Consider the following 288,358-nt stretch of genomic DNA (forward strand, 5'->3'; position numbering starts at 1 on the left):
TTGTTGGATTGACTCCTTTATTTTTATGTAATTTTTTTTTTTTTGTCTCTTAATACAGTCTTTACCTTAGAGTCTATTTTGTCTGATAAAACTACCCCAGCTTTCTTTTGGTTTCCATTTGTGTAGAATATGTTTTTCCATCTCTTCACTTTCAGTCTATGTGTGTGCCCCTAAAGCTGAAATGAATTTCTTGTAGACAGCATAGATATCGGTCTGGTTTTTGAATTCATTCAGTCATTTTATGTCTTTTTATTGGAGAATTTAGTTCATTTATATTTAAAGTAATTAATGAAAGGTATGTACTTATTTCCATTTTGTTAATTGTTTTCTGGCTGGTTTGTAATTTCTTTGTTCCTTTCTTCTTTTGCTCTTTTCCTTTGTAACTTGATCATTTTCTGTAGTGGTATGCTTAGATTTTCTCTTTACCTTTTGTGTATCTACTGTAGGTTTGAGTTTTGTGGTTACCATAAGGCTTACATAAAACAAATTGTATTTGTTACAACATATTTTAAGTTGATAACAACTTGAGGTTGAATGCATTCTAAAGCTCTACTTTTTTACTCACCCATCCACCACATTTTATGTTGGGGGGTGGTCATAATTCACATCTTTTTGTATCTTGTATATCCATTAACTAATTATTGAAATTATATTTTTACTACTTTTGTCTTTTAACCTTTAGAGTAGCTTTAAGTGATTAACTCACCACTTTTACAACATTATTCCAAATTTTACTATATATTTAACTTTACCAGTGAGATTTTTACCTTTATATACTTTCCTGTTACTAACTAGTGCCCTTTTGTTCCAGCTTAAAGAAATCCCTTTCACCTAAAAAATGTCCCTATAAGGCTAGTCTAATGGGATGAATTCCTTTAGCTTTTGCATGTGTGGAAAACTCTTTATCTCTCCTTCAATTGTGAAGGACAACTTTTCCAGATAGAGTATTCTTGGTTGGCAGTGTTTTTTTTTTTTTAAGTTTATTTACTTATTTAGAGAGAGAGAGAGTGCAAGTGTGGGGAAGGAGCAGAGAGAGAGAGGGAGGGAGAGAATCCCAAGCAGGCTCTGCAATGTCAGCGCAGAGCCTGATGTGGGGCTCAAACTAACAAACCATGAGATCATGACCTGAGCCAAAGTCAGATGCTTAACTGACTGAGCCACCCAGGCACCCCTCTTGGTTGGCAGTTTTTAACGCTCAGCACTTTGAATATATCGTGCTACTGCCATGTGGCCTGCAATGTTTCTGATGAAAAATCTGCTTGTAGTTTTATAGGGGTTCCATTATACTTAAAAAGTTGTTTTTCTCTTACTGCTCTTAAGATTCTCTCTCTATTGTTAACTTTTGACACTTTAATTGTAATATGTCTTGTTGTGGATCTTTTTGGATTTATCTTCTTTTGAAGTTCTAGGCTTCCTGGACCTGGATGTCTGTTTCTTCTCCCAGATTAGGAAACTTTTCAGCCTTTATTTCTTCAAATATGTTTTCTGCCTCATTCTCTCTCTGTCTCTGTCTCTCTTCTCCTTCTGGGACCCCTATAATGCAAATGTTGTTCCTCTTGATGTTGTCCCATAGGTCCCTTAAGCTGTCTTTGTTCTTTTTCACTCTTTTTTCTTTTTCCTGTTTGGATTGGCTGAGTTCCTTACCTTGTCTTTGATTCATTGACCCTTTCTTCTGCATCATCCAGTTTGCTGTTGAGCCCCTGTAGTGTATTTTTCAGGACGATTATTGTATTCTGTAGCTTTATGACTTCTGTTTGGTACTTTTTAAAAATTTCTCTCTTTCTTGAAGTTCTCACTTTGTTCTTCTACTTTTGTCCCAAGTTCAGTGAGAATCTTTATGACCATTATTTTGAACTCTTTATCAGATAAATCACTTGTCTCCATTTCATTAATGTATTTTTCTGAGGTTTTATCTTGTCCTTTCATTTAGAACATATTCCTATTTCTTTTTTCTTTTTTTTTAAGTTTATTTATTTATTTATTTAGAGAGAAAGAGAGAAAGAGAACAAGCCAGGGAGGGGCAGAGAGAGAGGGGGACAGCAGAGAGCCTGATGCTGGGCTCAAACTCATAAACCGTGAGATCATGACCTGAGCCAAATATGGGCACTTAACTGACTGAGCCACCCAGGCACCCCCCTCTGTTTCTTCATTTTACTTTGCTCTTTGTTGGTTTTTTACTTCACTCTTTGTTGGCTTTTATGCATTAAACATAACAGCTGCCTCTCCCAGCCTTGAAGGAGTGGCTTTGTGTGGGAGATGAACCTTATCATTCGACCCTGCCCTAGATCTTAGTTGTCTCTCAAACCTCTGTAATTATCTAAGCAGACTACTTTATTTTTAGTGGCTCCCAGTAGTTGAGGGTGTACCAAGACTGTCAGAGTCCCAAAGGCAAGGATTTCAGTCAGCACATAGATTCAGGTTGTTGGAAGCCAGACCCTCAGGAAGCAGCTTTTAATGTTTGCAAATATGCCTTTTTTCAGGGGAAGACTAGGAGATGGTCATTTCTATCTGCTTCCTTTGTGCTGAGCCCTGGGGTGATAGCCAGTTAAGAGCTTTTCTTTTTTTGCTACTATCCCATGGAACCCACGAACACAAGCCCCACTGCCCACCAGAGCCATGCTGTCGAGGGATATATCTTCTAGGTAGCAGACACAAAAGCCAGGATATCTGACTTGTACACAAGTTCCTTTCTCAAAGACATGTACAACCCAGGGCTGAACAGAGGGAAAGCATAAAGAAGAGACATGTTGTCTTCCTTTGTCTCTGGAAAGGATTGCATTCAGCCCCTAGATATATGTTTAATTAAAAGCCTACGCATCAGAATACATCCATGAAAGTAAGCAGTTAGGACCTTCACAGATACCAACAGCCCAGAATGAGACAGAAGGAAAGCAAAAAGATGGTACCCACCAGCCTCTGTCCTCAGAGAACGCCTCAGTAGGCTCCTCGATATGTGCCAAACCAGAAGCCTGACCTTTAGTTTGAAGCTTTGACACCTGTAATGGTCCTCTTTCACAGAAAGGCTGGGTATGTGTTTCATTCTAGTGTCTCTATGCTGTGCCCTGGGGGAGGTCACTAGCCGAGGACTCTCTGTAGGACCCATGAGCATAAGCCCCACTGGCCATCAGAGCCAGGTGATCTAGAGGTGTCTTCTGGGCAGCAGCTGCAAAAATCAGGGTGCCAGATGAGGGTACAGGCTCCTTTTGGGGAGACAATGGTGAGCTGGAGCAAGGCAGAGGGAGAGTACAAAGACGGTGCCCATTGGCCTCTGTCTTTGGAAAGTATTTCAGCAAGCCCCTAGGCATGTGTTAAATTAGACGTCTGCCCCTCAGGCCAGTGCTTTAGAATAAGCAAATACACCTCTTTTACAGAAAGTCTGGGCATTTTTCAGTCAGCTGCCTTTGTGCTGGGCTCTGGGGTGGATGAATCTGTGCATGAGAGCCCTTTAAGAATGGTTTCGTAGTTTGCTACAGCCTTGTGAGTCTTATGGACCCAAGCCACATTGGCTTTCAAAGCTAGATGTTTTGGAGGCTTATCTCTCAAGGGCTGGTCCTAAATGTTGGGATGCCTGGCGTGGAGTTCAGACTCTTCAGTCCTCAGGGAGAAGCTCAGGGTTTTGAGTTCCCTCCCGATTGTGAGTTGCTGCACCAGGGGTGGGATTAATGGCAAGACTGTGTCTCAGCTTCTCTTACCCACTTTGATGTTGTTTTTTTTTTTTTTTTTTTCTTATTTGGGTGATGCACCAGAGTCATTCAGCTAGTTTTTGGTTTGTTGTGTGTGTGTGTGTTTGTTTATTTTTCCCAGAGGAAATTTTTCCGTAGGTAGCTATAGATTCAGGGCATACATGGAAAAGAGTGACTTCAGTATCTTCCTCCATGCCATCTTGAAATGGAACCCCTGGTCCTCTCTCTTCATTCTTATCTTTTTGATGTGCGCTTTCCACATCTACCTTGCTAGAGGTAGTCTTTTCAGGGCTGCAGTTTCACTTTTGTTTCCCATCTCCTTTTCTCCATTTCCCCTTGTTACTACACTGATTTCTGCTCCTTTATCCGTATTTCCTTCCCTCTTATTCCTTTGGGTTTGTGTTCCTTTTTCCAGCTCTATCTCAAGTAGAATTCTTGTGTCACTTGCTGTATTTATTAGTTTGCCAAGGCTACTGAAACAAAGTACCACAAACCAAGCCGCCTAAGCACAGAAATTCACTGTCTCACAGTTTAGAGCCTAGAAGTCCCAGATCAAAGTGTCTGTGGGGTTGGTTCCTTCTGTTGGCTATGAGGAGAATCTATGCTTCTCCCCTAGCTTCTGGTGGCTTGCCGGCAATCTTTGGGGTTCCTTGGCTTGTACGCACATCACCCTGATGTCTGACTTTGTGTTCACCTGGCATTCTCCCTGTGTGATCACATTGTTTTCCCTCTTGGTGTGTCTATATTCAAATTTCTCTCTTTTTATAGGAACACCAGTCATATCAAGGGTCCACCCTATCCCTGTATTGCCTCACCTTAACTAATTACATCTGCAATGACCCTGTTTTAAAATAAGGTTACCTTCAGAGGTTGTGGGGAATTATGATTTCAACATTTGAATTTCAGGGTCAGGGGCCCAGTTCAACCTTTTGTTGGTGGTTAATTTTATGGGTCAACCTGGCTGGACCATAGTGCTCAGACATTTAGTCAAACATCATTCTGAATATTTTCTTTGAAGGGCATTTTTAGATGCAAGTAACATTTAAATTGGTAGATTGAGTAAAGCAGATTACCCTCCATAATGTGGGTGAGCCTCATTCAATCAGTCAAAGGCCTTAAAAGGACCAAGACTGACCTCTCCTGTGCAAAAAGGAATTCTGCCAGCAGATGGTCCTTGGACTAGATCTGCAATTCTTGGGGCGCCTGGGTGGCTCAGTCGGTTGAGCGGCTGACTTCAGCTCAGGTTGTGATCTCAAAGCTTGTGAGTTCAAGCCCTGCATCAGGCTCTGTGCTGACAGCTCAGAGCCTGGAGCCTGCTTTGGATTCTGTGTCTCTCTCTCTCTCTCTGCCTCTCTGCCGCTCACACTGTCTCTGTCTCAAAAATAAACATTAAAAAAAAAATTTCGATCTGCAATTTTTCCCTGAGCCTCCAGCCTGCAGTCTGTCCCATCAGATTTTGGACCAGCCAGGCCTCCATAATCACACAAGGCAATTTGTTAAAATCTCTCTCTGTTAACTTTTGTTTCTTGATAAGTATATTTGAAGATATAATTTCCCTCTATGCCTTGCTTTAGCTGTGTCCCACAATTTGGCATTCAATCTTACTATTTCTTCATTTTTTAATGATTTTTTTACTAATATGTTAATTTGAAAATGTACAAGATTTTAAAACATTTTTTGTGAATTTATATTTGCATTGCCTTTTGGCTAGAGGGGAGGTTCTAGATCATAGTGAGTCCTTGGAATTTAGTCAGATTTCCTTCTGGCCCAGTATATTTTTATAAGTGTTCCTCATATGCTAAAAAAGAATCACTCAAGCTTATTAATTTTATTGCCCAGGTATTCTACATAGCCACTTATTTTTTAATCTGTTTAATTTATTGGTTTCTGAGAGAGTTTTAAAAATCTCCAATACAATTGTTTCTTTCTTCCTGCACTTCTGTCAGTTGTTGGTTTATATATTTTGAGGTTATATTGTTAGAGGCACATACTATGATGATTACACGATTGATTCTTTCATCAGTATTTAATGTCCATCATTGGTGTTTAAGATATTTTCCCCTTGGTTTCCATTTTATCCATTATGAAAATCACTATCTTAGCTTTTTGTTCAAAATCATATGGACTTTCTATTATTATATATGTTCAGTCTTTCAGTGTTTTTAAGTTGTGTGTAAATAATATATGGTCAGATTGATTTTTTTTAATTTGAGAGTTCTTTTACTTGATAAGTTTAACCTAATTACACTTATCGTTATTTCCATCTTATTCCATAGTTTCCATTTACTATACTTTCTTCTTGTCTCACTTTATAGTTCATGTCCATTTTGAGTTAGTTTTCGTACAAGGTGTGAAACTCAGATTCAGTTTCATTTTTTGGCCTATGGATGCCCCACTGTACCAGCTTCCTGTGAAAAGGCTCTTCTTCCTCAGTCGAATTGCTTTTGCAGCTTTGTCAAAAGTCAGGTGGCCATAGTTGTATGTTTAACTTATATCTAAGTACTTCATTTTTTTTAGGGTGCTTGGAAGTGGTATTGTGGTTTTAATTTTGATTTTCACATAGTCATTGTTATTACACAGAAATGCAATGGATTTATGTGTGCTGCTTATTTATTTTTATTCTCCTTTGCTTTCTGTTGGACAGATCAAGTTTTCTCGCATTGATTTAAAAGCTGTATCTTTGTTCTTGTTTTGTTTGCCCTTAGGACCATTCCCAGAAATTTTAGATATTTGTTTTTATAATTTTCACAAGTTTCACTAGGGAGCAGGTCAGTAGAGCTCCTCGGGTCATACCAGAGCTTCCTCACCCAAGCTACCATACTAGTTAACTGGCTTCACCGGAAGCTTGCCTGGGGCAAAGACGTCCAGCACACTGTCACTCCCAATCCATTACATCCCACTGTGAGTGTCAGGGATGCTGGCTCAATGCATTCATCAGGAGGAGGAGGTTCCAGCTCTGGGCCTGGCTTCCTCCCACTCCCTAGCTGTCCCATCTACTACCCCTTTGCTGCATCTGTTAGGAGATGGATCCTGCAGGCCCCTTCTCAGGCACGCCTCCTGGGGTCTCTGGTCTATAATAAGCAGCTGTGGCTCTGACAAGCTGGGTATAACCACAAGTCAGGGCCTCCTTCACTATTGACTCACTTGTGCTGTCCTTTTTCAGATTGCTGGTCTTCATTGTCATTGGTACTGAGGCTCAGAACTAGGGCCTATCCAAGCAAAAATGGCCCTTAAAGGCCATCTGGTCCAGTGGCTTTCAACCCCAGCTACACTTTTAAATAAGCTGGGGAGTTTTTAAATTATCAATGTCAGGGTCCCCCACTCTAAATCAGTTAAACCAGAATCTCTGAGGGGGCGACTGGATGTTTGTAAAAATTCCCCAGGAGGCTCAAACGTACAGCCAGGATTGAGAACCATTTAATGTTGTCATTTAATCCCTTTATTTTACCGATGCCCAGAGAAGAGAATAGCTTGGCCACAGCTACACAGTTAGACTCATATGACTTTAGGCCAATTGTCTCAGCTTCGTCTCACCTCTGTCCCTCTTCGTCAAGTACATCCTTACTTATTTCTCTGTCTCATCCAGTTATGCCTATAAGGCTGGCTCAACACAGAGCCGCCTATTTACTGCTATTCATGCTCATGTGAATTTTTTTTTTTTTTTTTTTTGAGGGAGAGAAAGTGCACGCACACAAGTAGGGTAGAGGGGCAGAGGGGGAGAGAGAGAGAGAGAGAGAGAGAGAGAGAGAGGATCTTAAGCAGGCTCCACACTCAGTGCAGAGCCTGATACAGGGATGGATCCCATGACCCCGGGACCATGACCTGAACTGAAATAAAAAACCAGACACTCAACCAACTGAGCCACCCAGGTGCCCCTTTGCGAAATTGTTCTTAAACAGCTTCCTCAGCTGTGAGCTCATTCTGAGCTGAACCAACACCTTCTGAGTCTCTGGCTACTTCCCCCACTGGGCTGATAATGGCCTCCATACCCAGCAAGTGCTCAACACAGCTGCCCTCCAAGAACAGTGGAGAACACACAGGGGCACAGGGGGGTTGGGAGTCAGGCCTAGATCTGAATCCTGATTCCACCATGTAACCTCTCCTAAACTTCAGTTTTCCCCTCTGTAATATGAGCTTAAAACCTCTACCTTCATTGTTGGGTGTACTGTAAAGCTCTGACTTCTAGATCTCTGCTTTGTGCAGTCTCCTTCCAAGGCCCTGGGAGGGGCTCCCACCGTTTTATGGTCACATTTTTTATTCTTTTTCATAAAGAGAGCTCCTCCCCCAAATGTTATCAGCCTCAGACCCCACCAAATTTGGCTCAGCTCTTCCCCACCCCACAGAGCTGAAAAAGACTGTTCATAAAGTGTGGGACATGCAGTAGATGTTCCACAAATGTTACTTCCTTCAGAACAGCCCAGAAAAGGGATGCAAAGAGAGACAGAACTATAGCTGGTGTGCTTGTTACATGTCCCCTTTAATGTCTCAACTGTTGCATTCAGCCATCCAGCCCCCCCACCCACCCCGTTCCACGAGTGGCCTCTGGGCTCCAGACACAAGCCTGAGGGAAGCTAAGGCACCTGGCCCTCGAGCGAGGCCTCCTCAGCTCTAATGTGGCTGTGGATCCAGTCAAGGTAGCGGCTGACTTTAGTGTAAACGCCATAATTGTGGAGGCGCCCACAGCCCTCGCCCCAGCTCACCAAGCCCACCAGGAACGAGGTGCCGCGGAAGGATGCAACCATAGGCCCCCCACTGTCGCCCTCACAGGCATCCTGTGAGTCCCCAAGGATGCCCGCGCACAGCATGTTCTCAGAGATCATGTTGTGCATGGCATTGATGCACTCGTTTTGAGGGACCACGGGGACCTTGATGAAGTTGAGGACGAAGGTGCGGTTTCTCTTGGCCTCGCTGCGATGGCCCCAGCCAGTCACCACCGTCTCCTGGCCAGCCTGGGTGAGCTCGCGCTCTGCAAGGCCACTGTCAGGGAGGCAGATGGGCACGATGGTCTGTGAGAGGATGGCGGGCTGGGCCAGGCGGAGCAGTGCGATGTCATTGTCTGAGGTGCTTCTGCTGTAGTTGGGATGCATGAGGACCTCCTTGATGTCCAGGTCCAACTCCCACTTCTCCCTGCGCCGCAGGTCATACTCCCCTATGGGGCAAGGGGGGCAGTTGGAGTGGTTGGGGGCAGCACCAGGGTCCACAGCTGGAGCGGACGTCACGCATCCCAGGCACTGCCATGGGCACCACAAATCTCACATCCCTGCCAGGTGTCGTCTTAAAGGGGTGGAAGGCTGGTTGGAATTGAGGCCTCACTCGATGGGGCAGGGAGGCCTGGCGGCCGTGGGCAGTGAGCAGGGAGGCCAGGGACACAGAGAGGAGCCACAAAGGGTGTGTGGAGCTACTGTGGTGCAGAGACATGCCTCTCCTGCCAGCACTGCCGGCCTGAGAGCAACGCAGCGACAAGCAACTGGGGGGGAGCTGACAGGGCAAGAACAGCAAGACACAAGGCCCAGAGGGAAGAACCAACAGGACACAGGCTCTGCTGGGGAAGAAAGATCGGATCACACACCAGAGACAAGATCCTCCCCAGCAAGGCTGATGGCTCCTGGAGGGGCAGGGGCAGGGGAGTTGGAGATTCTAAGCCCAGGGCCACTGGAGGCCACTGGCCATTGGTTGTGTGGCAGATTATTGCAGGGAATGTGAATTGGTCATTCTCAATACAGCTTTTCCTTCTTTTTTCCGCATGGACAGTGGAGAGCCCCTTCAGAAACTGGTACAGAGTGGGGCCCAGAGTCAGGGCCCTGGGGACCACTGCAGCTGCCTTGCTGTGGCAGATGCCAGAGTCTCTGCCACTCAGCTCCATCAGCTTATCAGTCTGTGTGAAGCATGGCCCTGGAGCCAGGCCATGTAGATCCCTTGTGGGTGTCTGTACCCGACAGCACTGGACGTCCACACAGCCTGCTCCATGTGAGTGGGAGTGAAGAGGCGTGTGTGTGTGTGTGTGTGTGTGTGTGTGAGACGCCCCCCCTCACTTTGCAAACACATGTGTGTAAGCACCTGGGCACCAGATTTGAAGAGAATCCCCACCTGCCATATACCAGGTGTCACTGCGTCTCAAATCCCACCAGGGGAGTGGCTTGGTCAGGGGAGCACTGAGGTCTCTTCTCCCCAGACACCTTCCGTGGAGCTCAAGCAGCCTCTTGTTCAAGCACCCCAAGGATCAGGGTCCCCAAACCTGGCCAGGCTGCTGGCACCACCCCTCCTGGAGGCCTCCGAGGCCCCTCCTGCCCAGCCCCAGTCCGTACCGAGCCTGACCATGAGCTTCTTAGAGTCCTCCATGCAGTGGGCCGCTGTCAGCACCCAGGACGTGTGGATGAGCACCGCCCCACAGGCCAGCTTCTTCTTTGAGTCCAGCAGGATCACCTGGAATGGGAGTGGGCAGTGACATCACCACAACTACCCCTGACAGCTCCAGGCCAGGGCCCATGGCGCGCAGCACAGCCGTGGTTCTCAAGCCTGAGGTGCTGGCTGCAAAAGTGGATCTTCCCTGTTCCCTGGTCACACAGGCACAGACCCACGGCCCTTTGCTGGCATTTTCTATTTCTGCCTGTTTTACAGAGTTGGCCTGTTGTAGGGCCTCTCCCCGCCTTTGCCCATGCTGTTGCTGTAGTTATTCTCCACAGCACCCAGAGAGTTCTACTCACCCTTGGGGCTCAGGCTGGGACTCAAGTCCCCTGAGGAGCCTTTGAAGCCTGAATGGGGATCCCTTGGGGTTCCATCAGGTCCTGTCCCACTGGCCATCCTGGCTTTGGTCCCATTGAGTCGCTGTGTTTAGGAGCCTGACCCTCCCAGAATCTTTGAGCTCCCCAAGGCCTGCCAATCCCCTGCTTATTGATTTCTGTACCATCCAATGCCTGGGACCAAGTAAGTGTTAGCACCCATGGTGAGGCTGGAGCGGTATTCAGGGTCAACCATCCCTCCCACCTCTCTCCCAAGCAAAACACCTCTCTCACCTCTCCTCTCCCACCTCTCACCTCTCCAAGCAAAACACCCTGGGCCTCCGCCTAAAATGCCACTGGCAGTGCATTATCTTTCTGGCTCTTTACTAAAATGATGGCTTGCCTTCCTGTACGTCCACCACATGCCCCTGTGCTCAGCCCATCCGGCCCTGGCTGCTATCCCCCATCAAGTACCTCCAGCTATCCCCCCAGCTTTCCCTGAAATGGCTCCGCCATTAGCACAGCCCCCCATCCCAAGCGAAGGCAGCATTTCCCCTCCCCATCTGGGCATCCTGAGTGGGGGAACTCCCAGCAGGGGCTCTGTGATTCCTCACCCAAGAGGCTGCTTCTCCTCTCACCTGCCAGGGGCTCTCCCCCCATCCGGATAGCTTCCCATTGACGAGCCTTGGATCTATTTGGTCAGCTTGGCTTGTGTCACGTTTCACAGTCTTGCGCTTCTTCTCCATTCGCCTCCCTGGCCTCCCACAGGGGAACTTCACTGAAGTAGGGGAAGCTGGTGAGCTCCTGCCAGGTACTGCTCCCTGAGACTGCTCCCCCACCTTTGTCAACTTCCTGCCTGCAGCCTAGTTTGCCCCATTGTAGGGGTAAAGGCATATGTGATGCTTAGGGACCCAGTTACAGTAAATTGAAAATCCCCTCTGTTTGACTCTGGCAAGAGTCAGATCAAGCAGCATCACTACCCATCCGTGTGTCCTTGGTCAGGTTGTTAAACTTCTCAGAATTCCCAGGGCCACTGGGAGTAATCCCTGAGATACATAAGTAAAGTCTCATGCTGGGATGCCACCAAGCTCTTAACACAGGTAAGAGATTATGGGGAGGAAGTGGTGGGCGTTCCTGGAGAGCCCCCAAAGTAGCTCTGAGCACAGTCGAGAGGTCCTCTGCCAAGGGGAGAGAGCATGTGATGGAGCACGGAGGGCTGGGAGGGCTGCCAGAGTCTGCTCATGATGGACCATGCATGCCAGGCTGAGAGATTTAGACTTGTAGGAGCAATGGGCAACCATCAGCAGGGGGATTGCATAGTGGCAGAGAATGGAGACAGCAACAACAAAATTCCAGAAGCCAGACATAGTAGCTGACTTGGCTATCTGAGAAAGCAAAAATCTCAGCCAGTAATAGGGGATTCTAGGAGCTGACTGCTTTTATTACCAAACACCACCGCCCCCTGCCTCAGTGCTTCCGAATAACACAGTATAGGTAGGACTGCAGACAGAAATGCTGAGTTTGGAAAGGAAACTACTAAAGCCCTAGACCTCTGTGCCAACCCCCCAGTGGCTTGACTCTCTTCTCCAAGCCTGCAGAAGTCCATAGGGGTATTCTCTGCACAGGGGGAACCAGAGACTGTGCAGAGCCACAAGAAAGAGTGATGTGCAAGACTGACCAGAGGGAGTTACCCAGACATCTGCAGCTTCCCTGCTCCATTCCAGGGGGCTGGACTCTTCCCTGCTCTACTCCAGGGGGCTGGACAGCAGGCTGGACCCACCCAAACATGAACCTGGGGGATTCCTCTCAGGAAATGGCCTAAACACCTGAGGGGCTGGGCAGTAGGGATTCTGCCAGGTGACCTGGGCTTTCCAATGGCCTCACAGGAACACCCACAGGCCACCAGGTTCACCAGGCATTTCCTTGTAAGTTCCTGTGAATCTCTATTTCAAAATAAAAAGTGAGACATTTCTTCTAAGTAAATGGATTGGAATATAATGTTGTGGAGCACTCCCTGAAAGAACACAAAGTCAAAGAAATGGAAAATAGAAGGATAATAAAATGAAAAGAGCAACCCAGAGGAAAAAGACCTGAATACTAGGATGTCCAAAAAGAGAGAACAGAGAAAGCAGCAGGGAGATTATCAAAGAAATAACTAAGGAAATGTGCCCTGAGGCCGAAGATATGGGTGCACCTAGGGCACTGTAGGTCGAATGACACAAGACCCATGGTGAGGAGCAACCTGCTGGAATTCATTATACCAGTTGTAAAATTCTCACTTCCTTGTACATATACAAAGTTGATAAAATGTATAAGAAGGAGAAGCCAGAGGTATAAGGGGAAATGGGATGCCAGACTGGACAAGGTGTCTTTAGAAAATAAAGCCAGTGGGACCTCATCAAAATAAAAAGCTTCTGCACAGTAAAGGAAATAATCAGCAAAACTAAAAGGCAACTGACAGAATGGGAGAAGATATTTGCAAACAACATATCAGATAAAGGGTTAGTATCCAAAAATCTATAAAGAATTTATCAAACCCAACACCCAAAAAACAAATAACCCAGTGAAGAAATGGGCAAAAGACATGAATAGACACTTCTCCAAAGAAGACATCAGATGGCCAACCGACACATGAAACCATGCTCAACATCACTCATCATCAGGGAAATACAAATCAAAACCACAATGAGTTACCACCTCACACCTGTCAGAATGCTAACATTAACAACTCAGGAAACGACAGATGTTCATGAGGATGTGGAGAAAGGGGAACTCTTTTGCACTTCTGGTGGGAATGCAAACTGGTGCAGCCACTCTGGAAAACAGTATGGAGGTTCCTCAAAAAATTAGAACTACCCTATGACGCAGCCATTGCACTACTAGGTATTTATCCTAAGGATACAGGAGTGCTGTTTTGAAGCGGCACATGCACCCCAATGTTTATAGCAGCGCTATTGACAATAGCCAAAGTATGGAAAGAGTCCAAATATCCATCAATGGATGAATGGATAAAGAAGATGTGGTATATATACACAAAGGAGAATTACTCAACAATCAAAAAGAATGAAATCTTGCCATTTGCAACAACATGGATGGAATTAGAGGGTATTATGCTAAGCGAAATAAGTCAGAGAAAGACAAATATATGACTTCACTCTATGAGGACTTTAAGATACAAAACAGATGAACATAAGGGAAGGGAAGCAAAAATAATATAAAAAGAGGGAGGGGGACAAAACATAAGAGACTCTTAAATATGGAGAACAGAGGGTTACTGGAGGGGTTGTGGGAAGGGGGATGGGCTAAATGGGTAAGGGGCATTAAAGGAATCTACTCCTGAAATCATTGTTGCACTACCTGAAATCATTGTTGCACTATATGCTAAGTAACGTGGATGTAAATTAAAAAAATAAATTAAATTAAAAGAAAGAAAGAAAGAAAGGAAGAAAGAAAGAAAAAGAAAAAAAGAAAGAAAGGAAGGAAGGAAGGAAGGAAGGAAGGAAGAAAGAAAAAGAAAATAAAGCTAGCCGGAGTAGTGGAGGAAGATGCCAGAGGCCTGGCCCCCTACATCCGCTCACAGTTTGGGAGATGAGTGACTTATGGGCTCAAGGTGAGCAGGGGCACCTGGAGGGAGGCAGGTAAGTGAGGAAAAGAGCAGGTGGGGGCACCCCCCCAAATCTGGGACGGACCCCAGGACCGAGCACCCGGAGCATGGGTGGCGCATTTCCTCGCTGGCTCCCCCGAAGCCTCCCCGGGCCGCCCCCTCCCCGGGTTGGGGGGCTCACCCGTGGGCTCGCACTGCAGGTGGTCGTCCCCCAGCTTGTAGCCCGGCGCGCAGCTGCAGCGGCGCCTGCCCTCCTCCTCCAGGCAGTAGTGCGCGCAGCCGCCGTTGTCCAGCGAGCAGTTGGAGAAGCTCACCTCTGCGCGGACAAGGGAGGGAGCGCCGGGAGGGCACGGTGGCGCGGCGCGACCGGCCCCCCCCGCTCCGCGGGGCCCCCTCCCTTTTCCCGCCCCCAACCCCTCCCCGCCCCGCGGGGCCCGACCGCTTGCCCCTACCCCCGCCCCCCCTCCCCGCCCCCTACCGCGGCCGGCCCTCTCACCGTATAGGCAGAAGCGGCCCTCCCAGCCCGGGTCGCAGTCACAGCGGAAGGCGCTGATGCCGTCGATGCAATTGCCGTGCCCGCAACACGGGCTGTCGCACGGGTGATCGGGGGGTGGGGCCGCGCACTGGTCCTCGTCTGCGACACGGCGAAGGGGTGTCACTGGTGCCGCCAGCCCGTCCCCGTCCCTCCTGCGGCCCAAAGAACCCGAGGGGGCACGGGCACAGCGGCCTGGGATGGAGAGCGCACTCACCCATGTACTTGGCCCAGAAGGCCAGCTGTGGAGAGAAGGGGCAGCATGAGGGGCCGTCAGCCCGTGTGTGCCTGGGGAGCCCGCGGGTCCCCTCCTGGGTCCCACCCAGGTGGGGCAGGGGAGGGAAAGGCTTGTCGGGCCAGTGGCCAGCCAGGGTAGGGCCACACTCCTCCTTGCCTGCACCTCCTTTGCCATCTCCACCCCACCTCCCACTCACCCCACCCTACCCCCTTTGCGTCTGGAAGCCTGCTCTCTGGACTGTCTGCTACCACAACAGCCTCTGTAGGGGAAGGGACCCCAAATCCCTCACCAGGCTGCTCAGCCTCCTTCCTGCCCCCATCACTCGTTTAGGCTTTTCTGGACTTCTCATGCTCATGGTCTTTCCCTAAGCCAGCTTCTCAAAGTTGAGACCTTCTGGGTTAGATGCTGATTGCTGGTTCGGAAGGTCTGCTGGTCTAACCAAGTCCCTGCTGCTGCTGCTGGTCTGGGGCCACCACACCTGAGATCCACTGCAGGATGCCTAACACCAGCAGGCCCCTGCAGCAGTGGCTGTGCTCTGTGGGGCCTGGGAGATCTTAGGGTGAGGTGGGAGAGCCATGGGAGGGATGTGATCTGCTCAGATGGTGGCTGCAGAAAGTCCTTTGGGCGTCAGCTGAGGAAGCCATTTGGGAAAAGAGGCCGTGGGGATCTAGGCCACGAGGTAGCAGCCAAAGGGGCAGACCAGAGCTCCCCCTCAGCCTGGGAAGGCCCTACAGACAGCTCAGAAGGGGCCCCCTGGTGGCAGCACAACTCTTTGTCCTAGTAGTTAAAGTAGGCCCTTGGGGATGGAGGGGGTCTGAGTCCTGTATCAGAGAGCCACCTCTCTTACCAATCCATCCTTCTACCTTAGGGCCACCACAGAGCCCTGGGAGCCAGAGAGGACATGGGCTCTTCCCTCAGATCCCCTGAGCAATCAGATTTAGCCCCTTGAGAATTTGAACTGAGGCACAGAGCAAGTGCATGTGAACAGACATCAGAACAGACACCCTAATGGGCAGGTGCGTGGCTGGAAGCAGAGAAGGTGGCATTTTGGCTACAGAGAACAGGCGAGGCAGTAGTGGCCAGTGGCGAGTGGCCAGAGAGCGGGCTGAACTTCCTGCAGTGGGACTGTTGTCCCAGCCTAAGTCTTCCCCGACTCCCAAGAGGGCCTCAGCAATGGAGCCCCAGCTTGTTCATCCTGCAGGCCCCCGCCGGCCACCAGCCTACCCGCCCTTTTCAGCCAGCGCTGCAGCCTTACTGTGTCATCCACATTTTGGAAAATCTCCTGGGCCTCCTCCAAGTCACAGATCTCCTCCACGCACTCCCGCTCCAGGCTGCCGGCCCGGAGCTCCTCCAGGAAAGTGTTGGCTCGCTTGCGGATCCGCAGCACCCGGTGGGAGAGCTCTCTGCTGGAGAACACTGAGTCTGGTTTGGGAGGAGGGGGAGCTCACTTTGGTGGAGGGGCCTGAGGTGGGTGGGTGCTGGGGTAGGGGACGCACTGCAGGGAGCCCAGTGAAGCCAGGAGGGGTTTTGTCTCGGACCCTCCAGACTTAAGACCCCTTCTCCTCTGCCCTCTTCCTCCACAGGCAGCAGATGGCTGGCCTTGGAGGACAGAGGACTTCGCCACTTGTGTGCTGAGCCAGGCAGCCCTCCCTTGGGACCCAGCCTGAGCTCCATGTGTGACCTTGAGTGGGTGGCTTTGCCTTTCTAACCCTCAGTTTATTCATGCAAACATGAGGAATAATGGTGTCAGATGGCACAGGGCCTGACACAGAACTGAGCACCCAGTGCTACATACTGCTGTTATTACCAAGACTGCAAAGTTCAGTCGGTGGCATTGCTCTCTGAGTACCCCTGTGCAACCCTGTGTTGATGCTGTCCCTCCTCCCTCCCGGCTCCTCCTTGACCTCCCTAGCAGGGAGGAGCACTTCCCAGCCTTCCCCTCAGGCAGGCACCACTGGAGGACTGCAGACCTGTCTCCAGAGCTCTGAGAGGTGTCTGTTGGGGACAGCTGGGATGGAAGGACCAGGTCAGGGAAGTGAGGAAGAGAGGCCAGAGGGGCTGATGCAAAGGCCAGGAAAGGAAGGCATCAGAGTCTGGATAGAGAAGCCAAGTGGACCACAGGTGGGAGTGAACCCCAACCCCCCCCACCCCCGACCCAGGCAGATGAGCAGCTCAAGAACAGGCACAAATGCCAACAGTAGCTGGTGTGCCTGGGGCGAGGGCGACACTGGCAACTCATTCCCTCTCAGGCCTCAGGAGGTGCCCTGGTTTCCTCCTGTTGGCTGTGGGGGCTGAGGGAGGGGTGGGGCAGGGCTGTCACCTCTCAGGTCACTGCCTTGGAGGAGAGGCCGCCCTGCAGCTGGGTGGGGTGGTGGCCAGGCCTGGCTTTGGCTGTTGAGGGAGCAAGTACTTGGGTGGAGGGGAAAGGCCCCAGGGGACTCTGTGGCCTACTCCCAGGCTGGAGGAAGGAGCTTTGGGACATGACCCCCAGGGCTAACTGCGTCACAACAGTACTCTGCTGTCACAGCTCCCCCCCACACCCTGCAGCTTCCACCCGCCAGGGAGTAGCTGCTGGGTTCCAACAGCTGGCCTGCAGGGGACTGTCAGTCACTTCCTCCCCATGTGTGCCTCTCACCTCCCCATGAGGCCCAGAGGAGATGCTGTGTGGTGTGAGGGCCTGTGAAGACCTGGAGGGTCCCAGGGAGGGAGTAGCGTGGCCTTACCAGGAGGAGCTGGTGTGGCGGAAGTTCCCCAGATGGTCACCAACAGGAAGAGGCTTGAGAGTTGCCACATTCTGAAGTTGCTGACACCTGTCTGAGGAGGACTCCTGAGCTTCCAGAAGCCCCACCAGCCCTGCTCTGCCTGCTGGCCGGCCCCCCGAATGGCAGCTGAATGCAAAGACTGAGGCTGGGGTGGGGGGGTCCCTGTTCCCTAGACAGAGAACCACTGGCACCTCAGTGTCCTTGCCTATGTGGGGCCAAGGTCACAGCATTTCCCCAGAGTCTGAGGGATGAAGAGAAAAGGAAGAAAGGGCATGGAGTCCTGGGGAAGATCAAAGGTGACTCAGCACAAAAGGGCCACGGCAGCTGAGCCCAGAATGTTCCTGCCCTTCCTTGTCCTGTTCTTTGGTGAGGGTTAGGGGGTGGTGCCGTTGCTGATCTGATGGCCAGGCTAACATTTATTGGACATTCGTGGTGTTTTCCCAGCAATTGGTACATGGTTCAGAAGCCAGGCCACCAAGTCAGACCACTTGATTCAAATCCCAGCTCCGGGACAGCAATACTGGGCAGGATACCTAACTGCTCCTTGTCTCAGTTTCCTCATTTGTAAAATGGTTAGAAAAGCTGTCATTTCTGCCTTATTGGGGTTACTGTGAGAATTAAATACAATGCTCTAAAGACAGGGTTTGTACACAGCAAACGCTCAGTAAATATCGGCTTAGACGAATGAAGTAGCTTACTAAAAACCCGCAGCCAGGACACAGCAGAGCTAGGACCTGTCTCCAGGCCTAGAATCCTAGCCCCTGCCCCAAACTACCGGCTGCCCTACAAAGCCCCAGAAGTAGCCCTGCCAGCTGGAAACCTAGGAGGGAGCCCTCCACTGCCTCCAAGCCCCAGGGGTAGGCCTGCCTGCCCCATCTGCAACCTCCCCCACTCCCTAGATTTAGAGGTGGGGGTGAGGTGGGGGAGGACAGCTCCTGGGCTCCAAGCTGCCCCTGACGATGCCCTTCGTCCCTGGAGGCCCTCTGACGACTTCTCCTTGCCTCAGAGTCTGGGAAGAAGGCCCCTTGGAACTGTGGCACCCAGGCCTGAGGAATGCCAGCAAGCGCCCAGGCCGGCCTTGTGGCAGAGCCCTGATTTCCCATTAGTGCAAGCTCTAGCCAGCCTCTCGAACCCTGGCTGGAGGATTCAGACTTCACATCTGCCCATCCCTCCTCCACCCCCCTCACAGACCTGCCTCGAAGGGGACTTACTGGGGTGGGCCAGGGAGAAATTGCAAGGTCGCCGTCCTGCCGCCATGACAGTCTGGACCTCGAGTTAATCCATAACCGCAAATATTTGCTTGGCCCTCAGTGCTGAGGCCGCCCCCTCCACAGATAAACAAACAGGCTCCCAGCTCAGGATGGCCTGGTTTGCCCAAAGCCCACCTTTGTCCACCAATTGGTGCCAACCAGGAGGGAGGGAGCACTTGTCAAGCTGTCTCCAGATGTGGTCTCATTTTGGCCTCACAGTGGCTGCCTAAAGGAGGGACCTTGTCCTTATGTTGCAGATGGGGACATTTTTACCCAGATATATTGCAGTTTTCCCCAGACCAGCGCAATTGGTAATGATCCTATATTTCACCAAATCTAGGATGCCATTAACTGTAAGATGCACCTATTTTATGTGCTAGTATAAAAGGGGGAAAAAAGCACTGTCAATTACATAGTGATACACTATCCCGATTTCCAATTTTCGTGCTGAAAAGATAAGCCTCTCAGGGTCCCTACCATGTGAGTGCCAGGCACTGGGCTAGACCCTCAGCTCCAGTCACCCCTATAGCTGCCCCCTACAATGGCACATGGCTACTTTTATAATCTCTCCTTTGCAGATGAGGACACTCAGAAATCTCTTATTCGTTGCCCAAATTCACCAAGCTGCTAAGTGGCAGACCTGGAGTAGACTCAGGTCTTCCTGGCACCTCTTGGCTGCTTTTGTAAACAAGTGAGAAAAACAGACTGGGTCCCAGAAAGGCTGTTAGGATTCTGGGAAAGAGCCCTGGTGCTGGTCCTTAAGCCTTCCAACATTTATTAGGCATCTTGCTTCCCTGCATGCACCATAGGGGACATGCACCTATTTCTCCCATATCCAACTGGCTACCGGAGGACTTGACCACACCCCTCAAAGCTGGAGCCCCTGCAGGGGGCATGTGACCCTGCCCCTGTTGACCTCTGGGACTGCACAGGAAAGTCACCTGACCCGGGGGTCGATCAGTTTCTCTACCTCGGTCCCAGGAGTAGGGCCTCTGAACTCTCGTTCCACTGTGAGCACTGGCCTGGGCGTCCGTGTCTGGGCCTAAAGCAGAGGAAGCTGAGGAGGAGGAAGATACAGATGAGTGAGAGAGGCAGAGACAGGAGACCTTAGACACCCAGGAAGCTGAGGGAGCAGCAAGGCGAGGCCCCTACCTCCTGAGTGGGCACATCCTGGCTTTAGGCTCTTGAGGGTCCTCTCCTCTCCTAGGAAACCCCCCTCTTTCCTTAACTTCCCTTAAATTGACTGGGGCAGCTCTGGATCCTACCATGGGAGGCCACCTAGGCGGGTGCAGCACCATGCCTGGGCTGTGGGGCTACAAGCCCTCGTGCTGCCGACACAGCTGCTTGAGAAGGCAAAGAACGGGGTGAGGGGAAACCGGCACAAGTTGGGGTGGCCAGGGAAGGCTGCTGGAAGAGGTGGGGCTTCAGCTGGAGGTCACAGGACTGGCAGGACCCTGGTAATGGAGGAAGGGCCCTCAGGAGGAGAGGGAGAGGGGGCAAGGAGACAAACAGCAGGGGAGGTGCTGGCATGGGGAGGGGTGGAAGGGAGGGGGAGGAGGAGGAGGGAGTAGAACTTGGAAGGGAACCTGTGGGAGTGGAGAGCCAGTGGCCATGTGGGAGGGTCTGTGGCAGCTGCTTTGAGAAGGGGACACGTGGTCCTCAGGACTCAGCAGGAAGCACGGAGACCATATGCTTGACCACATGAGAGGGTGGAGCGCGCCCCGTCCTTGCTCTGGTGTCGCCCTTCTAAGTGCACACTGTTCTAGGCTCGCCTCTCCTCCACTCCGCTTCCTGCTGCCCCCCAGCGCCAGGCACAGTGGGTGTTCACTGAGACCCCCCCCTCCTTCCCTGCCCCACCAGACTCCTCACCTGCCACTTGTCCCCCCACCCCCGCCCCCCCGCCCCAGCTAGCGCAGACGGTCATTGCCGGGTGAAGCCTACCTAGGGCGCCCACGCTGGTCCTGAACGTGGATAAGGGCCCCTGCCTGCTGTGCTCACAGCCCCACCCACCCGGAGGCCCAAAGCCCTGGCTCCCGGGAGAGCCAAGGCAGCTGCGGTGGGACAAGTGAAGGATGCAGGGACCTGCGGAGGCCCCGAAGGCTGCCCAGAGAAGGGCAGGAGGTTCTTCACGCTTGTCCGCCTGCTGGGGCACCGCGGTGGGGGAGCCTGCGTCCTGGGCTCCTCGCTGGCTGGCAGCGCAGGGGACCCAGACGACCTCCCTGGAGGGGGGAGGGTCCCCACCATCAGCTAGTCCCTGAGTTGTGCTGGCTGAAAGGCCGCCATCACTTGAGGATTGCTGCCGCGAAGCCAGGGGTCAGTGCTCCAGGAAACCGGTTTCCATCCGGGCCGCTCCTCTGGTCCCGAGGGAGGGTCCAGGCCGCTGTTCCAAGGGGCCGCCTGGCCTGGCTTGGGGGGCACTGACGATTTGCCTTGTCGCTGCCGGGGTGTTCCTTCCCAGGTGTGAGTCACCCCTGTTGGCCCGAAGTCAGGCTGACTCCAGATGCCACAGCATCACAGCCGTGAATCAGAGAGCGAGGAAGGACCTCCATTGGCAGGGTATTCGCTGCATTTGTGAGGACACAGGCAGAGACATAGGAAGCAAAGGTGTGTGGGGCGGGGTAGGGGGGTGTGGCGCAAAACTATGAGATGGCCTCCAGCATGGTCATCCTCGGGGTCAGGTGCATACGGGTTTAAACTTCATCTTGGCTCCCTCAGCCTCAATTTCCACATCCGTAAAATGAGGCCAAGACTAGTGTGCACCTCAGGTGGTTGGTATGAGGATTGAATTAAATATTTTCTACAAGGTGGACAGAGACTTTGGTGATCAGTCAACACCAATGTCCTCTCTTGGCTCCCCCCAGTATCCTAGAGAGACAACGAGGTGTCATGTGAAGCTTGTGAGGATCAGAACCCTGGGGAAAGTGGGTGTCCCTGTTGATAAGTGCCTGTGAAGGTGTGCAGGAGGTGGGGCAGGAGAGGCAGGACAGGGGGAGGCAGGGACAGCTGCCCTGTGTGGGGCAGCTCAGCAGCGATGGGCTCAGAGCATCCAGAGGCCCCAATCTCCCCAGGGCTGGGCGTACTCTTCCAGAGCACTGGCTCTGACTCTCTGACCTGCATGGGTGGCAGAACCCAACCTGAGTTACCCCTCCTGACCAGAGGGGCGGGATGGAGGCTCATGGAACTGCTGCAGACTCTCGCCAGCTCCCCGGCATCTTATCCCTTCCCTCCTGCAGGAAAGCCTTGGAGCTGCTCAGGGCTCAGCCCAGGTCAGGCAGGGAAGAGAGAAACTGGACAGGCCCTGGGGAGCTCCCCTTTAACAAGTGGAGATGGACGGATGCAGCCTGATGTCAATGGCACAATGACTCACAGATTCTTTAAAAAAAAAAAAAAAAAGTTTGAGGAATAATTTTCATACAATAAAGTTAGCTTTTTATAATTTTTTTAAACATTTATTTATTTTTGAGAGAGAGACAGTGCAAGTGGGGAAGGGGCAAGGAGATGGGGAGACACAGAATCCGAAGCAGGCTCCAGGCTCTGAGCTGTCTGCACAGATCCCGGCAAAGGCCTTGACCTCATGAATCGCAAGATCATGACCTGAGCCGAAGTCGGTCGCTTAACCGACTGAACCTCCCAGGCACCCCCGTTCTGTTTGTTTTGACAAATGTATGTAATAGTGTAACCACCACAATTATGATATGGGACATTTCTGTCACCCTGAAAATTCCCCTGTGCCCCACCAGCAGCCTCTGGCAACCCCTGATCTGGACTCTGTTGTTTTTTTCTAGAATGGCATATAAATGGAGTCCTACAGTATGTAGACTTTATGACTGGCTTCTATCACTCAACATAAAATAAAGCTTTTGAGACTCTTCCATGTGGATATGGGTATCACTAGTTTCTGTAGCTGAGTAGTTTCCATTATATGGATATACCACAGTTGGTTACCCATTCACCACTTCTTGGCTATTATTTATTTTTCTTAATTTACATCCAAATTCGTTAGCATATAGTGCAACAATGATTTCAGGAGTAGATTCCTTAGTGATTTCTTAGCTATTATTAATAAAACTTCTAGAACATTCATGTAGAGGACTTAGTGTGGCTATGTTTGCGTTTTTCTTGGGCAAATATGTATAAATGGGACTGCTGAGTTATGTGTAAGTACATGTTTACTTTTACTAAAAAACAAAAACAGGAGCACCTGGGCGGCTCAGTTGGTTACGTTTGACTCTTGATTTCCGCTCAGGTCAGGATCTCCTAGTTTGTGAGTTCAAGCCCCGCGTTGGGCTCCACAGAGCCTGCTTGGGATCTTCTCTCTCTCTCTCCCTCTGCCCCTCCCTCCCATCTCTCTCAAGAATAAATAAATAAATTTAAAAAATAGTGTTAAATAAAGTGGCCATACCATTTCGTGTTCCCACAAGCAAAATATGAGTGTTCTAGTTGTTCTGCATCCTTCCCAGCACTTGGCGTGGTCAGCTTTTGGTTTAATTTTGTTATTTTTAGTCATTCTTCTGGTGTGTGGTAGTATTTCATTTCATTTCCCCGATCACTAATGATGCTAAGCATTAAAAAAAATAATTAAAAAAAAATAGCTTGCTGGGATTTTGAATGGATTGAGTTGATTCTATAGAACAATCCGGGGAGAAGAGACATCTTAAGAATGGTCTTCTGATCTATTAGTGTGGTATTTGTCCCCATTTACTTAGGTCTTTGTTAATTTCTCTCACCAGTGTTTGGTAGCTTTTAGCATATAGACCCTGAACATATTTTGTTAAATTTATCACTACTTATTTTGTGTTTTTAAAAATGCTATCATAAATGGCATTTTACATATTTCAATTTAAAACTGTGTGCTACTGGCATATAGAAATACAATTGATTATTTTTATTGAGACTTTGTTCAGTTTTATTGAGATAAAACTAACATATAACATTATATTAGATAAAGGCATACAATATGATTTAATATATGTATACATTGCAAAATGATCACCACAGTAAGTTTAGTTGACGTCCATCACCTCACATGGATATAATTTTTTTTCTTGTGATGAGAATTTTTTAAACCTACTGCCTTCGTGACTTTCATAAATACAATACAGAATGATTAGCTATGGTTACCATGTTGCACATTACATCCCCAGAACTTATTTATAGCTGGAAGTTTGTACCATTTGACCACTGTACCCCTCACCCCCACCTCTGGTAACCAATAATCTGTTTTTTTAATCTTTGAGTTCAGTTTTTTTAGATTCTACATGTAAGTGAGATCATACAGTATTTATCTTAGACTTATTTCCTGATTTGACAAGCATGTGCTGGGGTGACCAGCCATCCCAGTTTGTCTGGGACTGTCCCGATTTTAGCACCAGAAGTCCTACATCTGGTAAAGTCTTCCCTGGGATGAGAAAAGTCCCAGTTTTCAGTGACAGATACAGAAGGTTAGGGAAAAGGTACAAAATGCAAAGGTGACCACAAAAAAGAGGGGCTGAAGGTGATACTGGTTGTTGTACCAAATGGACCCAGGACTCCCCCAGTATCTGCTGCTGACGAGGACAACTGTGACCTCCGTGACCTGCAGTTAATGATCACGCATCACCTATTATCACACCACCCTGGTGATGACCTAAGTGCACTGTAACTGGGAGCACAGACATCCGCTCTGCCTGTGAGTTAACTATCATGCTGTGTATCTAGACAGTGCTAGTTTGATCTTGACGTGGTGAATATCGTGACCATATTTTTTTTTAAGAGTTCAGATAATGAAAATGAGAATGATTACAATATCAATGCCAGCATGAACCAGACTCACGGTTATTTGGAAAGCTAAGAGATTGTGTTATTTTAATGGCAGCTGGATAAGGGAGGTAAATCATCAAAAAGGGCATACTGCACCAAATGGAGAGAAAAATTTGGGAGTGAGCATGGTGGACAAAGGAATGTAAAAGATGATTCTTACAGGTCCTCAAGGAAACAGGCAAGTAATTCTAAATTAATCAAAAGAGGTTTTTTTGTTTTTTTTTTTGGGTTTTTTTGGTCTCCCCCAAAGACCTCAATTCTCAATTGAAAATAGTGGCTGCTTGGGGCACCTGGGTGGCTCAGTCGGTTGAGCATCCAACTCGTGGTTTCAGCTTAGGTCATGATCCCAGGGTTGTGGGATGGAGCCCTGGATCAGGCTCCGAGCTGAGAGTGGAGCCTGCTTGGGATTCTCTCTTTCTCTCCTCTGCCCCCTCTCCCCCTCAAATTAAAAAAAAAAAAAAAATAGTGGCTGCTGAATTAGCATGGGCGTACCATATGAATGAATATATTGCTCCTTTGATTGTTCTATGACACCGAGTAAAGTTACATTTCCTCATTCAGAGGCTGTACCTGAAATATCCTGTGGGTGAACCACAGATAAAATTTTGATAACAGATGTGTTGCCCCTTTACAGGGCAACAATCATGCTTTCCATAGTATACAGAGGACTGAGTCCAACCATGGCAATAAAGAAAGGTTCTCCTACCTCTTAAGCACTTTGATTTGAAAAGTGGAGTTTCAAATGGTCTTTTTGATTTCCGGAGAGATTTTAATGAAACTTCAGGAAAAAAATTTTTAAATGTTGATGATATACAAAGGAAGCACTGCTTCCCTGCACATTTGACAGTGCGAATGTCAATTTTTGCAAATTCTGTTCGGGCTATGAACCATTACCAAAGAAAATGAAAAGGTCTTATCTGCCGAATGTCTTGCACACATGGGTAAAGGAGTGTGGTTTGCTTCCTGTGATATTGAGTCTTTCCCAATGAAAGGTTTGGTTATTTCTCAGTTTCTTCAAAATATGCAAAAGCACTTAATGAGCTATTTGATGTTCTAGAAGTGGAAGGAGACAGTCTCCTTTACACATATGTGCCTATGAGAGGGCTGTCATCACCACCAGTCATGAAGAGATCTTAAAAAGTTAGGCTACTATCAAATCATATTTTCAAAGTGTAGGACAAGAAGAATGTCCTCTAATTTGAAAACATATTGAGAATGAGAATGGAGAAAAGGATTGCATTCAAGTGGAAATTTACAAATGGTTCTTTCCAAAACTGATGATCTTTGAAGAGGCCAGAAGGATCCTGAAAAAGGATGAACTGACAGCACCTGAGGTGTTCAATGTTCTGTGTAGGAAATAACAAAAACTCATGTAATAAAAAATGACTCAGTTTTGGGGAAGTAAAACAAAATGTCACTGGAAGAGGACAACCAAATTAAACAGGACTTTCTCACTTCTTTACTAAGACTGGAATTTGTAATCCAACTTTAATATCATAAGCTCAAATATCTCTGCTTTAAAACCATTTTCACACACAGAGAAGGAGAGAGAGATTACAAAATTACATTTTGTAATTGTATGACATGCAGGGTGCTTCAAAATGTTTAAAAAGGATGCAACTTTAGGTGTTGAATTTATTGATGCAAAGGGGCTGACAGAACAGCTGGTCTACAAAACCAGCCTACAGATACAAAGAGGATGGGCATTTTTGGAGAGCTGGAAGCTAATCCCTACAAGTCTAAAAACCTGCTGTTGTTAGTAAGATCTAAAGTATTCCATGCTCAAATGATTTCGTTGAGAGGGTAGGTACCTTGATGCCATCACACTGGGCTGACAGCACGCATTAGTGTAATGTGGGCTTAATAAACGCAGCACTACCAGTCAAAGCATATGATGTTTGGCCATACCTAGTTAGACCACTACATAAAAGAAGGGTTTCCTAAAGGCTGCGCAAGAAAACAGAAAGAGGTAAAAATATCCACTGCGTCATAGGACAGAAATATCATTGCTATTTTTAGTTAAATATTGGTAATATGTTTAATTAGTCCTACTGTACTTACATTCTCCTCTTAAAAAGTCTTACATGTATGTATCTTTTTTTTAATACTTTATTTTTGTCGAGTAGTTTTAGGTTCATAGCAAAATTGAAGGGAAAGTACAGAGATTTCCCATATACCCCCCCAACTCTCCACCCCCACTGCATAGCCTTCTTGCCCCCCCATCACCATCTCCACCAGAGTGTACATTTGTTAAACTAACGAACCTACCTTAACACATAATAATCAGCCAAAGTCCTTAGTTTACATTCGTGTTTCCTCTTGATGTGGTACATTCTAGGGGTTTGGACAAATGCATAATGACATGTGTCCATCGTTATAGTATCACACATGGTATTTCCACTGCCTGAAAATCATCTCTGCTTCATCTATTTCTCCCTGCCCCGCCCCCGACCCCACCCCCAACTCCTGGCAGGCGTTTTTTACTGTCTCCATACTTCTGCCTTTTGTAAATTATCATAGAAGAATGCCCTGGAATCATACCATATGCAGCCTTTTACATGTATGTATCTTAATACAAATTTTAAGTATCCAATAATGAGTTAAAATAAATTGCTGTATCAGAGAATAAAAACATTATATAACTATTTTTGTATTTCTCACAAAGTAGTCCTACTATTAATTGCCATTAATAATCCTATTGTTCTGTCTAAATAGCATTTATGTAACACAAAAGTAAATAATATAGGATATATCATTTCCAGTAAATACCGATTTTTCATGTTTCATATTTATGATTCTAATAAATGATTTCAAATAAGCTATTTTTCATATTTCTATGTTAAAGTAATACATACACACGTATAATTATTTTTTACAGATTATCACGGGTTGAGGAGTCTGGTACGGCTGGGCCCCAACGTGGCTCTCTGAAACTGTTCACGCGAACACACGTCCCACCTCCTCCTCGCCTGAGTTCCGTTTAACGCTAGGGATGCAGAGCCTACTAAGACCCGGCCGCCATCCCCAAGAGGCTCACAGTGGCGAGGAAGCCAGACCCATAACAGGCCGGCCGAGAGCCAGGCCGAAGGTGCCAGGACGGAGGTGGCCCAGGTAACTCGGCCCCAAAGAGGCCCTCTGGGAAGGCTGCCTGGAGGCGGCGGGGCCGGACCTCGGGTCGCGGGCGTGGGAAGAGCGGAGGAGCGCGGCACGCCGGCCTCTCCGGGCGGTAGGGCGGCCCGAACGGACTCGCGCGGCCGGGTCTCCCTCCCCGCCCCTGCCATCCCCGGGAGCCCCGGGTCCCCCGGACCATCCTATGCCGGGCTCCGCGCGGGTCGGAAGCCAAAGCCGGAAGGGCCGGTCCTGCGGCGGGGCGTCCTCTCCCGTCGCCAGCGCGGCCGCCGACCTCGTCGCCAGCAAGCGCGGGGCCCCGCCGCCCTCCCGCTGAGTCAGCCGGTGAGTCAGCGCCCCCTGACCGCGCCGCGTCTGGGCCGGGGTGAGGGCCGCAGGGCGGGGGCGGGGAGGGGAGGGAGGTAGAGAGGAGGCGGGGAGGAGGGCGGCGGGGACGGAGGGAGGGGGGAAGATGGAGGGGGGAGGAAGGTGGCGGGAGGGGAAGGGAGGAGAAGAGGATGGGGAGGAGGAAGGAGGGGGAAAGGGTGGAGGGAAGGAGGAAAGGAGGGAGAGAGGGAGGGGAGGAAGGGCAATGTCCAAAGCAAGGGTTCGCCACCTTTGGCCTACCGGCCAAATCTGGCCTGCCTTGTTCTCGTTCAGCTCAGTAACCAAGAATGGATTGTACATTTTGTTATTGTTGAAAAATACGACGAGATTAGTATTTTGTAACAAGTGAAAATTATATAAAATTCAAATGTCAAATTTCAGCGTCCATGAAAAGTTGTACTGGAACAGCAACAGTCATGTGTTACATCTGTCCATGACTGCTTTCAGGACATTGGTACTGGGCAATTTTGACAGACTGTATGGCCCCCAAAGCCTTAAGTGTTTACTAGGTCTACCTTTACACGCTTGCGGTCCACATTCCAGGGATGCTCAAGGCCCTGGCTCTTAATTAAGGCAACGCTGTCCTTGGAGAGCACATTCTGGGTCGGGGGTGGGGGATTCCCACCCTGGGGAGCCATTCCAGCCCTCTAAGCCTTACCCCAGTGTTTGTCCACCCAGCAGGAGAGCCTTTCACCAGCCTCAGGCCACCTTCTGTCAGCGCTGAACTTGCTGTGCCCTGGGGCAGGGGCCTCCTCCCTGCAGCCTGGGGACCCAGGATTCTTCTGCACAGTCTTTCAGAGCTCTACCCTATGTGGTGTGATGGGGTCCCCTGGGACCACATGCTTGCTTGGAGCTAAGCCTTGTGCTCCTGGTTACCCATTAACCAGCTTAGTCCTTACACAAAGTTTCAGGGAAGTCAGGCCTGCACATTTATTGCCTTGTTGCTCCCAGGAACTTTGACAAGCCCCATCACCTTCAGCCTGCTGCTGACTGTCTTGGTGATCCAGGTTCTGGCTTTAGGCCAGTTGTGGCTTAAGGCAGTGTTTTTGCAATTTTTTTTTTTTTTTTTTTAAACCTCCGTCGTCCTCAGTAAGAAATACATTTTACATTGCAGCAAAGTTTCACAAAAAGGTTAAGTTTCACCTACCCCCTATTACAGGTGATTACTCCTACCATCGTCTGTTCCTCTCTTCTGTTTTTTTACAAATGACGATCATCACGGGGTGCCTGGGTGGCACAGTCAGCCAAGTGTCCAACTCTTGATTTCGGCTCAGGTCATGATCATGCTGTTGGCGGGTTCAAGCCCCACATCAGGCTCTGTGCTGACAGAGCAAAGCCTGCTTGGGATTCTGTCTCCTGTCTCCCTCTCTCTCTCTCTCTGCCCCTCCCCTGCTTTCTCTCTTTCTCTCTCAAAAATAAATAAACATTTAAATAATAAATTAAAAAATAAAAATGAGCATGAAACACTAAACTGATTTTATGACTCACTCACAGGATGCAAGCTGCAATACGAAAGATGTGTTTGATGGTATCCAGACATAGCCGTCTTTTCTCTTTTTCAGCACAAAGCACAGCAGCAGAAAAGGCCTCCTTCACCTGTTGGCAGAGGCTTCCTGGCTCTCAGTCTCCATGACTCCCCTAGATGCCCTTGACCTAAGAGAGAGCCCTCAACTTCCATTTATTGAACAATAAATACACATATCTGTTTGTTTCTACCTGACGTGCATTTACCTGGGGGTGGGAGAGGAGGGGAGGAATTGGGGACAAGGACTTACTCTTCACTCTACCTAAGTGCTGTTTGAATTCTGTCACATACATATTAATTTAAATTTTTTATTTAAAATCATTTCAAGTTGGGGCACCTGGGTGGCTCAGTCGGTTAAGCCGTGGCTCTTCATTTTGGCTTAGAAATCTCACGTTTTCAGATCAAGCCCCTTGTGTCGGGCTGTGTGCTGATAGGGGAGCCTGCTTGGGATTCTCTCTGTCCCTCCCCTACCCTTGACCAAGGGCCCTTGAGCAAGTGGGCTCTTTCTCTCTCTCTCAAAATAAACAAACTTAAAAAGAAAATAAAACTACATTAAAAAAATAAAAATAAAAACATTTCAAAATAAAAATAAAAACATTTCAAGCCTACAAAAAGGTGTCCGGAACACATGTAACAGTGCTGTACTCACCACCAAGTTCATGCATTTTATCTTCCTCTCACTCCATCCTCCCCACAGACCTCCTCAGTCACCCTCAGCATTCCACCCGCCCCACCCCCCCACCCCCCCAGTGAAGGAAGCCTCAGAATACTTAACATTCCCAGCAGTGGGCAGTGCTGACAACTGATCATGTCAGAAGTTTAGTTGGAAGTTATTTGCCATCCTGTAGTCTGTCCCCTCTTGACACTGGCTACCAGCATGCAGTCTTTTCCATTTTGAAAATTTAGACTTACAAAAAAAAGTTGCCAGTATAGCACCCTTTGCTCAGACTGCCCTCATGTTAACTTCTCATCTAACCACAGTAGAAGGACCAGAGCCAGGGGGTTAACGATGATCTAATACTAGGAGTTCATCTACTAATCTGACTTGAATTTTGCCAGGTGTCCCATGAGCATCCCGTTTCTGGTCCAGGATCCCATTCAGAATCCCACATGGCATATAGCAGTCCTGTCACCTTCATCTTCAATCTGGAATAGTTCCTCAGTCTTTCCTTGCCACTGCAACACTCTGGCGGGTTGTTTTGTAGGACAAACCTCACTGTTTTCTCCTTACTAGGCTGAAGTTAAGCATTTTTAGGCAAAAATACCACAGAAATGATGTACCTTTCTCAGGATGCCATATCAGCTGGTGTTGATGTGTCTAATTACTGGTCATAATAATTTTGATCATTTGGTAAAACTGGTGTCTTCCTGAGGTTTCTCTGCTACAAAGTTACTGTTTTCCTTTGTAATTAATCAACATCCTGTGGGGAGATACTCTATGAGTATATAAATACCCTGTTCTCTTCATCCTTTTTCTTTTTTTTTTTTTATAATTTTTTTTTAACGTTTATTTATTTTTGAGACAGAGAGAGACAGAGCATGAACGGGGGAGGGTCAGAGAGAGGCACAGAATCTGAAACAGGCTCCAAGCTCTGAGTGGTCAGCACAGAGCCCAACGCGGGGCTCGAACTCACGGACCGTGAGATCATGACCTGAGCCGGAGTCGGCCGCTTAACCGACTGAGCCACCCAGGCGCCCCACTTCATCCTTTTTCCCACTAACTTTAGTATCCCTTGATTCTTGTTTGCAGTGGTTATTACTGTGGTTTTTACCAAATAGTGATTTTTCTATTTCCACTGTTCTTTCTACATTTATTAATGGGAATTCTGCTGTAAAAAGGAACTGTAGCTTTCCCCCATTTATGTAGTCCATTATTATTATTTTTTAAATTGCAAGCCAAACTGTATCCAGCTTTATTAAAGACACTTTTCATAAACAATCATGGTATTTCAGGCAGGACGTGGGGAGACAGTCATTAACAGCATACAACAACATTCAGACTCCCTTCTTCAATGGACTACCCAAATCAGAACGCCTCTCTGCAACCCTGTGAAGTCTTCATCTGGTGCTCTGAACATCAGAGTGAGGGCTGACATTTCACATCTAGCATGTTGTTTAACAACTTTTCACAAGCCGACCCGACTTTCAGGAAATGAAATGAAAATGACAGAATTATCAATCTTAAGACCCACAAGCTAAAAAAGGAACTCTTTTAACGGATACCATCTCCATGGTAACACTGGAAAGTCCAGATTGCCTGACACACTGGGAACCATTGCTTGGGGTCCAGTTCCAACAAGTCTGTGGGTTTAAGGGAGTCAAGTCTACATTGAAGTTGAAGGTGGAGAGGGGGAAGAGGGCATAAAAAATGAATTTTAGTTTTTCCACACCACAAGGCATCTGTGCCAAGGTGGCTTACATGTGTCAACATCAAGGAATCCCTCCTCCTGGGAACCAAGAAGAAGTTTCTCAAAACTAAAAGGGAAAAGTGTTTTTCTTCCTGTATCAATCTAATTTTGGAGGTATTTATTAGTGACACAAGCCTTTCCCCCAAAACAACAATGACGTGTTCTGTGTGCTAACAACATAGCTTTAAAAAAAAGTAAACAAAATTCTGCATTTTTATAAAACTTGGTAAAAAATAGTATTTCAAACTATAGTCGCCAGAAGTACACAGTAATAAAAAATGCACACACGTCACTTGGCATCTCCTAGTCCATTATTTTTATAGCTTTAGGGATAGTGTCTTGAATTTTTATTTCATTCTGTGGGTTATAATCCATTATTACTATTTTTCGCTCAAATTGTACCAGGTTTGGCTATAGAGAGCTCCTCTGAGTTGGCCCCTGTGTTCTTTAATGTATCTCCATCCTTCTTTGAACACTTCCTTACTGCTTGGCACAACATGTTGCAGGCTCATTGGGGACTTTTCCTGCCATAGCCCTGGAATCTCTAGGAGCCCCGGTTTGTTACACTGAAGAATGGTATTCAGAAAGCAGGATCTAGGCACAAATCAGATTTAACTTGGTTAAATGAAAATGCGAACCTGAACTGGCCTTTGGAACAGCTTCGGAAGGAGAGGGCAAACTGTGCGGGGTCGAGGGGAGAAGGGGGGGACACAAAGAGATACTGAGGTTGAGAGAGAGCCCAGAGCAGAGTCAGCCAAGGCAGGGAGCTCAATCCTTGGCTGGGAGCACCTGTGGGAAGCATGGCCTCGATGCAAATAAAAGGAAGGATTCAGAAGGACACCATCAACAAAACAAGAAAAGGCAACCTGCTGAATGGGAGAAGGTAGTTGCAAATGATATATCCGATAAAGGATTAATATTCAAAGTATATGAGGAACTTATATAACCCAACACCAAAAACCTAAATCATCTGATTAGAAATATACAGAGAACCTGAATAGACATTTCTCCAAAGAAAAATACAGATGACCAACAGACACATGAAAAAGTGTTCAACATCACTCATTATCAGGGAAATGCAAATCAAAACCACAGTGAGCTATCACCGCCTTTCTGAGGCTAAAATCAAAAACACAAGAAACAACAAGTCTTGGCAAAGATGTGGAGAAAAAGGAAGCCTCATGCACGGTTGGTGGAAAGTAAATTGGTGCAGCTGTTGTGGAAAACAGTGTGGAGTTTCCTCAAAAAACTAAAATAGGATTACCAGGGGCGTCTGGGTGGCTCAGTTTGTTAAGTGTCTGATTCTTGGTTTCAGCTCGGGCCATAATCTTACATTTCGTGGATTCAAGCCCTCCATCGGGCTCTGCACTGTCAGTGTAGAGCCTGCTTGGGATTCTCTCTCTCCCTCTTCCTCTGTCCCTCCTCCGCTCACTCTGTCTCTCTCAAAATGAATAAAAATTGAAATGAAAAAAAAAATTTTTTAAATAGGATTATCATATGCTCCAGTATTTCCACTACTGGGTATTTACCCAAAGAAAACGAAAACACTAATTCAAAAAGATACATGCATCCCTATGTTTATTGTAGCATTATTTACAATAGCCAAGATATGGAAGCATCCCAAGTGTCCATGGATAGATGAATGGATAAAGAGGATGGGGTATATACACAATGGAATATTAGTCAGCCATAAAAAAGAATGAAATCTTGCCATTTGCAACAACATGGATGGATCTAAAGGGTATTATGCCAAGTGAAAGAAGTCAGAGAAAGACAAATACGATAGATTTTACTTATGTGTGGAATCTAAAAAAACAAACCAAAATACAAGGAACAACTTTATGGTTGCTGGGGGTGGGGTGGGCAAAATGGGTGAAGAGGAGTGGGAGATATAGATTTCCACTTATGAAATGAATAAGTCATGGGAATAACAGGTACAGCGTAGGGAATATCCTCAATGGTCCTGTAACGGTGTGCATGGTGATGGATGGCAGCTACACTTGTGAGCATACATGGGGACTTACAGAATCACCATGTTGTACATCTGAAACTAAAGTAACATGTGTATCAACTACACGTCAATTAAAAACAAGGAACACTGAGTTCCAGGCAGAGCTTGTACACCTGGGTCCTGGAGTTGGGAGGTCAGGATGACTTTTATTTTCTCCCTTGCATGAGTACTCTTATGAATTTTTTAAAAAGTAGTATAGAAAAGACCTACTTTCCATTTTTTTTTTTTCTTTACCAGAGGCTATATGCATCTATTTTCTCACATTGAAGAACAATGCAGGGGATGTGGTTGGACCGTTGCAGTGGGGTTCACCCAGCTGCAAATGGGTCTTTGCAGGGGGGCCAGCTGCGTTGGCAGTCCCAAATCCTTGGGGCTCAGAGGGAGTGCGGATTATTTTTTTAAGTTCATTTACTTATTTTGAGAGAAAAGGCATGCCCATGTTTGGGAGGGGCAGAGAGAGACAGAGAGAGAGGGGGTGGGGGAGAGAATCACAAGCAGGTTCCACACTGTCAGCACAGAGCCCAATGTAGGGCTTGAACCCTACGAACTGTGAGGCCATGACCTAAGCTGAAATCAAGAGTCAGATGCTTAACTCCTTAACCTACTGAGCCACCCGGGCACTGTGGGAGTGTGGCTTTTAAACTCTGCTGCATGTTACCCACTATAAGAAGTACAGTTTACAACATGTCCTAACATATAGACACATATGCAACCTGAAATTTCATGACACAATATCCATTCCTTGTTATGGATGACGCAAGCTGCTTTCGATTCCTTGCAGGTTATTTCCCGCTAGTTTGATTTCACAATGTACTAAAGAATGGATTGGGACCTGCAGTTTGAAAACCACCCCTCCAGGCCAACCCCTTATCATGTAAATGGGGAAACTTGGCCCTAAGAAGGGAACTGAGTGCCCCAAATGCTATGGCTTTTCAAGATGAACTTTTTACTTATGACATTTACTTATGACTTGTCACACAACGCTACATTTTTATAGCTATTGAGGAAAACAGGTCTGAGTAATGAGAGCAGATTTTTTAAGTGTCAAGAGCTGGATGAAATTAGACTAAGGGTCTTGAACCAGAGACTTCCTGCCCTTATTCAATAGCCCCAAATTCCTAACGTTGGAGACCATAGGCTCTTTGCAATAAATGTTTTGTCCTTCATCAGTCCATTCACCACTGACTCAGCAAAAGCTCTGAGAAGGTAGTAGGCAGAGGCGGGCATGCAAGATGAAGGTGTGAGTGCCTTGTGCTCAGGGTGCTCTCAGTTTCGCTGGGCGGCAGATAGACGAACAGCCCAGCTGAGCAGACAGAGAGGACCTTGCAGTAAGAAGTGTACCCGGTGTGGGTGGGGCTACTGAGGACAGCATGGGAGCTGTCAGTCTGGTTGGAGGGGGTTGTGACCTAGGAGAGTCACCTTCCTAGGCCTCAGCATCCTCCCCTGTATGGGGAAGGCACGACCTGCATCACCTGCATCGGTGAGCTGTAGTGGGCCCTGGGAGCTCCCAGCACGGGCAGGCCAGGAGGGCCTCAGTAGAGCATGGCAGGGAGGCTGGCAGAATGAGTAGGAGGAGGGGAGAAGGCATTCTTTGGTGGACCCACAGGCCTGAGAGGACCTGCCATGACCCCGAGGTGGGGCCGGTTGAGGATATGGGGCCTGGAGTGCAGGGTGTGACGGGAATGACAAGGAGGTGTCCCATGATGGAGGCTTTTTCTGTCTGCCACCCATTGGAGTCAAAAATTCATCCTATGGCCAACAGGGGCCAGGGTTGTGCTCTGAGAAGCGGTATTTGTATGGCGAGATTTGTATCCTTTACACTGACTCCTGTAACCACAGGAGACTGGTGCCCAGAATCTGACACTGTGGTGCTTGGAAGACACACTGTGAGGTGACCCAGGTATAGAAAAGGGAAGCTGCAGTTTCTATTGCACTGCTGACGGCAAGAGCAGGTGGGCCGAGGCACGAAGGTGGCTTTGTACCCCCCCCACACCCACTTGGGGTGCAGGGACTGTGGGCGCTTTTCTAACTAAAGACATGGCCCTGACATGAGAGAGAGTTCTCCAACCCTCTGTGCTGAGAAACTGCCCTGGAGAATCTCACTGGCCTGAGCCTGGGAACTCAGTCCCTGACACTGTCAAGACACTTGAGCACGACGTGAGGTGTCACAGTGAAAAGACATATAGCACACTGAACTGCACAGACCTGGGTTCGAATTCCACCTCCCCCATGTACAAATTAAGTGACTTTAGGAAAGTTGGTTAACTTTGCCCTGGACTACATATAGTTTCCTCATTGTCCAATGGAGAGAGGACATAAGTGTGGATGAGTTAACGTGTTTGAAATCTGTTGTAAACCCCCAATGAGCAGTCACTCTTTTTTTTTTTAAAGTTTATTTATTTTGAGAGCGTGAGCACACACACATATATGCGTGTGTGTGGGGGGGGGGCTGCAGACAGCAAGAGAAAGAATCCCAAGTAGGCTCCACACTGTCAGCACAGACCCCGACACGGAGATCATGCCCTGAACTGAAACCAAGAGTTGGACACTCAACCAGCTGAGCTCCCCAGGCGCCCCAGAAGTCACTCTTAATGTCTCCTTTTACTTTTTAAATTTGTTTTAGAGAGAGAGAGAGGGCAAGCAGGAGAGGGGGCAGAGGGACAGAGAGAGAGAGAGAGAGAGAGAGAGAGAGAGAATCTTAAGCAGGCTCCACGCTCAGTGCGTGGAGCCCAATGCAGGGCTCAATCCCACGACCCTGGGATCATGACCTGGGCAGAAATCAAGAGTCAGATGCTCAACCAATTGAGCCACCCAGGGGCCCCTCATAGTCTCCTTTTAAAGATGAAGAGGCCGAGGTGGGAAGAGTTAAGTGACTTGCCCAAGCATACCCAGCTAGCGGAACCAGGAGCCCCGTGGTGGTCTGGCTGCTGCCCACATTCCTTTGAGGAGCTGGTGCTGCTCCAAGCTTTGATTCCACAGCAAGCAGAGCCCTGCCACCTGCACCCAGCCTGAAACCACGTTGCCTGTTAACCTAGTCCCAGGGGCCAGAGCACGGAGCGATGAGTCACTGCAAGCAGCTCCAACAAAGAGACCCCCTCTTCCCTAGCCAGCACACGGGCTGAGCCCTGGTTGCCAAGCAACAAGACATAACATATCTAAATACAACTAGGTCTCTTGCTGTAATAGTGAGGCCTGTTTCTTGCTTCTCCCTTTCCCCCCTCCGCCTTCCTTCCAGCGTCTCCTGGGGCAGTAGGTTTGGTCCTCACGCTAACAGCTTCCAGACCAGAGTGAACATGGACTGCAGGGTGGATTCCTAGGGGCGGATGCTCTGCCTGGGCGATGAATGGGACAAGGCTGTGCAAGGCAGGGGGGAGGGAGGTGCAGAAGGTGTGGGCGGTGGCAGCAGACAGGATGGGCTTTTACCATTCCAGCCGGGTAAGGGCGGTGGTGGTGCCAGGATATGACTTCCTGACACCGAACCAGGAGGATGGCAGAGGGAGGCTCCTCAGATGGGGGTGCGTGTCCATTTCCTTGGGGCTTCAGCTGTTCCAGGGGCCCCAGGGTGGTGACAGCCTCCTGTGTGGGTCTCGTGGCATCTCTTCTCGAACCTGTGCTTTTTTCATTCCATCTGGTTACTCGGTTTAGCTGCAGAATGTCTTGAGAGGGTGGCTCCCCTGGGAGGGCCTCTTGCCTACACACTGGCCTTGCTTATGCCAAAGACTGTGGACAGGGTAACAGTCATAATTTTAGTACTCCTCTTGTGGTCAGGCAACGAACTTGGCCTTTGCGTATATATCATCCTATTAACCCTTACAGTGACAATGTAATGTATTATTTTTTATCAGTTTTATTAGGTTTGATTTACACACAATAAAAGACACCAATTTTACCTGTACAATTTGGTGAGTTCTGACAAAAGTATAACAATGTTGTAACCAACATCACAGTGTTCACCACAGAACACTTCTGTCACCACTCTGCAGCCAATCCTCTACCCTTGACCTCTGGCAACCACTGACCACTATAGTTTTACCTTTCCTAGACTTTATTTCATTCATTCATTCATTCATTCATTATTTGAGGGGGGGGAGGAACGGGGGGGGAGGGACAGGGAGGGAGAGGTAGAGAAAGAGAGGGAAAAAGGGGGAGAGGGAGGGAGAGGGAGAGGAGAAGGGGGAGGGAGAAGGGGAGGGAGACTCTTAAGCAGTCTTCATGCTCAGCATGGAGACTGAGTCAGGGCTTGATCCCAGGACCCTGAGATCATGACCTGAGCCAAAATCAAGAGTCAGATGTTCAACCAACTGAACCAGCAGACTCCCCTCTTAGACTTTCATTTACCCGGAATAATAGAACATGTAGCCCTTTGGTGACAGTCTTGTTTCACTTAGCATAATGCTTTTGAAACATTATCATTGTTCTGCTAACCAGTTAATGAATATTTGGGCTGTTTCCATTTTGGAGCTATTATGAAAAAAGCAGTAATGAACATATATGTACAAGACTTGTGTGGACATGTGTGTTCATTTCTCCAGGAATGGAACTGCTGGTTCATTAAACAGCTGAAAGATTGAAGCTCAGAGGGGTTAAGAAACTTGCTTGAGCTCATGCACCTTGGCAGAAATTCACAGCCAACAGCAGGTGGTCACCCATAGGAAACATGTTTTGTTTTTTAATTTTTACATTTTAATTTTTTATTTTTTAGTTGAAAGTTCTTTGGCCAGTAATGACTGTAGTAGTGTGTATCTGGGCTGGATCCAGGTGTATTCAGGCTCCTGGCATAGGTAGACAGACACTAAGCACAAGTTGCTGAGTACACAGGGGCGTAGGTCACTCTCAGAAAGCATTAGCAGGTGACTTCCAGAAGCCTAAGTGGCAGGGTTGCAGGGTTTTTGTTTTGTAAAGATGTTTGCCAGGCTTTTTCACTGTAAAATTACTATTTTCTCTTTCTAATTAATTACTCAAGAGGGGAGACTTTGAGAGGAAGCATCCTGCTCCTCATCAAGCTTTCATCCACTGGTCTGAATATCCATTATGAGTTTCCTGACTCCACCATTCCTTTTACATTTGTCATTGGCATTTTCCTGTTAGGGAGAGCTTTCCCTTCTACCCCATTTATGTTTAGATCAGTATGCCTCATGGATTATTTTATTATATGGGAGATAATCCATAATTATCACTGTTTTAATGTTTAACATGTACCAGATTTGACCAAATTCAGTCTCTTGAAGCTGGCTCCTATGTCCTTTTAACACATGCACAATGTCCCAGGCTTTCGTACTTCTGTGGCAGCCCCGGTCCCTTTTAGTGGAGAATGGCATTCAGAAACCAAGAATGGGGTGCTAGAGATACTCGTTATTGCTGGGCTGTCCCACTTACAGGCCTCCTCAGGCTACAGGGTTTCTGTCTTCTAGATGAGGACACTGAGCAAGCCAGGCCAAGAGGAGCAGGCATCAGTCCCTGCCAACTCTAGTATTCATAGTTTAGCCTGGCCAGAGCCACCAGACCTGGCCATAGCAGGGTGGCCACTGAGGGCACAGGGAACCCCACGGAGACCGGTCTGAGCAACCTCAGCAGTCTGGAGGGGCCGAGGGGTCAGTGGCACTGCTGCCTTTCAGGATGCTGAACCTTCTCCAGTGCAGCTTCAGACAGGCTGGCCTATGGTGAAGAACCAGACCTTCAGATGAAGGACGTCAACCGTTTGAGCAGACTTGCAGGAACCAGCTATGGAAGGAGCTATACCACACTGGACTGATGGGTGTGGTGAGCCAGAAGGATGAAGGTGACTAACTCCTCACCGGTGTCTGCCGGTGAGTACCTGGGGGAGGGGCGGGTCCCGCAAACCAGTTCTGACAGCAGACTGGGAAGGCCTGGAGGGAAGGAAGCCAGTGGTGTCACCACTGGTCAGGCTGAACCTGGAGGGCAGAGCCCCAGTGCTGGGAGGGGCAGCTGAAGGAAAGGCAGGGAGTGGTGCCCTATGGCATTAGGCAATCAGGGAGGGGCTCTGGGACCTGGCTTTAGGGAGGGATCCTGAGACACCAGGCACTCGGCAGGGCTGGACGCACGACCTCCACTCAGGCCTGCTCCATGAGGAGTCCCAGCAGCCTGGTGACAGCAATCCCACCTTTCTCTGCTACTTTTTCCTTATATGCAGATGAGAATAATAATTCTGCTGACCTGTCTTTCTTAGGATGTTTGTGAAAAACACCTAATAAAACATGGTGCAGAGAGACAAGGAAAAAGAGGAATGGGAAGAGAAGAAAATATAAACAGGATAAAGGGAAGAAACAAGACACAAAGATCAGAAGCAAGGGTTGACCATTAGGGGGTGCTGCAGGGGGTAGAGGTCACCAGGAGGCCCCAAGCAAAAGGCCAACTTCTAAAAAACTGATTATTGTCAACAATTTGATATTTTAAAGGTGTATCTTTTACTATAGTCTTAGAATGCACTAATTCAGAAACCCCATGTGATTTAAACATCTCTTGGTCCTTTTCCAAAACAGGAAGTTCTCCCCCAATGGCAACCCATAATTTCCCCATATCATGGAAAGTGAGCTGGGACAAGGGCTAAGGGAATGTGAAAGGAATGAGTTGCACTTCTCAGATTTCCCTTAGCATCGGTATCTCATGTGATCTCTCATCCTGCCATAAACACCACGGGCAAAAAGAAATCCCTAACTGTTCTCTTGCAGCCGAGAAGCTGTCCTTAGCTCTCTATCCATTATATGAACATCTTTCACTGAAAAAAAAAAAAAAAAAATTAGAGGGGTGCCTGGGTGGCTCAATTGGTTAAGTGTCTGACTCTTGATTTTGGCTCAGGTCATGATCTCACAGTTTGTGAGACTGAGCCCCATGTCCAGCTCTGTGCTGATGGCACGGAGCCTGCCTGGTATTCTCTCCCCCATCTCTCTCTGCCCCTCCCCCAGTCATGCGCTCTCTCTCTCTCTCTCTCTCTCTCTCTCTCTCTCGGAAATAAATAAACTTAAAAAAATTAGAACAAGTTAAAATTTAAGTATACATACCAGCTATCAAATTTATGTTTGTAATTAAAGCAGAAAATAAAGTAAAACTACCATAAAATCTATCTAAAAACTTACCTAATAACAAAAAAATACCAACACAACAAAGATCTATGCAGGGAGGAAAGACTGAAGGAAACAGCTATAGAAGGAACGAGAGGGTTTTCTTCCTTGTGTTTTCCACATTTTCCATTAATATGTGTAACATAATGAGAAAATATATGACAAACGTAATTTTAAAGAAATATACCCAATAGCAACTGATAAAGGAAAGAATTAGGGATGACCAAGATCACAGAAAATTCAAGACCAACTTCTGTAGGAAATCTTGTCATAGGACCTCTTTCCAAGGCTTTTGGAAAGCTTTTTGGGCAATCCCCAACAGCTGAAATCCCAGAAATGACTTTTCTTTACTTGCAGAAGCACTGTGGACTTTTTATCAGGAGATTTACTTTACTAATATTACATTTTGCTTTTTTTTTTTTTTTTAATTTTTTTTCCAACGTTTATTTATTTTTGGGACAGAGAGAGACAGAGCATGAACAGGGGAGGGGCAGAGAGAGAGGGAGACACAGAATCGGAAACAGGCTCCAGGCTCTGAGCCATCAGCCCAGAGCCCGACGCGGGGCTCGAACTCACAGACCGCGAGATTGTGACCTGGCTGAAGTCGGACGCTTAACCGACTGCGCCACCCAGGCGCCCCTACATTTTGCTTTTTGACAGAGCAAAGTGAGTGTCCACCCCAGGGGATCATGATGACAATAATAAAAATTAAAAAAAATAAATAAATAACAGACTTACCATGGATCATTTATATAGCACACGGTCCTTCTCTGGCTCCCTAAATCCCAACTTTTCATGTGCTTCTCAGGGAAGACATGATTAGCTGCTATGCAACAGCCATCCATCCCTCAGCTCCCTGGTAACCTCTAGCCTGGGTTTGTGGCCAGACATGGTCTGGCAGTGTGCCCAGCCCTGGGGCACACCTCATGTGGGCTGTCCACATTATGGTAATGCTGACTCCTTTGCAGACACAGAAATGGAGCTGGCTCAGCTCTGGTCAATGAGATGCTCCTAGGACTAGGTTCAGCTACCAGTGACAGTGACTTACCCCTTTCTTATGTGAAAGTACAGAGTCCTGTGGTTCAGACCAGGATGGGGGTTCTGCTTCCACCAGTTCTTTGCATGGCCCCCTTGTTCTCCTTCTTCAAGATGATCTGTAAGGTATTCCAGGATGGAGAAAGGGATGAAGGCAGAGGGATCAAAGGGGTCAAAGCAGTAGACTCTTGAGGAAGGGTCTCTCAAGAAGGTTCTTGGATGGACACTTCCACTGATTACCCTTTTACTAGTATTTAGTTATATGACCACATTTAGTTGCAAGGGAGGTTGGGAAATAAACCCTTTATTATTGGGGGGGGGGCGTCTATTGCTCAGCTAAAATTCAATTGCCATGGAAAGAGGAGAATGAACTTGGGGGCACCATTAGCAGATTGTTAGCAAGAACAAAAGGGGTACTCTGCTGGAGGGCTGACGTGAGATTGTCCTTGATGAAGAGAATCCCAAACACATCTAGCCTCAGATTTTGGTTTCTAATGTTATTCTCCAATAGAAGGAAACAGGGCTCCTTGGAGAATGGCTGATTCTAGGACTGGGGCAAGAAACATTCAGGATGAGTCTGGCACATCTGGTAATGCCAGAAAGTTAGGAAGTACTCAAAAAGTAGGGGGAAAAAAAAGAAAGAAAAAAAGAAAATCTCATAATGATGAGACCCTCAGAGGGTCACAGGAACCAGTGGAAAGAGCTCCTAATGGCCAAATCTGGAACAATTTGAGCAAAAAAATAAATAATGTTATATTGGATTACAACCTAAAGTATAAAATAAACATCTGTGAGCCCATATTAATATAAATAAATGATTGAATAGGTAATAACTGAGGGAGAAGAGACACATTTTCCATGGAGAATTCCAAGGAATTTACGTAGATATTCTGCACTCTAGGAGGTGAAGCATAACTCTCCACTCCTTAGGTGGGAGCACAGTGATTTCATTTCAGAGAATACAACATGGAAGTTGGGGGGCGGGGGGAAGAATAGAGAAACCTGGAAATGAGGCTTCAAACAGGCAATCAAGGTCAACCTCAACCTTTATAAATCATGTTGATGACAAGCTGTGATGAGAAGGGCACTTTACCCCTGTGATCTTCATCCCCAAATTCAAACCTTACTTTAATCATAAGAAACACATAAGACAAACCACAGTGGAGAAATATTCTACAAAATATCTGACCACTACTTCTCAGAACTATGAAGGTCATCAAAAACAAGGGACATTGTAACCAAGCGGAGCCTAAGGAGACAGGAGGACTAAGTGTAATGGGGGATCCTGGATGGCATTCTGACACAGAAAAGGGACATTAGGTAAAAATTATGGAAATCTGAATAAAGTATGGATTTTAGTTAATGATAAGGTATTAATATTGGTTCCCTAATCTGAAAAATGTATCAAATATTAATAATTGGGGAAATTGGGTGGGGCATATCTGGGAGTTGTCTGTACTATCCGCTCAATCTGTCTGTAAATCTAAACCTGTTTCCAAAGTTAAAAGCTGAGAGAGAAAGAGGGAGAGAGAATATGAATCCTTTCCCTTTCCTGAGTAGTAGGCCAAGATATTTGGAGGTGAGGGAGTCATCTTATGACTGTAGACATGACAATCACAGTCATAACCAATTATGGACCACTCTATTGGGTTTTTGTTATATAAAAAAATAAACTTCACTGTTGAAGCTGTTTTGGGCCAGGTGTCTTGTTCCTTGCAGCTGAATGCATCCCAACTGACACTCCTCAGGTCACTTTCACAGCCACCGCTGTAGTTTAGACCTTTATCTCCTTACTTAGGATTGTTAGCCTGCTTGAGCACTCTTCCTTCCTCATTTGGTTGCTCTCTTCCTCCTCTGGATTTACCCACTGGCTGCATCTCTCCAAACACCCTGAGGCCAGCAATTCTTGCCCTTTCTAGGACAAGGGCTGTTGTTCCAAGCTTGTGCAGACCTGAGTCCTTCTGCCCAGAATGCCCATTCCTCCCTCCTCCATTCCAGCAAATAGCTACCCAGATGCAAGTTTCAGCTCACCGTGTGTGATGGGCAGGATTCTCCTATGTCCCTGAAGATCCACAGGTAAACATGGCCTGCGTGGTAAACATGGCCTGGTACTGTGACTATAATGAGCCGTACCCCTATGATTAGATTGATTTCTAAGAACAGATTATCTTGCAGGGCCTGACTGAATCATATGAACTTTTAAAAAGCAGAGAGTTTTCTCTGGCTGGTAACAAAAGAGGAAGTCAGAGATTCAACACGTGAGGGGGATTTGATTTTCAAGAAATTCTCTGTTGCTGGCGTTGAGGATGGAGGGGTCCCATGGCAAGGAATGCTGGTGGGCTCTAGAAGCTGATAGCAGGCCCTGGATGACTGCCTGGGAGGAAATGGGGGCCTCAATCCCACAACCACAAGGAACTGACTTCTGACAACAAGAATGAAGACGGAAACAGGTCTTCCCCCAGAGCCTCCAGATAAGAACTCAGCCCAGCTGATATCCTGATTTCAGCCTCATGATACCGAACACAGAACCCAGCCATGATGCTGTGCAAACTCTGACCTAGAGAGCTGTGAACTAATAGTAAATAGGTGCCACTAAGTCTGAGGCAGTTTATTATGCAGCAGTAGAAAACGAACACACCATGCCTCCTCTCTGAAGTCTTCCCTCATTCCTTATATACACCTGTGATGTCCTCCTCTCTGCTGCTGGGGCACCTCATACACAGTTCTGCTACAGGGCAAGTCGCTAAGTATTATACTGATCCACTTAGGGGTCTGCCCTCATCACACAATTCCAGAGTTCCTGAGAAGTGGTGGAAACTACAACTTTATCACTGCAATCTCAGGCACAGAGCAGAAAGGCAAAAAATACTGATTAAATGAGGATTTCATCAAGAAAAAAACCCCCCAGGATCCCTAATTTGTAATCATATACACTAAAATTGCCAAAGGTACCAAAGATTTAATGTCTAAGCCAGAGAAAAACTCACCAATGTAAAGAGAGAATGGAGAAAAAAGGTTAATGTTCATGTAGGGTGTTTCTAAGGAACCAGATGTGAATGAAGTCCCCAGATAAGTAGGTGAGGGAAGAAGTAAGCCGAAGTATGAGGAAAAATCTCTACATTACTTAGTAAACAGGTATTTATTGAATGTCTGCTATGTGGTCAGGCCAGGAAGTGTGGAAAACAATACAGGATTTAAACCCTGCTCTCAAAAATACTGAAAGCTTCCTTTCTGTGGCATACCATGCTTAGAATGTTAGAACCAAAACGGATTTTAAAGACCTTGATTTTATGCATACTTAAGCTTAAAAATCCTCTACTTTTTTTTAATGTTTATTTTTGAGAGGGGAGGGGGCAGAGAGAGAGGGAGACACAGAATCCGAAGCAGGCTCCAGGCTCTGAGCCATCAGCACAGAGCCTGATGTGGGGCTCCAACACAGGAACGGTGAGATCATGACCTGAGCTGAAGTCTGACATTTAACTGACTGAGCCACCCAGGCGCCCCCAGAATCCTCTACTTTTTAAACAAGTGGGAGCAAATGGATTTTCTATTGAGCTCCGTAGTTTTGAGGTCTTTTGGTATTGGCCCTTCTTTGCGTTGGCTGCCTAATTCTCTGCAGGACAGACGAACCATTCATTATCAGCTTAGCCTGATAGTCATTTAGGTTGTTCGGAGGTTTTCACTATTACAAACATCTGTCCAGTAGCAACTAAGCTCCCGCGCCTTTTACATCTCTGTGAAAGGGTCTATAATGACAATTCCAGGAAGGGGACCCAGATATTTTATGACACCACACCCTCTCCCGCAGTCCCTGCCCCACGGACGCAGGCTCCCTTGAGCAGCTAGGGCCTCCTGAGTTGGGGCAGTTGCCTACCTCTGGGCCTGGCGGGTGCAGCTCCCATCTCTCTCCGGGAGTGGAAATGTGGTCTGGAATAGGCAAGAAGGAGGTGGACTCCATAATGTACCCAGAAGCCAAGTAGATGCAGAGCGAGGTTAAAAAAAAAAAAAAAAAAAAAAAAAAAAAAAAGGCACAGGAAGTTGTTAAGGGGTACTTGAGAAAGGAGAGAGGGGGTGGAAAAGATGCTTTCTGGTTCAGGGTGGCGTAGGCTAAAATCAGTCGGAATACATACAGGTTATTCACTCGCGATTAATTTGTTTTATCCTGTGGGCGATGGGGAACGAGGGAAGGATTCAGTGAAAGAGAGTTAGGTTTCAGATTCTGCCACTTGATCTAGGGGTGAGTGTCAATTCATCTCTCTGGGTTGTTTCCACATCTGTTAAAACTGGGGAAGTAGTATTTGCTGGGCCGACCTAGAACGGTGACAGGAACTAAACAGAGAACAGCTGTAAAACTTAAAAGGCCGATCTCCAGGGAGGGGGTGGGGGTGGTGGTGGTTTACAGTTAGCTAACAAGCCGACAGTAATATCTAAAGTGCTTCAGAAAACAATTCTGCAGTGAAGTCCGAAAATTAAGAGGCAGATGGCTTTCCGCCTGCAAACGACATGCCACAGACTGAGTCGGTCGCAGCCTCTCCTTGCTCTGCTGCTCAGCGCCTGGCTTAAAGCCCACGCAGGAAACCCTCGCCCGGGTTTGCTTGGAAGTCTCGGGCGCCGAGGACTCCCGGAGGCGGAGGATGACGGCACGCGTGCGCGTGCGCGGCGCACCCCGCTCGGAGAAGGCGGCCGTGATCGAGGGGCGGGGCTGGCGCTGGGGCTGACCCGGACTGGGAATCCCCGCAATGCCTAACGGGTGGGGGCAGCGGAGCGTGCGTGGGCGCAGCCAGCCAGTACGCAGGCGCGGGCACGCTCCCCTTGGCCTCCGCGCGGCGCTGTAGGCTGGGCGCGCGCCCGCGGCGGGTTCCGTTCCCGGCGGGCGGAGGGTTGTGCGCGCAGGAGCGAGCCGGCCGTGACGTGCGCCGCGCTACGCCCGACGTCACGGGTCCGTGTGTAGTGGCGGCCCGGCTGCCCTCAACGGCGGCGCCTGACGAAGGTGGTGCGGTCGCTGGGTGCGGCGTTCAGGGGTCGCGCGGCGTGCGGCGACAACCACGATTAGGACGACGATCGGGAGGCCGGGCACTTCCAGCCGCGGAGTCGCCGCTCCCGCCCCTTCTCCGGCCTCTGGCGGCGCCCGGCCCACGGCTTCCTCCTTTCCAGCCCAGCTTCGCGCGGGCCTCGGGGCCGCGGCGGCGAGAAGTACCTAAGGGCGCCGAGAGGCCCCGGCCGGCCGCGACGTTCCACGCGCCCGCCATCCCGCCCGGCGCGGGCTCCATGTGAAGGAGAGACTCGGCCCGCACCACACTCCTCGCGCGCCCCTCCGGCCCCCGGGGGCCCGCGGCCTCCCCCGACCGGAGGGGGGGGCGCGGTGACAGGCCGCGCGGGGGCGGAGGGGCGGGCTCGGAGGCAGCGGCGGCCCCTCCTCGGGCCTGCGGCTCCCTACGTCCCCGTGGAGAGGCCGGTACGTGCCTGTGTATGTGTGGGGCGGGGGCCGCGGGAAGGGGGCCGCAGCCCGCCTGTGAGCAGCTCCTCGGGCGGGGGGTTTCGCTGGGTGGTGGTCCCGCTCCAATTGGGCAGATCTCGGGGTCCCTGTATCCTGTCCTGGATCCCGGATCTGAGCGAAGTAGACTGCTGAGCTGGGTAGCTGTCAGACATGTACTCTGCAGGGATTTTAGAAGCAAGAGTGCATCTGGTCCCTTGGGAGAATCAGATATGTGCAGTAAGCGAAAAAGTGCTTGCCTTTGCACTGTCACATTGTGATTCTCTTTTGATTGGGGTTGATTCTTCCTTCTCGCTTTAGCTAGCACTAACTGCGCCGGGCAGTTGTCTTGCATTGTCTGACTTGGTCTTCTCAGCACAATGAGGTTGGTAGTGTCTCCCCATTTTACAGATAAAAGAATTGAGTCTCAGGGAGCTAGGGAATTTGCCCAAGGTCATGCAACTGGTAATCTGGGAAGCCTTGAATCCACTATGATGTCTTTTCCGTAGGAGTGTATTTTTGTGTCTTGAAAAAAAAAATATGTGAGGAAAATGAGAAGAGCTGGAGAGTTTCTTCCTGGGAGTAATGTAGTTTACTTGCCCCTAACGTAGGCTGTTCGATGTGTTTTGCTGCGACCTAGCCAAATCATTTTATTGCTTTTAAATAATTACTTTTAAAAAGGCGCTGGGCACCTTCCCCTTTTTTTGCGGTAGGATTGAACAGAAAACAAATTTCACTCTTAAGAGGAAATATAGTGAAGACTATTTGATACATATTAGAAGATGATAATTAAAAAAAGAAGAATAATTGGTAACACTGCATGTTTCTTGAAAAGTTACAATGTTACTTGTGCAGTTTGTTCTTGACAAATACGGGGAACTCGCACTTGGGTTATTAGCTTGAGATTTCCTTATTGCAAAACTTGTTGCTGAATTATGTGGCAATGGCTGAACATACTTAGTAATTGGTGCAGTCTTATGCAATATTTCTGAGTTGAGTGTCAAAATTCAGTGTGTAGAATATCATAGAAACTTGTAATGGTGTGATTTTTCCCCCCTTTCCTTTGTATGTGGTGACTGATCAATGTTTATAAACTAAAAATTCTCATTTTAGCATTGGCTTGTATTATTTCTTTGATTATGGTTGGTGAATAAGAAAAGAGCCTTTACGTTTCTCTTTACAGAGCAAATATTGATAAATTCCTTTGAGCAGTTGAAGCTTCATGCACAGTTGCGAATGTTTGAGAAATGTACTGATGCCCAATTACAGTACTCTGTAATTTTATCCAGTGTATTTTCAGTTTGAAAAAATTTGTAGTTGAATGATTTTGTATTGTCTGTAGAGAAAAAGTTAAATTATAGAGTTGACAGTGGTTGGTTCATAGATTGAATTGTTGTTTGGTTAAAATATAAACTATGTTGAGTCCTGTTGAATTATGTTGAGTATGAGATCATTATAGAATCGTTATCTAGCTGTGATATCCATGTGTCTCTTTTGAAAGACTAGTTGTTAAAGGCTTATTTTTAAAAATTGGATTACATTATGTACTCAATCTTTTAAGCAGTGGTTTAGATGAATCTTTCATTTTTAGTTCACCTTACTGCTACCAAAGCAGTAAACTATTTAATAGTTGCTGTATTAAACTGCAGTCATGTTTGATTCTTGACAGTTGCCACAGCTTTGATTTCAGGTTGATCTTTTCTCCCCTTCTAGAATTGGAGTTCACCGGGCTCCTCAACACACTCCCCCAACTTTTTATTATGAAAGTTTCAAGCATATGAGAAATTGCTAATCGTGAACATCCATACCATGACCCTTTAGATTCAATATTTGTTGACATCTTGCTGTATTTGCTTTATCTATAAATATGTGTGTATTATTTTTGGCTCAGCCATTTGAAACTAAGCTGTAAACATTATGGCACTTTCCCCCTAAATATGTCAGCATACATTTCGAAAGATGGACATTTCCTTACATAGCCAAAATACTATTACTGTCACTTTTTTTAGTTCATATTTTCTAATCAATAATTAGTTGATAGTTTCTTATTGGTAGTTCCTTAATGTAATCTAACATCATCCAAACTTAAATCTATTTATATTGACTGGTCTTTTATGGTGTTTTACACCTAGCCACACCAAACCAAGATCCTATCAAGGTTTATTCACTGCATTTGGTTGTTAAGTCTCTTTGAGCTCTTCGAATCTAGAACAGTCTCACCTCTCCCTTTTAAAATGAGGTTGCTTTTTAAAAAGAGATCAAGCCAGTTGTCTTATAAAATGAGTCACATTTTGTCTGATTTTCCCCCCCTCTTATGGTGTCATTTAGTGTATTCAGTTTACCTGTATTAGTTAACTGTAAGCTAGGTTTAAAGGCTTGATTAGTTTAAAATTAAATATTTTGGGCAAGAATAACCCCTCAGTGATGCTGTGTACTGTATATTGCTTCCCATCAGGTCATATGTTGTCAGGTCCCATCATTTGTGATGCTGAGTTTGATCACTTGGTTATGGGGGTGAAGGTAAGGTCTATCTATTTTCCCCACTGCAGTTAGCAGTCTGTGTTTTAGCTTTTCTTAGCCAATATTTGTTGCACAGAAGTAAGCAGAAATATAATAAAGGAAGAATGGATTTATTAAAAAACATTTTGAGGGGTGCCTGGATGGCTCAGTCGGGCATCTGACTTCGGCTCAGGTCATGGTCTCATGGTTTTTGAGTTCGAGCCCCGCGTCAGGCTCTGGGCTGACAGCTCACAGCCTCAAGTCTGCTTTGGATTCTGTGTCTCCTCTCTCTCTCTATCCCTCCCCTGCTCTTGCTCTGTCTTTCTCTCTGTCTCTCTCAAAAATAGAACATTGAAAAATATTTAAAAAAACATTTTGAGAAAACTATTTTAAAAAAAAATTTTTTTTTAAATGTTTTATTTTATTTTTGAGACAGAGAGAGACAGAGCATGAGTGGGGGAGGGGCAGAGAGAGGGAGACACAGAATCCAAAGCAGGCTCTAGGCTCTGAGCTGTCAGCACAGAGCCTGACGCGGGGCTCGAACTCACAGACGGTGAGATCGTGACCTGGGCCGAAGTCGGAAGCTCAACCGACTGAGCCACCCAGGCGCCCCGAAAACTGTCTATTTTTATGGTGTAATGCAAGGAGCACTGGATTAAGTGTCAGAAGATCTAAATTCTAGTCCTAATACTACCACTATGTGAAGTTCAAGAATTATAATAGAATTATATGTTTTTTTTAAACTTCACTCACTGTTCTCATTTCATAATGATCAAGTTAGTAAACATTTGTGAATTTCTGTTTTTTTAATTGAAGTATAATTGACATAGTATCCTATTAGTTTTAGGTGTATACCATAGTTATTTGATATTTTTATACATTACAGAATGATCCCCACAATAAGTCTAGTTACCATCTGTCGCCTTACAAAGTTATATTATTGGCTGTACTCTCTATGCTGTATATTACATTTCTATGACTTACTTTATGAATACTGTAATTTCTGATAATAAGGAGTGTTGGTTACATTTAGAGGTGAACCTCATTTTAATTAAGCCAGGTAGAAATAAATCTAGTATATGTAATATGAAATTGAATTTAATTCCCAACTAATTGACATTTAGTGGGCTATTGGTTTATTTATTTTTAGGTTATTGTTTTAAAGAAGGTTTCATAATAGGATTTACTTAAGTAACACATTTTCTCGTTAAAAGTATGATTTTATTCATTAAACAGTTTATGTGAAGTTTTTCCACACGTAGGATGAACTATATATGGAAATAAAGAATCCTTTCCCTTATTCTCAAGGTGTTGCGTGAGGTATATCTCTGTATCTAGACACACATATACTTTTATAAGAAATGTGGCTGGGGGCGCCTGGGTGGCTGGGTTTAGTGTCCGACTTCAGCTCAGGTCATGGTCTCACAGTTTGTGGGTTTGAGCCCCACATGGGGCTTTGTGCTGACCGCCCAGAGCCTGCTTCGGATTCTGTTTTCCTCTCTCTCTCTCTCTGCCCCTGCCCCGCTCTCTCTCAAAAACAAATAAACATTTAAAAAAAAAAAAAAAAAAAAAGAAATGTGGCTGTATAATTTTATGGTTTTTTTGCTTTGTATATCTCTGGGATTTATTGGGAACATTTGTTGACTGCATTTTTTTAAGGTGGTTAATCATATATTTGCTTTGTAACATATCTTGTTGTCTTTATAGTTACTTAACCCTTAGATTATTGCTTAATTTTGTTTGTTTGTTTGTTTGTTACACTTTGTCTTCCCAACTAACAGGTAGAATCTTTGGGAGTCCTTCCTCTAACTAGCACATTGCCTTTCTTATAAGTGCTCAAGAGTGTTTTGTTTGAGATTCATAGTGGTGTAAATTTTATAAGCACTATGTGGTTTATAAACTTCGGGAGTTATTTCTAAAGGTAATTTTTCCCATTTGTGCAGTTAGTAATTTGTGTGGACTTCAGTAATTAATAATGACAAAGTAAAATAATTGTTTAAGATATGATTTTATCGGTATTCTTTGGATAATTCCCAGATTAGGTCCCCTCATCACTACTACTTCAGAATGCTTCTCAAGCCCACTGCACCTGCCTCTGTCTACCATCATACTCACCACATTGCTCTAGAATTATGTCTGTGTCCTCCACTGGGAAGTTAGCTCTTCAAGAACAGAGGCAGTGTTGTGTTGATTTTGGGGCACCCAGCACCATGCCTGGAGCCAAATATTTATTGAAAGAGAATTGACAGAAGGGACCTCCTTTTTCAGTGTCCTAAGATTCTTAAAAGGTGGTGCCTACCAAATCGCTGATCATTTACAGAATGTTTCTTCTTTATTTATTTATTGGTTGAGTTTTCTTTGTTCTCTTTTGTGGTATTGTTTATTTAGCAAACCTAAGCTATTTCTATATTCTATGCACTGATTTAGGTGCTACTTTAAAGATACTTATTCCCTATTAACAACCTAAGGAAGTAGTTATTATTATGCCCATATTACAGATTAGGAAATTGAACCACAGAGACAATAAGTAACTGCCCATATTCACACTTTTTGTGCATGGTGGAGCTGGAACTTTAATGCAGGTAGTCTGACTTCACAATCTGTGCTCTTAAGAATCGCACCATGCTGCCTCTCTGCTTTATCAGGGCAACCAGAAAATTGGAATTGCTTTACCAGAGTACTATCAGTACCATTCATGGAGACCCAACTGTGTATCAGGATGGGGAAGGCACTTCAGAAGGCCTTGAAGAGGAGGTAGTACTTGAACTAAGTTAACAAAATTGGTAAACTTTACAGGTAAACTGATTGTGATTATAATATATTGAAAAAATTAAATATAGAAAAGATAAGGAAGCAAAAATTAGTAATCAGTTAAGAGTATATATTTGGGAGTCAGACCTGAATGGGAGTCCCAGCTGTGCTGTTCATCCTATCTATGCTTCACTTATCTGTAAAATAGTGAGAATAGTATGTAACTCATTGGTTTGTCATTAGGTTTAATGAAATAATATGTTTAGTACAGTGCTTCGCATATAAAAAGTGTTCAGTAAACATTGTCAGGTATTGTAAAAATTTCCCATAGTTCACTTAGGTTATGCCTATTTTGATGTTATAGAAGCCCTTCTATTTAATGTGATTAAGATTGGTGGTGGTCAGTTTAATTTTAAAAAAATTAATATAAGGGGAATTAAGTGACACATTATTACTTTAATTTTTTCTTTTTTTGAACACAGAGATGTAAACTAGCCTGAGTAAAAGTGATCCATCTGGAGTTGTATGGTTATTTCTCCGAGTCTTACAGCTTGTTCACCTATGCCCACTTTAACAACACTTTTTTTTTTAAAACTAGCCTTTGAATCTTTCTAAACACTCAACTTCATTCTCATAGAAACAGTTTTCTTTTCACATTCACAATTTCTTTGGGTTATATCATATTTAAACTGTATAACGAGCGCGTAAACACATTTGATTCTTGGTAAATTAATGGGTGCAGAAATGTACTGGTTTGGTAAAAGATAAATTTAACATTGCATGTTCAACATTTTATCCGAAGGCTTTATTTATTTATTTATTTATTTATTTATTTATTTATTTATTTTCAGAGGGAGCAAGCCAGGGAGGGTCAGAGAGAGAGAAATCCCAAGCAGGTTCTGCACTGTCAGCACAGAGCCCGACATGGAGGCTCGAACTCACATTGTGAGATCATGACCTGAGCTGAAACCAAGAGTTGGATGTTTGACTGAGCCACCCAGGCGCCCCTTATCAAAAGGTTTTATAGGGAGAGTGGAGTGTTGGTTAATTTGCCAAGTTGGTTTGTTAAGGAGGTTAGATAAGAGAAATTATTGATACCTTGCCTTCTGAGTTTATGGATGTAGGTATTATGTAGATATTTAAACAAATAGCGAATGTAGATTGAAAGCTAAGAGTCATAATATCTCAATTTTATTTCAGTTCATTCTTTTTTTTTATCTATCCTTTGGTTTTTCTTTGTATTATGGTTCTTTGGCAATGTGTATAGTTTTTAGATTTCCATTCTCCATCTTACATATTTGTCATCATCTTTTAATGTTTTCATCTCTGTTATTTTACTTTGTGTTCCAGGAGAGCTGCTTGTGTTTGATCTCCATAGCCCCATTGGCGGTTCTGCTCTTTTGCCCTCTACTGTGTTTTAAAAAAAATATTTTTCATGTCATGAATATTTTAATTCTGCAGTTGACTTCCTATTATCTTGGTAATCCTTGGTCTTTCCCATTTCTTTTTTTCCTCTTATCCTTGTTTTGCATTTCAGCCAGATCTCTCCTTTAGTTTTCTGTTTTTGTTTCATAAAGGTATATCTTCTGGCGTTGAGGATATCACACATTAATTATATCTTGGGAGGAAGAAGTAATATTTGAGTGTTTGTTACATGTCAGAAGCTTTACATACATTACTTTTACGTGACTGTGGTAGACCATAGTATCCTGGTTTTGAGCTAGGACATTGAGGCCCTGAGGTATTAAGAGGCTTGTTGATAGTCACATAGTATAGATGGGGATTTTAAATGGTTCTTTTAGAGCAAGAGTTACTTAGCCTTCTCTCTGCCTCCACATTGTTTACATGAAGCCTTCTCCTTGGAAATGTGTGCGCTGGAATCTTCTGGGGGTAGGGCCAACATGATTTTTGAAAAGTGCCCGCAAATATAGGTATTATTCTTACCTCTCATTCTTCGTAATTGTAGAGAATTAAATCAGAGAGTTCTGATAAATATTTGGGGAAACCTGAATGATTTCTGTGTTTGAAGTAAATACACTTTTCAGTGGAATGAGAATAACCTGGCCTATTTTAAGTAAATGGTATGGGAAGTATGTTAATTTTTCTGATATTTAGGAGAAGTGATAGGAGTGATTTTAATGTACTTGGTCAGAGAAGGGATAAAATTTCTTGAAATGATGGGGCGCCTGGGTGGCTCAGTCGGTTGAGTGTCCAACTTCGGTTCAGGTCATGATCTTGCAGTCTGTGAGTTCGAGCCCCGCGTCGGGCTCTGTGCTGACAGCTCAGAGCCTGGAGCCTGTTTCAGATTCTGTGTCTCCCTTTTCTCTGCCCCTCCCCCGCTCATGCTCTGTCTCTCTCTCTCTCTCTCTCTCTCTCTGTCAAAAATAAACAAAAAAAAATTAAAAAACAATTCTTGAATTGAGTAGAATGAACACGAGAATTTTTAGTGTGATTTTTAAAATTAAATTTTAGACTATCATCCTGAATAGGCTATGAACAATAAGTCTCCAACTCAGGGCCTTAAAACAACAAAGATTTAGTTTTTGCTCATGCTATGTGTTCATTGAGGGTCAGTTGACGTGCTTCTGCTCAACATTGTCATTCTTAGTTTGAATCCCACTTTGGGACCTCCCTTGGGAGCAGTCATTATCTGGAACATTACTGGCTGCCATAGGTAAAAGAAAAAAAACACTCTAGGTTTTTCTTTTGTATTGTGCTTTCTGGGAAGGAAAATTTTTTCTTTACCTTTCTTGGTTATTTGGTAGATTGACTTAAGATTGATAAACAGGAGAAAAACAAATTTAATTATATATGTACAGAAGCCCCATAAGGATGGGAGACCCACAGGCAGACTGGCAATTGAGGCTTATATGCCATCCTGAGCAGAGAAAGGATAGGTTTTTGGGACTTCAAAGGGAGGGGAGGAAGACAGTTTATGGGCAGATGGGAAGAACAAATGTTTGGTAAACATGTTTGCCATGTTTTGTGGAGAAGGTGGGACACTGAGAAATTTGATCTCCAGGCCCTGTCAGCTTCCCCCACCCAGTTTACCATGCTTACCCCATATTCTTTGTAGTTATTTTTGGTGGTAGTTCAGATAGACCAGACCTATCTAAATTCTTTTTTTTTTTTTTTCTATGTTTATATTTGAGGGAGAGAGCGCGAGCAGGGGAGGAGCAGAGAGAGAGGGAGACACAGAATCTGAAGCAGGCTCCAGGCTCTGAGCTGTCAGCACAGAGCCCGATCGATCGATGCAGGGCTTGAACTCTGGAGCCTTGAGATCATGACTTGAGCTGAAGTCTGATGCTTAAGTGCGATTGAGCCACCCGGGCACCCTCCCCCTCACCCCAATCTAAATTCTTTAGGCTGTTAAAGGGGAGGTAAAAAGCTCTTCCTGAGTCTTTTGGACCTTGATTGACTTCAGTTCAAAGTAATCTATAAGCCAAAGTGGCATATTTGAAGGAGGCTCATTCTGAACCTCTTCACACTCAATACTTTTGACACTTCTGATCACCAAATATGTATGTGTGGGAGGCATTTCCATACCTTAAACAATTTAGTAATAGCAGCCAGACATAAGGTCATATCCCACAGGTTAAGAGCTCCGTTCCAGGGGACTGTCCACCCTTCAGGCTCAGTGGCATGGTAGGTAGTTGCCTGTGCTTCAGACCAATTGGCTGTAAATCAGAGGTTCCCATTCTTTGGGAATCTTTAGGTTCAGTTAATTTGCTAGAGCAACTCCCAGAATTCTGGAAAACACTTTACTTACTAGATTACTGGTTTGTTATAAAAGGACATAACCCAGGAACAGGTAGGTGGAAGAGATACATAGGGCAAGGTTTGGGGAAAGGAAGTGGCTGTGGAGTTTCCATGCTCTCTCCCAGTGTACCACTCTTCCAGCACCTCCAGGTGTCTGCCACCCCAGAAGCTCCCCAGGACCCATCTTCTTGAGTTTTAAATGGAGGTTTCTTACCTAGGCATGACTGATTAAATAATTGGCCATTGGTGGTTGAGCTTAATCTCTAGCCCTTCTCCCCTCCCTAAAAGCCATGGGAAGGAGCTCAAAGTCCCAACCCTCTAATCACATGGTTCCGGGGGGGGGGGGGGGGGGGGGCAACCAGCTTCCCCTCGATCAGTGCTTTTCAAAAGTCATCCATTAACATAAACTGAGGTGTGGCTTAAAGAGATTCCTTATGAATAACAAAAGACACCTACTTGTCCTAGCTACACCTGTGATGAGCGTATCATAAAGTGTAAACTTGTTGAATCACTATATTGTACACCTGAAACCAAGGTAACATTCTGTGTCAACTTTACTTTAATTAAAAAAAGAAAAAAGACACCTGGTTTTTCTGAGCTCTTTGCCAGAAATGAGGACAAAGACCAGATATGTGTTTATTGTAAATCATACTCTCACACCAGGATAGAATGAAAATAGAATGTGTGAAAGTACACTCAGACTTTTAAAGCTTTTACCTGGAAGAAATATTCACCACTTCTATCCATGTGTATTGGCCGGAGGAAGTCTCATGGCTGTAACTAAATTGAACAGGGTGGGGAAGTTCAGTATTTCCAAATACCAGAAGAAGAACATCAAGTATTTGTGAACAGCCCTACGACCAAAGCAATGCTGTGGAAAACTGTTTGAAAATTATTATTTAAAAAAAAATTTTTTTTAATGTTTATTTATTATTGAGAGACACAGAGAGAGCATGAGCTTGGGAGGGGCAGAGAGGAGGAGACACAGAATCCGAAGCAGGTCCCAGGCACCAAGCTGTTAGCACAGAGCCCGATGTGGGGCTTGAACTCACAAGCCGCGAGATCATGGCTTAAGCCGAAGTTGGACACTTAACCAACTGAGCCACCCAGGCAACCCGAAAATTATTTTTGAAAATTAATAGGAGCCAATGAGAAAAATGTGAATCGATACTTTATAAGCCACTGGGAACAGATCTATAGCCTAAAGAAGTCAGTTTGTAATTGTTTTTGTGCTATTACTATCTCTAAATGTTTTCAAGTCATATTTTAGATTTGACATAAAAGTGCTTATTTCTCATTATTTGATGAGTTTGTGATTATTCTAATTAGGTTTGACTTGGTACATTCTAATGGTATTTGTGGAGTTTTAAGACAAAATGTTTTTGTTTTTTGTTTTAATACAGTAAGGTAATGAGATTAATGTCCCTGATTTAATTTAAGGAGAGATTGTCATGATTTATGTGATGGCTTTAATGTATTCTAAATCAGTTTAGGCATTTAAACATAGCCTGTTGATTCCTTTTAAAATTACTAATATTGTGTAATATGACCAGTATGTCAAACTATATATAAAATTTCTGAGTTGCTTAGACACTGTAAGGAAACAAAAGATGTAGAAGTAGCTCTGCCTTACTGTTGATAAAAATCTACTTTGGGAGATGGTATATTAACCATCTAGTCTGTAAATAGTAGATGACCGCATTCTAACGACTTTACCCCCAAACCACCATGTCTCTGCTTATATAAATTGGTCTCGTGATTTGGGAAAGAGTAGATTAGTGATGTGGTCTGAGATCATGTAATCCATGTTATTAATCAGCATTGCAGTTAATGTCTCGTAGCCATGAACTGTTGCATACTTCCTTACTGTTGAGAGTTTTACTTAGGGATGTGCCAGGGAGATTTCTTGCCTAGAGTTTTCCTCAAGAGAGTACCACAAACTGTATTCCATTCTGTTTGTTTAATATTGATGGTAGGTAGGAAAGCCTGAGTTCAGTCTTAAATCTGACATTAATTAGAAATAGACTGTGACAGAGGGACTTCAACATTTCTGAATTTGAAAAAGTTGCCCCAGGTGATTTCTTAAGGACTAGCCTGTCTAGTCTGTGATTCTGTGAGACCCACAACATAACAGAATATAGTAAAGACTCAAAAGAAATGGAAGTTTTCTTGCTTGGGGGATTGAGATGACAGTAGTCCAGGGAATATTTGTTATAGGGCAGCATTTGGAAGATAAATAGCTGTGTTTAAGTGTGACTAATTTGTTAGAATGACATCTCTTAAAGGTATTTCATAACCAGATACCTTGCATTGTGCTTGACATGTAGGCTTTCAGTAAAATGCTTGTTGAAAGAGTGAATGAGTAACTTCAGAATAATGTGATAGAAACCAGAATCATCTGTGGACAGTATAGTGATAAAATCCAGTAAACATTGAGCCCTAGAAAATAACAGAACTGAATTATTCTCATGTTATGAATGAGGAACCAAGACTAGTGGAATGTGTTTTTGGAAATACTTTCGCCAAAAAGAGAGGGAAGATCTTTTTGGAAAAAGGTGAAAGGTATTGGAAAAATTGTACATGCACTCTTTTATGTCCACTAGAAAATTTTAATTTAGGGATATGCTTGGATAAGCCCAAAATGATTACATAAAAAAATGAAGCTTCTGGGGCACCTGGGTAGCTCAGTGGGTTAAGCGTCCAACTCTTGATTTCAGTGTGGGTCATAATCTCGCAGTCGTGAGATCGAGTCCCACATTAGACTCCATACTGAGCATGGTGCCTGCTTGAGATTCTCTCTCTCCTCCTGTCTCTCTCCCCTTCCCCCATTCACTCTACCTCCACCCCCTCAAAATAAATAAACTTAAAAAAAATGAAGCTACCCTATTTCGCAGTGGACAAACCACACATCAGCAAATATTTTTCTTCTCAGAATCCTTCTATATCCTTGTTTTTTGTTCTTCCATCTTCACATGTCAAAACAGAACATGGAAGTGCCCGAAGTGTTCTTAGCTTACTTTGTTCTTAGTTAATAAATTAATATTGACATGCTAATCTGATGCCCGCTCTAGTGCTTTCTGTCACTTAAATCTTCCTTTTTTGGAAACGGGAGGATCAAGTAGGGAGATACTGTTTCTTTAGAATAAGGGACACTTCAGCCTGTTTGGAAGCAAGGATAGGCTGTGCAGAACTATAAAAGAAGGCTTGAATGGAGGCTATGAAAGGACCAAGTGGCCTAGATTTGATTTTGCAGGAAGATCTCAGAAGGAAGGTTTGCAGAGATTTATTGGTCATTAGATTGGGAGGAGGCTTGAGTAGTTACATTAGTTAGGGTTCAATTAGGGAAGAAGTGCTGTGATATGGGATAAGGAATTTATGTAAGGTGTAAGAGCTTCTACAGTTGTGGGAGAAACTCAGAAATCAGAGTCTGTAAGGAGGAATTGGCAGATCAAAGTCAGTAATCATCCTTCCTGAAACAGTGGTACTTTGGGCCGAAGTTTGTAGATAAATCTGAGGAGTCTGGTATGCCTAGCTGCTGGAGTAGAATCACACAGTAGAGCTGGTAGAAGGTCTATGGAAAGCTGTTGCCTCTGCATAGCCTCTCCTGTGGTTTCTAGTCAAGCGTTTGGTGGTAGCCCTGAGGTTGCTGTTTTGTCAGCAAGGTGCAATCAGGAAAAGGCTGTATGCACAAGGGGAGAGCAGAGACATGGAATTTGCTGGCAACTGCACCTGTCTATCTAACCCTGATCTTCGGAGTAATTTCCTCCTTTGGCTGTCTCTAACCTGGAACCATATGGGAAGAGGATTCTGGGAAATGTAGTTTAAACTCAATCAAGTTGACAGTACAGACTGGTACAGTAGGTGAGCGTGGGGTGGGTGAGGCACTACAGATGTGATTGTGATGAGAATGGTATTTTATAGATCTAGGTTCATTCTGTGAGAGAGCATGTCTTTAAATTCAAGGCTTTTCCCACCTCTCTGAGATGGGGAGATAATATCTTCCATATGGGAGTGTTCTGAAGATTAAATAAAATGTTTGTAAAGCATTTAGCAGAGTATAAGCACAGTGCAAGCTGTTATAAATAGTAGCTTTATTAATAGTAGTAATTAGTAGTAATGAGAAAGGAAGAGTACATATTTTGAAAGGGGAGGAGAGAAGCGTACGGAAGAGAGATGGATAATGAGAGGAACAAAGTAGAAGGCATGGTTCCTAATATGTGAGAATGCTGTGGTCTACCTGCAGGGAACACATGTAAACATAGAATGGGAAGCTAGTGTAGGAGGTAATCTCTTTTAAGAAAGGTGATTCTTTGTCATGGCGAGTGGAGAGACAGTATGTGCTGTCATTCTAGTGTAATTAAGGTTAAGTGGTAGTGTATGTGAAATGCCTTAGCACGCTGGCAGTGCACAGTGGATAGTTATTTTCTACTTCTGTCAGTTACCCTCATGACCAGGTGAGGGGAATGGGGAAGGCTTAAGCCAAGTCCTTTTTTTTTAATTAAAAAAATTTTTTTTTTTAATTTTACATTTATTTATTTTTGAGAAACAGAGTGAGACAAGGTGTGAGCGAGGGAGGGACAGAGAGAGAAGGAGACACAGAATCTGAAGCAGGCTCCAGGCTCTAAGCAAGCGGTCAGCACAGAGCCTGATGTGGGGCTCGAACCCACAAACTGTGAGATCATGACCTGAGCTGAACAAAGTCAGACGCTCAACGGACTGAGCTACCCAGATGCCCCTAAGCCAAGTCCTTAAAAGGTGGTTTGGTCAAGTAGCAAAAAGAGAGGAAGCCTTTCAGACATAGAGAAGAAATAAAAGGTAGGCATCAGCAAGACACGTAGCACTTGATTAGTACAGCTCAGTACCTATTGATTCCTCCTCTTTGCTTTTGGTTATCTATTTGTAATTTCTAGAGATTGTCTGTGTTTGCTTCTGCTTGGGTCACTTGCCTACCTCTGGGCCATCAGTATGGCGAGGGATGTGGGACCACACTGTGCTAGTTTGGTGATATTAGGTAATCAAGTGGGTGGTTGGAGGTGGAGATGGTCAAAGGGACATATTTCCAGAAGAAGGCCACTATGGGTGAATAACTTTAATCACTCCCTTTGTTATAGTTGTTCAGTTTTGTAACTCTACCTTGTTCTTTTCAGTTCCTTGAATTAAGCATTTTTTTTTAACGTTTATTTAAAACGTTTTTTAATTTAAAAGCTGAAGTCAGATGCTTAGCCAACTGAACCACCCAGGTGCCCCTCGAATTAAGCATTTTAATCTTGTTTCATACAATTAATATTTGTTTAGGTTTATCATGTTTGCCAGGTTTTTGCTAACATTTGTTCTCCTGGAATCACTTTCCTTTTTCTTCTTTTTTTTTTTTTTTTTTTTTGAGAGCAGGAGTGCGCAAGTAAGTGAGGGGCAGAGGGGTAGTGAGAGAGAGTGAATCCCACAAGGGGTGGGGGGAGGGCAGAGAGAGAGAGAGGAGGAGAGAGGGAGAGAAGGAGGGAGGGAGGACTTGAACTCAGGAACCATGAGATCATGACCTGAGTTGAGGTCAGAGGGGCCACGCAAGCGCTCCTCACTTTCTTTTTTCTTGAAGTATATCCTTTAGAAGTTTCTCAATTAAGGTGAGAAACCTTTGGTGATAAATTGCAATTTTTATTTGTTGGAAATCTTTAGCTCTTTTTTTTTTTTTTAAGTTTATTTATTTATTTTGAGAGAGAGAGAGAGCATGAACAAGAGAGGGGCAGAAAGAGGGAGGGACAGAGAATCCCAAGCAGGCTTCTCACTGTCTATGCAGAGCCAGCTTCAGTCTCTAACTCATAAACCGTGAGACCATGGCCCAAGCTGAAATCAAGAGTTGGACGTTTAACTGACTGAGCTACCCCGGTGTCTCATTGTTATTTTTGTTTTTGTTTTTTTAAGTTTATTTATTTATTTGAAAGAGAGAGGAGTGCCTGTGTGGCTCAGTTGGTTAAGTGTCTGCCTTCGGCTCAGGTCATGATCTCATGGTTCTTGAGTTTAAGCCCTGCATTGGGCTCTCTGCTGTCCACGCAGAGCCCACTTCAAATCCTCTGTCACCCTCTCTCTCTGTTCCTCCCCCACTTGTGTGCATGCATTCTCTTTCTCTCTCTCTTTCAATAAATAAACAAATAACTTTGAAAGAGAGAGAGTGTGCAACATGCCAGGGAGGGGCAGAGAGAGGAGAGAGAAAATTCCAAGCAGGCTCCATGCTGTCAGCGCGGAACCTAATGCAGGACTCGAACTGACGAACCCTGAGATCATACCTAAGCTGAAATCAAGGGTTGACACTTAACTGACTGAGCTATCCAGGCACCCCTAGCTTTTGTTCTTGAATGATATTTTAGTTGCAAGTGAAAATCTACGTTGGCAGTATTTTTCCCTCAGCATTTCAAAGATATTATTCCATTCAGTTTTTTGCCATATAATCCGATATAAAGGGCTATGTGGATGTTTTATAAATGATGATGTATTTTATTGTGCCGTTAGTATATAATTAAGCTTTTGAATGGAAATATTCATATTGGTTTTTATCTTAATTTTAAAATTCAGTGAATATTTATTGAAAACCTTAGGAATGTCCGAGGGAATGAGTAAAATAGGCCTTTAAAAAATCTAATACATTTTAGTTGTTCACATGCACAGTATTTCTAAAATGTTTAATTACCTTTTCTGCATTAGCACTGAAGATAAACAGATAAACTGGTCATTCTTTTTTTTTAAGTTTATTTATTCTGAGAGAACGAGTGGGGGAGGGGCAGAGAGTGAGGGAGAGAAGAGTCACAAGCAGGTTCTGCGCTACCAGGACAGAGCCCCATGCGGGGCTAGAACTCCCAAACCATGAGGTCATGACCTGAGCCAAAGTCAAGAGTTGGTTGGATGCTTAACCGACTGAGCCATCCAGGCTCCCCAGCTGGTCATTATTTCTATAATTATAGAACTTCATTCTGGTGAAAGGGAGAGAGACACATTAGGGTGACTGTATAATTTATTACCCAGAGTAGCTACTTTGGAGAGTGGAAGGAGACTGTCTTAATAATTATCCTGGGTCAACAAAAATAAACTGGTACTGTGCTTCGTAAACTGGGACATATGGTTACCCTTCATATGTGCATATGAGTATATTACAGTAAAATATGTACAAAATACCATGGGCACATTATAAGTAATATAAAATTGACTACAAAAGTATAAGTAGTATATGTAAATATCCAAATACTGAAGCTGTATTTAATTAGCGATAGCAGTAATACTTTGATTTACTAGGAATGAAACATACCTAGATGTCAGCTTAACCTAATGAAAATATGTCAAAAACCACATTTGGCAAAAAAGCTTAAGAAATCTACAAATTGGATACCCAGAAATAGGGAAGATTGTGTGCAAAGTGCTCATAGTGGCAATTTAGTTAACTGGAGAAGGTTTTCTGAATAAGTTGTTCTGATATGGATGTTAAGAGTAAGAATTCCTAAAGAGGAGGGAGAGATGAGCATTCAAAGGACAGGCAGAAGTCAAGGACCAGGAGGTGGGATCTGTTAAGTCCTTTGGGAAAGGCAGGTGGGTTGGATTGACTAAACAGATGTGTGCTGTGTAATGTTGTGGTTGTAAGGAGACTCAGATTTGAGATTGCTTTATTTTAAGGTATTTGTTAATGGACTTGTCAGGTACAATTGGGTGCTGTGGGATATATGAGTATGGGCGTCGAGGTGGCCTAGTCGGTTAAGTGTCGGACTTCAGCTCACGTCATGATCTCATGGTTTGTGAGTTCAGGTTCCACATCTGGCTCTGTGCTGACAGCGTGGAGCCTGCTTGGGATTCTCTCCCTTGCTCCCTGTCCCTCTCCCACTCCCATTCTTTCTCTCTCTCTCTCTCTCTCAAAAAAACAAATAAACATTAAAAAAAAAAGATATGTAAGTAATATTTCTTGTCCTCAAGGAGCTTACAATAATGAAGACACAGCCAGGTGCCCATATACAACCTTTTTACAAAGCATGAAATGAAAGGGTTTATGGGAATTGGTTTGATGAAAATGGCTAGCCTTGGGGTTTTATGTTGGAGTTTGAGATTCTGACAATGTATACTGACTTCAGAATTCTGACGGAGGAGTTCTGTGTTTGATATTATTTGGGAGTTTTGATTTATGTGATAAGCAACAGAAAGTGTTCAGCGCCTACCAGCAGAATGAGTATACTCAATATAATCCTGTTTTGACCATAAACCTGGTCATGATTTTATTATACCAGTATTAAAGTATAAGTATTTGCCTTTCTAAGCTTTGGAAAGACTTTAGAATTTTAAAAGACATTATTAGTATTATATAATTTGGTATTTCATCATTTAAAAAGTTCAGGTGACTAGTGAGGGGAGCATACACAATAGGCAGGTGTTACATGTTGATGGAACAGATAAACAAATGAGAGTATAATGTAGACTGTAAGAGTGGGTGCTGAACAGGATTGTCTGGGCTCCGATGCTGAACTTAGTAAATGTTAGTTGCTATTTTTTGAGTATTCACTAAGCTCTAGTGTTCTAATAAGTGCTTTACAAATACTTGATTCAAACGTTATAATAATCATACAAAGTGTGTACTGTACCCATTTTACATTATAAGGAAATGGGCACCGAGAGCCATTATTATTATTATTATCAGTGAACCATTGACTAATGTTTTTGGCAAACCAATTACAATCTTTTATTTCTAGTGGCTGATAGAAATACCAGGGAATGATAACCAGGGTGCAAATATCGTATCTACATCAGCCTACAGTGATTTGAGAGTTTTTGAAAAGCTTAGATTCGTTAGAGTATTGATTTAGGAGCTACCCTCTTCTTCAGGATAATCTAATTCAGGAAAAAGTTAAGATTCATACACATTTAAAATAGATTTCCTAGTATTCTCAGTATGGTTTAAGAGTAAGAAAAAAAACCCCTTACGTATATCAAATTAATTTTAACAAACATTTGTATAATTATTGTATGCCAGGCTCCTTCTAAGCACTTTATAAACATTAACTTGTTTAATTCCCATGGCAATCCAGTGATGGTATTACATCTAATACACCAATGAAAATCTTTGTATTACAGATAAGGAAACTAAGACAAAGAGAGATTGCGTCATTTGCCTAACATCACACAGCTAGTGAGTGGCGGATGTGGATTTCAAACCCAGGCAGTTTGGCTGCACAGTTTGAGTGTTAGCCACTGAGCTTGCTGTTTTTCTGTTTGTTGTTGTTGTTGTTGTTGTTTAGTTTCAAGTTTTTATAAATAACATAAAGTGTAATATTAGTTTCAGGAGTAGAATTTAATGATTCATCACTTACATACAACACCCAGTGCTCGCACAAGTGCCTACCTTGATATCCACCAAACATTTAACCCATCCCCTGACCCGCCCTCCTTCTAGCATCTTTGTTTGTTCTCTATAGTTAAGAGTCTGTTTCATGGTTTGTCTCCTTTCCCCCCCCTATGTTCATCTGTTTTGTTTCTTAAATTCCACATAAGTGTGAAATCATATGGTGTGTGTTTCTCTCTGACTGACTTCACTCAGCATAGTACTTTCTAGCTTCATCCATGTCGTTCCAAATGGCAAGATTTCATTCTTTTTTATGGCTGAGTAATACTCCATTTGTGTGTGTGTGTGTGTGTGTGTGTGTATGTGTGTATACGTTACCTTAATTCATTCGTCAGTTGCTGGACATTTGGACTCTTTCCATAATTTGGCTATTGCTGATAATATTGCTATAAACATTGGGGTGCATATATCCTTTTGAATCAGTATTTTTGTATCCTTTGGATAAATACCTAGTAGTGCAATTGCTGGACTCTAGAGTAGTTCTTTTTTTTTTTTTTAATTTTTTTTTTTTAACGTTTATTTATTTTTGAGACAGAGAGAGACAGAGCATGAAAGGGGGGAGGGTCAGAGAGAGAGGGAGACACAGAATCGGAAGCAGGCTCCAGGCTCCAAGCTGTCAGCACAGAGCCCGATGCCGGGCTTGAACTCGTGAACTACAAGATCGTGACCTGAGCCGAAGTCGGACACTTAACCTACTGAGCCACCCAGGTGCCCCTAGAGTAGTTCTATTCTTAACTTCCATACTGTTCATACTGTTTTCCACCCTGGAAATGCAGTTTGCATTCCCACTAACAGTGTAAGAGGGTTCCGCTTTCTTCACATCCTCACCAGCATCTTTTGTTTTTTGTGTTGTTAATTTTAGCCATTCTGACAGGTGTGAGGGTGATATCTCATTGTAGTTTTGATTTGTATTTCCCTGATGTTGAGCATCTTTTCATGTGTCTATCAGCCATCTATATGTCTTCTTTGGAAAAATGTCTTTTCATGTGTTCTGCCCATTTTTAAACTGGATTATTTGTTTTTTGGGTATTGTGTTTGGTAAGTTCTTTATAGATTTTGGATGCTAACCCTTTATCAGATATGTCATTTGCAGATATCTTGTCCCATTCTGAAGGTGGCCTTTTAGTTTTGTTGATTGTTTTCTTTGCTGTGCAGAAGCTTTTTATCTTGATGATGTCCCAACAGTTCATTTTTGCTTTTGTTCCTCTTATTTCCAGAGATGTATCTAGTAAGAAGTTGCTATGGACAACGTCAAAGAGGTTATTGCCTGTGTTCTCTAGGATTTTGATGGTTTCCTGCCTCACATTTAGGTCTTTAGTCCATTTTGATTTTATTTTTGTGTATGGTGTAAGAACCATTTCATTCTTTTGCATTGGTTCGATTTCATTCTTTTACAGTGTTGCTGTCCAGTTTTCAAAATAACATTTGTTGAAGAGACTGTCTTTTTTTCCATTGGGTATTCTTTCCTGCTATGTTGAAGATTAGTTGACCATATAGTTGTGGGTCCACTTTTGGGTTTTCTATTCTATTCCATTGATCTATGCTGGTTTTTTTGTTTGTTTGTTTGTTTGCTTCCAAATGTTTGTTTAGTTTTGAGAGAGAGAGAGCAAGCAGGGAGGGACAGAGAGAGAGGGAGACAGAGGATCCGAAGTGGGCTCTGCGCTGAGAGTAGGAGCCCAATGCAGGGTTGAACCCACAAACTGTGAGATCATGACCTGAGCCAAAGTCGGACATTCAAATGACTGAGCCCCCTGATCTATGCTGTTTTTATTTTTGTAGGGAGCATAACCCACTGAGAGATAAAATGTGAGTGAGTGTGAAGTAATGTTACAGATGATAAATACATTCGGTTTCTGTATAATACTTTAAAAGAAAAATCAGAATTTACTAATTTCATAAAAATGGATGCATTTAGAATGGTCAGATTTTGAATTCAGATCCCTCTATGACTCTAAAACATTCTATGATCATATTCTGCTTCCCAAGGAAATGTGAAAACTCATATTTGGTTTGCCAAATAAAGCACATACATATTCTTTTGAAATATCAGTCAAGAAATGATAAAACATTTTAACTAAAAATCTTTTAGGACTTAATAGGAGGAAGGCAGCAAATCCTAAATAACGATGATTATCGTGTCAACAGGGACCACTTGATGGACATTAGACTTTGTCTTCTAAGTATGTGCAGGCCTGTTTACAAATGATTACCACTTTATATGAGGTGTGATCATTCAACCAATTTGAAATAACTATGAGTTGTGACTAATAAGTTATTAAGAATTAACCAAATTTATTGCATCTAGGTAAACATTTAATCATTCTGGGAGGCTGTGTATTGTCTTTATTTGTATTATTACTTAAAATGTTTTGGGAACACTTTTAAAATTCTCTTTAAATTTGAATTTTGTATGGTTTTGAGTAGATAATATGGTACAAAGCTCAAAAAGTATGAAAAGATACACAATGAAAGTCTTCCTCTCCAGCCATCCAGTTCTTCTTAACCAGAGGTGACTGATATTATTAGAGAAAATTCTTCTTTGAAATCATCTTCAAAATTTTTGAATACTTGCAATTAGGATATATCTGACCAACAATGCCGAATTTTATTTTTTAGAATCCGAGTTCATTTACAGTCTGGCAAATTAAAGGGGCTACCAGCTGAGTAATATTTTTAAAAATCAAAGGAGGGGTGTCTGTAAGGTAGTGAGATTTGTGGTGTGACATAAATTGGCTTAGTCATGGTCATAGATACAGTGCTTGTAGTGTTATGGAATAAAATTTTTGTAGCTTGACTGAAATATTGACATAAACTCACATTTAAAAATGGAATTTGGTAAATTTGGACATATGTATATACCTGTGAAATTGTTGCTGTTATTAAGATTATGAAGATTAAGATCCATCACCCCGAAAAGTTTCTTCATGCCTTTTTGTAATCCAATCACTATCTTGCTTCTATCCATTGTCCCTAGGTAACCAGTGATCTGATTTTTGTCACTTGTTGATAGACATTTGAAGTTCCAATTTCAGGCTATTACACATAAAGCTGCTGCGAACGTTTGTATACAAGTATTTACGTAGACAGTGCATTCATTTTTCTTGAGTAAATACAATTTCTTGAGTGGAATGTGTGGGACTAAAGTCAGTAGTTTGTATTAGCGTTCACTCTTTGTGTTGATTATTATGTGGGTCTTGACAAGTGTACCTACCGTTATACAATATCATGTCACAATGTGAACAGTTTCACTGCCCTGAAAATCTCCTGTGGTCCACCTATTTATCCCTCCCTCCCTCCTTCCTGAAACTCTGGCTGCCACTGACCTTTTTACTGTCTCTGTAGTTTTGCCTTTTACAGAATGTCATATTCTTGAAATCAGTCACCCTCATTGGCTTCTTTCACTTAGCAATATGTGTTTGAGGTTCCTCCATGTCTTTTTGTGGTTTGATAGTTCTTTTCTTTTCTTTCACTTTTTCTTTTTCTTTTTAAAATCACTAAATAGTATTCCATTGTTTGGAGATGCCACAGTTTGTTTATCCATGTACCTATTGAGGGACATCTTGGTTGCTTCCAGGTTTTGGCAATTATGAATCAAGTTGCTGTAAACGTCCATGTGCAGGTTTTTGTGTGAATATAATTTTCAGCTCCTTTGGGTAAACACCAAGAAGCATGATTACTCGATAGTATGGTAAGAGTATGTTTACTTTTGTAAGAAACTGCCGGACTGTTTCCAAAGTGATTTTACCATTTGATGTTCTCAACAGCAGTGTTGTGAGCATTTTAGTTGCACAGCATCTTTGCCAACACCTCACATGGCCAGTTTTAGGAATCTCATTGTGGTTTTGATTTGTATTTCCATAATGACTAATGATTTGGAGCATCTTTCATGTGTTTATTTGCCATATTTCTGTCTTTTTTGGTGAAATGTTATGTCCTAATCTCCAGTTGTTTCTGCATTTGGTTGTTTGTGTTTCTTTAATGGGTTGTAAGAGTATTTTACGTATTCTAGATACAAATCCTTTGTTGGATATGTTTTGCACATATATTCTCTTAGTCTGTGTCTTGCATTTTCATTTTCTTCATGTCTTTTGAAGATCAGAGGTTTCTAATTTTGATTAAGTTTAGTGCATTTTTTCCTTTAAAATTTGTACTGGGGATACCTGGGTGGCTGAGTTGGTTAAGTGTCTGACTCTTGATTTTGGTTGAGGTCATGATCTCATGATTTGTCAGTTTGAGTCTCATGTCTGCACTGTCAGTGCAGAGCCTGCTTGGGATTCTCTGTCTCCCTCTCTCTCTCTGCCCCTCCCCTGCTCGTGCTCCCCCTCTCTTTCTCTTTCCCTCTTTCTTTCACAAAAATAAGTTAGAAAACTTTAAAATTGTACTGTTGCTCTTCAAAAGATACTATTAAGAAAATGAAATCTTTGCCAAACTCAAGGTCACAAAGTTTTTTTTCTAATAGTTTTGTACTTTTAGCTGTTATATTTCAGATATATGATCCATTCTGAGTTAATTTTTGTATATGAGATAAGGGCTGAGATACCCTATTTGTTCTGCCACCATTTATGGAGATTTTTCTTTGCGTGTAGCATCTTGTCATTGGCCTGTAATTCACATATACAATACACCCGTTAGTAATATTTACAGAGCTGTGCAACCGGCATTGCAATGAATTTTAGAACATTTTCTTCACAACAAAAAGATACTCTGTACCCTTTCACCATATTCCCCAATCTTCCCTTCTTCTCAGCCCTCAGCAACCACTGGTTTACTTTGTGACTCTATAGATTTGCCTATTCTGGGCATTTCATCATAAGTGAAGTCATACAATTTGTGTTTTTTTGTGATTGGTTTCTTTCACTCAGCATAATGTTTTCAAGATTCATCCATGTTGTCTGATGTATCAGTACTCCATTTCTTCTTATGGCTGTATAATACTCCATTTTGTGGATATACTATATTTGTTTACTCGTCAGTGATAGGCATTTGGGATGGAACATTTCTGTACACATTTTTGTATGGACATATGTTTTCAGTTCTCTTGGGTAGTAGAATTGCTGGGCTCTATGTTTAACCTCTCAAGCAACTGTCAGTCTGTTTTCCAAAGTGTTTGCACCTATTTAGCAATTCTTCCAGAAACGTGTGAAGGTTCCAGTTTTTTCACATCCTTGTCGATACTTGTATTGATTTTTATTATAACCATCCTAGGGTATGTGAAGTGGCATCTCATTTTATTTTTGATTTGCACCTCCCCGATACTTAGTGATGTTGAGCATGTTCTCACATATTTATTGTTCACATCTGTATCTTCTTTAAAGAAATACCTATTCAGATCCTTTGCACATTAAAAACATGGGTTGTCTTTTTATTAATGAATTATAAGTGTTCTTTATATATTTAAAAAAATTTTTTTTTCAACATTTATTTATTTTTGGGACAGAGAGAGACAGAGAATGAACGGGGGAGGGGCAGAGAGAGAGGGAGACACAGAATCGGAAACAGGCTCCAGGCTCTGAGCCATCAGCCCAGAGCCCGACGCGGGGCTCGAACTCACGGACCGCGAGATCGTGACCTGGCTGAAGTCGGACACTTAACCGACTGCGCCACCCAGGCGCCCCTATATATTTTAAATACAAGTTATTTACTAGGTGCTTTGCAAAAATTTTTTTAAGTGCTTTGTAAAATTTTTGTCCTATTCTTTGGATTTTGTTTTTACTTTATTTTATGTTTTTAATTTTTAAAAAGTTTATTTTGAGAGAGAGAGTGTATGCAAACAGGGGAGAGGAGCAGAGGTGGGGGGAGAGAGAGAATTCTAAGAGAGAATCCCAAGCAGGCTCTATGCTGTCAGCTCAGAGCCTGACACTGGGCCTGATCCCACAAACGGTGAGATCATGACTGAGCTGAAATCAAAGAGTAGGAGGTTTAGCCGACTGAGCCACCCAGTGGCTTTTTACTTTACTTTACAAAAAATTGTTTATTTTTACTTTACAAAAAATTGTTTATTTTAGGTGTTTCAGAGGAGAGTTACAAGTTTCCTAATTTATGTTTTCAGTAAGAGAAGTTTATTTAGAATGTTAGGTCAGTTTGGGGACACCTTTCTCTCTCTCTCTCTCTCTCTCTCTGTCTCTCTCTCTGTCTCTGTCTCTCTTTCTCTCTGTTTCTCTCTCAAATAAGTAAACTTTTAAAAGAAGAGCAAGCTTTAAAAAATAATGTTATGCCAGTTTTAATCAAATGCATTAACTCTATAGTAAAAGTTTAAGTTTTATTAATAGGTTAGATAAGCATTTTCAAAATATGTCTGTAGGAGATGGTATAGCATTGTAATAAAGGATAAGGATGTATTGTGGGGTTTGATTTCAATTTCCCCACTGATAGCTGCAGGACCCCAGGCACATATCGTAACTTTTATACATTGCTGTTTTCTTTTCCTTGTTTTTTATATTATTTTTAATTGAGATATAATGGACATATACCATTATATTAGTTTCAGATATACAACTTAATTTAATGATTTGATATTTGTAAATATTGTGAAATGATCACCAGAAAATCTAGTTAACATCCATAAACACAGTTACACATATTTTTTTCTTGTGATGCACACTTAAAAAAAATGTTTATTTAGAGAGAGAGAGAAAGAGAGAGAGAGAGAAAGTGTGAGTGCGAGCAGAGAGAGGGAGAGAGAGAATTCTAAGCAGGCTCTGCACTGATAGTGGGGCTTGATCTCACCAACCATGAATCATGACCTAAGTCAAAATCAAGAGTTGGACACTTAAGTCACTGAGCTGCCTAGGCATCCCTTGTGATGAGCACTTTTAAGATCCATTCTCAACAACTTCCTAATATACAATACAGTATTATTAATTGTGGTCACCATGCGATATATTATATCCCCAAGACTTATTTGGGGATGGGATCCCCAATAAGTGGGGAATTCCCCACTGGAATTTTATACTTTTTGACCATTTTTACCCATTTCACTTACCCTTCAACTTCCAGCCTCTGGCATCTACTGATTTGTTTTCTGTATTTATGAGTTTGGTTGGTTTGTTTGTTGGATTTTTTAGATTCCACATATAGGTAAGATCATATGTATTTGTCTTTCTCTGACCTGTTTCATATAGGATAATGCCCTCAAGGTCCATTCATGTTGTTGCAAATGGCAAGATTTCATTCTTAATGGATGAGTAATTTGTGTGTGTGTGTGTGTGTGTGTGTGCGTGCGCGCGCGTGTGCGCACATTTGCATGCATCACATTTTCTTTATCCATTCATCTGTGGGCACTTAGGTTGCTTCTGTATTTGGCTATTACAAGTAAATAATGCTGCATTAAACAAAAGAATGCATATATCTTTTCAAATTAGGGTTTTTATTTTCTTCAAGTAAATTCCTAGAAGCAGAATTACTGGATCATATGGTATTTCTAACTTTGTGTTTTTCAAAGAACTTTCATATTGTTTCCCATAGTGGCTACACCAGTTTTACATTCCCATCGACAGTGCACCAGTGTTCCCTTTTCTCCACATCCTTGCCAACACTGTTATACCTTGTCTTTTTTTTTTTTTTTCTTTAAGTTTATTTTAAGAGAGGGAGAGAGAAAGAAAACTCCAGTGGGGGGGGGGGGGCAGAGAGAGAGAGAGAGAGAGAGAGAGAGAATCCCAAGGAGGCTCTTTGCCACCAGTGCAGAGCCCAGTGGGGGCTTGAACCCATGAACTGCAAGATCATGTCCTGAGCCGAAACCAAGAGTCAGATGCTTAACTGACTGAACCACCTAGGCACCCCTATTTCTTGTCTTTTTGATGATACCCATTGTAACAGGTGTGAGTTGATATCTCACTGTGGTTTTGATTTGCATTTTCCTGCTAATTAGTAATGTTGAACATGTTTTCATGTGTCAGTTGGTAATCTGTATTTCTTTGGAAAAATGTCCACTCAGGTTTTGGATATTAATCTCTTACCAGTATATGATTTGCAAATATTTTCTCTCATTTGGTAGTTTGCCTTTTCATTTTATTGGCTTCCTTTGCTGTGCATCTTTTCACTTACCTGAGGTATCCATTGGAGCTCAAACGTTTTTACTTTTGATAACTTATTTATCTAGTTTTTCATTTGTAGATTGTGCTTTTGGTGTCATATCTAAGAAACCTTTACTCAGCCCAAGGTCATAAAAATTTATTGCTATGTTTTTTTTAATGAGAATTTTCCTGGTTTAGCTCTTATGTTTAGGTCTTTGATCCATCTGGGGTTAATTTTTGTGTTTGGTAATGCAGGGACTCAACTTCATTCTTTTGTATGTGGCTGTCCAGTTGTCCCAGCACCACGTGTTGAAAAGACTATTCTTTTCTCATTGAGTCGTTTAGGCGCCTTTGTCATTTGCCTTTTTTTTGATCTTAAAGAAAGCATTCAGTCTTTCATCAGTGAAAAAAAAATGGCTGTTTTTCCTAGATGCCTTTATCAAGTTGAGGATGGTTCTATTCTTTGCTAGGACTCTTTTTTTTTTTTTTTTAAATCAGAAATGGATGTTCACTGTTGTCAAATGCATTTTTCTGTGTCTGTTGAGATGATTTTATGTTTTTTCCCCTTAGTTTGCTAATATAATGAATTACATTAGTTTATTTTCCAGTTTAAACCAACTCTGCATTCCTGCAATAAATACTACTTGTCTTTTTTTTTTTTTTTCTTATAAGTAATGTCTACACGCAATGTGGGGCTTGAACCCACAATCAAGAGTCTCATGCTTTTCTGACTGAGCCATCTAGGAGCCCCAAATACTACTTGTCTTGATACAGTATTGTTTTCAAAAGTTCTTGGATGCAATTTGCTAAAATTGATTTATCTATTTTTGCAACTATGATAGTGTGGCATATCAGTGTTAGGGTTGTTTTGTTTTTGTTTTGTTTCCTTATTATGTCTTTGATTTTAGGTTAGATCAGATGCTGTCTTCACAGGATGGGTTGGGAAATACTTCCTCCTCTTTAATATCCTGCAAAGGAGGGGTGCCTAGGTGGCTCAGTAAGTTAAGCATCTGACTTAATTTCAGCTTAGGTCATGATCGAATCCCGTTTTGGGCTCTGCACTGATGGTGCAGAGCCTGCTTGGGAATTTCTCTCTCCCTCTCTCTCTGTCTCTGTCTCTCGGAATAAATAAACTTAAAAAAAAAGATTGAAAAAATATTCTGCAAAGGTGCATGTAAAATTGATATTATTTCATCCTTAATTATTTGTAGACTTCACCAGTGAAGCCTTGTTGGCCTGAAGTTGTCTTTGTTGGAAAATTTTAACTTAAAGATTAAGTTTCTTTAATGGATACAGTACCATTCAGGTTATCTTTTTGAATGAGTTTTGGTTGTTTGCTGCTTTTAAGAAATGTATCCATTTCATCTAAGTTGTTTTAATTTATTGATATAAATATCATAGTATTTTGTTATTTTAATATTTGTAGAATCTATCTATAGTTTAGTCACCTCTCTTCTGATAATTGGAATTGTGTCTTCTGTCTTTTTTAAATGTTTATTTATTTTGAGAAAGAGAGAGAGTGAGCATATACAAGCAGGGGAGGGGGAGAGAGAGAGAGAGAGAGGGAGAGAGAGAGAGAGAGAATATCCAAAGCAGGTTCCACACTGTCAGCACGGAGCCTGATGCAGGACTCTATCTCACAAACTGGAAGATCATGACCTGAGCTGTTATCAAGAGTTGGACGCTTAACCAATTGAGCCACCCAGGCATCCCTCTTCTTTTTTTTAACTGATCATTCTGACCAGTAGTTTAAGAATTTTATTGATCTTTTCAAATAACCAACTGTTTTATTTCCTTTCCCTTATGTCTTTCTGTACTGTTTCATTTATTTGCACTCTGATTTTTATTTATTCTCTTATTTTGGCTTTAATTTACTATTCTTTTAAAAATCTATTTTTTAAAAAATTTTTTTTTCAATGTTTATTTATTTTTGGGACAGAGAGAGACAGAGCATGAACGGGGGAGGGGCAGAGAGAGAGGGAGACACAGAATCGGAAGCAGGCTCCAGGCTCTGAGCTGTCAGCACAGAGCCCGACGCGGGGCTCGAACTCGCGGACCGCGAGACCGTGACCTGGCTGAAGTCGGACACTCAACCGACTGCGCCACCCAGGCGCCCCTAAAAATCTATTTAAACAGAGGTCATTGAGACCTTTCTTTTCTCTAATATAGGAAATTTTTGTGCTAAAAGTTTTCTTCTAAGAATTGCTTTAGGTGCAGTCTCCAAGTTTTCATTTATAAAATTTTCTTTTAGAAAGCTCAAAATACTTTCTTTTTAATGTTTATTTTTGAGAGAAAGGGAGAGACAGTGTGAACATGAGAGGAGCAGAGAGATAGGGAGACAGAATCAGAAGCAGGCTCCAGGCTCCAAGCTGTCATCACAGAGCCCAATGAGGGGCTCAAACTCACGAGCCGAGAGATCACGACCTGAGCCAAAGTTGGACACTTAACCGGCTGAGCCACCCAGGCGCTCCTGTTCTAAATACTTTCTAATTTTCTTTTTGATTTTTTTCCCTGACCCATGGGTTAATTTGAATGTATGTTAGTGTCCAAATACTTGGGATTTTCCTGGTCTTCGATTAATTTTATTTGTGGTCAGAGAACATACTTTGTCCTATGTTAAAGAAATTATATCAAGATATTTAGTAAATTATAGTATGTCATGATAAAATTATTTTATTAATGTTTTAACTATATTGAGACTTGTTTCATGACCCAGACATAGGTCTGTCTTGTTAAATATTCCATGTACACTTGAAAAGGAATGTTCTAAAAATATCAAGTTGGTTAATAGTGCTCTTCAGGTCTTCTATAGCCTTATTAATTTTTGTCTGTTCTATCAATATTTAGAGAGGGATGTTAAAAATTTCCCACTATACTTATGGAATTGTCTGTTTTCCCTTTAATTTCTTTTGGATTTGAATTCATGTATTTTGAAGCTCTTTTAAATTCACAGTTGTGTAGTATTGTTATATTCTCTTGGTAAATTGACTCCTTCCTAATAAATGCCTTTATTCCTGCTAATATTCATTGCTCTAAGATCCATTTTGGTATTAACATAGCCATTTCAGCTTTATTTTGTTTGTGTGTTTTTTTTACTTTCATTTTACTTCTAACCAACTTTCATCATTATATTTGAAGTCAGTATCTTGTCATCAACAAACAATTGAATCTTGCTTTCTTTAGAAGCCAATTTGACAACCTCTGTCTTTTAATTCTGGTATTTAGACTATATTTAATGAGATTATCGCTATGGTTGAGATTTAACCCACTATTTTGCAGTTTTGTTTGTGTGTGTGTGTGTGTGTGTGTGTACTATTGGTTCTTTTTTTTCTCCTTTTTTGAGTTGTTTTGGAATGAATTTTTTTTTGTTGCATTTTATCTTTTTTGTTGACGAATCAGCTTTAACTTTTTAAAACTGTTCTAGTGTTTGACCTGGAGTTTATGGTATGTATATTTAAATGACCATAGTCTGCCTTTAAGAAATACATATCATTTAATGTAGACTGTAAGAAACTTATAGTAGTATACTTCCATTGTCCACTCCCCTCCTTTTCTAGCTTTTGTTCTACTGTTGTGATGCCTTTAATTTACCTTTTTGTTTTTTAAGTAGGCTTCATGCCCAGTGTGGGGCTTGAATTCAACAACCCTGAGATCAAGAGTCACATATACAGACTGAGCCAGCTAGGCACCCCACACATTTACGGTTTTTGTTTTTGTTTTTAAAGTTTATGTATTTATTTTGAGAGAGAGAGAATGAACGGGAGGGGCAGAGAGAGAGAGGAAGAGAGGGAGAATCCCAAGCAGGCTCTGTGCTGTCAGTGTAGAGCTTGATGCGGACCTTGATCTCACAAACTGTGGAATCATGACCTGAGCCAAAATCAAGAATCAGACACTTAACCAACTGAGCCACACAGGTGCTCCCACATTTACCTTTTTAAAGAGAAAGGAAAAAAATTTCTTTTATGTATATCTACAAATTTACCGTTTCTTGTGCTCTTCATTTCTTTGTGTTATGCCTAACTTACATTCGATGGCATTTTCCTTCTCTCTGAATGACTTCCATTAACATTTTTTTGTCTTTTGGAGCAGTCTTGGGATGATTTCCTTCTGATTTTTTTATTTAATATCTGCAAATGTCTTTTTTCTCTTTTATTTTTGAAAGATATGTTTTGGGTTCTAGAATTCTAGTTGACAGTTTTTTTTTTTCCTTTCAGTACAGATCGTCCCTAACTTAGGATATTTTGGCTTTTGGGTGGTTTGAAAATGATACACATTCAGTAGAAACTGTAGTTTGATATTTGAATTGTCATGTTTTCCCAGGCTGGCTATATGCGGTACGATACTCTCTTGATACCAGGCAGCGAGCCACAACTCCTGGTCAGCCACACGACTATGAGAGAAAACAACTGAAATGCTTACAACCATTGTGTACGCATAAAGCCATCTGGTTTTTACTTTCAGTACATTATTTAATAAATTACCTGAGATACGGAACACTTTAATATAAAATAGGCTTTGTGTTAGATGATTTTATCCAGCTGTGGCTAATGTAAGTATTCTGAGCATATTTAAGGTACACCAGACTAAGCCTTGATGTTCAGTAGGTTAGGTACAGTAAATGCATTTTTGACTTACAATATTTTCAACTTACAATGGATTTATAGGAACGTAACCCCATTGTAAGTTGAGTATGATCTGTATTTTAAAGATGTTGTTCCCTTGTCTTCTGGGCTTACGTTGTTCTTGATAAGAAGCCTGCTGTCATCCTTCTTGTTTCCATGTATATATATAATGTGTCTTTTAAGTAATTTTTGATTTACTTTGATATAGTACTCTTCATATTTCTTGTGCTTGGAGTTCTTCGGGATTTATGGAACTGTAGGTTTATAGTTTCTATTAAATTTGGAACAATTTTGGTATTTCTTCAGATATACTTTCTGTCTTGCCTTGTTCTCATCTGAGGATATCAGTTACATGTTTATTAAGCTGCTTCAAATTTTCTTATCATTCATTGATGATATGTTCATTTTTTACCCACTCTTTTTACTCTTTCATTAATTAAATCATCTTTTGGTTATGTGTTTACCAATTTTTTCTCCATTGTTTGATTTACTGTTGTTAATCTTACCCAGTATATTTTTTGTCTTAGACATTGTATATTTTTTATCTGTAAAAAATCCATTAAAAAAGTATCTTCCTTGTGTCTACTTAACATCTGTCCTCTACTTCCTTGAACATATGGTATGTAACTATGACAGCTGTATTAATGAGTTTATCATAATGTTGTTTCTGTGTCTGTTTGTATTGACTGAGTTATGTTTTTCTCCTTTTCATACCTGGTACTTTTGGATTTGATACCACATATTATGAATTTTACATTCTTGGGCCCTGCATTTTTGTGTTTCTGTAAATACTCTTTGTTCTGGGATTTAGGTAAGTTACTTGGAAACAGATTCTTTTGTGTTTTGTTTTTAATTTTAAGCTTTGTTAGGTGGAACCAGAGCAGCAATTAGTCTATCACAAAACTTTTTCCACTGTTGAGGCCAAACCCTTCAAAATGGTTTGGTCAATGCCGTGTGAATTATGAGCTTTTCCAATCTGACAGTTTTATGAGGGAAGCCCATATGTAAAAGATAAAATCAGGGAATGATTGCTGAGAGCTTCATCTTCTCAGTATCTCACTATATCAGGGAATATATTTGGCTTTGTGTAATAAATACGAGAGGTTATCTAATTTTTTCATATAATCAGTCTAGAGACTGAAGGAAGTAATCATGTGCCCATTTTAGCTTATTGCTTTGCGATCCTTAGCATGTGGCCCTGGATGGAAATTTGAGATTATTTTCTGTAATTTGAAATGTGGCGGTGAGCTACAGACTGAATGTATAGATTTGAGGGTTATCAGTTAGCTTGTAGGTAGTGGTGGTTATAATCATAGGAAAGTTTGCTCTTGCTCCAAATGAGCCAATAGAATAAGAGCAGTAGTGTAAGAATGGAACCTCAAAAAACACCATTTTTAACATCCAGATAGTGGAGGAAAGGATTCTAAAGAAGATAGGTGAAATGTGTGGGATGGGGGAGGGGATGGAGATCATGAGAGTGCATTACTGTGGATGTTTGTGTTTTAGTTACCAGCATCTAAACAGCCTTCTTTTTGGAGAGGAATCATCCAGCAGTGTCATCCCCTCCCCCTACCCCCAGTATAACCTTTACTATAATATAACATAATGTCAAGAAGTAGGGAAGTTAGTTATATCTCAATAAAACCAGGGTGGGGGGGGCGTGCAGATTAGGAAGACAAGGTTATATATGGACATGTAAGCCTTGGCAAGGACATGTAAGCCTTGGCAAACTTGGCAAGCCTTGAGTTTATTCAATGTTTGATGGAAAACTACCAAAAAGTTCTGAGCAAAGAAAGAATTAACATGGTCTGACTTTATTTTTCCCTCTGTTTTTTTTTTAATTAGTTAGCATATAGTGCAACAATACTTTCAGAGGTAGATTCCTTAATGCTCCTTAGCCCATCTCCCCTCCCAAAACCCTTCCAGCAACCCTCTGTTTTCTATATTTAAGAGTCTCTTATGTTTGCCCTTCTCCCTGTTTTTATATTAGTTTTGCTTCCCTTCCCTTATGTGCATCTGTTTTATATCTTAAAGTCCTCATATGAGTGAAGTCATGTATTTGTCTTTCTCTGACTAATGTTGCTTAGCATAATACCCTCTAGTTCCATCCACGTAGTTGCAAATGGCAAGATTTCATTCTTTTTGATTGCCGAGTAATACTCCATTGTATATGTATAGCACATCTTCTTCATCCATTCATCCATCAATGGCCCATACTTTATATGGACTTTTCCATACTTTGGCTATTGTCAGTAGCGCTGCTATAAACATTGGGGTGCACTTGCCCCTTCGAAACAGCACACCTGTGTCCCTTGGATAAATATCTAGTAGTGCAATTGCTGGGACGTAGGGTAGTTCTATTTTTAATTTTTTGAGGAACCTCCATACTGTTTTCCAGAGTGGCTGACCAGTTTGCATTCCCACCAGCAGTGCAAAAGAGAGTCTCTTTGTCCACATCCTCACCAACATCTGTTGTTGCCTGAGTCATTAATGTTAGCCATTCTGACAGGTGTGAGGTGGTATCTCATTGTGGTTTTGATTTGTATTTCCCTAATGATGAGTGATGTGGAGCATTTTTTCATGTGTCGGCCATCTGGATGTCTTCTTTAGAGAAGTGTCTATTCATGTCTTTTGCCTATTTCCTCACTGGATTATTTGTTCTTTGGGTGTTGAGTTTGGTAAGTTCTTTATAGATTTTGGATGCTAACCCTTTATCTGATATGTCATTTGCAAATATCTTCTCCCATTTTTGCTGATTATTTCCTTTGCTGTGCAGAAGCTTTTTATTTTGATGAAGTCCCAATAGTTCATTATTGCTTTTGTTTCCCTTGTGTCTGGAGACATGTTGAGTAAGAAGTTGCTGTGGCCAGAGTCAAAGAGGTTTTTACCTGTTTTCTCCTTGAGGATTTTGATGGCTTCCTGTCTGACATTTAGGTCTTTCATCCATTTTGAGTTTATTTTTGTGTATGGTGTAAGAAAGTGGTCCAGGTTCATTTTTCTGCATGTCACTGTCCAGTTTTCCCAACACCACTTGCTGAAGAGACTTTTTATTCCATTGGATATTCTTTCCTGCTTTGTGAAAGGTTAGCTGGCCATACATTTGTGAGTCCATTTCTGGGTTCTGTATTCTGTTCCATTGATCTGAATGTCTGTTTTTGTGTCATGATTTGGTTTTTAATTAAGGCTTTTTTTTTTAGACCAGTTTTAGCCTCATAGCCAAATTGAAGAGAAGGTACAGAGATTTCACACATACTTTCTGCCCTATGCATATTCTCTTCCATTATCAACATCTCCGACCACTGTGGTGTATTTGTTATAATTGATGAACTTAGATTGATACATTATAATCACCCATGTTCATACTTCACTTTAGGTTTCACTCATATTGTACATTCTGTGGATTTACACAAATGTATAATGACATGTATCCATTATGATGGCTCTTCATACACATCCCTATCTCTCCCTCTGTCCAACCCTGGCAACCACTCATCGGTTTTTTTTTTTTTTCTTTTTTCTTTTTTTGCTGCCACTAATTTAAAGAAAGATTGTTTTAAGTTTATTTATTTTGAGAGAGAGAGAGAGAGAGAGAGAGAGAGAGAGAGAGAGAGGCAACAAGCAGGGGAGGGACAGAGAGAAGGAAAGACAGAATCCCAAGCAATCTCCTGCACCATCAGCATAGAGCTTGATACAGGGCTCAAACCCACGAACCGTGAGATCATGACCTGAGCCAAGATCAAGAGTCAGATGCTCAACCAACTGAGCCACCCAGGCGCCCCATGCTACCACTAATTTTTCTCAAAAAAGAAAAATTTTTTTTTTTACTGTCTTCAGAGTTCTGCCTTTTTCAGAATATCATATAGTTGTACTCACGCAATAGCCTTTCAGATTGGCTTCTTTTACTTAGTAATATAAGTCTAAGTTTCCTTCATGTCTTTTCATGGCTTGATTGCTTATTTCTTTTAGGACTGAATAATATTCCATTGTCTGAATGTATTACATTGGGTTTTTAAAAAGGGTAACTCTCATTGCTGTATGGAAAATAAATTGTATGAATGATTCAAATGAAAACATTTTGGGTTGATAGGAAGCTTTTGCTGTAGTCTGTGCAAGAGATGATCATGCCAATTCATTGGAATGAAGTGGTAGTGACAGATATATTTTTAAGGAAAAGCTAACAGGATTTGGAATGTAGAGTGAGAGAATGAAAAGAATCAAGGATACTCCAAAATTTTTGTTTTGAGCAATTGGAAAAATAGTTTAGTTTTGTTTTTCCTGTTTTTGATGAGATGGAAAAGACTGGGAAGGAATAGGTAATGTTTATGTTTTTTCAACTCTTTTCTCATTTTGAATTTTTTTTTCTTTAGAAATAACTTTAAGTTCCAGAAGTTACAAAAATGGTTCTAAAGAAGTTTCTGATCAATTGAGGGTGTGTTGCCAACATGAGGCCCCATCACCTCAGAGTACTAATTTGTAATTGTTGTCAACAAGGACATTTTCTTACATATCCAGAATACAACCATCAAAGGTTAACATTGATAGAATAGTGTCATCTAATCCACCGTAGCCATTCAAAGTTGGGTGGTCTCAGTAATATTCTTTTTAGCAAAATAATTCAATCTAGGGTCATATTTGTATTTTGTTGTTGTGACTAGTGTTTTTTCATCTGGAACAATTCCTCCATGATTCCTTGACTTTCATGATCTTGACAGTTTTGAAGTTTATAGAGCAGTTAACTTTTAGAATATTTCTCAGTTGGAGTTTGTCTAATGATGCTTCCCCATGTTTCAGTTTATTTTATTTTGGCAGAAACATCACAAAGGTGATGTGATATTTTTCTCAGTGCATCCTGTCAGGTGGTGAATGATTTTAATTCCCCCATTACTGGTGATCTTAATATTGATCAGTTGACTAAGCTTTCTGACAAGTTGCTATGCTAATAAAAAAGATAGTTTTTTTTTTTCTTTATAGTTGATGAATATTGGGGGGGAAGGTATTTTGAGACTATTTTATTCATTCTTCATCACATTTTTACATATAAGTTTTAGCACTTACTGATTTTTCTTGGCTGAATTACTATTAGTGGTGCCAAATGGTGATTTCATAATTTTATTAAATTATTATAATTTATGAGTGCCAAAAAAAACCTTCTTTTCCCATTTATTGACTTATTTTTAAAATAATGTGTCTGTGGACTCATAGATTCCTTTTTTTATTCAGTGGTTGTAATCTGTCATTTATTTTGATGCTCAAACTGTCTCATATTTGGCTAATGAGAGTCCCTTCTGTCTGGTTCCTGTGTCCTTTTGACATGTTTCGCGACTTTTTGTGTCCTTTCTTTCTGACACAGTAAGATGTTCCAGGCTCATCTTGCAGTTACCTGATTCATACCTGGAAATAACTCATATTTTCAAGGAGCCTTGATACTTCTTAGTGGAGATTAGAATCTTCTTAATGGAGATTAGAAACCAACATCTAGCAGGTGTACTCATTGTGAGTAGGATGTCACTGCTCCTAGATTGCAGTAGACAAAACTATAACACGTGTATATAGGTACAACCATGTTTGTGTTCATGTGTGTGCATACATATACACAAACATGCATATACATCTGTATTTACATCTGTTTCTTTATCTGTACATATTTAGAACAAAAACATTATTTCATAATGAAACTTCCAATCCCAGCCCAGCACCGTAGGGTTCATTCCTGCTTTTACCTGTTTGCATATTTGCAAGAGCCCAAAGGATGTTAGGTAGGGCATCTGTTGGGAGAAGGGGGTGTGGTGCAGTAGCAGTGCAGCATGATACTGTAATTTTTCCTCCTACATAGTTTTACATGTTTTAGTTCCATTTAATTCTATATGTTAAAAAAACTATTTGAGAATTTGTGTCTTAGCTGTTGATTATTTTGAAGTATGTTGTTTTATTTGCAGATGTTTGGAGATTTTCCTGTTGCCTTTCTATTGTTTCTGTATTGCTTATATTGTGATGAGAAAACATAGTTTGTATAATTTCAGTTCTTTCTTTTTTTAATTTTTTTTTAACATTTGTTTTTGAGACAGAGAGACAGAGCATGAACGGGGGAGCGTCAGAGAGAGAGGGAGACAAGAATCTGAAGCAGGCTCCAGGCTCTGAGCGGGCTCGAACTCATGGACCGTGAGATCATGACCTGAGCTGCAGTCAGGTGCTTAACCAACTGAGCCACCCTGGCGCCCCTAATTTCAGTTCTTTCAAATGTGCTGAGACTTATTTTGTGGCCAGGATATGGCCCAGGTCCATCTTGGTGAATGTTCTGTGGGTGCTTTAAAAGAATATATATTTTTTTATTGGGTGGAATGGCATGTGGCTGTGTGTGTATGTGTGTGTTAGCTTTATATAGTCATGTTTTTTTTAAGAGGCTTAAGAGAAGAAAAAAATGTTAATAATTTTTTAAACATTTTTATTTAGCATTTCTAGTGTTTTTCATTTTGTCTGTTGGATTTGACCTTACCCCATCTGATGTCACTTCTTCTCAGTCTAAAGACTTTCTTTAATATTCTGTCAGCCTTTGTTTATCAAGGAATGTGGGTTTTTTGTTTTTGTTTTTTGTTTTTTTAACTTTTGAGAGGGGCAGAGAGAGGGAAGGGGACAGAGAATCCAAAGTGGGCTATGTTGACAGCAGAGAGCCCAATGTGGGGCTTGCACTCATGAACCATGAGATCATGACCTGAGCCAAAGTCAGATGCTTAATCAACTGAGCCACCCAGGCGCGCAGAATGCGTTTTTTTAAAACTTAAAAAAAATTTTTTTAAGTTTATTTATTTTGAGAGAGAAAGAGACAGAGAGCGAGAGGGGAAGGGGCAGAGAGAGAGGGAGAGAGAGAATCCCAGGCAGGCTCTCTTCTGTCAGTGTGGAGCCCAATGCATAGGGCTCGAACCCACGAGCCATGAGATCATGACCTGAGCTGAAACCAGGAGTTGGTTACTCAGCCACCCCAAGAATGTGTTTAATTCACCTTGCTATTTTGTAAAGCACAGTCTTGGTGAATATCTGATTCATGCTCTACATTTTTGGGTTTTTGGGTTTTGTTTTTTTTTTTGTCATTTAATAAATCACTTCACCTTCTGCTTCTGTTATTTCTCTTAGAAGTCAGTTAATTGTATTGTTCTCTTATACAAGAGAGATCTTTTCTCTTTCTGCTTTTAAGATTTTTTTTTAGCTTTCTGCAGTTTGAGAATGATATGTCTATTTGTAGATCTCTTGTATTCATTGTATTTAGGGATTATTGAGCTTCTTAGATTTGTAGATTGATGTTTTTTGTGAAATTTGGGAAGCTTTTAGCCTGTTTCTTCAAATATTTTTCAGGCCCATTTTTCTTTTCCTCTCCTTTTGAGACACCCATTAAAAAATTTAGCTTGCGGGGCGCCTGGGTGGCGCAGTCGGTTAAGCGTCCGACTTCAGCCAGGTCACGATCTTGCGGTCTGTGAGTTTGAGCCCCGCGTCGGGCTCTGGGCTGATGGCTCAGAGCCTGGAGCCTGTTTCCGATTCTGTGTCTCCCTCTCTCTCTGCCCCTCCCCCGTTCATGCTCTGTCTCTCTCTGTCCCAAAAATAAATAAACGTTGAAAAAAAAAATTAAAAAAAAAATTTAGCTTGCTTAATGTCTCACAGGCCTCTGAGACTTTTTTCATTTTCTTTCAGTCTTTTTTTCCCCCTGTGTTATTCAGATTCTTTCTCTTGATCTTTTTGTTTAGTTCTTCTGCAGTCTCAGATTGAGTTCATCTAATACATTTTACATTTGGATATTGTACTTTTCAAGTCTAGAATTTCCACTTTAGTTCTTTTTTTTGAGTTTCTGTTTTTTGTTGAGATTTCCTGTTTGTGGAATAATTTTCATCAGATTTTCCTTTAATTCTTCTGTTTATTTAATTTAAATTGCTGGTTTGAAGTGTTGGCTAATTCCAACATTAGGGCCTACCCAGAGTCAGTTTCTATTTTTTTTTTTTAACATTTGTTTAATTTTGAGAGAGAGAGAGCGCGTGTGCGTGAGTGGGGGAGGAGAGCAGAAAGAGAGGGAGACACATAATCTGAAGCAGGCTCCAGCCTCTGAGCTATTGGCACAGAGTCCGACACAGGGCTTGAACCCATGAACTGTGAGATCATGACCTGAGCTGAAGTTGGAAGCTCAACCGACTAAGCCATCCAGGTGCCCCATGAGTCAGTTTCTATTGACTGTTCTTTATCTTGAGCATGGGTCACACTTTACTCTGTTTGCATGCCTTGTGATTTTGTGTGTGTGTGTTTGTTTTATTGTCTTTTGAGAACTAGACATATCCTATAATATATTGTAGCAACTCTGGAGTCAGATTTTTTTTTAATTTTTAAAAAATTAAAAAAAATTTTTTTTAGTGTTTTTATTCTTGAGAGAGAGAGCGTGCGCGCACGCACACAAGTTGGGGAGGGGCAGAGAGAGAGGGAGACAGAACGGGAAGCAGCCTCCAGGCTCCGAGATGTCCGCACAGAGCCCAATGCGACAGCACAGAGCCTGATGCGGGGCTTGAACTCACGAACCGTGAGACCATGACCTGAGCTGAAGTTGGACGCTTAACCGACTGAGCCACCTAGGCGCCCCCAGATTTTTTTTTTTAAACCAATTTGCTTCTCCTTATTTGGTAGAATATCTTATTCCCCATGCTTGTTTCCTTGCTATTGTGTTTGCTTATTTTTCTTTGTTTTTTTGTTTGTATTTTTTAAGCTAGACTTCTTAGGGGTTGCCCTGTGACCACATAACTTAGTGGTCAGTTATTGGTTTGGTAGAGGTTACATTCAAATACTTCAAGGCTGTAAGGCTTTGACCAACTTCTGGTGGATGTATATGAGTTGGAGAGCACAAATTAAAGGCAGTTTCCAGGTGTGGCTTAATTTTTACTTTGTACCTGGCCCTCTTGGGTCTCCCCTACACATGCCCATACTTTTCTAGTCAGCCTGGGATTTTTAGAAAGTTCATCTAGCACTTTTATGGCTTTAATTTTCAAGGTCTTCCCATTAAATTTCTGGCAGGCTTGCCCCTGTCCCCATCTGAGACACCGTTCTCTTCCTAGCAGAGCCACTGGTTTTCCCCATTTGTTTTCCCCTATTTTTCTTTTTATTGACAGTGTTATTCAGTGTAGGTTTTCATCTTTCACTCCAAATTAAGTCAGCACCTTAGCAACAGAGCTGCTGGATTTCAAGCCTGTCTTGTTTAAAGCTTTTATGCAGGGGTGCCTGGGTGGCTCAGTCGTTTAAGTGTCCAACTTCAGCTCAGGTCATGGTCTCACGGTTCGTGAGTTTGAGCCCCGCGTCAGGCTCTGTGCTGACAGCTCAGAACCTGGAGCCTGCTTCAGATTCTGTGTCTCCCTCTGTCTCTGCCCCTCCCCTGCTCATGCTCTATCTCTCTCTGTCTCAAAAATAAATCAAACATTTTTTAAAAATTAAAAAAAATAAAGTTTTTATGCAGACCAACCTGGGCTAGTGATGGGAGTATCTCCAAGTAGGAAGTCTGTAGACTCCTACTCCTTCCCTGAAGTTCTGGTAGTTTTCCATGAATAAATAATTCTCAATTTGTTGTTTACCTTTTGGCAAGTTCTAAATCCTTAAAATAGTTATTTTTGACAGTCTGTCCAGTTTAGTTCTTATTTTTGAAGGAGAGGATTTGCTGACCTTTTTATTCTATACTAGCTGGAAATCTAACCAGAAAGTTCTTTTTATTCTGTGTTACAAAATATACCTTGAATCCAACTCGTGTCTCCCATCTTCTGTGCTACCGTCTTATGACACTTTAATACATCATTATCTCTTCCTGGATGTTAAGTGACCTTATAACTACTTTTTGCTTCTTTTGTTGCCCTCTTACAATTCATTCTTTTTTTAAAATAAGTGGTTTAGTTTAGAAAAGTTGTAGATTTACATAAAACTTCCACAGAGTACAGAGCTTTCTCAGTTTCCTGAGAACCAGTTTCCCTGTTATTAACATCTTACATTATTGGGGCACCTGGGTGTCTCATTCAGCCTCCCAACTCTTGATTTCAGCTCAGTTCATGATCCCATCGTTGTGGGATTGAGCCCCACGTTGGGCTCTGTGCTAAGCATGGAGCCTGCTTGAGATTTTCTCTTTCCTTTTCCCTCTGCCCCTCCCCTGTGTTTGTACATGCATGCTCTCAAAAATATTTTTGAAAAAAACCTTATATTATTATGATTGTGATAATTAATGAATCAGTATTGATACCTCATGATTAACTGAACTCCATATTTTATTTGGATTTTATTGTCTTTTTTCTGTGTCCCAGGATTCCATCCAGGATGCTACATCACATTTAGTTTTCATACTCCTTTCATTCCTCTAGGTTGTGACAGTTTCTCAAACATTCCTTGTTTTTAATGACCTTGACAGTTTCAAGGAATATTGGTGAGGTATTTCATGTCTCTTAAATTTTATTTTGGCACATGTTTTTCTCATGTTACTCGGTTTATGAGTTTTGGGAGGAAGACCAATAGGTAAAGTGTCATTGTGTATTAACCACATAATCCTTCCTGTAGTTCCTGGAACATGCCAAGGTTTTTCGGCATTTGTAACTGCCATTCTTTAACCTTGAGAGCTTTCCCTTGACTCTTTATGGCTGGTGCCTTCTCAGTTTTTGAAGATTTTATTTACTTATTTACTCATTCACCGGGTTTGTTTCTTCATTTGATACTTTGTAGTTACTTGTATATCTTTGTCATTAAAGTATAAGCCCAAGAGTACAAGGACTTTGTTTTCTTTACTACTGTATACATGACACATAGTAGGCAGACACTAAAGTTTTCTTTTTAGAAATTATGAAGTGGCTGTCCTTTTTAGAAAATTTTTTAATGTTTATTTTTGAGGGAGAGAAAGAAAGCGTGCGCAATGTGTGTGCGAGTAGGGGAGGGGCAGAGAAAGAGGGAGATAGAATCCCAAGTAGGCTCTGTGCTGACAGCACAGAGCCCCACGTGGGGCTCAAACTCAAACCATGAGATCATGATCTGAACTGAAAGCAAGTTGGATGCTTAACTAAGTCACCCAGGCACCCCAGTTAAGTGGTGGTCCTTAAAGCACATGAAGTGGAAGTATGTACAATGTAGATGACTCTTGAACATCATGAGTTTGAACTACATGAGTCTACTTATAGGTGGATTTTTTCCATACAGTACTGTAAATGTATTTTCCTTATGATTTTCTTTTTTTATTATTGTCATTTTTGTTTATTTTTTTATTTGAGAGCGAGAGCACATGAGCAGGGAAGAGGGGCAGAGAGAGAGAGAGAGAGAGAGAGAGAGAGAGAGAATGAATCTCAAGCAGGCTTCACGCTTAGCGTGGAACCTGACTCCAGGCTAGATCCCATGACTCTGGGATCATGACCTGAGCCAAAATCAAGAGTCAGACCCTCAACCGACTGAACCACCCAGGCGCCCCCTTTCTGATTTTTTCTTTTCTCTAGCTTACTTTATTATAAGAATATAACATATAGCGTATGTAACATACAAAATATGTGTTAATCTACTGTTCATGTTATTGGTAAGGCTTCTCTAGTCAACAGTAGGCTATTAGTAGTTTTTAGGGAGCCAAAAGTTATAACACAGATTTTTGACTGCATGGGGAGGGGTCAGTGCCCATAGCCCCATGTTGTTCAAGGGTCAGCTGTAGATCATGTAAAGGACAAAGTGAAGAACACCTATATTTTAAAAGTAAATGATTGCACTTGAAGTAAAGCACAGTGTAGTGTCGGTAAATTCTAGATTTGTCTTGTTTGGATTTTGCAAAAAGTGAGGGTTTTTTTTTTTTTTTTTTGTATTTTTAGAATTGTTATAAAATTTACCATTTTAATTATTTTTAAGTGCACAGTTAAGTGACATTAATACATTTGCATTGTCATGCAGTTATCACCATTAGCCATCTCCTGACCTCTTCTTATATTGTAAAGCTACAACTGCATACCCATTAAGCAACAACTCCTCCTTTTCCCCCAGTCCCTGGCAACCACCTTCTACTTTGTCTCTATGAATTGGACTTTTCTAGGTACCTTTTATAAGTAGAATTATACTTTTTGTTGGCTGGATTATTTCACTTAGCAAAATGTCCTTAAATTTCATCCAAGTTCTAGCATATGTCAAAATCTTTTTTTTAAACTGCTGAATCATATTCCTTGTATGTATATACCATGTTTTATTTATCCATTCATCTGCCTCTAGACACTTGAGTTGCTTTTACTTTTTGCCTCATGCGAATAATGCTCTTATGTGAACGTGGGTATACAAATACCTGTTTGAGTCCCCACTTTCAATTCTTTTGGGCATATACCCAGAAGTTAATTTCTGGATTTGTGGGAGTGAAATTGCTAAATAATATGGTAACTTAATTTTTAAATTCTTTTAAGTTTATTTACTTATTTTTTTTAGTTTACATCCAAGTTAGTTAGAATATAGTGCAATAATGATTTAAGGAGTAGACTCCAGTGATTAATCCCCTATGTATAACACCCACTGCTCATTCCAAGTGTCTTCCTTAATGCCCCTTATTCATTTATTCCATCCCCCTACCCACAACCCCTCCAGCAGCCCTCAGTTTGTTCTCTGTATTTAAGAGTCTCTTATGTTTTGTTCCCCTCCTTGTTTTTTATATTATTTTTGTTTCCCTTCCCTTATGTTTATCTGTTTTGTCTCTTAAAGTCCTCATTTGAGTGAAGTCATATGATATTTGTCCTTCTCTGACTGACTTTGCTTAGCATAATACCCTCTAGTTCCATCCATGTTGTTGTAAATGGCAAGATTTCATTCTTTTTGATTGCCAAGTAATACTCCATTGTATGTATATACCACATCTTTATCCATTCATCCATCGATGGACATTTGGGCTCTTTCCATACTTTGGCTATTATTGATAGTGCTGCTATAAACATGGGGGTGCATGTGTCCTTTCGTAGCAGCATACCTGTATCCCTTGGATAAATAACCTAGTAGTGCAGTTGCTGGGTCGTAGGGTAGTTCTATTTTTAATTTTTTGAGGAACCTCCATACTGTTGTCCAGAGTGATTGCACCAGTTTGCATTCCCACCAGCAGTGCAAAAGAGAGCCTCTTTCTCCGCATCCTCGCCAACATCTGTTGTTGCCTGAGTTGTTAATGTTAGCCATTCTGACAGGGGTAAGGTGGTATCTCATTGTGGTTTTGATGTGTATTTCCCTGATGATGAGTGATGTTGAGCATTTTCATATGCCTGTTGGCATCTGGATGTCTTCTTTGGAGAAGTGTCTATTCATGTCTTTTGCCCGTTTCTTCACTGGATTATTTGTTTTTTGGGTGTTGAGTTTGATAAGTTCTTTTTTTTTTTTTTTTAATGTTTATTTATCTTTGAGACAGAGACAGACAGAACATGAATGGGGGAGGGTCAGAGAGAGAGGGAGACACAGAATCCGAAGCAGGCTCTAGGCTCTGAGCTGTCAGCACAGAGCCCAACACGGGGCTTGAACCCACAAATCATGAGATCATGACCTGAGCCAAAGTTGGAGGCTCAACTGACTGAGCCACCCAGGCATCCCTGATAAGTTCTTTGTAGATTTTGGATACTAACCCTTTATCTGATATGTTGTTTGCAAATATCTTCTCCCATTCTGTCAGTTGCCTTTCAGTTTTGCTGATTGTTTCCTTCGCTGTGCAGAAGCTTTTTATTTTTGATGAAGTCCCAGTAGTTCATTTTTGCTTTTGTTTCTCTTGCTTCCAGAGACATGTTGAGTAAGAAGTTGCTGTGGCCAAGATCAAAGAGGTTTTGTCTGCTTTCCCCTAGGGATTTTGATGGCTTCCTGTCTTACATTTAGGTCTTTCATACATTTTGAGTTTATTTTTGTGTATGGTGTAAGAAAGTGGTCCAGATTCGTTTTTCTGCATGTCACTGTCCAGTTTTCCCAGCACCACTTGCTGAAGAGACTGTTTTTATTCCATTGGATATTCTTTCCTGCTTTGTGAAAGATTAGCTGCCCGTACATTTGTGGGTCCATTTCTGGATTCTCTATTCTGTTCCATTGATGTGAGTGTCTGTTCTTGTGCCAGTGCCATACTGTGTCGATCATTACAGCTTTGTAATACATCTTGAGGTCCAGGATGGTGATGCCCCCAGCTTTAGTTTTCTTTCTCAGGATTGCTTTGGCTATTCAGAGTCTTTTCTGGTTCCATACAAATTTTAGGATTGTTCTAGCTCTGTGAAGAATGCTGGTGTTATTTTGATAGGGAAGTTGATTTATTTTTGAGAGAGTGAAGGAGGGAGAGAGGGAGAGGGAGAGGGAAGGAAGGGAGAGAGAGAGAGAGTGAGTGAGCGAGAGAGAATGAATCCCAAGCAGGATCTGCTCTATCAGCACAGAGCCCGATGTGGAGCTCATCGTCACGAACTGTGAGATCGTGACCTGAGCCAAAATCCAGATTTGGATGCTGAATTGACTGAGCCACCTAGGTGCCCCTTAATTTTTTATTTTTTGAGGAACTGCCATAATGTTTTTCTAAGTGACTGCACCATTTTACATTCCCACCAGTAGTGCAGAAGAGTTTCAATTACTTCACATCTTTGCCAACCTTTGTTATGTTTTGCTTTAAGTTTATTTGTTTATTTTAAGGAGAAAGAATATGTGCACCACATCCACATGCAAGCAGAGGAGGGACAGAGAGAGAGGGAGAGAGCAAATCCTAAGCAGGGTCTGCACTGTCAGCCCAGAGGCAGATGCGGGTCTTGGCTTGATCCTGTGGCCTCATGACTCTGGGATCATGACCTGCACCAAAATCAAGAGTTGGATGCTGAACTAACTGAGCCACCCAGGTGCCCCTTGATAGTAGTTATCGTAATGGGTGTGATATGGTATTTCATTATGGTTTTAGTTGGAATTTATTTCCCTAATGATTTGTGATGTTAAGCATCTTGTCATATTCTATTGGCCATTTGTATATCATCTTTGGAGAAATGTCTATTCAAGTCTTGTGCTCATTTTTTATTTTTTTATTTTTTATTATTTATTTATTTATTTATTTAGTGTTTATTTTTGAGACAGAGACAGCATGAGCAGGGGAGGGGCAGAGAGAGAGGGAGACAGAATCTGAAGCAGGCTCTAGGCTCTGAGCCGTCAGCACAGAGCCTGACGTGGGGCTTGAATTCACAGACCGCAAGATCATGACCTGAGCAAAGTCAGACACTTAACCGACTGAGCCACCCAGGCGCCCTGTTGTGCTCATTTTTTAATCACATTATTTGTTTTTTGTTGTTGAATTGTGAGAATTTATTCTGGACATTAACCTCTTCTCAGATCAATGATTTTTAAATATTTTCTCCCATTCTGTGGATTGCCTTTTAATTGTTGACTGTGTCTTTTGATGCACAGAAGTTTTAAAAATTTTTAACTGCTTTAATGAGGTATAATTGATATAAAAAAACTATCTATTTGGTGTTGTATAATTTTATTAGTTTGGACATATACAGGTACCCGTGCTACTGCCACAATTAAGGTGATAGACATATCCAGCACTTTCCAAAGATTCCTTATGTCTCTTCTGTCTTTGGTAGTGGAAGGAATACTTAAGGGTATTTACCTTCTTAACAAAAGTTTAGGTACATAATACCATATCATTAGCTATAGGAACTGTGTTGTACAACAGATCTCTAGAACGTAGGCGTGTAGAATAACTGACACTTTATACCCATTAAATAACAACTTCCCATTTTTCCCACCTATCAGTCGTTGGAAACCACTATTTTATTCTCTGCTCCCATGAATTTGACTGTTTTAGATACCTTATAAAAATAGAATCATGTAGTATTCTACATGACTGGATTATGTCACTTAACATAATACCTTCCAGGTTCATCCATGAGAAGTTTTAAATTTTGATGAACTCCAATTAATCTATCTTTTTGTTGACAGTGCTTTTGGTGTCACATCTAAGGCATTGTTGCAAAAATTCTATGTCATGAAGCTTCTCCTTTCTATTTTCTTTGAAGAGTTTTGTGGTTTTCACTATTACATTTAGGTTTGTGATCTATTTTGAGGTAATTTTTGTGTTTGGTGTAAGGTTCAGTCTACATTTTTTTGCATAAGGGTATCCAGTTTTCCCATCACCATATGTTTACAAAACTGTCCTTCTCTATTAAATAGTCTTGTCATCCTTGTCAAAAATCATTTGACCATATATATGCAAGGGATTAATTCTGGACTCTTTTTCATTGGTCTGTGTGTCTTTTACACCAGTTCCACACTGTTTTAATTACTGTAACTTTGTAGTAAGTTTTGAAATCAGAAAGTGTACATTCTCTGGTTTGTTCTTTTTCAGGATTGCTTTGGTTATTTGGAGTCCCTTGAGATATCTATATGAGCTTTTGGGTGGATTTTTCTTTTCTGCAAAAAATGTCGTGGAGATTTTGATAAGGATTGCATTGAATCTGTAGGTCACTTTGGTAGTATCAACATATTAATGGTGTTAAGTCTTCTAATCCATGAGCATGGGATATGTTTCCATTTATTTATATATTTTAAATTTCTTTTGGCAGCGTTTCTGGCAGTGTATCATTGTACAGGTTTTTCACCTCTTTGGTTAGGTTAATTCCGAGATATCTTACTCTTTTTGATGCTGTTGTAAGTGGAATTATTTTCTTAATTTCATTTTCAGGTTATTCATTATGTAATGAGATGTAACTGATTTTTGTGTATTGATTTTGTATCCTGTAACTTTGGTGAATTTGTTTGTATGTGTGTAATCTTTAGACATTTGTATATAAAAGATCGTGTCATCTCAAACAGAGATATTTTACTTCTTTCATTCCTATCTGGATGCTCATCATTTATTTTCTTGCCTAATTGCTCTCACTGGAACTTCCAGTATTGTGTTGAACTGAGGTGGCAAAGTGGGCATTTATGTCTTGTTCCTAATCTGAAGATGGTAAATCTTAGAGGAAAAGTCTTTCATCAGTAAGTGTGATGTTAGGTGTAGGCTTTTCTTATATGCTCTTTATTGCGTTTAGGAAGTTTCCTCCTATTGGTAGTTTGTTGAGTGTTTTTTATCATGAAAGGGTATTGAATTTTGTCAGATGCTTTTTCTGCATCAGTTGAGTGTATCTTGTGTTTTTTGCCCTCTTCATTATGTTAATGTGACCTGTTACATTGATTTTTTCATATATTGAACTATCTTTGCCTTTCAGCAATAAATCCCACTGTGTTATGGTGTATAATCCTTTTAATATGCTGCTGAATTTGGTCTGCTAGTACTTTGTTGAGGAATTTTGCATCAATATTCATAAGAGATAATTGTCCAATAGTTTTCTTTTAAATGTCTTTGTTTGGCTTTGGTATTAGGGTAATGTTGTCCTCGTCCAATGAGTTAGGAAATGCTCCTTACTCTTCAATTTTTTTGGAATGTTTCAGAATTTGGAAGAATTGTTTCAGAAGAAACCATGTGTCAATGTTTGATAAAATTCATTAGTGCAACCATCTGGTCCTGGGCTTTTCTTGTCAGGAACTTTATGATTACTGGTTCATTATCTTTACTAATCATAGGTCTGTTTAGATTTCCTAATCATTATTCATTCTTGGTAGGTTTTATGTTTCTAGAAATTTTTCCATTTCACCCCTGTTATACAGTTTTTCATATGCAGTTGTTCATGCTGCTCTGATATGGTCCTTTTTATTCCTGTAATGTTCTCTTTCTGATTTTAATTTATTTGAATCTTTTCTGTTTTTCTTATTCTAACTAATGGTTTATCTTTTCAAAGAGCCAGCTCTTGGTCTTATTGATTTTCTTTATTGTTTTTCTCTTCTCTCTTTAATCTCTGGTCTAACCTTTATTATTTCTTTCCTTCTGTAAGCTTTTGGCTTAGTTTGTTTTTGCTTTACTAATTAAGATGTAGAGTTAGGTTGTTTTGAAATTTTTTTTGACATAAATATTTATAGCTCTAAATTTCTCATAGCATTGTTTTTGATGTATCCTATGAGTTTTGGTGTGTTGTGTTTTCATTTTCATCTTTTTCAAGATATTTTCTAATTTCCCTTGTGATTTCTTCTTTGAAACATTGGTTAAGAATTTACTGTATGATTGCCACATCTTTATGACTTTTCCAGTTTTCCTTTTGCTGTTAATTTCTAGTTTCATTCCACTATGATTGGAAAAATACTTTGTCTGATTTTAATCTTATTAAATTATTAAGATTTTTTTTGTGTGTGGCCTAACTTATGATCTATTCAGAAAAATGTTCCATGTGGACTTGAGAAGACTATGTATTGTACTGTTTTTGGATTGAGTGTTCTGTATCGGTCTGGTAGGTCCAGTTGGCCTATAGTGTTCAAGTCCTGTATTTCCTTACTGATCTGAATGGTTGCTCTGTTATTGAAAGTGGGGTATTGAGTTTTCTATTGTTACTGTGTAGGTATGTATTTCTCTTTTTCAATTCTGTTCATGCTTCATATATTTTGGAGCTCTGCTGTTTGGTGTATGTATGTTTATAATTGTTATATCTTCTTAATGAATTGACCATTTTCTCAATATTTAATGTCTTTTTTTGTGTCTTATAACAGTTTTGACTTCTAGTCTGTTTTGTCTGATATTAGTGTAGCCACTCTAGCTCTCTCCTGGTTACTGTTTGCATGGGATATCTTTCTGTCCTTTTACTTTTAGCCTATCATGTCCTTAGATCTTATAGACACTGTATAATAGGATCATGCTTTTTAAATTCATTATGCCATTCTGAAATGATACTCAACATTATTGGCCATGAGGTAAGTATAAATTAAAACTAGTGAGATACTACATCGTCACCAGAATGACTAATAGGGTTGGTGAGGAGGTGGAAGAACTGGAACTCTCATACGTTGCTGGTGGGAGGATATAGACTGACAGCTACTCTAAGAAAGTGTTTGGCCATATATGCTAAAGTTAACTATGTGTGTGTCTTAGTGACCTAGCAATTCCTTCTGTTGGTATATATCCAACAGAAATATGTGTTTATGTTCACTAAAAGTTATGTTCAAGGAGGTTTGTAGAGCCTATGTTTGTAATAGTCAAAAACTGGAAACTTTTATGTCCATCAATAATAGAGTAGGTGAATTAATTGAGATATAGTCACATAATGGAGTATTACACAGCAATGAAAATGAGCAAAATACTCATACAGATGATGTGGAAGAATCTCAGAGCTGTAACAGATATTGAATGAAAATAAATACAAAAGTGTATGTCTTCTGTGAATTAATATGAAAAGCTGGCAAAATCAGTCTATGGTAATAAATGTCAAAATGACAAAAATTAAAATAGGTTGTAGATAAGAACTTTCAGGTACAGATGTGATTCACCTTTGTTTAGCTTTTCCTACTAACTTGTACCTTTAATTTTATATATTTTGATGTTTTTGCCAATTTCAACCTCAGAATATTGGTAAAAGTACTGAAATGTTTGTTTATGTATTGACTGTTTTATTTATTTGGGAGAGAGAGTGTGAGCAGGGGAAGGGTAGAGAGAGAGAGAAGAGAAAGAATCCCAAGTAGGCTCCTCGCTGTCAGTGCAGAGCCTGAAGCAGGGCTTGAACCCACAAACCATGAGATCATGACTTGAGCAGAAATTAAGAGTAGGATGCTTAACATACTGAGCCACCCAGGCATCCCCATAGTTGTTTTTATAAATGCAGCCTTGAACTGCTTTTCCATTAGACTGATGCCTTTTTTATTTAATTTGTGGTTTAGGGAATTAACTGTTTTTCCTGAAAGAGATGTTATTGATTTAAATGGAAAAAATTTTGTGTTCAGAATACTTTATTTTGGAGGTTAGTCAAGATTTGTCTTGAACATTTTAATTTAAAAATTGAAAAAGGCAGTTGAGAATTTAAATTTGTAGAAAGACAATATACTGAATAAATTCTTCTCGACCATTTTGTGACATTCTCTGTGTCTATATGTATGGTAGGAGAATTTCCTATGCTAGCCATTTTCTTGAAAGGTGAACTGGAGTGACACATAGTATTCTAGAAAGTTTAAGTGAGAAATAAGAAGTGGGTATTCGGGTCCTAACTTTGCCCAGCTTTATGATCTTGAGTAAATTATATTATCTTTTTGTCTCTTCTAAGTAATGCTGCATTGAATATTAGTGTAAACGTTTTTGTGTGGTTATATGTTTTTAGTATTCTTGGATATATACCTAAGAATTGAAATAGTGATTCATATAGTTTCAGTGTTTCCACATTTTCACTAACACTTGTCATTGTCTGTCATTTTGGTTATAGCCATACTACTGGGTGTGAATTAGTAGGATGCCATTGTGGTTTTGATTTGCATTTCCCTGATGACTGTTAATATTAAGCATCTTCTCAAGTGCTTATTGGCCATTTTATATCTGGGAGAAATGTCTTTTGAAATCTGTTGCCCATTTTATAATTGGGTTAGTTGTTTTATTATTGAGACCTTATATATTTTGTATCCTAGACCCTTATCAAGTATATAATTAGCAAATATTTTCTCCCAGTCTGTGAGTTGTCTTTTCACTATCTTGAGAGTGTCCTTTGATGCACAAAAATGTTTAATTTTGAGGAAGTCCATTCGTTGCTTGTGCTTGTAGGGTCACATTTAAGAAACTATTGCCTAATCCAAGGTCATGAAAATTTATACCTTTGTTCCCTTCTGAGAGTTTTTTTGGATTTAGCTTTTACATTTATGTATTTGATCGATTTTGAATTAATTTTTTGCATACTATATGAGGTGGGAGTCCAACTTAAGGCTTTGGCGTGTGGATATCCAGTTGTTCAGTGCCAGTGAACTGCCAGAACTGGGTGGCTCAGTCAGTTGAGCGTCCGACTTTGGCTCAGGTCGTGATCTCGCGGTCTGTGAGTTTGAGCCCTGCATTGGGCTCTGTGCTGACAGCTCAGAGCCTGGAGCCTGCTTTGGATTCTGTGCCTCCCTCTCTCTCTGCCCCTCCCCTGCTCATGCTCTGTCTGTCTCTCTCTCTCTCTCTCTCTGTCAAAAATAAACATTAAAAATTTTTTTTTATAAAGACTGTTCTTTCACTGTTATCTTGGCAACCTTGTCAAAAATCATTTGACTGTAGATGTTTGGGTTTATTTCTGGACTCAGTTCTATTACACCAGTCTCTATTCTTATGTCAGTATTCCCATTGTTTTGATTGCTATAGCTTTGTAGTAAGCTTTCAAATCAGGGTGTGTGAATATTCTAACTTTATTTTTCATTTGCAATATTGTTTTGGCTCTTCAGGGCCTCTTGTACTTCCAAATTTAAGGATCAGCTTTTCTGGGGATTGTATAAATTTAAGGATCAGCTTTTCTGGGGGCGCCTGGGTGGCTCAGTTAAGTGTCTGACTTCCGCTCAGGTAACGATCTTGCAGTTTGTGAGTTCAAGTCCCATGTTGGGCTCTGTGCTGACAGCTCAGAGCCTGAAGCCTGCTTTGGATTCTGTGTCTGCCTCTCTCTCTGCCCTTCCCCTTCTCACCCTCTGTCTGTCTCTCTCAAAAATAAATAAACATTAAAAAAATTTTTTTAAAAAGAATTAGCTTTTCTATTTCTGCAAAAAAAAAAAAAAAAAAGGCCAATGGAATTTTGATACAGATTGCGTGGAATCTGTAGATCACTTTGGGAATATTCCCATCTTAACAATATTGTCTTTCATCCATGACCATGGGATGCCTTTCCATACATTTAGATCTTCAATTTTTTTCAATAATGTTTTATAGTTTTCAGTGTATACAAGACTTATTTTTCTTAAGTATATTCCTAAGTAATTTATTCTTTTTGATACTATAAATGGAATTTATTTTATTTTTTTATGTGACTTTTAAAAAATCTTATTTAAGTTCCAGTATAGTTAACATGCAGTGTTAAATGAGTTTCAGGTGTACGGTGTAATGATTGAACAATTCTGTATATTTCTTTGCTTATCAAGAGAAGTATACTCTTGGGGTGCCTTGGTGGCTCATTTGCTTAAGCATCTGACTCTTGATTTCCGCTCAGATCATGATCTCACAGTTTGTGAGTTCAAGCCCCATGTCTGGCTCTGTGCTGATAGTGCAGAGCCTGCTGGGGATTCTCTCTCTCCCTCTTTCTCTGTCCCTCCCCCACTTGCACACTCTCTCTCAAAAACAAATAAATAAACATTAAAAAAAAGAATTTAAAGTGTACTCTTAGTTCCCTTCACCTATTTCATCCATCCCCTCCCACTTCCCCTCTGGTAACCATCTGTTCTCTGTAGTCTGTTTTTTGGTTTGTCTCTCTTTTTTTCCTTTGTTCATTTGTTTTGCTTATTAACTTCACATATGAGTAAAATTATGTGTTATTTGTTTTTCTATAAAAACAGGAGTGCTTTTAGTCCTGTATCCAGTACAGTATTAAAAAGGAGTAGTAAGACTGGCCATCCGTTTCTAATCTTAAGAGGGCATGCATCTGGTCTTTCGCCATTAAGTATGATGTTAGCTGTGGGGTTTTTCATGGATGACCTTTATCACCTTGATGAAATTCCCTTATCTTTCTAGTCTTTCAAGTATATAAGGTAGTTAGATTTTGGCAGATGCGTTTTCTGTGTCTATTGAGATGATGTTTTGGTTCTTTTTTAATGTTATTTATTACATTGATTTTTGTATGCTGAACCCTACCTTTTGTGGAATATATCCCACATGTTTGCAGTGTGTAATCCCCCCCCCCCTTTTTTTTAATGTTCTGGATTAGGTTTGCTAGTATTTTCTTGAGGATTTTTATATCTGTTCACTTGGGGATCTAGTTGTCTTGTAATGTTTTTGTCTGGTTTATCAGTAATCAGTAATACTGGCTTCAGTTCTCTCTTTCTCTAGTTCTCTCTCTTTTAAAAATTTTTTTTTTCAACGTTTATTTATTTTTTTGGGGACAGAGAGAGACAGAGCATGAACGGGGGAGGGGCAGAGAGAGAGGGAGACACAGAATCAGAAGCAGGCTCCAGGCTCTGAGCCATCAGCCCAAAGCCTGACCCAGAGCCTGACGCGGGGCTCGAACTCACAGACCGCGAGATCGTGACCTGGCTGAAGTCGGACACTTAACCGACTGCGCCACCCAGGCGCCCCTCTAGTTCTCTCTCTTTTAATAGTGGTAGTTTTTTCTTAAATGTTTGAAGGCATGTGGTTTGGACTTTTATTTGCAGAAAGATTTTCATTTCTAATTCAATCTCATTAATTTTTATATTGAATTCAGATCCTTCTTGAGTTGGTTTAGGTAGTTTCTAGTAATTTGTGTCATCCAGGTGACCCAATTTATTGGAAATACAGTTGTTCATAGTATTATCTTATTCTTTTCATTTCTGTAAGGTTGGTAATAATGCTCTATCTTTAATACCTCAGTTTAGTTGTGTCTTTTTTTTTCTTGGGTAGTCTAGCTAAATGTTTGCTAATTTTCCACTCTAATCCTTATTGTTTCCTTCCTTCTGCTTGTTTGGGTTTCAAATGCTCTTCTTTCTCTAGGGTCTTTTTTTTTTTTTTTTTTTTTTTTTTTTTTAATTTTTTTTTCAACGTTTATTTATTTTTGGGATAGAGAGAGACAGAGCATGAACGGGGGAGGGGCAGAGAGAGAGGGAGACACAGAATCGGAAACAGGCTCCAGGCTCTGAGCCATCAGCCCAGAGCCTGACGCGGGGCTCGAACTCACGGACCGCGAGATCGTGACCTGGCTGAAGTCGGACGCTTAACCGACTGCGCCACCCAGGCGCCCCTCTAGGGTCTTAAGGTAGAAGTTTAGGTTACTAATTTGAGATCCTTCTCATTTTCAATATGAACATTTACAGTTAGAAATTTATCTCTAAGTTGTACTTCAGGAGCATCTAGTAAGTATCAGTATATTTTGTTTTCATTTGCATATATCTCAAAGCATTTTCTAATTTCCTCATGATTTCTTTTTTGATCCATTGATTCTTAAGGAGTGTGGTGTTTTATTTTCACATATTTGTGAATTTCCCAAATTTCCTTCTGTTTCTGATTTCATTGCATTGTTGTCAGGGAACAGACTTCATATAACTTCAGTCCATTTATACTTACTGAGATTAGTTTTATTGACTAACATGGTGTGTTTTGGAAAATGTTCTGTGTGCATTTCTGAAGAATGTGTTTTGGGGTTGAGTGTTCCGTGAAAGTTTTATAGTGTTATTCAAATCTTGTTTTCTCACTGATTTTTCTGTTTATTGTTGAAAATTGGGCATTGAAATCTGCAGCAATTATTTTTGAATGATCTATTTCTCCTTTCAATTCTGTAATTTTCTTCTTCCTGTATATTGAGTTTATTGTTATGTGCATACATATTTATAATTACTATAATATAGTATATACTATATTATAGTAATTATAATTGATGAACTGGCCATGTTTTCATTATAAGTGTTCTCCTTTGTCTCTAACAATTTTTGTATTCTCTTTTGTCTTCTATTAGTATAGCAGTGTAGATCTTTTCTGACTACTGCTTGCGTAGTATATCTTTTTCCATCTTTTTACTTTCAGTTTTGTCTTTGAATCTAAAGTTGTGGACAGCATATGGTTGGATCATGTTATTATTTTTTTTAAGTTCATTTATATGTTAGTGCTGATGGGGGCAGAGAGAGAGGGAGAGAGAGAATCTCAAGCAAGCTCTGCACTGCCAGCACAGATCCCAACATGGGGTTCCAACTCACAAAACCATGAGATCATGACCTGAGCTGAAACCAAGAGTTGACACTTAACCGACTGAGCCACCCAGGCGCCCCACCCCGATCATGTTTTTTTTCTTTTCTTTTCTTTTTTTTTCTTTTTTCTTTTCTTTTCTTTTCTTTTCTTTTCTTTTCTTTTCTATTCTATTCTTTTCTTTTCCTTTCTTTTCTCTTCTCTTCTCTTCTCTTCTCTTCTCTTCTCTTTCCTTTTTAATTTTTTTAATGTTTAATGTTTATTTTAGAGAGAGAGACAGAGTACAAGCTGGGAGGGACAGAGAGAGAGGGCGACACAGAATCTGAAGCAGGCTTCAGCCTCTGAGCTGTCAGTAGAGAGCCCGATGCAGGGCTCAAACTCACGAACTGTAAGATCATGACCTGAGCTGAAGTTAGATGCTCAACTGACTGGCCACCCAGGCATCCTACCTGATCATGTTTTTTTTTAATCTACTGTGCGAATCTCTATCCTTTAAATGGTTTGTTCCTTCCACTTATATTTAATGTAATTACATATGGGTAGAATTACATCTGCTACTTTGTTTATATTTGTGTTTTATGTGTTGTATCCATTTTGTACCACATTTTTCTATTACTGCTTTCTTTTGTGTTAGATATTTTCTAGTATGCTAATTTAATTTTATTTCTTTTGCCGCTTTTAGAAAGTTTATTTTTACCAGTTGCTCCAGATATTACAATTAATAACTTAAAACAATGTAGTTTGGGGGCACCTGGGTAGCTCAGTGGATTAAGCATCTTATTCTTGATCTCAGTTTAGGTCAGGATCTCATAGTTCATGGGATTGAGCCTTATATCAGGCTGTGTGCTGACAGTGTGGAGCCTGCTTGGGATTCTCTCTCCCCACCCCCCCTGCCCTCCCCTACCCTTGCATGCTTTCTCTCTCTCCTTCTGTCTCTCAAAATAAATAAACTTAAGGGGCACCTGGGTGGCGCAGTCGGTTAAGCGTCCGACTTCAGCCAGGTCACGATCTCGCTGTCTGTGAGTTCGAGCCCTGCATCAGGCTCTGGGCTGATGGCTCAGAGCCTGGAGCCTGTTTCCGATTCTGTGTCTCCCTCTCTCTCTGCCCCTCCCCCGTTCATGCTCTGTCTCTCTCTGTCCCAAAAATAAATAAACGTTGAAAAAAATAAATAAATAAAATAAATAAATAAACTTAAAAAAAAATAACAAAAACCAAAAAATCATTATAGTTTGAGTTGATACCATCTTAATTATTGTGGTATGCAAACACTTTTATATAACACCATTCTTCCCCTTTGTGCTGTTAAACTGTTATATAAGTTATATTATTGTATCTTGTGTGCCCAACAAAACACTTCAAATTATTGCTTTGTGCAGTTTCTTTAAACCTGTGTATTTCTTGTTGTTGCTTGTGGAGAAGAGTTAACATGGTAGGCCTCACTGCATATCCTTAGAAAGAACTGCTTAAAAGATCCACCCTTGGCTAGCATCTGAGAACTTACCAGGGTCCATACCTGCCTAACTGATAAGAATGCTCGCTGTGCCTAAACTGCTTATACAAACAGTATAGTTTGTGCTGAATAGCTGCTTTTCTTCTGGGAGTTAGGAATTTTGGTGTATGCTAGGCAGAGGGTACATATTGATCAGTCCCTAATAAAAACCCTCGGTGCAGAGTTTCCAGTTTTTCTGGTGTTGTCATAACTGATTTCTGGGGTTGGGGGGAATTAAAGGTCTCATATGACTTTATTAAAAAAAGATCCTTAGGAGCTAGCCCTCACCTTCCCTGGTCTTCGCCCCATTTGCCCTTTCCTTTAGCTTATTTTGCTTTGTGCCCTTTTGCTATAGTAAATTATAGCTGTCAGTACTACTGTGTCACTGAGTCTGTTGAGTTCTCTAGCAAGCTCTTGAAACTGGGTGTTCCATTACATACTGCTATAATAGATTACCACAAATTTGGTGGCTTAAAACAACATAAATTTATCATCTTACAGTTTGGGAAGTCAGAAGTCTAAAATGAGTCTAACTGGGCCAAAATCAAGGTGTCAGCATTGCTATGGTTCTTCTGGAGGCTGTAGAGAAAAATGCATTTTTCTTGCCTTTCCCACATCCTAGCAGCTGCCTGTATTCATTGGCTCATGGCTGTCCCATTCCATCTTTAAAGCCAACAATGAGTGGTCAAGCTATTCTTTTGCAGTACCACTCTGACACTTTCCTGCTGATTGTTTATTTATAAGGATCCCTGTGATTATGTTAGGTCCAGCCAAATAACCCAGGATAATCCTCTTATCTTAAATTTTTTAATTTATCATATCTGCAGAGTTCCTTTTGCCATGTATATATATATATATATATTTTAATGATTAAATGTGTTTATCTTTTTTTCTCCTCAGGCAGTAAAGAATGCTGATGGAAGAACCATTTTCCTAATTTTCAAATTGTTGAGCTTGTTGCCATGATGGGTGAGTTCAGACTAAAGGCAATTTTCATCTATAATTAAAGGATAAAATGGGGAAGAAAAATTTTTCTCTGTGTGTATGACCAAACATTTTTATAAAGAAGTTTTATGATGTAATAGACTTCTGTAATGTTTTGTATTTAATAGATTTTAGATTAAAGCACTTTTTCAGTTAACTTACATATTTGGAATGACCATTTCATGCAGGATATCCTAGTAGGGACATTCAAAATAAACTACTAAAATGGATTGAGATTTACTTAGAGTCTAATGGCCAGAGAGAATACTAGATAAGGAAACCTGACTTGTAAAGATTGAATAAATGCTGAAGAATGAATTGTTGTAACTGCCCAACTATGTAATGTGGTATCATAATGTTAATGGCAAGGGAGGCTTTCCTAAAGTATGGGAGTGGGTTATAGGTTATTTACTTTTTTTTTCCCCTTTTCCCCTTGTTGAAGTTTCCAACGTGAGACAAAGGATTGGACAGGGAAACACTAGAAATAAATGGACCAAATGGCACCCACCCCATCCTAAATGGGAAAAAATGGACTGAGTAGTTGGAAGCTAAGTTTTTAAATCTAGACTGATCCCATTTTCTTAATTCTGACATATACTTGTTCATGTTTATCTTTGTCACATTTTTCTTATCACTTGTTTAACAAACGTTATTATTCACTCTTACATGCATATATGTGACAGTATAGGCTAAAGAGCTTAAATTTGTCAATGTTCTTTAGTGGAGGGTCTGTACATTTTCAGTGTGTCTCCTTGTGGCAAGTGTGTAAGCCGAAGCTTCACCTTCCTGCTTTTTAAATTTCTCTTCATTTCTCTTTTTGTAACCATGTGTGTAGTGCCATCATGTGGCCCAAATTCTCCGCCCAGCTTCACCTCCAGTTCCAAATTGGATATTTTTTACTGAACTCCTATCATCTTTTCATTTTGGTTGTTCTCACTTGCAGTCTGAGCTGTGTATTAATCAAATCCAGTTGTACCATCCTTCTCAAATAACACTTCACTATAGTAAGCAACAACACAAGGAATAGTCATTGCTTAAAAACTTATACAAAGGTATTCACAGAAAACTGAATATTTAAAAGTATGAATCATAGGTATTTGAATTTTAGATTGAGGATGTTCTCCTGTAATTATTTTACAAGCATAATGAATAAGCATAGAAGGAATCTAAACCTTTCTGATAAAAGATTTTATTGAAATTATTTCCCAAATAATTTGTTTTTGTGTTCAGGTAAATGTCTTTTCAGCATATCAGAAACCCACTGCTTCATCTGTGTGCCTTTGGTCAGACTCTGGCCTCCTCCTGTAGGCATCCTCATTGCCTGTTTGATCAACTCATGATCTTTAAGAAATTTATAACCTGTCATATCTGCCTAGTACCAATGACCACCACAGAGATTCTTGATAGAGTAAAGCAGCCTAAGAATTGTTACAAGAGTGCTTATAGTGGATGTTCACCACTTTGCATGATCTTTTGTGAATTTGTTAGTTTACATCTTGTCAGCGTCCTCAAAGTAAGTTTCTTATTGGGTACTTAGGTATGTCATGTGATTCTTCTTCAAGCTGGAAAAAGAAGGAACTCAGTTAAATTGCCCTTTATTTGCATGTCATCTCACTGAGAAGTTACTTTTATTCAAATGGTCCTCCTTACTTTTTTACATCTACAGTAGGAAGCCGTACTTGTTTTTTTATTTTTTACTTTTATTTATTAAAAATTTTTTTTTTCTTAACGTTTATTCATTTTTTGGGAGACAGAGACAGTGCGAACGGAAGAGGGGGAGAGAGAGACACACATAATCCGAAGCAGGCCCCAAGCTCTGAGCTGTCAGCACAGAGCCCGATGTGGGGCTCAAACTCACGAACTGTGAGATCATGACCCGAGTGAGCTAAAGTCAGACGTTTAACCAGCTGAGCCACTCAGGCACCCCCATACTCATTTTTTTTAAACAAGGAAATTAGTATATGTAAATATGATAAGAGATTTAAGCCAGGCATCTGTTCATTTTGGTATTGTGATATTAAACATGGGAAAATATCTAAATTCAAGTGTTTAGGTTTTCTCTAATGAAGAAAATAATTAGAACATATATATGTACTTTTAAGTTTTCGAGTTCTTCTCTCTCGAATGCTTAAAAGTATTACTTAAATACTTAAAAATCCAGTTAGGATTAAAGAGCTTACCTTTCTCGAGAAGGTTACATGAGAATATTTTATTCCAGTTGAGATCATTCTCAGCTTATTTTTTTCCTAAGGGCAGATTTATTTTTATCAATAAATGACATGTTCTGGCTTGGACCTGTGGACAGAACACACTTTGTGATTACATTATACCTGGCTGGCTCAGTTACTGTTTGGCTAAGGTGACGTGATGAAATTGTATTTTACAAAGAATATTTTGTGAAGGATTATAAAATTTTCTCTAAACCTGGAATTTACTGATAAAACCTTTGGCAGCATTAATTTTAATTTTAATTTAAATTAATATGCAAGCAGTCTCATTATAGAGCAGAATATATTGAGTATTATAAAAAATTAATACGTTAGGAAAGTCAGCTATTTTGTGTGTTTGAAAGGCTGATGAAGCCATTGAATTGCCACATTCTTTTTAATGATTTCTCTTTACAGGGTAAAGCATGTTTTAATTATTACTACTCTGAAACATAAATTATTGCTCACCAAAATGGTTGCATCTTAAAATGTAATCTGTAAAAGTCCTTCAATTCCTTTATTGATTATTTGCTGATTATCATTAGTAGAATTGGTTTAATTCTAGTGATTTACTAGTGAAAATCAATTAAATTATCTCCAAACTTTCCCAGAGAGCATATAATTGGTATTACTAGGAGACTCAGACTTACAGTCTTAGAAAGAAATTTTTGATTTATTTGGAAGAAATTAAAAGTTCATGATCCTTTCACTCAGTTTTATGGATTCACCCCCCCTTTTTTTTTTTAAAGGAATGCATTTTTCTTACATTGTTACATTTTAAGTTGTTACTGGCTGAGATCCTTAAGCAGCCTATTAAATATAGTCTTGTTGAACTTTATGGTGAGGAAGTACTTACAAATATCAGTAGGTCATTTATTATTCACAGATAAAGCCTTTTGTTTCTGACTTGAAATACTGATGAAAATCTCTAAAAGGAATTCTGTACTTTGAACATAAATGCCAAATAATGATGAAAGTCATTTATTTTTTGCCTACTAGCTTTAATTAAAATTTTAGCTATTCTATTGATGTTTTATTTAGGAATCACAGAAAGTAATTTGTCATGATAGGGCTGTTTTCACCCATACACTAGGATGTTACATTATTAGAAGAGTCAGAATGAGTTTATCTTGCCTATAAATGTCTCATGTGTAAACATTTGGTACGATGCTAGTGCTTGAGTCTAGTGCAGTTTTAATGTTGCTTGTATTCAGTTTTTAAATAATGGAAATTTTATTTCACCAAAATAATAGAAGTATAGGCATTGAAAATGTTCTAGATGCATTTTTGCGTTAAATTAACGCATTTTGCATTAAATTTCATGATCAAATTTGTGTTTGATGTCTATGATAAATACATATTGAAATTATGATTCTTTGTGTCTATTATTTTAAAAATACCTAGATGATCAGCAAGCTTTGAACTCAATCATGCAAGATTTGGCTGTTCTTCATAAAGCCAGTAGACCGGCATTATCTTTACAGGAAACCAGAAAAACAAAATCGTCATCACCAAAAAAGCAGGTATTCTAATAAACACATATTTTTATTGTATGAATTATTTGCCTTGAATATCCTAATCTTATAGAGGGTTTGTTTAAAGTGTTTGTCTTTTACATTTTTGAATCAAATATTTTTTGTCATACATTTTTCCTAATGGGTGTGCATTTTTAAAAATGGTAGAGTTTTCATTGAATGTAGTAACTGCCCTCTAATACTGATATTTCATCCATTCTTAAAGCACTTAAGATAAACAAATTGTTTTTATTTAAAATAGTCTGTTCTGTTTACAAATGAGCATCATTTTGATTTTTGTAACTCAAATTTGTTTGAGATGTCCAACACGAAAAGTGGGAATCCAATGTTCTGTATTTCCCTCTCATAGGTTTAGCAAGGGTCTCATAGTCATGATCACTAAGAGATTTTGGTGCTCTTTGCTTTCAGCCCAGAGTCAGCAACACAGTTCTCAACTCAGCTCTTTGACAGACATTATGAATTGATTGGAGTTCACACTGAAAATGAAACCTCCTTTCCCCCTGCTTTTTTTTTTTTTTTTAAATGAGTGACTAAGGGGAAAAAAAAATGAGTGACTAAGAAAAAACTATCTAGAAATTGTAGAAATTTTATCTGATCTCTGAAATGATTTATCATTTCATTACAGAATGATGTGCGAGTCAAATTTGAACACAGAGGGGAGAAAAGGTAAGCAAAGAAACACTACATGCCAGTTTATTGATTTAATCACATAAGTCATAAAAACCATTAAAAGTTTTTTCTGGACTTTAGTGAAAGTTGATGGCTTACAAATTGAGAATGGAATAGTCCTTTGGTAATATGTAACATGTACTTAGACTTAAAATAGAGTCTGTCAAAATTTGGGCTAAAGTTTAGTAACAATTATTAATGTTTTTATTTTAGGAAATAAAAAATGTTGGATAATACAGCCTTTAAATATTACTATTTCCTTTTATTTTTACTCAGTGGAAATCAAATATATTTCTCCTTATCATAATTGTATTGTCCCTTCAGATATTATATAAAGCTTATGTACATGGATTTAACATTCATAATTTTGATTATTCTCAAGAGACCTCAGTCATATGACATATATTTGATTAGTAACATTGAGGAAGATGATTGGAATGGTGGCTGTAAATTAATTATCAGAGGGATAAGCCTAGCCTTCCATTGGGTATCTGTATCTTAGTGCAGTGGTAGAGGTGGTGGTGGTGGTGGTGGTTGACAACAAAATTGTTAACAAGGCCTAATAGGAGATAGAGAAGATGGGATTTCACTTCTGTTATTGGTGTCTCATTAAATCCAGTTAGTGAAAGAGCATCCATTTTAAGGGCTTTAAACAGGCTCATGAGTCATATAACCTGAAGATGTAAAAATGTTTTATATAGAGATGTCAACAAAATTGGATATACCACATATACCATCCACTTGTCCAACGTGCTTTTTTCCTATTGTTCTTTTATGGATATTTTCTCAATTCTTTCCATTCATTGAGCATTATTTATTAAGTACTGTAAGTATTGGACCATAAAGGAATAAAGTGAGCAGAACAAACATGGTCCCTCCCCCATACTACAGTCTAATATAGTAATTTCCAAGCTTAGGTGCTTGCTCCCAGGGTCAGCATAGGCTAATCTTTTGAGACACAGGAAGAAAATACTAGAATTAAAAATTTTTAATTTTATAAAAATACTTATTTTGGGGATATGCTTACATGATATATAGGTCCTCAGAAATGTTGAGTTGATAAAGGTACAGAAATCAAAATTTGAATCTCCAAAGAACAAACAACTTTATTCTTTTAATAGTTTTGTTGCATTCCATTATACAGAGGTCACATAGTTAAGTTTAATTTTAATCACTTTTTTCAGTGAACATTTTACAGCTGCTCTTTAATAATCTTAAAATTCTGTCCACATAGAATCCTTCAGTTCCCCAGACCAGTTAAACTGGAAGATCTGAGATCTAAGGCTAAAACTGCCTTTGGACAGTCTATGGATCTCCATTATACCAATAATGAGGTAAACATGTACAGTTTAACTTTCAATAGCTCTTATTTTGGAAAGTAGTATGTTCATTTAAGAGATTGTTTTAGGAATATTTATTTAGAAATTGATAAGGATATGGTATGCTAGAGAAACAAAACACGTAAATTTGTAAATTTTAACTAACTGAACTGTGTGTTTTCCATTGTGGAAAGATTTAAAGACAATACTGTGCAAGTAATTGAATGAGAACATATTGAGGGAGGAAACATACGTATTACTTAGAAGTTTGCTGCTTATTTATGTTTTATTTTCACTCTGTGTACTTTTTTTTTTTTAATTATCCTCAAGTTAACATACAGTATAGTGTTGGCTTCAGGAATAGTAGAATTCAGTGATTCATCTCTTACATATGACACCCAGTGCTTAATCCTGAAGAGTGCCTTCCTTAATGCCCCCATCACCCATTTAACCCACTCCTCCCAACGCTCAGTTTGTTCTCTGTATTTAAGTCTCTTATGGTTTGTGTCCCTCTCCTATTTTTATCTTCTTTTTCTTTCTCTTCCCCTATGTTCATTGTTAAATTTTCTCAAATTCCACAATGAGTGGAATAGCTATAAACATTGAGGTGCATGTGCCCCCTCAAGTCAACATTTTTGTATCTTTTAGATAAATTCCTAGTAGTGCAATTGCTGGCTTGTAGGGTAGTTCTGTTTTTAATTTTTTAAGGAACCTCCACACTTTTCCAGAGTGGCTGTAACAATTTGCATTCCCACCAACAGTGCAATAGGGTTCACCTTTCTCCACATCCTCGCCAACATTTGTTGTTTCCTGAGTTGTTAATTTTAGCCATTCTGACAGGTTTGAGGTGGTATCTCATTGTGGTTTTGGTTTGCATTTTCCTGATGATGAGCGATGTTGAGTATCTTTTCATGTGTCTGTTTGCCATCTGGATGTCTTCTTTGGAAATTGTGTACACTCTACCTTTTGATGAACTGTCTTTTTTTCTCATACTCTACATTTGGGTGTATAGACAATAGAGCTTTGGTAGTCAGACATTTTAGCTAAAACTTTAAAGGATTATTTTCAAGTTGCTTAGGACATGATTAGATCATTATGTTTGTGTGTCGGTACATGTGATTTTAAGGGCTTCATCTGGCACTGAGGAGCTCTGTGTTCTGGACCACCCCCCCTTTTTTTAATGTTTATTTATTTTTGAGAGAGAGAGACAGAGAGAGCACAAGCAGGGGAGGGCAGAAAGAGAGGGAGACAAAGAATGTGAAGCAGGCTCCATCCAGGCTCTGAGCTGTCAGCACAGAGCCCGATGCAGGGCTCAAACCCATGAACTGTGAGATCACGACCTGAGCCGAAGTCGGACACTTAACTGACTGAACCACCCAGGCGCCCCTGGAAAATCCCCCTTTGAACCTTCTTAAAATTCAGATTGGATTAGATAATCCCTGAGGTTTCTTTAAGATCCTTTGCAATCTCAAGATCTTGAATCTTAAAAATTTCAGGGACAATTTAATTGGTTAATTTGTTGTTTTCTCAGAAAATACTTGCTGAATTTGCCAGGCATAATGCCATGATTCATGAATTGCAGTGCTTCATGGAGTTTATAGGCTTGTGTTTGTGGTAGAAGCAGACAACTAAATAATGAGTTGTTCAAATATATTAAGTTCTTTGAAGGACAGGCATAAAATATCATGAAAAACAATGAAGGCAAGGGCAGGTAGTACCTGTTCTGTTTAGATGGTACTAAGGAAGAACTAAGGTGGTAATATTTAATTACTGTCACTTGAAGTATGAAAAGCCAAACTTGCAAAAAGTTTGAGGGCAAGAACATTCTTGGTAGAGAGCCATTGAGAAGCATACCTACAGAGATCCTAAGATGGAAAAGACTAGTTATGTTTCAGGAATAGGAAAGTTCTAGTGCGAATGGAGTAATGGTGGAGAGCTTACTAAAAATTAACTTGAGAGAACATGTAAAAGTGCTTTGCAAATGTTAAAACATTGAGCAAATAAAAATATTTGAAAATACTAGATTTTCAAATGAGTCATTATTAGTTTAAAACAAAAACTATGTTAATGTAGTTTGTCTAAAGAAACCACTTACAACTGAAAGCAGAACATATTTTGAGAAAGCAAAAACCCATATTCAAACAAATAGTATCCCTGAACAAAGTGATGAGTATCATACTATAGTAATACCTTAATATTTTATTTTTTAATAATTTTTGGGTTTTCATTTAGCCACGAACACCTCTTGTTGCCTGGCCCTGTCTTGGCACTTACTATTTCTCTTTGTGCCAGCCTGATTTCCACCTGCCAGTCTGAGGGCTTTTTAGAGGTACAGCCATAGGGTCTAGGCGGAAATACAGATAGGGATACCAGGGGGTGATGGGAGAATGAGACTCAAGGATGGTGTGGGAGGTGGGGATAGGTAGGTTCCACTTAACAACAATGGTAACTTGCTGGATAACACATCCTTTATAGGCCCCTTTCCTGTCTTCCTCATTCCTCTGTACCAGTGTTTCCTGGTACATTTTCCCACATACAAAGGCTTGAACTTGAGTCTTTATTTTGTGGTATGATTTTAGGGGAATCCAGATATATCTTTGTTTTTGATTTTAGGGGAATCCTGATATATCTTTGTTTTTGTTTGGCCTAAAATTGTATGATGGAAAGCTTTCAAATGCCAAGATACATTAAGTCTACAATATTGTCTTGGTCTAGCAGTCTAGTAGGTCTATCAAGAAAAATGAGGTCAGTTTGACATAATTGGCTCATATTGTCCCTGTTCTAGGTCCTAGAATTGCTGTTTCATCCCCCTGAGTTCTCCAATTTGTTTATATAATTTTTTTCTAGAGTTTTCTTAAGGATTGACACCAAGCTAATCTGTAGTTTCAAGAACCTTCTCCCTTTTTATAAAAGTTGGAAAATTTCTCCCATTTTCAGTTTCTTTTTCTCATGCTTTCTGAGGATTTCTGTGAGTGGTTCTGCCATTATATCTGGGTGGCCTCTTGGCAGGAATGTGGTAGAAGAGACATTAAGTAGGGTAAGATCACGTTGTTTAAAATTTCTCACAACTAAGAGATTCTTTTGAGACTGTGATTCTGTGAGTTAACCATGTCCTGATTCACATCATGACAAACCCAATGCATGCCCTTCAATACTGAGGGTACTAGGGAAAAGCTTATAAGGTCTATTAGTTTTGTGGACGTATGGACAAGCAAAAAACTCATTTATACTGCTTGTTATTCCAGTTCTATAGATATTTTTTTTCTAGTATAAATCCCTGTGTTCTAAAAGAACCATTATTCTGTAAACTTCTAGTTTGCCAGACTCAAAACAATGAGATTTAAGCTGTGATTGGTTGGCTCTGTTAGTTGGGCTCCTCTTTATCTAATAGTGTCAAGCATGTGTGTTGTCGTGTGTGTGTGTGTGTGTGTGTGTGTGTGTGTGTGTGTGTGTGTATGTGTATTGCCACGGGAGATAGATGTGAAGGTGTGCAGGCAAGGAAAGTGGATTTTCTAAGATCTTTCTCTCTCTCTCTTTTTTAAGTGTTTATTTTGAGAAAGTGCGGTGGAGGGGCAGAAAGAGAGAGTAGAGAGAGAATCCCAAGCAGGCTGTGCGCTGCCAGTGCAGAGCCTGATGAGGGGCTTGATCTTGAACAAACCATGAGATCATGATCTGAGTTGAAATCAAGAGGCGGAAGCTTAACCAGCTGAGCCACCCATGTGCCCCAGATCTTTCCCATTTTAGATGGTTAGAGGAAGAAAACCTTTCTATGGACTATTATCATGTGTCACTGTGCAAAGTCAGGCAAATAAATCACTTCTTTTAAATTTAGGTTCTATTGCATGGGCTTCAGGACCTAATTTTGAGTTTTTGGGAAGGATTTACATTAACCCACAACTGATGTATCAGTATTAAGACAGAGGGAAGTAGATTTCATGACTGAGGCTGAAATGAATTCACTAAGCAGGAAAACATTGTGTAATGTATTTAATATAATTTAGATAAGCTGGGATTTGTTATTAACTCTTAGTCCTCATTTTAAAATTGGTAATAGGTGACTTTAGAACATACAAGGGATCACATGAGAACCATAGGCAGTAGCCCAAGCTGCCAATATATATACTCGTCCACAATGCCCAGATTTCACATTAGTAAACTGAAGAACAACAAAATCATTTATGTTAATATTTTGTTATTGTGATTTAAATAGTGTCTTTTCTCCCCAGAAGCAACAGTGTCTTGGAGAAGTAAGCGATCCATTTATCAATAAATGTATAGTAAAAGTAAATATTCAGGTTTTCCCCTCAAATGAAAAACTGGAAAAAAAAATCGTCTTTGCTTTAAAATGTTTTCTAGTGCTTAAAATATAATTAAAAAGAATACAAAAGATAGGAACAAGATGTACCAATATGGTTCATAATCAATAGGAAAATAAAAGGATATTCTTTTTCATTTATGCTTATTCTGTGATACCAAACAGTTAATATTCTTTTTTTATTAGAAAAAAAAATTCTCATAGAGGAAAAAAAGGCCTGGTTATAGTAGGTAAGTTGGAATAGTACAAAACTACTAAAGTAGCTACAAACAGATATTGGGAATATAATTTCAAGTACCTATTAAGTAAATTTAAGTGGATTGTATGGTGGAAATCACGTTAGTCTGGAATCCACATTATTTGTGTTTGGAAGCCTTTATTAAAACAATGGCTTTTTTCCATAAAGAAATCTGCAGAGAGTGCACACCATGTCAGCTTGTGGGTTTGGGTACAGATGATGCTTTTGCCATATGATATGCATTAAACAGTATTTACCAAGTAGTTGCCATGCATTCTCTGTGTCAGTTATTAGTGCCTCTGTCCTCAAGGCATTCATACTGTAGAGGACCCCAAACTAACTAGGCCTTTACATTTGAATGGCTTCTATACTGTACTTAATTAGAGCAAGGTAACAAGTGTGCAGTAGGTTCATTTATTTTTATTCTGTCCTTTCAGTGGAATGGAATATACTTTGAAGATTATTGACAGTTGTCCTAAGCGATTAAGTTTACATTTTTTTAAAAAAAGAAAAGAGTATTTGATTTTCTTAAGTTGTGTGAATCATGCTTTCTCATAGACCTTTCAGAGGCTTTTTGTCCTTTATAATGTCTGATCCATAAGAGGATCCAATCTGCTAATGAAAGCAGGTTTCCACATTTAGAGTTTACTATGGATGGCTGACCCATTTAGCTGATTTATTGCTGGTGTAGTCACCAGGATCAGAGGGTGACTACAGTCCCCAGGTGGACTGTAGATTGCAGGTACATTGTTAGTGGTCCCTCCATGGCAGCTGCTACAGATGCTCATTGTATTTGGGATGGTGATACTCACTGTAGGTATGCAAATCTGGAGAATGCAAATCCGTGGTAGTATTACTATAGAGAAAAACCTGAGAGTTTCATCAATGCAGATGAAGGATAGTATTGTATGTAGTTTTTGTGTGTGCTCCTTAATGCTGTTTTGGGGTAAAGATACTATACTTTACATTTTGCAACATTATGGAAATATCCTAGAAAATTAATCTTTAACCTTTAAATGTGTTTTTTAGAAGAATTTAATGATGATTAAAGCAAAAAAAATTTTTGTCCATATTCAGTCTTATGATTTTAGTGGTGGCAGGATGGGAAGAGTGAAACAATTTAGATACATCTATTCATTCAGAATTTCATTATACTGACAAAGAGCCAGGGTATTTTGAAATTTATAATTCCATAGTAATGAAGATGGTCCTGAAAGGACTTCACCCGGTGAGATGGTTGCATGATTCATTATGTTCCCTTCTGTTCAGTTGGTAATTCCATTAACTACCCAAGATGACTTGGACAAAGCTGTGGAGCTGCTGGATCGTAGTATTCATATGAAGAGCCTCAAGATATTACTTGTAATAAACGGAAGTACACAGGTATGCATTGAGACATCTTTCAGTAAGGATTATAGGATTTGTGCCTGTGAAATATGTAACATAGTTACATTCTATAATCATTGATATATTTTCAATATAATGAAATGTAAACTTACATAATGTAATTGCTATAGTTTTTTTTTTTTTTTTAATTTTTTTTTTTTTTCAACGTTTATTTATTTTTGGGACAGAGAGAGACAGAGCATGAACGGGGGAGGGGCAGAGAGACAGGGAGACACAGAATCGGAAACAGGCTCCAGGCTCTGAGCCATCAGCCCAGAGCCCGACGCGGGGCTCGAACTCACGGACCGCGAGATCGTGACCTGGCTGAAGTCGGACGCTTAACCGACTGCGCCACCCAGGCGCCCCAGTAATTGCTATAGTTTTATATCCTTGCTCCTCAAAACCATGTAGCCAAAATTATAAGTAAGTATAATATACTGTACATATGGAACTAATAGAAATACTGAGAACTTGGGAAAATTTATGCTGGAAATAAAGTTTCAAAGAATAGATTTGATAAGACCTACAAACAGTGTAGAATATCTAGGTTGTATGTGGTGGGGGGAAGGATTCTGTTTAAAGCCCTAAAAGGGGAAGAATAGTATTAATCATCCCCTTTCCTTATAGGCTGCTAATTTAGAACCATTGCCATCACTAGAAGATTTGGATAACACAGTATTTGGAGCAGAGAGGAAAAAACGGCTTTCTATAATAGGTAAGAATGATAGTGTCCGAACCATAAAATGGACAATTTCTCAGTTTCTTCTTCATCCTTTGATGTAGGCCAGCACCTAAACATAACCCTGATAAATAGCAGCCTGTCCCTGTACTCTGTAATTTTTCCCAGGTACCTGTGTTCTAGTTTCTTATGTCCCTTCAAAAGTTACATCAAGTGTTGTAAGATTAGCAATCTCAAGCTTAAATATTTTTTCTTTATATACTTAGGATATTTTAATATTTAACAAATTTAAATAAAACCTCTAGTTATTTTAATTATAAAAATAACCAGAGAGAAGAAATTAAAAGAAGTAATTCCAATATATTAAAATTAATGGATGGACTAAGTTCATAAGCCTTTCTCTAAGTTTTAGTTATTGCAGTACTATCAAATGCATTGCTAAGAGTTTCCAGATTGTTTTTTTTTTTAGTATTCATTATTCATCATTAATAATAGACTATTAAAATTAAGCTTGTGGTACAAAGCAGAATGGATCCCGTGTGCTGTTTGAAGGAGGCCTATTAGAGAGGCAAGGGTGAGGCAGAGGTGCTCTGAACTCCCCAGTTCTGTGGATCTTCTTCAGGTAGCATAAAACATTAATAATAATCTGCATTTTTATATGATAAAAGCATTACATTGCTCAAAAACCACTGGTATAAATATATTTTAACAGGGCAGTGAATGTGACAACATGAAAACATGTGAGGTATGGACTTGAAAGGGAAAAGTAGAGGAGGAAGTGAAACAGATGAATGGAGAGGGAGGAAGCAGGAGGGTGGGACAAAATGAGAGATATGGTTGAGACTCCAAGACTGGTAACAGAAAAGGATTGTTAATAGCACAAGAAGAGATTAAATTGGCATATGGGCCAACCCCCATATATCCGTTAGTGATCTTTTGTTTTGGCCCCCCAGAAGAAGCTACTTAACTAGTTCCTTCTAAGTATCTGTCTTACATAAGTCCTACTTTTGGTTTCAGAAATGCTGGAAATGTGAGCAGCAGCGATGATATACAAGCAAAATAGAAATTGTTTATCTTTATTCAGATATATTTTTATATGGTTTAGAATTTGGGTGAAGGAACATTAGGAATACCTGAATTCAGATTCCATCTCTCTAATTAACTTGAGACCAATAATGTTCTTCTCATCTTTAAATCATGGGATTCTTGTGGCAATAGGTTGAGAAAACACTTTTAAAGAACATTTTGCTTTTCAAACTAGAAAACATGACTGTTATTAAACCTACATTTCTTTCTTCATTCCCTTTTCTTATCACATTACAGTATGTATCATTTTAAAGTAAAAATTGCCAGTCACTGTAGTTGCATTAGAACAAGCTGAATGCTCTACTTAAATTGACATTTTAAGTTCATTTTGAATTAAAACTCTACTGAGTACCTCAATCTTGTCCTACTAGTAAATATTCTTATTTGAGTTCAGTGCTAGCATAAGAAGAAGCTGGAAATTATAATGTAGAAAATTGTTGGTTTTTATTGGTACCTCTTTAAACCTAGAATAGCTTTGATACATATGACCACCATCTTTTTTCCTTATTTATTGATAATTATTCTCTTTAATTATTTTCATAAAAGATAGCTAGAGGAAAAACTACCTTTGGGTTGAGTATATTCTAGTGTGGAGGTCTCAACCAAGAGTGCATTGGCATACCCATTACCAGTAAAAGTTAAGAAAAAAGGGTTTTCTTTGGGTATAAATACCCAGTAGTGGAATTACTGGGTCATATGGTAGTTCTGTTTTTAATTTTTTTGCTGGACCTCCATACTGTTTCCAAGGTATCAATTTACATTTCCACTGACAGTTGATGAGGGTTCCTTTTTCTCCACATCCTCATCAATACCTCTTGTTTCTTAGGTTGTTGATTTAGCCATTCTGACAGGTATAAGGTAGTATGTCATCATGGTTTGATTTTCATTTCCCTGGTCATGAGTGATGTTGAGCATCTTTTCATGTGTCTGCTGGTAAAATGAAATTCAAAGAAATTTGAAGAAAAGCTAATTCAAAACAATATATGCATCCCTATGTTTATTATACTAGTATTTACAAAGCCAAGATATGGATGCAACCTAAGTGTCCATGGATAGATGAAGGATAAAAAAGATGTGGATATGTATATATAGAGTGCTGTATTACTCAGCCACCAAAAAGAATAAGATCACGCCATTTGTGAGAACACAGTGGACCTAGAGGGTGTTATGTTAAGTGAAATAACTTAGAGAAAGATACCATATGATTTCATTTATATGTAGAACTGAAAAGCAGAGCAAATGAATAAACAAAAAACCAGACTCTTAAATACAGAGAACAAACTGGTGATTGTCAGGGGATTGGGAGGGTGGCCAAATAGGTGAAGGGGATTAAGAGGCACAAACTTGCAGTTATAAAATAGATAAGTCATGGAGATGAAAAGCCCAGTATGGAGAATATAGTCAATAATATTGTAATAATATATGGTGACAGATACTGACTATACTTAGAGTGGTGAGCATGAGAACTGTCAGATCATTATGTTGTACACCTGAAACTGTTACAACATTGTGTGTCAACTAGACTTTAATAAAAATAAATAAATAAAAAGAAAAATGAATTATCTAGTAAGGAGATGAAGAGACTTTCATAGCATTTTTTTCTTCCTTGTCTCCTTTTAGTAATGAGTATATTGATCTTTTATAAACAAGAGTATATGGAAGGAGTAAAAATATTAGGGATAATGTCATTGTACCTATTACAAAGCCTAAATAACCCTTGGCTCAAAGTTCAGTTACTGATTATTTTAGAGTCAAGCAGAGAGTTATCTATTCTGTTCAAATCTTTTGGTAATCACTTTGTTCTTTTTCTCCCTATCTCCTCACTCACAAATGCTAGCATATACTTACAGTGACCCCTTTTTATAAGGCAAAGCCTTTTGCTTTCAATCTGACCAAAACTTAAATGCCCACATGACCTCCCCATATCTTTTTTTTTAATAGTTTAATTTCAGAATATTTGGAGGAAAAGAGAGCTGTGTTAATAAACATAGCATTATTTCTATAAAACCAGGTAAAAATAAAATGGATTATTGTCTCATAAGAAATGATGTGATTAACTAGGTGAACTATATCTGCTTCTCTGAATTATGAAGAAATTTAAATGCCAGGATATGGCTTGTGATAAAACCTAATTTTAAAGTACCTGAGAATAAAATTCAGGATTCTAATTTGAAAATACTCTAATATGGCCTAAGTGACTTAAGAAGTAATCTCACTTTAGGTTTTTAAAGATTAAGGAGAGGGAATGGAAAGAACATTATGGAACCAGATGTGCCTAGCACATACTCAGTGTGAATAATTTTATCATTACAACACCCTTGCAGAGGAGGGATTTTGTCTTTTTTTTTCTTTGTTTACCTTAAGTGCTGGCTTTATTCAGTTCTTTAACCTATTTTTAAAATTCAAGTATAATTAACATACAGTGTTAGGTTAGTTTCAGGTGTATGATAGAATGATTCAGCAGTTCTCTGTGTTTCTTAGTGCTCATGAAGATAAGTGTACTCTTGACCCTCTTCACCTATTTCACCCATCCCTCTGCCCACCTCCCCTATGGCAACCACCAGTCTGTTCCCTAAGAGAGGAGGGATTTAGTCTTATGTTGACAGATGAGGAACCAGGTTTGTGGGGGTTGGATAATTTTACCAAAGACAATACAGTTGGTAAATAACTAGAACTGAGATTTTAAACTGAGGTATAAAGTCCACATTCTTTCCACGACATTATGATCCCTTCCATAAGTTATGTTAAAGGGTAACATATATCTAGGTACAAATGACCCTTGGAAGTCCAGAAGCAATGGCATCTAAAAATCTTTATTATCAGCCCCATAACGCCGTTGTCAGCAGTTAGAAGAACATACCATCTAATAAGAATAAATGAATATTACAGTGAGGTTAATAATTATAATAGGGTGGGAGTTTAGAAAGGTATAAAACATTTGAAGATTTATAGAAATGAATGTTCTTGTAAGTTTTAAAAACTGGATTTCAGTAGTTACTGAAATCCTGTATTTATATTTAATTGAAACAAAAATTAGTTCCCAGTTGATATTTATAAAATCATGTAACTTTTTTTTTTTTTTTGCTGGACCTCCATACTGTTTTTTTTTTCCTTTGAGGTCCCACTAGTAGAGATAGAAGCTCCCCTCCCCCAGGATACATTCCAGATGAATTACACCAGGTTGCCCGGAATGGGTCATTCACCAGTATCAACAGTGAAGGAGAATTCATTCCAGAGAGCATGGACCAAGTAAGCAAAAGTTGGATGTGGTTTTTCATTTCACTTAAAGGGATGTTGTCAGGATTTGTGTGGTTTGGCAGGTATCCTGTGTGTGTGTGTGTGTGTGTGTGTGTGTGTGTGTGTGTGTGAGAGAGAGAGAGAGAGAGACAGAGAGAGAGAGAGAGAGAGAGAGAGAGACACTTCTTTAAGTGAACAAAATAGTAAAAGAATATAGGATAATACCCACTAACTTACATGTGCCTGTGTGCATTCATGTATAAACAAAGCTGGAATAAAGCTGGTTTTCTTATTTTGCCCATCCATAAATAAATGAATGTATTTGTTTGTAATCCTGGGATTGACATTCAGATTTTTAATTAACATTTGAAAGATATAGTGAAGGGTGCCTGGGTGGCTCAGTTAGTTAAGTGTCTGACTTCCAGCTCAGGTCACAATCTCACAGTTCATGAGTTCAAGCCCCGTGTCAGGCTCTGTGCTGACAGCTCAGAGCCTGGATGGAGCCTGTTTCAGATTCTGTGTCTCCCTCTCTCTCTGTTCCTCCCCTGCTCATGCTCTGTCTCTCTCAAAAATAAACATAAAAAAAATTTAAAAAGAAGGAAAGAAAGATATAGTGAAACTAAAGATATTTAACTTTGTGAAGCTGAGGTTTGTCAACTTTTTAAAACATTGTAAATGTTTTAATAATGTAGCAGCCACAATGTCATTATTCTCAATTTGAGTGGGGCTTTAGTGTTCAGTGAGCAAAATTATGTGAAATCTTTTAGCTTTTATTTATTTAGCTAATAATCTTATAGAGAAAATATTTTTCCCTTAGGATATTTTGAAGTTGTAGCCTACCTACAAGGGACCACTACATTTAAAATATTAAAAAATTAGTAACTCTGGGGAGAGGTGACTGCTGTTGGATATGGGGTCTTCTTGTGGGTACTGAAAGTGTTCTGCGACAGTGGTGAGGGTTGCACAACTCTCAGTATACTGAAAACCATTAAATTGTACACTTTAAATAGGTGAATTTTATGTTACATGAATTATATCTCAATAAAGCTGTTTAAAAACCCAGTAACTTCTGGTTGTACACATTGAATCATGGAGGAACTCTTTATTTTTCTAGATGCTGGACCCATTGTCTTTAAGCAGCCCTGAAAATTCTGGCTCTGGAAGTTGTCCATCACTTGATAGTCCTCTGGATGGGTAATATGGATTGTAGTTTTTATTTTTTAATGTATGTGGGTACATATGCATATATATAGCATGTCAGAGGAATGTAATTGATACTCGTCTATACATAGGCCAAATGAAGTTTTTTAGTTTGAACAAATCCCTTAACCTCATGGGGCTCAGTATCTTTATTGGGTAAAATGATACCTGATTATAATATTACCAGTATTTCTGCTTGCCAAAACTGTGTTTGAAGCTAAATGCAAACTTAGAATGTACATTTACTTATAAAACTATATTGGTGAAACTTCTATCAAATTTCTCATTAATACCTTTGGTTTTGGAGGTTTCTTGAGTTGTTTTCACCTGTTCAGGATTATGTTCATTCTGGCACCAGGTTATAGATAACTTACTCTTTTGGTAATTGTGGCCCAGAATGTTGACTGTCATTTAAAATTTAAGTAGTGTACATTTCTTTTGTGTGAAATGGCTGTTCAGAAATATAAGTTGGGTGAAGTTGCAACTGTGGATTTTTAGTTACAGGTGCTCCTTCTCTTCTGGTCTCAGTAAGACAGTGTTCACATGTAGCAGGCAAAGTCATCCTGTAGCACACAGTCTGTAAAATCTTTACCTATTTGATCTCCTCTGGGATTTCTTTTTAGAAGCAAATTCTGAAAATAATAATGAATACTGTATGGAAATACACATTTAATTTTCTTTTACCTGTATAAATAAAACCTTTGTGCCCATGTCTACCTCAAGACAGATATCTGAAACATTTAAGAAATTCAGGAAAATAGTAATGTGGAAGCTATATATTGAGCATTTAATATTTGAAAGACACTGTCCTAAGCAATATATGTACACACCATTGATGAGTTGGACATTATTATCTCATTTTTATAGATGTGGAAAATCTCAGAAAGGTGATTTGCCAAGATTGCAATTGCTGATTAAATGGTAGAGCTACGATTAAAATACAGGTGTTTGCCAACATCTGTAATTCCAAAACTTACCATTTTTACTGCCATACCCTATAGGTTAATATATTTTTTAAGTTTTTTTATGTTTATTTATTTCTGAGACAGAGACAGAGCATGAATGGGGGAGGGGCAGAGAGAGAGAGAGAGACACAGAATCCGAAGCAGGCTCCAGGCTCTGAGCTGTCAGCACAGAGCCTGATGCGGGGCTCGAACTCACAAACCATGAGATCATGACCTGAGCCGAAGTTGGTTGCTCAACTGACTGAGCCACCCAGGCTCCCCTATCGGTTAATTTTTAAAGCTAGGCTTTTGCCTCCCTGCACCAAGTAAGTGTTTAAAAAGAAGTCTCTCTTTTTCAGTTATGTTGACATTTCAGAGTGAGCTCCTTTATTCATATATTTATATATATATACACCTCATATATATGTATAATTTCCACACATACTTACAGATACTGATATTGCATAAAGATATTTTAAATGTCTTATTTACATACTTTCTCTTCATTTAATGTGACATTTTCTGTTTTTAGAGAGAGCTATCCAAAATCACGAATGCCTAGGGCACAAAGCTACCCAGATAATCATCAGGAATTTTCAGGTTAGACTCTCCGTATTCTAAATGTTTAAATATTTGTGTCATTAAACAATGCTTTGGCTGGGAGGGAGAGAGGAGTTTGTTTTTTTTAAATGAATAAAAATGTGTAAATGTGTTTTTTATTATTAGAGATATTTGACTTTTTTATAACACATAACCTTCTTATGTCTCAATAGACTATGACAACCCTATCTTTGAGAAATTTGGAAAAGGAGGCACATACCCAAGAAGGTATCATGTTTCATATCACCATCAAGACTATAATGATGGTAAGCTTCTGTAACTAGACTACAAGAACAGCTTGTTAAAAATCTCAAAAATAATCAAAATCAAAATCACATTTTTAAAAATCTCATATTTAAACCATTAGAGATAATTTTTTTCCTGAATCACTTAGTTTTTCTGCTTAAAACCATTTTTGAAGGGCACCTGGGTGACTCAGTTGAGCGGCTGACTGGCTCACGATCTCATGGTTCATGAGTTTGAGCCCCGCCTCAGGCTCTGTGCTGACAGCTCAGAGCCTAGAGACTGGAGCCTGCTTTGGATTCTGTGTCTCCCTCTGTCTCTGCCCCTCCCCCATTCTGTCTCTCTGTCTCTCTGTCTCTCTTTCTCTGTCTCTCTCAAAATAAACATTAAAAAAAACCCAATTTTTGGTTTTTTTCCCCCCCAATATATGAAATTTATTGTCAAATTGGTTTCCATACAACACCCAGTGCTCATCCCAAAAGGCGCCCTCTTCAGTACCCATCACCCACCCCCCCATCAACAAAAAAAACCCAATTTTTGAAAGAAATTAGGTAACTAAAATGATAACAGGTTTATGCCAGCTTACCACATAGTACTTATCTTTCCCTTGAAAGAAAAACTGTAATTAAAAAATGATATTGGGGATGCCTGGGTGGCTCAGTTGGTTAAGCGTCCGACTCTGTTAGTTTCGGCTCAGGTCATGATCTCATGGTTTGTGGGATCAAGCCCTGTGTCAGGTTGCATGCTGACAGCACAGAGCCTGCTTGGGATTGTCTCTCCCTCTCTCTGCCCCTCCCCCACTCATACATGCACACATACTATGTCAAAATAAATAAACTTAGAAAAAATTGATATTAACTAGAAAATTATTCCTCGATGATGGAATTCATACTTGCATTGTCCTTTCCAAAGAAAAAAAAATACTACTTCTAAATTTTCTAACTTTTGTTCTTATAATTGGAAATGAGAATAAAGTACGTTTTTTTTCTTTTTATCTAGAAATGAGAGAGTGCAGTGATTTTATGAATGTGGGGGGGGTGTGTTTTTACAAAAGACATTGAATTTGTATTCAGATCCTGTTTTTGCCCCACTTTTCTCATTTCTGCTTTTTCCCCCCTTTTCTCTTGATTTTCATTTTTTACTTAATGATTCATTGTTCAAAAGGCTATTTCCTTGAACTTAAAAAAAAAAAAATACTACTCTTAAGTTTCAAACATGTAAACAAGGGGCACCTGGGTGGCTCAGTCAGTTAAGCATCTGACTTCAGCTGAGGTCATGATCTCCCAGTTCATGGGTTCGAGCTCCTCATTGGGCTCTGTGCTGACTGCTTCGAGCCTTCAGAGCCTGGATTTGTGTCTCTGGCCTGGATTTGGATTCTGTGTCTCCCTCTCTGCCCCTCCCCTGCTTGTGCGCACGCTCTCTCTCTCTCTCTCTCTCTCTCTCTCTCTCTCTCTCTCCCCCCCAAAAATAAACATTAAAAACAAAAGTTAAAAATGTAATCAAATAATCATTGCTATTTTAGTTTCTTAGCCTACTCACAGGACAGACTTCTATTCCTCATGTTACAAATTTTAAATACTTTGAATTACAGCATATGAATAAAAGTTGTAAGGTAATCCTGTTTTGATTTTGTAGGTCGTAAAACTTTTCCAAGAGCTAGAAGGACCCAGGGGACCAGCTTCCGGTCTCCTGTGAGTTTCAGTCCTACTGATCACTCTTTAAGCACTAGTAGTGGAAGCAGTATCTTTACCCCAGAATATGATGATAGTCGAGTAAGAAGAAGAGGAAGTGACATAGACAATCCTACTTTGACTGTAATGGACATCAGCCCACCCAGCCGTTGTAAGTAAAAGAAATTGGCACAGTGAATGTTTAGCAGAACCTTTGCAGAACTTTACAGTATTAAAAGGAATAAATACCAAACGAGTCCTCAGGGTGAGACCCAACTTCTCAAAAAAAGGTAAAAAGGGTATTTCTAAAAGTGGTTGGAATATAAGGTGTAAGTACAGTGTTACTGCTAATTACTTTAGCTGATTCTTTCCTTCTCTTTAGTTAGTAAGATTGTTACCAGTCTGTCATTTATTCGTTCATTCCACATATCCTTGTTGAGTACCAAACTGAGATTCCAAATATGACCTCTAAAATGTAGTCTAATGGGGAGAATGTTGTGTGGAGAAATGATTATTGTATAGTATTTAATCTAGATCTTGAATGTGAGTAGGAATTCACTAGCTTGGAAGGTGATATGTGTAGGAGGCCATGGCATGCTCTGAGAATGGGGAATAGTTCATTTTTGGCTAAAGTGAAGGGTATCTTACTTGAAACAGTAGGAAAAGGACTAGAATGGTAACTAAGGCCAGATTGTGGAATATTTGGACTTTATCACATAAGCAGTGCATACCAAGATTTGTGCTCAAAGGTATTTATTGCAGCAGCATTTGAATATTTCACATTCATCCCTTTTGTTCTAGTGTTGTCATATTTTACTTTTACATCTGTGACCTTACACTACATTGTTGCTATTTGTCCTTTAGACAGCTATTGTTTTTGAATTGATAAAAAATAAGAGAAGAATATCTTTCATATATCCATCACTTTATTTCTGTAAATCCAGGATTTTGTAGACTATAGGTTATATAGATTCCGGATTCTGTTGGATATCACATTCCTTCTGCCTGAAGAATTGCTTTAAACTATTCTTGTAATGTAAGTCTGCTGGCAATGAATTCTTTCAGAGTTTGTTTGAAAAAGGTCTTTTTTCTCCTTTATTTCTGATATATATATATATATATATATATATATATATATATATTTTTTTTTTTTTTTTTTTTTTTTTTTTGATACAGAATGCTGGGCAGTTTTTTTCCTTTTAGCACTTTAAAGCTATTTTTTTCCGTTGTCTTCTGACTTGTATACTTATTGAAGGAAGGTCTGCTGTCCTTCTTATCTTTAATCTTCTGTAGTATTCCCACCCTTGCTCCTGCTCCAGCTGCTTGCTGCTCTCAGGATTTTCTCTTGTTAGAATGAGAGTGATACTCTCTCCAGCTTTCTACATCGTAAGCAGGTGGAAGACTAGTTACAAATATTGCTGCAATAAAGCTTAGGAATGGTGCATCTGATAGTCCACAGTACCTTAGATTGAGTGAAAGATACTATTATATTTTTAATTGAGGGAAAAATAATCTGTTTGGAAAACATAAGGCATGGGGATATATGAACCTTGTTTGGGTTTAGAATCTTAGAAAATTGAGGAGAAAAATTTTCAAAGATGATCATTATGAATTTGGATGATAATGATTTTCCCTTATATCCACACATACTCAATTAAGGATGTCACTAATGCAGTTTACTCATTTAGTCCTTAACCATTTGTGTGCCATCTGGGTATTCCATTTTAAGAAAATATTCTTTTTTAGCACCTCGTGCTCCAACCAACTGGAGATTGGGCAAACTTCTTGGCCAGGGAGCATTTGGCAGGGTCTACCTCTGTTATGATGTCGATACAGGAAGAGAATTGGCTGTTAAGCAAGTTCAGTTTGACCCTGATAGCCCTGAGACCAGCAAGGTAAGAATCACTGCAAGCTACTTTGTCACATTTATAAGAAGCATTTTTACTAAATAAATGTAACGCAATAGAATATTTTGTTTTCCCTTAATACAAATTATTTGTGAAACAAATCAATAATTTATCTACTTTGTACTGTGAATTTTTTTTCTCTTTAGTACTCAGTTATATTCCTGATCGGATTTAGTGTTGCTTTAGTATACCTTCAAGGTCTATTACTGTTTAGAGACTTTAAAATGTTTATTCCTTGGGAAGTAAAAATTTCAGAATGAAATCACCTTGATGGTCCATGAAATTCGAATGTTTTGCTTTCACTAGCAATGCTGTAAAGACTTAACAGTGAGTTTTGTCTTTCAGGAAGTAAATGCACTTGAGTGTGAAATTCAGTTGTTGAAAAACTTGCTGCATGAGCGAATTGTTCAGTATTATGGCTGTTTGAGGGATCCCCAGGAAAAAACCCTTTCCATATTTATGGAGTATATGCCAGGGGTAAGTTAGTACGTCTTTTGAAAATAAACATATCCTCTTTCAAGTCTTCAATGAGGAAAGAAAAACTAAAACTTTGATTATAATATGTTAAACTACTTTAGAAAATTTTGAAAGTTTTAAATTATTGCTGGGTAATGTAATTTTATTTTGTTTTCATTTATTAACTCATTTTTTTTTTTTTTCAACGTTTATTTATTTTTGGGACAGAGAGAGACAGAGCATGAACGGGGGAGGGGCAGCGAGAGAGGGAGACACAGAATCGGAAACAGGCTCCAGGCTCTGAGCCATCAGCCCAGAGCCCGACGCGGGGCTCGAACTCACGGACCGCGAGATCGTGACCTGGCTGAAGTCGGACGCTTAACCGACTGCGCCACCCAGGCGCCCCTATTAACTCATTTTTTAGACAGTGCTGAGGTATACTAAAATAGGTTTACAGGTACCATAGCAGTCCACACTCAGATTTCCCTAAATGATCTTAAAATAACCATAATAGCTGGTTTATACAAACCAGGATCCAGCCCAGGACTGCACATTACATTGAACTGTTATGCCCCTTACTTCTTTTTTAATCTAGAACATTTTTACATGACATAGGTTTGACAAAGAGACTAGGTGCTCTGTTGACAGTCTCACCTCCTAGATTTCTCTAATTGTATCCGCATAGTGGTGTTTAATTTGTTCCTTTATCTTCTTATTTCCTGTAAGTTAGATTTAATATCTAAATTAGGTTTAAGATGTGGCATTTTTTATTAGAATGCATCATAGATGATACTGTGCATTTCATGTTGCATCCCATTAGGAGACCTACAATTTCTGGTTGTTCCTCTATTAATGATGCTAAGATTGAGTGTTAGATTAGGATGATTGACATCCAGATTTCTCTGGTGTAAGATTTTGTTTATTCCTGAAGACCAGAAAGTAACTTGAGCTATTAGCAATGGCGCATAAGAATATCCAGTTCCTGGGGTGCCTGGGTGGTTCAGTCAGTTGACTGTCCAACTCTTGGTTTCAGCTCAGGTCATGATCTCACAATTGGTGAGCGCAAGTCTCATGTGGGGCTCCTCAGTGCCTGTGCAGAGCCTGCTTGGGGATTCTCTCTCTCCCTCTCTCTCTCTCTCCCTTTCTCTGTCCCTCCCCCACTCGTGCTCATGTGCTCTCTCAAAATAAATAAACTAAAAAATAAAAATAAAAATAACATCCAGTTCCTTTTCAGTCATCTACCTAATGTTTTTAACATGGATTGGTAATCATTGCCTGAGTCAGTAGTTTCAATAGAAATTGCAAAATGTGACTTACAAACTGTTATTCCTTGTATGTAATTTTTAATATTTGTAGGGTTGTAGGGCACATTTTAATATTAATGTTTTTCAAGATGGTGGTACATTTACTCTTTTAAAAATACATGCATTCAGGGCGCCTGGGTGGCTCAGTTAGTTGAGCGTCTGACTTTGGCTCAGGTAATGATCTCAGAGTTCATGGGTTTGAGCCCCGTGTTGGGCTCTGGGCTGACAGCTCAGAGCCTGGAACCTGCTTTGGATTCGGTATCTCCCTCTCTCTTTGCCCCTCCCCTGCTTGTGTTCTGTCTCTGTCTCTCTCAAAAATGAATAAACATTTAAAAAGTTTTTTTAAACAATGCTTTCGTGTACTTTAACAGGTAATATATATTAGGAAAAACATTTGATTTATGGGTCTCTAAGTGGATTGTTTATTAGAAGTGTATATGTTTAATGTACAAATTTACAGTTTGAGCTTATGGATCAGTAAAACTGTTGACCAGTATCTAATAGTAATGGTTTTAATCATCCTGTTTCACAAGAGCAGCAGTAAACTTTACTTTCTTATCATCATGAATAATTGTTTATAGAGACACTGTTGTTACTCATCATTGCTACTTTGTATTTTCAAAGATTCTGTTGATAGTATAAATTAGTTGGGTTTTTTTTTTAATTCCTTTGGAAAACAAATTGGTGGGATGTATTTAAATTTTTTTTTTTTTTTTTCAACGTTTATTTATTTTTGGGACAGAGAAAGACAGAGCATGAACGGGGGAGGGGCAGAGAGAGAGGGAGACACAGAATCGGAAACAGGCTCCAGGCTCTGAGCCATCAGCCCAGAGCCTGACGCGGGGCTCGAACTCATGGACCGCGAGATCGTGACCTGGCTGAAGTCGGACGCTTAACCGACTGCGCCACCCAGGCGCCCCATGGTGGGATGTATTTAAATGCCATAGAAATCTTCAAGACTTTGAAGACTTTTGGGCTGGTAATTTCACAGAAATTCATTCTACAGAAGTAATCCAAAAGAAGGAAAAAGTTGTGTATATTTATTTTAGTATTGTCTGTGATGGAAAATGAGTGCCCATGGTAGAATTAAATTACGATGGTGCTGTCAAGAGAATATGTTAAAATTGTGAAGTCTATGTTGCAAAGTTGGAGGAAGTACTTACAGTAAGAGAAAAAGAATATAAAATACTTTTTAATAATGATGATGGTGTTTTAAAAGTACCTGTATTTGGACAAGGATAGGAGAAACTTAAAAAATGAAAATGTGTCATGTTGGAATTGTGATAGATTTTTCTCTTTTATTCACATTTCGATTGCTGTTTGTATAATAAGTATTTAAATTGGAAATAGAAAATTCTGAATAAGCATGAATAGAGGTCCTGATTGTTGAAGATAAGGTTAAATGGTTGGGGCTCTTGGGTGGCTCAGCTGGTTGAGCGTCCGACTCTTGATTTCGGGTTAGGTCATGATCTTATGGTTCCTGAGCTTGAGCTCCAAGTCCGGCTCTGCACGACAGTGCAGACTCTCTGCCCCTCCCCCACACATGTGTTTTTGAGCACTCTCTCAGAATAGATAAACTTTAAATTAACCATTTAATTGGCTGGGACTGATTTACATTGCAAATGGAGACAGGTGATCCTTATATGTTTAGCAATCTTAAGACTAAACCAGGACCATTCAGGAAGAGGTGTTAGATTCTGCTTCTCATTAACTTCACTTGGTTTTGTAAGGGCAGCTATCTCTTCAAAGTATAGGTTGTCAGTGAAATCATGTTACCAAATTAATCATAGTTCATCAGCAGTCTTAAATGAATTACACATATGCCAAGCCCATGGCATATAATGGTCTGGACATATATGATTTTATTAGACTTAACTGAATCTCCAAGTTTGTGAAAGATGCTATATAATTCTCTCATTAAATTTGCCATGATGATCTCTTTGTGTCCTCGATTCACACTTTGCCAAGATTGTCATCCCATTTTTCAGTTTTCCCAAATGTAGCCTTCTGTTTCTTAGTTGATCTAGAACTGCTTTTGGAATAGAACCATAACTTTATTCTCAGTTTCTGGACTAGCAGCTAGCAGTTGATTTCTCTGTTACACACACGTGCATGCACACACACACACACACACACACACACAGACACAGTTTTTATCTCACAGTACTTTGCAACTCATTCCACTTGTTCACATCGAAGAAGATAACTGTGTTTTTGGTACACAGGAGTAAATAGACTACACTGATGGAGCTGTTAGCAGCTATAGGCTCCTGGCCCAGCTGCCCTTAAGTCCATCACTTGTTTGCAGCCTACAAGTAATTTGGGGGCTTATTATTTGGACAGCTCAGTTCTAGCTATGTTATTTTGGGTATTACTACAAGTAGAGACACAATAAGTAGACTGAACAAAAAGCCACGTTGACTTGTAGGTATAGGTACTTGGCTGCCTAAGGCTTTCCACAAATGTGTTTGCAAATTTGGGTCAGCAGAATTGCATCTTGCAGTCCCCCCAGATGTTGTTGATGAATAGTGGAAACAAGCAAATGGTTAAACCTGTAAAGTCTAAGAATCTATTTTCCTATGGCAAAGTATACCATTGGCCAAAACTCAAGGAAAGGCAGAAACATTTGGATATAGAATAGATTTTATCCTTCAAGAAACATTTTATTCCTATCTTTTAAAGTGGTGATTAGTCATCAAATTTGCACATTGGAATCAATCAGTAGGGAAGCTTTTTCAGAATTCAAGTGCCAGTGTCTCACCTCAGTGATTCAGCATTCTCAGAAATGGCACCTCATCTTGCTTTAAAAAACATATAAGAAAATTTGAAATTCTTCTTTAGTATATTTTCACATATTTTGAACTAGAATGTTGAGTATGTATACAAAGGAAAAACTTACCCATTCTTTCTCCTGAGACGTAAATTAGCAGATATCAAACAAATAAGATTCAAGTAGAGCATATAGAAAAGAGCAAGTAAGAAAAACAAAAGTATATTCAGGGCAAAGAGTGCAAGATTTATTTATTTATTTATTTATTTATTTATTTATTTATTTATTGTTTTTAATTTAGAGCATGATTGGGGGAGGAACAGAGAGAGAGGGAGAGAGAGAATCCCAAGAGGTTCTGCACAGTGAGTGCAGAGCCCAATGCAGGGCTCAATCCAGCAGACTGTGAGATCATGACCTGAGCTGAAATCAAGAGTCAGAAGCTTAACCAACTGAGTTAGCCAGGCACCCTGCCCTCCCAAAAAAGGAAGATTCTAAAAAACACGATTGCAAGAACAGGAGATCGTTAGAACCAACATAGTCATGGAAACAAGGGCATCAGTCAAAAAATACTTTTAAAAGGCTTCTTTCAGCTGTGACCATACTCTTCCAGGATTTGAGTCAAGAAATGTAGTAGAATTTATGTTAATTAGATGGCATATAATGTCCTTAATGTACTCTCCAACTAAAGCCTCCTAGTCATGAACTAAAGATCCTTTAAAAAATATTTAATAGTGGTTTTCATTTCAAACCATACCATAGTTTTTTTGTTTTTTTGTTTTTTTCCCTTTTAGGGTTCAATTAAGGACCAACTAAAAGCATATGGAGCTCTTACTGAGAATGTGACTAGGAAATACACCCGTCAGATTCTGGAGGGCGTACACTATTTGCACAGTAATATGATTGTTCATAGAGATATCAAAGGTAAGTGATGAAGTATTTTTTAAGCATACAGTTATTTTTTTTGTGAATCTAAATGAAACAGGTGATATGATTTAAGAAATTTAACATTTAAATTAATACGTCTACCTTTAAAATATCTTAGGAAAGCAATTCTGCTTTTTCACCGACTCTGTCGATATTCTGACCGATGTTCAGGTCTTCACAAGTGGGTAGCTCATCTGTCATGGTTCCAGAATCAATAAAGTTCAAATGATCATAAAAATGAGACCTTTAATACAGGGGAACATACATACATAGAACATAGGCATTAGAGTATAGCAGTTGAGAGTAGGGGCTCTGACACCAGATGGCCTGCTGCAAATTTGGGCATCACTGTGACCTTGGTCAAGACATATAATCTCTCTGTGCCTTAGTTCCTCATTTTTAAGGAGGATAATAATAGTGTCCAACTCATAGGAATTTTGTAAGAATTATAAATGAGTTACTTTATATAATATGCTTAAGACATATATTTAGGAAACACTCAAATTAGCTGTGATGGTGATATGCTTTATGTTGAGATCATATTTAAAGCCATGGGGGTAGGTGTCACTATCTAGGGAGAGCATAAGAAGAGGGAAGAAGAGAGCCCAAGATGAGCTTTGATAATCTGTAACTCAGTTAAACTCTCTTTTTAAAACTCAGAAACCCAACTGTTTTCAGGGAGCAGGTACGTAAAGGAAGTGCATGATGTGAGACAAAAGCAGTTGGCAGAGATGTTTCAAATTATGAGAGTGCCTACAACTTTGTACTGCATAGCGTATCCAGAGGTCTGATTCTGTAAACACTGGGTTGTGGCCCACATTTAAAGATCACTTTATTTAATCGGTCAGTAAGAAACACACACACATGTGCAGTTGATCCTTGAACAACACAGGTTTGAACTGTGTGGGTCCACCTATTCGTGAATTTCTTTTTATAAACTATGGTACTGTGAATGTATTTTACTTATGATTTTCTTAACATTTTCTTTTCTGTAGTTTACTTTATTGTAAGAATACAGTATATAATACATTTAATATGCAGAATATGTGTTAACTCTTCATGTTATCAGTAAGGTTTCCAGTCAACAGTAGGCTGTTGGTAGTTAAATTTTGGAGGAATCAAAAGTTTTACGTGGATTTTCAACTGTGCCGGGGCAAGGGGTGCCCCTAACCCTTGTGTAGTTCAAAGGTCAACTGTGAATAATAAAAACACATTTTTATTGGTTTTTCTGGGGACTTTTTTGAGCTATCGGGTATTTAGTTTCTTTCTGGTATATGTTACATCATAAATATGGCCATATTCAGGCCAAACGGAACATTCCTAACACATTTCTGGTGACAGAGTAGAATCTGCTTCAGAATGCCCGAGCCAGATCGCTGGTATGGAGTGGAGCTTGCTAGTGTGTCTGGGAGGACGAGTACCTGCCTACTGATCTAAAAAGAAATAGTCTTTCACCTCAGTTGTCAAGTACAAAACCTGATAGCTTCAAGAACCACGTAGGGAGATTCTTTGATTGCAAATTATTCTATTAGGAATCACTTCTATTCAAGCCAGTTTCTCTTTAGTTTTCATAATGAGGAAAGGTAGAGGACCTGAGGGCAGCTACCCCTCAGTGGGTCCTCTTCTAACCTTGCCATTCCGGTAAATGAGGAGGCTGGAAGCAAGCAGATTTAAAAGCATTACAGGGCAAATCGGTTGATAAGAGAAAAGCAAGATATAAAACTGGATATGCAATGTGATCTCAAGGTTGCAAGATTAAAGTACAACCCAGGAGAACAATTTCCATATAATTAACAGTGATTATTTCAAAATGGCAGGATGAGTGATAGTTGTTTTCTTTTCATACATTTTACTTTCTGTATTTCCCAAGTTTTTATAATGTGCAGTTTTTATTTTTACTTTTATTTTTTTTAATTGTGCAATTTTTAAATGATGAGGGAAAAGGAAAGATAGTTGGTTGCTTTTAAAGTTTAAATCCATGAGTTCATAATGAAACTTAGGATAAAAACGAATTGATCATTGTTGCTAGGAACCAGCTCATTATTTTATAATCGGGTTCCTTTATTCTGCTTTTCTGTTACAAACTGTACTACAGAGGACCAAACAGTGGATGAAAGGAAACATCTTTATAGAAGTGTGTTGGCTAACAAATGAGAAAAGAATAATAGAATAGTATCATTTTGCAACCACTAAGGAATTAATAGATGTAAGCACTAAATATGAACAGTTGCTGACATCACTAAAACAAAGCCAGTCCAGCATTATGTACTTCCTATTTGTAGAATAATACATCATCATCCATGTAGGTGGTTCTGCAAAAAAAAAAAAAGCAAAACTGAACCTGAATCTGATCAAGCCTCTAGATTCAGCTACGAATTATAGAACACATATAGCACAGATGCATATGTAGAATGACTCCTTGGGATGGAGACAGCAAGATCTGGACCATAAGGAAGCTATAGGCAAACAGTTCAGATTGTTCATAAATTACAAAGGAAAAAAAGGGATTGGAGGGAACTTTAGATTAGGAAAGACTTAAAAGATAGATCAGTGAGTCTCAATGTATGGACCTTATTTGGATTCTGATTTTTTTTAATGTTAAAAATAGCATATATTTTAATAATATTAAAGAGTTACTGTCCATCCTCTTAGGTGTGATGAGAGTTTATATTTTTGAACGTTTATTTATTTTTGGGACAGAGAGAGACAGAGCATGAACGGGGGAGGGGCAGAGAGAGAGGGAGACACAGAATCGGAAACAGGCTCCAGGCTCCGAGCCATCAGCCCAGAGCCCGATGCGGGGCTCGAACTCACGGACCGCGAGATCGTGACCTGGCTGAAGTCGGGTGCTTAACCGACTGCGCCACCCAGGCGCCCCGAGAGTTTATATTTTAAAGATAGGTACTAAACTATTTGTTGATCCTGGTGTGTTGAATTTGCTTCAGATAATATGAGGGGGAGTAGCTAGCAGTATACATACTGGTGGGGAAAGATTGTGGGTACTATATTCTTGTGTATGCTTTTGTGTGTTTGAAAAGTCTCCTTAAAAGCCTGCTTCTAATGTACTTAAAATTAGCTTTAAAAAGTTGCAAAGTTATTTTGGTAGCTTGGCTACAGTTTCTCCTCAGCGTTCATAAGAATGGACATTGGTTCGTCATTGGTGATTACTCCATGGCTTTCCCAGTCTGTGTCCATGGCTCCCCCAGTCTGTGACCTGCCTGGGATTGTTCTTCCCATCTCATTGACAGTAACAGCTGGCTGGTTTGTTGTCCTTCCTCTGGCTAAGCATTTTATAGGGAGTGGCTTTTTTGACAGAATATCTCTGCAAGTTTTGAGCGGTGGGAGATGTTAAATAGGCAGTGTGCTGTTTTTGAGGATCACTGGTGTCCTTATAGCACGCTTAGTCTCATGGCATATAGAGAATGGATCCTGGACCCTCCCCTGGAGAGAGGCTCTGGGGAGTCATTGCTGACTAGCTGGGGAGTTTGCTGGGAGAACAGAAAGACAAGTACAGAAGTCCATGGTGGGGAATGCACAGTTTACATTCTCTCTCTTCTATAATGCATATTTTCTCTACTGTTCACTCTCCTTCTTAGAGGCCATTAAAAAAAAAGGATAAAAGGACAAATAAGGAGTTTTTTTTTTTAATTTTTTTTTTCAACGTTTATTTATTTTTGGGACAGAGAGAGACAGAGCATGAACGGGGGAGGGGCAGAGAGAGAGGGAGACACAGAATCGGAAACAGGCTCCAGGCTCTGAGCCATCAGCCCAGAGCCCGACGCGGGGCTCGAACTCACGGACCGCGAGATCGTGACCTGGCTGAAGTCGGACGCTTTAACCGACTGCGCCACCCAGGCGCCCCAGGAGTTTTTTTTTTTTTTAATATAAAATATAGTTAAGGTAATGGAAGACTTAAAAAATGAAAATTGAAGTAAAGCTTAAAGATTAGAACAGATATGTTAATATAATAAATTGCTTATTTAAGAACATGTTATGGGGGTGCCTGGGTGGCTCAGTCGGTTAAATGTCTGACTTCAGCTCAGGTCATGATCTCACGGTTTGTTAGTTTGAGCCCCACATCAGACCCTGTGCTGACAGCTCAGATCCTAGAGCCTTCTTCAGATTCTGTGTCTCCGTCTCTCTCTGCCCCTTCTCTGCTCATGCTTTGTCTCTTTCTCTCTCAAAAATAAACGAACATTAAAAAAAAAAAATTAACAACAAAAAAAGAACATGTGTATTGAAGAAGCTAAAAATGAGAATAGAAATAATTTATATAAGACAGAAACCAGATCTACAACCCCTGAAGTAAGATTGAATTTTAAAATGATAAAGGGAAGAATAAAGAATAAGAATAAATTAACATAGCACCTAGATCTTGATTTCTGATACCATTCTCCACTAAAAGAAACCAGGGCTCCTTGGAGGAATGACTGATTCTAGGACTGGTGCAGGAAATACACAAGTTGAGCCGGGAGCACCTTTTAGTGCCAGAAAGTAAGAAAATGCTTTTAAATACCCACAAAACCCAAAACAAACAAGAACACAGTGATTCAGGGTATGGCCAAGGGACATAGGAGCCAATACAAAGAGCTCCCAATGGTCAAAGCTGGAACAACTTGAGCAAAAACATGATGCCATATTTGAGTATAACTCAGAGTATAAAATAAATATGCGTATTTATACACAAAAGAAAATATGTGTATTTATATAAATGAAGGGTTGAATGAATAAATGGGAGAGAGGAGACAAATGTCCCTTGCAGAATAATTACAAATAATTTATGTAGCTGGTCAGCCTTGAGCACCTTAACTGCGGATTGTGCATAGTGAGCTTCTTCCAAAGAGTGCAGTATGGAAACGGGGGAAGAGTAACTTTCAGTGTGGAACTCAGCAAACACTATCTCACGCCCCACGAGCAAGAGCAATTTATAGTAAATACAATTAGAAGTTTATTGTAAAAGTGAAATTTTATAACAGCTCAAAGCTAACTTATAGAAATTGAGAAATAAAATTAGTATAAAACAAAACCCAGTAAGTACTAAGAAAAACTGTAAAATGTGAGACAACTAACATTAAATTATAGTAGTGGGGAAAGTGCTAGAAATTGTTGATTATGAAGGTCCCCCTGGAAGTCCCTGAGGAGGAGCTAGCTCCTCAGGGAAAGAAGCTGTAGCATGGGCTTCTCGCTTTGTTTCAGAGAAACTGGGGCCAAAAGCCTGCTGTTGCTTTCTGCATCCTTCTCTGAGCTTCACATTCTTAACTCTTTCCCCCTTTTTCTTTGTCATCCTCGCCTCCCACACACTCCAGTCCTTTTCAGTGGGCGAAGCTTTTTAGTTCCTGAAGTGTACAGAGCTGACTCTAAAAATTCAGTGTTTGTGCAGTAAGTCCTTAATGAGCCCTGGCTGTGTGACTGGCATCATGCCAGGTACTGCTCGGAAGACGAAAAGCAGCCTAATTTTGGAGACAGACTGAAGAGTCTACTAAGTAATTCTCTACCATTGTTTTTTTAAAAATTTTAGGGGCGCCTAAGTGGCTTAGTCGGTTAAGTGTCCGACTTCGGCTCGGGTTATGATCTCACAGTTTGTGAGTTTGAGCCCCGCGTCCAGCTCTGGGCTGACAGCTCAGGGCCTGGAGCCCGTTTCGGATTCTGTGTCTCCCTCTGTCTGCCCCTCTGCTGCTTGCACTCTGTCTCTCTCATTGTCTCAAAAATAAATAAACATTAAAAAAAAAGAAAAAAAATTTTTAAACAGCCAATAAAAATAATGAATTGAGGATGTTTTTGTATTTTTAGGTGCAAATATTCTGCGAGATTCAACAGGCAACGTCAAACTGGGAGATTTTGGGGCCAGCAAACGCCTTCAAACCATTTGTCTTTCGGGGACAGGGATGAAGTCTGTCACAGGCACACCATACTGGATGAGCCCTGAAGTAATTAGTGGAGAAGGCTATGGCAGAAAAGCAGACATCTGGTAGGTTTTGATGCTAGTTTTGCCTGAAAACACTTACCTTCTTACATAATTCCACCTAAAATGGAAATTACTGAGCCAGACTTAGATAATCTTTTGTACTTTTAAATCAGATGTCAAGAAGGGTGCTTGGGTGACTCAGTCGTTAAGCGCTGGACTTCGGCTCAGGTCATGATCGCACTGTTTGTGGGTTCAAGCCCCACATCAGGCTCTGTGCTCACAGCTCAGAGTCTGGAACCTGCTTTGGATTCTGTGTCTCCCCCTCTCTTGGCCCCTCCCATGCTCATGCTCTGTCTCTGTCTCTCAATAATAAAGAAACGTTAAAAATTTTTTTTAAAAATCAGATGTCAGGATTACAAGGATTACTATCATTTTCATTTTGCTTTTTTTTTTTTTTTAATGTTTGTTTATTTTTGAAGGAGAGAGAGACAGAGTGTGAGCGGGGGAGGGGCAGAGAGAGAGAGGGAGACACAGAATCTGAAGCAGGCTCCAGGCTCTGGGCTATCAGCACAGAGCCCAATGCGGGGGCTCAAACTCACAAGCTATGAGATCATGACCTGAGCCGAAGCTGGACGCCCAACTGACTGAGCCACCCAGGTGCCCCTTCATTTTGCTTCTTTGTGGCTTAATAATTAAACAAAAGGAGTTTTTGAACCTGTTTTCCTTTCTTTAGACAGGATTTCATCTAAAGCAGATTTCAGCATTAGAAAACTATCTTCATTTTATTTCCCTGAAGATCTTTGAAAGTTATTAACCTTTTTTGCTAGTATCTTGTAACTCAGTTAATCTTTAGTTTTTTAATAATTTTAAGTGAGAACATAAAATGGTTATTTTCTATTTCTCACTGAGAAAAGTGTTTAATAGATTAATCATTTTAGGCACCTAAAGGCAAATAGTTTCTTTTTTTTTTATTTTTTATTTTTATTAAAAAGATTTTTTTTAATGTATGTTTATTTTTGAGAGACAGAGCACAAGTGAGGGAGGGGCAGAGAGAGAGGGAGGCATGGAATCCAAAACAGGCTCCAGGCTCTGAGCTGTCAGCACAGAGTCTGATGTGGTGCTCAAACTCATGAACTGTGAGATCATGACCTGAACTGAAGTCCAGCGCTTAACCAACTGAGCCACCCAGGTGCCCGAAGGCAAACAGAATTTCTAATGTTTGTGTCCTTTGTAAGACAAAAGTAATATTTAATAATCAGGTTAGAGAATTACATAATATCAAGCAAAAATTATAAAATTAATAATGTTCTCTGCCTAACCATTTGAATTAGCCCTTATTGTGGTTTATTTTCACTGATTTTACCTTTAAATTTTAGTTTTATATAATTATAATCCTTCAATGAAACTTTAAACTTGAAGTCAAGTTGTATTTAAATGTATATGGACTTCAGTCCTGTTTCTCGTGTCATTAAGTGACTTTCCTTCATGGTGATACTGTTTGTGTAATTTTTTTTTCTAGGAGTGTGGGCTGTACTGTGGTGGAAATGCTAACTGAAAAGCCTCCTTGGGCAGAATTTGAAGCTATGGCTGCCATCTTTAAAATTGCCACTCAGCCAACAAACCCAAAGCTGCCACCTCATGTCTCAGACTATACTCGAGATTTCCTCAAACGGATCTTTATAGAGGCCAAACTGAGACCTTCAGCTGATGAACTATTAAGGCACATGTTTGTGCATTATCACTAGCAGCCGGTACCTCTACTGTGCCTCTACCCAGCTCCCATCAATTCATTCACCTTCTCTCTGACTGCACTTTTCTTTTTTATAAAAAAGAGAGATGGGGAGAAAAAGACAAGAGGGAAAGTATTTCTCTTGATTCTTGGTTAAGTTTGTTTAATAATAGTAACCTAAATTTTTTATATTTAATCTTTTTTTTCCCTTTCAAGAACTTGAAACTCCTTTTTGTTTTTTTTTTTTAATTTTTTATAATGTACTGATGTGGTTCAGAGAGATAAAAGCACTTTAGTACATAGTCACTCTTTTTAGTACAAACAAATCATTTAAAATACCTAAAGATTGTAGAGTCTTTCCCTGCGTCACTGACCGATTGATTCGTGGTGATGGGGAGACATGAAAAACAAGGAGAAGAAAATGATGTATGATTTGTAGTTTTTAGTGATAGTATTTAAAATAGATCCTCATTTGTGGGGTTGAGCCCTAAACTTGAGTTTAGGGTAGGTACTCAACTTAAAGAATATAGGTTCCTTCTTATATCTGTATTCTTTAGATCCTAACCTCTGTCTACCAAGCTTTTTGCTCAGTAGGAATCTCGATAGAAAATATGAATCTCTAAGAGGTATGTTTATTTGTTAATTCTAACCAGTATAATAAGCAAATACACTATAATAGATCCATGTTACTGGAATCTGTAAACCTTGAGGGATAGCTTTCTGCTTAAAAAAAAAACAAAAAAACAAAAAAAAAACGGTACTATTTTAGTTTAAAGCAGATATGGGAAGTCAGTGAGCAAATCCAAATTAAATGGCAAAAAAAGATTGCTCTATATCAGCATGCGAGCAGATGAAACCACATTTGCCAGTCAAAAGAAATAAGGAAAAGAAGAACTAAATATTGTTTAGTATATTTGCAACTGTGTTCTTTATCAGAGGTAGACAGTCCCAAAATTAAGGGAAAAAAGAAATAATCAAAATCATGTATACTGTATTTCCCTATTTCTAGCTCCTGATTCCCCATGGATAACATTCTTTGGGAACTAAGAATTTAACTTGGAGTATCATGTGTTACAGCTAGTGTCATGAGATAAAATCCTTGTTCTTGGGATCACAGAATACTAAAGCACCAAAAAATAGTTACCATGTAAAATAGTGGTTCTCACATATCAGATGAGGTTACTTTTGCTTTGCATTTGGCAGTGCCCAGAGATGATTTTTCCTGTCCCAACTAGAAGGATGTTAGTGGCATCTGGTGTCCCAAAGCCAGGGACGCTGCCAAACAAACTACACTGTACAATACACTGTACAGCAACCCTGTTCCCCAAGTAAAGAACTATCCTGCCCAAAATGTTAAAACTGCTGAAGTTGAGAACCCTGATGCAAAGACCAGCCCCAGTTATAAACTGAAAACAGCCATTTGCAGAGCAGGGTCCTTGCAAAAAGTAAATTTCAGAAAGTGATGCACAGTGCATAATGAGGGTTTTACAAGAGCAGATACCACTACTTTAAGTCAAGGGTGAGCGATCTCAACAAACATCAGATAGCAATCCTTTCCTCACCAGCTGCATATTACACCAAAACCAGTACCTTCCATTGTAGAAACAAAATGAATTTAAACACAGAACCTGTTAAACCCAGCCATCTGTATGTATTCTTTCCTCAAAAGTCAGTTCATAATTGTGAGAAAAGCAAAGCATATCAGAAAAGAGTATTAACTATTTTATGGGAAGGTTTAAGGTATTTCTAGTACAGCGTATCCCCTAAGAGCAAGGGCATCCAGTGGAAAGAGGCAGCTGGGAAACTCCCATTAGCTCTAATGGACTTATGCTACTGAAAAATATCAATAACATCAGTAGTTTGGCTCCTTGCGATTTTTTCAGCATATTAAAGCAAGTGCTAAGTGCTTTATTTTTAAAGGTTAGAAAATAGTCTTTTTGGAGGCCCTAAATGTGTTGCCTTTTATAGGGTTCATACGGAGCTCTGGTATTTTATTTTCTGCTTAAAGGTATGCTCTTCTAGGGACTCTTTTAAATTACTTTGTTTCTGAAGATAGGTAGACCTTGGTTTCCTATATCAAGGTCCTATCTGGCATTTTCTGTAGGAATATTTGAAATACCACTAGCTAGGCTGAGAAAAAAGTCAAAGCACAAATATGCTTGTCAAAGTTTCTCCCATACGCTCATAATCAAAGGAAGCAGCTTACAAAGAAGAATATGAATTAGTGGCCCTTCCCCTGGAAAATCAACTGCCAAATCTTGTGCTATAAACATAGTAACCAAGGATGTGGATCTATTATAATTTCTTTATCTTTTATGAGTGAAGGCATCTCTTCTGCTTGAGCAAGATGGTATCTGGACCAGTGGGCTTTTCCTTCATTCCTTTGTCTTGTGTAGTCTTGATTTCCTTTGGGCTCATTTTTGGTCTGTCAGGGTAACCAGCAGTGTAGAATATGAAACAGATGCTCTTTAGAGAGAAATCTTGGGGGACTGTGAAACCCAAAGCAAAATCATTTGCTCTCTTCAGTCTCTTTTTTCTTCTCTAAGTGCCATAGAAAATAAATTCACCTGAAAAGAAATTACTGCTTTAACACTGCTGCAGAAGACCTTTGTTTTATAAGGAAAATGTGGGAAAGTATCGTTCTTTATGTAAAGACTTTAAAATAGACTAATAGTTTACAGAATTGCTATATAAAATGTGATGTGAATTTATTTCAAACAAGTTGTAAAGGTACCAAAACCACAATAAAAGTTAATATATTATACAAAAACTACTAGAACAAAAAAGCTTGAAGTGGGATGAGGTGTGAAAGACCAAAAGTAAATTAAAAAAAAAAAAAATTGAAAAGAACCTCGCCCCCCCCCCCCATTAGGGGCAGTTAAATATAACACTCCAATTTTTTCTTTCTAATAATGGTATGGATCAACAAATGAAATTTGAACTTTTAAAGATGACTCAATGTATTTTGTTTTTTAAATGCACAACTGATTCTTCTATACTGTAATATTTCTTTGCTGAGGCTGGAAAATGGCCAGACTGCTGACTTTGTGCCTTTAAAATGTGTTCTGCTTTGATAGTGCAGACTTTTTGGTGCTGGAGAAGATTCACTAGCAGTCTTATATGTGCTTTTCAGGAAATATCTTTCTACGTAGGCCTTGAGAGATTCAAAATGGCATGACTTAGGCTTGGACCAAATACAAGATCTTTTACATTGCAAACAAACTGTACTGAATAAAAGGGTTAAAAAACATCACAATGACTAATGGAAATTTTGATGGTAATTCTTTAAAATGTATTTAAAAGTATACAGACTTTGAAATTTTCAGTATGAATATCTTGAAAATTTTTCAATTTTTCTCATTTATAAAACATGTTTCTAACTTGAAAATGCCTTAGAAAGTTCTCAAAGGCAGTCAACCTTACATAATTTCTATGAGATTGGAATGTTAATGCATAGACAGAAATATAAAAGAAAATGAAAACTTGAATTGGCTTTCACATGAGGGAGGCTTTATTTTATTACCAATAGAAAGTACATGAAGAAGGTGGAATTATTTCATTAATAGCTCTCTGCTGCTTTAGCTTTTATATATGTCAGGTGTGGTCTGTAGTACTTCTGAGATGGAATTGTTATAAGATATGTGAAGACACTAAGAAAATCAAATCTGAATAGTTTATAGGGATGACCAAGCTTGGGTGCAAAAGCCAAGATGTTTGTCAGATGCAGATTGACCCACAGAAGAGCTCTGTGCCAATGGTTTCATTTGGGGTCTAGAGACCAGTAGCTGGATACACAGTCACCTGGTGTCAATCAAATATAGGAATCTATCAATTTCTTTTAAAGAGGGTGAGTCTTTTTCACTTGCTTATTCAATAATTGTGGTTTATTATGTCAGGTACTAGATTAACTTATCCCTTAAGTAGGTTACAGTCTAGGAGGAAACATGGGCAAATGGATTCTTATTTTATGGCATACCCTAACTCTGAAAGTTTAGCACTGATTTTTTTAAATTCTTTTTTCTTTAAATGTTTACTTATTTATTTTGAGAGAGAGGGAGTGGGAGAGGGGCAGAGAGATGAGAGAGCAAGCTTCCCAAGCGGGCTCCGCACTGTCAGTGCGTAGCCCATCGTGGGGCTGGAACTCACAAACTATGAGATCACGGCCTGAGTTGAAATCGAATCGGAAATCAAGAGTTGGGCACTTTACCAGCTAACCCACCCAGGTGCCCCCAGCAGTGATGTTTTAAAATGCTGTTTTTTTTATGAAATGAGGGGAAAACAATTTTGGGTAATCTGGCTGTTACAAACTAAAATGTCATTAACAGAGATTAAAAGTATCCCCAAATTGGAGGGACCCTCTGGGGTCAGGCGGCCTCTTTCTCAGAACTCCCTCTTATATAAAATTTCAGTACCTACTCAATTCCTGTGATGAGGGGCATAAATTCCATAGATTTTTTCCCCTGCTTTTTCTTTCAAAGAGAAAGTAAATTTTTTTTTTTAGTCTAAACTATTAAAATGCCCAAAACATTTGATAGAAATTGAATCCTGTCAACAGTGTTACATATGCCAGGATCAGGACAGTGTCTTGAGACCTCATTATTTTATATTAAGTTTGGCCTTTTTACAGATGTAATGTTCATATTTATTTGAATTTTAAGATTGATTAACTGTTAATGAAAAGCAATTTAATTGTTCATTTTTGGTAGTGCCTTTTTCTCTGTATGCCTTAATTTTATTTTATATCAATAATAATTCAAGTTACCCACCGAAATGAAGGTTTTTCCAAAATCAGTAGGCTTCAAGAGTTCATTTGGCCTTGGGACTGTATATTGACCCTTAAATCTTTCTTAATGCCTGCTTCCTCCTACCCTTTTCTACCTCTTTTTATTTTACATATATATATGTACATATTTTACATCTATATATGTTAGAAGAGAAACATTAGCGTTAGTCTATGATAGACAAAGTGCAGTCTCCACTAGACCTGAATGCCTACGATAAGGATAGAAAGAGGTATTCTAATTCTAAAGAGACATAGCAAATTTTTTTGCAGGTTGGTAACTTGACTGTCAGTCACATTGGCACTGTCCAAATTCTTTGTATATCATGGTTCAGTGATGATTTTCATAGCAGGGCTAGAATGGTTAATTTTGCCCTAAAGAGGTGATTTAAATGGTTTACAAATGTTAAGGCAATGAGACTTAGGGCAATGCGCAGGGAATCCAGGGATAGCAGTTCTGATCCTTACTTTTAATTAACATTTTGACTAAAAACTCTTAACTTTTCTGTGAAGAGAGAGACTGTGTGTGTGTGTGTGTGTGTGTGTGTATGTCTGTGTGCACGTGGGAGTTGGGGCAGGGCTGGGAAGGAGGGAAAGGTATGAATGTTCAACTAGATTAGTCTCCGTTCTTAGAAGAACAACTGAAAAGTGTATGACCTACTGATGTGGGTGAGTGTAATTGTCTTCAGGTAGGAACGCCAGCATATTTTCCACAAGTAGCTAGTACAAGTGATTGTTTAATAAAGATATTTATTGTAAATTGCCAAGCTTTTGGTTGGTAAAAGTAGATTAAAATTGAATTTGTGTGTGTGTATAATAGCTTATATATAATTCTGAAATAGAAAATAATTGATTTTGCATAGTTCTTCATGAGCTCTTTGGAATAGAAATTCTTCCAGACATTATGAAAACAAGCTTCCTTAGCTTACCAAGTATTCAAAAGGAAATTGTCTTATACCTCTTTTTGGTTGGCTGAGAAGGCGTGCTGTGAAGCCACTGTTCCTACTTCATAGTTGCTTTAGCTTTGCTTTGACTTCTGCCATTGTCTGGATGGTAGGCCATAATAGAGGTGGAAAGTATCAGGGCCAACCATCTCTCCATACTCACCTGTCAGAGCTATAGATGGTGATGAGCTCTCAGGGGAGTCTAGAGAATCTTTTCTTGGTGATAGAGCAGACATGGTTCAGTCTCAGAAAGTTGAGGGAGGAGTCATAGCTAGAGTAAAGAAAAGAATACATTTTTATTTGTTGCCTGTATACAGTCTCATGTAAGTCTTCATATTTTTCATAATTATGCATTTTAATTGATAGTAGTATGATACTTTAGTTTATAACGGCAAAGGCATCTAGTCAGTGAGTACTGTTATTCCCTATGCCTGATGACTCCTTGTTTGTATTCACAATCTGTATTATCAGAATCACTTTAAACCAAAGCTTTTATATTCCCTGCACACATAGCCAAAATGATGATCACTGTTACTTCTGCCCACCTGTAAGCTAATAGTATAATTGTGATAAAGCAGGTACTTGTAGAATTTGTATCTCAATCTATCCTTCAAGTAAAAAGACAGGTGCTCAGTATTTGCATTTAGACATACAGAACTTACTTCAACTATTATGGAACTATATAAACATTACAAACTTGAGCTTGTACATGTGCCAATCTTATTGTCATTTGACCATAGATGCATATACGTATACATTGACATGTGATGCCTCAGGTTGGTGGCATACTTTCTTCCTTGTGTCTTAACATTTATGAACTTGTGTTTGACTTGAGGGGCTTTTAAGAAAGCTGTGAAGAAAAGTAGGTTATGGGCTGACGTCTGCTTTGTGCCATAGACATTTTGGAACATAAGGAAGAGCCTGCTCTCCAGTATACGTGCAGAATTCGTCCCCAGATAAGGATTTCTTAGTCCCTTTATGCCAGTCGAGAATGGTAAAGTTTGTGACTAAACTGAAAAGCACTTTTGTGTTCCTTTATATTTTTTTAGAATTAAAAAAAAAAAAGAAAAGAAAACATGTAACTAGTGGTGATTTTAGCATATGTATTACTTGGAGGGGAGAGAGAAGTAACAGAGTCCCATCTTAAGCTCTATTAGATACTTAGGCTCCAAAATGGATTTGACATATTCTAATTTTTCCAAAGACTTTTCCACCTGGAATAGGAATAGAGAGCTAGTGGAAACATTTGAGCTGGAAAGGCTTATGGGCAAAGGAAAGTGGGCCAAACCCTTGCAATATACCCTGTTCAAGTGCAAGTACAGTGTCTACAGATAAGAATACTTCTTTAAAAACAAACAGCTGTTTGTAATACAATCTTAATTAGTAAGTAAAAGGTTTACATTTTTTCTATTGCTATTGGTTTTAAAATTTGCTAGCCTGCATTCTGAAATATTATAAGAGTTAATACCAAAAATACTTTTAATGTCTGACATCTCTTACATTTCACATGGTTCTTTTTATTCAAGGATCATTGTAAATAAAAGTAAACTTGGATAAATTTGAGAATAAACTTTTAATTGTTGCAAACTATGATTATCAATTTGTAAATTTACCCTTTGACCTAATGTACATTTTTTAACGTAGCCATTAAATTGTCTATATTTAATCTATTAGTTTCTCTCTGTAAACGTTTTTAATCTCAGTTGAATGCTGGGCAGTTTATAATTATGTACAAAGGTGTTTTTTTCCTATCAAAGTTGACTTTTGCACATTTTTGGAAATGTTTAATTTGTACACTGATTTACTACTCTGACCAATAATTGTTGATGGGTGTATGAGTATCACGAATGCGTGCATTGAACTACTGTCTGTGTCTTTTATGTTTTAACTTCTTTCAAGATGTAGCCATCAGTAACTGCACTGCTATTACTGACTTAAATGGACTTTCTTGCTTTTACAAAGTATACTTATCTATGGTTCTATCTTTGTTGGAGAACTCAGGAGTTCAACATCGCTTTCTGATTTTATATGTATTCTAAAATCATGACTAAGTTGAAAGTATGCTTGTAACTCTGTGTATCAGGGGATGTGTGTGTGGAGATGTCTTTTTCTGTCTGTAGGCACATGTATATATCCCAGTAATTTCTTATTTTCATTTTATTTCTACATTTTTATGAACTTGTTTTATATGCGTACTGTTTAGTTAGAATAATTAAATATATATAAAAGCTTTCTGAGAGATTATTTACTATATGAATATATTTTCAGCTGGCTGATCAAAAATATTTTTTTAATTTTGTTTTTAACCATTTAAAATGTATTTGTATTTCCAGAATTGGATGCAAATTTACTTAGATATCAATTAAAATACTCTTGCAAGGAAGGGAATTGAATTCTCCTGTGAGAATTCTGTGAAATGCAAATTAAGAGGAAAACTAGGTTTTAAAGCAGTAGCAAGAACACACTGTCCACAAAATGGCCTTTGAATCCTCAAAGCTATGAAAAAATGTGAGAAACTAAATTGTCTTGAAGAGATGTCAAGATTTTTTATAGCTGCAGTTGCTTTTGGCCTGTCCTGTTGTTTTTGGGTATTTTCCTATATTCTACCCTAAAGATTTAAACTTTTAGTTTTTCTCTTACTGGGCAAAATCAGACCGCATTTATAAAACAGTACATTGACATATTGTGATCCTCTGTAATTGACTATAAATTGGTTTAGAAAAGTTTGAACATACATTGTTGTGTCTTTAGTGTACTGTGTATTTTAAGTAACTGGCAGAAAAAGAATTGGAAATTAAATTTCCAATCTGACAATGTTATTGTACTTAAGGAAAGCCTTGTTTTTAATATGCGGTACCACGTAAAAATTATTTGTATTAGGAATAAAGTCCACTGTTGAAGTTGAATGTCACTAAACGTATTATGTTACAAGGAGCCGGTATGATTAGAAAAACCTACCAGAAGCCAGATACAGTGTGGTATGTGCCACATTTCATGCACATTTTGACTTTGTGTTGTTCATTCGAAATTGTGCTTGTAAAAATGTATAAAATTTCTGAGTTTTAAAATTTTTATGTACTTATTTTTTCTTGCTGGTAAATAGCTTTTTTTTTTTAAATCTAATGTGAAAGGAAACCATGTTTATATTTTGTTAGTGATCAATGACTTTGTTTATATGGAAATTTGTATATTGTTGGCTCACATCTTTGTTTAGATTTCTTGTGCATGAAGGCCTGCAATAATTAGCACAATGAAAATTGCTTTTTCTTACATGTTAGTTCATTTTTTTGAAAGATTGTGGTGCAAAGGCTTACTCTGAGTAACCTTCTGGACTTTGGAATGAATATAAATGAATGGCACTTTGAGTGTTAATAAAGCTGATATTTATTTCCACTGTGATTGATTTGTCCAGATCTGTTCTTGACACAGTGTGTTCGCAATTGTCCCTCCTTTGCCTGAGTTGATCACTCTCTAGGACACCAACCACAGACTGACCTGGAAAACATTGCAATTAATCTTCCCCTGGATAGATCTGTAATGTCCTACCCAACATGCTCTGGCATGTCTTTTAATGGACACTTCAATTCTCGAAATCAGAAATTAACAGTGATTAAAAACAAAAACAAAGCTTACTACCAGAGTGTAAGGAATGGACACTCCCACAGTATTAAAGATCATTTACATTAATACCTTCATATAGAGGCAACTTAGTGATGCAAGTCAAAAACCTCAGAATCTTGTATATCCTCTCACCCAGCAATTTTCAAAGAATTAATCCTGTGGAAATGGTTGCAGATGGGCCAAGATTTGTCTATAAAAGCCCAAAATTGAGGCTTAACATGTCCCAACAATAGAGGCTATTGTAACAAAGTATCACAGAGTGGGTGACTTATAACAGATGTATTGTCTCAGCTCTGGAGGCTAGAAGCCTGGAATCAGGGTGTCAGCACGACCGTTCTCCCTCTGAAACCTGTAGGGGAATCTTTCCTTGCTTCTCCCTAGCTTCTGGTAGCCCCAGGCATTCCTTGGCTTATGGCAACGTAACTAGTATCTTCATGTGATGTCCTCCCTGGGTGTATGTATGTTTCCCTCTTTTAGAAGGACACTGGTCCTGTTGGTTTAGGGTCCACCCTAATGCCCTTATTTTAACTTGACTACCTTTTGTAAAGATCTGTTTCTGTATAAGGCCACATTCTGAGGTACTGGAGATTAGGACTTCAACATATCTTCTTGTTGGGCGGGGGCAGGGGGTGTGGATACAAACCCATTATAGTCTGCCCTGTGGCCCCTAAAAATGTATACCTGCCCCACATGCAAAATACATCCAGCCAATCCCAACATCCCCCAAAGTCTTCATCATTCTAGCATCACCTCTAAGCCCAGCATTTCATCTAAACACCACCAACTCAAATCTCATCATCTAAATCACCCGGATCAGTTATGGAGAAGACCCCAGGTAAGGGTTCATGCTGGAGCAAGATTCCTTTCCATGTGTGAACCTCTCTGAAACCAGACTAGTGATCTGCTTTCAGAGCACAATGGTGGGACAGGCAGAGGAGGGACATTGCCATTCCAGAAGAGAGAGGTCAAAAGGGAAAAGGGGACATGGGTCCCAAGCAAGTATGAAACCTAGCAGAGCAAGTTCTACTAGATTTTAAGACTGGAGAATAATCGTCGCTATCTCCATGCTCTGTCCTGAGGAGCCCAGTGGCTGGTGACACTGCCACCTCACAACCAATGAGGTGGTCCATAGACTCAGATTTGTACCCTGGGCCTGCCCGTTCTGGGGGCCCTCTGCGCTGCCCTCCAGTCATTCTTCCCTCTTTCTTTTTGCTTCACAATTCTTCAATTTATCTTTTTCTCTCACGTTTTACTATTAGCAGCAAGGAGAAACCAGGACACACCTTCGACCTTTTCCTCCCATTTCATTCATAGTTTCCAAGTTCTATTTTCCACCCAACAGAACACAATCCAGCCAAATCCTCTGCCACTGTATAGCAGGGATCACCTTTCCTATAATTTCCGATAACATAATCCTCATTTCCCTCTGAGCCTCACTAGAGTCACATGTAATGTCTATGTTTCTATCAACAGTCTCTTCAAGGCATTCTAGTTTTTTTCTATCCTGCATCTCAAGATTCCCCCATCCTCTACCCATTACCTAATTCTAAAGCTACCCTCATATTTTTGTTAAAAAATTTTAATTGAAGTATAGTTGACAAAATATATATTTTTTTAAATTAAAAAAATTTTAAAGTAGGCTCCATGCCCAATGTGAGGCTTGAACTCACAACTCTGAGATCAGGAGTCACATGCTCTACCAACCAAGCCAGCCAGGCACCCTGACATAATATATTTATATTAGTTTCAGGTGTACAACATAGTGATTCAACAATTCTGTACATTACAAAATGCTCACCATGATAAGTGTAGTTACCATCTGTCAACATACAAAGTTATTACGATGTTGACTGTATTCCCTATTGACTTTTCATCCTTGTGGTTTATTTATTTTATAAGTGGAAATTTGTACCTCTTAATGCCCTTCACTATGTTGCTCCCCTCCCCCCCCCCCCCTGCTTTGGCAATCACTAGTTTGTTCTTTGTATTTATGAGTCTGTTTCTATTTTGGTTGGTTCAATTGTTTTGTTTTTTAGACTCTGCATATAAGTAAAATAAGGGATTTGTCTTTTTCTGTCTGACTTATTTCACTTAGCACAACACCCTCCAGGTCGCATATTTGGGTTATTTGTTACAGCAGCACCCCATTTCCCTTTAGCAAAATCTGTATTAGGGTCCTCCAGAGAGGCAAAACTGTTTTGCTGTCTGGAGGCAGAATTCCTTTTTCCTTGGGAAACTTGTCTTTGCTCTTGGGGTCTTCAACTGAATGGATGCAGCCCACCTGTGTTATTGAGGATATTCTGCTTTACTTAAAGTCTACTGCTTGTAAATGTTAATTATATCTAAAAAAAATACCTTAGTAGCAACATCTAGGCTGGTGTTTGGCCAAACAACTGGACACCATAACCCAGCCAAGTTGACACACATAATGAACCATCACAGATATTGAGCAAATAAACTAGTATATTCATACAATGGAACTCTCCACCATGTATTACTGACTGAAAGAAAGCAAGTTACATGAGATATATAGTATGATCCCACTTTTTGCTTAAAAACAGAAAAAATATTGGGAGGATATATATGTTACTCAAGTGGTGGGTGAGTTATGAGTGGTTATTATTTTTGCTTCCACATAAATTTTTAAACTTTTATGATAAATGTAGGTGTTTTTGCCTATTACCAAATATTTTCCCCCAGCTTTATTGAGATATAATTTACATACAACATTGTGTAAGTTTGAGGTATACAATCTGTTGACTTGATACACTTATATATTGCAATATGATTACACCACAGCAGTATCTATCATGTCACATGATTTCTATTCTTTTGTGTGTGGTGAGAACATTAAGATCTAATGTCTAGCAACTTTTAAGCATATAATACAGTATTATCAACTATAATTGCCATCTTACACATTAACTCCCTAGAACTTACTTATCTTTAGCTGAAAATTTTACTCCTTGACCAACATCTCCCCATTTCCTCTACCCTTCAGTCCCTGGTAACCACCGCTCTACTCTGTTTCTATGAGTTCAGTATTTTTTTTTTTTTTTTTTAGATTTTACTTATAAGTGATACCATACAGTATTTGTCTTTCTCTGTCTGACTTACTTCACTTAGCATAATGCCCTCAAAGTCCATCCATATTATTGCAAATGTGAGGATTTCCCTTTTTCTCATGACTGAATATTTCATTTTGTATATATATGCACCACATCTTCTTTATTTATACATTGCCAGACGCTTAGGTTGTTTCCATATCTTGGCTACAGTGAATACTGATGCAATGAACATGGGAGTGCAGATACTTCTTTGAGACCCTGTTTTCATTTCCTTAGGATGGATACACAGAAGTGAGATTCCTGGATCATATGGGAGTTCTATTTTTAATTTTTGAGGAACCTCCATACTGTTTTACATACTGGCGGTACCAATTTATATTCCCACCAACAGTACACCAGCATTCCCTGTTCTCCACATTTGCCAACATCTGTTGTCTCTTTTTTTTTTTAAGTTTATTTATTTTGAGAGTGGGGTAGGGGCAGAGAGAGAGGGAGAGATAGAATCCTAAGCAGGCTCCACGCTGTCAGTGCTGAGCCTGATTCAAGGCTCCATCGCATGAACCATGATATTGTGACATGAGCCAATATCAAGAGTCAGACGCTTAACCAACTGAGCCACCCAGGCGCCCTAACATCTGTTATATCTTATAGTGTTCGAACAGGTGTGGAGGTGAGAGCTCATTGTGGTTTTGATTTGTATTTCCCTGATGATTAGTGATGTTGAGCATCTTTTCATGTGTCTGTTGGCCACTTGTATGTCTTCTTTGGAAAAATACTCAGTTCGTCTGCCCATTTTTATTTATTTATTTTTTAATGCTTATTTATTTCTGAGAGAGAGAGAGAGAGAGAGAGAGAGAGAGAGAGAGAGAGAGAGAGACAGCCAGAGAGAACATGAGCAGGGAGGGCCAGAGAAAGAGGGAGACACAGAATCTGAAGCAGGCTCCAGGCTCCGAGCTGTCAGCACAGAGCCCAACGTGGGGCTGGAACTCAAAAACCATGAGATCATGACCTGAGCTGAAGTTGGACGCTTAACCGACTTAACACACCACCCAGGTGCTCCTCGACTGCCCATTTTTAAATTGGATTATTTATTTTTGAGCTATTGAGTTCTTTATATTTTTTGGAATATTAACCCTTTATCAGATAAATAGTTTGAAATTATTTTCTCCCATTTTGTAAGTTGCCTTTTCATTTGGTTATTTCTTTTGCCATGCAGAAACTTTTTAGTTTATTGTAGTCCCACTTATTTCTTTTTGCTTTTGTTATTTGTGCTTTTGGTGTCACATCCAAAAAATTGTTGCCAAGAGCAATGTCAAGGAGTTTTCCCCCTATGTTTTCTTTTAGGAGTTATAAGGTCTCAGATTTTACATTTAAGTCTTTAATTCACTTAGAGCTGATTTTTATGAGTAGTGTTCCTCTGCACGTGGTTATCCAGTTTCCCCAACACCATTTCTTGGAGAGATTAAGCTTCCCCCATTGAATATTTTTGTCAAATATTAGTTCACAAAATATTTTCTTAATTATGAAAATGTTAGATTGGCCATTCTTCCCCATCACCTCCTTCAGTAAAATTAAGCAGGTTTGGCAGTAAGAGCTTTTAAAAAGTCCATATGTTTAACCCAATATTTCTATTTCTCTGAATTTGACTTAGGAAAACAATCCCAGATAGAGTTAAAGATTTATATCTGATGATGTTCATTACAGGACTATTTATATAATAGGATAAATTGTAACTATTCTAATGCTCCCAAATTAGGGTTTCGTTAAATAAATCATGATAAAGTGATAACATGAAAAATTAAATAGTCATTAAACATTCATTCTAACAAAGGGTGAAAAGGCTTAGTTTTTAGGAGGATATACAATCATATGTCCATGTAACATCTTCATAGTATAAAGACACCTACTCACAGAAAAAAAAATGCCTGGAAGAAAATAAACCAAAATGTAAATAGCTACGAGTGGCATTGTATATGATTTAAATAGCTTTCACTATGCTTTTCCTTTTTTTCAAGATTTTTACATGGCACGTAGTGCTGTAATCAGATGAAAACTAGAGAAGCAGAAAATCCAGCGTAGGGTGTGGTTCCTCCACTTCTTGAGTGAAACTGTTTTAGAGCAGGGACCAAAAAAATCTTCAATTTACTGAAAGCCATTTAGCTGAGAACTGATCTCTCCATTACAAATCCGGTGGCTGAATCTCAGTCTTCAATTTGCTCAACTGATTGGCAGCATCTAACACAGCTGATCACTTGCTCCACCTTGAAAGGCCATGAAATGAAAGCAGGACTTCCAGGACTCCCCATTTCCCTACTTCTCTGAGCACTCCTTGATTGGTGTTGCCCTGGTTCTCTACCTTCCAGCCTCTTCACTGTGAAATGTTCCTAAAACTTTTCTTTACCTACATTCATTCCCTAGCAGCCACAATCAGTTCTATAGCTTCAGTACCGTATGCTGGCAATTCCCCAACTTCTGTTTCTAGGTCCCTGAACTTCAGGCTTACATCCAACTGCCTTCAGTTGTCTATTAGAACACTGCCATAGACTGAATTGTGTTCTCCTTAAAATCTGTATGTCGCAGCCCTAACTGCTAATGTGAACTGTATTCAGAGACAGAACCTGTAGGGAAGTGATAAAATTAAATGAAGTCATACACGTGGGGCTCTAATCTGGAAAGGCTGTTGTTCTTATGTGAAGAGGAAGAGGCATCAGAGTTTTTGCCCTTCCCTCAACCCCACGGTGAGGTCACAGTGAGAAAGGAGGAAGGTGGTAATCTGCAAGCCAGGAAGAGAGCAGAACTATGATCTTGGACTTCCAACCTCCAGAATTGTGAGAAAATAAATTTCTGTTGCTTAAGTCATACAGCCTGGGGTATTTTATTATGGCTCTCAAACAGACACATTCAATATGTCCAATCCCCCCCCCCCCTTCAAACCTGTACCTTCTTTCTTCTGAGAGAGCGGGGGTGGGGGAGTGGGGTGGAGAGAGGAGCAAAGGGAAACAGAAAATCTTAAGCAGGCTTCATGCTCAGCGCGGAGCCCCACGGGGCTTGATCCCATGACCCTGGGACCATGACCTGAGCCGAAATCAAAAGTCACTCAACTGACTGAGCCATCCAGGCACTCCAAACCTGTACCTTCTTTAAGGTTCCTCAATTTTGAAGTTGCTGCAGCCAAAAATCTTGGAGTTATCCTTTACTCCTCTGTCACTTTCAATACCCAGTCTGTCAGCAAATCCTGCTCTATCTTCAAAATACATTCAGACTGGAACCACTGTTTCTCATCTTTATCCCCACCACCCACCCTAGTAAAGCCAGCAATTTCTCAACTGGAGTACTGCAGTCATTGCCCTTGACCTCGTAAAGACTATCTTCAACACAGCAGCTAGTGTAGACTGACTTTTTAATATTAAATCAGATTGTCATTTCTCTGCTCAAAACTCTCCAGTAGTTTCCTATTTTGTAATAAAATCTGTAAGTTTTTGCAATGGCCTAGAAGGCTCTATATCAGTGGTTCTCATCATGTGGATGACAAGACTGCTGTGCCCCTAGAGTTTTACCATTCAATAGGTCTCGGGTGGGGCCGGATACTTTGCATCTGTACCTCTCTCATCAGTTTGAACCAATTTCCGTCTGACGGCGATGCAGCCAGGGGACCCCACTTTGAGAACCACTACCTACATGTACAGTAGTGGGTCCTCTCTCCTTCTTCCAGGCACACTACTCCCCTCTCGTCTTCCTCTTAGACGCCAAACTTGTGTGGCCGAGTCCTAGGCTCGGACTGCTCCTCTCTTGGGGGACAGCGTCTGGCTGTTCCAGATCTTTTGCTCAGGTAATGACACTTCAGAGGGGCATTGGGGGGGGGGGGGTCTCTCTGTTTGGAATGGCGCTGTTACTCTGAGCCCTGTTTTCTTCTTAGAGTACAGAACGCCGTATGCGTCCTGTCAGAATTTAGGGCCTTTACTTTGTTCAGTATCCTACTGCAAGACTAAAACAGTGGCTGGACGCTTTATGCGCCTAGACGCATAAACATGCTCAATAAATATTTCATTGACTGACTACAGGAAAGAACTGCTGGGGAAAAAGGGCCTGCAATACGGGAACACAACAGACGCCCCTTAGTCTCCCGGCTAGCTCGCCCACCCAACGACCCGGCGCCCAGAGGCGGGACTTCCTGTGCGTTTGCCGGAAGAGCGTCCGGTGTGAACCGGAAGCCCCGTTGGGAGCAGCCGCCGCGGAGACCCGGCGGCTTCGGCTGTGTGGTGCTGTTGCTGCCATGGGCAAAAGAGACCGGGGAGACCGCGGTGAGACGTGGCGCGGGCGCTCTGGGGCCTGCCTGCGCTCGCCTTCCCCGTCGTCCTGTGTCGTAGCCGCTCCGGGCTTCTCAGCGGCTGCCGGCCCCGCAGTGTCTCGCGGCCTGTTCATGCTGTCGCGACAAGCTGCTGGGCAGGGGGCGATCCCTGACCTTTGGGCCGCCTTGCGTCGTGGGCCGGGTGGGAAGCGTTGGAGGGAGAGGACGCCAGCGGCACGCAGGTGGCTCTTGGCTAGGGGTGCATGGCGTTGGTGAATGAAGTACGGCTGCTGCCAGGTTCCTTCGAAATGTTGCTCAACGGTGCGGAGGGAACCTTAGGCTCCTGCTGCGCTCACTTCTGTGTCCGTATCTGCAGATAAGAAGAAGTCTAAGAAGCGGCACTACGAGGATGAAGAAGAAGATGACGACGACGTCCCCGGGAACGACTCTCAGGAAGCGGTCCCCTCGGCGGCTGGGAAGCAGGTGGATGAGTCCGGCACCAAAGTTGATGAATATGGAGCCAAGGACTACAGGCTGCAGATGCCGCTGAAGGACGACCACACCTCGAGGCCCCTCTGGGTGGTAAGCATACCCTCCGCCAGGGCAGAGCCAAGCTGGTTCGGTTTTTGGACCCCAAATGGAAATGCAGGGTACTGCCCTCCAGAGCTGGCTGGGAGACGGCTTTCACACATGCTGTTTGAGCAGCCTGAGAAGGAGCAGGTACCCAGGGCACACTAGCCTTCGTTTCTAGCCCCTCCTTCTCCCCTTCCCTTCAGTTCTACCACATGCGTGGAAATACTTTTTTATTTACTGAGCAAATGCTGTTTATTGTGTAACATTTTAATTACCCATCTACAAAAAGTAATGGAAGCTATATATTTGCTAGGCCACTCTGTTGCTCAGCTCGAAGTAGGTAATAGTCTACGTTCGTTTGAAAACTAACCTAAAGGTACATTGAAGATAGCCAATAAGGTGGGCTTTCCCTGTGAAGAAGAGTGGAAACGGACTTCGGAAACCTGCTCTTCTAATCTTTCCATTCCTTGGATCTGATTAAAGTAACAGGCCCACAGTTGGCTGAAGGAGGGCTTACAAAAAATATCCTTGGTGTTAAAGATCCCTTTTTGGGCAGCTTATCTTTTCTGGGTAATGGTGTGGGAAAGAGTCTAATAGTCTCTACACTTCATTTGGTTTTTTTGTTTTTTGTTTTGTCTGTCATGTCCATTTGGTGTTTCTTAGGCTCCTGATGGCCACATCTTCTTAGAAGCCTTCTCTCCGGTTTACAAATATGCTCAAGACTTCCTGGTGGCTATTGCAGAGCCAGTGTGCCGACCAACCCACGTGCATGAGTACAAACTAACTGCCTACTCCCTGTATGCAGCTGTCAGTGTTGGGCTACAAACTAGTGACATCACTGAATACCTCAGGAAGCTCAGCAAGACGGGAGTCCCTGATGGAATTATTCAGTTTATTAAGGCAAGTGGGGAGCTAAGGCCAGCGCTTTTGCCTTCCTTGTGAATGTGTTAATAGTGGACAGGTACTACCCATTGTCAACCTGTGGCCATCATGAAGATGCCATTCAGATCTCGTGTGGAGAGACATAACTGATTCCCACAGCTGCTTCTCTTCTGGATCTCTTCTTGCTGAGGCCACACTTCTCATGAGCGTTCTGATACAATGAACACTAACACATTGGGGATACTAATTCAGGCCCATTCTGGCCAGGGTTATTTGGGAATGCAGCGAGAAGTGAATGGTGTTTTGGACTGAATTGTGTCCTCTCCAAAATTCATATGAAGCTGTAACCCCTAATGTGATTATATTTGTAATGAGGAAGTAATTAAGGTCAAATGGGATCATAAGAGTGGGGCCCAGATCCAATAGGATTAGCATCCTTTTAAGAATAGTCATCCAGAGGGGCGCCTGGGTGGCACAGTCGGTTAAGCGTCCGACTTCAGCCAGGTCACGATCTCGCGGTCCGTGAGTTCGAGCCCCGCGTCGGGCTCTGGGCTGATGGCTCAGAGCCTGGAGCCTGTTTCTGATTCTGTGTCTCCCTCTCTCTGCCCCTCCCCCGTTCATGCTGTGTCTCTCTCTTTCCCCAAAAAAATAAATAAACGTTGAAAAAAAAAAAAAAAAAGAATAGTCATCCAGAAAGCTCAGGTGCTCTCTTTGCACGTGCACAAGGAAGAGGTCATATGGGCACATAGTGAAAAGGTAGTCAGGAAGAGAGCCTTAACTAAAAACTAATCACTGGCACCTTGATGGAGGACTTCTAGAAATGTTTCTGTTGTTAAATCACCCAGTCTGTGGTGTTTTGAACAGCAGCTGAGCAGACTAATATAAGTGGTAAACTCTGTCTAAGGCTGAATTCCTGCACGGGACCAATAGTCAACACTTTCCATTAGGGAAAATCAAAAAGAACTTGCAAATGTTGAAGTGGATAGGGTTCCATATGAAGAGCATTGGACATGCTTGGGTTTGTCCTGAGAGACAGGTCAATGCCATTCAGAATAGATGACAGTGGCTTTTGTCACCTTCAGCTGATCTAAGGGAGTTGGATTCAGACCCCCAGATCTGGTGAGTGCCACAGACCGTCAGTACAGTGATGCGTCCGATCTCAGGGAAGCTGACAGGAGCCCTGGTAGGAGTTCTGTCTTCTTGTGATATGGAAAGGTGCCCAGGGAGAAGGGCCTCACCTTGCTGGAATGAACCCTGCATTAGCACGCTGGCTGTGCTCGGTCTTGGCCTGGAGCCGCCTGCAGGAATGTAGGTGTTGGTATAATGCAGCAGGGGATCCAGAAGGGCAGCAGCAGGGGCTGGTCACAGCCTGAGAGCTGAGCGGCAGATCTCCACAGCCACCACACAACCTCTGCTGCTTTCCGTCCTGAAGATTGCTGGGAACCTAGAAGATTTCAGAACCTAGTCACTTCTGTCAAGAAGCTTCCATTCTGTTTTTTTAATTGTTATTTTTAAGTAGGCTTCATGTCCAGCGCAGAGCCCAGTGTGAGACTTGAACTCCTGACCGTGAGATCAAGACCTGAGCTGAGATCGAGAGTCAGACGCTTAACTGAATGAGCCACCCAGGCACTCCAAAGCTTACATTCTAGTTGGGAGAAATAGGAACATTGGTGAGGAGGCCAGGGGGTTTTGCATTTAATTTACACAGCAATTACTAAATACATGCTCTGTGCCAGTTTTGTGCTGGGACCTGTAATAATGCTGGTGTGGCTGGATGAACCATTGGATTAGGTTGGGGCCTGTGGGAATGGAGAAGAAAAGGGAAGGGAAAATAAAAGAAAGATTTTACGTAGCATTTTATAAATTAAGATGTGCATCAGAAAGAGCCAGGCAAAAGCAAGGTTTTACTCTCCAAGAGTAGAGTTTAATAAGAAAAAGCTCACCTTTGGCAGACCTGACTTCTTTAGGATTGCACATTGGGTAAACTGAAGTCTTCACTTGGTAGGTAGTAAGACATGCCCACTAATGAATGTGTCCCTAGTGAGCCGAGTATTGCTAATTGTGCCTGTTGGATGTTGTCACTCTTTGCAGCTGTGTACTGTCAGTTATGGAAAAGTCAAGCTGGTCCTGAAGCACAACAGGTAAGGGATCCTGTGACAAGCCCCCCAAGGCACTTGTGCCCTGTGCAGAGCAGGTGGCAAGGAGCTGATGTCTGTGGGCTGTCTGTCTGCACCAGCACCTGCTCCCCTGAGTAAGGGGATAGAAGGGATGAGCGAAGGGAAGTGACCAAAACTGGGAATTCATTTACTGGCCACCGTGTTCCCCGCTCCCGAGCAGTGACGCTGAGGCTCAGGCCACTCCTTATTTGACCTCAAAGCCAGATTTTGTCCACAACCTCATTTGTTATATCTTGGCCAGTAGCTCGCAGCTCAGATCTGGCCAAGGGTATGGGAGACTAAGAGATTGAGAGAAGCACAGAGCCACTATTTCCAGCCCATCTGATCAAATGAGCCACAGAACCTTCTGGAAATGGTGTACTGCTCAGTAGCCACCTCCTTCCCTCCCCTCTTTTAGGTACTTCGTTGAAAGCTCCCACCCTGATGTCATCCAGCATCTTCTCCAGGATCCGGTGATCCGGGAGTGCCGCCTGCGGAACTCTGACGGGGAGGCCACGGAGCTCATCACAGAGACGTTCACGAGCAAGTCGGCTGTAAGTGGGCTCCTGGGTCACCCTTGGTAGTGGGAGCATTGGGACATTCAGTTCAGCATTTGCATCTTGGGACCCTGCTGTCTTACTATTTTTTTTTTTAATGTTTATTTATTTTTGACAGAAAGAGAGAGACAGAGCATGAGTGGGGGAGGGGCAGAGAGAGGGAGACACAGAATCCGAAGCAGGCTCCAGGCTCTGAGCTGTCAGCACAGGGCCTGATGCGGGGCTCAAACTCACAGGCCACGAGATCATGACCTGAGCTGAAGTCGGATGCTCAACCCACTGAGCCACCCAGGCACCCCTCCCGTCTTCTTACAGCTGCAGTTGCTTGTTCAACTTTGGCTCTTGCTTGGTGGCATGAGGTTTCATTGTTGCACAGAGGTTCAGATCCTGCCTTTCTTACAGATCGCCAAGACTGCTGAGGGCAGTGGTGGGCCTTCCACTTCCCGGGTGACGGACCCACAGGGAAAATCTGATATCCCCACAGACCTGTTTGACTTCTACGAACAAATGGACAAGGATGAGGAAGAAGAAGAAGAGACCCAGACAGTATCTTTTGAAGTCAAGCAGGTTAGTGAATGTAACCCTCTCCAAGCAGCCCAGCCCTGCATGGACTCTGCGGTCTGTGTGAGAGGAAGGGATCCCCGTGTCTTCCTGAAATTGCTTTCTCCTTTATGGTGTCTGTGAGCTGTGGCATTGTTCCTCCTGATGGGGTTAGATCTGAGTGTCCTGTGACTCTGGCTGCTGGGTCAGTCTTCACAAGTTCCTGGGAGATGTGGGAAGTGTCTGAGGGGCATTTTGGTGGTTTTGGTGGCATTTTGGTGATTGGATTTAATTTTGTCTGTGTCCTTAACTTGAGTTGCTTTTCTGTGCTTTAACCCAGCTGTTATCAAGCAGATATCTACTTGATATCAAGCAGATCAAGATCTGAAATTGTAAAAGCCTACATAAAATGCTGTCTTCTTGACCATTAACCCCCTTGGATTATGCATAGTTTATGAGCATGCTTTGGATTTAACAAGATTATAAATGTCTTCCATGCTCACTCCCCAGGAAATGATTGAAGAGCTCCAGAAACGTTGTATCCACCTGGAGTACCCCCTGTTGGCAGAGTATGACTTCCGGAATGATTCTGTTAACCCTGATATCAACATTGACCTGAAACCCACAGCCGTCCTTAGACCTTATCAGGAAAAGAGCTTACGGAAGATGTTTGGGAATGGACGTGCCCGCTCAGGGGTCATCGTTCTTCCTTGTGGTAAGTGACACCTGAATGAAGAAGGTGGCCAGACTCTTCTGTCATGGTCTGCCAGCTTTCTGTCGCTCTCCTTTGTGTGCCCTTCTCTAAATCATACCTGGCCAGGGAGCAGCTGAGGTCAGATGACGCCCTGATCCATGACCTAACACATATTTGAGTGCCTGCTGTGTGCAGGGCTTTGACCTCAGCAGTGGGGATACAGTGGTGGATAGAACAACACTTCCGACCTCGGGGAGCTCATTTTGGTTGTAGAGAGACAGATGGTAAACACATCGACTAAGCAATGTGTAAGATCTTGGGCAGTGACAGTGATGTGGGGCAGGTGCTGTCTTTTTTTTTTTCATTTTATTTTTTATTTTTAAAAATTTACATCCAAATTAGCATATAGTGCAACAATGATTTCAGGAGTAGATTCCTTAGTGCCCTTTCCCCATTTAGCCCATCCCCCCTCCCACAACCCCTCCAGTAACCCTCAGTTTGTTCTCCATATTTATGAGTTTCTTCTGTTTTTATGTTATTTTTGTTTCCCTTTCCTTATGTTCATCTGTTTTGTCTCTTAATGTCCTCATATGAGTGAAGTCATATGATTTTTGTCTTTCTCTAACTATTTTCGCTTAGCATAATACCCTCCAGTTTCATCCACGTAGTTGCAAATGGCAAGATTTCATTGTTTTTGATTGCCGAGTAATACTCCATTGTATATATACACCACATTTTCTTTATCCATTCATCCATCGATAGACATTTGGGCTCTTTCCATAGTTTGGCTGTTGTTGAAAGTGCTGCTATAAACGTGGGGGTGCATGTGTCCCTTTGAAACAGCACACTTGTATCCCATGGATAAATGCCTAGTAGTGCAATTGCTGGGTCATAGGGTAGTTCTATTTTTAGTTTTTTGAGGAACCTCCATTGTGTTTTCCAGAGTGGCTGCACCAGCTTGCACTTGCAGGGGCAGGTGATATCTTATACACTGGAGTTAGGGTCTCATCCCTTGCAATCAGCTTGTGAGTGTGTGTATTTGGAGACTTCATAGCAGAGAAGCTTTGCTCGTTCCTGGATGGCTTATTACAATGTGCACATCCAAGAAAGGAGAGTATAGCCTCCTTGGCACCTGTCTGATATCATTTGTCCTAAGTCATGTCAGGTCCTGGCTGAGGTTCTTGGCCAGAGGTCACAGCACATTCACCTGGGGGCCCTACCTCAGACTTGAGGAGGTTAGAATCTCCAGGGGAGAGGCCTGTGCCTCCACATTCTTTTTTTTTTTTTTTTTTTTTTTTTTTAATCTCCCTGGGTGATTTTGATGCACATGCCTGGTGAAGGAGGAAATGCTGTTTAAAGGAATAGCTTGATTTTTATCTTGATCTTCAAATGGTGGAAGATAGTAAACTTGGAAGCCCTGGAATTTCACCTCTGTCTTTGCCAGTAGTGTACACATCTCCCGTATGCCTGAATTCTCAGCCCAGCACGTTGTGCAGTCTAAGAGCTGCCTTGTACTGGGCCCTCGGTGTGGTCTGTGTGCCGGGCACACTTTTCCTCCAAGGCACCACCTTCCCGTGGCGAGGGCCACATGTACCTCCACTTTCATTTCCTCATGTTCACAATTTCAGCAATAAGAGGGTCTCTTATCTCTGGTGAGTTTTGAGATTTCAACATTAGAACAAAATTCATGGAAAATGCCACAGGAGGGCCTGGTGCCTGTCTCTCTTAATTGTCACATTTGTGCATGCGCTGGACGTGTCTCCTTTTTATAGAGAAGAAAACAGACCTTGGAGCAAGAAGTGCCTCATGGTGTCGGCTGTGAGGGTTATTGCAAGTAATTCATCCAGATTTGTGTGTGGATTCTGTCTGTGTCCTTCAAAAAAATTTTTTTAAATGTTTACTTTTGAGAGAGAGAGAGAGACCAGCATGAGCAGGGGAGGGGCAGAGAGAGAGGGAGGCACAGAATCCGAAGCAAGCTCCAGGCTCTGAGCTGTCAGCACAGAGCCCGATGCGGGGCTCAAACTCACGAATTGTGAGATCATGACCTGAGCCAAAGTTGGACGCTTAATCGACTGAGCCATTCAGGCACCCCTGTCTTTGTCTTTCATTGCAACCTGGCCTTGGGTGGCATTGCCCTTTGGTTTCACATAGGTGCCGGCAAGTCCCTGGTTGGTGTGACAGCTGCCTGCACCGTGAGAAAGCGCTGTCTGGTACTGGGCAACTCAGCTGTGTCTGTGGAGCAGTGGAAAGCCCAGTTCAAGATGTGGTCCACCATTGACGACAGCCAGATCTGCCGCTTCACCTCCGATGCCAAGGACAAGCCCATCGGCTGCTCCATTGCCATTAGCACCTACTCCATGCTGGGCCACACCACCAAAAGGTCCTGGGAGGCTGAGCGAGTCATGGAGTGGCTCAAAACTCAGGAGTGGGGCCTCATGATTCTGGATGAAGTACATACCATACCAGGTAAGCAGGCTGAGAGCCGAGCTACCTGCTCATTGCAGAGACAAAAATTGATTTCTCTTCGTTGGGTGGAGGGAAGACTGCTGTGTAGTTCATCTGTCTTGCTAGAAAGGTCTGCTGGGTAAAGTTTTAAAGTAAGTCCGAAGCATGTGGGGGGGTGGGCATGAGGGTGGGTGGCAGACAGCTTCGTGAATCACGGGCCCACAGTAGTCATTCAGAAAATGGCTTTTCCCTTCTTCCTCATTCTTACTGTTGTAGTTCAGTTTACCCTTAACCGGTTGGCTTATGGTGCTGTGAAAACTGGACCAGCAGCACTGAAGTCCTTGCCGTAATGGTGTTTGTTTTATTTGAAGGCTGAATTGAAGTATTGATCCTTGATATGTTACAGAAGCCCAACTTCTCCAAGTGTTGCAGGCAGTCTTTTTTTAAAAAAAATAGCTATATTGATACAATTTCCACCAGTAAAAACTACCTATTATAAATGTACAATTCAAGATTTTTCACAGGTTTATGGAGTTGTGCAGCCGTGACCGTGATCCAGTTTTAGAACCTCTCCCTCATACTCATTTACAGTCAGTGTTTTCAGCTCCAGCCCCAGAGAACCATGGAAGTGCTTCCTGTCTCTATAGTTGACCTGCCTTTTCGGGAAATACCATAATGTGAATCATATGATATGTAATTCATATATGTTTTAAGGAATATATGTTATATATAATAGTAAATATTTCATATATTTTCCAGACTCATATAATATATATTTTCTTAGATGTGGCTGTTTTTACTTTGCATGATGGTTGACCCATATAACATTGTATTGGTCGTATCTGCCCTTTTATTGCCACATAGTATTCCAGTATTCATTGATAAAACAAATAAAGGGGAAGCTCTGGTAAGTTAAATGTAAATTAGGGATTTCTCTGCATGAAATGAAATCAGAGGCATTTTCACGTAGTGTTCAAAATACTGCCTAGGTGGCCCTAGCATCATTCCTTTCAGTTAATGAGAACCCCTCCAGCCCTCCTGCATGTCTGAGGGTACCTATCGATGTTCACAGCAAGCCACGTAGGGATTCGGGGTCATTCAGGTTGAAGGAACAGGGCAGCATTAGTCCCAAGGTGGGAGAGTACTTGACACGGTCTGACAGCAGCAAGATGACTATGCGGCAGGAGGGACATAGAGGAGAGCAGTCAAAGCCAAGGTTAGAGAGGGCCAGGCAGGATAGAGTGTGGGCCACATCCTATACATAGGTCACTGTAGGGTGTTGGGCTTGTACTATATGAGTGGGTGGGAAGCCATTTGAGGGATTTGAGCAAAGGGTGACATGATCTGATTGTCATGTACTATGAAAGTACCACCCTGGCTGCTGTGCTAGAATAAACGGAAGGAGGCAAGGGTAGAAGCAGCTGGATGGGCCCAACCAAGAGGCTTGAACCAGTAAGAATAAAGGTAATCTACTTCTGGATGTGTTGTGAGGGCAGAGCTGACAGGCTGGCCATGAGACCTGAAAGAAAGAGGAATCAAGGATGACCATATGGGTTTTGGCTTGAGCAACTGGAAGGAAAGCTACAGAACTGGGGAAAGCTGTAGAAGGAACAGGTTTGCAGAGTGCAGGGGTTCGGCTTTAGGCACGTTCATTTGATTGCCAGTTAGACATTCTGGCGGTGGCAGAGATGTTAGAAAATGGGCAAAAGACAAGAGTAGACATTTCACCAAAGAGAATATACAGATGCCTAGGAGCCTTTGAAAAGATATTCCGCATCATTAGCCCTGAGGGAAGTGCACATTAATACCATTCGACGAGATGCTGCCACACACCCATCAGAGTGGCCACGATGGAAAATACTGACAATAACTGACGAGAGTACAGAGCAGCTGGCATGCACCGCCAGAGGAATCACAAAATGTACAGTCACTGTGGAAAGTTGGGCAGTTTCTTAGAAAATTGCCATGTGACTCATCAGGCCCACCCCTGGGCATCTGTCCTAGAGAATGAAAACTCAGGTTCACACAAAAACCTGTACATGAATGTTCGTAGGGGCTTTAGTCAGAGTCTCCAAAACCTGGAAACAACCAAAATGCCCAACAGCGGGTGACTGGATAGACAAATGGGAAGGTCCCTCCCCTGGAACTCTTTTCAGCCACAAAACAACACACTGTTGCTACATGCAACAACTTGGAGAAATCTCAGAGGTACTTGCTGAGTGAAATCAGCCCATCTTGGAAGGTTATATGGTGTATAGTGCCTTTGAAAAGACAAAACTAGTGATGGAGAACAGATCAGTGGGTGCCAGGGTGTGGCTGTAAAGGGAGAACAGGAGGGAGTGTTTTGGGGGTAATGGGTTTCTCTGTATCCTGATTGTGGTGGTGGTTACACAGATCTTCACATGTGTTAAAATTTATAGAACCAATCCCATCCACCCCCAGCAAAAGATCACTTTTTACTGTGTGCTAATTTAAAAACTAAACTCCAAAAAAAAAAAAAAAAAAAATTTAAGGAGCAGGAGGTTACTGGCTCTGATTGGATTGGAAATCGATGACCTAGAGAATCACATCCTACAAATGAGTTTGGAAGTGCTGTGCAGTGGTTCATTTGGAGTCTGTGTTTGAAACTTGGGAAACCTGAGTATGTACTTAGTTTATGTTGATGTTCGTTTTTAGCCTAGGTCCCAGGTTTCAGAGGGCGACAGCCAGGCTTGAGATTGGTTGGTGATGAGGATACAGGGTGTACCCCACAAAATTTCATGCTTGCCATCTGTGTGTTTTCTCTTCCTGATTCACTGGGTCAGTTTGTCTCTGGCTGGGTAGGAGAGTAAAACCAAACATCTATAAATAGAATTCTGAGTTCAGTTGTGTTCTTGTGAGCTCCTTGGCCTGGCCATGCTCACTGGGCCAGAGAGCCAATGTTAAATTAGGGAATTCTAACAAATCACAGCAAGATTCTTGATTGTTAAACAAGTATACCACGTTGGATGAGGTAGAATGATAAATCTTTGAGATTTATCTCAAGAGGTAAAGATGGCTGTTTTCTTTTAGACATCGTCCAAAAAGAGTCCTATTGTGTCACTCACTGTATTGATAAAATATCGGTAACTGCAGACTTGCATGTATTTAGTGTTTACTGCACTGTGCCACTTTCATTATTTTAGGAAGTATTTATTAAGAACCCACTATGTATCAAGCACTGTGCTTGGACTAGGGACGAAGTGGGAGACAACTGACACCTGTGACATGTACAGCAAAACAAATCACATCCACAGAATATGTATTGTGATTCTATTAATACAAAGTTTGGATGACAAGTGAGATGGTGATTCCTTTGAGGGGGGAGTGTTGGTATTGACAGGCAGGGTCAGAGGAGAGGCTTCTAGGTGCTAGGAACACTTGTCTTGACCTGGGTGATTTCATAGGGACATAGCTGTGTAAAAACTTAACCATCTGTACACTGTGTCATATGTGGGTTCCTCCTCCTGACAGCCCTATGGCTGTTGGAGAATGTGGTAGTGGGACGTGGCTGGTCTGTAGGGCAGATGCCACAGCGGGGGCTTCTTTCTGGCTGCAGAGTATCCAGGCAGGGAGCAGATTCATGCTTCTCTTGGGTTGATAGCATCTCTGGGCTGTCCCCAGCGCTGCCTCCCTGGCACTCGCATGAGGTTGCTGTCTCCATTGCCTTGGCTGCCATGCCCTTCTGACATGAGGAGCCTGGTCTGTGGTCCTTGGCTCCCCTTTTTTTGGAGCAGCACAGTCCTTGGAGATAACTATGCTGCTGGTCTTTGTCTTCAAGTGTATGTGCAAACCACCTTAAGCTTGGAAGACCTGGACACTTACTGGGGGCCCAGACAGTCCTCTGCTATCTCACTGTTCTTACGTTTTTGGTTTGTGTTCTGGTGCAGTCTGACCCTTCCTTCCTTAGATTGTTAACCTCTGTTTCTGCAGTATCACTAACCTCACTTTTAATTGTTTTATAAGATCAGCGAAACACAAACATTTTAACCTTTTTTTGGAATATTAGTATTTTTAAAAAATTTTTAATGTTTTATTACTTATTTTTGAGAGAGAGAGAGACAAATTGCAAGCAGAGGAGGGTCAGAGAGAGAGGGAGACACAGAATCTGAAGCAAGTTCCAGGCTCTGAGCTGTCAGCACAGAGCCCAACCTTGGGGCTCGAACTCAGGAACCGCGAGATCATGACCTTAGCCGAAGTCAGATGCTTAACTGACTGAGCCACCCAGGCGCCCCCGGAGTATTAGTATTTTTAAAGGATGAGCCCATGGAAACCCATTAATTGGTTCTTTTTGAAATTAGTATCTTAATCCCATTTATGTGTTTATTTAATTTGATAAACCAGAATTAGAACATTCCAAACAGAGACAGGAGGTTGCTGGTGGACCAGATGAATCTAATTGGAAAGCTCAGAGAAGGGAGTTTCCTAAGGAGGATGCCTGGGGTTTCATGTCTCCCTGTTGTCTCCTGCTTTCTGGGAAGATGGTAGGAAGTCCAGCAGACCCGGCTCCTTTTGTTTCTCTGATCCCATGGTCACCCAGCCATCTTCCTGGTATCCTGGGTACAAGTTTTGGGATGAATACATTCCTTGCATCATTTGGAGCTCACTGGTGTTTTAAGTGTTACATCGTGTTTCAGATCGCCATTTGCACTGCTGTTGGTAGCTTAGCTGTTACAAGGAAGGATCCTGGGGCTCACTGATTTGGAGCTTCCCTAAAGCCATTTCTCCCTTTTGTTCTCTTTTTCTTCCTTCTTTTGGACAGGTCTGAAAGTGATGATTAAGTGTTCTTGCCTAGTCATTCTGGTCTAGAGCCAGGTTCCTATGATTCAGAAACCCGGGGTTAGCCCACTTAGTGTCACAGGCCCGTGTAAAGTCGCAAGGCTGTGTGTGGTACTTGAGCATTTAAAAAAGTGACAGTGTTGAGGCACCTGGGTGGCTCAGTCGGTTAAACCTCTGGCTATTGATTTTGGCCCAAGTCATGATCTCATGATTTGTGAGATGGAGCCCCACATTGGACTTTGTGCTGACAGTGCAGAGCCTGCTTGGGTTTCTCTCTCCCTCTCTCTCCACTTCTCCTCTGCTTGTGCTCTTTTTCAAAGTAAATAAGTAAACATTTAAGAAAATGTTAAAAAAAGTGACAGTGTGAATGCATTGATTGTTTCCCTAGCCAGGATGTTCCGACGGGTGCTTACCATCGTGCAGGCCCACTGCAAGCTGGGTTTGACCGCCACCCTCGTCCGGGAAGATGACAAAATTGTCGACTTAAATTTTCTGATTGGCCCCAAGCTCTACGAAGCCAATTGGATGGAGCTGCAGAACAATGGCTACATCGCCAAAGTCCAGTGTGCCGAGGTAGCTTTCCCCTTCCTGGTATGGCCTCGAGAGAGGGATTCCACCCATGGTTAAGGGGAAATGGTTCAGGTCCCCTCCCCATGGGCAGATACACAGTCAGGACTTGAGCAGAAGTGTTGCCACTTTATACTGTTCCCTCAGTCCCCCTGTGAGGTGGGCAGTGTTCTACCCACTCCAAAGACTTGTGAAACAAAACCCCTTTCCAGGGGCACACAGTCAGTAAGTGCTCAAGTCGGGATGGTAATCCAGGCTAGTTTGACCTCCAAATCCACTCCTCCTTTTCCCTGGGAGTGAGCACCTCTGGATGGTCCTGCCCACCCTCACCTTTGAGGAGTTCCTGGGTGCTCCTGTGTGGGCCACCATCCAGGCCACCCCAGGGTCAAAGCCCCTTGGTTTTGGTGTCCCCAGAAGGCACCTGTGGCCTACATCATTTCTAAACACATTGGGAAACACATTGTCCCAGTCTTGTTCCACAGTGAATACCTGCACAGGTAAATGTTGAAAATACGCATTCAAAGGTAAGTCTTCTCAGAAGGAACAATTGCAAACATCCTTCCTGGCAACTTGAAATGACTGTCACTCACTGGCTAGGGTCAGGTGGCCTCTGTCCCACAAGAGCAGAAGGGGGCCTCTTGGGTAACGGTGAGTGTGAGGAACCTGTGCAGGTAGACTTGCTCTGCTGAAAACTTCCTTACCCTGTAGTTGCCTCTTCATAATCAACACGCATCCTACGAAACAGAGCATTGCCGGAATCTCTGAGGGCCCTATTCCTCTCCAGTTGTGTCTCCCCTCCCCCGCCAGGGGATTCACTGTCCCACGACAGAACTTGTCATCCTCTCCCTTTATTATTTTACCTCTTGTGTATATTTCCATCACCTACTTTGTTTAGCGTTGCCTTCAAAAAAAGTCTTCCTGTATATGAAAATAGAACCTAGTTTTGTGTGTTCTCGTATGACTTCTGTCCCTTGCTTGGTACTTTTATCCCTTGCGTAATGTATTACTTTTTTGATGATGCAGGTAGCTGTGCTCTGCAGTATTCCATTGTACAAATATACCACAACAGGATATATGATGAAATACTACACAACACTAAAAATAATGTTGACAGACACTTGGGTTGCTAAGTTTGTCTTTGTAACAGCTTTATTGAGGTGTTAAGTTGATGTTTCATAACATCCACCTGTTGTAAGTAAGTAAATTCTGTGATTTTAGTCAGTGTAAGGAATTATGTAGCTGTCCTCACCCTCCAGTTTCGAATTGCATTTCCCACCACCCCGTCACCACGCCAGAAATTTCCCTCATGCCCATTTGCCATGAATCCCTGCTTCTGCTCCCAGCCCTAGGAAGCCACTGATTTATTCTTCATAAATTTGGAGCTTAGTGTTTTGTTTTTGTTTCTGTTTTTTTTGCTGTTGTGATAGTGTTGCTGCAAATATTTTTATATCTGTTTTCTGGGGCCTTGGGTCATTTTTTTCTAAAGCAGTGTTGTTTGTACTGTGGACTGTGGTCCTATAGTAGGCGATGACATTACTTTATTGGGTCATTATCAGGAAAGAATAGAATCTGCCAAAATGCATAAGTACATTAAGGGTAGATGTTTTTTGTTTTTGTTCTTGAGTATAGTTGTTTAATACAACTGTGTTCATGCATATGAATGTTTAGTTTGTGGCCTAAAATGATTCAACTGTGGAGGCCACTGCTCTGGCAGATACACCCAGAGGTAGCATATCTGGGTGAAAGGCTATGTGGCTGTTCTCTTCACTAGTTGTGTCCTAGAAAACACTGTTTTCCAAAGTATTGGACCGGCTGACACTCTCATCATGGGTGAGTGAAATTACTCCACATCTTCTCTAGTACATAATACTGAGTTTTATTTTCTTTTAATTGTTTGCTGACATACTAAGTATGAAAATGGTATTCCTTATGATCTTAATTTGTATTTTCCTGTTTACTAATGACCTTGAGTATTGCTTCCTATGTCTGTGGACCATTCATGTTCTGTGAAATGCACAATTTTAAAGATTTTACTGTGGAAAAAGAATTGCTTTGGCTATAAAGAACTAGAAATCCTAACGGAGTCATAACAGGACACAGCTCAGGGGGAACCAGAAAACAGTGGCAGCAAAACCTATGAATTCGAGTTCAGGCCAGTGGTAGGCATGGAGCGACAGCAGCTGAGTCCACAGTGGTTGCAGCATGAAGAAATGGTCTGTGGTGATCACACAGAAGTGGCACTGGTCACACCCCAGAATTCAGAGCCTGTCAGGATAGGCTTTGTGGCCTGTTCAGTGCAAAGTTTCCAGAGGGTCATTTTTATGTGTTCACAGCCTTGAGACCTTTAAAACCCATAGCACTTGAGTATATTTGTCTGAGTTTCCTTAAGCTTGCCAGTAGCCCATGCACAAGGGCCTAGCACAGAGGAGGCCCCAAAGAGTGTTCCTGTCATTCTTATTTGAAGGATCTAATTGTCTCAGATGTGACCAGTGGGACCCCTTCAGCCTGGCTCCTGTATCCATTTGACATGTCCCCATTCTTTGAGCACTTCCTTGCTTTCTGGCACAGCAAGGTATTTTAGGTTTATCTGGTACTTTCTCTACCTATTCTGGCCCTGGAAATCAGCCATTTCTCCAAGGTGCCCTTTTAGCAAAGAATGGAATTTACAAACCAAGATCTAGGTGCTAGGTGTGTTCATTACTCCTAGGATGTCATTGCTAGGCTAATTCAACAGACAGAGCTAGGAGGTATGTGTGCGCTTCTCCATAGCAGTGCTGTGTGTAGACTTGTGTGTGGAGGTGTGGTCTAAATGGGAGGGATTACTTGGACCACTGGTTGAGAATCTGGTTTCCTTTACTTACTTGGAGCTGGTGTGAAAGTAATTCCCCAGATATCGATGCATTTAAAAATCCATGTGTTTGGGGTGCCTGGGTGGCTCAGTCGGTTGAACATCTGACCAGCTCAGGTCATGATCTCGAGGTTTGTGAGTTCAAGCCTCACATTGGGCTTGCTGCTGTCAGTGCACAGCCTGCTTCAGATCCTCTGTCCCTCTCTCTCTCTGTCCCTGCCCTGCTGTGCTCTCTCAAAAATAAATAAAACATTAATAATAATAATAATAATTATTATTATATCTATGTGTTAAGAGATAAATATGAGAGTGTCCTGGTTCAACATTAGGTACTTGATTTTGTTTTGATTTGTTTTAAAGCTAGTTCTGCTAAATTAATGGTCTTTAAAAGTTTCCAGTTGTGTGATGTTTAAATTTGCAAACTGACCCTTGATTCTTACTGTGTCGCAGGTTTGGTGCCCGATGTCTCCTGAGTTTTACCGGGAGTATGTGGCAATCAAAACCAAGAAACGAATCTTGCTGTATACCATGAACCCCAACAAATTCAGAGCTTGCCAGTTTCTGATCAAATTTCATGAAAGGAGGAATGACAAGATTATTGTCTTTGCCGACAATGTGTTTGCCCTGAAAGAATATGCCATTAGGCTGAACAAGTAAGAAGTGAAGAGTTGGAGTTGCCCCAAGGCAGCTTAATCTTCCCCCAAACCCGAGTGCAGAAGGTGCTTGGTTTTCCTTCTTTGCCTCTCAAAGTTCTCTTAGGGTCTGAAGGTCTGGTTCTGCAGCAGCCTGGTCACCCTCAGCCCAGGGGTCAGGGGCCAGAGTCATGCTGCTTTGGTGGGGCTCCATCTATGAGCTGGGCTCCGAAGGTGGGTACAAGTTGGTATCTGGAATGGCAGGCCGAGTGAGCACTCTGGTGGAGCTGAGGTCAGACTGTACAGGGGCCAGGAAGGCAAGGCTGGCTGGGCCAGCATCCCAGCCAGCCCTGCATCTAGACAGAGCTTCTCAGGAAACACCAGCGGTGTCCTCAGTGGCCCCTAGTCCCACCTGGATGCTGTGTTAGCACTGCTTGTGTAGACACTAAGCTTAGATTGAGGGACATGGATTCAGGAAAAAGCACAGTCCAGAAACAGGAAAAAAGTGAAGGAGGAAATCCTGAAGAGCGTGGTGACCAGAACCTTGGCTGAGGGTCTATAGCCCCTCATTTTTATGGGCCTCCCTCTGATATTCTTGCATGGTGGAGGGCTTCCCGGGAGGGAGCAACCTTGCAAGAATTCCTTTTCCCACTGATGTTAATTGGGGGGTGATTCTGTGGTCCTCCTAACACACCTCATTCTTCTTTAGACCCTATATCTATGGTCCTACATCCCAGGGAGAGAGGATGCAGATTCTCCAGAATTTCAAGCACAACCCCAAAATCAACACCATCTTCATATCCAAGGTCTGTGTGCCCTGCAGGGTGGTGGTGAGGCCTCAGCACCCCCAGGGCTAGAGGGGACACTGGGTGATTGCGAGGGCCATGAATTCATGTTTGTTGAAGGGACGTCGTGTCACTTCTCATTCCCATGTTTCCAGTGTCTGGTGACAGGAATGCTTTCTGATGGGTAGCAGAAGGAGCATTTGTGGGGTTGAATGTGTTGTGGACAATTTATAAAGTCTCTTTGCTTGACTGAAGTTTTCCCCACTTCTTTTGGGGATATAGGAATTTTAAATTGTATTTTCTCTATCCCAGGGGAAAATTTTCATTACCTATTCTGGCAGAAGTGGACATTTAGATGAGGTTCTCTTTGTGGAGTTTTTGCTTCCTGTGGGCTGTGGGCAACCTTCATCCTGGCTGTTCGTGTGCCGTGGTGTGGTGGGCGGTGGATGTAGGCACGGTGCAAATGCACAAAGGCCCAGCTCGGTGATACTGTTGGAAGCTGTGGCCGAACAGTGTAGAGCAGGCATTCAGATTAGAACAGGCCCAAAGCTCAAAATAAATGCGGTTTGCCAATAAAGTTGATCACAGCTGGGTTAGTAAGTACCACACTTAGATATGTGCTGGGAACCTCCATGGTTGGAACCCTCAAGCCAAGGCCGCTACCCTGACCGGATCTAGCCTGGTGTGGGCAGTGGGCCCTGACAGGTCCTGTGTCCCACATGTGCTGATGGTTTCATTGGCCTCCAGTCACTAGTGTAGATGGTTTTGTGCAGACGTGTTTCTGTAGCAAAAAAGAAGAGTAATCCTTTACAAAGAATCTCTGTCGATAGGCCCTCTTGTCTCTGGTCCCTAGCAGCCTGGCCTGGGAGCATAAATGAGATGGCTGGTGGGGACCGGGAGTCCTGACCCGCTTCTTTAGGACAGCTCTCAGGAGAGTTCACAGAAGGTCCTAGAGGCCTGCCTGCATCTGCAGGACCCTGGTGCAGAGGGAAGAGGATGGGTTTGTCTCTCTCAATTATCTTTAGAGCTTATTTAAATTCCAGGCCAATTGATTGTTTTCTTTTTGTCCCAGATAAAAAACAAAAAAAAAATTTGTCAAACTCAACGCTGTTTCATTTCTGTAGGTGGGTGACACATCGTTTGATCTGCCAGAAGCAAATGTTCTCATTCAGATCTCATCTCATGGTGGCTCCCGGCGGCAGGAGGCCCAGAGGCTGGGGCGAGTGCTCCGAGCCAAAAAAGGTAAAGGCAGCCTTACGCCTTCTGCTCCAGCAAGTCTTTCCTTTTGAGCCACTTGGACTCGGAAGAGGGTAGGGCTGCGCTGCCTGCGTGCCTGTGGTGGTGAGCAGGCACCCCGGGACGCCGGGACCCCGGCTAAGTAGATGCTGCAGGGAGGGGTCCCAAAGCAACGACCAAGATCAGCATGGCTCGTGTTCTTTCTCTGGCCTCGGAGTTCCTATGTGGGCATTCTCCGTGGCAGCTGCCTGCTCCGCGTTGGGTGTCCTCAAAGCCGAGCTGTCGCGTTGGTAGGCCATCAGGGGCCAGGGAAGCGGTGTGAGTGTGCAGTGCTGTGGACATAAAAGGCAGGAAGCAGAGCTGGGCCGCCAGTGCTGTGTGGGAGCTGGAACTGAACCCTGGGCCTTGAGTCAGGAGTTGGGGAGGGCTTTGGAAAGAGCAGCTTGGGCAGCCACACGGGGATACTTCGTGCACACCCTGTGAAGAGTCCTGCCTTGGGCAGCAGCTCGCAGCAGGAGTGTCGTGCTTAGTGAATGAGGGTGCGAGGCCTGAGTCTCTGCTTGTTACCTGTGGTGAGAGGGCCCTGACCCTAACGGTGGGTGTGGCAGGGACTGACGCTTAGAGTGGCCGCGTCTCTCCTCCTGGGACCAGGCAGGCCCTAAGACCAGGACACAGGCCCTGTCCTCAGGGAATTCGCTTTCCTTAGGGGCAGCTGGACTGCTAGGGTGACTGGAAACAAGGGTAGGGGCATATGTTGGAATCGTATTGTTGTAGAATGTGTTTAAGAGGCGGCTGATTGTATTTAAACTGGAGACAGGGCATGTTAGTAGAAATAGCATGAACTTGAGCACCAGACCACCCTGGTGACCTTGGGCAGGTAGTTTGCCGGTCTGAGCCTTGCTTTCCCATCCAGAGTGGGAGTGACAGTCCTCTTGAAGGACTCTTGAAGGACTCTTGTGAGGAGGGAGCCATATATAATAGAACAGTGTAAAAGGCTGCTGGAGAAACAATAGCTTTTATAAATTGACAGGAATATCATCTGGCTAGTATATGTGAATGTATCTCATTAACTTATGCCTTACCCATTACCTCCCCCCAAAAGAAACAAATCTAATTTTAAAGCCCCTTTGAATTTGAGTAGGATTTGTTTTTTTAAAAATACTATTTGATGTAACGTATTTGGCTGCTATCTTTGCATCTGTGAGCTCTTGTAAGACTAAGAAACAATTGAATTCAGAGGCAGTACACAGATACTGAACCTGCTGACATTTGGACTGTGAAGCAAAATGTGCAGATTTTCCAGAAGGATCAGGTTTTACAGGCTTCAGTATTTTCTGTCCTAGTTTCTATGATCATTCTTCTGCTCTAGGTTTTTTTTCTGACCTGGGTTTTTGTTTTTTTGGGTTTTTTTTTTTTTTTCAAGCAACTTTATTGAGACATAATTCACATACCATATAGTCGGTCCACTGGAAGTGTATAGTTCATTAATTTGTTGTTTCTTAATGTTTATTCTTGAGAGAGAGATACAGAGAGCGAATGAGAGCAGGGAAGGGGTAGAGAGAGAAGGGGACAGAGGATCCGAAGTGGGCTCTGAGCTAACAGCAGAGAGTCCAACGTGGGACTCGAACTCACAAACTGTGAGATCATGACCTGAGCTGAAGTCAGACACTTTAACTGACTGAGCCACCCAGGTGCCCCAGTTCATTGGTTCTTTTTTTTTTTTAAACATTTATTTTTGAGGAAGAGACAGAGTGTGAGTGGGCAAGGGGCAGAGAGAGAGGGAGACACAGAATCTGAAGCAGGTTCCAGGTTCCGAGCTGTCAGCACAGAGCCTGACACGGGGCTTGAGCCCACAAACCTTGAGATCACGACCTGAGCTGAAGTTGTACGCTTAACCAACTGAGCCACCCAGGCGCCCCCATTGGTTCTTAATATAATTGCAAAGTGTCTAACCATCACCACAGTCTGTGTTTAGAATATTCGCATCGCTCCAGGAAAGAAACCCTTTCCCATTGGCAGTAACTCTTCCTTTCTTCTTGCCTCCCAGCCCCACCTGCAGGCAATCACGACTACTTTTACCTTGATAATTGTGCTCATTCTAGACATTTCATATGTATGGAATCATGCAGTCTGGGTCTTCTGTGACTGCCTTTTTCACTAGCATGATGTTTTCACAAGAATCATCTTTATTGTAGTATGTATCAGTATTTCCTTCCTTTTTAATGCTGAATAATATTCCATTGTATGTCTTATTTATTCGTTCTTCTATTGACAGACACTTGGGTTGTTTCCACTTTTGGCTCTTAGGAATACTGCTGCTATGAAAGTCATGTGCAAATTTGTGTGGGTGTATGTTTTCAGGTCTGTTGGGTATAACTAGGAGTAGATTGTTGAGTCATGTGGTAACTCTGTTCAACATCTTAATAAACTACCAGACTATCCTCCAGAACGGCTGCACCATTTGACACTCTTAGCAGCAATGTGTGAGGAATCCAGTTTCTCTACATCCTTGACAATAGCTGTAATAACCTTTCTTTAAAACTTTTTTTTATTTAAATGTTTGTTTATTTTTGAGAGAGAGAGGGAGAGAGAGAGCATGTGCAAGTTGGGGAGGGGCAGAGAGAGGGAGACAGAATCACAAGCAGGCCCCAGGCTCCAAGCTGTCAGCACAGAGCCCAACGTGGGGCTCGAACTCATGAACCATGAGATCATGACCTGAGCCAAGTCAGACGCTTAAACCTTCTGAGCCACACAGGCACCCTGATCTTTTTTGATTCTAGCCATCCTAGGGAGTGGCAGGTGATACCTCATTGTGGTTGTGATTTGCATTTACCTGATGACTAATATGTTCAATGCTTTTCATGGGCTCATTGGTCATTTGTATATTTTCTTTGGAGAAAGGTCTGTTCAGGGGCACGTGGGTGCCTTAGTTAAGCCTCCGACTCTTAATTTCACCTCAGGTAACGATCTTGTGGTTCATGGGTTCAAGCCCCACATCGGGCTCTCTGCTATCAGTGCGGAGTCTGCTTAGGATTCTGTCTCCCTCTCTCTCTGCCCCTCCCCTGCTTGAACTCTTTCTCTCTCTCTCTCAAAATAAATAAATAAACAAACAATTAAAATTTCTTTAAAAAGAAATGTCAGTTCAGATCCTTTGCTCTTCTTATAATTAGGTCATTTGTCTTTTCATTATTGGCTTGTAATAGTTCTTTATATAGTCCAGATATAAATTCCTTATCAGATACATGCTCTGTAAATATTTTCTCCCATTCTGTGGGTTGTTTTTTCACTTTTTTAATGGTGTTCTTTAACCAAACATTTTTTTTTTTTTTTCAACGTTTATTTATTTTTGGGACAGAGAGAGACAGCATGAACGGGGGAGGGGCAGAGAGAGAGGGAGACACAGAATCGGAAACAGGCTCCAGGCTCTGAGCCATCAGCCCAGAGCCTGACGCGGGGCTCGAACTCACGGACCGCGAGATCGTGACCTGGCTGAAGTCGGACGCTTAACCGTCTGCGCCACCCAGGCGCCCCTAACCAAACATTTTTAATTTTGATGAAGTAAGTGCCCACACAGAGTCCAGGCCATTAGCCCCTTGACTGCAAAGCTCTCCCACTGCATTGTGGTTGACCCTTGAACTGTAGTTTGAGCTGTGGGAGTTTTTTTGGATAACTGCAGTACTGGGAGTGTACTTTTGTTCACGATTTTCTTAATAATGTGTTCTTTTCTCTGGTTTACTTTATACTAAAAATAGTACGTAATATGTATAACATGCAAAATACGTATTCATCAAGTATTCCATATTACTGCTAAGCCTTCTGGTCAGCAGTAGGCTATTAGTAGTTAAGTTTTGGGGGAATTAGACGTTATGTGGGTTTTCAGCTCTGCAGGGTTAGGGGTTCAGCGCCCTAACTCTCACATTGTGCGGGGTCAGCGTACTTTTGAGCCCTGGAGCCTTGCTTCCAGGCATCGTAACAGCTAATGTTGTCCTTTTTCCTTCCCTCTCTCTTTTTATATATGTTACATATGTGCGTGTGTGTGTGTGTGTGTATGAAATAATAATATATATAAATAGTATTAATTATAAAAAGTATATTTTATTTATGTTTATATATAACATATATATAATATTAATTATTATATATATATATTTTATTAGTTACATCCAAGTTAGCTAGCATGTAGTGCAAAAATGATTTCAGGAGTAGATTCCAGTGATTCATCCCCTATGTATAACCCCAGTGCTCATCCCAACAAGTGTCCTCCTTAATGCCCCTTGTCCATTTAGCCCATCACCCCTCCCACAGCCCCTCCAGCAACCTTCTGTGTGTTCTGTATATTTAATAATCTTTTACGTTTTGTCCCCCTCCCTGTTTTTATTTTTGCTTCCCTTCCCTTATGTTCACCTGTTTTGTATCTTAAATTCCACATGAGTGAAGTCATATGATGTTTGTCTTTTCCTTGCCTCCCTTAAGGAATGGTGGCAGAGGAGTACAATGCCTTCTTCTACTCGTTGGTGTCCCAGGACACACAGGAAATGGCTTACTCAACCAAGCGGCAGAGGTTCTTGGTAGACCAGGGTTATAGCTTTAAGGTATGTATTCATTAAATGCGTGGTGAGAATAGAACCGAGGCTTGCTTTGTGCCCGCACCTCCAGGAGAAGGGGGAGCCGCCATCGGCACCACTGGGGGACAGCCTAGGCAGGCACAGAGCATGAGGGCATTGGAAACCCCGCCTCACGTTCCCTGTATCTCTGCATGAATTGCCGGGGACTTTGAGGGAAAATATTGTGCAGGATCCCTTCCTGCCCCGGGCTTCCCACAGTGAATGGTTAAAGAATGGGGCCTCCGAAGTGAGGGGTCTGGAGTGTCTACTTGTTCAGATTTTACAGTTGTCTTGGAAGAAGAATGTTAGCTGTCAGCTGGAAGATGTGCTTCCTTGCAGGACTCGGGACACCTCAGAGCTACGGCCGTCACTGTGCCACCCTGAGCCCCTTGCGATTACTTTCCTGCACCAGCAGTGGCCGTCCACTGGAGCTCAGGGTTTCCCAGGTTGTTCACACACCTGATTTGTGATACAAGGTCGGCTCCAATGGGTCGCCCCGCCGGGTGCTGGGCGAGCTGTGCTGTCAGTCAGCCTCAGGGGCCTCACGGCATAGGTGTCCATGCGCTATGAGGCCACGGTTGTGCAGTTTGGGAGGTGCTAACGTTTTGGCTGACTTCCACCGGCTGCCATGTTTGTGTTCTCTTCTGTTGACACAGGTGGAAAGGTTATGTCACGATTTTGTGCCCCTAAAGGTTTTTGTTTGTGGGGGTGGATGGAGGGTGCTGGAAGCTGGGGACTAAAAGGATACCCCTAGAACATGTAGGTTCCCAGATTCTTGGTTCTCAGAAGACTGCAGGCTGCCTTTTCAGATCCTTTCGCTTGTGTCTTTTTCAGGTTGGCCAGTTTCTGTCATTAACTGTAGATAAGAGGTCAGGGCCGTCTGACCTCTCCTTTTTTAGCTGGAAGCAGTGACAATTTCAGATTTCTCATGCTGGGCTAGAGGACAGGATGCTTGACCGTATTTTGAAGGATTTGCATTATGACCTTTTTATGTGTCTGTGAAAAGTAGGTGGTGATAGTAACGTTCATACGTCCTGATCCCTGGAGAGTCCAGTGAGAGAACATGTGCCAAATCAGGTCATGTCCTGGGCTTTTTGGAAGGTGCCCTTGGCAGAAAGGCACCTGGACCTGCGATTGTCTGCTGGTCGGAGGGGCCTTTGCCCCGCTTGCCTTCAGAGCTGCCTGCTGAGAGCAGCCCGGTTAGAGCTCCTGTGATCATGACCCTGGACTTCCCAGAGGGGTGGTCAGGCCAGGGCAGAAACGCCCGATGTTTATGCTCTGGGCCTGTGGCCCCCTGAAGGGCTCAGTCAGATCCCTACTTCTAGGCCTTTTCTTCTCATTAAAATTATGAGAAGATTTGGGGGGGGGGGGGGAAGATTTCTCTACGTCATCAGTCCTGGCTTTCTTCAGGAATTGGTAGGCCTCATAGTGAGTCACCTCCAAAGAAGGGAAAACCACATCTCTACATGCTGTTCTCTTGCTGTCTTAGAAAAAAGTGCTGCAAACCCACCTTGACATGCTCTCATTTCTTTTTTTTTTTTTTTTTAATGTTTTTACTTATTTTTGAGACAGAGACAGAGCATGAGCAGGGGAGGGGCAGAGAGAAAGGGAGACACAGAATCTGAAGCAGGCTCCAGGCTCTGAGCTGTCAGCACAGAGCCTGACACCAAACTCAAACTCACAGACTGAGATCATGACCTGAGCCGAAGTCAGAGGCTCAACCGACTAAGCCACCCAGGCGCCCCGACATGCTCTCATTTCTAAGTGCCATCCTGCTGGAAGTCCTATGGGCCAAGCCCAGGGGGCTGAAGACCCTTCCTGAGGGCGGCAGGCTGTGCCCTCCATCTTTGGTCCCTTCCTTTACCTGGTACAAGGTGGAATACTGCCACGGGGGCGCATTAGAGTTGTCAAGGTCCTGTTGGTCGTCTGTAAGTGATTGTGGATTTGCTGTTCTGGGAGTAGGTGTCTCTGGAATTTCCTTCCCATCTCCTGCCCCGCAGTCATCAGTTAAGCTCCCTGTTACAGATGGCTCTGAAGCTGATCTCTGCAATGCCAGAGAGGAGCTCTCCGTTTTTAGCCACCTGCTCAGCTGGGTCCGAGGGAGGCAAAACAGAAGGGGCCATGTGGCCTGCTGATTTCGGCTTTATAGGTGATCACAAAGCTGGCTGGTATGGAGGACGAAGAGCTGGCGTTTTCCACGAGGGAAGAGCAACAACAGCTCCTACAGAAGGTCCTGGCAGCCACTGACCTGGATGCAGAGGAAGAGGTGGTGGCAGGAGAATTTGGCTCCAGGTCCAGCCAGGTGAGTGAGCGGGTGAGGCCCCACCTGCCAGTTCTCCCAAAGGACAGAGTTCTTATGCGCCCGCATGCACTGCGTCCCCTGTGTGTGTGCAGGTGTGCATGCGCACCTGTGCGACCTCCATAAAGACTTGGAAAGACCAGGAAGCTGTGGAGAAGAAAATAACAGAAATTGCCCCCGTTAACCTTTCGGTGCATCCTTCCTTCTGGACACGCTGTTTCATGTGGCCACGCCCAGAATCTGTGGCTGGCCCCCTGCTCTGTGCACAGAATGGGGGAGCCCAGGATGGCAAATGTGGCCCCAGGCCGGCTCCCAGGTGGCTGCAGGACGGGGTGTTGCAGGCCTGGGCCCGCCGTCCAGGGCCTTGCACAGGCCAATTCAGCTCTGGCTTCCTCCTCAGTAATAGAGCTAAGCTGTCCAGCTTAGGTGGGTCTAGTCCAGTAAGCTGTCCAGTAAGGTGGGTCTAAGGATCCTCTCCCAGCTAGTTTCAGTATTTATCTTGAAAAATGTAGAGTTCTCTCTGTCTCTCTGTCTTTCTGTCTCTCTCTCTCTCACATTATAAAAAGAAAATTTAAATAAAAAAAAAATTAAAAAGGAGCACCTGGGTGGCTGGGTTGGTTGAGCGTCTGACTTAATTTTAGCTCAAGTCAAAGCCCCATAGAGGCTTCACGCTGAGCATGGAGCCTGCTTGAGATTCTCTGTCCCCCCCCCCGCCCCCCGCCCCTCTCCTCAGCTAGTGCTCTGTCTCTGCCTCTAAAATAAAATTAATTAAAATATGTAGAGTTCTCTGAAAATAGTGAACTTTCCATTTATTCTACAAATAGTTACTGAATGCCTGCCTGTGCCCAGCCCTATATAATATGGTATAACTAATGAAAGTACCATTATGGGGAGTTCTTATCCGGCTCTTCCAAGAGAAAAGTGCGTGTAGTCAGGTGCATTGGAAACTATATTGATATTAGAGCTAAGAGGTGAGCAGTGGTTGGGGTAAAGGAAGAAATACACTGTCCCCCGGGAGGTGCTGCCCTTCCTCTAGCCTGAGACTGGGGGACCAGACCAGCTCGGAGGTGTCTGAGCCTTCCCTCATGGATGCTTCAGGGAAACTTCTTGCCTCTCACTGTGTCCTTGGAATGCCTGGTCAATCCCACCAACCAGGGAGTCACCTAAGGTCAGGCTGGCATTGCTTGGTGCCTGTATGTCCCCAGGCTTGTAATCTGGTGCAAGTGGTGTGCAAGGCTCTGGGTCAAACCCTGCCTGTATGATTTCTGTTCACACCATGTATGTCAAGACAGATGTGGCTGTCCCCATTTTATAGATGAGTTCATTGAGGTGCAGACATTCAGTATTTGTCCACAGTGAGAGGTAGATCCAAGATTCAAGCCCAGGGCTTTCTGGCTTTCCACTTGATTCAAAACCTTATGGTGGAGTCTTGAGCTGTTGGGGGACCACTGTTCTCACTGTTGAAAAATTCTGTTCATAAATTGTTAGTAAGAGAGGCAGAATAGCATTATGGTTAAGAATAGGGAATCTGAAGCTGGCTGCCAGAGTTGAAATCCCATCTCTTTAAGAGCTGTGTAATCTTGGACAAGTTACTTAATCTCTCTGTGCCTCAGTTTCTTCATCTGTAAAATGAGGATTATAATGATTGGAAGGATTGGATGAGTTAATAACATGTAAATGCATGTGAACTGTTTAGTATAATGCCTGAGACATAGTAAGTAGTCAATAAATGTTCTAAAAAAAATATTAAAAACTTTGAAAAACTTACTACAATTATAAATGTTCTAAAAGGAATGTCTTTCCCCTTGTAAACTAACCTTGGGCTGGGTCCTCCCGCAGGTGTCTCGGCGCTTTGGCACAATGAGCTCTATGTCTGGGGCCGACGACACCGTGTACATGGAGTACCACTCGTCACGGGGCAAGACTTCCACGAAGCACGTGCACCCACTCTTCAAGCGATTCAGGAAATGATGGCCACACGGTCACCCAGGGTGCTCAGCACCAACGCTGGAGAGGGATTTTCCGTATCATAATCTTTCCTCTGGCATTGGCCAACATGATCTAGATGCAGTGTTTGTTAACTGTATTGAGGAAAATGCATCGAGAGCTTGGCTCTGTCTTTGTGAATCATCCAGGGCTTTTTTAAAAAGTTGGGAGACTATATTTTTGGGGGTTCCTAGACCATTTTTCAATCTTGGGGAGTGGTCATTCCTGTATATAAATCTTTGTAATGTTTAAGGTGTATAAATGGAACATTTAACAACTCTTTTTTTTTTTTTTTGACGTTTATTTATTTTGAGAGAGTGCATGAGCGAGAGCAGGGGAGGGGCAGAGAGAGAGAGAGAGAGAGAGGAGAGGAGAGGAGAGAGAGAATCCCAAGCAGGCTCCATGCTGTCAGCGCAGAGCCCAGTGCAGGGCTCAGTCTCCCGGTTGGTGAGATCACGACCTGAGCCGAAATCAGGAGTCAGATGCTTGACCGACTCAGCCACCCAGGCGCCCCAAGCATTCTTTATTACAGGTGTTCTTATGCCTTGTCACAGGCAGGGGCTACGTCTAGGTGACAAACCTCCATCAAGGCCCCCTTTGTAGTAGGCACCAGGGAGTAAAATGGGGCGCATCCCTGAGGAGCTACTGGGAGACACATCCCAAGATACAGAAGACTTGCTACTTGGTGTTGAGGTGTTGACAGGGGAGAGGCCCAGAGAGAGGGAGGAGCTCACGTGGGCTGCAGTGCTGCCTGGTCACTGTTTGGCCTCTGTGCCTTCCACGCTTGGCCCCTGTGTGCAGGTCCTCTAGGTCACCCGGGGGCCATCACATGTTTAGGGAGCCACCGTGCACACGGCTTCTCTGGTGGGTCTCTTATTTCTCTCCCAGATCCACTTTTGATATTGTTGGTAGGCTGGATTCCTCTTCTAATAGCAGTTTAATTTTAATTTTAATTTTAATTTAATTTAATTTATTTTATTTTATTATTTTTATGTTATGTTATGTTGCTATTTTTAATTTACATCCAGGTTAGCATATAGTACAATAACAATTTCAGGAGTAGTTCCAGTGATTCATTCCCTATGTATAACACCCAGTGCTCATCCCAACAAGTGCCCTCCTTAATGCCCCTTGTCCATTTAGCTCATCCCCCCACCCACACCCCCTCCAGTAGCCCTCAGTTTTGCATTTTAAGAGTGTCTTATGGTTTGTCCCCCTCCTTATTTTTATACCTCTTCTTATAGCAGTTTAATGCCCTTGGGTCTTTAATTGCTAGTTCCTTTCTTCTGAGAAATGTCTCTTGTTCTTGGTATGAAGGAAAAGCAGGAAGGACAAAAAAAGCAGGATTGTTCTATTAAAAAGACACACACACAAGGCATGCATAGGTCATGAAGAAAAACTTGTTAATTTGAGAAGGAGGCTCATCCTAATAGGTGACAGTGCTCACCTCCGGGAAGTGTTGAAACCCTGTGCTACAAAAGGCCTCTAAATTAGGAGTCCCTGTCCCACCTCCGGCTTAGCAGCAGCGCTCTTTGCTGTGGCTGTTCTGTGAAGCGGCTGCAGGCTGGGCCTGGGAAGACCGTACGTCTTTGGTCAGGAGTGCTTTGAAGCAAGAGCCACCTTTCCGGAGTTCCACTTTTCTGAGCTGACCTTTTGGGGACAAACACTCATAGTCTGGTCAGCAGCCAGCTGCTCTGCGCAAACCCCAGAAATGGCCCATAGCAGCCAGACATGAGGCCTGCTCTCAGGCCTGTGTGTGCTGAGGCTAATTACTCACCCTGATGGGCTGGCACCCAGATGTCTCAAACCTGATCATCAAACCTGACTGCCTATTTCCAAATTCTTCTTTCTGGTCACACCTTTATGCTTGAGATACTCAACTGATACCAAGCACTTCTTGTATTTGCACATTTCTGTCCTTGGTGCTCACTGTTTTCTTGTTCCGTAACATGTCTACTGGTAATGTGGACCTTGACCCCAAGCCCTGTGATCCTGGAAAACGGGGACTGTTAAAGAAATCCATCCTTTATGTTCTGGAAAACTGCTTACAGCAGAGAACCACCCTTCCACACATGATGTAGACAAGACTTGTCTTGTTTACCCTTTGTTTACCTGTGACAAGGCCAGACACATCTTCCACACTCCCATTTTTTGCCTCCGCTGTGCTATGTCCTTTATGGTGGTGTTTTTCTTTGTTTTTTACATGTCTGAACTCTCTCTGTTCCTCCGTAACTGGTGTATGGCAGGTGCCCAGGGAGTACTGAATGGGATTCTGTAAAGTGTTTATGGACTTTAAAAAAGTTAAAAAAAAAAAAAATCCTTGAGAACTTTAAAAAAGGGTTCATGTTCATGGACTTAAAAGTAACACTGTGACCCTGCCTGCTTGTGCCCTGAGGGGAGTTGTGAGTGAACTACCTACTGGCAACTACCTACGCTGCTGTGCCTTCCTCCTGCCTTTACCCTGAGCCAGCTCTCACAGCCCCGGGAAATGGGATTCGCAGGACAAAACCGGAGAGGACAGCTGCACAAAGAACTAGAGAGGTTTGCTTAGAGTTCCCTGACCTTCCACTGACCACTGGTCAGCATACGCGTATAAAGAACCACATGAATGAGTTGGGGGAGCTTTACCCAGGACCTGGTTGGTTGTGTTCCCGTCAGCCAGGGTGAGAAACCTCATAATTACAGTGCATCTAGTAGAACATTCAGCCGGGCTCTGCCTCAGTAGTGTGTGAAGTTAGACCCAAATTCACACTTCTTCCATCCTAACAAAGTTTAAAACCGAGACCCAAAATGATCAAAGTGCACATACCTAACGGCAGTCCCAGAGCAAAGCTAATTGTTGCAATACAAAAATACCTTGCAACTGATAAAACTCATGATGTCTGACATCCAATCAGAATCTACCAGGCAAGCAAAGAGCAAATAAAATAGCATCCCTAATGAAAAGGAAAATAAAATGGATCCAGAAATGACCCAGATGATACAATTAGGACACAGGCCATTAAAAGTTGTAACTGTACTCCAGATGCTCACAAAGCCAGAAGAAAGATGGAATGTGTTAACACAGAAGATATAAAAATCCAATAGCAGGGCGCTAGGGTGGCTCAGTTGGTTAGGCGCCTGACTTTGGCTCAGGTCGTGATCTCATGGTTTGTGAGTTCAAGCCCCACATCGGGCTCTGTGCTGACAGCTCAGAGCCTGGAGCCTGCTTTGGATTCTGTGTCTCCCTCTCTTTGCCCCTCCTCCACTCACGCCATCTCTCTCTCTCTCTCTCTCTCACTCAAAAATAAAACAAAATCCCATGGAAAACTTTTAGAGATTAAAACTACAGTGTCTAAAATGAAAAAAAACAACAACAAAAAAAAAAACAACTGTGGGTGTGATCAATCCCCTCCCTTAAATGTGAGCTGGAAGTAGACTTGCTTCTAATGGAAAAAATCCATCAAAAGAGACGGCTATTGCTTCTAAGATCAGGTGACAAAAGACTTTGACTTTTTCTTGTTCCCGTACTGTCTCTGGCACCTCTTGGTTGTTTGCTCTGACCAAGCGAGCTGCTCCGTGGAGAGTTCCACATGGCATGGAACTGAGTGGGGAGGTCAGTGGAGGGACTCAGTCCAGTAAGCCATGAGGGACTGAATCCTACCAACCACCGTATGAGTGAGCTTGGAAATGGATCCTCCACCAGTCGAGCCTTGAGATGACCACAGCCCTAACCTACCCCTGATGGCAGCCCATGAGAGACCCTGAGCCAGAGGACCCAGCTAAGGCCCTGGATTCCTGAGGTACAGAAACTATGAGATAGTAAATATCATTTGAAGCCGCTGAATTTTAAATTTAAAAAATTTCCTGTTGGTTACATATCTTTTTTTAATGTTTATTTTTGAGAGAGAGAGACACAGAATGTGAGCAGAGGACAGGCAGAGAGGGAGACAGAATCCGAAGCAGGCTCCAGGCTCCGAGTTGTCAGCACAGAGCCTGACACAGGGCTTGAACCTACTGACTGCGAGATCATGACCTGAAACTAGGTATTGGGGGGTCTCTTACACGGTGGCAAAACTTGGCACTATCAACTGAGGTTTTGTGGAGAGCAGGACGTTCTAACGAACTTTGTGATCTAGGCTTGCAAGATTTGCAAGCAGTGTTCAAGGTGCCGCCTGATTTCTTCTTGCTGCTGAAGTAGTAAAATGCAAATGGAGGGCAGAACTGTTTTTAAAAAGGAGCCATTTCTTGATGGTTTAAAAAATTCTCAGCCTCTCCCAACTGCAACTCACAACTAAAACAGTGCGATTATTGGAGATCAGATATTGTGGAAGGAAAGATTGGTGCACTTGAAAACACATTAATTTAAATGAAATGAAACAAAAAAAAAGACTGAAACAAAATGAGCAGAGCCATTAGTGAGCTGTGGGGCGACTTCAGGAGGCCGGATATGCGTGCGTTTGGAATCCTTGAAGCAGAATAGGGAGAAGGGAAGATAGGAAAAAAAAAAAGTGTTGGAGAAGTAATGGCTGAAATTTTTCTAAGCTTGATGAAAACTGTAAGCCCCCAGTTCCAAAAACAAAATGAACTCCAAGCACAGGAAATAACACCAAGGATACATCAAAAGCAAATTGCTTAAAACCAGCGATAAAGAGAAAATCGAAAAGGAACCAGAGGACATTTTGTGTACAGGGAACATGGATAAAGATATCAGCAGAAAGAATTCATCACTAGCTGACCTGCCTCTGAGTCAGGTTTAGGGAAGTTCTTTCTTTTTTTAAGTTTATTTATTTATTTTGAGAGAGACACTGACAGCGTGAGTGGGGGAGGGAGAGAGAGAATCCCCAGCAGTCTCTGCACTGTCAGCACAGAGCCCAACGCGGGGCTTGAACTCATGAAATCGCGAAGTCATGACTGCAAACGACATTGGTAAATAGAAAAGATTTTCTTATTATTCACGTCTCTTTTTGTAAAGAATTTATTGCCGAGTTCTGGAAAGATGGATCATGGTCATTCTTGTACAACAACATGACTATGATTAATGCCATTGAACTGTATACTTAAATGTGGTTAAGGTGGTAAGTTTTGTTATCTATCACCACAATAAAAAAATAACTGTTTAAAGCAAGGCTAATGTATCGTGGAGTTTACAAAGGAAAATGTGTAACAATAGCACAAAAGCCAGGAGAGTAGAGATGGAAATATGCTATTGTAAGGTTTCTGTATTATATATAATGTGGTACAATACGACTTGAAAGTAGTCTGTGATTAGTTAAAAAACCTCTTAAGCAACCATGAAAATAGCACGGCAAAGGATTATGCCTTCTAATCCAACACAGGAGATAAAACGGAATCATGAAAAAAACTACACCCTAAGAAAAGTGGATAAAGGGAATAAGAGGCAGATGGGAAAATCTAGAGTAAACAGAAAATGATCTGAACGCCCTCAATTAAAAGGTAGACATTGTCAGATTCTGAGAACAAGGACCCAACTATGCTGCCTACAAGTTGAAATATTAGGATGCAAATAGGTTAAAAGTAAAAGAAGGAGAAAAAAAATATATTGTCTTAACACTAAGCAAAAGAAAGCTGGAGTAGCTATACTATTGGGTGAAGTAGATTTCAGAGCATAGACTATTATGACCCGGGATAAAGAGTGTCATTCTATAATGATAAAGTGGGAATAACTCTAAACATTTAGGTCCCCAGTAACAGTTTAAAAATATATGGGGTGGGACGCCTGGGTGGCTTAGTCAGTTGAGCGTCTGACTTTAGCTCAGGTCATGATCTCACCGTTCATGAGTTCGAGCCCCACGTTGGGCTCTGTGCTGACAGCTCAGAGCCTGGTGCCTGCTTCGGACTCCCTCTCTCTCTGACCCTCTTCTGCTCACACCCTGTGTCTCTCTCTCTCTCTCTCTCTCTTAAAAATAAACATTAAAAAAAATTTTTTTTAAATACACAGAGCAAAAACTGATACACCCGCAAGCAGGAATAAGACACTCGTATTCAGAAATTTTAATACCTTTCTCTCAATAATTAGTAGAGTAAGTAGACCAAAAGTCAGTTAACACAGAAGACAATGCCATCCACCTGGTTGACTTAATTGACGCTTCTGGAACGTCACCCACTAAGAGCAGAATACACATTCTTCTCCAGGTCAGACAGACCGTTTGCTAGGACAGACAGACCGTTTGCCAGGACAGATTCAATTCTGGGCCATACAGCAGGTCCCCATTAATTTAAAACGATTCAAGTCATACCAACTATGTTCTGTGACCACAGTGGAATTAAATTAAAAATCGATAAAAGAATGATCTCTGGGAAACCTCCCCACCCCTGTGCTATTTGAAAACCAAGTAAAACAATTCTAAATCTAAAACCTCAAAAGGGAATTTAGTATTTTTGAATTGAGTGAAAATGAAAACCATGTTGTTTATATATTTTTTATTTCTCTAAATTACAGTGTTTTGGTGTCTTAAAAACCTTTCTGGCTGGGGAGAGACTGACCCTCCTAGGGCTAGCCAGTTCTGGAGGCAGAAGAGGTCCAGCCAGGAGCCTGTCTCTGATTTGCAAACTAACCAATCCAGAACCAGGCCTCCTCTATCTGGTTCATACTCCCCAAGAAGCAAGATTCTGCCACCTTAGTAGAGGTGTGGGCAACTAGGGACCATCCCTCTAGTTCAGAGCCCACTGAAATTATTCAAACTGGACACTCCTAAAGTGTTCATCCTGCCCTTCTTTGCCTGTCCCACAGAAACTCCAGTAAAGGTTCTAGCCCCAGCCTTCCCCCTCCACCCCTGCTTTCTGCCTGCTGAGCACACCAAGACGTCCCCCCGTGGCCCTGTGTGGTGTGCTATGTTGTGCCTCAGGTGTCTAGGACCTGTGAGTATCATAAACTTGTCTTCCTGAACCTCTCCTGTGTCTTCTCTTGTAGCTACACCTGACTGACCATAACATAAAAGAACATAGAACAGAAGGCAGCCTATCAAAAATTGGGACATTCAGCCCGTCCTGTCCTTAGAGGGAAATGTATAGTATTAACCTATAAGAGAACAGAAGAAAGATCTTAACTCAGTGACCTCAGCTTCCAGTTTAAGAAACTAGAAAAGGAAGAGCAAAAGACTAAGCAAAACAGATTTTTTTTTAAAGCAGAAAATCCATGCGATGGGAAACAAAGCAATGCAGAAAGGCAACAAAACTGAAAACATGTTCCTTGAAAAAATCAGTAAAATTGATAAACCGTTAGCCAGACTGATTAAAAAAAATGCAGAAGACACAAATTACCAGTATCAGGAATGAGAGAGGGGACATTGCTACAAATTCTGCAGATATAAAAATGCAGGCATCCTATGTCCAACAGGCATCTGATCTAAGCTTTCTTTTTAGCTTGGCTGTGTTGCCTTCTGCTCAAATGAGTAAATACATGTATATTTTCTTATTTTTTCCTTCTTTATTATTATTTGTTCTTTCTTATACGATAGGTAGTATACTGTAGATCATCTTCTGCCCTTTGCTTTTTACAGTTTTTATTTTAGTAATTTCTATACCCAACATGGGGCTTGAACTCATGATCCTGAGATTAAGAGTCACATTCTCTATAGACTGAGCCAACCAGGTGCCCCTGCTTTTTTGTTTTTTTTAACTTAATAAATTCTGGAAAACCATATCAATTCATAGAGATTCCCCCCCCCCCCTTTTTTTTAAACAACTGACAGTAATCTGTTTTGTGAAGGTACCATGTTCTTTTAACCACTGATACTATGGACTGAATGTTTGTATCCTCTCAAAATGCTCATTTTGAAGTCCTAACCCCCATTGTGATGGTATTAGAAGGTGGGGTCTTTAGGAGATGATTAGATTTAGAGGGGGGGTGGAGTCCCCTAATGGGATCAGTGCCCTATTAGAAGAGCAAGACACAGGCGCTTTCTCCCTCTCTCCACAAGCTTGCACAGAGGAAAGGCGGTGTGAGTATACAGACAGAAAACTGCCATCTGCAAGCCAGCAAGTGGGTCCTCACTAGACATCAATTCCACTGGCGCCATGATCTTGGCCCTCCCAACTTCCAGAACTGTGAGCCACCAGTCTATGGTATTTCCTTATAACAGCCAGAGCAGACTAAGACAACAGTCTTATGTGTGGCATTTAGATTATTAAAAATATTCTACAGCTGCAAACATTGCTTCTAATAAACATTGTGCAATGTATTTTCTTATCGTTGGAAGTATATCAACATGGTAAATTCTTAGAAATGGGATTGCTAATTCAAAAGGTAAATGCAAGTGTAGTTTTGCTAGAGACTGCCAAATTACTCTCTATGATGGTTGTTCTAATTCACATTCCCTCCAGCAGTCTATGAGATGCTTCTTTATCCACGGCCTCACTATCAGAATGTATTGTAATTTAAAAATTTTGTCAATGTGATAGGTGAGAAGCAGTATTTTAGTGTAGCTTTAAATTACTTTTCTCTTAGGAACGAGATTGAAAATCTTTTCATTTTCACATATAAAATTTTTAATGGTCTGTTCTCGTCTTCTGCCAGTTTTTCCTTGTCCCCCCCCCCCTTTCTGTCTCCTCAATTTTTAAGTTACTTATATATATATTGGCATATTGGTCCTTACTCTGTAATATATATTGCAAATATTTTACCCCAGGGTATTGATGGTCTTATGACTTTGTTTACGGTGACATTGCCATACAAAACCACAGTTTTTTGTTTTAATCAAATTTATCAATCTTTTAGTGGATTTAGTGTATTTGGATTTCGAGTCATAGTTAGAAGCCTTTCCCCATATGCAGGCTAAAGAGAAATTCGCTTATTTTTCTTCTAATACTTGTATGGATTTAGTTTACGTTTAGATCCTGACCATCTGGAGTTTATTCTTGAATATGATGTGGGGTAAAACTCAATCTTCTCTTTTTCTCCAAATGGCTAACTATTTGTGCCAACATCATTTATTAAAAAGCCTGGTTTTGCCATAGAGATTTGAGTTGCTACCTTTATCATATACTAAAGCTCCATATGTACTTGACATTATTTCTGGTTTTTCCATGATAGACTTGATAAACTTTGATAGACTTGCCTGTCTATTCATGTGTTAGCACTACACTTTTCTAATTATAAAAATTTTACAGCATGTTTTAATGACTTATAGGGCTAGTCACCTTATATCTTTTCCTTTTAGTGTTTTCCTTGCTATTCTTAAATTACGTATATATTTTTCCATATGAAATTTAGCATCAACTTGTACAGTTCCATTAAAAAAAAAAACTTATTGGGGAGCCTGGGTGGCTCAGTTGCTTAAGCATCCAACTTCAGATCAGGTCATGATCTCACAGTCTGTGAGTTTGAGCCCCACGTCAGGCTCTGTGCTGACAGCTCAGAGCCTGGAGCCTGCTTCACATTCTGTGTCTCCCTCTCTCTGTGCCCCTCCCCTGCTCATGCTGTGTCTCTCTCTGTCTCAACAATAAATAAAAACATTAAAAATTTTCAAAAAAAACTTATTAGTATCTTTCTTGGGATTGCATTAAATTTATAAATTAATTTAGGGAGACCTGATATTTTTATAAATTTTTTTAATGTTTATTTATTTTTGAGAGAGATAGAGACAGAGTGTGAGCATGGGAGGGGCAGAGAGAGAGAAGGAGACCACAGAACCCAAAGCAGACTCCAGGCTCCAAGCTGTCAGCACAAAGCCCAACGTGGGGCTCGAACTCACAAACTATGAGATCATGACCTCAGCTGATGTCAGAGGCTTAACCTACTGAGCCACCCAGGTGCCCCCTTTTTTTTATTTTAATTTTTTTCAATGTTTATTTATTTGGGAGACCTGACATTTTTATAATCCCGAGTCATTTTGTTCAAGAACCAGAAATGTCTTTCCGTTTGTTCAAGTCTACTTGTTTTAAAATTTTTCCTCATGTAGTTTTTAACTATTTCTTATTATATTTATTCCTGAATTGTTAATTTTCTTGACATATACATTAGATTTTTCTGTATTATATATTGATACCACTTATTTGTATAGTTGAAGTCTATTGATTTCTATATGATAATTTGATGGCCTGCTAAATTATCGAAATGGTAGTTTTATTGCTGATTCCCCAGGGTTTTCTGTGTACATTTATATCATCTGCAAAATGAAGATAGTTTTATTTTTCTTTTCCAAATCTCATGTCTGTACTTGAGTGTCTTGTCTTACTGGCTAACATCACTAGTAAAATGTTGAGTGTCAGTGGAGACCATGGGCAAAGTTGCCTTGTTCCTGATCTTCATGGAAAGTTCCTAGCATTTCCCCGCTAAATGAGATCCTGGTTGTAGCACAAAAGTTGTGTGTGTGTCCATGCACATGTGTCAACTTACATCTTAAGAAAGTACCCATAAGTTTCTATTTTCTTAAGTTTTTTTAATGAATTTTGGGTGATGAATTTTGTAAAAGACTTTTTCAGCAGCTGTGGAAATAAATGCAATTTGTCTCCTTAGATCGATCTATAAATATGGTCTGTTCATTTATTAATATTTAATCAACCTTGTATTCCTGAAATAAATCCCGCTTGGTTATGTTGTATTATTATTTTCATAATGCGGTGTTGAATTCTATTCACTAGCATTTTATTTAGAATGTTTTCATGAATATTCATGAATGATATTTATAATCTTTTTATACTATCTTAATTGGGTTTTTACAGTATTCCTCTTTTATAAAAAGAGCTAAGAAATTTCCCTTCATTTTCAATGCTCTGGAAAAGTTTGTAAAGCACTGAGACTAGCTGAAGATTTGGTAGAATAACCCTGTGAAACTTTGTTCTTTGTTCTTTTTTTTAACGTTTATTTATTATTGAGAGATAGAAAGAGACAGAGCATGAGCATGGGAGGGCAGAGAGAGGGGGAGACACAGAATCCGAAGCAGGCTCCAGGCTCCGAGCTGTCAGCACAGAACCTGACGTGGGGCTTGAACTCACGAGCTGTGAGATCATGACCTGAGTTGAAGTCAGATGTTTAACCGACTGAGCCACCCAGGCACCCCCTTGGTTCTTTCTTAATGTGGAATTTCCTTGATAATTTTTTGTACTTCTAGGGAAATTAGTCTGTTTAAACTGTCTGCCTGTAATGGGGTCAATTTTGATTAATTGTATTTTCATAGTAAGTTATCCATTTCATATAGGTTTTCAGTATTTTCATAGAGATTCTGAGAAATGGTCTTTTAGAATTTTAAAAATATCTTTTGTCTCAATGGCTAATTCCCCACTTAATATTTCTTATTTTTGTGTATTTGCTCTTTCTTCTTTTTTTCTTATGTAAATATAAATAACAGTTGGTCTGTTTTGTTAATTTTTTCCCAAGAAACTAGGCTTTGGATTTTCTAATTGGATCTATTGTTTCTTGGATCTTTGCCTCATTAATTTCTGCTTTCACTTTTATTATTTCCCTTCTTCTTTCTCAGCTTTCTGAGCTGCAAACTCAAATTCTTTCATTTTTACTGACAAAAATGTTCAGGGCTACAAATTTTCCTCTGCTCACTGCTTTAAATGAATTTGATGGAGTATGCTGTTAGTTTTCATTATCAATTTTTTTTTTTAGAAATTTCAGAATTTTGGGGGCGCCTGGGTGGCTCAGTCGGTTAAGCATCCGACTTCAGATCAGGTCATGATCTCACAGTTCGTGAGTTTGAGCCCTGCATCAGGCTCTGTGCTGACAGTTCAGAGCCTGGAGCCTGCTTCGGATTCTGTGTCTCCCTCTCTCTCTGCCCCTCCCCTGCTCATTCTCTGTCTCTCTCTGTCTCAAAAATATTAAACATTAAAAAAAAAAAGAAATTTCAGAATTTTGGTTTGTATTTTCCCCTTTGCTCAAGGAGTTTGATAGGTTATTTAATTTCCAGGTGGAAGGGCCTTTTAAAAAGTTGCTGGTAGTAATTTCTTGTTCTTATGTTCCAGCACCATTTGTGGAAAGACTTTCTCCAGTATTGCTTTTGCTCTTCTGTCAAAGGTCAATGGATTTTGTAAGGATACATTTCTGGGCACTCCATTCTGTTTCATCAAAATACTTGTCTACTCTTTCACCAATATCCTACTGTTTTGATTATTGTAGCTTTACGTAGGTATTGAAGTTGGGTAGCGCCATTCCTCTAATTTTGTTCTTCTTCACTATTTCATTGGCTATTCCAGGTCTTTTGCATCACCATGAAACTTTAGAATCAGTTTGTCAATAGCCACAAAATAACTTGCTATGATTTTTATTGGAACTGAATCTATAGATCAAGTTGGGAGGAACTGACATATTGACAATATTGGGTCTTCCTATCCATGTAATGGAATATCTCTCCATTTATTTAGATCTTTGATTGCTTTCATCAGAGTTTTGTAAGTTTTCTTCATATAGATCTTGTACATATTTTATTAGATGTATACTTAATATTTCATTTGCTAATGTAAATGGTATTGAGTTTTAATTTCAAGTTCCAACTCTTCATTGCTAGTATATAAGAAATACTATAGTATATATAAGAAAACAGTATATAAGAAAACAGACTTATATATTAACCTTGTATCTTGCAACCCCACTATAATTTCTTATTCATTCCAGGAGTTTGTTTCTGTTGATCCTTTGGTATTTTCTATATGGACAGTCATGACCTCTACAAACAAAGACAGGTTTATTTCTTCTTTCCCAATCCCTATGCCTTTTATTTCCTTTTCTTACCATATTGCATTAGCTTGGATTTCTAGTATGATGTTGAATAGGAGTGGCGAGAGCAGGCATCCTTCCCTTATTCCTGATCTTAGCAGCAAAACATTTAGTTTCTCACTATTAAGTATGATGTTGGCTGTGGATGTCCTTTATCAAACTGAGGAGTTCCCCCTCTATTCCAGTGTTGAAAGTTTTTATCATGAATGGGTGTTGGATATTGTCTACTGCTTTTTATGTTCCTACTGATATGATAATGAGTTTTCTTCTTTAGCCTGTTGATGTGATGGATTACATTAATTGATTTTCAAATCTTGAACCAGCCTTATATACCTGGAATCATTCTCCCTTGATTACGGTGTATAATTCTTTGATTGGTTAGAATCAATTTATAATATTTTATTAAGAATTTTTGCTTCTATGTTCATGAAAGATACTGGTCTCTAGTTTTCTTTTCTTGTAATGAGTTTTTGGTTTTTATATTAGGGTAATGCTGTTTCAGAGAATGAGTTAGAATGTATTCTCTTTGCTTCTATTTTCTGGCAGAGTTTACAAAATATTGGTATGATTTCTTCCTTAATGTTTGGTAGAATTCACCAGTGGACCCATCTGGGCCTGGTGCTTTCCGTTTTTGAAGGTTATTAATTATTGATTCAATTTATTTAATAGATATAGTCCTCTTTAGATTATCTATTTCTCCTCATGTGAATTTGGTAGGTTGTGTCTTTCAAGGAATTGGTCCATTTCATCCAGGTTGTGTCTTTCAAGGAATTGGTCCGTTTCATCCAGGTTATCAAGTTTATGGGCATAGAATTGTTCGTAAGAGTCCTTTATTGTCCTGTTCATGTCCATGGCTCCTCTTTTGTTTCTTCTTTTTTTTAAGTGTAGATGGAGAGAGAGTGTGAGCAGGGGAGGGGCTGAAAGAGAGAGAGAGAGAGGGAGGGAGAGAGGGAGGGAGGGAGGGAGAGAGAATCTATGCTGTTAGCACAGAGCCTGACACGGGGCTTGATCTCACGAACCATGACATCATGACCTGAGCTGTTGAAATCAAGAGTCGGTGGCTTAACTGATTGAACCACCCAGGCCCCCCTTATTCCTGATATTAGTAATTTGTGTTTTCTTTCTGCTTATCAGTCAACATGACTAGAGGTTTATTAATTTTATTGATATTTCCAAAGCTCTTGGTTTTGTTTCTTTTCTCTATTGATTTCCTGGTTTCAATTGTATTAATTTCTGCTCTAATCTCTACACTCAACATGGGGCTCAAACTCATGACCCTGAGATAACAATTGGATGTTCTACTGACTAAGTCAGCCAGGCACCCCTCTGCTCTAATTTTTATTATTTCTTTTCTTCTGCTTGCTTTGTATTTAATGTGCTTTTCTAGTTTCCTGAGGTGGAAACTTAGAGTATTGATTTTAAATCTTTCTTTTCTGATATGTGAATCCAATGCTATACATTTCCTTCTATGCCATACTTTCAGTGTCCCACAACTTTTGATGAGTTGTATGCTTATTTTCATTTAGCTTTAAATTTATCTTGAGACTATTTTGGTCCATGAATTATTTAGAAGTGTGTTGTTTAATCTCCGAGTATTTGGGGGGTTTTCTAGTACTGATTTCTAATTTAATCCTGCTGTGGTCTGATGGTGTACTTTGTATTATTTCCATTCTTTTGCATTTATTAAGGTGTGTTTTATAGCCCAGAATATATCTATCTTTGTAAATATTCCATGTAAGTTTGAGAAAAACGTGTATTCTTCTCTTGTTGGATGAAGTCACCCAAAGATGTCAATTAGATTGCAATTTGATTGATGGTGCTGTTTAACTTCAACTCTGTCCCTACTGACTTTCTGTCTGCTGGATCTGTCAATTACTGATAGAGGGGTGTTGAAATCTCCAACTATAATAGTTCATTTGTCTCTGCTTGCAGTTCTATCAGTTTTCACCTTGTGTATTTTGATGCTCTGTTGTTAGGCACATACACAGTAAGGATCATTGTCTTCTTAGAGAATTGATCCCTTTATTATTATGTAATGTTCCTCTTTATTCCTGATAGTTTTTTCTTGCTCTGAACTGTTTTGTCTGAAATTAATATGATAACTCCAGCTCTTTTTTTTTTCTTTTTTGAGTGTTAGCATGGTATATCTTTCTCCATCCCCTTTAGTTCAATCTATCTATATTGTGATAGATAACTCACTAAATGTGAGTTTTCTGTGTACAACATGCAGTGGCTTTTTATCCACTCTCATGTATCTGTCTTTTACCTGATGTGTTAGATCATAGATGTTTAAGTGATCATCATTTAGCAACTACGGTTGGGGTATTGTCTTACTGAGTGTGCTGCCATCTTCTATTCCTTGCCCTGTTCTTCCTTCCTTCCTTCCTTCCTTCCTTCCTTCCTTCCTTTTCCTTCTTTCCTTCCTTCTTTCCTTCCTTTCTTCCTTTCTTTTCTTTCTTTCTTTCTTTCTTTCTTTCTTTCTTTCTTTCTTTTTCTTTCTTTTCTTTCTTTCTCTTTTTCTTCCTTCCTAGTTTGTTTCTTTCTTCCTAGTTTCTTTCTTCCTTTCTTCTTTCTTTCTTTCTCTCTTCCTTTTCTACTTTTTTTCTAATGTCTCTGGTTTTAACTGAGCATTTTATAGAATTCCATTTTCTCCCTTTTCTTAGCATATCATCATAGTTCTTTATTTACTTTTTGTAGTGGTTGCCCTTTAATCTGCAATATACATTTACAAGTAATTCAAGTCTTTTTCAAATAACACTACCAATTCACAGGCAGTGAGAGTACTTTATAATTGAGGATTCCTAAATCATCCCTCCTGCCCCTTATAGCATTGCGGTCATTTATTTCACTTCTCTATAAATTGTGATCACTGGATATTTTGTTGCTATTTTTTTTTAAATAAATTTATCTATTAGATCAATTCAGAATAATACAAATAAAATATTTTATTCTATCTTCATTTATCCCTTTTCTAATGTTCTTCCTTTATGTAGATACAAGTTCCTGACCTACATCATTTTCTTTCTGAAGAAGAATTTTGTTTACTGATTTTTGCAAAGTAGATCAACTGGTGACAAATTCTCTATTTTTTTTTTTTCTGAGAAAGTCTTTATTTCTCTTTCACTTTTTTTTAAAGGTTTTATTTATGTAAGTAATCTCTACACCCCATGTGGGGCTCACACTCACAACCCGTGAGAACTCATAACCCACACTTCTCTGACTGTGCCAGCCAGGTTGGTGGGTTGTCTTGTTTTTTGTTTCTTTTTTTTTTCTTCAATGCCATAAATGTTTCACACCACTCCTCTTGCTTGCATGGTTTCTCAAGAGAGGTCTGATATAATTCTTATCTTTGCTTCTCTATAGGTAAAGTGTTTTTCCCCCTCTGTCTCATTCAAGATTTTCTTTTTGTCTTTGATTTTTTGCAGTTTGAATAAGATATGTCTAGGTATAGATTTTTTTTTTTTTTTTTGGTATTTATCCTGCTTGATGTTTTCTAAGCCTCCAGATCAGTAGTTTTGTGTCTGTCATTAATTTTGGAAAGTTCTCTGTCATTATCGCTTCAAATATTTCTTCTTTTCTTTTCCCCTGCATTTTCATTATGCATATGTTACACCTTTTAAAATCGTCCCATAGTTCTTATTCTGTTCTTTGTCATTCTTATTTCTGTTTATATTTCAGTTTTAGAAGTATCTACTATTGACATTTCTTCAAGCTCACTGATTCTTTCCTGGGCTGTGACCAGTCTATTGGTAAACCTGGCATTCTTCATTTCTTTACAGTGATTTTGATTCCTAGAATTAACTTCCAATTCTTTCTTAGAGTTTCCATCTCTCTGTTTACATTGCGTATCTCTTCTTTCCTGTTGTCTACTTTTTTCCATTACAGCCCTTAGCATATTAATCATAGTTATTTTATATTCATAGTCTGATAATTTCTACATCTCTGCCATACCTGAGTCTGGTTCTGATGTTGGCTCTGTCTCTTCAAAGTGTTTTTTGTCTTTTAGGATTTCCTCATAATTTTCTGTTGATAGCCTGACATGATGCACTGGGTAAAAGGAACTGAGGTAAATAGAACCATTAGTGTGAAGCTTTATGTTTTCCTGTCTGATAGTTAGGCTATATTTACTGTTTGCTGAAGCTGTAAATGTCAGAGGCTAAACTTCCTCTGGTTTTCTTGGTTTTGTCTCCCCTTGTTGCATAGGAGCTCCACTGATGTCCCAGTAAGATGTGTGGGAAGGGGAACATTCTCTGATCTCATGATTAGGTCTCAGTCTCTTAGTGAGCCTGTGCTGTGACCATCTCAAGTGCTTCTCAGATCCCCCACCCCCTTAGGTGGGTATTTCCCTTTCCCCAGGTTGGCTAGGCTCCAGTAAAATCTGTCAGTTAGGTAAAATAGCTTTTTGAAAGCTAGGCTAATTAAGAACAGAGTACTCTGATGTATTTCCCCTTGTTAGTTTGCAAATTCTTTGGGCGCTTCCTGGGTGAAATCTGAAACCAGCTCCCTGTTCACAGAGGGCAGGGAGAGACCAAAGTGAGAGGCAGAGCCCTCTGGATTGGTAGGTGGCAGGTTTCATAAGCAAGGGAACTTATGAGAGGTTTGTCTGGGGCAGCTGCGAAATGAGTAGATTTCCACACTTAAAATTCATACAGGTGCCATAACTGGATCCAGTCATGCATACCATCCAGATAGTCTCAACACCACATTTCTATCTCAAGGCCGTATCCTTGAGGCAGCTTCTGGGAATAGGGAAGGCAAGTGGAACACACATTTCAAAGGATAGAGGAGGGGCGGGGAGCCTCCAATTGCCCAGGTCCAGCTTGTGGGTCAACCGGTGGTCACATCTCAACAACTTCCCCCAACACCCCTCCCCATTCTGGACGTATGGTGGGATTTATCTCTGATCTGCATTGTCAGAACCTGGCGGGCTCCTGGAAGAAAAACTCACAAAAGTGTGAGAGCTTCCCTAAGAACGGACACCTGGCATTTTAGTCTCAAACTCGTCTACCCTGAGTTTCCAGCAATTCACCAACTATGGTTTCAGTTTCCCTACTTTGGTGCTGCTTCCTGCAGAACTTCTGCCCTTGGGCTTCATCTCTGGTCGGCTGTGATTCTCTGTACCCACCTGTTGATCTCACCAATACATGGGGTAGCAGCTTGCCCTGTGACCTCAGTTCTCTGCTGGATCTAAGAAAGTTGTTAGTTTTCAGTTTCGTGGGGTTAGTACAAGAGTGATGAGTGCAAGCTCCTTACACATCAGAACAAAACCTGGAGGTCTGGGTCGCCATTTCACTTTTCTTCCCTTTCTTTGAGGCACAAAGTTTAAAATTTTGAGGAACTGCAACTTACTTTTTTTTAAAGTAGGCTCTACACCCAATGTGGGGCTTGAACTCAAAACCCCGAGATGAAGAGTCACATACTTTGGCAACTGAACCAGCCAGGCACCCCTTATTTTTATTTTGTTGTTTGTGCTTGTGCTTTAGGCATCTTATCTAAGAAACCATTGCCTAATCAAAGGTCATAAACATTTTCACCTATTTTTCCTTCTAAGCGTTTTATAGTTTTGGCTCTTACGTTTAGATCTTTGGCCAATTTTGGGTTACTTTTTGCAGATGGCATGAGGTAGGAGTCCAACTTTATTCTTTTGCAAGTGAATGTCCAGTCGTCCCAGCATCATGAATTGAAAAGACTGTTCTTTTCCCCATTTAATCATGTTGCCAAATTTGTTGAAAATAATTGACCACAGATGTATGGGTTTATTTCTTGACTTCCAATTCTATCTCACTGATGTAGTATCTATCATTATGCCAATACCGTATCATCTTGATTATGCAGTAATCTTGATTATATAGTAAGCTTTGAAATGAGGAAGTATGAGTCCTCCAACTTTGTTTTTCTTTTTCTGGGTTATTCTGGGGCCCTTGCATTTCTGTACAGATTTTAGGATCAGGTTGTCAATTCTGTGTAAAAGGCAGTTGCGATTTTGATACGGATTTTACTGAATCAGTAGATCATTTGGGGGAGTATTACCATCTTAATGTTATTAAATCAGGTTTCCCAATTCATGTATATGGATGACTTTCTATTTATTTAAGTCTTTTAAAATTTCTTTCAGTAATATTTTGTAGTTTTTAACTGTCCAAATCTTGTACTTCTTTTGTTAAGTTTATTTTTAAGTATTTTAATCTTTTTGATGCCATTTTAAGTGGAATTGTTTTCTTAATGTTATTTTTGGATTGTTCATTGCTAGTGTGTAGAAGTACAACCAATATTGTATATTGACCTTGTGTCCTGGAAACTTTGATGAATTCATTTGTTAGCTTAAATATTTGAGGTGTGTGTGTGTGTATGTGTGTGTGTACTCACAATTTGCTATATATAAGATCATGTTAGGCACCTGAGTGACTCAGTCAGTTGAGCGTCCAACTCTTGATTTGGGCTCAGGTCATGATCCCAGGGTTGTGGGATCAAGCGCTACATTGGGTTCTGCACTGAATGCGCAGCCTGCTTGGGATTCTCTCTTTGTCTCTCTGCCCTCTCCCTGCTCTTTCTCTCTCAAATAAATAAATAAATAAATAAATAAACATTTAAAAAAAAGATAATGTCATTTGCAAACAGACATGTTTTTACCTCTTCCTTTCCCATATGGATTCCTCTTTTTAATTTTTCTTATCTAATTGCCCTGGCTAGAACCTCTAATACAATGTTGAATAGAATTGGCAAGAACAGATATTTTTGTCTTGTTTTTGATACTAAGGAGAAAGCTTTAGTCTTTCTTTAGCAAATATGAGATTATGAATTTTCTTATGGATGCTCTTACCAAGTGCCCAGTTATTATGATCTCCGTTTTTCAGATGAAAACACTGGGGCTCAGAGAGGTTGACTGAGTTGCTGGACCACAGGGTAGGCAACTGGAAAACTTCAGGATTGGAACCTCGTCAGTGGTCTCCAAAGGCTGTCAGTACTTTCCTCCTTTGCCTGGGAGTGGCCAGCAAAGGGAGAGCCCAAGAAGAGAGGGGAGGCAAGGAAGGTTCAGTGGCTAAGAGTGGATTTTCTCTCTCTGGAAATCCTTCATTCACATAACTTGCCTACATCCCACGGGGCCCTCCTAGCTTGATACAGAAGCCAGTTTTCTCCGTGGCCTGTCTCTCTGCTGTGAATACTGGCAACATCAGCTCCATGTGAAGTGGGCCCTGTCCACTGTCTCTGTCTCCTCTCCTGAGGCTGGGGAGTCCCAGGGTAAAAACGCTGGCTAGGAAAGTAAGTAATGTGTTGGTTGCAAACAAACGATCTTTTGCTTTTTGCTTTTTCTTCTTCCAGTTTCTTTTCTGGAATTTTTGTCTTTTCTTAAAAGATTTCCATAGTAGATCTTCACTAGAAATACGTACTATTGCTCCCTGACAAATTTCTCATCTTAAAGAAGGTCTTCGGAAGTATATTAAGATTTCAGTTTAGAATTTAACTATTTCTTCAAACCATCCTTTGCCCTCACCTAAAAAATGAGATAGACATATCTGATACAGGGGTAAGAGGTTTGGGTGAGTTCCCCACGGTCAAGTAGTAAGGTATAGGCTTGGCCCCAACTCAGATCAAGGTCTAGGATCTGGGACTTTAGAAGATGTCTACAATACTGTTTTTCCACACAATGTTGCTTCACACACACTAGGCCATTTTTCAGAGATCATTTACTGCTCATGCTTTGCCCTCTGATGCTGTGGTGAAGCTTAGGAGAGCACACGGTGCTTGGCTACATTTGTGGGCTTGGAGCCCCAGGCCTGGCTTGAACCTTGATTGAACTGCTTACTTCTGGGTGGCCATGGGCTTATTGAAGTGAGTGTCTGCTCTGTGTAATGCCTGGCATATAGTGAATGTTAGATACTTTATAGTTATTATTAACGCTTTTCCTTCCACTGTTGAAGGGAGGACAGTTTGATTTTGAGTAGGTCTGTCTCACACAGAAAGCCTTGCTGGTGGCCTGCTTTTGTCAGGGTATATTTTGGTGCCTGGACTCCTCATATTTCAGGGCCTCTTTTACATGCTGAGAAGGCTTTCATGGACATTGGAAACCTGGGCACTCTTCTCACTAGACTGACAAGGGCCTTAGGAGTTGGGGTAATTTTGTGGGAAAATACTGGGATCTTCCAGGCGTACCTCCCTTTGCTAGAAAACCATCTCATCTATTGTGGGCCCCATGCTGACTGATTGCTTGACCAAGAAGAGACAAAACATGATACGGTCAGTCCTAAAGAGGGCAGAAGACCTTTGAGGGCAGAAAAAGGCATTGTGAATCCCACATTCTCATTCCTATGTATTTGTTCACACAAAAACCTGTTCATAAATGTTTAAGGTGAGTTGGTTCATAATCCCCGAATCTAGAAACAACGCAAGTGTCTTTAGTTGAGCAGAGTGGTTACCAGGCTATGGTACAGTCCTATAAAGGAATACTGCTTAGCAATAAGAAGGAACAAATGCCTGGTGATGAACCAACATGGGTGAAGTGATAGAAGCCTGACTCAGCAGGCTATTGTCTGTAGGATTCCATTTTTAAGGTATTTTGGAAAAGACAGAACTGTAGGGGCCCAACCCCAACCTAGTGGGTTGACTGTAGAGGAACCTGAAGATTTTTTTTTTGAGGTGATGAGACGGGTACCTCCACTGTGGTGGTAGTTACACAACTGTATGTGTTTATTAAGCTGTACTCCAAAAAGAATCCACTTGGAATTGTACCTCAGTGGATGAAGGACATGGGAATTGGCATCCAGGCAGAGAGGCTCACATTTTGGTCCACTTGTCTTGGTGCCCCCCTCCCCCCCGCCCCAGCTCCTAGCCTACTGGTTTCCACAGAGAGGAACTCAACAATTGTGGGTCACCACAAATGAACTGCAGCCTCATCAAATTCTGGAGTTGATGAAATACATGAGTATGATATTTCCAAACCTACACTATGGCTGCTATCAGAGCGTGTGTGGGAAAAGGACAGGCAGGTAGGCAGAGAGAGAGTTGGCCTGCAAGTCGGAAAAAGCAAAATTCTCCAGGCCACTGGCTGGCCACAGGGCTCTGGACATGCTACTCAACTTTTCTCTGATGACCATCCACTGAGCTGTCTAGACAAAGGTGTAGAGAGGGTTGAATGAAAATTCGTGTGTTCAGATATTAGTATTGTTATTGTATTTTCAAATAAGGAACATAAGTAAAAGGATTTAAGGGACATATATAAGATAAGACTCCTCAAGTAAGGGGCGCCTGGCTGGCTCAGTCAGTAGAGCATGTGACTCATGATCTCAGGGTCCTGAGTTCAAACCCCACGTTGGGCATAGTGCTTACTTAAAAAAAAATTCTAAAGTGAAACTCCATCTTAAACCCTTCTCAAGTTATATGAGAAGATGGTGCTCACAAAACAAAATGAAAAGCAAGCTTTGAATGAGCTATTTTAGGCAACTTAGAAGCCATAATTTAATATGATATTACAAGCTACTTAACCCATGTTCACCTCTGTTTCTTATTTGTTACAAGGGAATTCATTCACTCAACAAAAATATGTTAATATATGAAGTCCCTGTGTCCTGGGTGCCACGGCTGCTGTGGGGTGTCGGCACCCATGCAGGACAGAAGCAATTGTTCTACAGAGCTCCTGGGTTAGGGCAACAGCACAACGTTCCAGACAACCGTAGAGGGAAATGCGTGGGCTTTCTGGTCTACACCAGCCTCCTTCAATGGACAGCTGGGTCAGCAATTTGTTTAGCTACTGGGGGGGTCATGTGGCTAATGTCAAAGTCATGTCTTGCCATTGTAGGGAAAGTTTCCATTTAGCAAGTAGGTGCTTTGTGGCTTATATCTCTTAGTGGTAGGGACTGGTTTTTTTATTTTGCTAACTGAAACTGAAATTTGTTTTGACATTTGTAAGTGTCACTGTGTGCCAGCTCCGTGTTAGGCTTGGAGAAATCCAGCCATGAGTCAGACACAATCCCAGCCCTTAGGACATTTACAGTTCTAGACTCAGGCTGGGTAACTTACATAAACAATTTCAGCCAGGGCTCAAGGGTTACAGATCTGTGACAGCCAGGAAGACTGGGCTGTCCTCACCAGGCAACCTTCTGATAGTTTAGTTTCCAGTGTCCTGGTAAGATCAGTGGAAATGTTTGGTACACTGTGAGTTCTCTCTCTTATTGTGAATTAATCATATAATTGAAAGTTCCCGTTCCTCTGGGCAGGAATGCTCATTAATGAGACACTCGCAGCCTCTGTGTCTGCAAGAGTTAAGACCTCTCCCTGGGCCATGATTAACTCACCCCCTCATGAAAACAAAATAATGTGCTGACTCACCTAACCAAGAAATCAGGGAAAGGGTGGAAGGCCTCTTCTGGGCACAGATGGGTCCAGTGTCTCAAATGAGGGTGTCAGGGTTCTCTCTCCTTTGTTTGCAAAGCTCTCAATCAGGTACTCTTTATGTGTGAGGGGACAGATGCTCCCAGGGACTTCCGGATTGCAGTCCCCAGACAAGAGAGCACCTGTACTGATGCTCTAGCAAAGTCCCTTGAAGACTCCGAGCACCCTGGAGTGAGGGGCCCCGGGCAGCCGGCCCCCTCCCAACCACTTGGACTGAGCAGGGCATCTTTGAAAGGAGGAGGGGGTGGCTCTCCAAGAAAGGGAGAGTGAGCAAACAATTCTCATCTCCTACCGAAGTCTTCTGGAGACAATGGAGGGGCCTTCTGCCTCATGCAGGCTTTCTTTCCGAATTCACCAGAGCCATTCTTTGTTAATCTATCACATCACCAGTATCTAAGAAATGAGGAGTTCTGTGAAGCTTGTCTCCCTTGCTAATGCACGGAGAACTGGCCTGGTCTGAATTCTCTTCACTTACATTAGAGCAGGTGTAGGGAAAGCAAACGCAGAAGCAGATTCAGATTCAGGGTTAACTGGACTCCTCCTGACTCAGCTCTTTGGAGCTGAAGCCTGCGTCCTCATAGAAATGGGAACCGTGTGCCCAGGTCATAGGGTAGCTGTGGCAATTAGCTGGATGAAAGGGTTGCTCAATATGTGCTTATTAAAATGCAAACCAATACTTCACAAGGCCAGTTCGTGGAAGCAACAGTTTTTCATTATGGGAAGTTAAAGCTATTTTGGCAGCCAGACAACTCCTTCTAAAGCTTTGCCGGTTAATGAACCCCACTGGAGAATTCCCACATACCTTTCAGGAAGAGGGAAGTTTTTCTCTTTGCCTCTTGTTGGGGCTACGTGGCAACAAGGCTCACAGAAAGACCATCTGAGACCTCCCAGTTCTGTCTTCCGGAATACTTTTGTTTCATTTTCTTTTGGTTTTGTCTTTTTCTTGACTAGCGTGGGCAAGTAGCAAGATCACACCATTCATTTTTTTTTTGAAACATCATTAATTCTCCAGATGGAAAAAGAAACCAATCAGTGGCCTGGAATCAGAGCACAGGAAGCCAGCGTGGGTGAGAGACCAGGAGAAGCTTGGCAAATTGTTCCTGCCCCACCTTGACTGGCAAATTCGGGTTTTGGAAAGGAAAGCCTTGCTTCCTAGAACGTCTTGTACAAGAGTCCTCTTTTCTGAGATTATTTGATCATCCCTGTTCTATCCCAAGAATATACTTCGTGAAGCTTTGCTTACCAACAGCCCCCAGATTCCAGTTTCACATCCCAGGGATTCATCCGAGGTCACCTTGATTTGAGTTCTGGGAGATTTTTAAAGACTGTATCCTGGTTTTACTTCCACAGATGGCTGGTTACTGTGTGTAGAATTTATTCGTCCAACTTCTAGAGGGCAACTTTATTTCCTCTTGGGTAAGGGCACCTCATTGTTTCCCTCTGTGCTGCCAACAAACTGGTTTTCTTGAGGGAAAACAGCTGTGCAAAATCTCCTGGTTTCAGGTCAGATGGGGACAAATAATGCTGTCCTGTCTACTTGAAATCAGAGTCTCATATTTGTTTCTCTTGCTCACTCAGGGAGAAAGGAACAGACACATGGACAGTATTTTCCTATTCAGAAACCATTTTTTTTCATCATTTTTTTAGTTGTGTTTCAGATTCTTACAACATTCTACCCTTTATTTTCTCCCATTAAACTTCCCCACAACTACATCAACTACTTTTTTAATTATAAAAGTGATATTCATCAGGAAAAATATCCACACAAAAATTATATAAAAACAGGCAGGCAAACCATAAGAGACTCTTAAATACAGATAACAAACTGATGATTGCTGGTGGGGTGTTGGGTGGGGGGATGGGCTAACGGGGTGAGGGGCATTCTAAGGAAGACAACCGTTGGGATGAGTCCTGGGTAAGTGATGAATCACTAAATTCTATTCCTGAAATCATTATTACACTATATGTTAACTAACTAGGATTTAAACTAAAAAAAAAGAAAAGAAAAGAAAAAAAGAAAAAAAGAAAAAACTAGCACAAAGACCAAAGTAAAAGTTACTTTATAATTTGTTGTTGTTGTTCTATTGAAAGAAATTTTCCCAGTCAGAATGATTTATTCTATTTCTGGGTTCATTTGTGCTTTCCATTAAAAATAATTAGCTACAGAACAGTAATAAGAAAACAGTAAACTGTTCTATCGCAGAATTACAGATTGATAATTTATACCACTGTACTGAGACTCTGAAGTAGTCTTCAGCTTAGTTTCATTAGAGTGTCAGGCAAATATGAAGAACTAATTTTATTTGGATCCACGATTATGGAGTTAGCTTTACAAGTTACCAGAGATGATACCCTGAGACAGAGAGAGCAAGGGTACTCCCTGAAAACCTATTTCTGTGGATGATTAAATCTTTCTTCCTCCTGGTCTTTCTCTATCTGCTTTTACTCTCTTCTACCTTCCTATCTTTACTGCAGGCTTTTTCTTAGTTAGCCCTCATAAAGAACTAGCTGTGTTTTTAATCACTTTACATATAAATCTGTATTTAACAGCTTGTCTAGAATGGACTGAATTGCTTAGGGGTGTCTTTGTTCCGTAGGACCAGTTACCCTCAGAAATATTTTTAAAAGTCTCTAGGAACAAAGTCATTGTGCATTCTTCATACTCTCCACCTTTTTTTTTTTTTTAAGTCTGTTTAGTTTGAGAGAGAGAGAAAGAGTGTGGTAAGGGCAGAGAGAGAAGGAGAAACAGAATCCCCAGCAGACTCTTTGGTGTCAGCGCAGAGCCCGATGTGGGGCTGGCGCTAGCCATGAGATCGCGGCCTGAGCCTAAATCAAGAGTCAGTCACTCAACGGACTGAACCACCTAGGCGCCCCATTGATACTTTCCTAGCACAATTGCTGCCCCATTTCTGCCTGCTGAAATTGAGCCCTGTCTTCAAACCCTGCGGAAAATGCTACCTAGTGTTGTATGGAAACCAATTTGACAATAAAGTATATTTTTAAAAAAATGCTACTTAAATCCAAAGGTCTTTCCTGTGCACCAGCGCCCTTCAACTAGGTATGATGGCTCTTTCCCACACATCCCCATCATATTGTACCGGTCTTATGACACTGATGGTAATCCAGCTTGGATTTGTGTACCTGTTGTATTCCTCTCACGGGTTATGAGCCCTCAAAGGCAGATTCAGTGTCTCACTCTTTGAATCTCTTGCATCTATCTTTAGAAATAAGAGTTGCTGAGTACTTACTAGTAAATTCTAGAAATTGAATAACTGACCTTTGCTTCACTTTCTTTTTTTAATTTTTTTTTTACATTTATTTATTTTTGAGAGAGAGCACAATTGGGGAAAGGGCAGAGAGAGAGACAGAGAAACAGAGAGAGAGACAGAGAGAGGGAGACACAGAATCGGAAGCTGGCTCCAGGCTCCGAGCTGCCAGCACAGAGCCCAACGCCGGGCACGAACCCACAAACCGTGAGATCGTGACCTGAGCCGAAGTCCGACGCTTAACCCACTGAGCCACCCAGGCGCCCCTTTGCTTCACTTTCATACTTACTATAATTATAAAACTAGTGGAGATTTAACAGAGCATTAAAGGTGTAAACTACTAGTCAAAGAGTTTTGCGTGATAACAACACTTGGCGTTTGTAGTTTTCGGTTTCGGTTATCGCTGCTGTTTCACCTCCGGCTGCACTAGGACGCCCTGCATGAGGTCTTAAGTAATGCTCTCCGTTTTCGGAGTAAGTGGTTGAGCGGCTCATTCAGAATCTGGGCTCCCTTCCTGAAACCTGAGGACACACTCCTAGGCCGTCCCACGCCAAGTCCCTCCCTCGGCGGCCGCTTCCTTTCTGCAGCCAGGCCCTGGGGTCTGAGCCCCTGCTGGCGAACCGCGCTCTCTTCTCACCTTCCCTAGGAGCTGCGTTCCTTTCTCCCAGCCTGTGCAACAGGACCGGTCTTGCTGAGAGACCGGAAACAGGCCAAATGTTCAAGCCAATGTCCAGGCACCCCACTTCCTCACTTCTTGAAGGGGTGCGCTGGGGTAAAAGCCGGGAGGCCCTTGGAGGCCAAACGGAGACCGCGCAATTATCCACGGGAACTTGTGGTAAAATGATCATGTGGCCATTTTACAGTATCACGAGCTATGTGCAAAAACGAACATTTCTGCATGTTGAATTATAACTGCAAGGCTTGAAATCATAAAGCGCGGTTTCCAAAATATGAAAAAAAAAGGTGAATTCGTTTTTTTTGCGTATACTCTCCATAGTAATTTTTAAAGAAGAAATGTTTTTTTCAAATCCCAGTAGACTTTTCTTTCCTTTTTTTTTTTGGCCATGGCCAGAAATAGGGTTGAATTTAAAATTTTGTGGTTTTAAAGAAGGCTTAAGGGGTGAATTAGTGCGATGTGAAGAGAAGCTAACCGCCTGGTTCTCCGGCAGTCTAACCACAGACCACCCCCTTTCCCCCAGCCTTAGGGGAGGGAGTCTTTAATACTGGTCTGTGTAAACTGATGCCCAGGCGGAATGAGCTCGAAGAAGCGCCGCGCGCACCAGTTAAAGCGAAGCCAGGAGCCGCCCCAAAGGGCAGCTCCCTACACAAAAAAGTTGCTTCAGTCGACCCACCGACCTGGGCGGCCTCGATGGCCCTGCTGGCGCGAGTCCTGAAAGCCCGTGGGAGCCCGGCGCCCGGGCGCTGGGGGCTCCTGGACGCCGGGGCCCCGCGGCGGTGGCGGCCCGAGGGCGCTCTGCTGTCGGCGGGGGCGCGGGCCGAGGACAAAGGAGCGGGTCGGCGGGGGGCGCCGCGGGCCGGGGGCCGGACCGAGGGGCCCAGGAGCCTCGCCGTTATGCCGGGCCCCCACCCCCTCGCCAACCTGGTGGAGTTCTTCTGGAAGGACGGCTTCGGCCGCATCCACGAGATCCAGGTAGCGGCGCGGGGGGGGGGGGGGGGGCGCCCAGGAGGACGCCCGGGAGGAGGCGCCCAGGAGGGACTTCGGGGAGGGGGCGCCGGGCCAGGCCCGGAAAGGGACGCCGAGGAGGGGCGCACGGGAGGGACTCCAGAGAGGGATCACCGGGCAGGGGCGCCAGGCAGGAGGGGAGCTCAGGGAGGGGGCGCCGGGCAAGGGAGCCAGGGAAGAGGCGCCCAAGAGGGGGGCTCAGGGAGGGGGCGCCGGGCAGGGGAGCCAGGGAGGAGGAGCCCAAGAGGGGGACTCAGGGAGGGGACGCTGGGCAGGGGCGCCAGGAAGGAGGCGCCCCGGAGGGGTCTCACCGGGGGGGGGGGGGGGGGGGGGCGGGGCACAGGGCAGGGGCGCCGGGGAGGAGGCGCCCAGGAGAGGAGCTCAGGGAGGAGGCATCGGGCAGGGGCGCCGGGCAGGAGGCACCCAGGAGGGGAGCTCAGGGAAGGGTCACCAGGCAGGGGCACCGGGCAGGGGACTCAGGGCAGGAGGCACCCAGGAGGGCGGCTCAGACAGGGACGCCGGGGAGGGCGCTCTGGGGAGGAGGCACAAGGCCCAGCGGGGAAAGGGATGCCAAGGAGTGGCGCCCAGGAGGGACCCCAAGGAGGGTGTACCGGGCAGCGGATGCTGGGGAGGGACGCCGAGCAAGTGGCGCCAAGAAAGAGGCCTCAAGGAGGGCGAGGGCGAGGTCCCCGGACCGGGCGCGCGGGGGAGAGGGCTTTGGGGAGGGAGCCCGGGGAGGGGTGCCGGGGAGCGGTCCCCAGGTAGGAGGCACTGGCGGGCGGAGGCGCGAGCGGGAGCGGGACTTGGTGCGCCCAGCAGAGGGGGGTCGCGGTCCAGCCCCGGGAGCGGGAGCGCAGAGAGCAGCTCGGAGCTCTCCAGGGCACCGTGTCTAACAGACCGAGGTCATGTGGCGTCCGTTTCTAGGCCTTTTGAGTTGTGTTTTATAAATGGAAAACAAGCACCTCCCACCCTCCAAAACCTGAGGTTCAGAGGCCACAGGTAGCTTAGCCTCTTAAATGATGGGGTCACCACACGAATGTCAATGAACCTGGGCAGGCTGCCAGGACTGGGGCAGGGACCTAGTCGTTCCAACTACGGGGGGAGTGTTGGGACCGGCCCAGAGTGCAGTTTCCCATCTTGACCCGAGTTTTGCCTTTCCTCTCCCCACCGCAATTTGCAATCTGTCTTCCATTGCAAGGTGATCCTCCCCATCAAGGGTCGTCGGATCCCCTTTCCTCTCACTGACTGTGGCAGCTGCTTCTTCCACTTGATTTCATTTTTTCAAGGCTCGCACCCCAGGGCACACTTACTTCTGGGCTCTGGGCCTTCTGACTTCTCCCAAGACCCCTTCCCCATTCCCATCCCCTCTCCCCCCCCCCCCCCCCCCCCATTTGCTTTTGTTCAAAGCTTATTCTTCTCCTTTTGTAACCACCCACCCCGGGTGTGGTCAAGGTCATTCCCTCAACCAATAAACATACCTGATGGTGCAGAGGCCCTGATTGGGTTGGAGAAACAAGCTTCATTAGGAGAAAAAACAGTAGAACTCCGGAGCAAGTTAAAAAAATTTTTTTAATGTTTGTTTATTTTTGAGAGACAGAGAAAGAGAGAGAGAGAGCAGGGGAGGGGCAGAGAGAGAGAGAGAGAGGGAGAGAGAATTCCAAGCAGGCTCCATGCTGTCAGCACAGAGCCAGATTCAGGGCTTGATCGCACAAACCATGATATCATGACCTGAGCTGAAATCAAGAGTCAGAGGCTTAACCAACTAAGCCACCCAGGTGCCCCAGGAACAAGTTTAATTTGGCTGAAATTCCTGCCCCTTCCCTCCATCCCCTACACAGTTTTTCCTGGACATGCTTCTTAGAGGTGAAAAATGATTTTCTTTTCCATGTGGAATCTGTACATAAGATATCAGGATGATACTTTTAAAATGGGATTTAAAATGTTTTGTTATTTACTGTGGACAAGTCAATACGGCTTGATTTTTTTTGTTTTTGTTTATCTACTTCTATCTACCTCTGCTTCTATCTGATTTTATACTCACAGTCTAAGCACCCCCCTCCCCTGTTGGTTCCCCGCCCCACTCCCCCTTCCCCCCACCGGGTTCTTTGAGAAGCAGACCACTGTTAAAACCTACATCTCTGGGAGGAGCCACCTAGAAGGCCACCTCTCCACAACCAGAAAGTGTCTCAGTTCAGATGGGTATTTTCCCTGCATTTGCCATGCTTCTGGCCATCACCCTAAACCCTGCCCTTCTGCCTGAGGCTCAGATGATGCCTTTCACCATGGTCCGTCATGAGTGGTGGTGCACACCTGTCAGAGGACAGTCGTAGAACTGACTCATCTGTGCTTTCTTGCAACATGGTAGATGGGCCCCAAGGGTTTCCAGCTTGGTTGTCCTTCTGGGCTCCCCTTTTCCTTTATTTCCAAATAGTGCTCATTTGCAAGAGCACAAATCCCCTTGTGACTCCTCTGAGGACCCCATAGGAGTGCTTTATGGCCTTGGGTTTCCCCACTTGAGGTGTGCTCAGGTTGTTCCAGACTGAATAAGGTTCTAGGAAAGCCCTCTGCCCTGCTCTCCAGGCTCCTGAGGCACTTGTAGGAAGAAGAGGGTTATTCTGTTACCATACCTCCAGCTTACTGTACTCGACTCGTGATCACAGAGAGTTCTATCAAGGCTTATACATTTTTTTTTAAGGTTTGTTTATTTTTGAGACAGAGAGAGACAGAGCATGAATGGGGGAGGGTCAGAGAGAAGGAGACACAGAATCCAAAACAGGCTCCAGGCTCCGAGCTGTCAGCACAGAGCCCGACCCGGGGCTCGAACTCACAAACCATGAGATCATGACCTGAGCCGAAGTCGGCCGCTTAACCAACTGAGCCACCCAGGCACCCCAATCAAGTCTTTCATGTACAGGTGGAAAAGGCCCAAAGTGTTGGCGGAGTCACTTGCCTGAGGTCACATAGCTATTTAGTGGCAGAGCATACACCCTGACCCATGTCACCAGCAGCCATTTCAGATGGGACAGAACAGGAGGGCCCTGTGTTCTCATGCTAGCCCTCCACAAGCACCTGTGGAGTCTTGGCTAATCACTTATTCTCCCTGAACTCCAGTTGCTTCATCTGCGCAGAAGTCTGACCATCCTCATCCATCTCACAACCTATTGTGAGGTCAGGTGAAATTTGTAAACTGTAATAATAACAAGTAAATACTAATAATGAACATTTCTAGAGCTCTTTTCATGTGCCAGGCACAGTTCCAAGTCCTCTGTGTGAGGCAAGTTCTATTATTTGCCTGTTTTGCAGGTGAGGAAACTGAAGTACGGTGGACCTTAACTTCCCAAGGGTGCTCAGCTCGTAAACTGTGAGCTAAGATTCAATTTCCAGAGTCTGTGCTCTTAATGTCTATGCAAATTCTAAGTGCTAGGACTGACTATACTGTTCTGCAGTCCACTAGCAAAAAGTGCCATACATTATCCAGGTCATGCATCTTGTTCTTTCTCCCGCCTGGTCAGTTGCTCCCTTGTGCTGATGGTGCCCATTCAGTAGCTGGATTCGCCTGAGAAGTGACCCATTTCCCAGTAGTTGCTATTAACACTCATCTCATCAGTGGCTCCTTTTCAGAGACCCAGAGGAACATTCCAGTTGATTCTTAGTGTCTTTATCTATGAGGGGGAGAATGTCATCCAGGTAGATAAGGAAGTGAACATCTTCTACCTAAGGAGTAGAAGGAAGAATGGAAAGACAACAGACCCTCTGGCCTGCCATTTCTGAGGCAAAGAGTTGGGGTGATAAGAAATATTGGCAAATGCCAAAGAGAGACTTAGTCATTTTCCCCATGCTCAGCCTTGGCTATGCCACACTGACCCAGGCTAGAGGGTACTTTCTCTCTCTCTATTTCTCTCTTATTTATTTGTTTAACCCATTTACGTTTATTGTAATTTCTTGTTGTTTTTTGGTAACAGCACTATTGAGATGTATAATTTACATACCATGCAATAGTCACCCCAGTCAATCCTAGAACAGGTTCATAACCTTACAAAGAAACCCCATATTGTTTCTTTTAGCTATCACTCTCCAACTCTCCATTCCCCCAGCCTTCAGCAACCACTAATTTACTTTATGTCTCTATAGACTGGCCTATTCTGGACATTTCATATAACTGGAATCATAATATGTGGTCTTTTGCATCTGGGTTCTTTCACTGAGCATCATGTTTTCAAGGTTCATCTATGTTGTGGCGTGTACCAGTACCTCATTTCTTTTTATGGACAAATAGTATCCCAGTGTAAGCATATACTACATTTTGCTTATCCATCAGTTGAGAAACATTTGGATTGTTTCCACCTTTTTGCTAATTATGAATAATGCTGCTGTGAATATTTGGTATAAGTTTATTTTTGACATATGCTTTCATTTCTTTGGATTTATGTCTAGGAGTGGAATTGCTGGGCCAAGTAGTAACTGTCTATTTAATCATTTGAGGAACTGCCGGAATGTTTCTGAAAGTGGCTGCACTATGTATATTCCTACCAGCAGTGTAAGAGCATTGTGATTTCTCCACATCCTTGCCAGGGCTTGTTGTTACCTGTCTGTTTGAGTATAACCATCCTAGTGGGTGGGAAGTGGTGTCTTATTGTGATTTTGATTTGCATTCCCCTGATGACTAATGATGTTGAGCTTCTTTACATCTGCTCATTCTCCATTTGTATTTCTTCTTTGGAGAAATGTCCATTCAAATAATTGCCCAGTTTTTAATAAGTTCATTGTTTTATTGAGTTGTTTTTTATATATTTTACATACAAATCCCTTATCATATATGTGCTTTGCAAATATTTTTTCAATTCTGGGGGTTGTCTTTACTTTCTTTGAAACACAAAAGTTTTTAAATTTTGATGAAATCCAATCATCTGTTTTTTCTTTTGTTGTTTGTGGTTTTGGTGTTGTATCTTAAGACACCATTGCCAAATTCAAGATCCTGAAGATTTACCCCTATCATTTCCTCTAAGAATTTTATGGTTTTGGTTCTTACATTTAGGGCTTGAACAATTTTGAGGTAATTTTTATGTTTGGCATGAGAGAAGGATATAAATTCATTCTTTGCCTATAGATATCCAGTTGTCCCAGTACCATTTGTTGAAGAAACTATTCTTTTCTTATTTACCTGTTTAATTGTCTTGGCACTGGCATCCTTGTTGAAAATCATTTGACCACAAATGTATGGGTTTCTTTCTTTCTTTTTTCAAGTTCATTTGTTTATTTTGAGAGAGAAAGAGAGAGAGAAAGAGAGCAGAGGAGGGGCAGAGAGAGAAGGAGAGAGAGAATCCCACACAGGCTCTGTGCTGTCAGTGCAAAGCCCAATGTGGGGCTCAATCCCATGAACCATGAGATCATGACCCTGAGCTGAAATCAAGAGTCGGATGCTTAACCAACTGAGTTACCCAAGTGAGCCTGTATGGTTTATTTCTGAACTCTCAATTCTACTCCAGTGGTTTAGATGTTTATTCTTATGTCAGTACTACACTGTTTTGATTATTGTTGTTTTTGTAGCAAGTTTTGTAATAGGGATCAGGAAACCCTTAAACGTCACTCTTTTTTTTTTTCAAGGTCATTTTTGCTATTCTGGGTCCCTTGCATGTCCATATGAATTTTAAGCTTGTCAATTTCTACAAAGAAGCCAACTGAAATTCTGATAGAGATTATGTTGAATCTATGGGTCAGTTTGGGGAGTATTACCATCTTAATAATATTAAATCTTCCAATCCATGAACATGGGATAGCTTTCCATTTTTTAGCTCTTTAATTTCTTTCAATGATCTTTTATAGTTTTCAGAGTGTTAGTTTTGCACTTCTTTTCTCAAATTTATTTCTAAGCATTTTATTCTTTTTGATGCTATTATTAATGGAATTGTTTTCATAATCTTACTTTTGGATTGTTCATTGCTAGTGTATGGAAATACAACTGACTTTTGTATTTTGATCTTATGTCATGCAAGCTTGCTGAACTTGTTTATTAATTCTGACAGTTCTTTAGTGAATTCTTTAGAATTTTCTGTATGTGAGATCATGTCATCTGTGATTAGAGATAGCTTTGCTTCTCTCTTTCTAATCTGGATGACTTTTCTTTCATTTTCGCACTGGGGGCTATTTTTACAGGTTCATTACAGGTTGTTTGCAGAGGGTTCTCCCTCTGCAGAGTAGGGGGGCAGAGCAGCTGAGGGCCTGGAACAGGGGGTTGGCACAGTCTTTTTGGCTCAGGCCATTGAAGGCTCTGCAACTCATCTCCACCCATAATGACATTTCTCTCTTGTTGCTCCACACAGCTAAGTATTGTTAAAAACATAGCTCTAAAGAATAAGAAAACTTAGTGAATATGATTAATGATGTGAAAGTACGTTTATCTCAGGAATATTTAAAGTCACAACTCTGATTCAGCTCTGTATAATGTAGAGCTTTCCTCTGCCCCAGTTTTTTGCTCCCCTAAAACACAGAAATGTTCATGTCAAAGGTATATCATATCTGTGCATTTTTTCCTTTTTTGGTTTCTCCATGGTATTGCAGCAGAAGCACACACGGGAATATGGAAAAATCTTCAAGTCTCACTTTGGTCCTCAGTTTGTAGTATCTATTGCAGACCGAGACATGGTGGCTCAGGTGCTCCGGGCAGAGGGGGCTGCGCCCCAGAGAGCCAACATGGGGTCCTGGCAGGAGTACCGACACTTACGAGGGAGATCCACTGGGCTCATCTCGGCGTGAGTATGTGGCCTGGTCAGGCCATGGGTGGGAGTGGGGAGCCCAGGGAGACCCCTGCCTGGATGCTGGGCTCTGAAAATCAGCCTTAATAAACTGTAGAACTCCCAGTGGAATAGTGTCAAAACAGCCTCCTTGTGTGATTTCCTAAATACTGGTGTGGAGGGCCCTGTCCCTTCTCCTCTGGGAAGAGGTTAGATGGCAGGGACAAGGCTGGGTCACACTAGCCTGGTAAAGGGGGAGAGCTGTTTCTCAAGCAGTGCTCTGAGGCTGTAGGTGTCCATTCAGTGACAACCAAGGGGGAGCGGGTGCTCACAGATCCTCTCTGTGGGCAGGAGAGGAGGCAGGCAGCTACTCTAGGAGACCCTGGGGAAGGGCCGAGAGCCTTCCTCCGTGGATCACCATGTGATGATGTTCCCAACACACAACAGGCTTTGATTATTACTTGTAAACAAGCCTCACGGAGACCTCTGTGCCCTCTAAGAAAGAGCTAATCAGCACAGTCTCAGGCAGGGAGGAGAACACAAGCCTCTGTGGATCCCCTGGTCCAAATCCCTTTGGTTTAGAAATTCTATCTGTGGTTCTTTGGTATATATGCTCTTATACATGAACTAGGGAGAAATACAACCATCGGTTTCTCAAATGAGGTAAATAAAAGCTGTGACTGGATGTCACCAGGATCCCTCAACTTCTGCTCTGAGGGAAATAATCAAACACCTCCTCCCTGTGGGTCTGGCCCCAGATGGGGAGTGGCCAAATGCTAGAAAAGCTCTCTGCTCTCTGCCCTATCACCTGCGGCTTGCATCGCTGTGGGCCCCGGAGCTCAGTTCAGGGCTCAGCAGTTCATACACATAAACTTTTCTCTCTTTTGCTAATCACAACAGCTTCATGTCTCTTTATTATAATATTATTGCAAGGTTTTTCAAAGGAAATCATATTCCTTTTATAAAGACGATTCCCAGTGGCAATCTTTCCCCTTAAAGTTTGCTTCCCGTTAAAGCTCTGACCAACTGCGAGACTGAAGTTACTCCCCTCCCCCTGCACAGTGTCTTAATTCCATTGGGATCGGCAGATATGGCTGGCTTTTTTATGGCTGGGGGAGCTCTCAGAGGTTCTCTGAGTTCTTTTCCAGAATGTCAATGGAAGTAAGATTATTTGAAACTCACTTTACTCTTCTAGGGAGGGTGAACAATGGCTCAAGATGAGACGTGTATTGAGACAAAGAATTCTGAAACCGAGAGACGTGGCCATTTTTTCAGGAGAAATCAACCAAGTTATTGCAGATTTAATTAAAAGAATCTACATCCTCAGGAGCCAGGCTGAAGATGGAGAGACTGTGACCAGTATCAATGACCTTTTCTTCAAATATTCAATGGAAGGTGAGGTGAAGTCAGGAGGGAGATGGAAGAATGGACATGTGCCAAACATAGGAGTTCTCATTCACTGGGCATGTCCTGTGTCCCCACAGGCATCGTGCTGAGCCCTGTACCCACACATGTGACCCTCACCTGCTAACTGAGCCCAGTGTACCGCCACTGGTTTGCACGTGGGCAAACTGACAAACCATCTCCATTTTTACTGGCAGAAACTTAGTCTCAAATCCGGGTCTTTTTAACTCAAGAATCATGCTCCTAAATTACCGTACATCTTGCTTTAGCACAATTTGTAAAAACCAGTAGAAGTTCGGAGGGCCTCTACTACAGTCGTTGTAGCTTTTAAAATTTGTGTGGGACGGGTAGGACATTGCCATGTCCTAAAATCAAAAATCAAATCTCAAAGATATTCACTGAAAAGTCCCCTCATTCTCCCTCTCTCCTGACCTGGTGAGGTCACCAGTGTCTTCAAGGGATATTTTATGCACATACAAGGGGATACATGTGAATAGTCTTTTTACCTAAAATGAAACAAAACAGTAGCATACCACTTTATTTTGTACTTTGCTTTTTCCTAAGGAACTTCCGTCAGTTTTCTCCTTTATTTATTTATTTATTTACTCACTTACTTACTTAAAATTGTTTATTTATTTAGTTTTGAGAGAGAGAGAGAGAGAGAGAGAGCAAGACAGTGCACAAGCAGGGGAGGGGCAGAGAGAGGGAGACACAGAATAGGAAGCAGGCTCCAGGCTCTGAGCTGTCAGCACAGAGCCTGACGCGGGGCTCGAACGCATGAACTGTGAGATCATGACCTGAGCCGAAGTTAGATGCTTAACCAACTGAGCCACCCAGGCGCCCCTCTCCTTTTTTAAAAGATTTTTTAAAAAATTTATTTGAGAGAGAGAGAGTGCACATGTGTGCACTAGAGAGGGTGGGGGAGAGACGGAGAGGCAGAAGGAGAGTCCTAAGCAGGCTCCGTGCTGTCAATGCAGAGCCTGAAGTGGGGCTTGGTCTCACAAACTGAGATCATGACTTGAGGTGAAATCAAACGTCGATGCTTAACTGACTGAGCCACCCAGGTGCCCTGCCCCTCTCTCTCTCTCTCTCTTTTTTTTTTTTTTTTAAGCATGCTTACCTTACTTCAAATTTAATTTTTAAGTGAACTTTTTAAAGTTCTAGTAATGCTTGCCAAATCTAGTAACGCAATCAACAGGGTGGAGTTGTAAAGACTGGAAAATCCTGATGCATTGAGGCTGTTCCCTCTCTTCTTATGGCTCTCTTGGCCAGGGGCTCCCCCCTCTGTGGCCCAGAGGAGCCACCTTTCAATTCCCCAAGGTTGGGCAAGGGGCCGATAGGTTGGGTGCTTTGGGTCCTGGGTGTAGAACAAACCGTGGGGAGGGAGGTGTGATGAGGTGAAGCCCTGCCAGGTGGAAGGAAGGACCTGCCGGCTGTCAGCACTGAGTGTGCAGCGCCCTGTAACCCGGACGTGGTGGAGAAGACGACCGGTGGTGGAACAGAGCCTCCCTTCCGAAGGGCAGCTCCATCGCTTTTGAAAGTGACTTTTGTGGCTAGATATGGCCTGTTGATACTGCAAGTAACCTAGAAGCAGGTTTAAACTCTCTTTCCCGGGCAGGAGTGGCCACCATCCTGTATGAGAGCCGCCTGGGCTGCCTGGAAAACAGCGTCCCGCAGCTGACTGTGGACTACATCGAGGCGCTGGGGCTCATGTTCAGCATGTTCAAGACCTCCATGTACGCGGGCGCCATCCCCCGGTGGCTCCGCCCCTTCGTCCCGAAACCCTGGCGCGAATTCTGCAGGTCCTGGGACGGACTCTTCAAATTCAGTAAGTGAAGAATTCAGGGGCACCTGTTGTCCAGCCAGCCGACCTGACTGCCTTTACTCGTGGTGTATCTAACGCTTGTGCAGAGAGAGGGGAGCTCCGCGGGGGATGAGCTGACACATGTTGTTATTTGGACCGCTTATTTGGACAGATTTCTTGGATGAAAAAAAGCGTGTGGGTGGCTACTACAAGCAACCTGACCGATTTCTCATTTTTAGATTCTTCTCATTTTGGCAAACTTGCTAGCAGTGATATAGGCAAGTAAATGTTGCCTAAGGGAGACGATGTCTTTAGTCCAGTAATTCTGTCATTGCTGAAAACGAGTGGGCCTGGGCACACTCATTTGAACATTCTTCGTTGCAGCTGTTTGGAAGAGACAAATTCCTGTTTTCTTACTGGGTGAAACAAACTAAGAAATAATACTTTGTTCCAACTCAACAAAGCAAGATCCGTTTTCCTACATGGCCAAAAGTTTCACTAAAAAAGTTTCCTATACTATATGTTGACTAACTTGAATTTAAATACATAAAAAAAAAAAATTTCCCAAAACAAAAGATTTCCAAAATGTTTATTAGAACAGTGTTTCTAGAACAATACTAACTTTGAAAGAAGTATCCTACAGTGCCTTTTGAAGAGGCCAACGTTCATTTGAATATATGTGTCCTGATGGACTTACTATGCCACTATCTTTTTTATGGTAACATGGCCTTTATAGTCAATCCATTGCCCCTTCTGGAAACATGGTGGGATAAAAAAAAGTGGGGGGGAAGGATCTGTATTCTTGTTACTCCAGTCCTTTTTTGGCTATTTGATGAATAAAGCGAACATTTGCAAATATCTTCTAGATTATTTTCAGAGGAAAAAAAAAGATGCTTAGCTTGTCTTTAACTTTTCATTCATTTATACAGACAGGCCCACTGATGAGGTTCCCAGATTGATGGTAAATTAGCTTTGGAACCTGCCACAGATTAAGTTATCGGGAGGACGAAGAGATTGTTCTCAACCAGAATGTCTTTCAAGAGGAATACTCTTTTCAAACAGGCCAGATCCACGTGGACAATAAGCTGAGGGACATACAGTGCCACATGGACCGAGGGGAGACAGTGAGGGGCGGGCTGCTCTCTTGCCTCTTCCTCAGTCAGGAGCTGACGCTGGAGGAGATCTACGCCAACATGACCGAGATGCTGCTGGCGGGCGTCGACACAGTGAGCGGCTTGGCTTTTCTGTCTTCTCCATTAGCAGAGCGTGGTGAAAGCCAGTGGCCTTTCCCAGTAATCTCATACGCGTTTGTACCAGCTGGACGCCTGCCTCACTGCTGAAAGGCTCCAGGAGAAAACTCTAACGTTTAAATAATATATATGTATTTTAAACGTAAAACCTTAATTCTGCAAAAAAGGTAATCCCCATTCACTTATCACACACGCAAAGTAACAATTATGTTTTAATGCTTGAAAAATCATTCCTGATTTGCAAACATTGAACCATTCCTTCATGATATCAGAAATGAAGAAGGCACAGACGTTAAAAACCTTATTGTTTATCATTTAAAGTATTGAAGGTCATGGAGAGCTCCACGGTTCATCTCATAAAGCCATGTAACTTTTAAACCAAAACTTACTAAAGAGGGCAGAAAGAAGGAAAAGTGTAGGAGCGCCTGGGTGGCTCAGTCAATTGAGCATCTGATTCTTGATTTAGGCTCAGGTCACGACCCCAGGCTTATGGGATCGATCCCCATGTCCAGCTCTGTGCTGAGTGTGGAGCCTGCTTGAGATTCTCTCTCTCTCTCTCTCTCTCTCTCTCTCTCTCCCCCCCCCCCCGCCTGCCCCTCTCCCCTATTTGCACACGTGCGCTTTCTCTCTCTGTAAAATTTAAAAAAAGGAAGAGAAGTGTAATGAACAGTTTGAGTTATGAACATGTGTGCGTATCAGTCTTAAAACCCTAATGAATAGATTTATTGTGGCAGATGCATAATGTACTGTGACCAAGGAAGGGTGGCCGTCAGAGTGAAACAGCACTGCCAAGTGACTGGGTGGGAATTCTGTACCCTCCTGTTAAGTGACAAATGAAGGTGCAGAAAAGTGTGTGTGCTGTGCTCATGTTGGTAAAGCAAACGGTGGCTTGGCACTGGCCTGTCTGTGTGCATGTGGAGGAGGTACGGAGGGTGCACACTGGATTGTTAACATGGGTTACTGGCTGGGAGTGGGAACCATGTTTTCTCCAAAATCATTATAATAATGTATAATAGGATACCATTATTCATGTGTGGAAAATGATACACATGTGGGTATAGTTACAGAGACATTTTTAAATTTGCTAAAAGGAAGTAGTGAAACAGGAATAAGGCACAGACCTCCCTCCCCTCCAAGTTGACTTATTTTTATTATAAGGGGACATAAACATGTAAAAGCAAAAACATTAGCATAACTCCTTATTCTTATGGATCTTCCACAACATAAAACAAAAACAATTTCAATCAAATGCAAACTAACCAATGAAATCAAGGCGATCAATGAAAACTCTAATCAGCTGTGGGAATGTGATGGGTGGCGTGGGTTTCCTTGAATGCGGAAACGATGAGTGAGTGGATGGCCTTGCCTCTAAGCAGATTTGGGTGCATTGTGCCTCCTGCCGCCTGGTGGTAGCTAAGAGCATCACATGAGGTGGAGCACAGAAAGGAAGGGACGGTCTCACAACTTCATATTCGTTTCCTAACTTATTACTTTACAAAACCTGCACCTGGGTGGCTCAGTCGGTTGAACATCCGACTTCGACTCAGGTCATGATCTCACGGTTTGTGAATTCGAGCCCCGTTCAGGCTCTGTGCTGACAGCTTGGAGCCTGGAGCCTACTTCAAATTCTGTTTTTCCCTCTCTCCCTGCCCCTCTCCAACTTGTGCTCTCTCTCTCAAAAATAAACATTTAAAAACAAACAAACAAACAAACATACCCTTTATTACAGTGTAATATATGCACCAGAAACTGCATCCACCGAAACGGTACAATTTGATACAAATTGCTGGCAGATACAGGATAAAGCACAATGCAGTCATTCATGAAACCACCACCACAATCAAGATCCTGAACATTCCTACCACCCCTGCAGTTTCCTCACCCTTATTTCAGTCCATCTCTTCCCACACCCCTGCCCCAGGCAACCACCAATCTGCTCTGACACTGAGCATCAGTTCGCACTTTTCTAGAAATTTATAGAAATAGAATCATACATACAGTGTGTATTTTGCACCCAGCTTCTTTCACTCAGCAAAATGACTTCAAAGCAGTTTATTCTTTTTTATTACCAAGGACAGACATCCCTTGCTTTATTGTGCTTCGCAGATCATGTTTTTGTTTGTTTGTGTGTTTGCTAATAGAAGTTTGTGGCCACCCTCCGTTGAACAAGTCTGGTGGGACCATTTTTCCAACAGCACCTGCTCACTTTGTGTCTCTGTGTCATATTTTGACAAATCTTGCAACATTTCTAACTTTTTCATTATTGCTATATTTGTTGTAACATAATACATATTATATTTGTTGTAACATACTATATATAAATATATATAATAAAGAATTCCTGGTCTGTGATCAGTGATTACGACTTGCTGAAAGCTCAGGTGATGGTTAGCATTTTTTAGCAATAAAGTATTTTTTTCTTTTTTTAATTTTCTTTAATTATTATTTTTTTAACTTATTTTTTTAAGTTTATATCCAAGTTAGTTAGCTTATAGTGCAACAATGATTTCAGGAGTATATTCCTTACTGCCCCTTACCCATTAGCAATAAAGTATTTTTTAAGGTATGTACATTGGGTTTTTTTAAAGACATAATGCTATTTCATGCTTAATTGATTACAGTATAGTGTAAATATAACTTTTATATGCACCAGGAAACCAAAAAATTCATTTGACTTGCTTTGTTGTGATATTCATTTTATTATGGCTGTCTAGAGCCCAACACTCCATGTCTCCAAGGTATGCCTGTCATATTCCATTGTCTGGATATACCGCATTTGGTTTTTCCACATAAATGTAATTTTAATAGACATTTCTAAGTGATTCCCTTACCATTTATAAAGAAGAACTTGTACATTATATATATTACAGAAGAGCTTGCCCTCTAAACACATATAATATTTATTACAGGGATATGATATCAGTATGGCCAACTTACTTTAAATTTTTTTTAGGCAAAAGAAAGGGCATTTATACTGTGGAATTTCCTTGCTTATAAGAGAGTGAAACACAGTCACATAGATAATAGTGAAAATGTGGTGAAAGTCTTGGAGGATAAAATAGAATTATTCTCAATAACCAGAAATGTAATTCTTCAGTCTGAGTGGTATAAAAAATGACACTGCTTGGGGTGCCTGGGTGGCTCAGTTGGTTAAGTGTCTGACTCTTGATTTCAGCTCAGGTCTTGATCTCAAGGTCGAGAGTTCAAGCTGAGTTGGGCTCCGTGCTGGGTGTGAACACCTACTTAAAAAAAAAAAAAAAGACACTGTTTTGCATAAATGAGTTATTAAATCCTTATAGGTTGCTTTACTTGATAAGTGCATGGAAACTAGAGCTAATGAGTAATCCTGCCACAGATGAGGCAGACAGAGCGGGCCTCGCCCAGCTATTATGGGCTATGGAATGCCAGAAGGTTGAACAGTTCCCCAGGCTGATGGGCAGTCTCAGGCCTTTTCTAGCAAAAGCCAGATGACCCTTGCAAAGAAGGTCACAGGAAGTTCTTGACCAGCATCCCCAAGTCCTCTCAGACTCCACTGAAGAGGAGGCAGATTGCTTTTAAGTGATCCAAAGAAGTTCTAACATAATTTTTCCTCTGGCTTTTTATCGAAAGAGCAATTGAATCACACAATTGATGTGACTTTCCAAAGTATTTTTTTTTTCTGGAGTGAATTAGGAAACTCACCTTTGTTTTGGTAAGACCTAACATACTCCGATGGAGTTTTACGAACGTGACTTTTCACCTATGCTTATGTTCACATGACTTCATGCCTGATGTTGCCTGCTGCTTAAATCTTTGGTGTTGCTCACTCCTGTGCCTATGTCTGCCGGTTTCTTTATTAGACATCGTTCACATTATCCTGGGCAGTGTATCTCCTTGCGAGGCACCCAGAAGTGCAGCAGACCGTGTATCGGGAGATAGTTAAGAATTTGGGGGAAAGACATGTCCCAACGGCAGCTGATGTCCCCAAAGTCCCATTGGTCAGAGCTCTGCTGAAGGAAACCTTGAGGTAAAAGCCTTGCCAAAACTGTGCCTTTTAAGTCTCTGATTTTTTATCGTAACGACTCACACTTTTGACTAAAAACCGGGTCCAAAACAAATGTGCCAACATCCTTCAGTGGCTGAAATGTTGAGGAAGGAGCTATTTATGGCTATCTTTGTTCCCTCTCTGCCCTTGTCAGAATAGTAGAAAGGCTATTCTGTTTTACAGTTTGAAATATTAATTTTTCTTCATAAAGCCCTTTGGAGCCCTCTGCTTTAGTGATTTGGTTCACCACACTCCCCAGTGTGCTCCTGGATCAGTACTCCTAGGTGTCTGTTCCTCTGAAGGTAAACCAGAACAAGACTGATTTATCAGGAAAATATTTGTGGGCTGTTTGGCTAATTATCAGGCCTGCTTACAAAAGACTGTGGTTCTCGTGTGGATATGCTAGTTTGACTGGAGACACCAAACAGCGAGGCTCATTCAGTCCCTGACAGGGCTTCACCGACACTCAGAAAAGCCGGGATGTGAGGGCTCTGGGTGGCCATGGGTGGACTTGGGTGGGAGGTGGTGGGATTAGGTGGCCAGTGAACCTTCTTCCTCCTTTGAGGTTCAAGGATCCTGAACACAGTGTTCCTCTGTGGAGGAAATGCCTTGACAAAGAGCAGAAGTTATTTACATAGTACCCATTATAATAATTGGATTCTCAGTCTACAGCATGTTGTTTAACCTTGGGGGGGAGAAAAATAACTAGCTGTGTGTTTACTGGTATTTGTCAATTAAAGTTTTACTCAGAGTTTTCTCCGGATTGCCTCTCTAAGACAATCCAAACACGGACATGCATTTCTCAAAATGTGTTTCCTTGGACCCCCAAGTCCTGTGGACTATTCCTTGATAAAGAGGTCCCGGGTGCATGTAAGTTTCAGAATTTCTTCCACACTCTCCCTCCTGGGAACACAATAGTACGTTCAAGGCTCTGCTTTGTGTTTTGTGCCCATTTTTGACTGTGGGGCTTCCCTTCGCATCCCTCAGAATACTCGCTGGCCACAGCTAAGGAGCCACAAAGGTCCTTGTGAGATTTCTTAGTTGAAACCGGACCATGTGTTACGTTGTAGAAAACGAAAATGGCAAAATAGCCAGACTTTTCGAAAATTTAGCACAATATTTTAAAAGTGGCTGTTCCATTCCTGCTTCCACTGGTTCTTTTCCAGGCTGTTTCCAGTGCTTCCAGGGAATGGCCGAGTCACCCAGGAAGACCTGGTTGTTGGCGGGTACCTGATTCCCAAAGGCGTAAGTTTGGCTGCCAGGGTGTGGGCACTTGGGCTCTGCCGTGTGGCTGAATGGGAAATGTGCTGGTATGTTGACGAAGCCCTTGCGCCCGAGCAAATATCAGTAGGTTCCTTTCCTTCTGCACGTATTGCACGATGAAGACCGGGCTTCAGAAGCGAGGAGCAGAAGCAAAGCCAGAGATTTTTGTAGCTCGCAGGCTTCTCCCTCCCTCCCTGAGAGGCCTGTGGACACAGCAGTGTGGGGGTTGGAGGGTTGAGGGGGTTTGAAGGACCTGAATCTCCTGCTCAGATCCTGAGGGAGGATTGCCATCCTGGGGGCCCTCCTCCTGGCCAGAAGTGCCTCTGGAGGGACTGTCCACCCGGGGCTCTTGCCTCTGCTCTGCCTTCCGCCATCCTGTTCTTTATTCCTTTTCGGTTGCAAATGGTGTCCTCAGACCCAGCTGGCCCTCTGCCACTATGCCACTTCCTACGAGGATGAGAACTTCCCTCGGGCCAAGGAGTTCCGGCCGGAGCGCTGGCTGCGGAAAGGAAGCCTGGACAGAGTGGACAACTTTGGGTCCATCCCTTTCGGGTTCGGGGTTCGGAGCTGCATCGGGCGGAGAATTGCAGAACTGGAGATCCACCTCGTCGTGATCCAGGTAGGTGCGTGGGTCCGGACGTTGGCCTTCCACCTTGGCCTGGTTTACGGGGCTCTGCTGGACCAAGGCTTGGGTGGGAGAGGAGATGTGATTTGGAAAACTCAAAAGCAAGAGCTTCATGTTAAGTCCCTTTTATATTTTAAAATGCCACCCCCCACAGTAGCCACCTTCCTTAGTCCCCTGACCACCTGCTGAGCCTCTTGCCTCCTTGGACTTGTAGGGCAGCAGTTCAGGCCCTTGGAGGCCTGAAGGACCGGGGTGTGTACATGTGGGTGTTGTAGGGTGTATAGGGGCCCGAGAGCTCAACTCTTGTCACACTAGGAGCTCTGGGCACATGTGAACGGGAAGGTGTCAAATCAGTGGTCCTCAAACGTTATGGAGAGAAAAGGCACTAGGGGGCTCCTTAAAATGTAGGTTCCAGGACCCCACCGCAGAGAGAGTAATTTGGTGGGTCTGGGATGGGCCTGCTGGGCGATTCGGACTCCAGTGACCACCGGGCTGCACTCTAAGAGATGTGTGAACCAGCCACTCACACAGTGCAGTGGTTCTCACACTTGTTTAGGCTGCCAAACATCAGGAAGGCTTTGTTCTTGTTGGAGAATACCTTACATTTAATCTCTTAATACTAAAATAGATGCTTTTTGGCCTATACTATACTAAGTAATGTCTGAAGGAAATTTCATAAAAGAAAAGAATTTGATAGAGAAAATTAAACCTAGGTTTAATTAGGTTGTCTTGCAAATTTAGGAAGACTGTGATGAACCTAGCTTAGCCATGGAAGGCCTTGGCCCAAGTTTTGGGAGCTATTGTCATTGACGTGGCATTGGAAGAACATGGAGATTACCTCATGACCCAAGCTCTCCATTTTACTGATGACGAAACTGAGGCTCAGAGAGTTGGAGCCACTTGCCACAGTCACAGAATGACAGGTGCATGGCACGACCCAGGCGTCTTGACTCCTTCCTGCATCCTCTGCCTCCCCATATCATAGAGGGGCTTTCCTGAAGCCTCACAGAGTTTAGAGCAGAGCGCTGAGGGGTTGGGACCTTGATGACAGTGAGAGAGAGGGTGTAAGGCACCATGGAAGCCTGGTCAGCCTGGGAGGGGTGGAGAGGGATTCTGGATGGTGGGTGCTTGGGGCTCTCTGAGAGCTGGAGAAGTTGAGGGGCTACTGCCCAGTGGGAGAGGATGTACAGGGAAGTGTGGGGGGAAGGCACCTCTCTGGAGTTGGGTGGCTCAGGTCAGGGAAGCTTGGTGGCCGGTGTGTGTAAAGGGACATTCCCACCTCTGTCAGGATGTGTTGGCTGCTGGCAAGGTTCAGGGGTGTCACCAGAGCAGCCATCCTGGGGACCGTGGGACGCTGGCCCATCCAGTTGTGTCGGAGGTGAGAAGCAGCTCAGTGAGGTGTTGATTCCAGGGCGAGTAGGGCCCAGTTCAGCTGTTTTCTGTTTCTGACACTCTGGGCAGCCTTCTCAGCCACACCGAGCCCATTTCCTTATTCACAAAATGGGCCAAATGCCTACTTCTTGGTTGTGTGGGGACTAAGCAGTGTCCATACGCGGTCTGTGCCGACGGGCCGGGAGCTGCTGTTGTCTCTGCTCTGCTCTGAGTGCCCTCGGCTTTTCAGGAAGGTCTTAGGCTCCATAAAACTCTGCTGTACGTTGTGTGGCCACGTCCCGGACAGGCTGAGGCCATTTCCTACCAAGGGTCATTCAGGCAGGCGTGGAGCTCACTGCTTCCCCTGCTCTGGCTGCCCGAAGGACCAGAGGCCACTGCGAGAGCAAGAGAGGCCAGTCTTGCCTGATGCTCCTGTTGGCAGAGGGTCAGAAACAGGGTGTTTGGTGGCAGTGATGAGGTTTTGTTTGGTGCTATTAACATACAAATGGATCTGCTTCATTTTTTTTTTTTTTTTTTTGCAAGAGAGAGACATAGTGCAAACAGGGTAGTGGCAGAGAGAGAGGGAGGCACAGAATCCGAAGCAGGCTCCAGGCTCTGAGCTGTTAGCACGGAGCCTGCCTGACACGGGGCTCGAACTCACGGACTGTGAGATCATGACCTGAGCCGAAGTTGGACGCCTAACCAACTGAGCCCCCCAGGTGCCCCATCAGAGTTCTCATTTCTACTTGTGCGAATACAGAAAGGGAACATCACTATTTGTAATTGTCAGGGAAAAAAAAGAGAGAGAAGGCACACGTAAACTGTGCTAGCAATGCGGAGGAGACAGCAAAAAATGCAGTTGTTGATTTTTTTTTAATTAATTAATTTATTTATTTTGAGAAAGAAAGGGAGGGAGAGAGTGAGCACAGGAGGGGCAGAGAGAGAGGGAGAGACAGAGAATCCCAAGCAGGCTCCACACTGTCAGCACAGAGCCCAATGCAGGGCTTGAATTCACGAACCATGAGATTGTGACCTGAGCCAAAGTCAGATGCTTAACCTTCTGAGCCACACAGGCCCCCATGTGTGTTCTGACACAGGTCTTTAGAGCAAGTTGCTGTGTTCCTGAGCCCACTGGTGGCCTGGAACATCAGGCCACGGCCGCTTGGTCAGGGAGGTTATTGCTTTAGGCTGACGCATACTTTGGTGCTTTTTAAAACTCGTTCTGGAGGTTGTCTCTAGTTTTATCCTGAGTGGTAAGGCTGGTTCTCCTTCTGGACCGTAGAAATGAGAAATGGGATCAAAGGTACAGATCAAGAATATTTAATATTTTTTTAGCGTTTATTTACTCTTGAGAGAGAGAGAGAGAGAGACAGACTGTGCAGGCTCCAGGCTCTGAGCTGTCAGCACAGAGCCCGACATGGGGCTCGAACTCACGAACCATGAGATCATGATCTAAGCCGAAGTCAGAGGCTTAACTGACTGAGCCACCCAGGCGCCCCCAGATCAAGAATATTTAAATTAAGGAGAAATTAAGGACATTTATCACTGAAGCCTGTTGGAATGATTCACCTGCCCCCCACCCCCCGGTGGTGTGCTCCCCTGGGTCTGTATCACCTCAGATCCCCAGCCGGAGGGAAACCTGGGATTTCACTTTATCTCTCTGTCCTCCTTGCTCCTTTGATTTGTTCTTTCCCTCCACCTAAAGAGGAAGCAGAGGAGTTGGAGCTTTGAGATGGCTGAGAAAGCCTAAGTCATTTGAACATCGTGTCTGCATACCTTTGTCATGTGAGCTTCACGGTTGCTCAGCAGACAGACCAGGCTCCTGTGCAGGACCTGGTGCTGCTTTCAGAAGCATGGCATCTCCCTTGCACCGTCCTGACGGGAATTGGCGTCCTGCCTACTTCCTGGGCTCCCTGCAGCCCACGGCCATCGCGGGCAGGTGAGGGGCCCTCATTTGGAGCACTACGAGTCCTGTACTATCCCAATTTTGAATCCCCCTTCTCTCTTTCTCTTCTTAGTTGCTTCAGCATTTTGAGATCAAGACATCTTCTTGGACTAAAGCAGTTCCTGCCAAAACCCACGGGCTTCTGACGCCAGGGGGGCCCATCCACGTGCGTTTTGTTAACAGAAAGTGATCCTGGATTTTTAAACCCAGCCAGCCGCCTGCCACAAACCAGTGTCAACAAATGATGGTGGAGGAAGGAAACCGTCACTTTCAGAGGCTGTCTTGCTGATAAGCTGGCCTCCCTCCATGTTTTGCAAGACTCCTAAATCTTTAGGCAAAGTAATGTGAAAAGATTATTTGGCTTTTGCAAACCAGAGCTGCCTTTTCTTTGGGGAAATGGCTGTTTAAAAACCAGTGGCACTGAATTCTCACATCTCCTATGTGGTCTTACTTGATATTCAGTTAGGCGTAGTCTCCTATGCATTTCTGCAAGGAAATGTTGGCTTGCTTATAAATTCAGTGCTTGAATATATGTTCTGTAATGCTGCACCAGGACCCTGTCAGGAGGCAAGCTCAACTTATTGTTTCTAATCTGACGAGGAAACGTGTCTCTGTAAGACCACAATTATGGGAAGAAAGCGCCAGAGTCAACATTTTATCCTGAGCAGGGCTCAAAGTTAAAAGAACCATATTCTTACTTTTCTCTCCAAACTAGTGCTTCCTTTTCCAGTGACGGCTCCTAAAGAAGTTGAATGTTAGTTTTTGTTTAAAAAAAATAATCAATAAAATAGAGAACTCCTGGTGAAACCAAGAATAATTGGGTTTTCTAACCGAGTGTAAACACTGAGCAGATGTATAAGAAAGAAAACCTGACAGGGTGGAATGTCATAGTCTCGGCTGAGAAAAATGAATTACAGAAGCATCGTGGAAAACAGCGTAACTTTAGTACATTTTTATTGCGAGGAAAAATAAACATGTAAATGGACATGCTGTAGATAAAATAATATTTTTATCTTCATGGTGTTAGTTTAAAGATCTGGACTGGAAACGTGATCCAGCGGCTGGTGCTTATGTAAGGCTCCAAGTGGATGCCTTGGGCCTCGGCACTCTTCGCTCGTGCCAAGTTCTGCTGCCTCTCCTGCTACTTGCTGGTCGCTAATAAGAAAAAAACACCATTTGATAACATTCTCTCTGCATGGTCGTGCTTGAAACTGCTTGTTCTCAATCCCATAAATCTTTGCCCATAACGCTTCCCCCAAATCACTTCCCTACGAATACATACAGTATGTCTCCCCTGCCTTTAGTTAGTCGGGTTGCAAAATAACCCTCCAGTAAAGTAGAAATCATATTCATTTCACATACTGTTTTTGTTAAAGTATGTAACAATATTAAATCTGTGTGAGAAGACAGAATAACTGTAGTATGAGAGCTGTAAAAATGTGTACAGTTAAATATGAAATGATGTCCTAATAACTGACAAAATGTTGGATTACTTTGAGGTATGTAAGCTTTTATAAACCAGCTATGATTCTATTCTGTTTGTGACTGAAATTAAAAAGAATTGAGACTAAGCAACCTGAAGGGACCTCTTATTCTACAAGGCATCCCCCTCCCCTCTTCCCCTGCCTCCCGCCCCGTGAACTCTGGCCCTGCCTGGCAATCGGCACACGCTGAAGAGCTGGAGTGCAGGTCAGGTGGATAACCGCTGCTCAGCTCTCCGTCTCATGAACAGAGGGACAGACAGACCTTAGGAGCCTCCTGAGGTGACGCAACAGGAAGCAGATGGCAGGGACTATCAAGCGTTCTTACCAAAGAAATGGAAATTGTATTGGGGAAGCCTGTAGGTTTACTACCAGCTCATAGGAAACACAGAGGAACAGGTTCAAACTCCAAGACAGTTACCATATGGTTTCACTCATAAGTGGAATCTAAAAACAGAACCCGGGGCGCCTGGGTGGCGCAATCGGTTAAGCGTCCGACTTCAGCCAGGTCATGATCTCGCGGTCCGTGAGTTCGAGCCCCGCATCAGGCTCTGGGCTGATGGCTCAGAGCCTGGAGCCTGTTTCCAATTCTGTGTCTCCCTCTCTCTCTGCCCCTCCCCCGTTCATGCTCTGTCTCTCTCTGTCCCAAAAATAAATAAAAACGTTGAAAAAAAAATTTTTTTAAACAGAACCCAAATGAATAAGCAGACCAAAAGCAGAATTGAACCTAGAAATACAGAGAACAAACCGGTGGTTGCCACAGGGAAGGGGTGGGGGAGGGGCAAACAATGGGTGAAGGGGTGTGGGAGGTCCAGGCTTCCCATCATGGCATGAATAAGTCATGGGGACAGAGGGCACAGCCTAGGGGATATAGTCTGGTCCTGTGATAGTGTATGCTGGCAGACAGTAGCTATGCTTGTGGGGAGCACAGCATAATGTATCAACTTGTCCAGTCACTGTGTGGTGCACCGGAAACTAAGGTAACATTGTGTGTCGACTAGACTCAAATAAAAAAAACGGTTTTGAAATGAAAAAAAAAAATAAAGTGGTCCTTAAATGGAAAAATTAATAAATAAAATACACAACAACTTAAAAAAAACAAAAACAACCCCCTGAAAAAACAACTCCAAGCAGATGCAGTCAGTAGAATCCAGAATATAGTGAGGTCTACGACCAATAAGTCCATTTTTTTCAGCAAATAAGTGACAAGGAAAAAGAAAAAGAGGAAGGGGCCTGTTGTAGATTCCGAGAGATTTAAGCAACCTATTGACCACACGTGATGCCGGATTTGGTTTGGATCCAGATTCGAGTAAACCGCTTGTACAGAAACATTTAAGAGACAATTAGGGAAATTTGAACACTGTATTTGATGATATTAAGGAATTACTGGGGTGTGGTGTGATAGTGGTAGTTCTTACGTTAAAACGAGGGAGAGAGATACCAATGGTATCTCATTTATGGATGAGCTGCTGTGATGTCTTGGGTTTGCCGGAAAACAACACCGTTGTGGAGGGCCGGTGATGTGGGGGCAGGGGTGGAGGGCGCGGGGAGGGTGAGGTGAACCAAGGCTGGCCCAGTGTCGATAACTGTTGGAGCCGGTGAAGGTGGGTGGAAGATTGGTGACACTATTCCCTCCGCTTTGTGTATGTGTGTGAGCATTTCCATAATAAAAACCTGTCTTCAGAGGCCAACGACTGGATTGATTAATAACCTTATAGTTCACTTCTTTTTCATGACTATTCACTCACCAGCCAAACTGACTATAAGCTAGCTTCTTCAGGGAGCCACACCTCTTCTTTCAATGAGTGTCAGAGATGATTGATTTAACTCACTATGGGACAGCCGCTGTGCTGGGATTCGGGGGACCTGGCGGCCTGGGGTCAGCCAGCTTTGAGAGCTGGGGACAGATCTGGAGCTGAGCAGGGGACACAAGTGGGTGAGAGGTCTGGGTGTGAGACCACAGAGCGGGAGCGCCTGCAGAGTGCGTCCCCTGCCTCAACGTTCTCCAGCTCCAAACTCCATTTCTTTTCTTTAAAAAAAAATTTTTTTTTTAAACGTTATTTATTTTTGAGAGACAGAAGGAGACAGAGTGAGAGCAGGGGAGGGGCAGAGAGAGAAGGAGACACAGAATCCGAAGCAGGCTCCAGGCTCTGAGCTGTCAGCACAGAGCCCCACGCAGGGCTCGAACTCCCCAACTGTCAGATCATGACCTGAGCTAAAGTTGTATGCTTAACTGACTGAGCCACCCAGGCGCCCCCTAAACTCCATTTCTAAACATGTGCCGGTCAAGGAGAAGGGGTCTGTACCTCTGTACCTGGCAGGGCTGCGAGACGACTGAGGTGCCTGGTACCCAGGGAGAATCAGCTCGAAGCTGCCCCATTTCCCTTCTCCAGTGAGCAAGCAGGGCCCCCAGCACGGACAGTTGACGGGAGGAGGCTGGCCGTCCTCCAAACCGAAGGGAAGCTGAGCAGCCAAACACCAGGAAGGACCAAGGGCCCTGGGCTGCAGGACCTGTGGGCAGCCCTCTCCCAGCCTGGGGTTCCTGTTCCATGAGGTGTGTGATGGGCTTGGCCAGTGACAGGTGCCCTGACCTAAGGTCACTGCTGGAAAAGAAAAAAGTCTCCAGTTACTTTTAGCCACCATATGGCTCTCGTTTAGTACTGAAAATATCCAGTCCCGTGTGAAGAAAACGTCCCTGAACTTCACTCACAGCCGAGCCCTCTGCACCCTCAGCTCTGGGCAGCTCAGGGAAGCCCATGGAGGGACGGACAGGTCGGTGTCTGTCTCTCCTGCCATGTCCTGAGTCTGGAGCTGGCAGAGGAACAGGAGGCGGCGGGAAGGGGAAGGGTGGCTTCTGCCTTTAGGCCCTTTGGGCCTGAGCAGACATGCAAAGCTGACTCTCACTCCTCGGGCTTTCCTGATGAGGAACCTCAACTGTCGCTCCAAGAAGCAGGCAGTGCCCCTCCTCCAGGTGGCTTCTTACGAGTGTCCCCCGGCCCTGGGGCACACGGGGTCCACTTCTGCCTGGGTCCCCTGGCCCCTCCAAAGTCTCCCCTTGGGCAGAATCTAAGCCCCCTGCCCAACTCTGTTGTCCCTGCTCTTGATGGACACAGTTGCTTCCCTGTGTGTCTGGGCTTGTGTGGGGAGTCTTTTGGGGGTGAGCCGGGCACCAGTACCGGTACCCCACAGCCTGCAGGCAACGAGCGTCAGCTCCCTCTGAGTGGCTCACTCAGGCTGGGGTGAGGAGGTAACCCCAGGCAGGGGCTGGGTGAGCCGGAGTGCGGGCTGCTTGTCACCTGCTGCCTCAGCTCAGAGAGACACAGTCCTGTTGCCTTGGTCACAGCTGCTCTCACAGAGACCTTGTTATGCGCCTTCCACAGGACTCCAGGAAGCCACTCAGACTGGTGCTAGCTGACACCAGGGACAGGACAGGCCCATACTGGACAAAGTGGCAGGCGTGGCTGTCTGCTCCAGCGCTTTCTTACTTTTGTGGATAAGGGTCAAAGCTGTTACCTGGAACAGGCCCTCTGAGCCCTGTCTGGAGTGGAAAGGGGGCCACTTACAGCCTGCCTGTTGTCATGTCTTCTAATTCTATGACCTTTTTTTTTTTAAGATTTTATTTTTAAGAAATCCCTACACCCAAAGTGGGCCTTGGACTTGTAACCCTGAGATCGAGTGTCTCATGCTGTACTGAGCCAGCCAGGAGCCCCTCTATGGCCCTCTCTTGATTTAAATTGCTAATTTAATTATACCATGATCTGTATGATGTTGTTGAAACTTGCTCTGTGGTCTCAGACAGGGTTAATGTTTTTAAATGTTGCATGTGTGCTTGTTGGGTGCAGGGCTCAACATATGTCTTATTAGGCCCGGCCTGGTGTTGTGTTGTTGAGAACAGCTGTCTGCCTATTAATGTCTGAATGCCAATTATTGGAAATGCTGTGTTCAAAATTCCCAGTACAATTGTGGGTTTATCAGTTTTTGCCCAATATATTTTGAGGTCATGTTATTAAGTGCATTCAAGTAAAGTGTTTTATTTTCCTGGTGAACCATCCATATGTCATTACCATTATTGTTATCACTGATCGCCTCCAGGCACTTTTGCCTCAAAGTGCATTTTCATCTGCCATTTACGTAGCTACTGCAGCTTTATTTTATTGCCTGGCATTTCTGTTCCTTGTTATTTCCCTTCTACCGCCCCTGCCCAAGCAGTTCTTTTATTTTCAGTCTCGCCATGGTCTTATGTCCTGGATGTATCTCTTGTAAGTGCAACATAGCTGGATTGAAAAACAGTCCCATTTGGTTACCTCTGTCATTTGACTCTTTTTAAGTAGGTTTCATGCCCATCACAGAGCCCAATGAAGAGCTTTAACTCACAGCCCTGAGATCAAAACCTCAGCTGAAATCAAGACTCGGATGCTTCACTGACTGAGCCACCCAGGCATCCCCCATCATTTAACTCTTAACATTTCTTGTGATCACGGATACATTTGGATTTACCTTACGTTTTATTTTGTGCTTTGTGCTTAACTTCTTCTCTCCCTCCCTCTTCTTTGATTTTCCTTTCCTGACGTCTTTTATGATTTGAGTTTTCGTTCCCTTTCCCCTCTTCCCTGGCTTGCCAATGATGCATTCTTTTCCTACTCTTTTAATGATTATCCCTAAACTTTTTTTTTTTTTAAGACTTTATTTTTAAGTAATCTCTACACCCCACATGGGGCTCAAACTCACAACCCCGAGATCAAGAGTCACACGCTCCACCGATGGAGCCACCCAGGCTCCCTTTCCCCTAAACTTTTAACGTTCATACTTTACAAAGTCTGCAATTAATCTGCATCTCCACCTTCTCCTCGAAATGCAGGGACATCGGCAGGGTTTAATTCTGACCCCATGTTTCTGTCTTACCTGTTTCCTTTGCCCCATGTTTTAGTTTCACCTTTTTACATCCACATTATTTACTATCATAATTATGGTTTTATAGTGTAAGTACTCATTTAGATTTATATATTCACCTGGTTCTTTGTCATCCATTTATTTCCTGCATCTCAGATCCTTTTTCTGGTTTTAATTTCTTCCTTCTGAAGTACATCATTTAGAAGTTGTAGCTGTCAAAATCTGTTAGTGGTATACTAGGGATGTTAGTCGACATGATTGCAGTTAACCCTGCTGTCTGGCATATTTGAAAGTTGTCAAGAGAGTAGGTGCTAAGAGTCCTCATCACAAGGAGAAAACTCTTTTTTTCTTTCTTTTTTAATTTTTTTGTATCTATAGGAGACGAGGATGTTAACTCAGCTCAAGATCTGAGCTGAGATCAAGGTCGATGCTTAACCAACTGAGCCACTCAGGCACCCCTATGCTGTACACTTTAAACTTATACAATGCTGTCAGTTTTATCACAATAAAACTGGAAAAAAATTCTAAGAAAAACCCTATATGAAACAAAACAAAACAAATCTATTGGTAGGAGACTCAGTTTTGCCTGGAAATGTCTGTTTCATGCTCCTTTTTTTTTTTATGGTTTTAAATTTTATATAAATAGTACCATACTCCACAACCTGCTTTATTCTGCCAACATTAAGTTATGTATTCATGTTGTTACATGTAGCTCTATTTCTTTCATTTAAACTCTCCATAGTATTAATTATAGTAATATAGCACAGTGTATTTACCCATAGACTTGCAAGATGCTTTCTCTCTGTTTTTTTTTTTTTTTAATTTATATCCAAGTTAGTTAGCATATGGGACAATAATGTTTTTAGGAGTAGATTCCAGTGATTCATCCCCTAGGTATAACACCTCATCCCAAGAAGTGTCCTCCTTAATGCCCCTTTCCCATTTAGCCCATCCCCCCCCCACCCACAACCTCTCTAGCAACCTGTTTGTTCTCCATATTTAAGAGTCTTTCATGTTTGTCCCCCTCCATGTTTTTATATTATTTGTGCTTCCCTTCCCCTATGCTCATCTGTTTTGTATCTTAAATTCCACATATGAGTGAAGTCATATGATATTTGTTTTTCTCTGACTAATTTCGCTTAGCATAATACCCTCTAGTTCCATCCACGTTGTTGCAAATGGCAAGATTTCATTCCTTTTGATGACCGGGTAATACTCCATTGTGTATATATATACCATGAAAGATGCTTTTTCAACTAATGGTTTATTTTAAAATGAGAGTTACTACTATGCTTTTTTTTGTGAAAAAATTCAAACACCACACATATAGAATAATGAGCCTCATGTATCCAGCCTCAACAATCAACTCATAGTTGATAGCTTTACATTTATCTCTACTTACTAGATTTTTCTGAGGTAAACGCTATACATTATATCGTTAAATGTCTTAATAGTTCAATGTACATCTCTCAAACATAAGGAATATTTAAAACAGATAACTGTAATATCACAATAACACCTAAAAAGTTAACAATGATTCATTATTATTATGAACTATCCAGTCAGTGCTCGAACATCCAATTGTCTCTTGAATATAATTTTTAACATGGTTTGAATCAGTTCAAATAAGGTCTATTCGCTAAGATTGGCTGATTTGTCTCAAGTTTTTTTTTTAGGGTTCTCCTTCTCTTCTTTTTTTTCTCTTCTTAAAATTTCCTTGTGATTTGTTTGTTGAGGAAACCAAGTCATTTGTCCTGTGAAATCCTCCACAGTCTGAATGCTGCTGATGTCATCCTTCTTGTATCATTTAGAATGTTCTTCTATTCTCTATTTTCCCCACATATCTGTGGCTGGATCTAGAGGCCACCCTCATCATTGAGTAATTGAGTTGAGTAAGAAACTCCACATTGGTAATTATTCTCTCTCAACACTTTGAAGATATTATTGCGTTGTCATGATGCTTTGGTTATTGTTGTTGAGAAGTCTGAGGTCAGTGTAGGCAATTTATCTTTTCTGTCCAACTGTCCTTGGCCTTGGAGTCCTATGATTAAATTATTTTTATTTATCTTACATAGAGCTCATTATAATCCCTGAATTGGAAGATTCATGTCCTTCATCAAATCTGGAAAATTCTCAGCCATTACTTTTTGAAAAAATTTCTTTTTCCTTTTCTCTCCGTACTCTCCTACAGGAACTTCTATTAAATGTAAGTTGGCTCTTCTCATTTTGCCTTCTATGTCTCTTATCTTTTCTTTCAGGACTCCCATCTCTGTCTCTCCTGAGTGGTATTCTTAGGAATGTCTGCAGACTTATTTTCCAGTTTATTATTGTTCTTTCAGCTGTGTTTTATATGCTACTGAACACATCCATTGAGTGTTCCATTTCAATAACCATTGTTTTCCATTCCATAAATGCTATTTAGTTAATTTTCCTGCATGCCTGGTAACATATTTTAATAATATCTTGCTCCTTTGCTACACTTTGATTCCTTCCTTTATTCTTGTTTAAAAAAATGTTTATTCATTTTGAGAGAGAGAGAGAAGCGTGTGCACAGAGGAGGGACAGAGAGAGGGAGAGAGAGAATCCCAAGCAGGTTCCCACTGTCAGTGCAGAGGCTGATATGGGGCTCAAACACAGGAACCCTGAGATCATGACCTGAGCCTAAATCAAGGGTCAGACACTTAACTGACTGAGCCATCCAGGCACCCCTGATTCCTTCTTTTATTCTTTACTAAATTTTTTTTTTTAAAAAAATTTTTTTTTCAACGTTTATTTATTTTTGGGACAGAGAGAGACAGAGCATGAATGGGGGAGGGGCAGAGAGAGAGGGAGACACAGAATCGGAAACAGGCTCCAGGCTCTGAGCCATCAGCCCAGAGCCCGACGCGGGGCTCGAACTCATGGACAGTGAGATCGTGACCTGGCTGAAGTCAGACGCTTAACCGACTGCGCCACCCAGGCGCCCCTATTCTTTACTAAATTTAAAGATACTTATTTTATAATCTGATCAACTTGTTCTGTTATTGAGAGTTCTTAGGAGTCCAGTTCAATGGCTCACTGTTTCCTTTGACTCTTGCTCACAATGGCTAGTTTCTTCACTTGCTTTGTGGTTTTGGATTATGCATCCCTATCGGCGGTGCCTCATCTGTAGAGCACATGCAGCCCAGATTGAGGGTGTGTTCATCCAAAGGAACTTTATATTTGCATTTTCCAGATGCATCCAGGGTATTAATGCTTGAGACAGCTATTTTCTTATTTCTTGGCAGTTGGTTTCTTGGACGATGAATGAGGGCACCTCTGTGGCTGTGTTATTCTCATGGGAACGTTATGAGACAGTCCGGACAAACTCCTTTGTCATTTTGCCACCGGAAAGATTTTTATTTATCTCTGAAGTCAGCCCTTTAGAGTCTCTGGCTTTGTGGGGGGCTCAGTTCTAACTCAGTGCTCAGGGCATGTCTCCTGCCCTCATGGCAGGTGGGCTCTCTTCCTTGTATTCTTCCCTCTCAATCCAGCATGTCTTGTATATGTTCCTGGAGCATAAGAGCAAAGAGAAGGATGGCTCCGGTGCCCCATGTGGGGCACGTTTTGGAACAAACACAAGTGCAGGAAGTGAGGTCTTGAATATGAATGATCTTGATGGGTTCCAGGGTCGGTGGCATCACACACGATGGCAGTGGCCAAACACCCCATCCTGTGCATTTCTTGGGAGGCCATTTAGAAGAGGCAGAAGATTTTAGTCACTGCCAAATGCTTTGTTTTCTCTAAAGGCTCAAATTTAGCTCTTGGATAAGAAAAACCCTCTCTAGAACTCTCCTGGCTCATTTCATGCTGAGGAGCCAACCCTGTGTCAGCCACTGGGCGGGCAGGAGAGCAGTGGGAGCAGAAGGCCCCATAGAGAGTGAACCCGCTGTCATGAGTAAGTGCTGGCCTCCAGGGCAGGTCTGCCTTTGTCGGAGTGGTAAAACCACGAGGACTCCTCGGGTACCCAGAGTGGGTTTTTAAATGTCAGGCATGTGGTAGGTGGTTGTGTTAATATTACCACCCATATGGATTTTAAATTATAGCCTCAGTGAAAACCGAGGATTACAGCGTGGCTTGCAGAGGCCTTCCTGGATCCCCCAGAGCCTGAGTGGGATCCGAGAGGCAACCACGAGTAGGCTGTTCCTGCAACGTGATGTCAAGACAACCCCAAGGGACCCCCAAGGATGTTTGAAAGCGCCTTCTGTGTGACAGAACATATGGCCAGAACATATTTTACTCAAAACTAAAAATTTTTTAAATGTTTATTTATTTTTGACAGAGAGAGAGAGAGAGGGTTGGGGAGGGGCAGAGAGAGAGGGAGACACAGAACTCAAAGCAGGGCTCCAGGCTCCACGCTGCCAGCACAGAGCCCGACATGGGGCTCGAACTCACAAGCTGTGAGATCATGACCTGAGTGTTGGACCCTTAGCTGACTGATCTACCCAGGCACCCCTAAAACTAAATTTTTAAAAAGAAAACATACAAACTGTTTTGGCTTTTGATGGAGTCAGAGAGAGACAAGTTACACCCTCCTCCAGGGTGTGGAAGCAATTTCCATAAATAGATTATTCCAGAAGAGCAGCATGGGGCTCTGTGAGCAAATGACCCCCTGCTCCCTGCTAGCCCTGCCTCAAGGGAGACCAGGGGACAGGAGCCATAACTGTGATCCATCCGGGCAGCAGGTGGGCACCAAAGTTGTGTCTCACTATAATCCCGAGCACCACTGCCAGGTGAGGCTTCCCCAAACACTTGCTATCCTCACCCTGCCCTGAAGCTCTTGAGAGGAGTTGCAGGACGCTGGACACACCTCTGGGCTTTGATGCAGACACATGGAGGTTTGGGTCTGTCTAGACCTCAGTTCGGTCCAGCACTTGACTCTGGCAAGCACTCCAGGACCTTGAGGTCTTCATGTAAACACGACAGATGGAATAGCTATCTTGCTGGGTCAGGGTTAGGTAGGAAGGGTGCTTCGGGCCTTTCCCTGCAGTAATTAATGAACCAGGTGGATTGGGTAACCAGTCAGCACTAACTGCAGTCCAGTAAATCCGAGGGGGGCCACGCTGATTTCTGAGTCACGGGTTAGTGTGGTTCTGAGGACAGGAACCACTTGTGGGCTGGTCCTGGGGGATTGAGCCATTCCAAAGTCATGGCTCAGATGGGAAAAGGGCAACAGGGACTGGGGTGAAGTCCAGGTGGCCTCAGAGGCCACTGGCAGAGAGGAAGCGCACAGCGTGGTGTGTGGGCTGCAGCTGGGCCCGAGTCCTGGCCTCCCTGCTGACACACTGCAGGACTTGGGAAGTGACCAGGCCTCCCTGTGCCCGGATCCTCACTGGCCCGCCTCTGGTGGCAGTGCTGACCTCTCAGAACTTCCTGGGAGGCTGTCTGGCCCTGGGAAGAAGGTCTATTATCATGATTCTCTCTGAGTCTGTTTCTTCCCGCCCTTCCCCCCTGCCGGCACATTCTGTCTTACCAGAGCCTGTGCTGACCTGCGGCTCCTGAGGACACAGCTTCTTCACTTTCCCGTGTGGCCCTGATGCTCCCCATGGCTTCTGTTCCCCATCTCAGCTCATGCTGGAGCCGGCTTGGCCCTGGCTGCCATCTGGTCCCGTCCTGGCTCATGGGAGCTGACTGTTGTGTTTTAAGCTATGCTCAGAATCGGTCATGGCAAACACGACTCCAGTGGCCTCTGATGCCAGCTTCCCGGAGTTGGACCAAGTTTTACGGGTTAAGGACGCCGTCCTTTGCAAGACTGCTCTCACTTCAGACACCTGGCACCAGTTCAAGGGTCCCCAGGCCACCCTCACATCTGACCACCTGGCTACAGATTTAGGGGTTCTCACCACCCCCTCAGATTCAATAATTACTAGAAGACTCACAGAACTCAAGAGATTGCTGCACTTATGACTGCAGTTTTATTATGATGCAGGGATGCTAATCAGAACCAGTCAAGGTGAGAGATGCATCAAGGGGAGATGCCCCCAGGGATACATTATCTTCCTGGCACATCAACGTTGCCAGCCAAGGAAGCTCGCCCGAGCTTTGGTGTCAGAGTTTTTATTGGGATTTCATTATGTGGTCATGATCGATCGAACTGGGGGCCATGTGACTCCATTTCCTGCCCCCTTTCCCCCCAGGGTCAGGCTGATGTCATATCACTCAAAATCCCAACCCTGTAATCACATGGTTGGTTTCTCTGGCATCACCAGCCTCCTTCCTGAGTCACCTTGTTAGCATAAACCATCAGGTGTGGTCCAAGGGATCTGCCATAGATAACACTGGGGACATTCCAGGGGTTTGGGGGCTGCCTCCCAGGAACCAGGGGCAAATGCCAGACTGTTTCTCTATTATATATAATAAACTCCAAGTTAGTGCCCATTGTCTCTCCAACCACTGCTCCTTTCCATGGTTCCCCACCCCTGTTTCTAAGAGCAAACACTGGACAGACCAGATTCATCTTTCCCCACCAGGTAATGTCCCAATTTGGGAGTAAACCTCTGATCAAGTGTTGCTGGTTCAATCAAGGGGGACAGGAGATGGGACATCTAGTCTTTCTTCAACTATAGCCATGAAGTGGCCAATTTCCTGTCACTAGGGCTCCGGGAGCAAAGAGTACCCTGATTGGTATATTTGCTGTGTTAGGGAAGAAATGTCAGATATGCAATCAGGTGGGGTGGTTTTCATTTTGGCTCCTTAAGGTGCTTTGACATCACACTTTTCTCCAGGGAGGCTCATCTTGTCTCTCTCTCTCTCTCTTTCTTAAAAAAATTTCTCCACCAGTGTTCTCAGTCTTGTGGCCCATGCACACAGCCTGCCCTGTGGGGTCTCCTTCCCACCTGCGGTTCACTATTCTGAGGCTGACCAAGGAGGTGGATCGAGTGTGTTTTCAAAAATCAAGACATCAACATTTTTCTTGGGGCACCTGGGTGGCTCATTTGGTTAAGCCTCTGACTTTGACTCAGGTCACGATCTCGTGGTTCTTGAGTTCAAGCCCCACATCCGGCTCTGTGCTGACAGCTGGGAGCCTGGAGCCTACTTCAGATTCAGTGCCTCCCTCTCTCTCTGCCTCTCCCCACTCATGCTCTGTCTCTCAAAAATAAATAAACATTAAAAAAAAGACAATTGTCTCAAAACAACAAATATTATGAAGCATCTACTTTGTAGCAGGTTATGAGGAGGAAGAAGTGTATAAAGCTCCAGAATGGCTGTCTGATGGAAAGAACATGTGAGCCACATATGCAATTCTACAGCCACACTAAAAATGTAAGAAGAGACAGGCCAAATTAACTTTAATCATGTGTTTTTAATTTCTTTTTAAATGTTTATTTATTTTTGAGACAGAGAGAGACAGAGCATGAATGGGGGAGGGTCAGAGAGAGAGGGAGACACAGAATCCAAAGGAGGCTCCAGGCTCCGAGCTGTCAGCACAGAGCCCGACACAGGGCTCAAACTCACAGACCTTGAGATCATGACCTGAGCAGAAGTCGGACACTCAACTGACTGAGCCACCCAGGTGCCCCTTAATCATGTGTTTTAAAAAATTTTTTAATTCAAGTGAGTTAACAGGGTAGTCTTGGCTTCAGAAGTAGAGCCCAGTGATTCATCTCTTACATATGACACCCAGTGCTCATCCCAACAAGTGCCCTCCTAATGCCCGTCACCCATTTAACCCATCCCCCCCACCTACCTCGCCTCTTAACCCAATAAACCCAAAATATCTTTTCAATATGTAATTGATGTAAAAATTACTAATGAGATATTTTACAACTTGTTTTTCAATGTGTTCAAGATCTGCTGTGTACTTTATGCTCACAGCACAGCTCAGTGTGAACCAGCCTCAACTCAAGTGCTCAACAGCCTTCTGGGGTCAATGGCTGCTGTATTAGATACACAACTACATGTTTATTTTATATATATATATATATATATATATATATAAAACATAATTTAATATATTTAATGTTATAACATATATATAGTATGTGTGTATATAAACACATGTATATACGTATGCATATGTGTGTATATATATGTATGTACATATATGATCTGTTTTCTCTCATAGAGTAACAACATTGGAGAAAAGAATCCTCAGGAGGCCCTGAACCTATATCCTGGTTCCACTGCTTCCTGGCAAGTTACTAGTCTTCTCAAGCCACTGCTTTCTTCCCCTGTATCACATGGTTAATAATACCTACACAGAATGGTTGGGAGGGGTAAATGAGACTCTATATGGCACGGGGCAGGTGATTAATAGCTTATTCCCCTGTTCTCAGAGACTTGAAGTAGGGACACGGATAAGGATGGTAAGTTGGATCCTGACCCACCTTGACCAGAATTACTCCCCTTCTTCTTCCTCTTCTTCTTCTTCTTCTTCTTCTTCTTCTTCTTCTTCTTCTTCACTAGGAAAAAGTATTATTTTAACAACGTTATTAACAGTAGGTACTATACTTACTCCCGACCTTGAAGTTCCAGCTAATGCATGCTGAAAGCTAGATTCAAACCCTGGTCTGTCTCATGCCAGAGCTCACACACTTAACAGTTCAACATCCCACCTCCCTTCAAAACTCAGCTGGGAAGACAGAAGAATAATGAACAAACGTACAAAGGATCCTTAATTCTGTGAATAATTCTTTGTCTTAATTTAGCTACCTTATATTGATTAAATCTCTCAATAAAAATGTGTTTTAATGTCTGAAACGTGTTTAATTTGTTTTTTTTAGCTAAATATTACTTTTTAAAAATTAGTTCTGATAGGTGTTTATTTTTATTTTTTTATTATATCTTTAAAAAAATTTTTTTAAACTTATATCCAAGTTAGTTGGCATATAGTGCACTAATGATTTCAGGAGTAGGTTCCAGTAATTCAACCCCTATGTATAATCCCAGTGCTCATCCCAAGTGTCTTCCTTAATGCTCCTTACCCATTTAGCTCATCCCCCACCCACATCCCCCGCAGCTCTCAGTTTGTTCTCTGTATGAGTCTTTTATGTTTTGTCCTCCTCCTTGTTTTTATATTATTTTTGCTTCCCTTCCCATATGTTCATCTGTTTTGTATCTTAAATTCCACATATAAGTTAAGACATATTTGTTTTTCTCTGACTAATTTCACTTAGCATAATACACTCTAGTTCTTTCCATGTAGTTGCAAATGGCAAGATTTCATTTTTTTGATTGCCGAGTAATACTCCATTGTGTATATATATATATATATACACACACACACACATTGTATATACAATATATATATACACCGTGTGTGTGTGTGTGTGTGTGTGTGTGTACCACATCTTTATCCATTCATCTGTTGACGGACATTTGGGCTCTTTCCATACTTTGGCTATTGTCAATAGTGCTGCTATAAACATTGGGGTGTATGTGCCCCTTTGAAACAGCACATCTGGATCCTTTGGATAAATACCTAGTAGTGCAATTGCTGGGTTACAGGGTAGTTCCATTTTTAATTTTTTGAGGAACTTCCATACTGTTTTCCAGAGTGGATGCACCAGTTTGCATTCCCACCAGCAGTGCAAAAGAGAGCCTCTTTCTCGTCATCCTTGCCAACATCTGTTGTTGCCTGAGTTAATTTTAGCCATTCTGACTGGCGTGAAGTGTGGTATCATTGTGGTTTTGATTTGTATTTCCCTGATAATGAGTGATGTTGAGCATTGTTTCAGATATCTGTGAGACATCTGGATCTCTTCTTTGGAGAAATGTCTATTAATGGCTTTTGCCCATTTCTTCACTGGATTATTTGTTTTATGGGTGTTGAGTTTGGTAAGTGCTCTATAGATTTTGGATACTAACCCTTTATCTGCTATGTCATTTGCAAATATCTTCTCCCATTCCATCAGTTTCCTTTTAGTTTTGCTGATTGTTTCCTTTGCTGTGCAGAAGCTTTTTATTTTGATGAGGTCCCAATAGTTCATTTTTGCTTTTGTTTCTCTTGCCTCCAGAGACGTGTTGAGTAAGAAATTGCTGCGGCCAAGATCAAAGAGGTTTTGCCTGCTTTCTCCTAGGGATTTTAATGGCTTCCTGTCTTACATTTAGGTCTTTCATCCATTTTGAGTTTATTTTTGTGTATGGCGTAAGAAAGTGGTCCAGGTTCATTTTTCTGCCTGTCGCTGTCCAGTTTTTCCAACACCACTTGCTGAAGAGACTGTTTTTATTCCATTGGATATTCTTTCCTGCTTTGTGAAAGGTTAGCTGGCCTCACATTTGTGGGTCCATTTCTGGGTTCTTTATTCTGTTCCATTGATCTGAGTGTTTTTGTGCAAGTACCGTACTGTCTTGATGATTACAGCTTTGTACTACAGCTTGAAGTCCGGGATTGTGATGCCTCCTACTTTGTTTTTTTTTTTTTTTTTCTCAAGATTGCTTTGGCTATTTGGGGTCTTTTCTGGTTCCATAAAAATTTTAGGATTATTTGTTCTAGCTCTGTGAAGAATGCTTGTGTTACTTTGATAGGGATTGCGTTGAATATGTAGATTGCTTTGGGTAGTATCAACATTTTAACAATATTTGTTCTTCCTATCCAGGAGCATGGAATCTTTTTCCTTTTTTATGTGTGTCTTCTTCGATTTCTTTCTATAGTTTTTAGTGTATAGATTTTTCACCTCTTTGGTTAGATTTATTCCTAGGTATTTTATGGCTTTTGGTGCAATTGTAAATGGGATTGATTCTTTGATTTCTTTTTCTGTTGCTTCATTATTGGTGAATAGGAATGCAACTGATTTCTGTGCATTGATTTTGTATCTGCGACTTGGTTGAATTCATGGATCAGTTCTAGCAGCTTTTTGGTGGAATCTTTTGGGTTTTCCATATAGAATATCATGTCATCTGTGAAGAGTGAAAGTTTGACTTCCTCCTGGCTGATTTGGGTGACTTTTATTCCTTTGTGTTGTCAGATTGCTGAGGCTAGGACTTCCATACTATGTTGAATAACAGTGATGAGAGTGGACATCACTGTTGTGTTCCTGACCTTAGGGGGAAAGCTCTCAGTTTTCCCCCATTAAGGATGATATTAGTGGTGGGTCTTTTGTATATGGCTTTTATGATCTTGAGGTATGATCCTTCTACTTCTACTTTCTTGAGGGTTTTTATCAAGAAAGTCTGCTTTATTTTGTCAAATGCTTTCTCTGCATCTATTGAGAGGATCATGTGCTTCTTGTCCTTTCTCTTATTGATATGATGTATCACATTGATTGTTTTGTGGATATTGAACCATCCCTGCATCCCAGATAAAAATCCCACTTGGTAGTGGTGAATAATTCTTTTAATGTATTTTGATCTAGTTGGCTAGTATCTTGTTGAGGATTTTTGCATCCATATTCATCAGGGAAATTGGTCTGTAGTTCTCCTTTTTAGTGGGGTCTTTGTCTGATTTTGGAATCACCACTTTAACCAGAAGTCTAATCAAATCACAAGGTCACATCCAGTCAACAAAGACCAGTGTCTGTTGTGTGGGCTAAGGTTTCCAAGTGTGTAGCAGCTAGAAGGCTAGTTTCACAGGCTGTCTGTATAACCTTGTTAATGTATCAGAGTTATCTATGATCAATTACATTTGGGGAACAATCAGGTTTCTTTCCTGCAGGACTTCTCAAGGCCTGAATATGTTAGCATATTAGTAGGCTTTGTGAATCTCTAAAAGTGAGATATGTCCAGATGTATTTGACCATGTAGTCTTTTTTTTATAGAACATCTCAAGGAGAGATGGGCAACATCTTTTTAAGCTTCCTGCCATATATATTATATGTGTATATATAATATACATATAATATATTTATATACAGACATATATGTGTACACACACACATATATACTTTGTGTATGTTAAAAGAAATTTATTTTTATTTTTTAAATGTTCATTTTTGAGAAAGAGAGAGAGAGAAAACAAGTGATTAGGGAAGGGGCAGAGAGAGAGAGAGAGAGACAGAAGATCCAAAGTAGGCTCTGCTCTGACAGCAAAGAGCTGGATGCAGGGCTCAAACTCACAAACTGCGAGATCAAGACCTGAGTTGAAGTTGGACTGAATCACCCACGCGCCCCAACAAAAATTTAATTTCTCTTAGATGAATGCTTAAAAGAGGGATTTCAAGGTCATATAGTAATTACAATTTTAACTTTATAAGAGACTGCCAGACTGTTTTCCAGAATGGCTGCACCAGCAAAGTATGAGAGTTCCAATTTCTCCACATTTTCTTTTTTTCTTTCTTTCTTTCTTTTCCTTTCTTTCTTACTTTATTCATTAAATATTTATTTAGCACTCCACAGTGGAGCCATGTTTACCAAAGGTGGGGTCTCATAGACCATCAGCACCAGCATATCTGGGAATTTTTTTTTTTTTCCTTTATAGTAAGTGCACTCCTTAATCCCCACAACCTGTTTAACCCACCCCCCCCCCCCCACCTCCCCTCTGGTAACCATTGTTGTTTTCTATGGTTAAGAGTCTATTTCTTGGTTTACCTCTCTCTCTCTTTTCACCCATGCTACTGTGTTTTGTTTCTTAAATTCCACATATGAATGAAATCATATGGTATTTGTCTTTCTCTGACTGATTTATTTCATTTAGCATTATACTCTCTAGATCCAACCACATTGCTGCAAATGGCAAAGATTTCACTCTTTATGACTAATATTCCATTAGTATGGAATAATATACTAATATACTAATATTCCTTTCATCTATACACCTTTCATGTATACACCTATACATCTTTCTTATCCATGCATCTATTTATGGGCACTTGGGCTGCTTCCATAGTTATTATTCATAATGCTGCAATAAATATAGGGGTGCATGTATCCCTTTGAATTAATGATTTTATATTTTTAGGGTAAATACCCAGTAGCTGCAATTATTGGATCATAAGGTATTCTTAGTTTTAATTTTTTTTTTCAATGTTTATTTATTTTTGGGACAGAGAGAGACAGAGCATGAACGGGGGAGGGGCAGAGAGAGAGGGAGACACAGAATCGGAAACAGGCTCCAGGCTGCGAACCATCAGCCCAGAGCCCGATGCGGGGCTCGAGCTCACGGACCGCGAGATCGTGACCTGGCTGAAGTCGGGCGCTTAACCGACTGCGCCACCCAGGCGCCCCTAGTTTTAATTTTTTGAAGAAGCTCCATACTGTTTCCCACAGTGGCTGTACCAGTTTGCATTCTCACCAATAGGGCAAGGGGGTTCCCCTTTATCCACATTGTCGCCAACACTGGTTGTTTCTTGTGTTGTTGATTTTAGCCATTCTGACAGGTGTGAGATGATATCTCATTGTAGTTTTGATTTGCATTTCCCTGCTGATGAGTGATGTTGAGCATCTTTTCATATGTCTATTGGCCATCTGGATGTTTTCTTTGGATAAATGTCTGTTCATGTCTTCTACCCATTTTTTCATTGGATTGTTGTTGTTTTTTGAGTGTTGAGTCATTATATATTTTGGGTACTAACCCTTTATCAGATATGTCATTTGCAAATATCTTCTCTCATTCAGTAGGTTGCCTTTTAGTTTTGTTGATTGTTTCCTTTCCTGTGCAGAAACTTTTTATTTTGATGTAGTCCCCTGTGATTTATATTAGTTATTTAAGAATCATAAGCATGCCTTGGCTTGTCTTTATTTCCCTGGTCACACTGGTTTGGGTTTAACAAGTTAAAAGCAGTTTATGCTCAAATGAAAAGACTGTCTGTGGGGGCAGCTGGGTGGCTCAGTTGATTAATCATCTGACTTTGGCTCAAGTCATGATCTCGCAGTCTGTGAGTATGAGCCCCATGACAGGCTCTGTACTGACAGTGCGGAGCCTGGAGCCTGCTTTGAGTTCTGTGTCTCCCTCTCTCTCTGCCCCTCCCCTGCTCACATGCACACTCTCTCTCAAAAATAAACATTAAAAAAACAACAAAAAGAAAGATTGCCTATGAATATGAGTCTTAAGGTACGTTAGATTAAATATCCCAAATTTGTAGAATGACGCTGTATTAGGGCTAGAAGACCCAGAGGGGATGCCTGGTTCCACCTCTCCTCTTTCGGCTCTCCTGAGCTTAGGCACATGGCTTGACTACCTTCTTCCCATGACCCGTGGTTGTGCCGAGAAACCAGCTCCTTCACTGGGGACCAACTGTTGATAGACAGTCCTTCCTTACCCAGGCCAGGTGTGTATCTTGGAGCGGGTCCCATCCTTTCCACATGGCAGCCCCTCATTCAACACATGTGGATGCTGCTTCTGTCTCCGTGAAGTCTTGTGTTTTCCAGGTCTTCTCTCAGCCATGACTCATGCTGTGGCTTTCAACTCCCTTGCCACCGTGGCCCCTTCCTTCTTCCTTCGGATGTGCTCCATCTGATGTGTTCTTAAAGCATGATCTTCAGAGCTGGGTCCAGGACCCAAGGGAAACGCTAAGGTGGGCTTGGCCAATGCCTCCTTTGTTCAAGGTGTTGTCCACCTACTGAGGCAACCAAGATGTGGTCAGCCCTCTGGAAACCTGGCAAAGGCTTAGCCCCATCTTTCCTCCCACATGAACCACCCTTCACCCTGGATCCTCCCCCCACATTCTGTCCCTGCCAGATTTTACCTTTGTTGGCTTCAGCCTGTTGGGCCGATGGGATCACTTTTATATCCTGGTTTTGTTAACTCAAGCGCTGCATGGCTCTGCGGGCCCTGTGTGGGTCACAGTTTTGGCAACCACAACCCCTATGTCCGTGCAAGTCCTTGACAGAAACATATGGAGCTGATGGCCACAGGCTCTCCAGCCTCTGCGTGGGTACTGGGTCCTGTTGCATTGCTCTCCACTCTTCACTGCTCGGAGTCCTTGTGACTGAGGGCGTCTGCCCCTCTCCTCTGTCTCCCAGGTCAGCCCCCCTCTCCCTGCCACCGTAGCAGTTCTCTGGGGTTACTGCTCGTCTCGAACCCCCTCCGGACGCTCACCAGGCCCTGGCTGCTGTGGCCTGCATGGCAAACCCCCTCTCTGCCTCATACGCCCCCTCTCTTGCTGCCTGAGCTTCAAGACCCTGCCTGACATTCCCGCTTTCCCTTTCTGTGGAGCTCCGCCAGGTGCAGTGTGGACAAGGGAGAAGCCCCCCTCCCCCACTCTGAGCCTCTCTTGGTCCCTCACTCTGAGTCTTTGCAGATGGGGCACAGACGTGGGGCTCATGTCCCTCCAGGGACTCTGTGCAAAACTTTCTCCTTACCTGCCTGGGGGGTTCCTCTGGCTGCGTTTAGTTTGGGACAATCATGGCTGGAGAATTGTTGCCTTTTCCCACGGGCTTTCTTCTTTCTCTTAGTCTTCACCACCTGCCTCCTGGAATGCGTTTATTATCCCCAGATTTCAGATAAGAAAACAGAAGCTCAGAGATTAAATAGCTTGCTCAAAAATTATAATGACAGTAAATCGCAGGTCTAGGTTTGAATCCAAGTTGCCCACGCAGTCAGCAGATATTAACTGGGCAATTACTGCAAGCTGTCTGCTTCCAAAGCCCATGTGTTTTGTATGTAGTGAGCTGCCTCTCAAACTGCGAAGTAGGACTGGACCGAAGGAGAGGCCTGGGGCGGGGGCCAGGCCGGCAAGGGAGGCACTGCCCCAGTCCTACCGCTAGGTGGAGCTGCTGGCCCGACCGTCCCAGGCCAGCGCGGGATAAACTGCCAATCCCCACTCAGCTCCTCTCGGGGCCCACGTTGTTCCTGGAAGAGGGGGAGCTCCAGTCATGCCAGGAGAGTACTTTCAAGCGGCCGGGAAGCCACCAAGAGAGTTACTGCATCACAGAAATCTGGAGCCTGAGGGGACTTGGAGATCCCAGTCTCAAGACGTGCACTTTGATTTCTCACAAGTTGCAGCTCTAGAAGTGTCCAGGAAGCTCCAGAAGACTCCAGAAGGCGGGTGGGGCCAAGAAGAAGATGTTGGCGGATAGACCTTTGGCCCCACTTCTACTGGCAGGAGGTCGATGGAGATGATTCTGGAACTGTGGAATTAATTTTTAGAGTTTCTTTTTTTTTTTTCCTGCAAACTTAATTTTGAAAAATTTCAAGCCTATAGAAAAATTGAAAGAATAGTACAGGGAACACCTATTTCTGTCTCACCAAGATTCACTACTTGTTAACATGTGGTCATGCCTGACTGGTCTCTTTCTCACACTGTGTGTGTGTGTGTGTGTGTGTGTGTGTGTATAAAACCTAACAGTTGCAGACATGGTACTTCTCTTCTGAACATTTCATCGTGTCTCCCTCTTTTTTTTAATGGCAACTCTATTTTACTATATATATATATATAGTTTCAGGAGGAGGACCCAGTGATTCATCACCTACATATAACACCCAGTGCTCATCCACAAGTGCCCTCCTTAATGCCCACCACCCATTTAGCCCATCCCCACACCCAACTGCCCTCCAGCAAACCTCAGTTTGTTCTTTAAGATTTTCTTATGGTTTGCCTCCCTCTCTGTTTTTTTTTTTTTTTTTTTAATTTTTTTTTTCAACATTTATTTATTTTTTTTTTGGGGACAGAGAGAGACAGAGCATGAACGGGGGAGGGGCAGAGAGAGAGGGAGACACAGAATCAGAAACAGGCTCCAGGCTCTGAGCCATCAGCCCATAGCCTGACGCGGGGCTCGAACTCACGGACCGCGAGATCGTGACCTGGCTGAAGTCGGACGCTTAACCGACTGCGCCACCCAGGCGCCCCTACCTTTCTGTTTTTATTTTTCCTCCCCTTCCCCTATGTTCATTTGTTTTTTTTCTTAAATTCCACATATCAACATGCCTCTCCTAAAGACAAGGACATTCCCTGACACAGCCCTGATGCTGTTCTTGGTGGTATTGCTTTTTAAGAAGGGAAAATGTACTTGGCTTAAGAACTTGAAAAATCCCCAGTGAGATCTGGTTGCCAAGAATGAAAACATTAGGAAGCCAGTTTAAAAGATTCATCCCTCCCTCACGTGTTTTGAGAGAAATTTTAGACTTGGCAGCAGATTCGGCTGGGTGCCCCTGAGGATAGGCTTGTGTCTGACCACCACCCGCCAAGAGGTGGATTTACAAAAGATAGAGCTCCTGGGGCCTTGGCAGGCAGGGGCTCTGTGCATGGTGGATAACACAGGCATGGCGGAAGACACAGCATGGCGGCCACCCTGCCTTGGCCCAGCACCAGGCCAGTGGGTCCAGAGGCAGCGCTCACAAGGTTCTGAACGCAAGGACATAGCCCACCGTGGGGTCCAGGAGCAGGAAGAGGCTCAGCTGCCCCCAAAAAGGGCCTGGGGGAGTGATTCTCAGAGAAACATTGGCTGGGGCAGAACACTGAAGAAATGTCTTTTTCCAAAGCAGGGAACTGGGGTAGGGGCTAGTGATCAGCATGGGGTGCTAGCATTGCCCTTGCTTAAAGGAAGCAGGGAGTGGGAGCTCTGGAGAGGGAGTTTGACACCACATTTCCTCTTGGACAGGATAGGGGAGAAGGCAGAGCACAGAGCTGGGCCGAAGGCCCACTGTTCCAGACCCAGCTTGAGCTGGTCGGCACATGAAGGGCAGTGAGGAGCTGCCATTTGCTTTCTGGGAAGGAAACTTCCATTGAGACATGTAGCCCCAGCCTGAGTGGAAGCTTCTAGGGACTACTACCCTAATCACTGCCCTGGCCAAGAAGGCTCTGTGTTATAATAGCTGGGCCCTGTTGGAAGACAGGTGGACCTTTGGGAGGTCAGGGACCCTCTCTAGGTTGCTGCTTGCATGTTCCGCGACCTCTGGAAGGATCTCTGAGTTTCTGTCCACACCCTTCAACCTGTCCTGGGCAGTCTGTCTTGATTGCACGCCATGAGATCAAGCTTGGTTTTCAGGCCTCTTGACATTTGAAGGCAGATCAGGGAAGGAGTTCACACATTCAAAACTGTTCTTAAAATAAATATGTACATAGATATACTCAGCCAGGAATCAATCCAGACTAATTGGGCATTGATATTTGGCAAAGGTCCCACACCGCAGAGGTGGGAAGGGGCCTTGGTGATGTCTGTTCCCCAGCACGCACAGGCAGGAGGGGCCTGGGCTCGCTGGGCTCTCAGTGCCCTGGGGTACATGGTCCATGTGCTTTGATGTCCCGGCCTGCCTTTGGTGGTCTGCTCTCCACCCGCTGTTCTCCTGGCAGATGCCATGTCTGGACAGAGGCCACGTCTCTTGGTGTGTGCTATTTCAGCAGAGGCACCCGTGTTCTGAGGGCAGGGCTGTTTCTGGGGTCTTTTATCTAAGAAATCTCCCTGGGGACGCAGAGCAGCTGGTGTCTCCCCTTCTCTTTGCAGCCCATCCCTAGCTTCTTTGGAAACACGCTGCTGTTCCCTTTTGCCCTCCTCGTGGGATGGACACACCAGCAGGGAGCTTGCGCACAAACTTTCCTGCGTCCGTGTGTTGGCGGACCCAACAGTGATGGAACTTCAGGGCCAATGGAGGACCGACCACTCCTACCGTGGGAACAGCCGACCTCCCGCTTCAGATGCTGGATGTGAAGCTGGTGGGTAATCATGGCGCCAAAGTGAGACCTAGGGATGCCCGGCCACCGCCATGGGGGAGTGGTTTTTCCCACTGTTTGGTCTTCAGAGCTCGTTAAACTCTTGAAAGTGCTAAAAGTCCTAAAGAGCTTTAGCTCATGTTGATCATATTTATAGATATTTAGGATATTAGAAATTAAAATAAAAAATAACTAGAAAACTTAATCTTTTCATTGAGTACTTTTATTCTCTGGCCCTTAGTATCCTCAGCTGCTTCAAAATGTGCCCTCTGCCGTCTGTCACCTCTGCTCCCTGCTCAGAGGCTGCAGGCTTTCGTTTGATCTACCCATTCTTTGCAGGTGCCCCGGCAGCAGAAGTCTCACTCAGCCAGTGCAGCTGGTCTCAGGGAGGAAAAGTAATAGGTGATCTCAGTATGTCTTACTAAGGTGTACATGACTGCTAGCCTCATCTCATCTAGGAAAAACCTCATCAGAAGAGGAGTCAGATTAATGCAAATAATTCCCTCCCTCTTTGGCTTTTCCAGCAACATGACAATAGAATGAACATTCTACCCATCTATGTGGGAGTCTTTAGCCTCCAATTTCCTAGGCCCTGTCTGCTCTGCAGAGCTGCCCCTGCTTTTCCACTTTAAGCCCTTCCAAACGATTTCCCTGCCTTGGAGCCCTGCACGGTGTCCACTCGTGAATGCATGTGCAGCCATCGTCACCATGCTTGGCACAAGGTCGGCACCCAACACCTGAGCCCTTGAGCGAATGAGCAAAGTGCCTGTCGTGCGTCAGGACTTCCAAGAGGGCACAGCTGGGCTTCACATCTAGCCTAATGGAGTTTGGTTTGCATTAAAGCTGCAGGTCTCAAACTTTTTGGTCTCAGCTTCCTTTTCTTTTCTTTAAAAAAAAAATTTTTTTTTAATGTTTACTTATTTTTGAGACAGGGAGAGACAGAGCATGAACAGGGGAGGGTCAGAGAGAGGGAGACACAGAATCTGAAGTAGGCTCCAGGCTCTGAGCTGTCAGCACAGAGCCCAACGCGGGGCTAGAACTCATGGACCGCGAGATCATGACCGGAGCCCAAGTTGGCCGCTTAACTGAGCCACCCAGGCGCCCCTCGGCTTCCTTTTCAATGTTCAAAATGACTCAGGACCCCAAGGAGCTTTTGTTTGTGTGGACTATATCTATCGATATTTTACCTCTTCAAACCTGAGAACGTTTTTAAATATTTATTTATTAATTCGTTAAAAAAATAAAGCCATTGCATACAAACATAAAAAACATATTTTTTATGAAAAATAACCACATGTCTCCAAAATAAATTTAGTGCCATTTTTTACAGTTAATATCTGGTTTAATATCTGGGGTGCCTGGGTGGCTCAGTTGGTTAAGCCCCCGACTCGTGATCTCTGTTCAGGTGATGATGTCACGGTTCTTGAGTTCGAGCCCCACATGGGGCTCTGCGCTGCTGGTGTGGAGCCTGCTTGGGATTCTGTCTCTCCTCTCTGCCCCTCCCCTGCTTGTGCTCTCTCTCTCTCAAAATAAATAAATAAACATAAACACACAAAAACTATCTGGCTTAATGGGAAACAGTTGGACCTTCCTGCCTCTGCCGGCAATACATTGTTGGAGGTTATGCTGGTTGAAGTGTTGGGGAAAATATGCCGCTGGAGTAGGGGGTGGATTTTCTCTCATAGCCTTCTTTGTTACTGCACCGAAATGTGACATGTGGTGGCTTCTTAAAGGTTAACTTCCACATGGAATCTGAAACCATTCATCCTGTTTGTCCTGAAGCCACTGGTCTAACTTGCCTTTTGAACAATGTCTTTTCCCCCGACGTGTGCTGTCATGCACGGGTCCTTAGGAAGATTCACAGAGTTACCCAGTGTTTTCCCGCTTCTGACTCTCCTCTTCATCACACAGTATCACAAATCAAATTTGCTAACAAGGCCACCAATGTCAGAAAAGACTCCAAATATCCGGAGGCTTGTCAAGCCTAGGATGGCAGGTACAGTTTTCACAAGATTCTAATTTTTGCCTGAATGCTCAAATTTTATTGTTGGCAACAAACACCGTCATGGTTTCCATCGAAATGACAGTCTCACTTTGTTCATTTTCCAAGAAATGTCTGTCAAATACCCAAGTCCAAATAATCATTGTTTGTGAGATTTCATTCTCTCAAGTAAAAATGGTATTCTACGCAAAAACAAAACAAAACAAAACAAAAAAAACCAAAAAAAAAAAAAAAAACAAAATGAAAACAAAAACAAAAGTGGCCAGATCGACTTGCATTGCAAATAGTCCCACAGGTGATTTCTTTGCGACAACTGCCACACTTGGGCATGCAATAAATGTTCTATGCCAACTAGAATTTAATGCAATGAATATATTTTACTGCTTCCTCAAGGGCAATCTCAAGGAGAATGGGCACTCATAAAAATTTGCAAGTGTGCGTGGTGGAGAAGCAAAGGACTATGATTTGGAGCTGTTGCCCGAGTTGTGCAAAGCCTCAGCATCTTTACCCACCAATGTGTGTGACCGCCAGTGCAAGTGCCGATAACATGAAAGAGGCAGGTTACACTCCAATATTATTATTATGAAAATAATTCTGACCTCGTGCACACCTATAAAGGTCTCATAGGATTTCCAGCCTGCCTGAATACTCTGAACACCTGTAAATGGAAGCATCTTCAAGCCAGTGATGGGTATGTTCCCTCAATTTCTCTTAGCATGGCTCCAGGTTCCCGTGGGGGCTGGGCACCCAGCAGAAGTTCATAAATGTTTGCTGGCTGAATGCTTGGCGTCTCTGGGATGCAAATTCTGGAAATAGAGTCTGTAAAAGTACTTGTCATAGGGTATGTGTCATTAATGCCCAAAGCCTGAGAGATACCCCCTGGAGACTGGTTGGTTTGGGGCAGTGCCTGGGGAATTGGTATTTTTAAAATATTTAAAGTATTTGGAAATCCTGCAACAAGAGAACTAGCCACAGGACCATCAGGCCAACAGCAGAAAGGCAACCCAACTATAAGGGGCAGAAACCCACACGCATGTCTTCCTTTCCTTGGCTTCTGCTGAAAGCAATCAAGACAGAACACCTTGACCTTGGACCATGCAGGCTTGGACACTGTCAGGTGGTTTCCAGGGCCTTCCTGCAGAATGGGTTGAAAGTGGTAAGGGGAGAGGTGGGCTCTCAGAGGCACTGGAGGGGCTGGGGTGCTATCAGAATCACAGGGGAATGCGTTCTTGAACCAGGAAGGGATGGGGCCCCCGGGCCGATGCCTTGGTTCTGCTACAGAGTTTTGGAGCCACACTGGGCAAGGTGTTGTTTGTGCAGCTCTGCCCTCCTGCCTTCCACTGGGGGTCTGTCTGCTCTTCTCACTCTGAGAGCGTCTCCTGAATGTCCAGGAGCCCTCTCTTTGGCCCTGCTCCTTCCCAAGGGACTCTTAGCAAGTCACTACTGTTCCCAATTGGGAGTGATACTAATTTTGTGCCCATGTCCCACCTTGGGGCAGCCTCCTTACTCTCCAGCCCTGGGCACCCTCTGTCCAGCCACAGGGCTTAAGGCCTGGATCCCCATAGGCTCGACCACTTCTCTGTGTGAACATCCCTCCTGTGCACATTTCTGTGGCTGTGAGGAGGCAGGAGGGGTCAGTGAGAGCAAGGCTATTCTGGTTCCTGGTGGTGCTTATAATTTCTTTTTTTGCAAGTGTCTTTTTAAAAAAATATTTTAAATGTTTATTTATTTTTGAGAGAGAGAGAGTGCAAATGGGGCAGGGGCAGAGAGAGGGGGACAGAGGATACAAAGCGGACTCTGTGCTGACGGCAGTGAGCCAGATGTGGGGCTTGAACTTGTGAACTATGAGTTCGAGATCTGAGCCAAAGTTGGATGCTCAACCGACTGAGCCACCCAGGTGCTCCTCTTGTTTTGCAAGTGTCTTATGCCCTCCAGAAAGCAACTCAGGGTTGCATGTCTAAAAACCTTCCCAGGTGGTTCTAATGTACAGCCAGGGGGAGAGCCTGGTTTTGTTCATTTGTTTGTTTATTCTTTAATATTGATTATTCAGTAAGGAAACCAGGGAAGATATTTTGAGATCCAGGTGGAAACCAGAGATATGTACCCCAAGGGTGGTTATGCAATTGGAAAAAAAAAAGAAAGCAGTATGTTTCTGTGGAGTTTACATATATATAGATTATTAAGCCAGAACTGTAGTTGAAATTTGGTTAACCCTTTCATTGATTATGTTTGTTTCTCTGTGATCAATACCAGATAAGTGTATGAAATCTTGAGGACCAAGTTTTCTCAACAGCACTGTAGGCTTATAAGAGAAGTAGTATTATTTTATAACATTGTGGAATGTAGAGGAAACATTTTTGTGTTTCTGCAGGCTTTCTAGACAAATTTTGCTGAAACTTGGAATTTGGTTGTCTTAGTTGGCTCAGGCTGCCGTAACGGAATACCACAGGCTGGGTGATTTAAACAACAGAAATGTACTTCTCACAGTTCTGGAGGCTGGGAGTCTGAGATCCAGCTGCTGGCTGATCCAGTCTCTGGTGAGGGCTCCCTCCCTTCTTGCAGATGGCCGCCATCTTGCTGTGTCCTCACAGCACAGAAGCGAACTTGCTGGTGTCTCTTCTTCCACAGGCACTAATGCCATCATGGGGCCCCACCTGAATGAGCTCATCCAGCCCTAACAACCTTCCCAAGGTCCCATCTCTAAATATCATCACATTGTGAGTTAGGAGGTTAACACAGGAATTTTGGGGGTAGGCAAGCAGTCAGTCCATAATAGTGGGCTAAAAGCAACTTTTAGAAGTTAATTTAGTGTGAAGGTAGTGAGAGAACTCTACAGAGGTTTACCTAAGCTGGGGGTATGTGTTTACACTTCAGCCTGGAGTGAGGCCTGGGGCTTGGACATAACTCTCAGTTACCTATCCCGGAGGGGTAAGCAGTTGGCCCTTGAACAATACTGGTGGGAACTGTGTAGATCCACTAATATGTGGATTTTTCCCCCCAGAACTACAGTACAGTTCTATAAACATATTTTCTCTTCCATATGATTTTCTTTTCTTTTTTAATTTTTTTAAATGTTTATTTACTTTTGAGAGAGAGGCATAGAGTGCGAGTGGAGGAGGGGCAGAGAGAGAGGGAGACACAGAATCCAAAGTAGGCTCCAGGCTCTGAGCTGTGAGCACAGAGCCCGATGCGGGGCTCGAACTCACAGACTGTGAGATCATGGCCTGAGCTGAAGTCGGACGCTTAACTGACTGAGCTGCCCAGGTGCCCCCCCCCCCATATGATTTTCTTAATAACATCTATTCTGTAGCTTATTTTGTTTACTATATACTGCATATAGTGTAATTACTGTGTATCTACTATATAATGTATATAGTGTATTTACTGTATATTTAGTATATGTTGTATACAGTGTGTAACACCTCTGACATGCAACGTAGGTAGTAATCAACTGTTTATGTTATTCATAAGGTTTCCAGTCGACCATAGGCTGTTAGTAGTTAAATTTTGGGGAAGTCAAAAGTTATATGGTAATTGTTAACGGTGTGGGGGTGAGCATCCTTAACTCCGGCTTTGTGTAAAGTTCAGCTGTATTTGCACTCCAGAAAGTAAGAGTAAGGATCCAGTATCCCTGACATACAGTCTAAGGAGCAAGGGTGTTCTGCTTCTTCTAGGAGAAGAGGGCCTCGAATACATCATTCTCCATCCTTCGGCCAAAGAATATTGTCTGCTCTTTGGGGTTCTTCCATCTGGCTCTCTTCATGTCGCCTGGCTAGAGCCAGGAGGGGCCCCAGGCTTCTTATTTACTGTAAGATCATAAGAAATCTGTCTCAGATCCAGGACACCTCATACATGTGTTTAGAATAAAATTAATAGAGATGAATGTTAAAACCCCAAAGTGTTAAGTGAAATATACTGAATGTTGGCAACTAGGCAAAATACCTTCTAAGTAGAAAAAAGAAAGAAATAGAATCAAATGATTAATATGATGGCAGTTGCATGGTGACAAATGTGGTGATTTTAATTTGTCTTTCCTCCTAAAATTGTCTTACAGAGTATATATTAATTTGACAGCGGAAAGAATTTAAAAAAATTTTCTTTTGCAAGATGGTCATAATAGAGAGTACCTCTGTATTAGCCATCTATTGGTGCATTACAAATTAAGTCAAAACTTAGCAGCTTGGGGGTGCCTGGGTGGCTCAGTTGGTTAAGTGTCCGACTTCTGCTCAGGTCATGATCTCTCAGTTTGTGAGTTCGAGCCCCACATCGGGCTCTGTGCAGATAGTGTGGAGCCTGGAGCCTGCTTCGGATTCTCTGTCTCCCTCTCTCCCTCTGCCCCTTCCCTGCTCACACTCTGTCTCTCTCTTTCTCTCAAATGTAAATAAATGTTAAAAAAAAAATTGCGTTGTTTAAAAAAAAAAATAACTCCCTGGCAGCTTAAAGCAACCCACCTTAATCATCCCACAGGGCCTGTGGTCAGGATCTGGGCCTGGCTGAACCAAGTCCCCTGGGAGCTCCATTCTAGACCCAACCCCCTTAGCAGCACGGTAGGTAGATATATCAATATTGAACTTGTAAAGAACATTATATTAAATCATGAACTATGTTTGAGGGCCTTGCTGTTTTTTCCTGTTCTTCTATTTTGGGGTTTCGTATAAGATTTCTAGAATGTGTCATTGTGACTGTGCTACCCCTCCCTTCCCAAGGCCTCCTAGCTTGGGCCCTGCTGCCTAGACGCGCTTGTGCTAACACAGCTCTCATGGGCGTTGGAGGCTGGTGTGGCAGCGCCTGACCTTCCTGGCAGAGTTTGTTGTGTGTTTGGAATCAGTCACAGTAGTAGCTGGAGAAGCAGTTACATAATATGTTGGCAGCGCGTGTCTTCATTGGCGATCTGCATAATCAGGCATGATTACGTGAGCGGGGGGACGGTACTTTGTGGTAAGGCCAAAGATGTGCATGAAACAGGAAAGCCGCTGTCAGGAAACACAGAGGCTAACTACGCAGAGGCAGTGCCCTTTACCTGAAATCTTGGTGACCAGAGCTCTCCCAGCCTCCGTGCCTCACCTCCCTCTTCAGAGACCAAGGCCTTCCGACCTCCACCCACAGGAGAAGCCCTTGGGAGCTGCTCCAAGTTCCCAGCAAGGCCTTGAGGGACTCACAGCTCCTGGCCTCCCTCCCCATTGCTGGCTGGGCTGACCTGCCCCTGACCTAGACCCCAGTGGGCAGTGGGGGCGGGACCATGAATGAGCTCATTTTCCCATCATTGGCTCCTTTCCCCTTTGGGGAGTGCCATGCCCAGCCCTTAGGGAGATGCTTCTTAATGCATGCAGGAAAACAGCGTGGTTCCCCTGAGCTCCCTGCCCCCCGCATACTGCCACCTTAGCAGCACGAGTATCACATGTGCACAAGTGTAGTTGTGTCTTTGAGGCCTCGACGAGGTTGACTTACAAGTCAGTGGGGAAGCTGTGGGAGAGGGTCAGAAGGAATAAGGACCTGCAGAGACTGATGACACCAGCATTTGGGGTCCTGGAAAAGCTTCTGGGACCCAGAGGATACCTGTGTACATAGGAGTTTATAAACAGAAATGAGTCACGAGCCCATCTTCTCCAGAGATCGAAATGCAACTGCTTAGATTCAGGACCAGTGGGTTCTTGGTTCTTAATTGTTAAGAAAATGTACAAGACTGTTAGGGTGGCCTGGTCACCACCCAGGCTTTGACCCAGAAGCCATCTGGGGATGGTGCCACCCTCCCTGGGTCCTCAGCTCCTCTACTGGAATGGATGGTGTCGCTGGCTCAGTGACCCTGGCAGACACAGCCAGTCAGCTGAGCCTGCGTCGCGTAACCTTCCCTGGCTACCAGGGAGGGAGGAGGGAGAGGGCCTGGCCTCCTTCAGCCACACAGTGGGAGGCAAAGCCTGGCTTCCACCAGACAGATAAGAAGACTACCCCCCTGGCTGGGTATCCCCAAATATCAGATGTCCACTACAGTGGCCAAGAAATTGTGGTACTTTAGTCATGCATTTGAAATGACTGGTAAACGAATTCTGTATGTATATATGCTGTTGAATATTATATGTATATATGTAATTTATATATACTATATATGCTGTAATTATAGATAACAATATATAACACTATATATACTACTTGATTTTATTCACTTTGAAAGAAATGTCTCTCTTTTGGTGGCATCAGAGTCTTCTAACCTAGAATTTCAAGACAGTGATTCCCACCAGGAAACATTTTAGAGCCCATGGCAGAGAACATACAATTTGGGAATGACCAAGGTTTATGTCAGAGCTTGAGGTAAGTACTGAACTAAGTCTGTTTGGGTCATCTGGGCATTCTCCCCAGGGGTTATTGGGTTATCCTGTCCAATGTTGGGACATTCAGATAAATAACAACACGGACTATTAATTTTGGATCCACATTTATAATCGCCTTATTTCAAGTTTTCTGGTAGGAATGGTTGACAGAAATGAAGGCTACTTGGTTCTGCAGCAGGGAGGTTACAGTCTGGTACAGCAGACCACACATAATTAGAATGTTATAATGAGCGATACTTGTTAGCAGTATGCTGGTGGGTGTGAAGTCCCAGAATAGACTACTCAGTGTATCTTTTTAGAGAGTTGGTTTCATTTCATGTTAAATAATTTAAAATCAAATTCTGTTTTATTAAAACACTTGGAAAAAACACTTGGCTATATTGTGGAGTTGAATGCAAAATATGAAGTGAATGTTGGTAAAAATGGAGTAAAGACCTCTGACATTTCTCTCTATAAAAGCAATGAGAAAATTGGCAAAAATGGTCAGAATCAGTGTTTTTTTTTAGAACCCTGGAAGTTAACTACAAGCTTGCAGAAATTTGGGGAGCATTTATTAAAACAAATGCCTGAGTCTTGGCAAGAATGGTAAGTTTAGTGGCATTTTATTCTGTCCTATGTCCTATTCCCTTCCCACCCCCACATGAGGGCCTTGAAAAATAACACCCGCATTTGGTGTGAAAATCAGCAGCCTGGCAGCCACCGAATGGAGCAGAACTGGCTTGGAGCACTTCCAAAGCCCCGTTACCAGAAAACTGTCATGATTTGCCCTGCTGGTGGTTTCTTGGAAGACCCTATTTGCTAGGCTGTCTGTATTTGACTTGATTGTGACCACTCTGAGCACACACAGTGTGAAAAGCCTTTTCCCAGGGAGCATTTGTTAAAAATAATTACAGGCAATTGATAACAGCTGGGTCAAATAACAGACTAATCAATAAGCTTAAGAGGAGAAGCTGGGGAATGCAATCTCCATAGGATATTGAAAAGCTCTAAAATGTTCCTGGGAATCTAGAAGGCTATGCTCATGAGTAGGGCTGTAAGCATGCTGACGGCTGTATGCACCCTCCAGAAAGACCTGAAAAGGCTCTAAGCCCTCACTTCTGGCTGATCTTGAGGCTCTGTGCAATCAGGAAGTAAAAGTTAGAAGAGTTGTAAACTGAGTTTTGAAGGCATGCCCAGCACACACAAAGCCCTTCAGCAAAGGCTGTGAGACTCATTGGTTCCAGGTCTTTAGGGAGATTTCTCTGCAACCATTAACTGACCACTAGACTAACTAGACAGAAACTTCTTTGGCCATATAAGACAAAGAATACCTACTCTCCAGAATTGGTTCAAAAAAGGCACTAAAACAAAACAAAAACCAAGTATAACAAACAGGAAAAATAAACTCTGGAGAGAGGGAGAATCTGATTTTCAGAGTTGCCATAGAATATTATTTGAAATGTTCAGTTTTCTTTTTTTTTTCTTTCTTTTCTTTTTTTTTTTTTTTAACATTTATTCATTTATGAGAGACAGAGAGCACAAGCAGGGTAGGGGCAGAGAGAGGGAGACACAGAATCTGAAGAAGGCTCCAGGCTCTGAGCTATCAACACAGAGCCTGATGTGGGGCTCGAACTCACAAGCTGTGAGATCATGACCCAAGCGAAAGTTGGACACTTAACCGACTGAGCCACCCAGGCGCCCCTGAAGTGTTCAGTTTTCAACAAAAAATTTGTGAGACATGGAAAGAAATAAGAAAGCATGACCCAGTCACAGGAAAAAACAAAAACAAAAACAAAAAAACAAATTATAAAAACTGTCCCTGAGGATGCCCAGATATTGGACTTACTAGTCAAAACTTTAAATTAGCTGTTTTAAATACGTTTAAAGAACTAAAAACACCGTATCATACTGAAAGAAAACATATATATTACTAATATATAATTTCCATCTCTTTATTGGTGCCCTATATTTGTAGTGCCATCATCATCCTCATATTTCATTTTAATACGACATGGCCACCCATACACACACACACACACACACACACACACACATATAAATTCTGCAGTTGAAAAGTGCACTTTTATAGTGGGGCACCTGGGTGGCTCAGTTGGTTAAGCATCGGAATTCAGCTCAGGTCATGATCTCGTGGTTTGTGAGTTCGAGCCCCACATCGGGCTCTGTGCTGATGGCTCAGAGCCTGGAGCCTGCTTCAGATTCTGTGTCCCCCTGTCTCTGCCCCTCCCCTGCTCATGCTCTGTCTCTCTTTGTCTCCCCAAAATATATAAACATTTTTAAAAAAGGAAGAAAGGTGCAATAAAAGGAGTGTCTGAGTGGCTCAGTCGGTTAAGTGTCTGATTTCAGCTCAGGTCATGATCTCGCAGTTCCTTTGAGCCCCACGTCGGGCTCTGTGCGGACGGCTCAGCCTAGACCCTGCTTCAGATTCTTTGTCTCCTTCTCTCTCTACCTCTCCCCCACTCACACTCTGTCTCTCTCTCTCTCAAAAATAAAATAAACATAAAAAAAGAAAAGTGCAATAACTAAAATGAAATCTTCACCAGAAGTGCTCAACACCATACTTGAGCAGAGAAGAAAAAAGTCAATGAATTTGAGGACAACCTAACTGAGATTATCCAGTCTGAGAAACAGAAAGAACCTTTGGGTACTATCAAACATACCAACATATGCATAATGGGAGTCTCAGAAGGAAAGAAAAGAGAAAAAGGGGCAGATAAAATAGTCGAAGATCTATTGGATGAAAACCCCAAAATTTCGTGAAAAATATAATTTCATATTTTACATCAAATATGTATAGGGGCTCCTGGGTGGCTCAATTGGTTAATTATCTGACTCTTGGTTTTGGCCCAGGTCATGATCACATAGTTTGTGGGATCAAGCCCCATGTCAGAATCTGTGCTAACATCACAGAGACTGTTTAGGATTCTCTCTCCCTCTCTCTCTGCCCCTCCTCTGCTCTCTCTCTCTCTCCCAAAATAAATGCTTAAAATATATAAATAATAAATTATAATACACACACACACACACACACACACACACTTAGATTTATGAGTGCTCAACAAACTTCCAAGGGGTCAACAAACTTCAAGTATGGTGAATTCAAAGAGATCCACACCTATACACATGATCATCAAACTGTCAAAAGAAAAAGACAAAAAAGGAAATCTTGAGAGCAATAAGAGAGAAGCAACTCATTATGTACAAGTGATCCTTAATAAGATTCAAAGTTTATTTCTCATTAGAAACAATGGAGACCAGGAAACAGTGGGATGATATATTCAAAACTAAGAAAGAAAAAAAAAAGTCAAACAAAGATTCTATTTCCAGCAAAATTTTCTTTCAAAGATGAAGAAGAAATTAAGATATTCCCATATAAACAAACACAGGGAGAATTCGTCACTAGGAAGTATGCCTTACAAGAAATATTAATGGGGTTGCTTTAGGCTAAAATAAAACACCAGCAGTAACTTGAATCTGTATGAAGAAATAAAAAGCACTGGTAAAGTAACTACATAGCCACATAAGAAAGACATTTTAATGTATATTTTTAGTAACTCTGTTTTATCATCCGACCTAAAAGACAACTGCATAAAGCACTAATTAGAAATCTGTGTCAATGGTCACAAAAATGTATAAAGATGTAATTAGTATGAAAATAAAACCACAAAGCAGAAGGAAGGGAATGGAGCTTTCTAGGAGCAAAATTTTATATACTATTGAAACTAACTTGGTATTAATTTGACCTAGATAGATATAAATTAAGATGTTAATTGTAATCCCCTGAGTAACCATTGAGAAAAAACTTGGAAAATATATAGTAAAAGAAACACCAAGAGAATAGAAATGGTACACTTGGTAGTATCTATTTAATACAAAAGGAGGCAATAGCAGAGAAATGAAGGAACAAAAAATATATAAGAAGTAGAGGAAACAAAAAAAGGCAGACATAATTCCAAACATATCAATGATAACATTGAATGTAAATGGATCAAGCAATCCAATCAAAAGGCAGAGATTGTCAGACTGGATTGAAAAAAACCCCAAAAAACCAAAAAACAAGATTCAACATATGCTGTCTACAGGAGACATACTTTAGATCCAACAATACAGATTGATTAAAAGTAAAGAAATGAAAAAAAAGATATGTGATGAAAACAGCAAAGATAAGAAAGATGGAGTAGCTATTCACTGGACAAAATAAATTTTTAAAAATGTTAATGGAGTTAAGGAGGGACATTTTATAATGAAGGTAAGGTCAATTCATTCATAAGATGTAACAATTATAAACATATATGTAACTAACTGTAAAGCCCCTAAATACATGAAGCAAGACAAAATTGAAGGGAGAAATGAACAATTCAACAATTCATATACCATACTCAAAAATAGATAAGACTATGCAAAAAGTCAACAAATGAAAGACAAATATCACTATAAACCAAACAAGGGGCATCTACAGAACTTTCCATCTGACAACAGTAGAATATACATTCTTTTCAAGAACACATGTGGCATTCTGAAGAATAGACCACATGCTAGGCCATTAAACAAACCTAAATAAATTTTTAAAGATTTTTTTTTTTTAATTCTTTAAGCTTTATTTTTTAGAAAGAGAGAGAGACAGAGCGTGAGCAGAGAAGTGGCAGAGAGGGAGGGAGACACAGAATCCGAAGCAGGCTCCAGGATCCGAGCTGTCAGCACACAGCCCGACGTGGGGATCGAACCCATGAACCGTGAGATCATGAAATGAGCCGAAGTCGGCCACTTAACCAACTGAGCCACCCAAGCGCCCCTAAATTTTTAAAGATTTAAATAACACAAAGTATATCCTCTCACCACAATGGTATACAATTGCAAATCAGTAACTGAAAGAAAGTTGAGAAATTCACAGATGTGTAGGAATTAACAATATACTTCTATACACGCAGTGGATCTAAGAAGAAATCACAAGGGAAATTAGAAAGTACTTTGAGATAAATGAAGTTAAGATGCAACATACCAAACTTAAGAGATGCAGCTAAAGCAGAGCTGAGGGGGAAATTTATAGCTGCAAACACCTATGTTAGAAAAACAAGAACTCTCTAAAATCAATAACCTAACGTCTACTTTAAGATGCTAGAAAAAGAACAAACTAAACCTAAAGAAAGCACAGGAAGGTGATAAAGGATAGAGTGAACATAAATACTGCAGGGTACAGGAAAACAATAGAGAAAAATCAATACAACCAAAAGTTAGTGCTTTAGAAAGATCATCAAAATGGAAAAATCTACCTATTTTGGCCAAGGGGGGAAAAAAAGAGAAAATTCAAATAACTAAAATCATAAATGAAATAGGGGATATTATTACTGACTCTACAGAAATAAAAAGGACTATAGAGAAATATTATGAACAATTACATGTTAATCAATTAGTTAACAGATGAAATGGGTAAATTTTTGGAAAGATGCAAATCACCAAAACTGACTAAAAAAGAAATAGAAAATCTAAATAAACTTAAAACAAGAAAAGACTGCAATAATTAAAAAAAAAAGAAAGAAAATAAAAAAGAATAAACAACAACAACAACAACAAAACCCACCCAACTGTCCACACAGAAAAACACAGGCCCAGATGGCTTTATTGGTAAATCCCAGCAAACGTTTAAAGAAGAATTAATATCAATTCTTCACAAACCCTTCCAAAAAAATAGAATAGGAAGGAACTCTTCACAAATCATTCTGTAAGTTCAATATTATTATGATATTAATACAAAACAAGGACATCACAAGAAAAAAACTACAGACATTATCTCTTATGGTGATAAATGCAAAATTCCTCAACAAAATACTAAGAAACCAAATTGAGCAACACATGAAAAGATTTATACAATTTAACCAAGTGAGATTTATCCCCAGAATGCATGATTGGTTTAATATGCAAAACACCAATTAATGTAATGCATTGTATCAATAGATTGAAAACAACAACCACATGTTTATCTGCTGTTAATAGACCAGACAGCAGAAAAAGCATTTAACAAAATCCAACAGCCTTTCATTATAAGATATTTAACAAACTAGGAATAGAAAGGAACTTCCTCAACCTAATAAAGGGATCTACGAAACGAACAAACCCAAATCTATAGTTAACACCATACTTCATAGTGAAAGATTGGATGCATTTTCCCTAGGATCAGGAACAAGACAAGGATGTCTGTCTTCACTATTTCTATTAAAAAAAAAAAAAATATATATATATATACACACACACACACATATATACATACATATTTGGATATATATATATACACACACACATATACACACATATATTTATACATATTTATATATATGTAACATTTATAGTGTGTATATATATATATATATATAGAGAGAGAGAGAGAGAGAGAGAGAGACTCCCAAGCAGGCTTCATGCTGCTGTGGGGCCCAATCCCACCAACCTGGGATCATGACCTGAGCTGAAATCAAGAGTCAGATGCTGAATTCATTGAGACACCCAGGAACCCCACTATTTCTACAGAATATTGTAATGAAGATTCTAGCCAGGGAAATTAGGCAAGAAAGGGAAATAAGTGGAATCCAGATTGGAAAGGAAGAAGTAAAAGTTTCTCAGTTCACAGATGACATAACATTATAAGTAGCAAATCCTAAGTAATCCACCAAAAAAAATTGTTAGAGCTAATACATGAGCTCATCAAGGTTGCAGGATACCAGCACAATATACAAACAAAAACCAAACAGGTGTATTTCCATACCTTAGAAGTGAAAAATACAAAAACAAAATTAAGAAAACAATCCACTTACTATAGCATTAAGGGGAATAAAATACCCCAGAATAAATTTAACAAAAGAAGTAAAGCCTTGCACATGGAAAACTACAAAATATCATTTAAAGAAATTACATAAAACTTAAATGGAAAGACATTCCATGTTCCTGGATCAGAAGACTTAATACTGTTAAGATGACAATGTTCCCCAAATAGATTCACAGATTCAACACAATCCTTATCAGAATCTGAACTGGATTTTTTGTAAAAATTAACAAGCTGATCCTAAAACTCATGTGGAAGCCCAAGGGACCCAGAATAGCCAAAATAATCTTAAAAAAATTTTTTTAAGTGTATGTATATATGTATGTATGTATTTTAAGTAAGATCCAATGCAGGGCTTGAACTCATGACCCTGAGATCAAGACCTGAGCTGAGATCAAGAGTCAGATGCTTAACTGACTGAGCCACCCAGGTGCCTCTCCAAAATAATCTTTAAAGAAAAAAAGATCAGACTACTGACATTTCCCAATTTCAAAACTTACTACAAAGCTGCAGTAATCAAGACAATGTAGTATGGGTACAAGAATAGACATATAATCAGAATAAATGAGACTCTGGAAATAAACTCTCACATTTACAATTAGCTAATTATTGACAAAAGTATCAAACTAATTCAATGGGCAAAAAACAATCCTTTCCAAAAATGGTGCTAAGACAACTGGATATCCACATGCAAAAGAAAGAAATTGGACCGCTACCTCACATCACATACAAAATTAAGTCAAAATGGATTGAAGACCTAATGTAAAAACAAAGGCTATAAAAATTTTAGGAGAAAGCATAAGGGTAATATTTATAGCTTTGGATTTGGTAATGGTTTTTTAATATGATGTTGAAAGCACATGAAACAAAATAAAAAGTAAATAAATTTAACTTCATCAAAATTAAATACTTCTGTGCTTCAAAGAGCACCACCAAAGAAAGTAAAAGCCAGGGCGCCTGGCTGGCTCAGTTGGTATAGTTTGTAACTCTTGATCTCGGGGTTGTGAGCTCAAGCTCCATGTCAGTTGTAGAGATTACTTTAAAAAAAGATGAAAGAAGGAAAGAAGGAAAGAAGGAAAGAAAGGAAGGAAGGAGAGAAGAAAGAAAGAAAGAAAGAAAGAAAGAAAGAAAGAAAGAAAGGAAAAGCCAACCCACAGAATGAGAAGAAATATTTGTAAGTCAGATATGTAACAAGAGACTTGTAATTAGAATATAAAAATAACTCTTATGACTCAGTAGTAAAAAGACAAATAACCCAATTAACAATGGGCAAAGAATCCTGTAACCCATGTTAGAAGTTAGGTAAGTCCGGGGTCCCAGGCAAAGTTACTGTGATAAAGATTAACTTGCTAGCGTTGTGTAGTCCGTTGGGGCAGGGTTCCTTCCAAGTTGTCAGGATGCTCCATCCTTTGATCAGCTCCATCCTTTGGGCTTTAAGAGTTCTGTCCATTGGACATATTTCCAGCTCAGGCATGCTCAAGAAACGTCTCCTGTAGCCCCTCGGCTTTAATCCTCAGTTGCAATGTGAGTCAAGTTCATTCTGCTAAGCTCATGAGCTTAAGCAGGGCAGCACAGCTGAGGGGCCAGCTCATCTTTCCCTCAGGCCATGCAGCCACAGGGATCCTGATCCCTTCCTGGACCATGGCATGCTGCTAAGAATAGTGAGAGTACAGTATATGTGCCTGTGAAGATCTTCCCAGGGAGTCATGAGTGTTTCAGCCTTTCCTGGAATAAAGAAATCCTCAGCCTGCAGTACTGCTTTGAGAGTGCCCTGTGATCTTTCTCTTCAAAATCCAGCCTTAAATCCCCTCCTCCAGGAAACATATCTTGATTTCACCAAACCTCTCTAATTGAATTTCTGGAATGATGAAACCTGAATCTGGCTGATGAATAGATCAGTGCTGCTTGAAAAGTAGGTCTGCTGGGCTATGAGGGAGGACTCTGGCCCCAACATTTCTTTTTTAGCCTATTTATCCTCTTTTTGGATAAACTGATATATGACATGAATATTAGTTATCACTCTTTGGTTGCAAGTGACAAAAACCCAACCCAAACTAGAGAAGTAGCTACAGTGTTGTGCTACTCTCCTTTGTGACTTCTGCTTCTCTTTTAGGGTTGCCTTCATTCTCTTCCATGGCACACTGCTGTTCTTTCAAAGCATGGCCCTAGAAACCTCCATTGCTGCCTCACGTATCTGCCAGCTGGCAGGAGTGCTCTTTCTTTCTGGCTCCCAGTTCAGAAAATCACTAAGAAGGGCTCTGATTGGCCCAAGCTGAGTCAGGTGCTCACCAGTGAACCAAATACTGTGGCTGGGAGATGGGTCAGACTACACAGATAAAGGGAGGGGCGAATCCTCCAAGGAAGGAGGTGCAATAAAACCTTGGGTTGTGAGCATAATTTGTTCTGGAAACATCCTTGTAATCCAAAGGACTTGTATATCAAGGCAAATTTCAAGAACCATTGGCTCAGTCGTGATCACATGACATTCGGTGTCACCTACTACTCATATTGCAAGACATTGCTCTTTTATCAAGTTAAAATTTATTAGAAATGTTTGCTCATCTTGCAGAACACTCAGAGAACAGGTTACTCACAATGCAAGGTTTTACTGTAACTTTTTAAATGTTTATTTATTTTTGAGAGAAAGAAAGAGAGGAGGAGGGGCAGAGGGAGAGGGAGGCATAGTATCTGAAGCAGCCTCCAGGCTCTGAGCTGTCAGCACAGAGCCCGACGCAGGGCTCAAACTGACAAACGATGAGATCATGACACGAGCTGAAGTCGGACGCTCAACCAACTGAGCCATCCAGGCGCCCCTGGGCATCTATATTTTTAATAAGTTCTCTAGTGATTATGGATGATTGGGTTTAGATATCATTGCCCCTCCATGTTTGTATACAGTAGGTGCTTTATAGCTGTTGGTGTAATGGCAAGGGTGGAGTCAGCTTCCCAGGTGTGATCATACTAGCTATCGTTGAGTTTCCCATGGAAATAGAGCTTCCAGGACTCTCCGTGTGTATTTTGAGGTGGTCCTGCTACTTTTGGTTGGTGATCCAGGCCCTCCTTGTTTGTGACATGCCACTTGCTGATGGGAACAAGGCCTCCCAATTCCAGGAGCTGGCAGAGCCCCCGAGGTCTGGACACTTGAGAAGACAGCCAGCTTGAAATGGGCTTGCTGGTTTAGTTCCAATCAGGCCACTTCAGGATGACTCAGTTTGAATGTCAAGACCTTCTAAAATTAATCTGCAGCCACATCTAAAATCAGCACCTTGTATAAAGTCACCAGCTCCCTCCTTGCCCCATGCAAGATTTGGGAACCTGGGGGTGGGGCTGAGACGGGACCATCTCTATCTTTCAGCCCCTCAGACATTTGTCTGAATTTAGACTTGCTAACAGACAGTTTTCCTTCTGCTTTTTCTTTTCTTTTTCTTTTAAAATTCTTTCCCTTCCAATTGCAAGCAAAGGCTATTTTTATGGCCAGGGGTTTCATTTCTCAAAAGGAGGATGACGGGCAGCAGATATTTTAGTATTGCGTCCTTCGTTCTTGTTAATGGAATTAAGGTACAAATTTAAGCCAAAATATTCAGAGTTTTTTTTTTTTTTTTAATTAAAAGAGTTGGATATAAACATTGTAAAAAATTCAGATATCACAGAAAGTTCTAAAGAAGAAAGCAATAGTTATTGCAAATTCAGCATCCAGAGATAAATGATTGCTGGCATAATGCTTTTTAACAAATCCTTAAATTCCACAAATTAAAAAAAATAAAAATACGTAATTTGCATAAATAGTAAGCCCAACAAAATCCTTGGATTCTTTGTTCAAGACAGTCTCCTAGAGGGAAGAAATCAGATATGTAGAGACCCTACATCAATGTTACATTTAAACTTTCACTTTCATAGTCTGTTGGTTAATTATAAATGAGAACCTTCTGAAGACAATTGGGCTTATATATTTAAAAAAACAGTCCTTGACACAGCACATGAATTGTAGGAATTTATGCAGAGCTTCCCAAGCTGTCTTGGTTCTTAGTGCCTTCAGTGTCTCAGCAATGTTTTCACAGCTCCTCCTAGGCCAAAAGAAATGTGTCATAGGCCCACTTATTAAGTACTTAGGCCCAAGCAACTTAAGGATTTGTGGCCTAACAACTTAGAAGTCTAGACGATTTCAGTCAGATTCTCCCTCACTGGTTCAGCTAAATCAATAGCCAACAGGAATAATGATGATATCTATTCTCATAGTGAGAATTAAATGAGTTTGACAGCATCCTGACATTTCATTAGCATTCGATAAATATTAGTTATTGATATTAGTGGCTAATCTCTTAGAACCACGTTTTGAACATGTAGTTCAGAGTAAGAATGGGAGAGGGCGCCGGTGGGCACGTTGTGAGCTGGGGTGCCTAGGAGCACGTATCTCTCCTCCCGCCCCTGCCTCGCCCAGCGGTGGGTCAACTCCTTCTGTTCCCTCTGCTGCTCCTCTTCTCCTCCCTGTCTCCCTCTCTACATCATCTGCCACCATTCTGTTTTTCACTCCAAAGAGGAACAGGAAGCATAAGCAATAAAAGACAAATAAGAAAAGCACTTTTTTTTTTTTTTGTGGGTAAAGATGTCTCCTGATTCAATGGGCTCCCATCCATCCTGATCTTGGATTTGGGCTCTTTGAGGACAGCCAACAGGCCTTCCTGTGTTCCGTGTAGAATTACCTGGAGAGTATGCTTAAGGCTTGAACTAGCTCTTGTAAGATTCTGGTCCTGACATGCCTTACTCATTCTGGAGTGGAGGGGTCTGACTGCCCACCTCCCTGCCATGCCCAGACTGCCCACTCCTGGAAATCTGCCAGGTTGCTCCTTGGCTGTGGGAGGGAACAGGGGACAGTGGCAGGGGAAGGCTAGTGACAGTGGATTCTCCTTAGCCTAGAGCTGGCTCAACTTGTATCATCCCTGGGCACGAGGCTCAAATAAGCTAATTCCTTTAGGATGACTTGAAATAGACCTGGGGTTCCCATTTACACTAGGCAGGGCTCTGAGGAGATAAAGTGGCAAATCTAATCATCACCATCACACCAGCTGTTAATTTAGCACCTACAACGAATCAAGAGCCATACCAGGTCTTTTATGTACCTTATCTCATTTAATAGTGAGAAATATCATGTGCAATGGATGTCATTTATCTCATTTTGCATATGAGGAAACTAGACCCAAAGAGGATGAAATTTGTTCAAGTTCACACAGGAGGCAAAGCTAATATTGGCCACCATTTGTCTGACTTGGAGATGAGTATTATGAGATGTGAAAATATTATTTGAAAGGTTGTTGTATAACCATGAAAAATTAGAAATCAGCCTTAGTTTCTAACAATAGGGTATTGACTACATAACATGTAATACACCCATACAATGGAGTATTGCATAGTAATTAAGAATGACAGTGTGGTATTTATTGATGTGGGGATGTTTGCACGGTATATTTTTAAAGAGGAATATATGGTGGGATTCCATTTTTGAAAGCTAAAACAAATGTTCTAAGACCTTACAAATATTGTTAGGTAAAAAAAAATCATGTATGTGAAGAAAGATATCTAGAAGTATAAATGCCAAAATGTTAGTCTTAGACCTTTGCAAGGTGAGATTATGGGTGATCTTTACTTTCTTCTTCATTGTTCACATCTATTTTCTAATTTTCCAAAATACCCATGTATTACTTATTTGAAAAAGACAGAAGAAAAGGGAATACTGGTCTGGAAATAAGGAAATTCTGTGTTCTGATGCCAGCTCTGCCTCTGACTTATTTTAAGGAAGTCCTTTTCCTTCTGGGTTTTGGCAGCTTCACCTGTAACATGAGTGATTGCTTAGTAGACAGAAAGAGTAGGAACCGTGTCTATTTTGTCCCAGAAGTGTTTGTAACAGAGGCTGTATTCAGTAAATAGGGAATTAATGAATAAATGAATGAATGATATGAGATTCAAGACTAAGGGGCTGTGGTGGCTGGAAGGGTTTCAGAGACATGACATACAGTCCTCAAATGCAGTCCAGAGGCAGAAGTCCTGGAGGTTGTGGGACTTTTTGTGCACACCATGAATAATAGTGAGACTGGTCCCTGTTACATTCAATTCACCAGCGTGGGAAGTTGGTTCAGAGCTCTCGGCTTAGTGTTGAACGAACTTGGGTTCCAGTGTCAATACTGCTCTTTGCCAGCTGTGAAATCTTGAGGAAATTATATATCTTTTCCTGAGCTTATTTTCTCATCTGTAAAGTGAGAGTAATAATTAACACTTAGCTCATAGGGTTGGTCTGAGCATTTAAACAGTGTGTTTAGAAATTAGTTCAAAATGGTAGACTGAATCTCAGCCATTTTTCCTATCCCCAATCCTTGGAAACACCAGAAAAGATAAATATATATAATCCATAAATGTCCTGACAAACAAGAGGAGGCAACCTCAGTGGATGTGAAATTGTGAGGAATTGATGAAAGCAAAAAAGATGGTGGAGTTGGAAGAATGAAAGAACTGTCTAAAACATGCGCAGGAAATAACTCTATGAAAAGTGGGAGTGGCTTTGGAGGTGCTTCGAGCTTGAAGACAGTGGATGTGGGGGTGGTAGTAACTGACGGGGTAATGGGCTGGGATGTTGCAGTAGGAACAATTCAAGACAACCAGCTACTTACTCCTCCCACTCCACCTTCCCTGCTTAGCCAAACAGCAGCAGCAGCAGCAGCAGCAGCAGAGATATCTGCCTTCGTCATGCACATGTGGACACTCAGGCTGGAGAGGCAAGACAATACCCAGGAAGAAAGGGCATTAGAGACTGGCACACCTTTTCCATCAGTTTGTTTCTTACCCTCTATCATCCCTCCCATACAATGACTGGAGACATCATCCATAGATTGGGTAACAAAGACTCTCAAATTCAAGATAAGCACACAACCAAGAGCCATTGGACACTGAGAAAGACCACTATGATGAAATAGGCACAGAGTACAATAAACAGAAACCCTGACACCCAAAGAAATAGAACCAGCAGAGAAGACATATTAAACATTTAGAATGAGCATAAACATCCTCAGAAAGTTATTAGAGAAAATAGTCTGAGATCGCAGAAATAAAAAATAAGATTCTCAAAGGCATCCTCAGTAAATGGGCTACAAACAGGTTGGACAGAGATGAACAATAGCATATAAGTGAGCTGGGAGATCAAATTGAGGAATTCTTTTACAATACATTGCAAAAAAAAAAAAGCATAAAATAAAAGTTAGAATATGTGAAGAGTAGATTCAGAAGTTTCAATAACAATCAAATAGAGGTTCCAGAAAGAGAAATGGAGAAGGGAAGTGAGGAAGACTAAATTAAGCACGAAAGGAAATTTCTCAAGTTGATGAAAGGCAAAGTTCTCATACTGAAGGGGTCCACCACATGACAAGCAGAACAGAAATCAACATGACAAATAGACATGCGATGGTGAAATTTGGAACATGAAGGATAGAGAAAAGGAAAACAGATTACTCATAAAGGAAAGCAGATAAATGTCAGATTCAGTTACAACACTGCATGCTAGAATATCATCAGAGATCCAGGAAAAAAGGATTTGAACCAGCCTAGCTATCATTCAAGTATAAGGGCTAAAATATATAAAGACAATTTCAGACTTCCAAGGATGATAAAATAAATCACCTTCAGTTTTACCTGTAAGAGGTACTCCTATACAATGAAAAGAATCCAAGAGAAGCAGGGATGAATAAAGAAATCAGTAGAAATTGTTGATGTCTAAATAAGTGTTAACTGAAAAAACAAAACAAAACAGAACAGAACAGCAACCTTGCCATCTGAAACTGAAAGCCTAAAAAGAACCATTGTAGGTGAGGAGAGAGGGAGAGGAAGGAAGCATGAGTGGAACAAGGTCTATGTGGTGTGCAGTGGATGATCATGACAGGCACTACACTTATATGGACCATGAAAGGAAAAACAATAATGATCATATATTGGAGTTAAAATTTAAAAGTAAGCACTTGAACATCATAAATTAAATCAAGAAGGGGCGCCTGGGTGGCTCAGTTGGTTAAATGTCTGACTTTGGCTCAGGTCATGATCTCCCAGTCAGTGGGTTCGAGCCCCACATTGGGCTCTGTGCTGACAGCTCAGAGTCTGGAGCCTGCTTCAGATTCTGTGTCTCCCCCTCTCTCTCTGCTACCACCTCCACCCCCCTCCCCACCCCTGCTCACAATCTGTCTCTCTATCTCTCAAAAATAAATAAATATTTAAAAAATTAAAAAAAAAAAAGGAAATTAAATCAAGAAGATCCAATCTATCCACAAAAAGGAAAAAAAGTGGGGAAAAGAAAGAAAGCGTAGTAAATACAAACACAAGATAAGATGGCAGTAACAAGCCTTCACATATCAGTAATCACAATAAATGTGAGTAGCTTTAATTGATTTGTGAAAAAAACAACAAATCAGGAGGAAAAGAAATCTCGAACATGTAGCTACAAGCTATTTCTAAGAGACATAGCTAAAACAATGACAGAAACATTGAAAATGAAGGAGCAGAAAAAATTATGGTGAATATATGCTGATAAAAAAAGAAGAATGTTGGGGTGCCTGGGTGGGTCAGTCAGTTGAGTGTCTGACATCGGCTCAAGTCATGATCTCACGGTTCATGGATTTGAGCCCTGCATCTGGCCCTGTGCTGACAGCTCAGACCTGGAGCCCGCTTCAGATTCTGTGTCTCCCTCTCTCTTACCCCCCCCCCCCACTTGTGCTCTGTCTCTCTCTCTCTAAAATAAATAAACATTAAAATATTTAATAAAAAAAGAAAGAATGGCTAATGAATTTGACATCAGAAAAAAAGTAGAAGATGGGGCAAAACGAATGTTATAAGGAATAAGGAAAAAAATTCATAATGATATAACAATTGTGAACTTTTATTCACCTAACAACCTAACATTAAAATATAGAAAGTACACATTAAAAAAAAACAGAAGCCATATCCAAATAGGGTTTATTTAATAAATATATGTTAATAGATCAAAAGTTCAGAAGATTATAAGACATTTCTTGTAGATTCTTGGAAAGGTATTCGACAAAATTCAGTGTTATTAATAGAATAATGTAATGAAATAAGAGTTGATGGATTCCTACTTAATATAAAATATATATTATTTTATATTATATAAATATATATTATATAAATATATAATATCACCACCAAGAAGAGAAAGCACTAGATATGTTCCTGCTAAGATCAAGAAGAAGAGAGGCTGGTCCTTATCACCAGTATTGTTTAACATTGTTCTAGATATATCAGTCAACATAATTGAACTGGAGAATAAAACAAGAGCTCTAAAAATGGGAAAAAAGTAATATTATTCTTACTTGTAAATATTATGGTTGATTACTGGGGAAACTCAAGATAATTTATTGGAAAGTTATAACACATGATAGAGAATTCAGTAAGTTTGGGTCTGTGCAAAATTAATATGTGGAGCCCAATAAACTACAAATATACAAACAATTATAACATTATAACAAACATTATAACAGTTAAAAGTTATAATGGAAGAAACTATTTTACATACAAGAGCAATAAAAGAGATGAAATGCTAAGGTAGATAGTGTCAGAATTGAGTTAAATTTGGACACACAGCTGGTGTTACAGGATTGCTTGGTGTGTGGAAAACTCACACATCTTGTGTCTGAAGTGAGGTAGTGTAGTCGTAGCAGATTAAGGGTAGAGGAGACATACAAGAGAAGTAAGTTTTTGTTTTGTTTTGTTTTTAGGGTGGAAAACAAAATATTCCATTAAAACTCTGGTTGGAACTAATAAATTCAACAAAGTTGCAGGATACAAAGTAAACACACAAAACCCAGTTGTGTTTCTATACACTAATGAGTAATCCAAAGAGGAAATTAAGAAAACAGTTCCATTTAAAATAGAACCAAAAAAATAAAACAAAACACTTGTACCCTGAAAGTTACAAAACATTGCTGAAAGAATTAAAGAAGACACAGATAAGCAAACAAACAAGCAAACACATAAATTACCCCTGAGTCATGGATTGGAAGACTTAATATTAAGATAATGACTGTTACCCAAAAGAATCTACAGATTTAATGCAGTCTCTATCAAAATCCTAACAATGGCTTCTGCAAAAACAGAAAATTCTATGCTAAAATTCATATGGAATCTCAAGGGACCCTGAGTAGCCAAAACAATGTTGAAAATGAACAAAGTTGGATGACTCATACATTTGGATTTTAAAACTTACTACAAACCTACAGTAATCAAAACAGTGTGGTACTGGTACAAAGACAGACATATAGCTCAATAGAATAGAATAGAAAGCCTAGAAATAAACCCTTGCATTATGGCCAATTGATTTGGACAAAGGTGCCAAGATTATTGTATAGGGCAAAAGACAGTCTTTTTAACAAAAGTGCTGCAAAAACTGGATATCCACATGCAAACAATTGATGGTGGACCCTTACCTTACTTATACTACACACGAAAATTAACTCAAAATGAGTAAAAACCTAAATGTAAGTGCTAAAACTATAACATATTTTAGAAGAAAGCTTAGGGAAAAAAGCCTCTTGACATCAGATCTGGCAATGATTTCTTAATATGACACCAAGAGCACAGGCAAAAAATGCAAAAACAGATTAAGTTGGATTACATGAACCTTAAAAATAAAACTTTTGTGAATCAAAGTTCACAATCAACAGAGTGGAAAGGTGACCTACAGAACAGGAGAAAATATTTGCAAATTATATATCTGATAAAAGGTTAACATCCAGAATATATATATAGGCCTCATACAACTCAACAAAAACAAAACAAACAACCTGATTTTAAAAATGGGCAGGGCACCTGGGTGGCTCAGTCAGTTGAGCATCTGACTTTGGCTCAGTTCATGATCTCGTGGTTTGTGATTTCCAGCCCCACATCAGGCTTGCTGCTGTTAGACTGCCAGTGCAGAGTCTGCTTGAATCTTCTGCCCCCCCCACCTTTGCCCCTGCCCTGCTTGCGCTCTCCCTACAACAAATAAATATTTTTTAAAAATGGGCAAAGGCTTGCATAAACACTTCTCCAAAGAAGATATACAAATGGCCAATAAGCGCACGTAAAGATGCTCCACGTCACTAAATGGTGAGAGAAAGGCAAGTCAAAACCACAATGAGGTACCTTCTCATACCTATTAGATGGCTACTATATAAAAAAACAAACAGAAAATAACAAGTGTTGGTGAGAATGTGAAACGATGCAGCAGCTGAAACCATGCTACAGTGGTTTCTCCAAAACTTTGAAAAGTAGACTTACCATTTCATCCATCAATTCCACATCTGGATATATACCCAAAAGAACTGAATGGAGAGTCTCAAAGAGTTATTTGTACACTCATGTTTAGAGTAGCATTATTCACAATAGCCAAAAGTTGGAAGCAACTCAGTTGTCCATGGATGAATGTATAAACAAAATGTGGCATCTACACACAGTGGAATATTATTCAACATTAAAAAGAATGGAAATTCTGATAAAATCTACAACATGGATGCTGTACATTGAGTACATTATTCTGTGTGAAATAAGCCAGTTACAAAAAGACAAATAGTGTATGATTTCACTCATATGAGGTACCTAGAGTAGACAAATTCATAGGGACAGAAAGTAGAAGGGTGGTTGCCAGGGGCTGGAGGAGGAGTGAATGGGGAATAATTCTTTAATGGGTACAGAGTTTCAATTTTGCAAAACAAAAAGAGTTCTGGAGATCTGTTATACAACAGCATGAAAGTACTTACCACTTACTGAACTGTGCAATTAAAAATGGTTAAGATGGTGAATGGTATGTCATGTGCATTTTCTTACAAGTAAAAATAAAAAAAATAAATGAGAATGAAGAACTTTTTCATCTACCATATTGGTAAGAACAAGAACCCAGGGGTGTCTGGGTGGCTCAGTCAGTTAAGTGTCTGACTTCGGCGCAGGTCATGATCTCACAGTTCATGGGTTTGAGCCCCAGGTTGGGCTCTGTGTTGACAGCTCAGAGCCTGGAGCTTCAGATTCTGTGTCTCCCTCTCTCTCTGTCCTTCCCCCACTCATGCTCTGTCTCTCAAAAATAAATAAACATTTAAAAAATTTAAAAAATGAAGTGAATAATAATAATGAGATAGCATTATACCTTTGGTGGTTTAAACCCATAGCTACGGATTTTTGGACATTCCTCCCATTAAAAGGTGAAATATACGCCCCACTTTGTGAAACAGGGCAGCACTTTTTGACCATCTTGACCATAGTGATTTTAGGTGATTTCTGTCATAAAGAGTCATGCAATTTCTTTTGCTTTCCTCAATCTGCTTTTGGAGACCTGAGGCCTCCATGCTGTGAGGAGAGACCACACATGGGACACCTGGTCAAGAGTCCGGAGTGAGCACAGGGGCTAGCGAGGGAAGAAACCTCCAAGCAATTCCAACTCCCAACCTTTTGGGTCTTTCCAGTTGAGATCCTAGACGTGGTCAGAGCAGAGGAAAACCATTCCCCTAGAACCCTGAAAAACTCCTCACCCAGAATCTGTGGCTTAACACAATGGTCGTTATTTTGTGCTGCTAAGTTTGGAGTGTTTCGTTACCCAGCAATAAAATACCTGGAAGACTGCTTTTGTAGGGAGGAAGGCAGGAATGCATGGCATTGTTTGCACACCCATGAACTATGTCTAGAAGGGCTCCCACAAAATTGGCCACACTGGCTACTTCCCAGGGAGGAAAGTGATTAGGGATGGGAAGGAGAGAGACTGTCCTTCTTCCACTTAGGTATCTCTTGTGATACACATTCCTGTGACCCAAAAAGGAAATGCAACGTGAAAGTCCTGGAAAGGAAGAACAAAAGTGTTCTTGTTGGCGGTTGGTACAACATTCTGCATGGCTAATCAATAGCGTTATTTGGCAATGGTTAAAGTGAGTGACAATTTAGCATACTGGTCAGGTTATAGTATCATCAGGTGCACACAGCCCTTTCTTAGGCCCCAGCGACAATCAAGTTGAAAAATGCCACAACAGCAACAGTCCACCATCAGTGGTTTGTTTTCTTCCAGACTGCCCTTTTAAAGTTAAATTTCCAGAAAAGCCATCTTTAATCCCCTAACATCCCAGATGAGATGGGTCTTCTCCAGAGTAGAGGGAGCAGCTGAGGAGAGGTCCACCCAGGGTGGACGCAGGGAGGACAGGTGGGGACAAAGGATACAGGCAGCTCCCTTGAATCCTCCTCACCCCGGAAGGGTTGCTGGTTCAGGCAGGACGAAGCTGGCAGCACAGAGGAGCACGTGGCCAGCGGTGAGAGCGCTGGAAGGTGGCAGAGGAGGGAGAGGGAAGAGGTTAAATAATGACCGATGGGACTGCAGCTGTGGTCACAGGCCTCACTGGACCAGATCTCCAGTGGGAAAGGGCCCCCCTCTCTTCCCTGGCAGGAGCTCATCAGGGGCCTCGGAGAATGAGGCAAAGTCCAAGAAATGGAAGATGTGTTCCAACAGAAGGGTTAATGCTTAAGCCAGTGCTTCTCAACCTTTGGTACCCCCCAAACCACTGGGCAGGGAGGCACAGCA

The 288,358-nt window shown here is 41.9% G+C and overlaps 4 protein-coding genes, 2 long non-coding RNA genes and 2 other non-coding genes across 20 annotated transcripts; 5 read left to right on the plus strand and 3 right to left on the minus strand.

Moving 5' to 3' along the window:
• Nucleotides 1–8,176: 8,176 nt before the first annotated feature.
• On the minus strand, nt 8,177–18,881 carry PROC (protein C, inactivator of coagulation factors Va and VIIIa). 8 transcript variants are annotated; one of them, XM_045479407.1, is made up of 10 exons: nt 18,750–18,877; nt 17,500–17,586; nt 16,747–16,869; nt 16,032–16,198; nt 14,756–14,780; nt 14,503–14,640; nt 14,188–14,322; nt 11,041–11,180; nt 9,989–10,106; nt 8,178–8,832 (listed from the first exon to the last, which is right to left on the minus strand). In XM_045479407.1, the coding sequence occupies exons 1-10, from the start codon at nt 18,793–18,795 to the stop codon at nt 8,255–8,257; spliced, it is 1,557 nt and encodes a 518-aa protein (XP_045335363.1). In that variant the 5' UTR covers nt 18,796–18,877; the 3' UTR covers nt 8,178–8,254. The 8 variants fall into 8 exon arrangements, with proteins under 8 accessions (XP_045335360.1, XP_045335363.1, XP_045335361.1 ...); XM_045479404.1 differs by having other exon boundaries at nt 8,177–8,832; nt 14,188–14,640; XM_045479405.1 differs by having other exon boundaries at nt 14,188–14,640; nt 17,500–17,590; nt 18,750–18,881.
• On the plus strand, nt 16,782–29,797 carry LOC123598763. The gene is made up of 3 exons (XR_006712772.1): nt 16,782–16,897; nt 27,466–28,040; nt 29,645–29,797. It is a non-coding gene; the product is annotated as an uncharacterized LOC123598763 (long non-coding RNA).
• A 2,414-nt stretch (nt 29,798–32,211) lies between these two features.
• Nucleotides 32,212–46,879, minus strand: LOC123598765. The gene is made up of 3 exons (XR_006712773.1): nt 46,015–46,879; nt 42,154–42,259; nt 32,212–32,609 (listed from the first exon to the last, which is right to left on the minus strand). It is a non-coding gene; the product is annotated as an uncharacterized LOC123598765 (long non-coding RNA).
• A 213-nt stretch (nt 46,880–47,092) lies between these two features.
• MAP3K2 (mitogen-activated protein kinase kinase kinase 2) lies at nt 47,093–151,197 on the plus strand. Its single transcript, XM_045479413.1, has 17 exons — nt 47,093–47,595; nt 105,668–105,736; nt 109,363–109,481; nt 110,119–110,159; nt 111,397–111,496; nt 117,304–117,417; nt 118,048–118,135; nt 122,304–122,434; nt 123,537–123,616; nt 125,099–125,166; nt 125,340–125,432; nt 127,045–127,251; nt 128,826–128,974; nt 129,332–129,463; nt 134,308–134,437; nt 140,231–140,408; nt 141,865–151,197. The coding sequence occupies exons 2-17, from the start codon at nt 105,730–105,732 to the stop codon at nt 142,088–142,090; spliced, it is 1,863 nt and encodes a 620-aa protein (XP_045335369.1). The 5' UTR covers nt 47,093–47,595; nt 105,668–105,729; the 3' UTR covers nt 142,091–151,197.
• A 1,867-nt stretch (nt 151,198–153,064) lies between these two features.
• TRNAR-CCU lies at nt 153,065–153,137 on the minus strand. The gene has a single exon. It is a non-coding gene; the product is annotated as a tRNA-Arg (tRNA).
• Nucleotides 153,138–158,677: 5,540 nt separating this feature from the next.
• Nucleotides 158,678–186,654, plus strand: ERCC3 (ERCC excision repair 3, TFIIH core complex helicase subunit). Of its 2 annotated transcripts, none has more exons than XM_045479415.1 (15): nt 158,678–158,788; nt 159,152–159,357; nt 160,012–160,248; nt 162,322–162,371; nt 162,805–162,940; nt 163,346–163,510; nt 163,994–164,198; nt 166,329–166,643; nt 171,808–171,992; nt 175,285–175,487; nt 176,176–176,272; nt 177,376–177,493; nt 181,961–182,079; nt 184,241–184,393; nt 186,230–186,654. In XM_045479415.1, the coding sequence occupies exons 1-15, from the start codon at nt 158,761–158,763 to the stop codon at nt 186,359–186,361; spliced, it is 2,349 nt and encodes a 782-aa protein (XP_045335371.1). In that variant the 5' UTR covers nt 158,678–158,760; the 3' UTR covers nt 186,362–186,654. The 2 variants fall into 2 exon arrangements, with proteins under 2 accessions (XP_045335371.1, XP_045335372.1); XM_045479416.1 differs by having other exon boundaries at nt 158,685–158,788; nt 186,381–186,654.
• A 21,624-nt stretch (nt 186,655–208,278) lies between these two features.
• TRNAM-CAU lies at nt 208,279–208,351 on the plus strand. Its single transcript has one exon. It is a non-coding gene; the product is annotated as a tRNA-Met (tRNA).
• Nucleotides 208,352–213,750: 5,399 nt separating this feature from the next.
• LOC123598767 (cytochrome P450 27C1) lies at nt 213,751–249,874 on the plus strand. 5 transcript variants are annotated; one of them, XM_045479420.1, is made up of 9 exons: nt 213,751–214,340; nt 221,005–221,126; nt 222,300–222,499; nt 224,127–224,336; nt 225,375–225,538; nt 229,402–229,568; nt 230,753–230,831; nt 231,265–231,468; nt 249,245–249,874. In XM_045479420.1, exons 1-9 carry the CDS (start codon nt 213,930–213,932, stop codon nt 249,365–249,367), a joined length of 1,680 nt encoding a protein of 559 aa, XP_045335376.1. In that variant the 5' UTR covers nt 213,751–213,929; the 3' UTR covers nt 249,368–249,874. The 5 variants fall into 5 exon arrangements, with proteins under 5 accessions (XP_045335376.1, XP_045335373.1, XP_045335374.1 ...); XM_045479417.1 differs by having other exon boundaries at nt 213,752–214,340; nt 220,932–221,122; XM_045479418.1 differs by lacking the exon at nt 249,245–249,874 and adding an exon at nt 234,864–236,361 and having other exon boundaries at nt 213,755–214,340; nt 220,932–221,122.
• Nucleotides 249,875–288,358: the final 38,484 nt, after the last annotated feature.

This window comes from Leopardus geoffroyi, chromosome C1, assembly GCF_018350155.1.
Source record: "Leopardus geoffroyi isolate Oge1 chromosome C1, O.geoffroyi_Oge1_pat1.0, whole genome shotgun sequence".
Lineage (NCBI taxonomy): Eukaryota > Metazoa > Chordata > Mammalia > Carnivora > Felidae > Leopardus > Leopardus geoffroyi.

What these genes read in the sequence shown, in the direction of transcription:
- MAP3K2 (XM_045479413.1), top strand. An exon ending in TCCATTATACCAATAATGAG is followed by an intron (nt 111,497 to 117,303) that starts GTAAACATGTAC and finishes CCTTCTGTTCAG; the next exon opens with TTGGTAATTCCATTAACTAC. An exon ending in GGCAGAAAAGCAGACATCTG is followed by an intron (nt 140,409 to 141,864) that starts GTAGGTTTTGAT and finishes TTTTTTTTCTAG; the next exon opens with GAGTGTGGGCTGTACTGTGG.
- LOC123598767 (XM_045479417.1), top strand. Translation starts at nt 213,930, where the DNA reads ATGCCCAGGCGGAATGAGCTCGAAGAAGCGCCGCGCGCACCAGTTAAA. An exon ending in TGCTGGCGGGCGTCGACACA is followed by an intron (nt 225,539 to 229,401) that starts GTGAGCGGCTTG and finishes TTTCTTTATTAG; the next exon opens with ACATCGTTCACATTATCCTG. An exon ending in CTGCTGAAGGAAACCTTGAG is followed by an intron (nt 229,569 to 230,752) that starts GTAAAAGCCTTG and finishes GTTCTTTTCCAG; the next exon opens with GCTGTTTCCAGTGCTTCCAG.
- PROC (XM_045479404.1), bottom strand. Translation starts at nt 18,795, where the DNA reads ATGGCGGCAGGACGGCGACCTTGCAATTTCTCCCTGGCCCACCCCA. An exon ending in TCCAAAATGTGGATGACACA is followed by an intron (nt 14,781 to 16,031) that starts GTAAGGCTGCAG and finishes TTCTCTCCACAG; the next exon opens with CTGGCCTTCTGGGCCAAGTA. An exon ending in GAAGCTCATGGTCAGGCTCG is followed by an intron (nt 8,833 to 9,988) that starts GTACGGACTGGG and finishes CTTGCCCCATAG; the next exon opens with GGGAGTATGACCTGCGGCGC.
- ERCC3 (XM_045479415.1), top strand. Translation starts at nt 158,761, where the DNA reads ATGGGCAAAAGAGACCGGGGAGACCGCG. An exon ending in CCAAAGTCCAGTGTGCCGAG is followed by an intron (nt 171,993 to 175,284) that starts GTAGCTTTCCCC and finishes ACTGTGTCGCAG; the next exon opens with GTTTGGTGCCCGATGTCTCC. An exon ending in TATGCCATTAGGCTGAACAA is followed by an intron (nt 175,488 to 176,175) that starts GTAAGAAGTGAA and finishes ATTCTTCTTTAG; the next exon opens with ACCCTATATCTATGGTCCTA.